The sequence below is a fragment of the Notamacropus eugenii genome, chromosome 1, assembly GCF_028372415.1.
Source record: "Notamacropus eugenii isolate mMacEug1 chromosome 1, mMacEug1.pri_v2, whole genome shotgun sequence".
NCBI classification, from domain to species: Eukaryota; Metazoa; Chordata; class Mammalia; order Diprotodontia; family Macropodidae; genus Notamacropus; species Notamacropus eugenii.
Window position 1 is genome coordinate 546,231,524 of NC_092872.1, and position 288,358 is coordinate 546,519,881.

Genomic DNA, 288,358 nt, shown 5'->3' on the forward strand with positions numbered 1-288,358 from the left:
ATATAGTCCAGGGCTTTGTTTTGACAGGTAAATTCCCAAATATTTTATAGTGTCTACAGTAACTTTAAATGGGATTTCTCTTTCTATCTCTTGCTGATGGGCTTTTTTAGTAATATATAGAAATGCAGATGTTTTATGTGGGTTTATTTTGTAACCTGCCACTTTGCCAAAGTTATTTATTGTTTCAAGCACTTTTTTACTGAATTCTCTTGGATTCTCTAAGTATGTCATGATATTGTCTGAAAAAAATGATATTTTAGTTTCTTCTTTGCCTATTCTAGTTCCTTCAATTTCTTTTTCTTTTCTTATTACTAATGCTAATATTTCTAGAACTATGTTGAAATAACAGTGGTGATCATGGACATTCTTGTTTCACTCCCAAACTTCTTGCAAATGCATTTATATTGTCTCCATTACATATAATTCTTGCTTATGGTTTTAGGTAGATATCACTTAATATTTTAAGGAAGGCTACAATTATTTCTGTGCTCTGAAATGGTTTCAATAGGAATGAGTATTATATTTTGTCAAATCCTTTTTCTGAATCTATTAAAATAATCATATTACTTCTTTTAGTTGTTTGTTGATATGATCAATAATGCTGATAGTTTTTCTAATACTGAACCAGCCCTGAATTCTTGATAGAAATCCTACATGATCATAACATATTATTCTAGTGATAATTTGCTGTAAGCTTTTTGCTAATATCTTACTAAAAATTTTTGCATTTATATTCCTTAGGGAAATTGTTCTATAATTTTCTATCTCTGTTTTGACTCTTCCCAGGTTAGGTGTCAGAACCATATTTGTATCATAAAGAGAATTTGATAGAACTCGTTCACCAGTTTTCCCAAATAGTCTATATAGTACTGGAATTAACTGTTCTTTAAATGTTTGATAGAATTCACTTGTAAATCCATCTGGCCCTGGAGATTTTTACCTTGGGAGTTCATTGATGGCTTGTTCAATATCTTTTTTTCTGAGATTTGACTATTTGAGTACTTTACTTCCTCTTCTGTTAATCTGGATAATTAATATTTTTTAAAAAATATTCATCTATTTCACTTAGATTACCAAATTTATGGGCATGCAATTGGACAAAATAATTTCTAATTATGTTTTCAATTTTCTCCTCATTGAAGGTGAGTTTACCTTTTTTCATTTATGATACTGGTAATTTGGTTTTCTTCTTTCTTTTTTTGAAATCAAATTGACCAAAAGTTTATCAGTTACATTGGTTTTTTTCATAAAACCAAATCTTAGTTTTATTAGTTCACTAATTTTCTTAATTTCAATTTTATTAATCTCTCCTTTGGTTTTCAATATTTCTAATTTGGTGTTTACTTGGGGATTTTCAAATTTTTTTTCCTAGATTTTTTCAGGTAAGTGATCAATTCAATGATTTCTTCTTTCTTTACGTTTTTCATGTAAGCATTCAGTGATATAAAACTTTCCTTAAGAACTGCTTTCACAGCATAGCATACTTTTTGGTAGGTTGTCTCATTATCGTCATTCTCTTGAATGAAGTTGTTGATTATTTCTATGATTTGTTGTTTAACCTACTCATTCTTCAGGATTAGATTATTTCATTTCCAATTAATTTTGGTCTATCCTCCTATGACACTGTATTACATATATTTTGTTTTACTGCATCATGATCTGAAAAGAATGCATTGACTATCTCTGTCTTTGTATTATGAGGTTTTTATGCCCTAGTATGTGGTCAGTTTTTGTGTATGTGCCATGTACCACTGAGAAAAATGTATATTCCTTTCTTTGTCCATTCAGTTTTCTCCAGAGGTCTATAATATCCACTTTATCTGGAATTCTATTTACTTGTTAACTTCTTTCTTGTTTATTTGAGGTCAGATTTATCAAGTTCAGGGAAGAGAAGGTAGAGGTACTCCTCCCATATAATTTTGCTATGTATTTCTTCTTGTAACTTCCTTAATTTCTCCTCTAAGATTATGGATTGCTATACCACTTTGTGCATATATGTTAAGCAATAACATTACTTCATTATCTGTGGTGCCTTTTATCAGGATATAGTTTTCTTTGCTTTGTTTGAGATTAGGATCACTACCCCTGCTTTTTTAACATCACCTAAAGCATTATGTATTCTGCTCCAACCTTTTACCTTTACCCTGTGTGCATCCCCCTGTTTCAAATGTGTTACTTTGTAAACAACATATTGTATGATTATGGTTTTTAATTCATTCTGCTATGCACCTCTGTTTTATGAGAGAGTTAATCCCATTCACATTCACAGTTATTTTTACAATCTGTGTCTTTCTCTCTATCCCATTCCTCCCATTTATGCTTTCATTTCTCCCTTGTCCCTTCTCCTCCTGGAATTTTACTTTTGACAACAGCTTCCCTCAATATTCCCTCCCTTCTATCAATACCACCCACCTTTTATTTCTCTTTTACCTTACTATTTCTTCCCTCTCTTGTAGCCTCACTTCCTTTTTTGTTTCTCCTTTCCTGTCCTACTACCTGTAGAGAAAATTAGATGTCTGTACTTAAGTAAGCATGTTGTTGCCTCTTTGAATCAAATCAGAGGAGAGTGAAAGTCAAACAACACTCACCCCCCCGTCTATTCCTCTACTATAAAATGGTTTTGTGCCTCTTCCTGTGATGTAATTTACTTTTTCTGCCTCCTTTTCTCTTCTCCTGTTATAATCCATTTGACCTTTTTTCTTTTTTTATCATGAAATCAATTAATTTATACCCATACCCTCTCTCTGCGTATATCCCTTTCAAATATAATAATAAACCAACAATTCTCAAGATTAACAAGTATCATCCTCCCATAAAGGAATGTAATCAGTTTGCCCAAATGGAATAACAAATTTTTTTCTCACCCTGTTTATCTTTTTATGCCTCTTTTCAGCCTTGTATTTGAAGATCAAATTTTCTATTGAGCTCTGGCCTTTTCATCAGGAAGGTCTGAAAATTCCTTGTATCATTGAATATCCATCTCCTTTCCTGAAATATTATGGTCAGTTTTGCTGGGTAATTGATCCTTGGTTGTAGTCTAAGCTCTTTTGCCTTACAGAATATCACACTCCAATCCCTCAGATCCTTTAATGTAGAAGTTGTAAGGTCCTGTGTGATACTGACTGTATTTCCTAGATATTTGAATTGTTTCTTTGTGGCTGTTTGAAATATTATCTCCTTAAACTGATAGTTCTGGAATTTGGCAATAGTATTCCCTATCGTTTTCAATTTGGGATCTCTTTCAGGAGGTGATTGGTGGATTCTTTTGATTATTATTCTGCCCTCTGGGTGTAGGACCTCAGGGCAGTTTTCCTTGATAATTTCTTGGAAGATATAGTTCAGGCTTATTCTTTCATCATGACTTTCCATTAGACTGATAATTCTCAGATTTTTGTCTCCTGGGTCTATTTTCCAGGTGAATTGTTTTTCAAATGAGGTATTTTACATTTTCTTCTATTTTTTCATTATTTAGATTTTGTATGACTGATTCTTAAGGTCTCATAGAGCCATTAACTTCCACTTCTCCAATTCTAATACATTGTTTTCTTCAGTTAACTTTTGTACCTCCTTTTCCATTTTTCCAGTTTTTATTCTTTTAAGGAGTTATTTTCTCCAGTTAGGTTTTGTACCTTCTTATCCATTTGGCCAATTTTACTTTTTAAGGAGCTGTTCTTTTCAGTGAATACTTTTTTTTTTTTTGTCAACTGTATTTTTGAAATTCTTGGCTAATTTTTCTTCTTCCTTTCTAATTTGACTTTTAAAAGCCTTCTAGAGATCTTCCAAAGTGCTTTTTGGGCTTGAGACCAGTTCATATTCCCTTTTGAGGTTTTCAAAAGTGGGTATATTGTCAATGCTGTCCTCTTCTGTATTTGTATTTTGGTCTTTTCTGTCCCCATAGTAAGAATCTATGGTCTTTGCTTTTCTGACTTGCTTTCTGCTCACAGTGATTGCCTTGTTCTTGGCATTCAAAGTGGATCTCTGCTTCTGGAGCATAGGGGGATCTGTCCCACTTTTCTTGTTTTGAGGGCTGGAGACTTTGTGTGTTGTGGCCTCTGGTTCTTTCAACTAGAATATAGAATGCTGCAGCTTACCTGGTGCTAAGATGGCTGGTGTGTGCCAAGATTGAGGATAAGTAAAATTTTTCTGAGTTTCCTTCCAATTGAACTGAAACTCACAGTGTGAGGTGTGGGGGAGGTATGGTCTGATTTTGGAGTTCTCCTCCTCCCCTGAACTAGAGCACAGACAGGCACAGTGGCTGGTGAACCCTGACTGTACTGGTGTCTGCCCAATTTCCCTGACTGTGCTAAAGCATACCTAGGGCACTGGGGTTGACACTTACAGGCTCCACTCAACTGGGGTTCAGGATCTCCTCCTGGTTAGCTCATGTGGGGATGTCTGGGACACTACCAATAATGCACTGTTCTCCTTCAGGCACAGCAAGAGGTACTCTTATTGTCAATCTCCCTAACCCCTGGAGCTGAGAGACTACTGTGCCCCTTCTGTGGATCCCACTATTCCAGGATTTTCTAGGGAAAATATTCTCAGGTCAACAAGGGGAGGGTGAAAGCACTTACATCTTGGCTCCATCTTGATTCCTGGATATTCCAAGAGGTGACTTTTAAACATTTAATCTGTGGACTGACTCGGGAGTAGCTGCTGCTGGTACCTGGGGTCCTGTGTTTTTCTCTCATTCAGTTCTGCTGGATTCCCATACTGTGCTGCTTTGTTTGAGAATCCACACTGCTACTTCTGCATCATTCTGCCCTGGCAGTTCCTGCTGCACTCTGCCATGACAGAGTCTGCACAGATGCAGCCTGTGCACTCTGTGCTCTCCCAGCTACATATAACAGACTCCATAATAATAGAGAGCATAGACCATCAAATTTTATTGTTAATCATCAAGAATGACAATCATCAATTAGTGCTATCCTTCATTGTTGGTACGAGCAATTTCTTCTTAACACAGATTTAAGAATTTAAATTTTTATATTTCCATTATATTCCAGAAACTCTTAATTCTGGTTATGCAAGCTATTTTCTAGAACTTTTCTTTGCTCTGTGTTCCTATCTTGACTCCCTCAAAGAGGATATGTCACCCTGTAGAACATATTTTGTCTACTAAGTAAGTTCTTAGAAACTTGAATGATGTTTAGAACCAAATAAATGTTTATCTAACTTCACCACACCTTTTTAAAAATTAGATACATTGACAAATTCCAGACACTTAATATGTTCCACTTCCATGTCCATCCTTCAGTACCCATTAGAATGAATTTAATGGAAAAATGTCTTTATATGGATTTGAATCGAAATATATGACATTGCATTCAAATGTCATAGAGTACTATTTTGCAACTGTTTCTTTGGTTTTACAGTTGAAGTAACAAAAGGGTAGATATTCTGTAATCTTAGGTGAGTATTGCTTAAAATATTCAGGTCTAATATCAAAGTTTATATATTCCCCTTATGCTGTTCGACCTCTTTTCTTGATTTCTCCTTTAACATTCTGTTCATCCTCACTAATACTTCAGTATAACTGGTTTTTCAGCTGGGCTAGGTGAGCTGTGCTCCATTGGTAGTAACTCCCAGTCTTTAACATTATCACAGAATCCTATGCTGATATGACATTCTTTGTTTTTATATGGCTTTTTTATCCTTTATTTATGCATTTTATTTTGCTTTTGGGATATCTGCCTTGTTGGGATATATCAACTCTCTGACATGTCTAAGAAACCCAGAAAACAGAGAAGCAAAAAATGTCTGCATTTGAAACTCTGGTAAAACAAGCATTTATGATCTTTTAATATCTTTGAATCATTTGAAGTTGCTCTATTTCAACTTTTAATCTTTCTTTGGGGGACCCTCTCATTAATAAACTTTTTCGGGACCAAGATGATTTTAGATCATTTTGAAGCTGATATCATATGCAAAATAGGACATAATATTCTAGACATGGTTTAACTGGGACAGAATACAGTGATCTCATCACCTCTCAAGGCCAGCACAGTATGACTTTCTTAATATAGCCTAAGACCAGATAGAAAAAAATATCTAAAACAAAACTAATTCTTGAGAATAATTTGTGACTGCTCCCATTTTCTTCTTTAATTCATCTTATTGAGGGGGCAGAGCCAAGACCATGGAGTAGAAGGATGGACCTGCTGTAGTTCTCCCTCAAAAGTCCATAAAATACTTCTAAAAATGATTCTAAACAAATTCTAGAGCAGCAGAAGCCACAAAAAGACAGAGTGAAGGAGATGTACAGACCAAGGCTGCCTGGAAGGCCAACAGGAAAGGTCTATCACACCAGCCTCAGAGCAGAGCACAGCCCAGCCTTGGCCACACAGCAAGGCACACACAGGACCAGAACAGGCTTCAGGCACAGAACCCTGTGTAGCAGCTGCAATTCCTAGATTCCTCAACGCACAAACACCAGAGACAGCTTTAAAACTCAGTGAGAATGCTCTTTCAACTGGGTGAGAAGGGGGCAGGGTCCTGCCTTAGCAGTGACCCCAGAGAGCTGCAGCATCCATTTTTGGAGCCTGAAGTCTAATGACCCTGGTGTAATTAAGCATCTGATCTGAATCTCAGGCCTGAGTGGCAGCCCTGGGGTGAGGAGGAGCACTGGCGTGGTGGAGCTAGAAGCAGTTGTGGAGAGGGAACCCTACTCACAGATCCTGGGCAGAAAAGCTTGTGGTTGCTCCCAGACCAGAGCACAGGCCAGAGAGGAATAACTCCTCTCCTTTGATTGTGCCACCTTGAAGGTGGTGAGAACTTACAGGTCCCTAGAGTATATACTCCACTTGACAAAGGACTCAAGAGTCAAGTAACTGACTGGGAAAATGTCCCCAAAAGGGAATAAAAATAAGGCTATAGAAGGTTACTTTCTTGGTAAACAAGTATTTTCCTCCATCCTTTCAGATGAGGAAGAGCATAGCATACCATTAGAAGAAGATATCAAAGTCAAGGCTCCTTGATCCAAAACATCCAAAATAAATTTGCAATGTTCTCAGGCCATGGAAGAGCTCAAAAGAGATTTTGAAAATCAACTAAGACAGGTGGAGAAAAAATTGAGAAGAGAAATGAGAGTGATGCAAGAAAATGATGAAAAGTGAGTCAACAGCTTGCCAAAGGAGACCCAAATAAATGCTGAAGAAAATGAGATCTGTAAAAATACACTAACCCAAATGGCCAAAGAGGTCCAAAAAAGATAATGAAGAGACAAATGCTTTAAAAAGCAGAATTAGCCAAATGGAAAAGGAGGTTCAAAAGCTCACTTAAGAAAACAGTGCTTTAAAAATTGGAATGTAGCAGATGGAAGCTTATGACTTTATGAAAAATGAAGAAATTACAAAAGAAAAACAAAAGAATGAAAAAAATAGAAGACAATGTGAAACATCTCATTGAAAAAAAAACTGACCTGGAAAATAGATCCAGGAGAGAAAATTTAAAAATTATGGTGCAACTTGAAAGCCATAATCCAAAAAAAAAAAAAAAGAGCCTAGACATCAGCTTTCATGAAATTATCAAGGAGAACTGCCCTGATATTCTAGAACTAGAGTGTAAAATAAATGCTGAAAGAATCCACAGATCACCTGCTAAAAGAGATCCAAAAAAAAACCCCAAACTCCTAGGAATATTTTAGCCAGATTCAAGAGTTTCCAGGTCAAGGAGAAAATATTGCAAGCAGTCAAAAAGAAACAATTCCAGTACTGTGGAAATACAACCAGGATAACACAAGATCTTGCAGCTTTTACATTAAGGGATCTAAGGGCTTGGAATATGATATTCCAGAAGTCAAAGGAACTAGGATTAAAAGCAAAAATCACCTACTCAGCAAAACTGGGTATAATACCTGAGGGGAAAAAATGGTCATTCAACGAAATAGGGGACTTTCAAGCATTCCTGATGAAAAGAACAAATAGAAAATTTGACTTTCAAATAAAAGAAACAAGAGAAGCATGAAATGGTAAACCGGAATAAGAAATCATAAGAAACTTATTGAAGTTGAACTGTTTACATTCCTACATGGAAAGATATTTGTAACTCTTGAAACTTTTCTCAGTATTTGAGTAGTTGGAGGGATTATATACATACAGACAGAGAGATCAAGGTGAGTTGAATAGGAAGGGATGATATCTAAAAAAATAAAATTAAGGGATGAGAGAGGAACATATTGGGAGGAGAGAGGGAGAAATGGAAAGGGGAAAATTATCTCTCATAAAAGAGGTAAGAAAAAGTTTTTTCAATAGAAGGCAAAAGGGAGGAGGTGAGAGGGAAAAAGTGACACTCTCATCACATTTGGCTTAAGGAGGGAATAATATGCACACTTGATTTGGCATGAAAATCTATCTTACTCTATAGGAAGCTAGGGGAGAAGAGGATAAGTGGGTTGTGGGGGGAAATGATAGAAGGGAGGGCAAATGGAAGGAGGGAGTAATTAGAAGTAAACACTTCTGGGGAGGGATGAGGACAAGAGAGAATAGAATAAATGGGAGACAGGATAGGATGGAGGGAAATATAGTTAGTCTTTCACAAGATGAGTATTATAGAAGTATTTCACATATCTACACATGTATAGCCTATATTGAATTTCTTGCATTCACAGGGGGCATACGTGTGGAGGGAGGAAGGGAGAGAAATTGGAATTCAAAGATTTAGGAAGGAAAATTGAGAATTGTTTTTGTATGCAACTGGAAAATAAGAAATACAGATAATGGGGATATAGAAATCTCTCTTGCCCTACAAAAAAAAAGAGAGAAGACGAGAATAAGGGAAGAGAGGGGTGTGGTAGAAGAGAGAACAGATTATGGGAAGGGGTAATCAGAATGTACGATTTTTTGGTGTGGGGGAGGAGAGAGATAGAGAGAAAATTTGGAACTCTAAATCTTGTGGAAATGTGAAAACTAAAAATAAACAAATTAATTTAAAAAATTTTTCTTATTGCATTTTTCTATCATTACATAATAATCTTCCCTGAGGTGGTAAATTCACTTCATTCAATTCAATATTTATTTAATCCTCCTATGTGCAAAGTACCATGACAGTTCTTGTCTTCAGGAAGCTTACAGTCTAATACACTGGGATAAGACTCATACAAAGAGATAGGACATAAGTCAAAATCTAATAGGCACAAAGAAGATTAGACAATGTGATGTAAAAATTATGTGAAAAACAAAATTAGTTTCAGCTGCAAATGGATGAGAGACTATGGCAGGTTCTGTGGAACAAAGAAGCTCAGACTCAAGGGAAAAGTCAACCAGCTAGTCATCTAGTGTTTACTAAATTTCTACTATGTGCCAGACTCTGTGTAATGCTCTAGGAATACAAGATAAGATTAAAGAAAAGGACTGCCTGTTTCAATAAGGTCACAGTCTAATGGGAAAGACAACATGGAAACAGATATAATAAATAACATGTATACCAGATAACCTGGAAGTAATCATCAGAGAGAAAGTAGTAAGCTAAGATGAAGTATTTGACCTGAAAGATATATGGAGATGGTATATTCTAACAATTGTACGTCATGGATATGGAAGACACCAGGGTGACATTAGTTTGACCCAGATTAGAAGCTCGATTTTCCTAGGGTCTTTAGGTCGAGGGCTCCAAAAGTGGAACCTGCTGCCACAATGGCTCCCCTCTCACCCAGGCAAAAAAGCTTTTTTTACTGACTTTTGAAGCTGTCTTTGTCACTTGTGGGTTTAGAAATCTGGGAACTGCAGAAACTGCCCATGATTCCAAGCCCTGAAATCTGCTCCAGTCCTTTCAGTGCTACGCGGCCCAAAGAGGGCCACATGCAGTAGGCGTTTCTTATCAGCCTTCCAGGCTATTTTGGGCTGGAAATCTGTTTCATTGTCATTTTGTGGCTTCTGTTGCTCTAGAACTTGTTTAGAGTCATGTTTTACAAGTATTTTATAGGCTATACATGGAGAGCTAGAGCAGGTCCATCCACCTGAATTCCTCCATCTTGATTTTACCCTTATTTAGGCATTTACATTTTTAATTAATTCAACCAATTTCATTTAATTCTCATTTTTCCAGCCTGCTCTAATTTATAAACATAAGTATTCTGTCCAATAGTGTAGACAATATACTACACGTGTTTGATTATAATGTAGGAATATTGACCATTTCTTTCTACAGAATTACCACAGGAAGAGAGAGACTACTCAACAAGCTGTTTTGTTATTTTTTCTTGATGTCATATAGATATGAAGGAAGTATAAAGGCCTCAATCTTGCCATGTGACCCATATATTTTCTTTTTCATTCAGAACCTTGATTGATGACACCCTTGATTCTAATTCTCCTTCAAAATTACCTAATTGTTAGGTATTGTAATCTACTCATTGCCATTGCATACCATTATATTATCATAGGGACAATTTCCAATAATTTGAAAACTGTAATATTGTCTATATTTTAACCAATGTAATAATATGGATTGACTATAAATGTGAAATGATAGGTCTTTTAATTGGATGGAGTGATCTCTGATAATTTTATTTACTTCTCTACTATACATTCAGCATGTTCATTTTTATGTTGTGAATTTGATTTTCCTCTATTTTTGTTGAATTTGTTAGCATTTTATCAATTCTGTAAATCTTTGCACAAAGTATTTCAGTTCTTTCTTATACATAAAATATTTTTCTTTTTCAAATTTTATTTTGGTTTAGGCTGTCTAAATTACTTTTTTTGCTTGTTTGGATTCATACTTTGTGGATTTTCTAATAATTTAAACCTATGTGCAAAAGTTAATAGTATTTTATTTTTTCTTTCTATGTTGTTAGTTATAGAAATACTTTAGCTGTAGTTAAAAATATTGGTGTTCTATTTCACTGCTATTACTCTCATAATGACTTTAATATTTATAACATAGTCATTAGTTCTCTGAGTCTGAAATTGTTTATAATATCATTACCTAGTTTACATTTTTATATGTATCTGTATGATCAAAAAATCATCATGTTAATTATTATGGTGTGAACAAATATTATGCATTAGAATATAGTCACAAATATTCAAACAGATCAATTAATGAAAAAGAATCCATAGAACCTGCACTCAATCTACAGTGATGAGTTTCTCTTTGCCCTTGACCTATCTAAGAGTCAGCAAACCAAAGCTTGAGGCCAAATCTGGCCCTTCAGTGATCTAAGAATTTTTTTTTTCCTGTTTAAATGCAATAATATTATTTTAAAATCCCAAACTATTTTTAGCTTGATTGAACAAAAGCAATCCTTTCGTCTTGATTTGGTATACAACATATACATGAATAATCTCATCCACAATGCAAATACATGCAAAATTAATTCAAGATAGTTTGAGGAGAGAGAAAATTATCAGCTGTGAAGATCAGAAAAGGTTTCCCATAGAAAACAGTATTTGAACACAAACAAATAAATAAATGATTGTTTGAAAAGGAGTGTTTGTAGCAATCTGAGTTACAAAGGAAGAGCTGAGGAGGCAATCCAGGGAAGGGAGATGATCAGTGGAAAGAAAAAGAGACAGGAAAAAAGAGAATTCTGTTTAAGTAACTGTGAAGTTAGTATCCCTTGACCACACAATCTATGAAGAAGAGTACTGTGCTAAAAAAAATGACTGGAAAAATAGGAAGGGGTTCAGTTGAAAAGGATGCCATAGTCAAATTCAGAGTGACTGGAGATTACTCTAATGGGGAAGTGCTATGACATAATGAAATGTGTATGTGTTTATTGAGTGGAGGATGAACTAAAATGAGTGGGGTACTTTAAGGAAGGAGGACATATATATGGTAGTATAATAGTTCATGATAAGTGATAAGGTCTTGAAATTGGGGGGTGGTTATATGAGGAGAGATATTAAGGGAATAACAAAATTTGTCAGCTAATTGTATAGGTGGCATAAATGAGAGGGAGGAACAAAACATTACAAACCTTGGTTTCCAGAAACATTATGAAGCTGTAGATAATAACATATGTTATCAATCCATTCCACAACTCTTATCCAATATTCTTTGAGCTACTTTAATTGATACAATTTGTTTTATGCCAGGCAGATATCTCTGAAGAAAATAATAATAACAATACTAACACCAAATATAATAATGTTATTATTGTCAAAGCGGGCATTTATTTAGTGCTTTCAGGTTTTCAAAGTGATTTAAATATATTATTTAGCCCTCACAATAACCCAAAAATGTAAATGCTTTTGTTATTGCCCTTTTACAAGTAAGGAAAAAGTTAAGTAATTTTCCCAAGCTCAAACAATTATTATGTGTCTGAGGTTGGATTTTAACTCAGATCTTGCCTCCAGATCTGGTGGTTTCTCCTACTGTCCCTGAAGGACATGTTACTGGCCTTAGAAGGAGAGTGAAAATGCAATAGGTTTGACCTAGCAAGGAAACTTGCTCTGGTCTCTCCATTATAGTGGTGTTTCAAAGTCAAAAATAATAAATGAAACTTAGATTCTTTAAAACAACTTTATAGACTCACGTAGTTCCAGTTAGCATCTATGTGAGGTACTTTTACAATGTTTTGCAGAGCTAAATACCAATTTCTCTAAGGAATTCAGGAGTTTATATTTACTGAATATGAATAGTACCTCCCTCTGATCCCTATAATGATCCTATGCATCTAACTTTGCCTCCTAACCCCCACTCCTGAATGTTACTCAATTATCTAGTCCAAGCTCTATTTTTATACTTTGACAGATCTATATTCTTATTGATTAACCCATTTTGCCTACCCATCTTGCAGAATTCATTTTATACCCTTTTGTAAATCTTGGACAGGAGGTTTGCCTGTTTGTTCAAATTTCTTGGCATTGAATAGATGTCAGTGTAGCAATGTTTATAGATTACTACTTTATTTCACGATGTCACTGATCATAATTTTTTCTAGTCATGTGTTCATACTTATAACACTTTTTGCATTGTGTCTTTTGAATAGTTCTCCATTGCTAGAACATTTATGCCCAATACACTACTCTCTGTTGCTCAGTGGTGTTACTTCTTAACTTTATTTGATAAAAGTAAAAACTCAGTATAGTAGGCCAAAAGTGAATTTTCCCTGGAAATAGTGGATTTACCATAATTTGACATCTTCAAGCAAAGGCTGAATGGACTTGTGGGAAAATAATTATATAGAGGATGCAATACACATAGATGATTGATGAGCTGCTACTTGTGGCCTTGGAAAATCATGGAGATTGAAAGAAGTATCACAAGATCAAAGAGGGACAAATTCTATGTTAGTTTTCAAAATTAGGAAACCGTATTCTTCAAGCTATAGGGTGACAATTTTGACTACAATTCCTTAAAAAACATTCAAGAATGCATTAGGAAACGTGAGTTTTGTTACATGGGCACAATTACTTCATTAAGTGAGAGAAGTCAAATATTTTGTACTTCTATAAAATTTCCCTTATGTTGCCCCTTCTGTAAATGCCTTTCACATCCTGAATGACCTCATGTACAGAATGCAGTAATGTTGAAGAATAAAAGGGGAAATTCGATTATGGTGCCTCATGAGATCTTCCAGATAGGTGGAAACAAGCCTAGAGAGAATTTGATAGCTAGTGGCTCTCAGCTGATAGGTCAAGCAAAAGTCTGCCTAGGGTTCTATCATTTTGGTGCTGAGGTGCCTTTCCCTAGCAACTTCTTCAGGGCTCCCAGTACATCTTTGTTCCTTAGGCTATAGATCAAGGGGTTCAGGGTTGGAGTAATAATGATATAGAACATAGAGAGGATATTATCCTGCTGTGGACTGTGGTAAGCACTGGGCAAGATGTACATGAACCCAGCAGCTCCATAGTAGAGTCCAACCACTGTCAGATGAGATGAGCAGGTAAAGAGAGCTTTCTGTCTCCCCTGTTTTGAGGGCATGTTAAACACAGCAGTCAAGACTAGTGTATAGGAGACAAGGATAGCAGAGAGAGGGATGAGGAGGAATGCCATACCCATTAAGTATACCATGAACTGGTACTTTGTGGTGTCACCACATGCCAGTTTCAGCAAAGGAGGGATCTCACAGAGAAGGTGGCTTATCTCCCGGCTTCTACAGAAAGGCAAGTGCATAGTGTATGTGGTATATACAAGGGCACTTGAGAATGCCAAGAGCCAAGATGTGGCCACCATAGACCAGCAAACTTTTGGTCTCATGAAGACCATATACTGCAGGGGATGTCGAATGGCTACATAGCGATCATATGACATGAAAGCCAACAGGGTATCTTCAGCACCTCCAATTATTAGTATCGGAAATATCTGAAATCCACAGCCTGAGAAAGAGATCGTGCTCTGTCCACACAAGTAATCCACAAATGTTTTGGGAGAAACGGTAGTTGTATAGAGCAAATCCATAAGTGAGAGCTGACTGAGTAAGAAGTACATAGGCACATGGAGCCTCTTGTCCATAGCAATCAACAGGAACAGGAGGCCATTGCTAATCACTGCTAACAGGTAAAGAAATGTGATTGTGGCACAAACCAGTCCGGGGTACTTACTGTCCTGAAGAATTCCAATGAGGATGAAACTGTTATCCATGGTGGTATTCCAAAATTTCATTGCACAGGCTCTTTTTTTTTTCCTGGATCAAAACAGAGAGGTAAGCACATAGGCCCAACAAATTTAGGAATACTATCAACAGACCAATGTTACTTACAGGCCACTAAAAGTCAGTAAGTGATAAGTCAATAAAGTGAGACCCTTCTCATTTCTCAATTGAATTTATGACAATAATTATTGAGTTTACTTTCAGATAAAAGTATTTCTTCTCTAATACTTGTCAAGGATGACCACCAAATTGAGCCAAGGAAAGGGTGATGAATTATTTTAAAATAGGTACATAAATACAAAACTGCTGAACAGAAGTTCAAGTTGGGGTATAAACAGATATAGAGTGTAAACAAAAATTTAGGGTATAAATCCTCGTGAAATCTATTAAACTACTGGCAATAATGTGGAGGGACTATTCTTTTATATTTTCCTTATAATTTTTTTCTTGGATTCTTTAATCTTCCTTGCATTTGTGAGTTTCATTGTTTTCTGCTTAATGATAATTGATTTATAAAGATTGTATAGATTTATACAATGAATAATATATTTGTAATTGTGAACATCAAGTTGGTAGGAATATTAGGATGAATTTTTAAGTGGTGTAGTAAGGTGAAGAAAACTGAAAAGACACAATTAGTGTTCTACTTGTTTCTGTCCTATGATGTTATGAATTAATATTTTGTGTTGTATAACTTTTATTCTGCTTTCCCCCCCTAAAATTCAGATGGCTGGAATTTGTCTGAGGATGGAACAGGAAGAATGACAGTTGTGAGAGAAAGAAGCATGGAACTTAAGGGTCAGAGAGAAAAGGCTTCTAGCATCAGTGATGGCAGCATCCTTTTTGTGGGTGCTTTCTGACAAGTCTACTCATCCTATTTCATGGTGGATTATCTGTAGCTTGAAAAACTTATATATTCCTGATAATGGCAAGACAGTCAGGACTGAGTTCTATGTCCTGTGTATGATCTGGGAATCCAATTTCACCTGGAGTATAAATCTATAAACTCCACTTTTCCACCGCTTCTTATAGTATTTCATAGTATGCTAACATCTTGGGTATTTGTGGCAATTATCTAAGAGGGTCACACTAAAAATTCTTTAAAGGCTCTTTTAGCAGATAATAATTGGCCAATTTTGTTGCAAATATATTTTTTCTCCTGTGACAGCAAGTATTTTTATATTTAAAATATGTATAGGTTTATTTCTTCAGTAATTCAAAATTATTATTATTGTGCTTGTAGTAATTTTGGTTTTTTTTGTGCAACTGTTAACCCAAATTTGATCCCTTCTGACTAAATGCAACATTTGTCCCCATTTCACAACCTGTCATCAAATGGTTTCCAAACCACCACAAAGGTTAAACTTTCAAGTCATTACTTATTTAACTAAGGATATTATTTGTATCAAATAAAATTTAATATCAAATGAATTTAATATGAAGTTTTGCAGATAATATTATGAATATGAAGTCTTCCTAGATTACTTTTAATTGTTACAAAAATATATCATATAATCTATTTGCAATTATTTTATGAACATAATTTTATGTTTAAAATTTTCAAATTATATGTAGAACAAAATTGTATACTTTATGAATATAATTATATAGTCAAAATTTTAACTTGTAGTTTTAGAGAAAAGTTACTGTAGTTATTGTGAGCATTTAATAAATGTTTTGAAAAGTAGCATATTAAATTACCCCAGTGACTCACAATGCATTTTGTTGTGGTTGTTATTGTTTTAAGGGTTTGCAGAACAAAATACCTAGGGAAATACTATTATAGAGCATTCAATACTGAGTGAACATTATTTTCCTCCCTAAAAGGATGATGAAACAAATTTACATTATACATGTTTGGGAACTCCTTTGTCCAGGTTGTTCCTACGTCTCGGGGTTCTAGGGCTCAGGAGAGAGCGCAGCAGTCTTACAATTGTACAGTAAACTAAAACATTTTGATTATATACTGCAATATTATTAAACACTGCTTCTTTGAATACATATGTATGCATACAAACAAACATGCACACAGGCACATACTGTAAATCAAATTTTAACGATGGTGATGATGATTTCAAGGACTATTGCCTTTAGTGAGATGGTAACATCATCAAGGTCAAATAGATGATAATCTTCTCTGCATGGCTAAACTGGGGTGGAGAGGTGCATTGTGTGAAACATCCTCATGTTGTGGAATAAAGAGGTGACAGTGTTTGAGAGAGTATAAATATACATGTTGACATTGCCTAGTAAGAGAGAAAGACTAAAATATAGGGGCTGAACTCATTCTAGAAGGAAGGGAAGTGCTTTGGAGATCATTTGCCTATGGTTGTCAGAACTGTGATTTGGTTGCAAATATGGTTTGAGTGAACTTCAGAGGAGGAGAGATTAAGTGAGGTGAGGTAATAAAAGAAAATATAGGTGATGTTGGAAAGGGAAGCCAGGGATTGTGTATTATTAGAAAGAAGATGGGTCTCGTTGAGAGCTGGAAGATGGAGAGAATGGGAAAGGAAAATATTACAGATAAAAGTTAGATTATTACCTATGAAGTACTGTTCCAGAGGACACAGTAGAAGGGATGGGTAACTTCAGAGTGGAAAATTAGGAAGACTGGGTTGAGATGAGTGGGAATAAATGATTAGATTATGGAGTGGCAAGAGAGGGATTTAAATGATAATGGGGGGTATTTCAAAATGGGATGGGGAACTCATTAATCATCAGGAAATGAGTGTAGGTAGGTTGTCAATGTCCACAGGCATTTCACTTAGGTTGGAATCCTCTCAGGGCATTAGGAAGTTCAGGTGGGCACAATTGCTGGGAGATGAAGGAATGTTGTTATTCCTCTTTCCTTCAAATCCAGAGACTAGCCTGTTGAAATGATGAATAGTTTTTCTTTTCTTCTCAGAAACATGGAGACTAGTATACAATGGCATTATGAAATGATGATAAAAATGATAGTAAAGGATTTGGTTTCACATATGTATGAACAAAATGTGGGGACTGAAATTGAGAAAAGGGAAAATTTGTGTGAAATGAGGGAATGAAAGAAAATGAAGTGGAGCTCATTCTATCTACATGTGGTTTAGTAGGTGGTATAGTGGATATAGCTGGGAACATGAAGAAAGAAAGACCTGAATCTAGATTCTGCCTCAAAGACTTATTAGTTTATATGTAGCCTTGGGCAAGTCATTTAACCTCTCTCTACCTCAGTTTCCTCAACTGTTTTTGTTCAGCCATTTTGAGTCATCTCCAATCCTTTGTGACCCTTTTTGGGTTTTCTTCGCAGAGAAGGTGGAATGGTTTGTCATTTCTTTCTCCAATTCAGTTTATAGATGAGGAAACTGAGACAGACAGGGTTTCAGTGAATTCCCAGGGTCACACAGATATTAATATGTCTGAGGCCAGACATGAACTCAGGTCTTCCTGACTCCAGGCCTGGCAATCTATCCATTGTACCATCTAGTTGCTTCTTTATATGCAGAATGCACTACATAACTCACAAAGTGATTGTGAGGATAAAATGAATTAAAATATGTAAGGTGCTTTGAAAGCATTTTAAAGGTCATATAAATAATAGCTGTTGTTTGTCCAGTTAATCTCTATGTTTGTTCTATTGTTAATCATTTACTTACTACTTTGACTTTACCCTCATGTTACAGTACTATTGTCATATAAAATTTCTAATCTATTACTTTCCTGCCAATTGTATTGATATTACCCTAATTTCAGTACCCAATAGCTAGTAAGTAACATGGGAAGAGTGAACCCTACTTACTACCTGTATGACCTTGAGCAAGTTGTTTAAATTCTGTGGTCCTAAGTTTCCTCATCTTTAAAATGAGGGTTTTTGATTAGTTGAACTCTAAATACATGATCCTACTGATTAAGGAGTAGATTTATTCTGAGATACCTCATATACCTATACAAACCTAATTTCAAAATATATTCAGTTCTGGGGGAAAAGAAATTTATGCATGAAAATCACATTAATACTTTTTGGCTTCTCGTGCCCCTCTACACCCTACAATAGGAAGGAAAGTAGGAGGAAACAGGAAAAAAATGAGATATTTCTGGAAGTAGAAATGGCCTAGAACTTATTTCTGAACCCCTCTTTGGAGAGGGAGAGTTCTGGTAGTTGGGAGCAGGGGGAGATTGAGAAAATGGCTTTTCAGAGATTGGAGTATATTAAGTGGGAGTATAGCATTATAGGTAGCACACTAGAGTATGTGCCAGAGGCCATCTGAGGGACTTCAGAAGTCATCAGAAACTTGTATTTAGACTCTGTCCAAGAGAGAAAAACACTAATATCAATACTGGGTTTATAGTGACTTCACATAATTGGGGAAAACAAAAGCAAAGTCTTAGAGCAAGTGACAGAAGCACATCCAAGTAGAAGCTAAAGACATACTCCCGAGGCATTTTTGGCTGTTATTCAGTTTTTGGTAACATTTAGGAGAATGTCTGATAAAATTAAGATTAAAAAATTCTCTAACTTCTTTTCCCTTCTTTTTTTGTCAATGCATATTTTACTTTTGGTAAGTTTACTGGGCAAAATTGGACTTACCTATTGCACAAAGATAGTAGGGTCCTCTTAGAAGAAATGACATCCACATGATCTTAAATATCTAATATAAATTTTGATGTGTAAGAAGACAATATCTCTGAGATTTTTTTGACCAATAGTTAACTCCAGAATCTATCTTGGAGGCTAACAGAGACTTGAATATTTCTACGGACATAGGGTTCTGTTTGGGTACTGATTTGGAAAAGTTGTTTTCCAAAATTAAAAATTATTAAATATTCTAGTTTGGCTATCTGGGGCAGATGTGGTTTGAGTGCTTCTGGTGGATTAGGGTGAAGTACAGTTCAAGGGCTTGATTATGGAAGGAAAATGATTGAAGAAGTCACAACTAAGGCACTCTGAAGAGATATGAGTTCCAGCATCAGAACTGAATGTAACTCTCTGAGTGACTCAACCAATTCATGTCCCTCACTTGTCCTTACATTTCCTCTCATCCATGGGGCTATGACTCATTGGGAAAATTTGTGGGTAAAGGAGAAAAGATATGTTCACAGGTGTTAGTCAGGGGCTTTTTCATTATGAAGACCCTATGCTATCATTCTTTCCTTAATTTGGAACAGAGAATTATAGATCCTATTTTCTTTCTACCCCGTCCCACTACACTTCCTCTCCCTAAGCCAAATACAGATTCAGATTCTGTGTGACTCTCTGAGGCAGAACACACAGTTCCTCACTTACCTCTCATGGAGCAAGTGGGTCAGTCCTCAACTCCACTGGCTCATCTATGGTTAGCTGAAAGTCTGAAATGATCAATTGGAGAAAAAATTTATTTTTTCTGCCAGTGATGAATGTGGGATGGGATTACTGTGATGAGATGGGTAGAAGTTCATTCATTTTGTTAAGGTTTGACTTCCCTGATGATTTAATTAAGCAGGTATGGTCATAACTCAGGAACAATGAGAAGATAGCAGGGAATCACTGTCTTTCTCTTTCTCCCATGTGTGAGAAAAGGGAAGAGGCTGCTTATCAAGAAGTTGCTTATCTTACCTTATTCTTCCTGAACCAGCCCCTCCTGGCCAGAAGCAAAGAGGAGTCTGTAGCTTGAAGAGCTGAGAATTTGCCAAGGTTTGAGAGAAAAATGACAGAGTTGAGAGAGCAGTAGGAAAAATGGAAAAAAAGATTAAAGAAGAATTTTTCCATTTTCAGGTTTTATTGTCTTCTGGGAAGAATGAAAAAAATTAAAGCCATACTCCTGAGGGAGTAGCTCCGCTGTCCCATCAGATGCCATCTCTTCAGATTTGATCTGTGCTTCAGCTCACTTCAGATGGCAGTCTTTGATTACCTGAGATGACATCATTATGGACCAAGGTTAGGGCCTTTAATGAGACCCAGAGGGGATATTTCTTGACCTGATTCTTCTGACTCCCTTGCCTACTAAGAAAGGGAGAAACTCTAGTGTTTTTAAGGGTCTTCTTAAACATTGTTTTCTGGGTTCTTATGGGTCATGGAATTGAGTGGAATTTATTAAAAAATATTATTTTTACTTTCTTACTCTTAAACTTGCACTCTTTTGGCTGCTTAACAGACTGATCATTAATTTCTGCCATGCCTTCTCTCTCCTTTCACTTCTCTCTTTACATATGGATTTGTTCTCATCTCAATATATGAAACATTAATAGGAGCATAATCCTGGAACAGTTGGTACTGTCCTGTTTTTGGAGTTGGAAAAACCTTGGTTCTGAACACTTCCTAACACATATTGACTGAGTGACCCTAAGCAAGCCATGTAATTTCTTAGTGTCCCTGAGAACATTTACATTACATTTCTTCATTTTTATTCTATTCTGTACATGTTCTCTGACCTATAATGTTAGTGTTTAGGTTTTTGGAGAGTGGAGGGAGAAGTTGAAGCCTTGCATAAGCCTGAAAAGGAAATTATGTTAATAAGAATGAAGTTAACTTGAGCCAAAAAAATTTATAGTTTTTCCATTTTTGACCCTAGATTAATGAAATGGCATAGACACTGAGCTAGCTTCTAAGACCCAACAAAAAGGCTAGGTCACTGCATTTATAAAGTTCTTATAGGCACTTTTGCAAATGAAGAAAGGAGAAACTTTTTGAGATGAGAATGCCACCTGGTATTTTGTATACAGATAGTCCTCTGAATTACTATCCCAGTCCCACTCTTGGAAATATATATGTATGGTTTTTCCATTTTTTATCTGCTTCTTGCTTCCTAGAGCTTCTTTAAGTTAAATGCTGCTGTAGAAATGAGAATGTATATACCTAACAGATATATCTATGTATACTTCCATGTGTGTTTTTGTATATCCATGATGGATTCAGTTAGTTCTTTGAGTGATTAGAATCTTATACTACAGGTAAAAAAGAAAAAGATTGGATCCACTGATTAGGTAATGTATATCTATCAGTTCTATTGCCACAGAGGAAGGCAATGAGATATAGCAGAAAAAGCCCTGGATTTTGTAGTAAGAAGACACCAACTCTTGCTTTGTGCATTGTTATGGAAGAGGACCAATAACATCATGGGAGAATGTCTGGACAGTTGCACAGTCATCAGTCTCACTCTCTCTTCCAGTCATCAAACCCCAATTGCAAGAGAAAAACCAGGATGAATGGTGATGGCCTGGGATGTAGTGGTTGACTGGAGTTTTTGATGTCAGACAATGCACTAAACATTCTACACGCCTGCTTTAGCTACCTTTTCAGATGTAACAAATCGACCTATTTCAAGGGAGGAAATCTTCATATGCTTAGGAGAGACACCCCCAACTCTGCAATATGTTTGAGAGTCAACAGTTACCCTTCACCTAGTTTAACGTGTCTGCTGAGATACTTTACCAGGTGGTTGCTACTCATGTTATAGCTTCATGGGAATCCAGGTGAGAATTGAGTCCCAGGTAGACAACAAAGGTAGATAAGCAGTACTGAAAACTCTCAAACTAGAGATGCTCATCTACACTTGTATGACATTCAACAAACCTCTTAATCTTTCTGGACCTCATTTTCATTATCTGCAAAATGAGAGATACCAGAAGACTTCTATCTTACTTTTCAACTCTAAATCTGTGATCCTTTGAGGTTTAATATTCAGCTTTTGTTTTGGAGGCAGGACATGGCCTGATATGCAGGTATATTAGAAATAGTACCTGAATTGCCCTGAAAAGACCTGAATTCCAAGTTCTAATGTTCGCTGATTTTGTGACCTTAGTCAATTCATTCACCTTTCTTTTTTTTAGTTTTTATTTATTTTATTTTTTTTGTCATTTATGGGATAAAACAAATATTTCCATAACATAATAAAATAATAATAAATTGCATATGGAATGTCAAATCTGTACAAGTTGCTATCCCACTTAAGTGTATATTTAAATATATAAATATTACATATTATACATATATTATTATACATAATATATTAATAATATATAATATTAATATAATATAATGTAATATAATACATAATACATGTTATATATATTATACATATATTTTATATTATATTTTCTATATAAAATATATAATATATAATGTAGTATTAATAATTAATACAAGATATTGATAATGTATTATATACTAATATATCATACGATATACATTAAATATTATATATTATATTTATGTATATAATAAAATTTAAATTTCTTTTTTTCCTTTCCTTGCTCCCTCCATAGAGAGGGCTACCGTTAGACAGAAATATGTACATATAGGTAAAAAGTAATGTATACATATTTCTCTTTATCTGTTCTTTCCCTGAATGCAGATAGTGTCTTCCTTCATATGTCCTTTGTAGTTTACTGGGAATTTATAATAGTCAAAACGATTTATTTGCTCAGTTATTCTTAAAACACTGTTGCTCTTATTGTATAAAGTCTTCTCTGTGTTATGCTTCTTTTTCATTTCAGTATTTCATGTAATTGCTTACATGTTTTTCTAATATCCTTGGGCTCATCATTTCTTATAGCACTGTAGTATGCCACCTTTCTTAGACTCAGGTTTCTCATCTGTGAAATCAGGATGATATTATTTCTGTTACATACTTTAGTTCTTTTAGAATCTGTAATATTACTGCTGTTTCATTACTGTATTCCTTCCAGTATAGAAATTTAAACCTATCTATAACTTAAAAAATCTTTTATAGTTACTATAGTTGAAAAATTCACTGTCTTGTAACCAACCTTATGTCAATATTCTCTTAATTTACCTTGGTGCTTAGATGACAAGCATGAAGTAAAACACAAAGACCTTATTCAGAGCTTTTATAGTTTAAAACAACCTGGCATAAAATGGGCCTTGCTATGGTAGTCAGGATCACTTTCAGGTAACAATAAGCCATTGAAAGATATTAAACTTTAATCATTATTATGCATTCAGTCCTTAGATTGGTGTTTATATGTGCTCAAATTTTCTTTCTGAATTTCATTTCCCTTTTGTAGACGTGTAAAACAATATTTACTTAATGTGGCAAAGGAGGAAACATAGCAGGAAAGTACTTAGCACTCATGTTCTAAACCATCCAACCTCTACATAAGTTTTGTGAAAAATCACTGAATATAATACAGCATTGTTTTGGACTACTGCTATTAATCCAAGGTCCAAAAGTAGGAGAGTTAGAAAAAAATAGCTTAATTACCATATCCTCAGATGACCCCCAAAATTCTGTATCTGTACTAATGTTTCTCACCATGAGCACGAGTTAATGTTCAGCCTGCCTGCATAGCATGTGGATAAAAAGCTCATATCTATGAGCTGGCAGGGCTTGATTACATCAGGTTGTAGTTGGATTTACCTATCTAGAGAAAAATTTGTGGTAGAAGGGGATTCCAAAAAGGAAAAAAAAAAACAAAACATGCTCACCCCCTCCTCTGGTTCCCACCTTGGGAAAGTATTTATACTTGGGCATGTCCAGTCATACCTATTTTCCTCTAATAAAATAATTCCTACTCTCTAGTCACTGTCCTAAACCACACCCTTGTAGAGATATTCTTCCACTTCTATGTAATGGGCATGTGGAAGGGACAAATAAAGTAACTTGTTCCAACTAAACAGCTTTATCACAGAAAGAAAAATGGAACTCTCACTTCTTTTTTAAGCCTGCAGTAAAGGGAAGGAATAAACTTTAAGAGTAGCTTTTGTTCTACTTTGGCAGAGAGTAGGGGGAAATGAAAGAATCTCATGCTAATTTTCCAAAACTTAAAATTAGCAACCAATTCTATTTGTTAAAAGTGGCAACAACTGCAATGTTCAGCATTCTGATCTACTTGCTGCTGTATCTGAAGCCCACAGGGACTTTGTGTAGTACCAATACATGTTGTTTCTCAGAAGCTGACAAATGTCTCAACACTCAACACCACAGTCTCCAGTTTTTTGTTTCAGTATCCATTCCATTTCCTTACTTACTCAAAATGCACACCATATCATTGCTTTTACCTCAACCAACCACTCCTGATGTTTTTCCTAAATCCACTCAGTTCAAAAAGTCCTGGTGCACCTCACTCCTGGCTCCCCCACTTTTACTCCTAACTCAGAGCTTGCAGGGTAGTGTTAGTCCCTCCTAAGGAGCAAAATGAAAACTGCTGTCTGTCCACAACTCTATCTTTCAGACATGCATACAGCCAGACTCTGAATGTTTATTCTAGACCATAGAGTTCCAGCACACAATCCACTCATGAAGTTTGAAGTCTATCACTACTTGGCAGGAGTAATAAAAATAATGCCCTGCCTTGGCTCAGTAAAATTTTTTTTTTTATTTTTTTAATTAATTTATTTAACTTTTAACATTCATTTTCACAAAATTTTGGGTTTCAAATTTTCTCCCCATTTCTCCCCTCCACCCACCCCAAAATGCCGAGCACTCTAATTGCCCCTATCACCAATCTGACCTCTCTTCTAACATCCCTCCCTTCCTTTGTCCCCATCTTCTCTTTTGTCCTGTAGGGCCAGATAACTTTCTATACCCCATGACCTGCATTTCTTATTTCCTAGTAGTAAGAACAATACTCGATTGTTGTTCCTAAAACTTTGACTTCCAACTTCTCTTCATGCCTCCTTCCTGATCTGTTACCTTTGGGAAGGTAAGCAATTCAATATAGGCCATATCTGTGTAGTTTTGCAAATGACTTCCATAATAGTCGTGTTGTGTAAGACTAACTATATTTCCCTCTATCCTATCCTGCCCCCCCATTGCTACTGTTCTCTCTTTGGATCCTCTCCCTCTCCAAGAGTGTTGACTTCAAATTGCTCCCTCCTCCCACTGCCCTCCCTTCCATCATCCGCCACCCTGCTTATCCCCTTCTCCACTACTTTCCTGTATTGTAAGATAGGTTTTCATACCAAAATGAGTGTGCATTTTATTCCTTCCTTTAGTCGAATGTGATGAGAGTAAGCTTCATGTTTTTCTCTCCCCTCCCCTCTTTTTCCCTCCACCAAAATGTCTTTTGCTTGCCTCTTTTATGAGAGATAATTTGCCCCACTCCATTTCTCCCTTTCTCCTCCCACTATATTTCTCTCTCACCACTCACTGCTTAATTTCATTTTTTAAAGGTATGATCCCATCCTATTCAATTCACTCTGTGCTCCCTCTCTCTCTCTCTCTCTTTCTCTCTCTCTCTCTCTCTCTCTCTCTCTGTGTGTGTGTGTGTGTGTGTGTGTGTGTGCATGTAATCCCACCAACTACCCAGATACTGAAAAGCTTCAAGAGTTACAAATATTGTCTTTCCATGTAGGAATGTACACAGTTCAACTTTAGTAAGTCCCTTATGACTTCTCTTTGCTGTTCACCTTTTCATGCTTCTCTTCATTCTTGTGTTTGAAAGTCAAATTTTCTTTTTAGCTTTGGTCTTTTCATCAAGAATGCTTGAAAGTCCTCTATTTCATTGAAAGACCATTTTTCCCCCTGAAGTATTATACTCAGTTTTGCTGGGTAGGTGATTCTTGGTTTTAGTCTTAGCTCCTTTGACTTCTGGAATATCCTATTCCATGCCCTTCGATCCCTTAATGTAGAAGCTGCTAGATCTTGTGTTATCCTGATTGTATTTCCACAATACTTGAATTGTTTCTTTCTAGCTGCTTGCAATATTTTCTCCTTGACCTGGGAACTCTGGAATTTGGCCACAATGATCCTAGGAGTTTCTCTTTTTGGATCTCTTTCAGGCAGTGTTCTGTGGATTCCTTGAATATTTATTTTGCCCTCTGGTTCTAGAATCTCAGGGCAGTTTTCCTTGATAATTTCATGAAAGATGATGTCTAGGCTCCTTTTTTGATCGTGGCTTTCAGGTAGTCCCATAATTTTTAAATTGTCTCTCCTGGATCTATTTTCCAGGTCAGTTGTTTTTCCAATGAGATATTTCACATTATCTTCCATTTTTTTCATTCTTTTGGTTTTGTTTTGTGATTTCTTGGTTTCTCATAAAGTCATTAGCCTCCATCTGTTCCATTCTAATTTTGAAAGAACTATTTTCTTCAGTGAGCTTTTGAATCTCCTTTTCCATTTGGCTAATTCTGCTTTTGAAAGCATTCTTCTCCTCATTGACTTTTTGAACCTCTTTTGCCAATTGAGTTAGCCTATTTTTCAAGGTGTTATTTTCTTCAGCATTTTTTTGGGTCTCCTTTAGCAGGGTGCTGACCTGCTGTTCATGCTTTGACTTCATGTCTCTCATTTCTCTTCCCAGCTTTTCCTCCACCTCTCCAACTTGATTTTCAAAATTCTTTTTGAGCTCTTCCATGGCCTGAGCCCATTGAGTGGGCTGGGACACAGAAGCCTTGACTTCTGTGTCTTTGCCTGATGGTAAGCATTGCTCTTCCTCATCAGAAAGGAAGGGAGGAAATGCCTATTCACTAAGAAAGTAACCTTCTATAGTCTTATTTCTTTTACCTTTTCTGGGCATTTTCCCAGTCAGTGACTTGACCTCTGAATATTCTCCTCACATCCACCTCGCCTCCTGATCTTCCCAGCCAGCTCTTGGGGTCTGAGATTCAAATGCTGCTTCCCAGTCTCAGGGCTTTGGGAGGGGGCAGGGCTGCTATTCAGTGTGAGATTATGTTCAGGTGCTCAGGTGGAGGCAGGGCCACCTCACGAGCTCAGTTCCTTCAGGGGGTTTATGCAGAGACCTTCAACAATGGATCCAGGCTCCTGCCTGCTTGGGGAGCCCTGGTCTGCTCCCGCCTCTGCTGTTGCCTCCTGAGGGGGCCTGAGTTATGGGGGCACCCCACTCACCTCTCGACCCGCCAAAGAGACCCTCTCACTGACCCTTGTCACCTGTGGGTGGAGGGACCCATGCGGCTGCTGGAGATTCTGTCCCTGAAGCCTGCTCGGATCGGCTCCTCTCGGTGCTGCGGCCAATGCAGGGCTGTGCTTGGCTCCCCATCCGCAGCATGATGGACCTTTTGCGAGAGGTTTGCAGGGCTCTCTGGAACAGAAATCTCCTCCCCTCCACTGTTCGGTGGCCTCTGCTGCTCCAGAATTCGCAGGGGGTTCTTTTTTACAGATGTTCTATGGGCTGTGGGTTCAGAGCTATGTATATGTGCGTCTTTCTACTCCGCCATCTTGGCTCTGCCCCTAAATGCTGCCTTCTTAGAGATGGATGAACTATCCTACTGGCAAATCCTGTGGAGTTCTCATTTTTCATTTAGCAGTTTCTGGATTTCCCCATCATTTTAATCAAACCAGTTTTGTGAGCGTTCTGACCCAGATGAGGAAATGAAGTCCTGTACACCAAATCTCTGAAAGCTGCCCAGTCCTTTTCTGCTCTAATGTTGCCAACTGTGTGTTGGTTCAACTTTCCCTCCAAGTTAGCAACAAACTGTTCCCCCTCAGAGAAGGGCTCTAATTTGTTGACATTAATTCTTCTGGTAGTCACTTTGCCTTGAGGGCAGCACTTTGGATGAATGAGAATATTTACTTTGGAAAGGATAAGTCTATGATCAATCCAGCACTCTGCACCATACATTGCCTTTGTCACTCTCACATCTTGGCTGTCTCTTCTCCTTAAAATCACATAGTCTACTAGATGCCAATGTTTGCTGTGAGGGTGAATCCATGAAGGTTTATTACATTTACATAAAGGGAAAATAATGGTGGTGATGAGGTCATGCAATGTACAAGTTACCAGCAGTAAATGACCATTACTGTTGCTATTTCCAAATCCATTCCTCCCTAGGACTCCCTACCAAGTCTGGTAGTCTGAGCTTACTCTAGCAGTAAAGTCACCCAGAATGATAAGCTTGTCTTCTTTTGGCACATTCATGACAAGGGTCTCTGTGTCTTCACAAAATTTTTCTTTGACCTCATCAGGGTTCATCATGGTGGGAGCATAGGCACTGATGATAATGGCATAGCAGTTTCCTGCAAGTAACAATCACATGGTCATGAACCTGTCATTCACTCCTCTTGGCAGGCATATCAGCTTGCTTACTATATTAGTTTTGATTGGAAAACTTGTGCCAGCTTCATGGCATTCCCTTTCACTGCAGCCATCCAGAAAAATGTGCATCCAGCTCCAACTTCAGTAAGCTGACATTCATTTGCCAGCCTTGTTTCACTCAGGACTGCTATTTAGATGTGAAACCTGTTGAGTTCTCTTTCAAAAAGAGCAGTTAGTCTTTCAAGTCTACTGGATTTTTTTGTTGTATGTAAGTATGTGCATGTTCCATGTGCCAATGGTGAGTAGAATAATCTTTGTAGATGTTTTTGTACATTTTGTATATTTTTTTGTTTCAACTGAAGAGTGGGATTCCCCACCTGCTGCAATAATCAGACCATGGTTGGGTAAGCAGACAGTTTTTAGGGTAACTGTTCTACCCCCTTTCTCACACCAAGAGGTGAGCAGTGAGATCCTTAAAAGGCTCCTCAGATACCCAGGGCCTGCCAAGTCCTACTGCTATTTCCAGTGAGAAAGGACCCTACACCAATGGAGTAGGCCTCCTGTGTACAGGGTTGCCATTATAGCTCCCAGTGTGTCTGTACCTGCTGTTTCATCACTTGCCTGCCCCACAAGAAAACTACTCAGTGCTGATGGAGCCACATTGATTAGTGATAAGGACATGATCCTAGAAAGTTGGGCTGAACACTTCCATAATGTTCTCAACAGACAACCATCAATCAACTCTGAGGCCATTGACCATTTACCACAAGTTGAAGTCAGTTTCTCCTTAGCTAAACTTCCAACTGAAGAAGAGGTTTTGAATATCACTATGCTCCTTTCATGTGGCAAAGTATCTGGTGCTGATTCTATTCCAGCTGAGATTTTCAAGGTAGGGGGACCATTGCTCATACAAAGCTAACTGAAATTTTCTATTGCAAGAGGAGCTTATCCCCCAGGAGCTCAAGAATGCCTCCATTGTCCATCACTATAAAGGTAAAGGGAATAGATTGTCCTGCAACAATCAAAAGGGGGTCTCTCTCTTAGTCATTGTGGCAAGATCCTTGCTAGAGTCCTCTTTAATAGGCTGATCCTTCATGTGGAAGATGGTCAGCTACCAGAGAGCCAGTATGGTTTCAGAAAGGCCTGACAAACAGTCCATATGGTGTTTACTGCCTGACAACTCCAGGAGAAATGCCAGGAGCAGAACAGAGGTCTGTACACAACATTTATAGATCTGACCAAAGCATTTGACACTGTTAGTCATGAGGGCTTATGGAAAATTATGTCAAAATTTGGTTGCCCAGAGAAGTCCATCAACATTGTACGTCAATTTCATGATGACATGTTTGCCTGGGTTCTAGATAGTGGGCAATGCTTTCCTGCCTTCCCAGTCACCAATGAAGTGAAACAGGGCTGTGTGCTTGCTCCCATGCTTTTTAGCATGATGTTTCCAGCCATATTGTTAAATATTTTCAATGAGGATGAACACAGCATCAAGGTCAACTGCAGTACTGATGCTAAGTTCTTTCATTTGAAAAGACTACAAGCCAAAACCAAAGTAGAGGAAATGTTGCTGCATGATTTTCTGTTTGCAGATGATTGTGCACTCAATGCATCCTCTGAAGCTGAGATGCAACAAAGTATGGATCAGTTCTCTGCTGCCTGTGCTAATTTTGGCCTGATAATTAGCACCAAGAAAACACAGGTACTCCGTCAGTCACAACCACATAATCCATATGTGAAACCATTGGTTACAATAAATGGAGAAGTTTTGAATGCCATGAATAAGTTCACTTACCTTGATAGTGTACTTTCCAGGGATGTGCACATTGACAAGGAGGTTGATGCATGTATTGCCAGAGCTAGCTCAGTGTTTAGGAGGCTCCAAAGAAAAGTTTGGCAGAGAAGAGGTATTAGACTAACTACCAAACTGAAGGTCTACAGAGCTGTTGTGCTGACTTCATTGCTGTATGCCTGCGAAACAGGGACAGTCTACCAGTGCCATGCTAGGAAACGGAATCACTTCATATGAACTGTTCTATGAAAATTTTGAAGATCACCTGGCAGGATAATATATTAGACATTGAGGTCCTTGCTTAAACTAAACTGCCAAGCATTCAAACTATGCTTCGGAGGGCACAACTCTGATGGGCTGGCCACATTGCTCAAATGCAAAATGTATGCTTGCCAAAAAGATTATTTGATGGAAAAGACAGATGGGGCAGGAGATCACATGATGGTCACAAGAAGCCATACATGGACACTCTCAAGGTCTCTCTCAAGAACTTTGAATTTGATTGTGCAATATGAGAGACACTGGCACAGGACCACTCAGCATGGTGTGCTCCCATCAGAAAAGGTGCTGTGCTCAATGAGCAAAGCAGAATTGAAACAGCACAAAGGAAACAAAGTAATTGCCCGAAATGTTCGCATGGAGTATCTGTCCCCAATCTGTAATAGAGCAATATGAGCTCATATTGGTCTGATCAGCCATAGTCAGTCATTGAAACTTCACTTAATCATGCTGATATCATTTTGGTCCTCTTCAAGAATGAAGGACAACAATCATATACATATATATACATACGTATAGATAGATAGATAGATAGATAGATAGATAGATAGATAGATAGATAGAGATAGAGATATAGAGATAGATATAGATATATATAGATATAGAGATAGAGATAGATATAGATATCAAATAATTATTTTCCAATACATGTCTTTATGATGTATTATCAGGAAATGTTTGATTTGATGTGTATACCTATGTTATATGCCTATATACAAGGGGTCACATAATAATTTCTTAGGCCAAGAGAGATAGCAAGTGGAGAAAGTTTAAGAAGCCCTGATCTACAGAGGCCATTGACCCAATTCACTGATCACTGGTAGCCCAGCTAATAAATTAATTGTACATAGAATTCTGCACCTTGGTTTATCTTAATTCCTACTATAACGGGCAAATAACCTATGGGAAAGCATAGGGTTAGGAGATGGAATGACATGTATTAGGAACAGCAAATAGACCAGTGTAGGTGGATCATCTACTTGAAAAGTAGGGAAGGGCCACACAATGAAATTCCAAAAAGAAAGGGTATATTTTGTTCTGGCAGTAATATGGAGTTAGAGGAGCTGATGTGTGAAATTAGAACCACAAATTAGCAGAATTATTTTGGTAGCAAAGTAGAGAATTATTTGGAATGGGGAGATGTTTGAGGCAAGAAGACTAATTGAAAAAGGCTTTTGCTATAATCCAGGTGAGAGGTAATGAAGGCCTATATCTAGTTTTACTGTGCTTTGCTTTAATGCATTTTACAGATACTGTGTTTTCTACAAAATGAAGATTAGTGGCAACCCAGAACTGAACAATTCTATGACAGCATTTTTCTAATAGCACGTACTCACATCATGTCTCTGTGTCACATTTTGGTAATTTTCACAATATTTCAAACTTTCTCATTATCATTATCTGATGTGAAGGACTGTGTTATTATTGAAATTGTTCTGGGGTACCAGGAACCACAACTATAGAGACCGATGCATTATTGATGGAGTTGTGAACTGATCCAACTATTCTGGAGAGCAGTTTGGAACTCTGTCCAAAGGGCATTCAAAATGTGTATATCTTTTGATCTAGCAGTACCATTACTGGGTCTATATCCCAAAGGGATCATTAAAAAGGGGAAAAACCTACATTTTAAAAATATATATTTGTAGCAGCTCTTTTCATGGTACCAAAGAGGTAGAAACTGAGAGCACACCCAGCGACTGGGGAATGTCTAAACAAGTTGTGATATATGAATGTAATGTAATGGCATTATGATATAAGAAATAATGTGCAGACAGATTTCAGGAAAACCTGAAAAAGCTTACATGAATTATGCCTAGTGAAGAGACTTAGCTCTTCTCAGCAATACAATATTCCAAGACAATTCTAAAAGACTTATGATAGCATATGCTATCTATATCTAGAGAAAGAACTGATGGATAATGAAAGCAGATCAAAGCATACTATTTTCACTTTATTTTTTTGTGGTTTTAATTTTTTTGCAAAATGTAATTTTTTTTTGCAAATTTTCTTCTTTCACAATATGACTAATATGAAAATGTTTTATATGATTGAACTTAAAATGTAAATCAAATTTCTTACTGTCTTAACAAGGGGGGAGGGAAGACAGAGAGAAAATTTGAAACTCAAAATTTTATAAGTGAGTGTTAAAAATTATCTTTACATGTAAATGGAAAAAATAAATTGCTACTTTTTTTAAAACACCAAATTCATATAAGATACAACACTCAGTGTTGTGTGTGTTCTGACTACTCCACTGACCTCTCATTTCCCCTCTCTCTCCCCTTTCTTGCCCTCCCTATCCTGAGATACAAAAATACACAAATTAAGCCAATTAATAACCTACAATGTGTTCAAGTGAAATGAAAAGTCAACCAATACAGTGAAATTCATTGCTGTCTTATTTTAAGAAATTGCCACAGCTACGCCAGCCTTCAGCAACCACCACCCCGATACGTCAGCAGCCATCAGAATTGAGGCAAGATCTCTCTCTCTCTCTCTCTCTCTCTCTCTCTCTCTCTCTCTCTCTCTCTCTCTCTCTCTCTCTCTCACACACACACACACACACACACACACACACACACACCAGCAAAAGATTATGACTCATTGAAGGCTTAGACAATGGTTAACATTTTCAAAAATTAAGTAGTTTTTTTAACTTAATTTTCAGACACAATACTATTGAACGTTTAATAGACTACAGTATATAATGTAAACATAGGTTTTATACGTATTGGGAAACAAAAAAAATTCATGACTCTCTGTATTGAGATATTTGCTTTATTGTGGTGGTCTAGAACTGAACCTGCAATATCTCTGAAGCATATTTCTATATAGTGGTGTTAATGGCATGGGGGATAATAAGGGAACCTACATAGGAGATGTGAAAGTTAAAAAGCACAAGCTTAGATAAAAGATTGGTGTATATGATGTGTAGAATGACACTGAGGTTAAGAACTTGGGTGAGAGGGAGGATGATGGTTCCCTCAGCAGATGGAAAGAAAGAAAGGGTGGTGTGATTTCTTTGGAAATGATGAATTCTGTTTTGGACATTTTAATTTTAAGAAGACTCTGGGGCATCTAATTTGTGCTGTGTAAAAGCAGATGGTAAAAGGAGACTGAAACTTAGGAACGAGGTTAGGAATAAATACCTAGACCTGGGAATCATCTTCACAGAAACTATTTTAAACCCAGGTGACCTGATGAGGCCAAAACATGAGTTATATAAAGAAAATACTACCCATGGCAGGATTTGGAGGGAATCTTCATTGCAGTAATGTAAATTTCTTCCAAAGATGAGAAAAAAACTATATATGTAAGGAATTCAGGGTATTTCCTCCCAACACCCAAGGTGAAATTGTTGGGGGACTCAATCTCTGATCTTCAACTTATTAGGGAAAATGCAGAGCTTTAAAAGAATGAATGAAGGAAATATTTAAAAAGTAAAACAAAGATGAAAGAGATGACGATGAGATGCTGAGATGTTCTTGAATTAAAGCTAGTGGTACAAGTTTGTTAGTTTTAGAAGATACTTTATATTATGAATCTCTTCAAAAGCTCTTATTCAATCTTCTTTGATCTGCTTTAATCAACTCATTACCAGGTAATCTGCTTTATACTAGGCAGATGAAGCATGGGTCTTTGAAGAAGACAATAATAACGATAATAACAAATATAATAATTTTGTTTTTATCATAGCTGGCATTTATATAGTGCTTTCAGGTTTACAAAGTGATTAGACAGATAGATAGATAGATATAGATATAGATGTATAAATATAGATATAATTTAGTCCTCTCAATAACTCAAGACACTTTTGTCATCCCAGTTTTACAGATAAGGAAAAAATTAAGTGACTTTCCCATGGTCAAACAATTAGCGTGTACCTGAGGCTGAATTTTAGCTCAGATCTTCTTGACTTCAGATCTGATGGTCCTTCTACTGTCCTTGAAGGACATTTTACTGACCTTGGAAGAAGAGAGGAAATGCAACAGATTTGACCTAACAGGGGATCTTGCTCCAGGCTCTCCATTAGAGTAGTATTCCAAAGTCAGAAATAATAAAAAAAGAGACTTTACATGAACTGATGCTCAGCGAAGTGAGCAGAACCATGAGAATATTGAACATAGCAATAGCAACATTGTGCGATGATCAACTTTGATAGCAATGCCCTGGTCTAAAACAATTCCAAAAGACTATAGATGGAAAATGCTATCCACACCCAGAAAAAGAACTCTGGAGCCTGAATGAAGATTAAAGCATACTATTGTCTCTTTTTTTGTTGCTTTTCTGTTGTTGCTGTAGTTTTTCCCCTTTGGTTCTGATTGTCTTTTCCAACAACATAAAGAAACATGTTTAATATGATTATACATGTATAACCTATATCAGATTACATGTTATCTTATGGAGGGGTGGGGAGGAGAGGAAGAGTTAGAACTCAAAATCTAGTAAAAGTGAATGTTGAAAAGTGAAAAATGAATAGAAAAAAAGAAAATCCTGAAGATTGAGAGAAGTGTCAAAACATCAGAGAGGGACAAAATTTATGTTAGTTTTCACAATTGGGAAAGGGTATTCTTCATACTATAGGCTGCTAATCTTGACTACAACTCCTTAAAAAAACAACAATGCATTATGGAGTGTTATTTTTGAATTTTAGTATTTTAACATGGGCACAATTATTACCAGTAATTATGAACTCAAATATATTGTATCTCTCTAGAATTTCCCTTATGTTGCCTCTTGTGTAAAAAGTTCTCACATCTTGAATGACCTCATGAATAGAATGAAATTGTGTTGAAGTAAAAATGAAATGGAAATTTTGATTATGACACCATATACAATGTTCCAGACAAATAAAAACAAACCTAGAGAGAATTTGCTAACAACTAGCTCTCAGCTGGAAAATCAAAGCAAAGACATGTCTAGGGTTCTACAGTTTTGGTGCTGAGGGGCCTTTCCCTAGCAGCTTCTTCAGAGCTCCCAGTACATCCTTGTTCCTCAGGCTATAGATCAGGGGATTCATGGTTGGAGTAATAATGGTATAAAACATAGAGAGAATATTATCCTGATGAGGATTGTGGTAAGCACTGGGCAGGAGATAGGTGACCAGAACAGCTCCATAGTAGAGTCCAACTACTGTCAGATGGGATGAGCAGGTAAGGAGAGCTTTCTGTCTCCCTTGTCTTGAGGGCATTTGGAACACAGCATTCAAGACCAGTGTATAGGAGGCAAGGATAGCAGAGAGGGGGATAAGGAGGAATGCCACACTCATTGTATAAACCAAGAACTGGTACTTTGTGGTGTCAGCACATGCCAGCTTCAGCAAAGGAGGGATCTCACAGAGCAAGTGGCTTATCTCCCTGCCTCTACAGAAAGGGAAGTGCATAGTGTATATGGTGTGTACAAGGGAGTTCAGGGAAGCAAAGAGCCAGTATGTGGCCACAACAGACCAGCAAACTTTTGGTCTCATAATTACCATATAGTTCAAAGGGTGTCAAATGGCTACGTAGCGGTCATATGCCATGAAGGCCAACAGGATATCTTCAGCACCTCCAATGGTCAGTAATAGGAACATCTGAAATCCACAGCCTGAAAATGAGATGGTGCTCTGCCCACACAAGTAATCCACAAGTATTTTGGGGGAAATGACAGTTGTGAGGAGCAGATCCATAAGTGAAAGTTGGCTGAGCAAGAAGTACATAGGCAAATGGAACTTCTTGTCCAAAGCAATCAACAGGAGCAGGAGGCCATTGCAGATCGCAGCCACCAGGTAGAGGAATGTGATTGTGGCACAAACCAGTCCAGGGTATTTACTGTCCTGGAGAATTCCAATGAGGAAGAAACTGTTCTCCAAGGTCATGTTCCAGAGTTCCATTGCACAGGCTCTTTTTTTCTGTATGAAAACAGAGGTGAGTACATTGGCCCAATAAATCCAGGAATAGTGTAAATACATGATTTTAGAGGCCACTAAAACTTAATAGGTGTTGAGTCACTGGTGCTGAGAGTCTTTACATCGGCCAATTGGGCTCATGCCAACAATTATTGAGCTTACTTTTGATAAAAATATTTCCCTTCTAACAACTGACATAAAAATCCATCAAAAAGGCACAATTCAGAATGATGAATTACTGTAAAATATGTACATAAGTATAATCCTCTAAATGGAACTATTTCAGAGTAAAAACCCATATAAAAACTATGCTATTTTTTGATGTACTGTGATGAGATTATGCTTTTATATTTTCTTCATGATTTCAATTTTTCTTGAATTTTTAAACTGTTGTTTGTATTGGTAAGTTGTTTTCTCGTTCTAATGATAATTGATTCATATAAATTACATAGATTTATATAGCTTTATTACATATATGTAATTGAGAAATATAAGTAGACAGGGATATTAGGATGAATTTGAAGACGGGATAAGGAGAAGAAAACTGAATAAATGTAAGTATGAGCAGGTACCACAAGTTCACCTAAAGTATGTATCTATAAACTCCATATTTCCACTTTTTCTAGAGCAGTTGTTTCCATTTAATGGTTTGCTTATATCTTGGGTATTTGTGGCAATGGTTCAACGAGTTCTCTAAATTCTCTAAAGGCTAAGCAGATAATAATTGGCCAACTTTATTGTAGATATATTTTTCTTCCCTGACAATAAGCATGTGTATGTTTGAAACTGTATATGCTTGTTTCTGCAGTGATTCAAAATTGTTTATCATTATGTTTGCAACAATTTTTTTTGTGCAGCAATTACCTCAGAACTGGCCCCATAAATGCAACGTCTTCCCATTTCACAACCTGATATCAAATTTTCCTGAACCACCACAAGAGTTAAGCTTTCAAGACATTATGTATTTAGCTAGAGATATTATTTGTATTAAATAAAACTTATGAAATAAATTTAACATGAAGTTTTGCAGATAAAAGCATGAATATGAGGTCTTGCTAGATTGCTTTTAATTTTCACAGAATATTTCATATAATTTATATAAATTTGTTTTATAAATAAAATTTTATATTTAAAGTTCTCAATTCAAGTTAATTTTTATAATTAACAGCATATTAAATTCACAGTAGTGTGAATTTAAATTTGTTGTTTGGGGGCAAAAGTTATCATACTTATTGTAAGCACCTAAGGAATATTTTGAGTAGTGTATTAAATTACTCCAGTGATTCAGAACATATTTTGCTGTTGCTGTATTTGTTGTTAAAAGATTTGCAGAACAAAATACCTTGGGAACTACTGTTCTAGAGCATTGGGTGCTAAGTGAGCATCATTTTCCTCCCTAAATGGAGGGATAAACAAATCCAAACTATAAATGTTCTAGAACTCCTTTGTCAAAATTGATCCTATATCTCGGGGTTTGTGGGGACTTCTAGGGCTTGAGAAAGAGCACAGCAGTTTTACTGTTGCTCAACAAATTAAAACATTTTAATTATACATTGCAATATTTTTAAACACTGTTTCTTTGACTATTGATGGTGTGTGTGTGTGTGTGTGTGTGTGTGTGTGTGTGTTTCTGTGGAGAATCAAACCCATTGTGCAAAATTTCCTCGATTAACGTTAAAAAAAATAGCTAGACCAAATAAAGGAAACAGAATTTCAGGGATGAGGTAGGAAAGTCCATTAATTTTAGAAATATAGGGCCATAGATCCACACACTTCTTGACCACAAGTTAGTTAGCTGCCTTATGGACAGAAGCAATGTTGAAAGAAAAAAGCCTTCTTACTCTCTGTAAACCAAAGAAACCATTGGACTTCCTTAAATCTTCTGCCTGCAAATCATGTACTAACTTCAAGACTGAGTCCCTAAGTGCATCTGCTTCTGTGTGCAGAATTAAGGTATAGAACTATTATGAGAAATTCAAGGAAATATTTGTTATCTATTTAAACAATTTGCTTTCTGGTTATGGATCAACTTCTTTTTGATTCTGTTTGTATAAAATCCAGGAAGAAATACTTTAACTGTAAATGAAAGGTAGTCAAGCAGATGGCATCATTCAATTGACGGAAAAATTGAAAGGTTCATCTTAATAAATCAAGTATTGATCAGGAGGCCACCCCTTCCCCAATAATTCCTCAGATTGGTATATATGTATGATAAACAGATAGTTTTCCAAATTTAGCCATAAGACTTGTTCAAGAAACTTAGTTCCCCAAGGTTAAAGGACTGGGATAGTCTAATTTTGCTATGACTTTCTGAGATTATGGTATACTTGTGCTCCTACCAGTACCTAACAGCAGCTATGTGTGCACAATTTATAGGTTGGACTCCATTATGAAAGGGAAGGCGAAAATGCTATGGGAATGCATCTCTACTTTTAATTTTTAATGATAACAAAGTGTTCTGTGAAAGAATAGCAGTGAATTTATGATTCAGAAAGTTGTGAATCATATCTTATGCTTTTCACCATGGATGTGCTGAACTATAGGTATATAATGAAGTATGTATTTGGAGACAAAAGTAATGTTTTTTATTTCTTTTTGATGACCTATTTGTTACCAAGGTAATTCTACCTGGGGCAGGGAGAGACATTGAGAAGTGATAGTAAGATAAAGGAAGGAATGATAAACTATAATCTGTACTAGAAGATCTGAGATTGGAACAACATTGAAAAGAGCAGAAGAATCATTTAATATTTAGAGACAAGTATTGGGCTTTAAACTGAATAGAGAGGAACAAGAGGAAAGTATTTGCAGAGATCTACTAATCTGATTGCCATGCGATAATACTAAGTTCAATATAGCAATACGAATAGAAGAAAAGATTAATTCTCAGGAGAAAATAATAAAATAAGGAATCCAGTCATAAAATAAAGGGCTTTATACACTAAGTACAAAGAGTGGAAAATAAGCATGACAAAATAGATCTCAATTCACAAAGAAAGTTTGACCTTGTCAGTTCAATTGAGATTAGGTATTTATGATGAGAGTGTCCTGGAAATCTACACCATATTCACAATAAATAGGAGAGTTAAAAGAGGAAGGGGAAAGGCACTGACTACTTAGAAGATACATTCATATGAAGATAAGTAATTTCCTGGGAGCTTGGAGGAGGGAATATGATATAGAACACTTGGATGAGGATCATTAGAAGGAGAATAAGAGCTGACAGTTTTGTGGGAATATAATTCAAATAAACTAGAGAGAAGGAATAATTTAGACAAAAAGTTTGGGAAGTGGGTCACAAATATGGTATGATGGTATGATATTAGAGTGATAGGGATCTTACAATACCTGGATATTGGATGGGGATATCTGCCAAAACTGAGCAGTTGAAGAATGTATGATTTGATTAAATGAAAGTTTTTATTCTTTAAACGGAAGAGGAATCAGCCAGGAACTGACAATTGATTAGCTTTTCTGGGCCTGACTTTGACAAATGATAAGGAAGTGAGAAATGATGGGAATTTTACAGATGAATGACTACTCTATCATGAAGTTTGTGATGGAGAAATAAATTCCATGAATACTGTAATTCGTACCTCATAGTTTAGGAGAGAAGAAAGGATAGATAAGATTTAATGGCTCAATATATTAGTAGTAAACAGGTATTTGGTGCAGATTAGTAGAATTGTTGCCTCGAAGATCTGAGTTCAAATCTTGCAACAGACATTTACAGTTTTGGAGCCCCGAATAAGTCATTTTATTCTCTTAGCATCAGTTTCCTCATCTTAAACACTGCAATAATGACAGGACCTACCTCACAGGTTGATGAGAGGATCAAAAGAAATAATATGTGCATCTATATCTACAGATATAGATACACACACAAATATATATAACACTTTGTAAATTTTAAAGCATTATGCTGATGTTAACTCTTGTCATGATGATGATGATTATTTCAAAGACTATTGTCTTTAGTTGGATGGTAACATTGCCAAGATCAAGTACATGGTCATTTTTTGTGAGGCTAAAGTGAGGTGGGGAAGTATATCATATGAAATTAGAATGTTAATGAACAGGGAGATTAGGGTGGTTGAGAAAGTATGAATATGCATGTTGACATCCCTCAGTAAGTAAGACTAAAAATTAGGAACTGAATTCATTCTGGGAAGAAAGGACGTGTTGTGGAGATCATTTACTGATGGTTACTAGAATTATGATTGCATGGTAGCTATGGTTTGAGTGAACCTCAGAGGAGGAAAGATTACTGAGTCAGGGAAGTAGAGGAAGTGCCTTGAAGTGGTAATAAGGGGCAAGGAGTACTAATTCACCTGGATCAGTGAGGTGAGGGAATGAATGAAAATAGAGCTGGTGTTGGAAAGGGAGGCCAGGGATTCTGTGTTATTAGGAAGGAGATGGGTTTCATTGACAGCTGGAACAAGGAAAGAAATGGAAAGGAAAATCTTAAAGATAAAAGTTAGTTTGTTACCTATGAAGTAGTATTCCAGTAGACACAGTAGAAGGCATGGGTAACTTCAGAGTGGAAAATTGGGAAGCTTGGGCTGGAGTGAGTGAGAAGAAGTGAACAGTGGTTGTTATTCAGAATGGGATGGGGAATGGATTAATTATCAAGGAATGAGTGCACATAGGTTGTCAATGTCCAAAGGCATTTAGCCTTAGGGTGGAATTCTCTCAAGGTCTTAGGCAGTCCAGGTGGGGAGAAGAGGCTGGGAGGTAAAGGAATGGTGTTATTTCTCTATCCCCCCAAGTCCAGAGACCAAGTGGGAGAAATGATGAAATGTCCTTTTATTCTTATCAGAAAGGTGGAGAATGGTATAAAATGGATTATGAAATGATGATAAAGATGATAAAGACTGATTTGGTTTAACATATGAAAGAACAAGTTATAGGGATGGAAATCTAGAATAAAGAAAATTACTGCGAAATAAGGGAATGAAGGAGAGTAAAGTGCAGTTCATTCTATCTACATGTGGCATAAGTGGATATGGCCCTCAACTTGGAGGAAGGAAGATTTGAATCTGAATTCTTCCTCACAGACTTATTAATTTCTGTGTAGCCTTGGGCAAGTCATTTAACCTCTCTCTGCTTCAGTTTCCATATCTTTTCTTGTTCAGCCATTTTCAGTCATATCCAACTCTTTGTGATCCCTTTTGGGGTTTTCTTGGCAGAGATAGTGCAATGGTTTGCCATGTCCTTCTCCAATTCATTTCATGGATTAGGAAACTGAGACAAACACATTTGAGTAACCTCCCAGGTAGTAAGAATACACACAGTTAACTGTCTGAGGCCACATTTCAATTCAGGTCTTCCTGACTCCAGGCCTGGCACTTTATCCACTGTGCCATCTAGCTGCTTCCTCACCTGTAAAGTTAGAATAATAATAGCACATACCTTACAAGGTGGTTGTGAGAACAAAATCAGCTAAAATATGTAAAGTGCTTTGAAAGCACCGAAAAAAAACATAAACAGTAGCTATTGTTCATCCAGTTAATATCTGTGTTTGTTGTATTGCTATTCAGTTAGTTACTATTTTCCTTTCACCCTCATGTTACAGTACTATTGTTATATGTGGTATCTAATCAATTACTTTGCTATCAGTTGCATTGATATTGTCTTAATCTGAATACCCAAGAGCTAGTAAGTTACATGGGAATGGGAAACCCTACTGACTACCAGTGTGACCTAGAGCATGTTGTTTAACTTCTATGGTACTGAGTTCCTTCATTAAAATGAGGGAGTTTTGTTTAAACTCTAAATCTATGATGCTAATGATTAAGGAGTGGAGCTATTCTGAGGGACCTCACATACCTATACAAATCTCATTTAAGAATATATTCAGTAATAAAGGGAGAAGGAAATTATATATGAAAACCACTTTTATATTTTTGCCTTCTCCTGTCTCTCCCCATCCTAACATGGGAAGGGTAATATGAGGAGATGGGGGAAAAGGAGATATTTCTGAAAACAGAAATGTCCTAGAACTTTTCTCTGATCTCTTCTTTATAGTGGGAGAGTGATGGTGGTTTGGAAATGCAGGGGACTGGGGAAATGGCTTTTCAGAGACTGGAGAATATTTAATGGGAGTATGGTATTATAAATAGTGCATTAGAGTGTATGCTGAAGGCTATCTAGGGGACTTCAGAAGTCAACAGAGACTCTTGTATTTAGGCTCTGTCCAATGGATTATGAGATTTTTAGGCTGTAGAACATTGGGTAAAACACACAAATCCTTGGAGAAAGTGACAACCAAGTAAAAGCTAAAGAGAGAATCCTGAGGACTCCTGGGGTATGATTCAGTTTGCAGTATCATTTGGCAGAAGGTTTTAGAAAATTAAGATTAAAAAAAAAAAAAACCTTCTTTTAACTTGCTTTTCTATCTTTTGTCTGTATATATTTTACCATTGATCACTTTACTGGACAAAATTGGACTTTCCAATTGTGCAAAAACAACAGGCTTTTCTTAGGATAAATTATATCTATAGGGTCTTAAATATCTAATATAAATTATGAGATACAAGAAAACAATGTCTTGGAGATGTTTTTGACCATTAGTTAACAACAGAAGCTGTCTTGGGGGCTAGAAGAGACTAGAGTATTTTATGGACACAGGTCTCTGTGTTGGTAGTGAGGAAAAAACTCTTTTTCAAAAATAAAAATTATTAAATATTCTAGTTTGGCGGTGTGGGGAAGATGTGGTAAGAGTGGTTTTGGTGGACTATAGTAAAGTATAGTCCAAGGGGTTGTTTATAGCTGGAAACACTGTTGTAGAAGTCAGAAACTAAGACATTCTAAAGAGATATGAGCTCCAGCATCAGATTTGAATGTAACTCCCTGAGTGATGCTGGGCCAATTCATGCCCCTCACTGGTCATCACTTTTCTTCTCATCAACAGGGCTTTGACTGATTGGGAAAATTTGTAGGTAAAGGGAAAAGATATGTACGCATGTGTCAGTCAAGGGCTTCTTCATTATGAGGACCCTGTGCTATCATTCTTTCCTTAATTTGGAACAGAGAATATTAGATACTATTTTCTTTCTAACACCTCCACTTTCTCTCCCTACAGCAAATGCAGGTTCAGATTCTGTGTGCCTCTCTGAGGCAGAACACAGTTCCTCACTTACCTCTCATGGAGAAAGTCCTCAACTCTCCTGGATCTTCTATGGTCAGCTGAAAATCTGAAATGATCAAATGGAAACTTGTGGGGGAAATTTTATATTTCCTACAGGTGATGACTATGGTTTGAGATTTCTGTGATGAGATAGTTAGGTGTAGATCCCTTTTTTGATGATGTTTGGCTTCCCTGATTATTTAATTGGGCAGGTATGGTCATAACACATAAACAATATTAAGATAACATGCACCCACAGCCTTTCTCTTTCTCCCAAGGAAAGTGAAGAAGATGCTTATTAAGAAGTTGCCTATCTTACATATTCTCTCCGAACTAGCCGCTCCTGCTCAGCAGTTGGAAGTAAACAGAAGTCTATAGCTTGAGGACCTCAGAATTTCCCAAGGATTGAGAGAAAAAATGACAGAGTTGGAAGACCAGTAGGAAAAATGAAAAAAGAATATTACCAAAGGATCTTTCCATATACAGGTTTTATTGTCTTCTAGGAAGAATGAAAACACTAAGTGCTGTATTCTTGAGGGAGTAGCTTTGCTGTCCCATCAGATGCCAGCTCTTCAGATTGCATCTGTGCCTCAGCTCAGTTGAGATGGCATTCTTTGATTACCTGAGATGACAACATCATGGGCCTAATGTTCCAGGGTCAGGGCCTTTAATCAGTTCCAGAGGGGACATTTCTTGACCTGATTCCCATGACTCCCTTACCTGATTACAACCAAGGAAGCAACTCTGGTGTCCTGAGGGCTCTTCTCAAAAATTATATACTGGGCTCTTCTCCAACTCTGAGTCTTTAAATTGAATGGTATTTACATAAAAATAAATTTTCATTTTCTTCATCTTAAATTTGCAAACTTCTCTTTACAGATTGATCACAAATCTCTGCCTTGCCTTCTGTCTCCATTCTTCTCTCTTTGCATGTGGATTTGGTTTTGTTTATCTCTTAATACACAAAAATTTAATAGGAGAATAAGACTGGATCAGTTGTCAGACTGGTGACTTTGAAGTCATAAAAACCTTGGTTCTAAACCTTTCCTAACACATATTGACTGAATAACCCTAAGCAAGGCATGTAATTTCCTAGGCTCTCCAGTTCCTCTCCAACACTAGAAATTGTGGAATAGATGCTGATCTGCCTTGGTAGATTAGCTTTTTTATGATTATACTTCAAAGTCTCATTCATTCTCCCCTCACAAAAAAATACCCTCTATAAAACATATAATGTGATAAATGTCCTTATTTTTTTGTTATTTTTAATGATGTCTCTGATGTACATATGCATACATACTTGCATTCAGATGATGTTCAAGTATAACTTGTGTAATTTTGAAGGGACTGCAAAATTTCCATCAAGAAACAAAATGTTTATTCAAATATTATATTTTAAGCACCTTATATTTTTTTTTCTGGACATTCATCCTTCCCCTTTCCCTTCTCTTGTTTTATTACTGTCCTGGAAGTGGAAAAGAAATGGGAATTGTGGAGCTTTTATAGTCTAAGGAGATTAATGTAAATGGAGTCACTAGAAAGTAATTTGAAGTTCAAAGATTTTGCCTGGCTATTGGCCAGGAAGTGAATGCTATTCATAGAGGAGTCAGGGTAAGTATCACCACCTTCTACATGGTAAGAATGTTTCCTTTTGTCCTTATGATCTTGATACTGAAGGAATACTTGATACCTTTACTCTGAAAATGACCAAAAGTTTGTAAAGAGCTGATTCATAAAAGAGTAATTTTAGCTATCTGGAAGTTGATATTTCAAACTGCTTTAGAAGAGTTTAGGGAATATCCCCTGGGAATTTTAAATTTATATCCCTTTATTTTATTCTATTCTGTAGATGTGCTCTGACCTCTGTCTGTGTTCCTCCTTCATTGTTGAAGACCATGACATTAGAGAAATGATGACATTACTTGCACTTGATTTTGTTTTGAATGAGTGAGGGCTGTGCAAGGTCATCAGCCTCACTTCCCCTCCTGGGCCATCTAGATCCAGTGACCAGATATTCATCAGGATGACTGGAGAAGGCCCAGGACGTACTGGGAGACCTTTACCTACTCAGATACTCAGAGTGAGGAAATGAGTATTCAGTGAATAGACCTCTTTAAGAAGTAAGCAGGGAATGGTCCCTTTAATGAGCAAAAGAAAGAAAAACGAAGTAAATCCAGCTGGGAAGAAGAAAGCAACATTTATTACTGATAATCATTCTGAAGCCAAGAAAAGAGCCCTCAAGAGGAGTTTGGAGAGTGAGCTGTTGTTGTGCAATGCGTAGGCTTGGGTTTAACATTTTGGCAAAGACAAGGAAGGAAGGAAGGAAGGAAACCTGTAAACTACAAGTTAACTGGGTAACCCCTGGCCATCTAAATTTACTGTCCTTTGGTTCCTTTAGAGAGGGGGAGGGGAACAGAGGGGAGAAAATGAGCTGAAGTACCCAGCAGGGCAGTTCAGTCTACTCACAGGTTTGTGTTCATCCTTCACTTTCGAAAAAGACCATGAGGGGGGCGGAGCCAAGATGGCGAAGTAGAAAGACGCACATACACATAGCTCCGAACACACAAACCACAGAACGGCTAGAGGTGACCAAGCCAGGGCGAATTCTGCACCCAGAGACCATGGAGTATTGGAGCAAGGGAGATTTCTGCTCCGGAGAGACCTGTGGACCTCTCGCGGGGGGTCCTTCACGCCTCGGACTGGGCGCCGGGACGGGGAGCGGAGTGCGGCCCTGCCGCGGCCGCGACACTGAGGGGAGGAGATCCGAGAGGGCTATGGGGATGGGATCTCCAGTCGCCACGCGGGTCCCCCCACCCACAGAGGGACCTGCAAACCTCTCGCAAAAGGTCCGTCGTGCTGCAGAAGCGGAGCCCAGCCCGGACCTGCGGCAGCAGCGGCGGCGGCCACGGCTCCGAGAGGCACAGATCTGAGAGGGCTCCGGAGGCGGGATCTTCAGTGGCGGCACGGGCCCCCCCACCAACAGGTGACTGACGGGGGTGGGTGAGAGAGTCTCTTTGGCGGGTTGAGAGGGGAGTGGGGTGCCCCCATGGCTCGGGCCCCCCCCCCCAGGAGATAGAAGCTGAGAGGCGGCTGCAGACAGGGGCTCCCCAAGCAGGCGGGAGCCTGGATCCATTGTGGAAGGTCTGTGCATAAACCCCCTGAGGGAACTGAGCCTGAAAGGCGGCCCTGCCCCACCTGACCACCTGAACTTAATTCTCACACTGAATAGCAGCCCTGCCCCCACCAAAAATCCTAAGGCAGGAAGCAGCATTTGAATCTCAGTCCCCAAATGCTGGCTGGGAGGACCAGGAGGCGAGGTGGGTGTGAGGAGAACATTCAGAGGTCAGGCCACTGGTTGGAGAAAATGCCAAGAAAAGGGAAAAGAAATAAAACTATTGAAGGGTACTTTATCGGAGAAAAGACACTTCCTCCCTTCCTTTCTGATGGGGAGGAACAATGCTTGCCATCAGGCAAAGACACAGAAATCGAGGATTCTGTGTCCCAGCCCACCCAATGGGCTCGGGCCATGGAAGAGCTCAAGAGGAATTTTGAAAATCAAGTTAGAGAGGTGGAGGAAAGACTGGGAAGGGAAATGAGAGGGATGAGGGAGAAGCATGAAAAGCAGATCAGCTCCCTGCTAAAGGAGAACCAAAAAAATGTTGAAGAAATTGGCACCTTGAGAACTAGCCTAACTCAGCTGGCAAGGGAGGTGCAAGGGGCCAATGAGGAGAAGAATGCTTTCAAAAGCAGAATTAACCAAATGGAAAAGGAGATTCAAAAGCTCACTGAAGAAAATAGATCTTTCAAAACTGGAATGGTACGGATGGACGCTAAGGACTTTTCGAGAAAGACAGATATCTCAGAACATACCGCGCAGATTCGAAAAATGGAAGATAATGTGAAATATCTCATTGGAAAAACAACTGACCTGGAAAATAGAATCAGGAGAGACAATGTAAAAATTCTGGGACTACCTGAAAACCATGATCAAAAGAAGAGCCTAGACATCATCTTCCATGAAATTATCAAGGAAAACTGCCCTGAGATTCTAGAACCAGAAGGCAAAATAAATATTCAAGGAATCCGCAGAACACCGCATGAAAGAGATCCAAAAAGAGAAACTCCTAGGAGCATTGTGGCCAAACTCCAGAATTCCCAGGTGAAAGAGAAAATATTGCAAGCAGCTAGAAAGAAACAATTCAAGTATTGTGGAAATACAATCAGGATAGCACAAGATCTGGCACCCTCTACATTGAGGGATAGAAGGGAATGGAATAGGATATTCCAGAAGTCAAAGGAACTAGGACTGAAGCCAAGAATCACCTACCCAGCAAAACTGAGTATAATACTTCAGGAGAAAAAATGGTCTTTCAATGAAATAGAAGACTTTCAAATTTTCCTGATGAAAAGACCAGAGCTGGAAAGAAAATTTGACTTTCTAACACAAGAATGAAGAGAACCATGAAAAGGTGAACAGCAAAGAGAAATCATAAGGGACTTACTAAAGTTGAACTGTTTACATTCCTACATGGAAAGACAATATTTATAACTCTTGAAACATTTCAGTATCTGGGCACTGGGTGGGAGTACACACACACACACATGCACACACGCACACATACATAGAGACAGAGTGCACAGAGTGAATTGAAGAGGATGGAATCATATATTAAAAAAAAGTGAAATCAAGCAGTGAGAGAGAAATATTGGGAGGAGAAAGGGAGAAGTTATATGGGGCAAATTATCTCTCATAAAAGAGGCAAGCAAAAGACTTATTAGTGGTGGGATAAAGAGGGGAGGCAAGAGAAAAACATGAGGTCTACTCTCATTACATTCCACTAAAGGAAAGAATATAATGCACACTCATTTTGATAGGAAAACCTATCTCATAATACAGGAGAGTGGGGGACAGGGGCACAAGCAGGGTGGGGGGGAGGATGGAGGGGAGGGCATGGGGAGGAGAATGCAATCCCAGGTCGACACTCATGGGGAGGGAAAGGACCATAAGAAAATAGAAGTAAAGGGGGACAGGATAGGATGGAGGGAAATATAGTTAGTCCTATACAACACAACTAGTATGGAAATCATTTGCAAAACTAAACAGATATGGCCTATATTGAATTGCCTGTCTTTCAAGGGGAAGGGGTGGAGAGGGAGGGAGCTAAGGAGGTTGGAACTCAAAGTGTTAGGACCAAATGTAATGTTCTTACCACTGGGTAACAAGAAATACAGGTTAAAGGGTCAAGAAAGCTATCTGGTCCTACAGGACAAAAGAGAAGACGGAGACAAGAGCAGGGAGGGAGGATAGAGGAGAGAGCAGATAGGTCACAGGGGCAATTAGAAAGCTCGGGTTTGGGGGGGTGGAGGGGATAAAAGGGGAGAAAATTTGTAACCCAAAATTGTGTGAAAATAAATGTTAAAAATTAATTAAAAAAAAAAGAAAATACAAAAAAAAAACAAAAACAAAAAAACAAAAAACAAAAAAAAAAAAGAAAAAGACCATGACATCAGAGAAGTGATGACATTATTTGCACTTGACTTTGTTTTGAGTGAGGGAGTACTGTGCAAGGTCATCAGACTCACCATCTGCATCCAGTGATCAGCAGTTCATCAGGATGACTGGAGAAGGCCCAAGATATGCTGAGAGACCTTGGCCTATTCAGGTACTCAGAGTGAGGTAATGCTTATTCAGTAAATAGGCCTCTTTAAGAAGTAAACAGGGAATGTCCCCTTTAATGAGCATAATAAAGAAAAAAAATAAATAAATGACCTATAATGTAAGTGAATAGCTCTTTTTTGGGGGGGAGGGAGAAGTTAGGGGCTTGCTTAAACCTGAAAAGAAAATTATCTTAATGAGAAAGAAGTTAACTTGAGCCAAATAAATTACAGTCTTTATATTTTTGACCATAGATTATTGAAATGGCATAGCTACTGAGCTAACTTCTAAGCCCCCACAAAGAGGCTAAATTGCCACTTTAGTAAAGTTCCTATAGGCACCTTTGCAAAGGAAGAAAGTAGGAACTGTTTGAGGTGAGAATGCCACCTGGTGGTTTGCATAGAGATAGTCCTCTAATAGCTATCTCAGTCCCACTCTTGAAAATACATGTCTGTATTCTTTTATCTGCTTCTTGCTCTCTAGAACTTATTTAAGTTAAATTCTGTTGTAGGAAAGAGTACATAGGTACCTAACACAGACATCTATGGATACTTGCATGTGTGTTTGGATGTGTTCCTAATGGCTGTAGTTAGATCTTTGAATGATTAGAATCTAGTAAGTATCTAGAGGAAAAAATAATCTAGAGGTAAAAAAAAAAAAAAAAACAAAGAATGGATCTATTGATTAGGTAATTTATATCTATGACTTCTACTGTCACAGATGGAGACAATGAGATATAGTAGAAAAATGGGTTTTGAAGAAAGACATTGATCAAAAACTAGCTCCACTAACTATTGCTTTGTCCATTATTTTGGAAGAGGACCAATGATACCATTCGATAATATCTGGATTTGCCCATGAATTGGATTTAAGTGAGGCAGAATTGCAGAGTCATCAGTCTCATTCTCTTTTGCAGAGTCATCAAACTCCAGTTGCAAGACAGAAATCAGGATGACTGGTGATGGCCGGGATGCAGTGGATGACTTTGGAGATTTTGATGTCTGACAAAGCTCTAAGCATTCTACAGCAACTGCTTTAACTGCCTTTGTGCCTGTTTTAACAAATATTCCTCATCCACCCATTCTGATGGTAGAAGTCTTCATATGCTTTGGATAGACACTTCCCTAACTTAGCATTGGGTTTGAAAGCCATTGGTTACCATTAACCTGCTATAATTTGTCTGCTGAGATGCTTTACCAGGCTGTGGTTTTGTATCAATAATGCATTTTTACTTATTGTTAATATAATTTTGCTTTTTAATGGGAAGATCTTTCCCATTCATTAAGAGGCCAATGTGACCCACTTAAATCACCTGGATTTGAGATCAAAAAGTACAGTTCCTCTATTTGTTCCAGGATCCATGGCCATTGAGATTGTAAGGCCAAGGGTCATGGAAGGGTGGAGTGCAATGGCAAGCAAAGTAGGATCTTTTGCTGTTTTTGTCTTAGTATAATCAAGAGTCTTTAACTAGAAAGAGTATATGTATTTTTATTGTTAATTATTTTAATGTAATTAAAGAACATCTTCCCCACCCATTAATGGGCCTGCCCATTGAGGAGAGTTTGATTAAGGAAGATTTGTAGGAAGGCCCACACTTTTTGTTAATGAGGCAGTAGTTCTCAAGGGTTGTGATATCCTCTGGCTCTGAAAAATATATTCTGAGGTGAGGTTTCACTTTGGGCTTAGTCATTGGAAGTGGCTGACCAGACAAGATTGTGGGAAACTGCTAAGGGGCCCCCTGGCTTCAAAACCCAGATGTTGGTGCTTCTCTCTCTGGTAACTGTGTATGTAATGGTCAGACAGTTGGATCTGTCTATTGATCTATGATGCATGTATTGTTTATGTCAGGCAGCTCAAAGCACTGTCTATTGATCTTAATTTCTATATATTTTCTCTTTAGTTCAGGGTGCTGACTTTTCCCCTGAACTAAGTAAATGATATATGTGCTTGATTAAAGTAATTGTCAACCACTCGAAAGTTGCCTTTCCTTTTAGAAAAGCAGATTGAAGAACCTGTGATAGAAGGCCCTCCTAGATGTTTCAGGGTGCTTGCTTTCATAGGTTACTACTTGTGTTATAGCTTTTTGGAGCTACAGGTAAGGGTTGGGTGCCAGGTAGACAAAAAAGGTACATTATCAGTCCTGAAAAGTGCCTAGCAAGCCCTCCCACTGGAATTATCCATCCACATTTCTACTATGACTTATATAACATTCATCAAGTCTCCTAAACTTTCTGTACCTTAGTTTCCTCAAATGTAAAATGAGAGATAACAACAACAACAATAATAATAATATCAAGAAATGCTTATATAGTGCCTACCATATGACAGTCACTGTGCTAAATGTTTTACAATTACTTAGTTCTGACTTTAAGGAAGCTTATTGAAACTCTAATAAATAAAAATCATAGAATTTACTTTTGCCATTTGATTCAGCTCCCAGCCAGGATTAATTCCAATACTTTTGAGCCAGGGCTCAAACTCTAATACTTTCTGTGTCCCTGCACCATAGTTTGCCCTGATATCCCAATATCTAAGCATTAATCCTCTCTATTCTCTGTTGGTTCACAAATAATGTGATATACAGATCAAAGGCATTGGATTTATCTTGCAAACAAAAATTCAAATTATTTAAGCAAAACTTAGAAAAGTAGAAGACTTACACAACAGACTAAGCTTTAGAAATAGCTTATGTCAGTCCCTTGGGGTGGAACCAAGATAGTCAAGTAACAGCACACACTTTCTAGAGCACTGCCCCCAAGTCCAGCCAAATACCTGCAAAAAATGACTCTAAATAAATTCTGGAGCTGCAGAGCCCACAGAATAAAGCAAATCTCCAGTACAAGATAGCCTGGAAGGTCACTGGGAAGTGTCTATCCCATCACACAGGAGGCAGAACGCAGTCCAGTATGGACCATGCCAGAACAGAAAGGACTTGAGCAGGCCTTGGAGAGACTGACTCTCTTGCACCTGTAGCAGTTTCCAGACTTCAGGATCCCAAAAACCAAGGACAATTTGGAAGGTAAGTGGAAAAGGCCTGTGGAACCAATGTGGGAGAGTGAAGTGTTCTGGCCTCAGCCCCAGGGCAGCAGAGGGGGAAAGGGGTAGAGGGACCTGCAGTGGCCACAGTAGCAGCAGGGGCAGAGACAGCAACTGTTTCTGGAATTCTAGGCCCACAGATTATGGGAGAATCCAGCAGCTGACAGGACACCCCCACCCCTACTGGAAGCAAAGATCTACCTTGACAAAGAGATCAAAAGTCAAATAAATGGCTAGGGAAATTAGTACAAACTGAAAAAAGAATCAGACTACTGAATCTTACTTCAGTGACAAGGAAGACCAAAATATGCAAACAAAAGACTAAAAAGTCAAAGCTCCTCAATCCAAAGCCTCCAAGAAAAAGAGGAATGGATCTCAGGCCATGGAAGAGCTCACAAAAGGATTTTGAAAATCAAGTAAGAGAAATAGAGCAAAAATTGGGAAGAGAAATGAGAATGATGCAAGAAAAGTAGGAAAATTAGTTAACTGCTTGCTAAAGTAGATGCAAAAAATGCTGAATAAAATAACACAGTAAAAAATAGACTAACTCAATTGACAAAAGAGATCCAAAAAGTCAATGAAGAGAAGAATGCCCTAAAAAGTAGAGTTGGCCAGATGGAAAAAGAGGTTGAAAAGCTCACTGAAGAAAATAATTCTAAATCTAAAAAGATTAGAATGGAGCAGATGGAGCTAATGACTTTATGAAAAAACTCAAGAAATTATAAAACAAAACCAAAGGAATGAAAAAGTAGCAGACCATGTGAAATATCTCATTGTAAAAACAACTGACCTGCAAAATAGATCCAGCAGAGACAATTTAGAAATTATGGGACTACCAGAAATGCATGACCAAAAAAGAGCCTACATATCATCTTTCAAGAAATTATCAAGGAAAACTACCCAGACATTCTAGAACCAGAGGGTAAAATAAATATTGAAAGAATTCACCAAACACCTCCTAAAAGAGATCTCAAAATGAAAACTCCTAGGAATATTGTAGCTGAATTCCAGGGCTCCCATGTCAAGTAGATAATACTGCAAGGATCCAGAAAGAAACAATTCCAGTATTGTGGAAATATAATCAGGATAACACAAGATCTAGCACCTTCTACTTTAAGGGATCGAAGAGCATGTAATATGATATTCCAGAAGTCAAAGGAACTAGGATTAAAACCAAGAATCACCTACCCAGAAAAACTGAATATAATACTTCAGGGGGAAAATGGTCATTCAATGAACTAGAGGATTTTCTTTTTATTATTATTATTTTATTTGTTTTCCATTTTCTACAATCACTTCTGCATATCTTAGATTTGTCCCCTCCTTACACCTCCTTCCCTGCTCCCTCCCCAAGATTGTATGCAAGCTTATAGAGTTTCAAAGCATACCTTGCTATTAAATAGAATTTCACCTTAGTCATGTTGCTTAGAAGAATTAAAATGAACAGGAAAAAGCATAAAACAAAACAAAATATCACACAAGAGAAAATTGTCACTTCATTCTGTAATCCAATTCCATAGTTCTTTCTCTGAATGTGGAAGGCATTTTGCCTCGACAGTCCTTTGGAAATTTTTTAGATCCTTGAATTGCTGTGAAGAAGTAAGCCTACCAGAAAAATTCCTTGCACACTGTGGTTGTTGCTGTGCACAAAGTTTTCCTGGTTCTGCTCCTTTCACTCAGCATCAGTTCATATAAGTCCTTCCAGGCCTCTCTGAAGTCTTCCTGTTCATCATTTCTTATACCACAATAGTATACCATTATATTCATATACTACAACTTGTTCAGCCACTCCCCAGCTGATGGGCAACCCCTCAATTTCCAGTTCTTGGTCATCACAAAGAGAGCTGCAATAAACATTCATCATATGCCTCACTTCTTAATATTCTATTACATTCATGTACCACAGTTTGTTTAGCAGTTCCTCAATTAATGGGCATCTACTTTGTTTCCAAATCCAGGCTGTCATAAAAAGTGCTGCTATAAATATTTCTGCATATATTGGTATTTTCTTCTTATCAATAAACTAGTTGTGATATAAGCCCCAAAATGGAATCTTGGGATCAAAGGGTATAGATACTTTAGTCACTTTATTTCCATATCACTTATTTACTTTGCAAAACATTTGTTAAGATTCAGAGATCAATGAAATATGCATCATTGTCCTATTTTCCCACAACCTCTCCAGTATTGGTTATTGCCATTTTTTGTCATCTTTGCCAGTTTTTAGGGTGTGAGGTTAAACTTTTTAGTTGTTTTGATTTTACTTTCTCTTATTATTAGTGATTTGAAAGCATTCTTTCCTTTGGTGGCTGATAGTCTGTTATTCTTTTGAGACCTTTTTGTTCATATCCTTTGACTAATTTCTCTCTTGGAGAATGGCTTTTGAAGAATAGCAAATAATTTTGTAGACACTCCTTTTTATTTTCTGTAGGTCTCTGTCTTTAAATGTGCTTCTTTTAATCAAAAGATTTCATTTTTTGTTTTCTTTTTCAGCTTCTCACTCTTCCATTTTATTGGATTGCTTAATATATTTAATATATTAATACATGATGGTTTTGAGAGTTTTTCCCTATTTGTCTCTAATATTTTTTCCCTGGCAAATTAGGATTTCTTCCCTCTTTCCTCAGTAAACATAGTACTATGTCTTTTGATATGCTTTTAGCTTAATCTATTAAAAGGCATAGGGCAGCCAGATGGTATAGTGGGGAAAGTACTGGACCTCTTTGTGAGTTCAAATCTTGCCTCTGACACTTACTAGTTGTGTGACCCTGGGTAAGTCACCTAACCTCAGCTGACTCTGTATCTCCTCTGTAAAATTAACTGAAGAAGAAAATGGCAAACCATGCCAGTATCTTCGCCAAGAAAACTCCTCTTTAGCCAATGGGTAATGAGCATAGTGATGCAGGCCCTCAGCTGACAGGGACACAACCCAACACTGGGTCTTTCAATCTTGGTAACATATTCCAGGTTTTTCAATCTTTGTAGCATCAGCCAGAGAGTCTAGTCCTTTGACTAAAAAGCTCAGGAACCACTCTATTGAAAAAGTTATTTGTAGGTCTTTTCTCACTCTACAGAGTGTTGCTTAGCTCTTCCCAATGCCTAGGAGCAGTAGTCTACTAAATACTTGGCAGACCAAGAATTTACACCTTAGGTCTATTTTATTATGATTACTGGGAAAGGGGCTAATAAAATGAGTTTCAGCTGAACAGTATTTTCTTTGTTCTAGATCAGGTGTGGGGAACCTGCTGCACATCAAGTTCACATGTGGCCCTCTAAGATCTCAAGTGCAGTCATTTGACTCAATGCAAACTTCACAGGACAAATTCCCTTAATGAAAGGATTTATTTAGTAAAACTTGGACTCAGTCAAAATGCCACACCTAAGGATCTAGAAGACCACATGTGCCCTTAAGGACACAGGTTCCTCAGCCCTGTTCTAGGTTTATTCTCAAATTTCGAGTAGAGATTTTCTATGCAAGTCTTCCATAGATGGTGAATTTTAGCTTAGATGTGACTCTGGATGCCTTACATGTGGTTTTAGTCAAGGTCTCTGAATGAGAACAACTGCTGTTTTGCAAGACATAAGTTTTTAGTTTTTTTTTTTAAAGATTTGCATTAATCAGTCAAAACTACCCAGGTACCTAGCACATCAATGTCCTAATTAATCCAGGGATGTCTCAAAGTTCCCCAAGTCTACTAATCAACTTGATGAGCCTGTGGCCAGAAGCATCCTGGTGGACATCCTGTCAATGTTTCCCTTTTATTTAAAAAATTCCACCTTAAAAAAATACTTGCCAGAGTTGTAATGCAATGCAACCTCAAGGGGATAGTATACAAAGGATACTGGAAGGATTTTTTGTTCTTTTGTACTTCTGTGATCCCTGTCTCCCACAGTCCATCAAAACATAGATAAATACTAAATATACTACCACTGTCTTAAAATGTACATATGTAATTTGCCTAGCAACCTAAGGAAAAAAAAATTTCTATCTCAGGTGAATAGTCTTATTCTTTTGGAGAAGTGAGAAGGAAATCTGTCTTCTAAACAATCTGGCAAAGAAGAAGGAAAGAAGAAGGGGAAAGTTGCATACCTTCAAAAAATGATTCACCACAAAAACATAGTGGCATCACAATGTCAAAAACAAAATGCCAAAATCATACTAAAAACTACAACCTGTCATTTACAAGCAACTACACAGCAACTACATGCTAACACTTTTATGTGAAACATAAATACCAAAACACACCAACATGCTCATAGTTTTATTTGAAAACCACATTGTAATTATACACCAACTACATGCCACCCATATGCTAACAATTTTATTCCAAAACTACAATAGGAAAATTACACTCCAACAATGTGCCGACAAGAAAATCACAACATGCCAATAACATCCCTACTTGGATATGATTGAAAATGCCTGAATAAGACATGTTCCAGACATAGTAGAAAGGATATAAATACCAGCCAAAAGATAGTTTGTCAAGGAGCTTATCTTATAATGGGGGGAAGACAGAATATAAAAGGAAGCTAAAAAATAGATTTGGAGGGCCAATATTGCTGACATTGGGGCATGGTGGCAGAGTCTAGAGAGAATGAAGGATGGTTACTATTGACCATTCTGCAAAATGCAGCCTTTGTGAGCAACTCAGCAATAGGAGTAGGGATGTGAAGGGCAAAGGTAAAAGGTAGCTGAACCATTTCCACCTGAATATCCAGCCACTGATTGTGTCTTCAAGAAAAAAAAACAAAACATTCAATGTGTGTTTTCCTCATAACAACTCTGTTATACAAATTGGAGTGGATCATGTCTCCCATTTTATATGAGGCCTAGAGAAGTGAAATGGATTGTACAGTGTCATACAGCTATTAAAAAGCAAGGCCAAGAATCCATACCAGAAAGGTAGATTCTGGAATTTCTGGTTCTGGGAGCCAAGATAGTGGAGAGATTGGTAATTGTTATCTCCCTTCCTTTGTTGATCTTGATGAGTCAAGATAACATCTCCCCAGGAAAAACCCTGGAACAGTGGAAGCAGCAGAAGGGGTAAATAGACTCTTAGCCCATGAGGCTATAAAGATTGCTAAGGAGGGTTCCTCTTACTGTCTCTGAATGGTGCCAGTGTAGGATCAGAATTGTCTCAGACAGCCCCACCTCAACAAACCTGAGCCCCAGAGGTTGAAGTCAGCAATTGCCACACCAGGACCCCAGGCATGCTTCCTTATGCTAGGGGAATTGGGAAGACACTAGCACAGACATGATCAACAACCACTGAGTTGCTCAGCAGAGAAGACCTCCTGTGTCCAGACAACTCCTGTTCCACACTTAACAAGCTAGCTCCTGGGTAACTGTGGGAAAACCCAAAAAGACCTCTGCTTCCAACACCAGTCAGCTCAACATCAAGTAAGCTGCAGCATTTTAACTTCGAGCTGAAAGAACCAGAGGTCACAACACATGTAGCCTCAAGTTTTAGACTCAAGAACTGTGGGATAAAGTCCCTGTGCCACAGACACAGAGATCTACATTTTTTTTTAATGTTTTAATTTTTTTTTGAGGAAGTTGAGTCTGAATTTATTTGCCATAGACACCCCATCCCCATGCTATCCCACAGCAAGAAGTATGAGCCAGGCCAAGGGGTGTGAGGAAGAAACAACAGAGACACAAACTAATCCTGTGGGGAGGAAGAGGATGCAGGGGCAGAAGATAGTAAGGCAGCCCCTGCAATGGAGCCAGCCTCTCTCATTCTCTGCAATGATCCTGAGAAGCACTGGAATTCTCTATGAGGCCAAACAGAAAACCTCACTGAAGAAGCCTCGGCCAAGGAAAGGTGGATGACTGGTGTGTGCACAGGATAAGGAGAAGTTTCTTCATTACCACCTAGCTCAGGGCCTTGGGCAGCTGCAGGAGCTTTAGTTCCTGCAACTCTGTTCTGGAGAGTGACCCTTTTGAGCTACCATCCTCCTTTGTCTACACCACTGAAGTGCTATGGTAGCTGAGATAGCAGCCATAGCCCAAAATAGAAATAGAACTTTCATCCTAGTCCTCTTGGCCCCCCCAAAAAGTGGAGGAGTGAGTAGTTCCTCTGTCCTCTGGTTGGCTTCCTGAATCCAGGGTCCTCACCTTTTGGTAAGGTACAAGGAGTGTGAGATAGCAAGAACTGTCAAGTGAAGGAGAAAATGCTGCAGGCAGCCAAAAAGAAACAATTCAACTCTTCAGGAGCTACAGGCAGGATCAGACAGGACCCTTCAGCTTCTACATTAAAAGAGTGGAGGAATTGGAATATGATATTCTGTAAGACAAAGGAACTGGGACTACAACCAAGAATTAATTACCTAGCAAAGTTGAGCAGCATACTTCAGGCAAGGAGATGGACATTGAATGAAATAAGGGATTTTCAGACCTTCCAGATGAAAAGACCAGAACTCAAGAGAAAATTTGATCTTCAAGCACAGTTCTCAAGAGAGGCATAAAAAGGTAAACAGGGGAAAAAAAGAAACTTGTTGTACAATATGGTTAAACTGTTTATATCTTTATAAGGGAGGATGACTCGTTAATCTTGAGAATTGCATATTTATTATGAAATATAAAAGAGATATACATAGATAGAGGGAGTGGGTATAAATTAAATGATGTGATGACAGCAAATGTGATTTAAGGGTGCAAAGGAATTGTAATGGGAGATGTGAAAAAGAGGAGGCAGAAAAAAATAAATTCCATCACAGGAAGAGGCACAAAATAATATTACAGTAGAGGGAAAGAGGGGAGCGAGATGAGCATTGTTTGAGAGGTACTCTCATCTGATTGGATTTAAGGAGGGTACAAAAAGCTCAGTTAAGTACAGAAATACAATTAGTTCTATAGCCATTAGGAAGGGAAGGGGGAAAAAAAAGGGAGGGGAAGCTAAAAGGGAGGGAAGAAGTAATAAGGGAAAAGGGGACACACAGGGATGGGGTTGAAAGAAGGGAGAGAAGACTGAGGAAGGCAGTAGTCAAAATTAAAATTGTATTATTGAGGGGAAGGGAGAAGGGAGACCTAAAAGAATAAACAAGGGGAAAGAATATGGAGGGAAAGACACGGACAGATTCATAACTGTGAATGTGAATGGGAAGAACTCTCCCATAACACAGAGACAGATAGCAGAATGGATTAAAAATCGTAATCCAACAATATGTTGCTTACAAGAAACACCTTTGAAAGGTAGATATGATAGATCTCTGGAGAAAACTGAATGAAAATGGAAAGGAATATACCTTTTTCTCAGTGGTACATGGCACACATACAAAAACTGACCATGTACAGGGCTATAAAAATCTCACAATCCAGTGCAAAAAGTCAGAGATAGTCAATTCATCCTTCTCTGATCACAATGCAATAAAACTTATATGTAATCAAAGGCCATGGAAATATAAATTAAAAACTAATTGGAAACTAAATCTAATCCTAAAACATCAGTGGGTTAAACAAGTTATAGAAACAATCAACAACTTCTTTCAAGAGAATGACAGAATGGTAGATTCCGAATCCAGGGCTTCCCTTACTACACTGTACATTTTTTCCATAGATATTAAAGTATGATTGATGGAAAGAGATTATTAAAATTGATAGAGGTTGGCGAGTTTGTGAATAATGGCTTATGTAGACTCAGTATTCAACTTTGTCAAGATTAATGGAAAGAAAAGAATCATAGACCAATTACTAGAGGCAATCTCAAGATATTTCCTATTAAGAAGATTGTCTTCATTTTTCCTTCTACTTTTGTGGAACTCGGGTGTGGTAGTTTTAAAATCTAAAACAATATACTACATTAATAATAAATAATGATAATTAACAGCAATGGTATCTAGTACATTACTTGCTATGTGCCAAGTGCATTACAAATATTATCTCATTTGATTTTCACCACAGCCCTAGAAGTTAAGTACTATTATTATCCCCATTTTATAATTGAGGATACTGAGGCAAATAGAGGCTACATGACTTGCCTAAAGTCACCTGGCTATTAAGTGTCTGAGAAAGAGTTTGAACTCATCTTTCTGACTCCAGGTCTGAAATTCCTGAATTCACACATTGTTCAGTATACTTTAGCCTCAGAGTTCATTTTAGAACAAAATTTGAAGAAGCTATGATTCCCTGCAAAATGTAACCAGCCTCAGCAGTGCTAAATTGATTTGAGCTGGTCCAAACTGGTTTTGAACATTTTGAACTGATTTAAACTGGTTTCGCATGGTTTTTACTTGTTGGAATCTAATTTTTGGCTGCTTGAACTAATTCTGGCTGGTATGAACTGGTTTTGATCATTTTAAACCAGTTTGAGCTGGCCTAAACTGACTTTCACTAATTTGAACCAGTTTAAACTACATAGAACTGATTTGGGCTGATTTGAACTGTTTTGACTCATATAAACTGACCTAAAAGTTTTTCCTAGTTTGGAATGCTTTTAACCTGGATTGAATCAATTTTGACCAGTTTAACCTGATTTTCACCATTTTTTATTGAATTTAAGAAACCTTGATGAATGCAGTTTTTAAAGTTTTAAACAGATTGCTCTTTTTGAGATGGGGAGCAGAACACCATAATAGAACAAGGAATTCAAAATGTGAGTAAGAGATAGGGCTAAGAATGGAAGGAGGAAGAAAATAGCCACTATTTCTTGCTTCTCTGAATTACAAAAAAATTCATTTTCACACCCAACCTTCAGTTAGTCAGTCAGTGATGTTGAATTTCTACTGGATAGGTAATCAATAGAATAAACAATTTCTAGTGTTGGAGAGGAACCAGAGAAAATAAGAAATTACATGCCTTGGTGAGGGTCCCTCAGTCAATATCTGTTAGGATGGATTCAGAACTCAGGTTTTTCTGACTCCAAAACCAGCACGCTTACCAGTTCTAGACTTATTCTCCTATTAACTTTTTTTATATATTAAGAGATAAACAAAAACAAAGCATTATAGAAAGGAAGAAGTGAAAGGAGATAGAAGGCAAGGCAGATTAGTGATCAATATGTAAAGCAGAAAAAGAGTGCAAGTTTAAGATGAAGAAAGTGAAAATATATTTTAAAACAAACACCATTCAATTCCATGATCCATATCTGGAGAAGAGACTAGAATACAATGTTTAGGAAGAGCCCTCAAGACACCAGAGTAGCTCCCTGCTTCATAGTTAAGGGAGTCAAGGGAATCACATCAACCAATGTGCCCTCTGGAACTCATTAAAATCCCTGACCCTGGAACAGCAGGTCCAGGATGCTGTAATCTCAAGTAATCAAAGAATGCCATCTGAACTGAGCTGAGGCACAGATCCAATCTGAAGAGGAGGCATCTGATGGGACAGCAGAGCTGACTCTCTCAGGAATATGACTGTTACTATTTTCATTCTAACTAGAAGACAATAAAACCTGAATATGGAAAGATCCTTCTTTTGCATTCTTTTTTATATTTCTCCTAGTGCTCTTCCTGCACTATGTCGATTGTTTCTATGATTTCTTCTTTAACCCAATCCTTCTTTAGAATTAGATTATTTAGTTTCCCATTGATTTTTGGTTTCTCTTTCCATGGCCTTTTATTACATGTAATTTTTAATGCATTATGATCTGAAAAGGATGCATTGATTATCTCTACCTTTCTGCACTGGATTGTGAGAACTTCCTGCACTATGTCACTTTTCTCTCAAGAGTCAGCAAATTCTGAGCTCCTCAAACTACAGACTTCTGTTTGCTTCCCATTGCTGGCCAGGAAGGGCTGGTTCAGGAAGAATTAGGTAAGTGAAGCAACCTCTTATAAACATATTGTTCCTTTTCCTCACACATGGGAGAAATGGAAAGCAGTGATCCCATGGCACTATGATTATTGTTCTTGAGCTGTGACCATATCTGCCCAATTAAATCACCAGAGAAGCCAAACACTACCAAAAACTGATGCACTCTTAACAGTCTCTTCACAGGAATCCCATCACATGTTTATCATTGAAAAAAAATGTAAGTTTTCCCACACAAATTTCCACTTGATCATTTCAGACTTTCAGCTGACCATGGATGAGCCAGTGAATTTGAGGACTGACCCACTTTCTCCATGAGAGGTAAGTGAGGAGTTGTGTGTTCTGCCCCAGATAGTCACACTGAATCTGAATCTGCATTTGCTCTATGGAGAGTAAGTGGAAGGGAGCAGAGGAGAAAGAAAATAGAATCTAAAGTTTTCTATTCCAATTTAAGGAAATAATGATAGCATAGGGTCCTCATAATAAAGAATTCCCTGCCTGAAACTCATATACATATCTTTTTGACTTTAGCCACAAATTTTCCCCATAACACAATCTTATTGATGAGAAGAAAAGTGAGAACCAGTGTGGGGCATGAATTGGTTCAGGGTCACCCAGAGAGTTATGCAAATCTGATGCTACAACATATATTCCTTTAGAGTACATTGGTATCTCCCTTCTACAACAGTGTTTCCTGCTGTAACCAACTCCTTGGACTGTACTTCACCAGAGTCTAACAAAAGTACTCATACACATCCTCCCCGAATAGCCAAACTGGAATATTTAATATTTTTTTTTTTTGTGAAGTAGTTTCTACAACTCAGTACTCACACAGAGACCTTTGTCCATAGGAATATTCTTCCCTGTATTAACTCCCAAGACTACTTCTGATATTAATTACCTAATGGTCAAAAGAATCTCCAAGGGTTGTCTTCTTATATTTAACAATTTATATTAAAAATTTAAGACACTGTAATTATAATTTCTCCTAAGAGAAGTGAGTTGTCTTTGTGCATTACAAAAGTCAAATTCTGAACATTAAACTGACCAAAAGCAAAATATGTACTGTAGCAAAAAGATGGGAAAAAGAGTAAAAGGTTGGGGGTTTTATCCTAATTTTTTCAAATCCTGCTAAATATTACCACAGTCTCAGTGATATCTCAGGAGATCTCAGTATTCTTTCTTTAGAATAGTGGTTTTCTATCTCAGGCAGAGTATAAATGAAAGAGTCTCTGAAGGCTTTGGAACTCCCTTAAATGGTCTCTGGCATATGCTCTAATACTAGATCTGTAAATTTTACTCCAATTAAATATGCTCCAGTAACAAAATTCTGGTAACTATTGGCCAATACTTTTCAAAATGTTTCCCTTCTTTCCAGAATGAATTCAGCATCTGATTTTTAGTATTTCTCTCATAGTAAGAGACATTGATATACATTTTTTAAAATAAATTTATTTGTTTTCAGTTTTCAAAACTCACTTCCATACGTCTTAATTTTTTTCCTTCTCCTTTACGACTCCTTTGCCAAGATGTCATGCAATCTTATATGGGTTATAACCATACATTCTTATTAAACACGTTTTCACATTAGTCATTTTGCAAAGAAGAATGAAAATGAGTGATAGAAACCATAAGAAAAAACAAAACAAAACATAACACAGGAGAATATAGTCTACTTCATTCTGCATTCTGATTCCATCATTATTTCTCTGGATGTGGATGGCATTTTGCCTAAAGAGTTCTTTTGGAATGTTTTAGGTCCTTGCATTGCTATGTAGGAATAAGTCTATCAGTAATAGCCCTTGCATACTGTGGTTGTTGTTAGCAATATCAAAAATCAAAAGGGTAAACTCCCCTCCAACAAGAAGGAAATTAAAACAATAATCAGAAATTACTTTTCTCAACTGTATGCCCATAAATTTGACAAGGTAAGTGAAATGAAAGAATATTTAAAAAATATAATTACCCAGATTAAAAGAAGAGAAAGTTAAATACTTAAATAACCCCACCTCAGAAAAAGAAATTGATCAAGCCATGAATGAACTCTCTAGGAAAAAATCCCCAGGGTCAGATGGATTTACAAGTGAATTCCATCAAACATTTAAAGAATAGTTAATTGCAATACTACATAGAGTATTTGAGAAAATTGGTGAAAGAGTACTACTAAAAAAATTTTTATGACACAAATATGGTTCTGATATCTAAACCAGGAAGAGTAAAAACAGAAATAGAATTATAGACCAATTTCTCTAACAAATGTAGATGCAAAAATTTTAAATAAAATATTAGCAAAAAATGATACAGCAGTTTATGATGAGAATAACATATTATGATCAAGTAGGATTTATACCAGGAATGCAGGACTGGTTCAATATTAGGAAAATTATCAGCATTATTTATCAGGTCAACAACAAAACTAACAGAAACCACATGATTATCTCAATACATGCAGAAAATGCTTTTTCCAAAAAAACAACACCTTCCTACTGAAAACACTGGAAAGCATAGGAGTAAATGGAACCTTCCTCAAAATAATAAGCAGCATCTCCATAAAACCTTCAGCAAGTATTATATGCAATAGGGATAAGTTGTATACATATCCAATAAGATCATGGATGAATCAGGGATGTCCATTATCCCCACTATAATTCAATATGGTACTACAAATGTCAGCTTTAGGAATAAGAGAACAAAATGAAATTGAAGGAATTAGAATAGGCAAAGAAGAAATTAAGTTATCACCCCTTGCAGACTATATGATGATATATTAGAGAATCCTAGAGAATCAAGTGAAAAATTACTTGAAATAAAAAAACAGCTTTGGCACAGTTGCAGGTTACAAAATAAACCCACATAAAACATCTGCATTTCCATATATTACTAACAAATTCCAACAGCAAGAGATAGAAATAGAAATCGTATTTAAATCTACTGAACATGCTATAAAATATCTAGGAATCTACCTACCAAAACAAATCCAAGGACTATATGAATAAAATAGCAAAACAAGTTTTGCACAAATAAATCAGATTTAAATACTTGCAAAAATACCAGCTGCTCATGGGTAGGTTGAGCTAATAAAATAAAAATGACAATCCTACCCAAATAAATTTACTTATTCAATACCATACCAATCAAACTACCAGAATGATTTTCTAGAGCTAGAAAAAATAATATTGAAATTCATCTAGAAGAAAAAAAGTCCATAATATCAAGGGAATTAATGAAAAGAAATGCTAAGGAAGGTTGCCTAGCCCTATCAGATATCAACATATTTTTGATATTCTCAACCACCCATATCTCCCTGTTTCTCAACATATTCATTTCATATGATGTGTTTCTCCTCCCCATTTTAGCCACATAAAATAGATGATAATGTACTTAATCTTGGCAATGTTACCATCACACTAAAGCCAATAGTTCTTGATATAATAATCATTCTAATAGTGAGTTAACATTTGTAACACCTGAAGATTCACAAAATCGCATATGTACATACACACACATACATATATACATATTATATATATGTATTTATGGATTATGGATATAGATACATGAATATTATCTCATGGGATCCTCTTGTCAACCCTTTGAGGTATATGCTGTTATTATTTCCATGTTATAGATGAAGAAACTGAGGTTAAGAGAGTTAAGTGACTTATCTGGGGTTCCAAAGTGGTAAATATCTGCTGCAAGATTTGAACTCAAATCTTCCACACCACAAGTCTATCCATTGCACCAACTATCAGCTTAATATTAATATATTAAGGCATTGAATCTTACTCTCCTTTTTTCTCTCCTAAAAGGTATGGTGCAAATCACAGTATTCATGGCATTTCTTTTCTCCTCCATCACACATTTCATGATAGAGTAGTCATGAGAGAGTGAACTCATTGCCAAAATTGCCATCATTCTACTTGAGTAATCACTGCCTTATTATCAGTCAAAATCAGGACCAGTAAAGTCAATCAATGGTCAGTTCCTTGTCAACTTCTCTTCCATTTAAAGAATAAAAATTTTCTTTTATTCAAAGCATAACTTTCTCAACTTTTCTCTTCCACTTAAAGAATAAAAATTTTCATTTATTCAAAGCATAACTTTCTCAGCTTTTCCATTTTGGCAGACTTTCCCCTCCAATATCCAGGTATTGTAAGTTCCCTGTCACTCTAATATCACATAACCATGCCAGGTTTGTGAACTGATTCCAAATTTGCTATCTAAATAATTCCTTCTGTCTAGTATTTTTGAATTATATTCCCATAAAAATATAGCTCTGATTCTCCTCCAATAATTCTCACCTACGTCTTCTATAACATTTTCCCTCCCAAAATTCCCAAGATATTACATATCTGCATGTATATATATCTTCTTACTATGCAATGCCTTTTCCCTGTCTCTTTTTTTTACTCTTCTGTACATTGTGAAAATGGTGACCACTTCCAGAATTATACTCTTATCATACATTCTTAATCTCCACTCATCTCAATTTAACCAATTGGCATTTACATTTACTGCATTTACAATACTCCTGGATTTGTTGGGACTATGTAGCTGCCTCTCCGTTTTGATCCAGGAAAACAAGAGCTTACGCAATGGAACTCTGGAATACCTCCTTGGAAAACAGTTTCATTCTCATTGGAATTCTCCAGGACAGGAAGTACCCTGGACTGGTTTGTGCCACAATCACATTCCTCTACCTCGTGGCTGTGATCAGCAATGGCCTCCTGCTCCTGTTAATTGCTATGGACAAGAGGCTCCATGTGCCTATGTACCTCTTGCTCAGCCAGCTCTCACTTATGGATCTGCTCTTTACAAGTCTTGTTTCTCCCAAAACATTTGTGGATTACATTCGTGGACAGAGCACCATCACTTTTTCTGGCTGTGGAGTTCAGATGTTTCTGATAATGACAATTGGAGGTGGTGAAGATATCCTGTTGACCTTCATGTCATATGACCGCTATGTAGCCATTCGACATCCCCTGAACTATATGGTAATTATGAGACCAAAAGTTTGCTGGTCCATGGTGGCCACAACCTGGCTCTTGGCATCCTTGAACTCCCTTGTGCACACCATATATACAATGCATTTCCCTTTCTGTAGAAGCAGAGTGATAACCCACATGGTCTGTGAGATCCCCCCTTTGTTGAAGCTGGCATGTGCTGATATCACAGAGTACCAGTTCATGGTATACACAATGGGTGTAGCATTCCTCCTAATCCCCCTGTCTGGTATCCTTACTTCCTATATACTAGTTTTAACTTCTGTGTTCCACATGCCCTCAACCCAGGGGAGACAGAAAGCTCTCCTTACATGCTCATCCCATCTCACAGTGGTTGGCCTCTACTATGGAGCTGCTGTTTTCATGTATGTCCTGCCCAGTTCTTACCACAGCCTTCTGCAGGACAATATCTTCTCTGTGTTCTATACCATTATTACTCCAACCCTGAACCCCCTGATCTATAGCCTGAGGAACAAAGACGTACTGGGAGCCCTGAAGAAATTGCTAGGGAAAGTTCCCTCAGCACCAAAATTGTAGAATTCTAGACAAGCCTCTGCTTGTTCTTCCAGCTGAGAGCCAGTACCTAGCAAATTCTCTGTAGGCTGATTTCTACCTGTCTACAATATCTCATGGTGCACCATCATCATATTTTTTGCCTTTCGTTCTTCAACAATACTGCATTCTATACATGAGGTCATTTAGGATATGAGAGGCATTTACAGAAGGGGAAACATAAAGAAAATTCCAGAGAGGTACAAAATAAATGACTTCTCTAATTGCTGGAAATAATTGTGCCCAGGTGACAAAACTTACACTTCACAATGCATTCTACATTTTTTAAAGGAGTTTTAGTCAAAATAATCAACTTACAGCTTGAAGAATACTTTCCTAATTTTGAAAACTAAGATAAAATTTTTCCCTTTCCAGTCTTGTGACACTACTCTCAATCTTCATGATGTTCAAAGACCACAAATACCAGCTCATTAATCATCTACGTGAACAGCATTGCCTGTATAATAATGTCTCCCCAAAGTCCATTCAGCTTCTACTTGAAGATGTCAAGGAAGGGTAAATCCATTATTTCCAGAGGAAATTCACTTTTGGTCAGCTTTATTAATAAGGTTTTATTTTTACCAAATGAATTTGAGAGTCACCCACTGAGCAATAGAGAGCAGTGTATTTGGGCATAAGCAGGAGGATGCATGCTAGAAATGGAAAAATATTCAGAAGATATAGTGTGAAAGTTGTTATAAGGAGGTATGCATGACTAGAAAAAAATATATGGACAGTCACATAGTAAGAGAAAAAAATAACCTATAGACATTGCAGCTTTGATGTCTATGTAATGGCAAGAAATTAGAAAAAAACCAGGTAAACCTCCAGTTCAAGATTTTCAGAAAGGTATAAAATGAATTCTAGAAGATAGGCAGGTATGCATGGGTTAATCAATGAGAATATAGGTCTCTCAAAATATAAAATTAGATGTTGGCCTAGATATTTGTTTGGGTGACATTTAGGAGTTGGGGTTAGGAATTAAAGTTAGCTGCCAAAGATCATTATGGGGATTAGAAGCAGGTACTATTCATATTCAGCAAATAAAAAGTCCTGTATTTCTTGGAGAAGGTGGGATTTAGCTGTGCTATACACTGTAAAAGTACTTCCCATGGTTGTTAATTGGAGCTATGTTGGTCCATAAAGTATCTCCTTAAGATAACAAACCTTTACCACTAGCTTTCATTCAAGAACTTCTCAGTGCTCTTCTTTTTCATCTTTGTTTTTCTTTCCTTTTTAGGATTTCCTTCATTCTTTCTTTCATAACTTTCCATTTTCCCTAACAAATTGAAGATCAGAGAGGCAGGCCTTGAACCCTTTCACTTTAGGGGTTGGGCGGATATACCCAGCATTGTTGATATAGGTGTTGTGTTTTTTTTTTTTTCCCAACTTGGAAGAAAGGTAAATTAATGCAATGAAGATCCCCCCAAGTACTGTCCTGGATAGTACTTTTTGCCCTTTATACTATATTATTTTGGGGCCACATCAGGTCACCTGAGTTCAAAATGTCTGTGTGCAGATAATTCCCAGATCTAGGTATCTATCCCTAACCTCTTTCCTAAGTTCTAAGATAACTCTAATTCAAGTTGTCTTGCATCATTATATTGCTGAAAAGAGCTAAGACAATCACAGTTGATCACCACACAGTGTTACTATTACTGTGTACAATGTTCTTCTGGTTCTGTTCATTTCTCTCAGCATCAGTTCATTTAAGCCTCCCCAGGTTTTTCTGAAACCTGCCTGCTCATCATTTCTTATAGCACAATAGTAATCCATTACATTCATATATCACAACTTGTTCAGTCATTCACCACTAGCTGTATATATTCTCAATTTCTGATTCTTTGCCACCACAAAAAAGTGGCTACAAATATTTTTTAAAAGGAGGTCTTTTCCCCTTTTTTATAATCTCCTTGAGATACTGACCCAGTAATGGTATTGCAGGATCAAAGGGTACACATATTTTGATTGTCCTTTGGACATAGTTTGGAATTACTCTCCAGAATAACTGTATTAGTTCTTAACTCCTCCAACAATGCATTAGTGTCTATAGGTGTAATTCTTGGCACCTCAAAACAATTGCAATAGTAACATTAAAAATCACTAATCAGAGATCACCATAACAGATAATGAGAATGAGAAAGTTTGAAATAGTGTGAGAATTTTCAGAATACGACACCGACACATGATGTGAGCATAAGGTATTGGAAAAATCATGTCATACAATTGCTCAATACAGGGTTGCCACAAACCTTCATTTTGTAGAAAACACAGCATCTGCAAAATGCAATAAAGCAAAGCACAATACAACTACATATGCTGATACAGGCCTTCATTACCTCTCACCTGGACTATTGCAGTATCTTCTAATTAATCTCCTTGCCTCAAACATCTCCCCATTCCAACTCATCCTCTACTTTGCTACCAAAATGATTCTCTTAATTTGCAATTATAATGTCACACAACTATCTCACTATCCCACCCTCAACTCCAGTGTCTCCATATTATCTTCAGAATAAAATATAATACTTCTCTTTGATATTTCAAGTCCTTCGCTATCAGACTCCTCCTTCCCTTTCAAGTAGATGATCCACCTACACTGCCTTATTTCCTGTTCCTAATATATGATATTCCATCTCTCAACTCTATTCCTTACAGGTTATTTGCCCTGTTATGGTAGAAATTAAGGCAAATTAAGGCACAAAATTTTATGTACAATTTGTTAGTTGGGCTAACTGTAATCAAATAATTGGGTCGATGGCCTCTCTAGATAACCAAATCCCTTGGGCGTGGGCTCACAAAGTCTTTTATTATAAGTAGCTATATGACCAAGTAAAACTCTAAGAACTTTTTTGTGATGGCAGGGAACTGGAAATTGACAGGTTGCCCATCATTTGGAGGAATGGCATGTTGTATGGCAAGAACAAGTTTTGGTATATGATTTTGATGAAATATTGTAGTGCTATGACAAATGATGAATAGGCAGATTCCAGAAAAACCTGAAAAGCATTACCTGAACTGATTCATTTTGAAGTGAGGAGAACCAGGAGAATTCTGTACACAGTAATAGCAATATTGTACAATGATCAACTGTGAATGACTTAGCTACTCTCAGGAATACAGTAATCCAATATTGAGATTTAGGGATCCTCAGAACCCCAAAATACTGACACACAAGGTCCTGCCCAAAATGAGTTTGACTCAAACTTTCTTTCACCCAAAGACAAAAAACATTTATTTAAGATTCACCTTATTGGCAGACTCAAGGAATCTGAGAATTTGTGGGTCTTGTAGTATAAGCAGACCAGATAAAATCTGAGCTAGATTGAATATGAGCACCTTCAAGGAAAATGGATGGGTTTTATATACAGAAAGGCTGTGGGAGGGATCTAGGGTTGACCAAGAAATCTGGGGTTACTAGAGGAGGGGCTTAGGGAGGGTCTTGTTGGGAATAGACAAGGGAGGGCTAGATGACTTGAAGGGTAATAGATTTTGGCATAGATATTTTGATAGGATCACCCAAGGGTAAGTGGTCAAAGGGATAATGAAAGGCTTATTTCCTCAGGCAAATGCCAGATAAAGTGGAAGATTCAAGAAAAGTTCAAGGGGATTTCCAAAGCCTGTATTCTATCACTAAGACAATTCCAAAAGTCTCATAATTAAAAATGTTATCCATTGGATTCTGAATGTAGATTGAAGCATAGTATCTTGCATTTTATTTAATTCATGTTTTTCCTTGTGTTATGGTTCTTTCTTCACATTTTGACGAATATGGAAACGTTTAACATGTTATAACCTATTACATGTAACACACCACATGTATAAACTAAACTTGTATATAACACATATGTTACATGTATCTAACCTATAACATGTACTTATACATAAATTATATCAAATTGTTTATTTAGTGAGGGAGGAAATGAGAAAAGAAGAAAAATTGCAACTCATTTTTATAATTGAATGTTGAAAGTTGTCTTCATGTGTAATAGGAGGAATACACTATTAAAAAATCTGAGCAATGTACTTGTGCCTTTTGATGACTTACTGATGATATGGTCAGGATCAAGGCTACATCCTTGGAAAATCTCCTTAACTACAACTAAGAAGTGATTTTTATCTCAAGACTAAGACTCTATGGTGATGGGATTAGTGTGCAGGTAATGGGATCTGCTACAATAATTTAAATGATAGGATTTGACCTTTTAGGCTAATCAAATTTCTCTTGAACGTGGATTATGCTTGGGATTACAAAAGCAGAAATACTTACAAGATGAAAGCTTGACTTTTTCTCGAAGGTGGGTGGTGGGTGAAATATACAAGATGTGGGAACCTAGAAAGAGAATATTAATTCTAGCTTGGATAAGTCTTAGCAAAAGAGAATTAAAATCAACTTTAAATTTTATAGATCATAACTAGAACTCTCTCCCTCTTCACCTACAACCTCTGGTTTTCATGCCATCCTTCAAGACTCATTTCAACTCTTACCTTCCATGGGTACTGGCTTCAATCTCTTCCCTCTGAGATTCACTACCACTCATATTGTATGCTTGTCGTATGTTCATTATTGTTTGCATGTCTTCTCTCTCCTAGAATGTTAGCTCTTTGAGAGCAAGTACCATATTTTTTTTAAAATTCCTTCCTATGTACAATATTTAGCATAATTGCAATTTAGCAAGTATTTAACAGATGTTACACTCTCTGAACACCAAACTCTGAAAACTCTGAACACTGAAATATCAATGAGATGTCCCTTGGGATGAGATTTTTTAAAATAGTTTTTCCTTTTATATTTTAACCTTATCTAGTGATACTTGGTGGTATTCATTGTGATGAATGAATACCTGAAGAGATAGAGTTTCTAGGTAATTAGTAATCAATTTACTAATTAGGCTAGCTATTGATCAATACATTGATGGTTAGTGATTTCGCACAGTAACCAAAAACAAAATCATGGAGATACTTAATGCTTTAAATACCTTCAGAAAAGGTGTTACCCCTTACAAGTGAAAATCAATTAATCAGACAACTAATAAAAAAAGTGGACTCTAAGTCTTCAGCTCCTCTTGTTGAGAATATGACTTGATTATGAGACTCAGCTGCCTCCAGAAATCTGGACAGAGGAATCTACATCCATCTGTACCATTGTAGTTGGTTTGATCCTCCATAGTATGGGATAGCTGAAACTCAAGTATAGGCATGCAGAAGCATAGGCTCTTTGTCTGGGGGCAGGAATTCACCTAGATTAGATTCTGTTTACACTCTAAACATAAATAAGGTCTCCTAGTTGGGTGGGACCCTGCCCAAGATCAAGGAACCTGTTGCTCAAGGATTATGGCCATTTCTTCTAACAGCCATGCCCTTCAGATATTGACTGACTAGGGAATGGGCCCTAAATGAGGAAATAAATAGTCTGGATCTAATTAATATTGGGTTATTAATATAATGGTAAAATGACTTCCATCATTTCCCCTTTTTATTCTTTTGAGAGGCACAATCTCCTCAATGAATCACTAACTGATATGGCAAATGTTTCATCAAGGATTTTAACTGTGAAGTTTATGATAGGAAACAAAGTGAAGGGAAAATGGAGAAAGGTTGAACAACATTGACAGGAACCATTGGGTAAAGTCCACTTTGGTAAGTAGACCTTACAGAATAGATGCACATAGGGAAGAAGCAGATTTTAAAAATAGTAATCCACTCCCATTGTCCATTTCATCAGTCCATTATATCTTGGAGCTTGAACATCTCATAAAGTTGTCTGGTTTCTGAGAACATCCCGTATCCTGGTCCTTTGCAAGTTTCTCTTCCTAGGGATTGTGGAATAGGTGAGGTTTCAAGCTTCTAGTATAATTGCTTCTCTAATTCAGGTCACTTAGAAAGATCCCCATTTCTGATATCTCTTATAAAGTAGATCTTAATATAATTTTAAGTTTACTTTACCAATAGCCAGATCAGGTAGTAAGAGCTAGGTGATGCCTTATGAGTAGTAAGAACATCAAACTGGGAACGTGTTCACCAAGAAAATTTACATTTTCAGGATAACAAATTGGCATGTTGATGTATTTAAGAAATTCAAATAACTACTGAAAAATCAGAAACTAATTTTTATATTTGCCTTACAAAATAAATTAATCTCAATATTATTATGATGATGTTATTTACTCTAGTTATTTTCTTTTAGCCACTCATTCCTCCTTTAGGAGGATGAAATTCTACTAAGGAACTAATAATAGAACACTTTTATAAGAGGATGACCTCTAAGCATAAGAATAAATTCTCTGAAAGTTATCATGTTATCTTTAATTGTAGCAAAAAGTTCTGAGATTGTATATGTAAACGCATTAAGTAATAATTCCAAACAAGATATATTAAAAGATTTGTTCATAAGAAAGCATTTTCAGTGTAACCATGTTCAAATGAATGGCCCTGAGTAAAAATGAATATCTCTTTAAGAAAACACCAAATAGACAAAAAGTCATTCTTCTTTTAATATGATTAATGTTACTGAAATTCTTTTCATTTAACAGAAGTGAAAATAATCATGATATTAGCTTCACTAAATAATAGAATTATATGCTGGTTTCACAAATCTTTACATCATTGCCTAATTATTGTCATACCATTTTTGTGAGACATGAAAGGACCTAAAGTTACATAGAAATATATGACTAGTAACAGGAAGATGAAAAGGCCAAATATCCATTTGCTTGGTTGTTCATGTTATACAAAAGACGAAAATTCTAAACCAAATAGCTCAATACATGCATCTTATTATAGGAGCTCAGATGTGGTCCAGTATTAGCTTATGAGATAAAAATCTAATATTGAGTTCTTACTGATCACCAGAGACAAATGAAAAATAGAAACATAGCTATACTATTAGAGCTACATATCTTTCATGATAAAGAAGAACTATTATAATGAGAAATCACATCAGGGTAATCCTACCTCAGTCCATGCCAACAGTCATTCTCCCAGCCTTTCCCATGAGAACTCCACCTGCAATACATGTGTATCAATCCTATAGGATTACTGACTATCATATGAAGTCTATATTATGAATAAAGTTGTGGAGCCATGATGTCTCCATTGTCTCCTACTTGGTATTGGATCATTTCAGTTGTGTCCAGCTCTTTCTGACCCCATTTGTGTTTTTCTTGTCAAAGATGCTAAAATCGTTTGTCATTTCCTTCTCTAGTTCATTTTACAGATGAGAAACTGAAGAAAACAGGATTGTGTCTTACCCAGGGTCACATAGCTAGTGTCTTCCTCTGGGTTTGAACTCATGAAGATGAGTCTTCTTGATTCCAAGTCCATTGCCATATCCACTGAGCCACTCAACTTCATAGTCTCCTAGTACTCAGCTCCAAATAAAGTAAATATGTTTGGTTTGGTGTTTATGGCATTTTTAGAATAATTGATAGGAGTTTTTCCTTACCTGAATAAGCATAGACTACTTACAGTAAATAGTTAATGATACATACTTCTACCCCTCCAAGTAGAGAGGAGTGGGGGACACTGCAAATGGAAAATATTGCATGTAATAACAGCTATAGTTGTTTTGATTGGCTGCTTTTGTTGTTGTTACAAGAGTGAATTCAATGAACTTAATCATATGATCCCATTGAGAAATAACTACAACAAATTTAAAAAATCAATAAAAATTAAAAATTATTTTTGTCACTAGACATTTTGTAGCCTTCTGTATACATGACAAAGGGATTTTCAGAAAGATTTTCCCCAATGAGTGGGGTAAACACCGAGAAGGTACAGATCCTGAAATTTGTAGTCAACATAAGTACTTCAAATAGTCTAGGGAAGATAATCCAAGGGCAAAGATTAGTTTCTTTCTTGTTCTCCATAGTACTCTTACTTATCTCCACATATTTGCTTCTTCATCTCCACCTTACCAAATTCTATCATTCTTTAAGGACTACTGTATTGATAATGTGTTTTTGCTTATTGTTAATGTAATTTTGCTTCTTAATGGGAAGATCGTTCCCACTCATTAATAGGCCCATGTGACCTGCTTGGGTCTTACAGAAGTCTGAGTCACATTGAGCGTGTAAGTGGAAGGAGTTTGTTGAATGGGTAGAATGGGAAGAGGCTGAGCCAGGGTAGAGTCAAGAGGAAATTAGTGAGAGAGCTGTCAGAACTGAAGGATACAGGCAAGCCCACAGCTGGCTATGCAAGTGAGAAGGGCGTTTTGTTTAAGGGAAGCCTGCTTGTAATCTGTTTAATGGAGCCGATTTTTGGAGAAGCTAAGCATGGAGTAGGCTAGGGGGTGGTGTTCTCTGCATTCTTATTGTGTATTGATTTTTGTTGTTATGATGGATTTTGCTTTCTGGTGTCTGAATAAATGTTTTGATTCTGTCTTCCATGTGGAGAATTTGTTGTACTTCACAATTAAGAATTGAGCCGCAATATTCACGGCTGTACTGGTTACTGGGAATATCACACTGGCATTACATCTACCTGAAATGAGTCTTTTCTCCATAGTACATCTAGTACAGATTGAGCTCCCTTCTTCCTGACACAGCTCTTAACTCATTTTCTATAGTTTGTCGCAGAAGGAAAAGAGAGCTCAATCAAAAATTAGCCAGAATGAGAACCATGGGCTTTAAAGATAAAAGGGAACCTTGTGCTCTAAATCATTCAGTTTTCTGCATTCACTTTAGGGATGAGAAAATTGAGGTGAAGGTAAAGAAGAGTGATTTTACACAAAGTTGTTTAGGCACAACTCTTGAGCGCCACCTAAAGCAGATCAAAGTATAATTGGGAAATTTTTAATAAAATAAATATATAATATGTTAAAATAATATTTCATTTTAAAATTAAACAAACATGAAGCCCTCAGGGATCCTTATATATTGTTTAGTGGTTCCTATTTCTATTTGAGTTTAACAGTACTGCTTTATGGAAGCTTCCTCCTCCAATTCCTCTGAACCCTCTACACATGGTTTGAGATCATGTGCTATAACAGAGTAGATTTAACTTACAGGGAATGTAAAAAGAAAAAAAAAATTTACTGGAACACACACTCTCACTGTGTTTTATCTCACTCTGCCCAAGTCAGAAAGTAAGGCCCCACATTGGGCACCAAATTGTTAAAAAGATGCTTGACACAGAAAAACATATAAAGGAAATTTATTAAAATATAGTTCAGAGGAAATGAACACCTTGGCCAGGTGAACTCCATCCTTATTTAGAGAGTGAGGGAGGGAGGAGAAGAGGGAGGAGGAGAGGGAGAGGGAGAGGGAGGGAGAGGGAGGAGAGAGAGAGAGAGAGAGAGAGAGAGAGAGAGAGAGAGAGAGAGAGAGAGTTCTTGCAGGACAGATCCTCCCATCAGAGAATGGAGGATTGGTTGGTTCTTTTTCTGGTCACAATCTTTTGACACACCCATCATACATTATTAATAAGTGCAGCTGGATTTTGAGTTGGCTTCCTATAATGACTTCATGTTGTCCTTTTTGATAGGCTTTCCCAACAGTTCTTCAAGCCTGCATGGAGTTTCTGACCTTCTTCATCTGACTCCGCTAGGTCACAGTTCTGACTAACTTTCCCCACTGAAACTTTTGACCTTGTAGAAATGAAACTTTTTCATTCATTTCCCACAACATGAAAACAAACAAACAAACATCATTTCTATCACAGCAACCATTTCTCCACATTGTTGAGAATCAGTTGGAGAACTGAATCCCCATTTGGATGTCTTCACCTCTTAATAATGAAGTTTTCATAAAAGCAGATCATTAAATGATTGGTTGTTCTATTTTTCACCAAGAGAGTGCTCCAGGAATTACTTAAAAAATTTAAAGAAATTTAAATATCCCAGAACTACTGATGTATGTCATGCTTCTCTGCTAAGCTTCTGGTATGTTTTCTAAACTCAAATCTATTGACTTTTTGTATCTTTGTTATAATAATAATAGCCAACATTTATATAGTGATTACTATATAACACTTAGCACAGTGCCAAGCACTTTAATATTATCTCATTTGATCCTCACTACAATCCTGGAAGTTAGGTACTATCATGCTCCTCATTTTACAAATAAGGAATGTGAGGTCAACAGTGGTGAAGTGACTTACCTGAAGTCACATGACTTGTAAAGATCTGAGGTTGGAATTGAACTCAGGTCTTCCTGACTCCAGGCTTAGCACTCTATCCATTACATGACCTACCTGTCTCCATAGCTGCCTGGGTAGTCTGAAGTATATTTTGATAACAGTGTTTCTTCTATTTCTGAGTTCATTGATTTTTACCTGAACTCTCTATCTATCCTCCCTCAGACTGCTGGATTTCCATATCATCTCAATATATAATTCCACTATACACATTCCTACTCCCTGTAGCTATTTCATCTCTTTCGAAAAAGGCATACAATGCCAGGGCCATATTCTAGTCCCCATTCTCTTCCAGCTAAGGCACAGCCATACCTAGAAAGTCAAATTTGCCTGTTTGCTTTATGATGTCTAGTTCACTTTGCTTATTACCCACATTGGTGGCATTTGTAAAATCATTTCTAAAAGTGAGGATGAAGTTCCTCTGAACCATCCTGATTCTCTTGTGAATAATAAAAAAAATGATAGTTTATATTACATTTTAAGAATTTTAGACACTCCTTTCATTTATTGAGAGCAAAGATAAATGTGAATATCATGAAATTATATATATATATATATATATATATATATATATATATATATATATATGTGAAGGTTGGAAGTTCAATTCCGTGTGGACGGTCTCGGGCGGGTAAAGGTGGGAGCTTCTAAATCTTAGAGTTCTTACGAGGCCCCCCCAGGAAAACAGCAGGGAATCGAGAAGGTCAGACCGAGCTAGCTCGGCTAGCTCGGGTATTTCCGCCTCTTCCCGGGAGATACGTGATGGGTGGAGCCTCCCTGCTCTTGAGGCTGTCCCAGATTGGACACACCTGTTGTCTCCTAACAGGCTCGATATTGATATGTAAACTACGTGACAGAGGGCTTAAGTAGGTCCAGGAAAGCCCGATAAAGCCTCTTGGGCGGAGGGCCATGTGTGAGCTTACTAGGCTCCCCATTTTCCTCTTTCTTCTCTCCCCTCCCCCTCTCTCCTCACTTATACTTCTACTTCCAATCTCTTATTGTAAGATCTTTGCCTCCTTGGGAGATCCTTCTCTCTCTCCCTCCTAAGGAAGAATCCTCTGCACTTGTAACCCAGACCCTGAAATAAAGCTCAACCCTTGTTCGACTCTGGAACATCCTTTCTCTCATATGCGCACCTGGCGTGGCCAGCCGAAGACCTCGGGTGGTGAGGTAAGAAAGACTCGGGTAGCCCACAGGCCTCTAGGTCTGGCATATATATATATATATATATATATATATATATATATATATATATATATATATATCTATCTGTCTATCTATATATATATATATATATAGATAGATATATATAGATATATATATATGTATATATATATATATATATATGTATATATATATATATGTATATATATGTGTATATATATATATATATGTATATATATGTATATATATGACAATAAGGGAATAAAGCCTTGTAGCACTTTTTACCATTTCATCATGTTTTTTTCCTATGATGTATCTTCATAATCAGTGTGTAGGGGTATTGAGGAGGACTAGTACCTCTGATGTGAGCCCTTTTCAGGGATGGTCATTTACCTTTGGTGTCCACCTGATTTACTCAGTTCTCACCTGTGGGCTCCAAACACCCTAGTACGCTCAGCTGTCACATCAATAAACCATCTTGGCAGAAAGGCTAAACCAGGTTGAAGGCAATCAACAGGCCTCAAACCCAACAGGGAGTGAGAAAAATATCTACTCCAAGCATGTGAGGACTTTCCCAGTGTGATGGGCTGATGAGAACAATTTGTTCCAATGGCCATAAAGGTGCCTGAAGCAGATGCCATGGAACACTTAGATCTTGGTCAGGCATGAAAAATGCCAAAGTCATACATTCTATTGCAAGCCACTTTCAGTCCTCTTGACTTCTGTCCTGCCACTGGATGTTGGTAAATCAGAAAGAAAGAGTAAGGCTGATAACTGTGTGCAATTCTGCTTCACTGGAATCCAGTTCACAAGCAAATCAAGACATCACTGGATGCCATTGGTCCTCCTCAAAAATGAAGGGCAAACATTAGCAGTCCTCATAATAACAATCCTTAAAATAGTTCAAGGGTGTGCTGCAGCTAGCTCAAATTGATTCATATGACTCATTATTCAGTTTTCAAAGTGAACACTTATACCTGGGACTTTTTAAATTAGGGTATTGTTTTGGTGATTGCTTTGATTTCAGAAAGTAATAGAGAAAAATATTATTAATGTAGATTAAACTTAATATGTATCAGGAAAACTTTTTTTTCCTCAGGGACCCAGTTGTTTAACATTTACTGTCATGCTCTTATTTGTATTCTATCACTTGTCTCCTCACAATTTCATATCTTTCTGTGCTGCCATTTAGTTAAAAAAAAATGTACGAAAATATTTTTCTGAGACTAAAAATGAATATGAAGCTTTGACTCAATATTTGAATTTCATTATATTAGAAAAATTTCCCTTTTCACACCACTTCTCTTGTTGAATGTCTACCTAAAATACACACACACACAAATATATGTGTGTGTGTGTTCGTCCTGTAGAGGTACCACAGAACCCTGGGCTTCTGAAAAATATGCAGTAAACAGAATTTTTCTTTTGAACTCTAAGCTCTATTCCGACCAGGAATATAGTTAAGTGATATGATATGACATGACATGATATGGTATAACATAACATGATATATAGCATAATAAATAACATAGCTATAATGTGATATAATGATATGATAATAAATAATGAATATATGAAATTCTTTAGCAGACTAGGAAAAATCTATTTCTTTCTTAATAATGGTACTTTATTTATGTTGCTAATCAAAAAAAGATTTTGGAGAGGGGGCAGTCTTGTTTTGATTGCCTTAGTTGCTTTATTATTGTCATTTTATAAATGAGAAAACTGTTACTCAGAGATGTCAATTGTCTTATCCAAGGTATCAAGGTTAGTAAGCACCGTAATATTGACTCACACTGAAGTCCTTTCATTCCAATTCTAATGTTCTTTCAATATATCCTGAGACTTCTTAAAGCTTTAAATGGCATGGGGACCAGGGAGTCCATGGAAGAGACAAATGTTAGCTTGTCATGAATAGATACTATATGTATCACTGGAATCACTACCACAGGGCTCTAACCGTTATGTGTACCATCCAATTTTTTTTTAAAGAAGTGCAATGAAGATTAGCAGCCTATAGCTTGAAGAATACAGTTTCCTAATTTTGAAAACTAACAAAATTTGTCCCTCTTTGGTCGTGTAATACTTCTCTCAATCTCCATAATTTTAAAAGTCCACAAATCAAAGTTGAGCACTCACTTATGTGAATTATCACCCTATGTGATAATTTCTCCCTCAAGTTCATTTATTCTCTACCTGAAGATGTAAAGGAAGGGTAAATCCATTATTTCCATGGGAAATTCATATTTGTTCAACTATGTTAGTTTTTACTTTTGTCAAATAAAGTGGAGGGTCACTTGCTGAGAAATAGAGAACAGTGTATTGGATACGAACAGGAAGCCACATGCTAGAAATGGTGAACTATTCAGAGGACCTAGTGTAAAAGGTGCTATAAAGAGCATGCATGATTAGAAAAAACTTCATGCAATCAATATTATAGTTGCTTTCTGTTCCAAGTTAATGAGAAGAATTTCAGTATATTTAGTTGTATTAAAAGATGAATTACTTATGGCCTATCTTGTGTTTTCTTCAGGGGATATCTTATTTTACTCAGAGTCATTCATTTGTACATGATCACTAGCTAAAAATGTTTTGTTATAAATAACTTACTTAATATGCATTATATGGAATTATCACTCAATGTATTTATACATCTCGTTTTACTACAAGTGACAGCAAATAGAACAACTTTTAGAGAATCTATTCTTGTAATTATAGATCATCCTCTTATTCTGTTTTTGGTTCCTTAGTAGAATCTCATCCTCTTGAATGGGGAATGAGCAACTGACAGAAAATAACTGGAGTAAATAACTTCATGATATTGATTAGATAATTGTCTATAACAAATAAAAATTAGGTTATAATTTTCTAATTTTTCACTTATTTAAATTTCTTAAATATATCAACATGATCATTTTCCATCCTCAAAATGTAAATTCTCTGTTCTAAATGGTTCTCAATTTGATATTCTCATTAGTAGAGTCATAAGGTTTGAGATAACTCTTAGTACCTGACCTGTTTATTGGCCAAGTGAACTTAAATTAGGATTAAGATCTATTTTGTAAAAGACTTTAATAGAAAAGGGGATCTTTGAAAATGAATTAAACTGGAGAAGCTAGAAACTCCACCCATTTCAGAATGCCTAAGAGAAGAGATTTCCAGAGGACTGGAAGATTGTGTTAGGAGGTGTTCTCAGAAATCAAACAATTTTATAAGTTGTTCAAGCCCTAAGATGGACTGAAGAAATAGACAATAAGAGTGGAGTCACTTTTTAAAATTTACTTCTTCCCTATATGTCTTTATTCTGTAAGGTCTACTTGCAAAAAGGGACTTCCCCCAATGACTCATGTCCATGTTGGTTGATCTCTCTCCTTTTTGCCCTGATGTATCCTGTCCTAAATCTCATAGCTAAAAATGCTTGAAGAAACATTTGTCATATCAGTTAGAGATTACCTCAGGGAATTGTGTCTCTCAAAAGAATCAAAGGGAGGTATGAGGGAAGTTATTTTGCAATTATATTAATAACAGGGATACAGATCATTTATTTCCTCATTTGGGGTATAGGTCAGCCAATCTCTGAACAGCATGGCTGATAGAAGAAATTGCCCTAATCCTCAGGCAACTTGTTCTTTGATCTTTGGCTGGACCAAACTAGGAGACCTAACTTATGTTTAGAATGTAAATAGAATTTAATCTATGTGATTTTCTGTCCCAAAACAATGCACACCCCTCCCCTGGAGTTTAGTATGACTCAGCACATGAAGGAGAAAACCAACCAGACTCATTTAGATGGAGATGGATTCCTCTGTCCAAATTACTGGAGGCAACTGAGTCTCACGATGAAGCCATATTCTCAGCAGGAGGAGGTGAAGACTTTTAGCGACTTTCAAACTAATTGTGCAATTATTTGATTTTCACCTGTCAAGGGTATGCCCTTTTATACAGATATTTAAAGCATTCAGTATCTCCATAGCTTTGTTTTTGGTTACAGACATAAATCACTGACTGCCAATTTATTGATTAATAGTGAATCAAGTAAATAAATGGATTATTAATTACCCAGAAACCCTGCCTCTTAGGTTTTTCATTCATCACAGTAAATAGCACCAAATAACCTTAAACAAGGCTGAAAAAACAAAGAAAACCTAACTATTAAAAAACAGCCTTATCCCCATGGACATAATCCATTATGGATCAACATGATATAGAAAATATTCAAAAGAGTAATCAACAAAAGTAAGATTACAAAATTTCAGTATCAGAAAGCATAGTGAGTAAGTATAGCATCTCATTGAAATTCAGAAATTGCACTATTTATTAAACACTTGCTGAATTACAATCACGCTATTTAAAAAAAAAATAAATGATCCCTGCTCTCTAGAAGCTTACATTCCAGTTTTGGAGATGACATGCAAACGATCATGAACGTACAAGAAGCATATAGTATAAATTTCTCATATACATATCATACAGTGTAATTACCCACAAAAGGAAGGGACTGAAGCTGGTACCCATAGAGGGTAAGGCTTAAGCTGAATCTTGAAGGAAGACATGGAACATAGAAGTTGTAGATGAAGAGAGAGACAATTCTAGGCATGAAAGTTGATTTTAATTGAAATTGAAACTTGAAATTCAAATTTAAACTTGATCTTAATTTTCTTTTGCTTTGACCCAAACAAATTACACCTAATATTCCCTTTCAAGGTTCCTTCACCTTGTAAACTTCACCCTCACCACATTCCAGAAAGACTTGCTTAAATGTCAAACTTTGATCTTGCAGTTATTTCTACTTTGGTAACCTTATGTGTAATCCACTTTCAAGAAAAATTTGATTAACCTAAAAGATCAAGTCTCATCAATTTAAACTATTGTAGCAGGTTCCATCATCTGCACATTAATTCTGTCACCTGAGAACCTTTGTCCTGTGATTAAAAGATGATTCCCAAAGGGGAGGTCCAAATGATATATTCTTGATTCTTACTATGTTATCAATATATATGTACTACATATATATATATATATATATATATATATATATATATATATATATTTAATATACATTCAATCTTTTGTCTAAGCTTGTGCTTTTTTACTTTCACAATATTGCCCTGATGATCATGGACTGGATTCCTTTGGAAGATTTCACACATAAGGACAAAGTTGGGAAAGAAGAGAAAGCTATCTCCACTAACTCCCAGTGTAATCTTATGAGGATCACTTATTTTCTTTGGCTCTCAGTTTCCTAGTGTAGGAAGCAAACAAATTATGTTGAATTGTTCACTTATGAAATTTTATGATTCTCTAAATCAGCTAGTTGCTCATACAAAGATAAGGATACACACGTACTGGACTTAACTTTGCCCTCATTAGTGCAATTCCCAAGTACATGTTTAGTACAATATGCCCAAACATGCAGCAGAGGGTAGTGAATAGAGAACTAATCTTAAAGTCAGGAAGACCTGGGTTCAAGGCTCATCTCTGACACATAATATATGTATAACTTTTTGAAAGTCACTTAATTTATCAATACCACAGGTAACTTGTTAAGAATATAAGTTGAAAAATAATTACTGATCTGCATCTGGAGACGAAGTTTTCTCACTAATAATAAGACCAAAGGAACGACAGGTTGAAGGAGAGAAAAAAGCAAAATGTAAATGAATGAATGAATAAAAAAAAAAATCAAACACCTACCAAGTGTAAAGAACTGTGCTTGGTGCTGGGTATACAAATGCACACTATCTTTCCATGCAATCTGTTTAGTCATTCATTTATAAAATTATTACTATGGAAAAACCTACCTCTATAACTAAATTTCATCCAGTGTCAAATTTTCAGCTCACTAATGAGTGATGCTTCTTGGTGCATAATAGTATATGGTAAGCACTGGTTAAAAAATAGTTTCCTGTCACAAAGGACTTGTAACTTTCACTTCACCTCTTTCTGTCTCATTCTCCAGATACATTAACTAAAATTCTTGGATTAAATGATCTGTAAGGATCCCTCCTAGTTTTAAAATTTTATGAACTTATTATTTAAATTTCAAAGTGTTTTTTTTACTTATACCAGGGCTTTTTTTTTTCAAAATCTTTTGAATCTTGATTTTGCCATTAGATATACATCCCATTAGATATTCCTTTCCATTTTTATTCAAAACAGGTAAGTATGACTTTTATATCATTGAAAATAATGTTGACCAGAATAACATCATGACCCTATGATATACATTTAAGCAGTTCCTTAGAAGCTGACACATAAGCACTAAACAGTTAAATTCAACAAACATAACTCAAATGCCTAATTGTGTCACATATTGTGAAAGGCACTAGGAGTGCATAAATTTTGGATAAAACATATCTTATTCAAATTAAATCTAGTTGGGAAATATGACACTTAGATGACTACAATACAGAATCATAGATGATAGATATGTAGTACATAAAATAAAAATACTATCTGAGGTTCTAGGGGTGAAATGAAGGCTTCCTAGAGTGCACAACATTTGAATTAGAAAGTCATCCTTAGTAGAATAACTGAGTGAGCAAAATGTGGAACTACGTCTATAGATCATTTTCTTAAAATATTTATAAAAAGAATAAAGTAGAAATAAGGCCTGTTAATTATGTCTACTTAACTGCTTTGAGGGGAATTATCAGTAATGACTGTGACTTTTGGAATCATACCTTCTGAAAAATCTTCAAAATTTATCCTTATAAATCAGAGTAAAGCTATAGTGCTCCCAATCATGTAATACCATGACTTCAGAAGAATTATAATTGTGAGTGGTCTAAAGGACTATAGAAATACAAATAGTATAAGAAAATAGCAGCATGGAATTGACAATGACATGTACAAGAAGAGATATAATCAAAGAATGGAAATGGGAATGGTAAAAGTAGCAGAGAAAAGTGTTTTCAGAATAAAAGATGAATGTACTGAGTTGCCCCCTCCCTCCCAGAGACAGTATGCAATCTTATATAAGTTCTACATATATATTCTTTTAAATGCATTTTCACATCAGTCAAGTTGCATAGAAGAATTAAAATGAATGGGAGAAACCATGAGAACAAACAAAACATACCATAACACAAGAGAAAATAGTCTGCTTCACTCTGTATTCAGACTCTATATTCTTTCTTTGGATATGGATGGCATTTTTCATCATAAGTCCTTTGAAATTGTTTTAGGTCCTTTCATTGCTGAGAAGGGCTAAGTCTACTAAAATCATTCATTGCACACTGTGGCTGTTACTGTTTACAGTGTTCTCCTAATTCTGCTAACTTCACTCAGCATCAATTTCTATAAGTCTTTCCATGTTTTTCTGAAGTCTGTCTGCTCATCATTTCTAGGAAACTGCTGAATTCTAGGAAGTATTAAAAACTATTGAAGAAGGCACTAAAAGAGTTATGGTAAGACATGAAAGAAAACAATTCGGAAGAGAAAAAATATATAAATGGGTTTCAGACTACACGGGGAAGGATATACTCATAAAACTGAGACCACAGAACCATTGGAATATTATAATGTCACTTACGAGTCTTCTCTCCTGTAGACAAAATATTCCCTTCTCCTTCAAGCTATCAGTATGATATTTTCAAGTTCCCATTCACATCTTCTGGATATGTTCTAATTTGCCAATTTTGGTGAAAATTTGGCATCAGGACCTGAGCATAGTAATCTAGGTTTGATATGACCAGTTCAGTGTATGGAGAGATGATCACCTTCTTTTTCTAGAAAGTATTTTTCTAACAACATAGACTAAGGTAAAATTAACTGCAAATATACCAGGCTTCATAGAATCAAAATGGTTGGGAATCAAAGCCTTTCATAACCTACTCTCCTCCTCTTTTTCCCAATCTTCCTAGACCTTTCACCCCAACATATAATCTTTGATCTTGTTGAAACTGTCCTCTTGATTGTCTTTGCTTTGGACATTTTGTCTGGCTATCCCCCATGCCACCTCCACATGCTGTCTCTGACTTCCTTTAAGTCCCAACCAAAATCCTGTCTTTTACAAGAAACCTTTCTCAACTCCTCTTAATAGGAGTGCATTCTTTCTGTTAATTTTTTCCACTTCATTTTGTATATAGTATGCTTTGTACATATTTGTTTGTATGTTGTCTCCCCTATTAGACAATAAGCTCTGAGCAGCTTGAGTCTTAGAAGTGATATTGCTGGGTCAAAAGGTATGCACATTTTTACACACTTTGAGCATAGTTCTAAATTGCTCTCCAGAATTGTTTAATCAGCTCACAGTTCCACCAATAATGTAGTGTTACAACTCTTCCACATCTTCTCCAGCATTTATGATCTGCAGTTTGAGTCCTAGAAACAATATTGCACGGTGAAAGGGTATGCACATTTTTAGGCACTTTGGGCACAGTTCTAAATTGCTCTCCAGAATTGTTGGATTAGCTTACAGTTCCATCAATAATGTAATGTTCCAACTCTTCCACATCTTCTCCAACATTTATCATCTTTCTGATTTGTCATGTTAGCAAATCTAATAGGTGTGATGTAGTAAATCACAGTTGTTTGGATTTGCATCTCTAATCAATAGTGATTTAGAGCATTTTTTCATATGACTAGAGATAGCTTTAATTTCTTGCTCTGAAAACTACCTGTTCATATCACTTGACCATTTATCAACTGGGGAACAACTTGTATTCTGGTAAATTTAACTCAGTTCTCTGTATATTTTAGAAATGAGGTCTTTATCACAGATACTAGTTGCAAAAATTATTTATCAGTTTTCTGCTTCCCTCCTAATCTTGCTTGCATTGAGTTTCTTTGTGCAAAACCTTTTCAATTTAATGTAATGAAAATTATCCATTTTGCATTTTACAATGATGTCTATCTCTTTTTTGGTCACAAATGTCTCCATTCTCCATAAATCTGACAAATAAACTATCCATTACTAATTTCTTAATAGTATCTGCCTTTATACCTAGTTTGTGCACTCATTTCGATTTTAATCTAGTGTATGGTGTCAGGCATTGTTCTATGCCCAATTTGCACCATTCTATTTTCCAGTTTTCCCAGCAATTTTTGTGAAACAGTGAGTTCTTATCCCAGAAGTTGGGGTCCTTGGGTTTATCAAACAATAGACTGTTACAATCATTGACTACTGTGTCTTGTGTACCCAATCTATTACACTGATCTATCCATCTACTTCTTAGCCAGTAGCAAGTGGTTTTGATGACTGATGCTTTATAATACCACTTGTATGGGTATAGGTATGGGTAGGTCATCTTCCTGAGCATTTCTTTTCTTTAATTCCCTTAATATTCTGGACTTTTTGTTCTTCCAGATGAACTTTGATATTATTTTTCTAGCTCTAGAACATAATTTTCTGGTAATGTGATTGGTATGGCACTGAATAAGTAAATTAATTTTACGAGAATTGTCATTTTTTTATATTAGCTCAGCCTACACATGAGCAACTGATGTTTTCCCAGTTGTTTAAATCTGACTTTACCTGTGCAAAAAGTGTTTTGTAACTGTATTCATATAGTCCAGGACTTTGTTTTGGCAGGTAGATTCCCAAATATTATATGGTGTCTACAGTAACATTAAATAGGATTTCCTTTTCTGTCTCTTGCTGATGGGCTTTGTTAGTAATATATAGAAATGCAGATGATTTATGTGGGTTTATTTTGTAACCTGCAACTTTGCCAAGGCTGTTTATTATTTCAAGCAGTTTTTACTGAATTCTCTTGGATTCTCTAAGTGTATCATCATATTGTCTGAAAACAATGACAGTTTAGTTTCTTCTTTGCCTATTCCAGTTCCTTCAATTTCTTTTTCTTCTTTTATTACTAATGCTAATATTTCTAGTACCATATTGAAAAAACAATGGTGATCATGGACATCTGTATTTCACCCCCAATCTTATTAGAAATGCATCTATATTGCCTCCGTAACATATAATGCTTACTTATGGCTTTAGGTAGATATCACTTATTATTTTAAGGAAGGCTACAATTACTTCTGTGCTCTGAAATTGTTTCAAGAAGAATGGGTACTGTATTTTGTCAAACCCTTTTTCTGCATCTATTAAAATAATCATATGGTTCGTGTTAGTTTTTTTGTTGATATAATCAATATTTCTGATAGCTTTTCTAATATTGAACCAGCCCTGAATTCTTTTTTTTTTTATTTTTTTTGTTTTTAACTCAGTTTATAACAGATAAAGCAATTCAAACTTTTGGTCAGGTCATACATCTTTTTAAAGCATTTACAATATGGACCACAAAAGAATTTTTTTTAAAACATAACCAACTGAGACACAGATAATATTTGTGTTGCTAACTTCACAAGCTCTTGACCTAATTGTCTCCACAGTATTATTAAGCTTTAAAGGACCCTAACTTAAAGTTGTTGGTCTAAAGTCCTATGCCTAATAGCTTTTAGACAACCTTGGATGTTCCCCTCTCCATAATCTATAATTGAATAGATCTGGTATTAAGCTTACAAACCTTTTGACTATAGGAAATTGCCACCAATAGTAAGGACATTGCAGGGATACACTATCTCTCCAACTTCATGTCAGCCCCAGGCAGGATCAGATTATCCAGTTGCTTTCAGTCAGGCTTAAAGTCTGCCAGGTGTCAGTGGGGAAATTGAATCAGGAGAATCCCACCTCAGCCCATGTTGAACAGCTTCTCTCCCACCCTTCCCTTGAGATCACCTATGCAGTTCATACCAGCATCTCCTCAGCTTACTGGCATCATGTATTGGAGTCTCAGATCACCTTTCTTGCTTCCCATATCTGGAGTGAAACTCAGAAGAACAGTCACTTAATAGTCCCATAGCATCTAAAAATGGCAAGCTCCAATAACCAGGTTTCAAATATGATTAGTTTCACTTTGGCTAAGGAATATCTTTTGAGGCAAGTCTTAAGTGGCTTACATGTCTTTCTATACATGTTCTAGTTCCTGATTAAATAGCAATCATAAAATCAAATTCACCATTAAAACCTTGAGTTTTCCATCAATGCCAAATTTTACCCAAGGTTACCTTCCTCTAGGAAATTTAGACTGAAATTCTTTTCTCCAAACTAAAGATGTCATTGATTTATTCTCAGTAATTAATTCAGTCTATTGTTTTAATACTAATTTCTTTTACCTCACTTTGTAAGATGTCCAATTTTTCTCCCTATCGCTCCCCTCCCCCCACTTCCTAACACCTTGCATTCTGATTACTCCTTCCCTCAATGTACCTTCCCTTCCATCACACCCCAACCCTCTCCTATCCCCATCTTCTCTCTTTTCTTGCAGGGCAAGACAAATTTCCATAGCCCTATCCCTGCAGTTCTTATTTCCCGATTATATGCAATAAAATTCTCAACATTCTTTTCTAATACTTTGAATTCCAACTTTTCTCCCAGCCCCCTCCCTCCCCAGCCCTACTGAGAAGGCAAGCAATTCAATAGAGATTTAATATATGTTGTTTTGCAAAAAAATTCCATAGCAATCATGTTATGTAATACTAATTATATTGCCCTCTGACTTACCGTATCCCCCCTTCTTATTCCCCCCTATAATTGACCTTGTCCCTTCTTGAAAGTGTTTATTTCTAGTGACTCCCTTCTCCCATTTGCCCTCCCTTCTAACATTCCCCTCACTCCACTTGTTGCCTCCTCTCCAACTTTCCTCTGGTGTATATAAATTTTCATAAGAAATTTAGTGAGCATGTTATTCTCTCCTTCAGCCACACTTGGGAAGAGTGGCTTTAATTCCCCCCCCCTCTCCCCTTCTCCCTTATCTCCTCCATTGAATAAGACTTTTCTTATCTCTTTTTTGAGTTATAGCCTGCCCCATTCCATTACTCCTTTTCTCTTCCCGGAATTTTCCTCCTTCACCCCTTAATTTTTATTTTATTTTATTTTTTGCATGTGTGGATATTACCTCTTCTGATATAACACACCCTGTACTCTCTATCTATCTATGTGTATGTGTGTGTGTGTGTGTATGTACATTTTCTCCAAATGCCCAAATACTGAGAAAAAATTCAGGAGTTCATATTTTCTTTCCATGTAGTAATGTAAACAGTTCAGCTTTAGAGAGTCTTTTATGATTTTTCTTTTCTGTTTACCTTTCCATGTTTCTCTTGATTCTTGTCTTGGGAAGTCAAATTTTTAAATATTGATCTGGTCTTTTCCTCAACATGAAGTCTTGAAAGTCATCTATATCACTGAATGACCATTTTTTCCTTTGAAGTATTATATTCAGATTTGCTGGGTAGGTGATTCTTGGTTTCAATCCCAGTTCCTTTAACTTCTGAAATATCCCACTCCAAGCCCTTCGATCCCTCAACGTTGAAGCTGCCAGATCCTGTGTTATTCTAATTGTATTTCCACAGTACTCAAATTGTTTCTTTCTAGCTGCTTGTAGTATTTTCTCCTTGATCTGGGAACTCTGGAATTTGGCCACAATATTCCCAGGAGTTTCTCTATTCAGGTTTTGTTCAGGAGGTGAATGATGAATTCTTTCAATATCCATTTTGCCTCTGATTCTATAACATCAGGGCAGTTTTCCTTGATAATTTCATGGAAGATAATGTCTAGGCTCTTTTTTTGATTATGGCTTTCAGGTAGTCCACTACTCTTTAAATTATTTCTCCTGGATCTATTTTCCAGGTCAGTTGTTTTTCCAATGAGTTGCTGCACCTTACTTTCTATTTTTTCACATTTTTGGTTTTGTTTACTAACTTCTTGGTTTAACTCATAGTCATTTGTTTCCCTGAACTCAATTCTCTCTTTGAAGGAATTATTCTGTTCAGTGAGCTTTTGAACCTTCTCCTCCATTTGGCTAATTCTGCTTTTTAAAACCTTCTTCTCCTTGTTGGCTTTTTGGACATCTTTTTCCAGTTGAGTTAGCCTGTTTTTAAAGCTGCTATTTTCCTCAGTGGTTTTTTTGTTTGTTTGTTTGTTTCTCCTTTAGTAAGCTGCTAACTTGTTTTTTAAGGTCTTCTATTGCCTGAGCCCATTTGAAGTTACCTTTGAGGGCAGATGCCTTGACTTCCTCTGACAGTATGCCTTGTTTTTCTTTATCTGAAAGGATGGGGGGAGACAACTCTTCCCCAAAAAAGTAACCTTCTATGGTCTTATTTTTTTCCCTTTTTCTAGACATTTTCCCAGCCAGTTACTTAACTTCTGAGTTACTTCTCCACAACCACCTCACCTCCAGTTCTGCCCAGCCAGCACTTGGGGGCTCAGATTCAAATGCTGCTTCTAAGCTTCTGGGGCTTTCAGACTGCTATTCAGTGTGAGATTAAGTTCAGCTGCTCAGGTGGGGGCAGGGCAACCACACTGGGTTTAGTTCCCTCAGGGGGTTTACTTGGAGACCTTCAATAATGGATGGGGACCACTGCCTGCTTTGGGAGTCCCTGCCTGCTGCTGCCTCCGCTACTGCTTCCCAAGGGGGCCTGAGGTATGGGGACACCCTGCTCCCCTCTCAGCCAGCCAAAAAAAACCTCTCACTGACCTTTGGAGCCTGCCAGTTGAGGGATCTGCGTTGTTGCTGGAGACTCTGTCCCTGAAGCCTGCCTGGATCTGCTGCTCTTGGTGCCATGTGGTCAAGGCAGGGATGGGCTCTGCTCTGAATCTGGTGCATGACAGACCTTTCTCATTGGTTTTTTAGGTCTCTCTGGAACAGAAATCTCCTCCACTCCATTGTTCTGTGTCTTCTGCTGCTCTATAATTTGTTGACAGTTCTTCTTTACAGGTGTTTTATGGGCTGTGGGGTAAGAGCTAAGCATCTGTGTATCTTTCTACTCCACCATCTTGGCTCCTTGCCCCTGAATTCTTGATATAAATCCTACCTGATCATAATGTATTTATTCTCGTGATAATTTGCTGTAAGCTTTTTGCTAATATCTTACTTAAATTTTTTGCATTTATATTCCTTGGGGAAATTGTTCTACAATTTTCTTTCTCTGTTTTGGCTCTTCCCAGGGTAGGTATCAGAACCCTATTTTTATTAAAAAAAGAATTTGATAGAACTCATTCACCAGTTTTCCCAAATAGTCTGTATAGTATTGGAATTAACTGTTCTTTTAAATGTTTGATAGAATTCACTTGTTGATACATCTGGCCCTGGAGATTTTTTCCTAGGGAGTTCATTGATGGCTTGTTCGATATCTTTTTTTGGGATGTGGCTATTTGACTATTTTACTTCCTCTTCTGTTAATCTGGGAAATTTACATTTTTTAAAAAAAATATTCATTTGTTTCACTTAGATCACCAAATTTATGGGCATACAATTGGACAAAATAATTTCTAATTATGTTCTTAATTTCCTCTTCATTGAAGGGGAGTTCACATTTTTCATTTTTGATACTGGTAATTTGATTTCCTTCTTTCTTTTTTTTAAATCAAATTGACCAAAGGTTTATCAATTTTATTAGTTTTTTCATAAAATCAACTCTTATTCTTATTTATTAGTTCACTAGTTTTCTTAATTTCAATTTTATTAATCTCTCCTTTTACTATTCTCAATTTCTAATTTGGTGTTTACTTGGGGATTTTCAATTTGTTTTTATCCTAGTTTTTTCAGGTAAATGACCAATTCAATATCTCTTCTTCCTTAGTTTTTTTTCATGTAAGCATTCAATGATATAAAACTTCCCATAAGAACTACTTTCACAACATAACATAAGTTTTGGTAGGTTGTATCATTATTGTCATTTTCTTGAATGAAGTTGTTGATCATTTCTTTGATTTATTGTTTAACCCATTTATTCTTTAGGATTTGATTATTTCATTTCCAATTAATTTTTGGTCTATCTTCCTATGGCCCTTATTACTTATATTTTGTTTTACTGCATCATGATCTGAAAAGGATGCATTGACTATCTCTGTCTTTGTATTGTGAGGTTTTTATGCCCTAGTATGTGGTCAGTTTTTGTGTATGTGCCATGTATCACTGAAAAAAATCTATATTGCTTTCTTTGTCCATTCAGTTTTCTCCAGAGGTCTATAATATCTATTTTATCTGGAATTCTATTTACCCCTTTAACTTCTTTCTTGTTTATTTGAGGTTAGATTTATCAAGTTCAGAGAGGGGAAGGTAGAGGTCCTCTACCCATATAGTTTTGCTATATATCTCTTTCTGTAATTTCCTTAACTTCTCCTCTAAGATTATGGATTGCTATACTACTTTGTGCACATATGTTAAGTAATAACATTACTTCATTATCTGTGGTGCCTTTTATCAAGATATAGTTTTCTTTGCTTTGTTTGAGATTAGAATCACTACCCCTGCTTTTTTTACATCAACTGAAGCATAATATATTCTGCTCCAACCTTTTACCTTTACCCTGTGTGTATCCCCCTGTTTCAAATGTGTTACTTTGTAAACAACATATTGTGTGATTATGGTTTTTAATTCATTCTGCTATGCACCTCCGTTTCATGAGAGAGTTAATCCCATTCACATTCACAGTTATGATTAGTATCTGTGTCTTTCTCTCTATCCCATTCCTCCCATTTATGCTTTTATTTCTCCCTTGTCCCTTCTCCTCCTGGAATTTTACTTTTGACAACAGCTTCCCTCAATATTCCCTCCTTTCTATCAACACCCCCCCCTTTCATTTCTGTTTTCCCTTACTACTTCTTCCCTCCCTTTTAGCCTCACCTCCTTTTTGTTTTGTTTTTGTTTCTCCTTTCCTCTCCTACTATCTGTAGAGCAAATTAAATGTCTGTACTTAAGTGAGCATGTTGTTCACTCCTTGAATCAAATCAGAGGAGAGTGAAAGTCAAACAACACTCACCCCCCTCCCGTCTATTCCTCTCCTATAAAACGGTTTTGTGCCTCTTCCTGTGATGTAATTTACCTTATCTGCCCTTTTCTCTTCTCCTGTTATGATCCCTTCTACCTTTTTTCTTTTTCTATCATGAAATCAATTAATTTATACCCACACCCTCCATCTGTGTATGTGCCTTTCAAATGTAATAATAAACCAACAATTCTCAAGATTAACAAGTATCATCCTGCCATAAAGGAATGTAATCAGTTTGCCCAAATGGAATAACAAGTTTTTTTTCTCACCCTGTTTATCTTTTTATGCCTCTTTTCAGCCTTGTATTTGAAGATCAAATTTTCTATTGAGCTCTGGCCTTTTCATCAAGAAGGTCTGAAAATCCCTTATATCACTGAATGTCCGTCTCCTTGCCTGAAATATTGTGGTCAGTTTTGCTGGGTAATTGATCCTTGGTTGTAGTCCAAGCTCCGTTTCCTTACAGAATATCATACTTCAATCCCTGAGATCCTTTAATGTAGAAGTTGTAAAGTCCTGTGTGATACTGACTATTTCCTAGATATTTGAATTGTTTTTTTGTGGCTGTTTGAAATATTTTCTCATTAAATTGATAGTTCTGGAATTTGGCAATAATATTCCTTATTGTTTTCAATTTGGGATCTCTTTCAGGAGGTGATTGGTGGATTCTTTTGATTATTATTCTGCCCTCTGGGTGTAGGACCTCAGAGCAGTTTTCCTTGATAATTTCTTGGAAGATACAATTCAGGCTTATTTTTCATCATGACTTTCCAGTAGACTAATAGTTCTTAGATTTTTGTCTCCAGGATCTATTTTCCAGGTAGGTTGTTTTTCCAATGAAATGTTTTACATTTTCTTCTAGTTTTTCAGTCTTTAGATTTTGTGTGATTTATTCTTGATGTCTCATAGAGCCATTAGCTTCCACTTGTCCAATTCTAATTTTTAATACATTGTTTTCTTCAGTTATCTTTTGTACCTCCTTTTCCAATTTTCCAGTTATTTTTCCTTTTAAGGAGTTATTTTCTCTGGTTAGATTTTGTACCTTCTTATCCATTTGACTAATTTTACTTTTTAAGGAGCTGTTCTTTTCAGTGAATTATTTATTTATTTTTTTTGTCAACTGTATTTTTGAAATCCTTGACTAATTTTTCTTCTACCTTTCTAATTTGGCTTTTAAACGCCTTCTAGAGATCTTTCAAGAATGCTTTTTGGGCTTGAGACCAGTTCATACTCCTTTTTGAAGTTTCAGAAGTGGGTATATTGTCAATGCTGTCCTCTTTTGTATTTGTATTTTGGTCTTTTCTGTCCCCATGGTAAGGTTTTATGGTCTTTGTTTTTTTCTGATTTGCTTCCTGTTCACAGTGATTGCCTTTTTTCCTGGAATTTAAAGTGGATCTCTGCTTCTGGAGCATAGGGGGCTCTATCCCACGTTTCTTGTTTTGAGGCCTGGAGACTTTGTGTGTTGTGGCCTCTGGTTCTTGCAACTAGAATATAGAATGCTGCAGCTTACCTGGTGCTGAGGGCTGGTGTGTGCTAAGACTGAGGACAGGTAAAATCTTTCTGAGTTTCTCTTCAATTAAACTGAAACTCACAATGTGAGATGTGGGGGAGGTATAGTCTGATTTTGGAGTTCTCCTCCTCTGAACTAGAGCACAGACAGGCACAGTGGCTGGTGAACCCTGACTGTGCTGGTGTCTGTCTAATTCCCTTGGCTCTGCTAAGGCTTACCTAGGGCTCTGGTGTTGGCACTTATAGGCTCCACCCAAGTGGAACTCAGGATCTCCTCTTGGTGAGCTGATGTAGGGATGTCTGGGACACCACCAGTAATGCACTGTTCCCCTTCTGGCACAGCAAGAGGTACTCTTATTTTCAATCTCCCTAACCTCTAGAGCTGAGAGACTGATGTGCCTCTTCTGTGGATCCCACTATTCTAGTATTTTCTAGGGAAAATATTCTCTCAGTTTTTTAAGGTCAACAAGCACTTACAGTTTACTGCACCATCTTGGCTCCTGGATATTCCAGTGGGTGACTTTTAAATATTTAATCTGGAGACTGACTCAGGAATAGCTGCTGCTATTACCAGGGGCCCTGCATTTCTCTTTCATTCAGTTCTGCTGGATTCTCATCCTATGCCACTTTGTTTGAGAATTCTCACTGCTACTTCTGCATTAGTCTGCCCTGACAGTTCCTGTTACACTCTGCTATGACAGAGTCTGCACAGGTGCAGCCTGTGCACTCTGTGCTCCCCCAGCTCCATGTAACAGACTCCATAATAATAAAGAGCATGAACCATCAAAATTTATTGTAAATCATCAAGGATGACAATCATCAACTGGTGCTGTCTTCAACTGTTGGTACCATCAATTTCTCCTTACCATGGATTTAAGAATTTAAATTTTTTACTTCCATTATATTCTAGTTACTCTTAATTCTGGTTATATGAGTCATTTTCTAGAATTTTTCTTTGCCCCATGTTTCTATCTTGGCTTGCTCAAAAAGGGCTCATCACCCTGTGGAACATATTCTATCTACTAAATGAGTTCTTAGAAACTGGAATGATGTTTAGAACCCAATAAATGTTTACTTAACTTCACTATATATTTTTTTAAAATTAGATACATTCCTACATTGACAAATTCCAGACCCTTAATTTGTTCCACTTCCATGTCCATCCTTCAGTACCTATTAGCATGAATTTAAGTGAAAAATGTCTTTATATGGAATTGGATCGAAATATATGACATTTCATTCAAATGTCATAGAGTGTTGTTTTGCAACTATTTCTTTAGTTTTACAGTCGAAGTAACAGAAGGATAGATATTCTGTAATCTTCGTTAAGTATTACTTAAAATATTCAGGTCTCCTATCAAAGTTTATATATTCCCTTTATGCTGTTCAACCTCTTTTCTTGATTTCTCCTTCAATATTCTGTTCATCCTCACTAATAGTTCAGTATAACTGGTTATTCAACTGGCCTAATGGTGACCTGTGCCCAAATGGTAGTACTTTCCAGTCTTTAACATTATCACAGAATCCTATGCTGATATGACATCCTTTGTTTTTATATGGCTTTTTCATCCTTTATTTATGCATTTTATTTTGCTTTTGGGATATCTGCCTTGTTGGGATATATGAACTCTCTGACATGTCTAAGAAACCCAGAAAACAGAGAAGCAGAAAATGTCTGCATTTGAAACTCTGGTAATACAAGCATTTACATATAGACATTTAATATCTTCTAATCATTTGAAGTTGCTCTATTTTAGCTTTTAATATTTCTATAGAAGGTTACTTTATTGGTGAACAGGTATTTTCAGCCATCCTTTCAGATGAGGAAGTACGTAGCATACCATTAGAGGAAGACATCAAAGTCAAGGTTCCTTGATCCAAAATCTCTAAAATAAATTTGCAATGATCTCAGGCCATGGAAGAGCTCAAGAGATTTTGAAAGTCAACTAAGAGAGGTGGAGAAAAATTTGGGAAGAGAAATGAGAGTTATGTAAGAAAATCATGAAAACTGAGTCAACAGCTTGCTAAAGGAGATCCAAATAAATGCTGAAGAAAAGAAGACCTATAAAAGTACACTAACTCAAATGGGAAAAGAGGTCCAAAAAAGCTAATGAAGAAAAAAATGCTTTTAAAAGCAGAATTAGTGAAATGGAAAAGGACATTCAAAAGCTCACTTAAGAAAACAGTTCTTTAAAAATTTGAATGCAGCAGATGGAAGCTAATGACTTTATGAGAAACCAAAAAATTATAAAATAAAACCAAAGGAATGAAAAAATAGAAGACAATGTGAAACATCTCTTTTGGAAAAAAAGAAAAACTGGCCTGGAAAATAGATCCAGGAGAGAAAATTAAAAATTATTGTGCTACTTGAAAGCCATGATCAAAAAAAGAGCCTAAACATCAACTTTCATGAAATTATCAAGGAGAACTGCCCTGATATTCTAGAACTAGGGTATAAAATAAATACTGAAAGAATCCACCAATCATCTCCTGAAAGAAATCCAACAAGAAAATCTCCTAGGAATATTTTGGCCAGATTCAAGAGTTCCCAAGTCAAGGAGAAAATATTGCAAGTAGTCAAAAAGAAACAGTTCAAGTATTGTGGAAATACAATCAGGATAACACAACATCTTACAGCTTTTACATTAAGAGATCTAAGGACTTGGAATATGATATTCCAGAAGTCAAAGGAACTAGGATTAAAAGAAAGAATTACCTACTGAGCAAAACTGGGTATAACACCTCAGGGGAAAAAATGGTCATTCAGTGAAATAGAGGAATTTCAAGCATTCTTCATGAAAAGACCAAATAGAAAATTTGACTTTCAAACAAAAGAATCAAGAGAAGCATCAAATGGTAAACAAGAACAAGAAATCATAAGAAACTTACTGAAGTTGAACTGTTTACATTCCTACATGGAAATATATTTGTAACTCTTGAGGCTTTTCTCAGGATTTGGGTAGTTGGAGGGATTGTATACATATAGACAGAGGGCACAAGGTGAGTTGAATAGGAAAGGATGACATCTAAAACTAAATTTAAAGGGTGAGAGAGAAATACACTGGGAGGAGAAAGAGATAAATGGAATGGGGCAAATTAGTTCTCATAAAAGAGGCAAGAAAAAGTTTTTTTCAATAGAAGGGAAAAAGGGGGAGGTGAGAGTGAAAAAGTGATGCTTACTCTCATCACATTTGGCTTAAGGAAGGAATAACATGCACACTTGATTTGGTATGAAAATCTATCTTACTCTATAGGAAAGTAGGGGAGAAGGGGATAAATGGGCTGTGGGGGGGAATGATAGAAGGAAGGGCAAATGGGAGGACGGAGTAATTAGAAGTAAACACTTTGGGGAGGGACAAGGACAAAAGAGAGAATAGAATAAATGGGGGACAGGATAGGATGAAGGGAAATATAGTTAGTTTTTCACAAGACGAATATTAAGGAAGTATTTTTCATAACTGCACATGTATAGCCTATATTGAATTTCTTGTCTTCACAGTGGGGATGTGTGTGGAGGGAGGAAAGGAGAGTAATTGGAACTCAAAGATTTAGGAATGAAAATTGAGAATTGTTTTTGTATGCAAATTGGTAAATAAGAAATACAGATAATGGGGGTATATAAATCTCTCTTGCCCTACAAAAAAAAAAAAGAGAGAGAAGATGGGAATAAGAGAAGGGAGGGGTGTGATAGAAGAGAGAGCAGATTATGGGAAGGGGTAATAAGAAAGCACGTTTTTGGGGGGGTGAGGGAGGGGAGAGATAGGAAGAAAATTTGGAACTCAGAATCTTGTGGAAATGAATGGTGAAAACTAAAATAAACAAATTAATTTTAAAAAAATCATCTTATTGCATTTTTCTATAAGTACATAATAATCTTCCCTGTGGTGGTAAATTCACTTCATCCAATTAAATATTTATTTAATCCTACTATGTGCAAGGTAGTATGAGAGTTCTTGTCTTCAGGAAGCTTATAGTCTAATACACTAGGATAAGAATCTGATAGGTGCAAAGAAAAGTAGACAATGTGATGTAAAAAATATATGAAAGCCAAAATTACTTTCAGCTGCAAATGGATGAGAGATTATGGAAGGTTCTGTGGAACAAAGAAGTTCAATCTCAAGGGAAAAGTCAACTAGCTAATCAGCTAGTGTTTACTAACTTCCTACTATGTGCCAGGCTCTGTGTAATGCTCTAGGAATACAAGAAAAGATTAAAGAAAAGGACTGCCTGTTCTCAGTAAGGTCACAGTGTAATGGGAAAGACAGCATGGAAATAGATATAATAAATAACATATATACCAGATAACCTGGAAGTAATCATCAGAGGGAAGGTATTAAGCTAAGATAAAGTATTTGACCTGAAAGAGATATGGAGATGGTATATTCTAACAATTGTATATCATGGATATCGAAGACACCAGGGTGACATTAGTTTGACTCAGATCAGTTGCTCAATTTTCCCAGGGTCTTTAGGTCGAGGGCTCCTAAAGTGGAAACTGCTGCCACAGTGGCTCCCCTCTCACCCAGGCAAAAGAGCTTTCTTACTGACTTTTGAAGCTGTCTTTGACACTTGTGGGTTTAGAAATCTGGGAACCACAGAAACTGCCCGTGATTCTAAGCCCTGAAACCTGCTCCAGTCCTGTCAGTGCTGTGAGGTCCACAGTGGGCTGTGCTCCACTTCAAGCCAGGTGTGATAGGTCTTCCCTATCAGCCTTCCAGGCTATTTTGGTCTGGAAATCTGTTTCACTGCCATTTTGTTGCTTCTGTTGCTCTAGAATTTGTTTAGTCATTCATTTTTTACAGGTATTTTATAGGCTATATGTGGAGAGCTAGAGCAGGTCCATCCACCTGAACTCCTCCATCTTGGCTTCACCCTTATTTAGGCATTTACATTTTTAATTAATTCAACCAATTTCATTTAATTCTCATTTTTGCAGCATGCTCTAAGAATTTATAAACGTAAGTATTCTGTCAATAGTGTAGACAATAAACTATACATGTTTCATTATAATGTAGGAATATTGACCATTTCCTTCTACAGAATTACCACAGGAAGAGAGAGACTACTCAATATGCTATATTTTTCTTGATATCATATAGATATGAAGGAAGTATAAAGGCCTCAATCTTGCCATGTGACCAATATATCTTCTTTTTCATTCAGAACCTTGACTGATGACACCTTTGAGTTTAATTCTCCTTCAAAATTACCTGTTTGTTAGGTATTATAATCTACACATACCCACTGCATGCCATTCTATTATCATAGGGACAATTTCCAATAATTTGAAAATTATAATATTGTCTGTATTTAAACCATGCAATAATATGGATTGACTATAAATGTAAAATGATAGGTCTTTTAATTGAATGTAGTGATCTCTGGTAATTTTATTTACTTCTCTCGGGTACATTCAGCATGTTCATTTTTATGTTGTAAATTTGGTTTTCCTTTATTTTTGTTGAATCTGTTAGCATCTTATTAATTTTTTTAAATCTTTGCACAGTGTATTTCATAAAATATTTTTCTGTTTCAAATTTTATTTTGGCTTAGGTCGTCTAAATTAATTTTTTTTCTTCTTTGGATTGATACTTGGTGGATTTTCTAATTATTTAAATCTATGTGCACAAGTTAATAGTATTTTATTTTTTCTTTCTATGTTGTTAGTTATAGAAACACTTTAGCTCTAGTTAAAAATATTGGTGTTCTACTTCACTGCTATTACTCTCATAATGACTTTTTAATATTTATAATGTAATTAGTCACTAGTTCTTTGAGTTTGACATTGTTTATAGTATCATAACCTAGTTTACATTTTTATGTGTATCTATATAATCAAAAAATCATTATGTTAATTATTACAGTGTGAACAAATATTTTGCATTAGAATATAGCCACAAATATGCAAACAAACCAATTCATGAAAGAGAATCCATAGAACCTGCACTCAATCTACAGTGATTAGTTTCCCTTTGCCCTTGATCTATCTGAGAGTCAGCAAACCAAAGTTTGAGGCCAAATCTGGCCCTTCAGTGATCTGAGAATTTTTTTTCATGTTAAAATTAAATAATATCATTTTAAAATCCAAAACCATTTTTAGCTTGACTGAACATAAACAGGCCTGTGGTCCTGATTTGGTATATAACATACACAGGAATAATCACATCCACAATGCAAATGCATGCAAAATTAATTCAAGATAGTTTGAGGAGAGAGAAAATTATCAGCTGTGAAGATCAGAAATGGTTTCACATAGAAAACAGTATCTGAACACAAACAAACAAATAAATGATTGTTTGAAAAGGAGTGTTTGTAGCAATCTGAGTCATAAAAGGAAGAGGTGAAGAGGCATTCCAGGGAAGGGAGATGGTCAGTGGAAAGAAAGAGTGAAAGAGAATTCTATTTAAGTAACTATGAAGCTAATAGTATCCCTTGACCACACAATCTATGAAGAAGAGTACTGTGCTAAAAAAAAAAAAAATGACTGGAAAAATAGGAAGGGGTTCAGTTGAAAAGGATGCCATAGTAAAATTCAGAGTGACTGGAGATTACTCCAAAGTGCCATGGCCTAATGAAATGTGTATGTGTTTACTGAGTGGAGGATGAACTAAAATGGGTGGGGTACTTTAAGTAAGGAGGACATATATAAGGTAGTATAATAGTTCATGCATGATATGTGATAAGGTCTTGAAATCGGGTGGTGGTTATATTAGGAGAAACATTATGATATTATTACTATTTGATATTATGAGAGATATCACAAAATTTATCAACTACTTGTACATGTGGCATAAATGAGAACGAGGAGCAAAACATCACAAACCTTGATTTCTAGAGGGATTATGAAGCTGTAGTTAATAACATATGTTATCAATCCCTTCCCCAACTCTTATCCAATATTCTTTGAGCTACCTTAATTGATTCAATTTGTTTTATACTGAGCAGATATCTCTGAAAAAAATAATAATAACAATAGTAACACCAAATATAATAATGTTGTTATTGTCATAGCTGGCATTTACTTAGTGCTTTCAGGTTTTCAAAGTGCTTTAAATATATTATTTAGCCCTCACAATAACCCAGGAATGTAAATGCTTTTGTTATTCCCATTTTACAAGTAAGGAAAAAGTTAAGTAATTTTCCCAAGGTCAAACAAGTATTATGTGTCTGAGGTTGGATTTTAACTCAGATCTTGCCTCCAGATCTGGTGGTTTCTCCTACTGTCCCTCAAGGACATTTTTCTGACCTTGGAAGGAGAGTGAAAATGCAATAGGTTTGACCTAGTAGGGACACTTGCTCTGGTCTCTCCATTATAGTGATATTTCAAAGTCAGAAATAATAAATGAAACTTAGATTCTCTAAAACAACTTTATGGACTCACATAGCTCCAGTTAGAATCTATGTGAGGTACTTTTACAGTGTTTTGCAGAGCTAAATACCAACTTCTCTAAGGAATTCAGGAGTGTATATTTACTGAATATGAATAGCACCTCCCTCTGATCCCTATAATGATCCTATGCATCTAACTTTGCCTCCTAACCCCCACTCCTGAATGTTACTCAAACAATTATCTAGTCCAAGCTCTATTTTTCTTCTTTGACAGATCTATATTCTTATTGATTAACTCATCTGTGCCTACCCATCTTGCAGAATTCATTTTATACCCTTCTGTAAATCTTGCCTGTTTGTTTAAATTTCTTGACATTGCATATATGTCAGTGTAGCAATGTCTATAGGTTACTACTTGCTGTCACGATGTCACTGGCCCATAATTTTTTATAGTCATGCATTCTTACTTATAACACTTTTTGCATTGTGTCTTTTGAATAGTTCTCCATTGCTAGCACATTTATGCCTGATATACTACTCTCTGTTGCTCAGTGGTGTGACTTCTTAACTTTATTTGATAAAAGTAAAAACTCAGTATAGTAGGCCAAAAGTGAATTTCCCCTGGAAATAGTGGATTTACCATAATTTGACATCTTCAAACAAAGGCTGAATGGACTTATTGGAAAATAATTACATAGGGGATGCTGTACACATAGACTATTGATGAACTGTTACTTATGGTCTTTGAAAATCATGGAGACTGAGAGAATTATCACAAGATCAAAGAGGGGCAAATTCTATTAGTTTTCAAAATTAGGAAACAATATTCTTCAAGCTATAGGGTGGTGATTTTGACTACAATTCCTTAAAAAACATTCAAGAATGCATTAGGAAGTATGAGTTTTGTTACATGGGCACAATTATTTCAAGAAGTGAGAGAAGTCAAATATTTTGTACTTCTATAAAATTTGCCTTGTGTTTCCCCTTGTGTAAATGCCTTTCACATCCTGAATGACCTCATGTATGGAATGCAGTAATGTTGAAGAATAAAAGGGGAAATTCGATTATGGTGCCTCATGAGATCTTCCAGATAGGTGGAAACAAGCCTAGAGAGAATTTGATGGGTAGTGGCTCTCAGCTGATAGATCAAGCAAAAATCTGCCTAAAGTTCTACAATTTTGGTGCTGAGGTGAATTTCTCTAGCACCTTCTTCAAAGCTCCCAGTACATCTTTATTCCTTAGGCTATAGATCAAGGGGTTCAGGGCTGGAGTAATAATGATATAGAACATAGAAAGGATATTATCCTGCTGTGGACTGTGGTAAGCACTGGGCAAGACATACATGAACACAGCAGGTCCATAGTAGAGTCCGACCACTGTCAGATGAGATGAACAGGTAAGGAGAGCTTTCTGTCTCCCCTGTTTTGAGGGCATGTTAAACACAGCAGTCAAGACTAGTGTATAGGAGGCAAGGATAGCAGAGAGAGGGATGAGGAGGAATGCCACACCCATTAAGTATAACATGAACTGATACTTTGTGGTGTCAGCACATGCCAGTTTCAGCAAAGCAGGGATCTCACAGAGAAGGTGGCTTATCTCCCGGCTTCTACAGAAAGGCAAGTGCATAGTGTATGTGGTATGTACAAGGGCATTCATGAATGCCACCAGCCAGGATGTGGCCACCATAGACCAACAAACTTTTGGTCTCATAAAGACCATATACTGCAGGGGATGTCGAATGGCTACATAGCGATCATATGACATGAAAGCCAACAGGGTATCTTCAGCACCTCCAATTGTCAGTATCAGAAATATCTGAAAACCACAGCCAGAGAAGGAGATGGTGCTCTGTCCACGCAAGTAATCCACAAATGTTTTGGGAGAAATGATAGTTGTATAGAGCAAATCCATAAGTGACAGCTGGCTGAGTAAGAAGTACATAGGCACATGGAGCCTCTTGTCCATAGCAATCAACAGGAGCAGGAGGCCATTGCTGATCACTGCTAGCAGGTAGAGAAATGTGATTGTGGCACAAACCAGTCCAGGGTGCTTACTGTCCTGAAGAATTCCAATGAGGATGAAACTGTTCTCCATCGTGGTATTCCAAAGTTCCATTGCACTAGCTCTTTGTCCCTGGCTCAAAACAGAGAGGTAAGCATATAGGCCCAACAAATCTAGGAATACTATCAACATAAATGTTACTTACAAGTCAGTAAAAGTCAGTAAGTGATGTCAAGAAGATGAGACCCTTCCCATTTGTCAATTGAATTCGTGGCAACAATTATTAAGTTTACTTTCTGATAAAACTATTTCTTCTCTAATACTCAACAAAGATAACCACCAAATTGAACCAAGGAAAGGGTGATGAATTATTTTAAAATATGTACATAAATACAAAACTGCTGAACAGAAGTTCAAGTTGGGGTATAAACAGATATAGAGTGTAAACAAAAATTTAGGGTATAAATCCTCATGAAATCTATTGAACTACTGGCAATAATGTGAAGGGACTATTCTTTTAGATTTTCCTAATAATTTTTTTCTTGAATTCTTTAATCTTCCTTGCATTTGTAAGTTTTATTGTTTTCTACCTAAATATAATAGATTTATAAAGGTTGTATAGATTTATAGAATTAATTACATAATTGTACTTATGAAAGTCAAGTTTGCAGAAATATTAGGATGAATTTTTAAGTGGAGTAGTAAGGTGAAGAAAACTGAAAAGACATAATTAGTATTCTACTTGTTTCTGTCCTATGATGTCATGAATTTATATTTTGTGTTGCACAACTTTTATTTTGATTTTTCCTCCCTAAAACTCAAATGGTAGGAATTTGTCTGAGGATGGAACAGGAAGAATGACAGTTGTGAGAGAAAGAAGCATGGAACTTAAAGGTCAGAGAGAAAAGGCTTCTAGCATCAGTGATGGCAGTATCCTTTTTGTGGGTGCTTTCTGACAACTCTTCTCATCCTGTTTTGTGATGGATTACCTTAAAAAACGTATATATTCCTGATAATGCCAAGACAGTGAGGACTGATTTCTATGTCCTGTGTATGAGCTGGGAACTCACCTTCACCTGGAGTATAAATTGATGAACTCCACTTTTCCACCTCTTCTTATAGAATAATTATTTCCAATTCATAGTTTGCTGACATCTTGAGTATTTGTGGCCATTACCCAAGAGGGTCACACTAAAAATTCTTTAAAGGCTCTTTAAGCTGACAATAATTGGCCAATTTTGTTGCTAATATAGTTTTTTCTCCTGTGACAGCAAGTATTTTTACATTGAAATGTTTATAGGTTTATTTCTTCAGTAATTCAAAACTGTTATTATTGTGCTTGCAGTAATTTTGGTTTTCTGTGAAACTGCTAACCCAAATTCGATCCATTCTGACTAAATGCAACATTTGTCCCCATTTCACAACCTGTCATCAAATGGTTTCCAAACCACCACAAAGGTTAAACTTTCAAGTCATTATTTACTTAACTGAGGATGTTATGTGTATCAAATAAATTTATAAAATCAATTTAATATGAAGTTTTGCAGATAATATTATGAATATGAAGTATTCCTAGATTACTTTTAGTTGTTACAAAAATGTCATATAATATATTTGTAATTATTTTATAAACATAATTTTATGTTTAAAACTTTCAAATTTTATGTAGAATAAAATTGTATACTTTATGAATGTAATTATATAGTCAAAATTTTAATTTGTGCTTTTAGAGAAAAGTTATTGTAATAATTGTGAGCATTTAATGAACATTTTGAAAAGAAGCATGTTAAATTACCCTAGTGACTCACAACATATTTTGTTGTTGTTCTTATTGTTTTAAGTGTTTGCAGAATAAATCACCTTGGGAAATACTGTTCTAGAGCACTGAGTGCTGAGTGAACATTATTTTCCTCCCTAAAAGAGTGATTAAACAAATTCAAATTATATATGTTTGAGAACTCCTTTGTGCAGGTTGATCCTACATCTGGGGGTTTCTGAGGGGGCATGTAGGGCTCAGGAGAGAGGGCAACAGTCTTACAGTTGCACAGCAAACTAAAACATTTTAATTATGCATTGCCATATCATTAAACACTGCCTCTTTGAATATATATGTATGCATACAAATAAACATACACACATGCACACAGGCATATATTGTAAATCAAATTTTAATGATGGTGATGGTGATATGAAGGACTATTGCCTTTAGTGAGATGGTAACATTATCAAGATCAAAGAGATGATCTTCTTCTTTGCATGGCTAAACTGGAGTGGAGAAGTACATCATGGGAAACATCCTCATGTTGAGGAACAGGGAGGTTAGAGTGGTTGAGAGAGTAAAAATATACATGTTGACATCGCCTAGTAAGAGAAAAAGACTAAAATATAGGGGCTGAAGTCAATCTAGAAAGAAGGGAAGTGTTTTGGAAATCATTTGCCAATGGTTATCAGAATTGTGATACGGTGGTAGATATGGTTTGAGTGAAACTCAGAGGAGGAGAGATTAAGTGAGGGGAGGTAATAAAAGAAAATATAGGTGATATTGGAAAGGGAAGCCAGGGATTGTGTGTTATTAGAAAGAAGATGCGTTTCATTGTGAGCTGGAAGATGGAGAGAATGGGAAAGGAAAATATTATAGATAAAAGCTAGATTATTACTTATGAAGTACTGTTCCAGAGGACATAGTAGAAGGGATGGGTAACTTCAGAGTGGAAAATTAGGAAGACTGGGTTGAGATGAGTGGGAATAAGTGATTGGATTATGGAGTGGCAAGAGAGCGGTTTAAATGATAATGGGGATATCAGAATGGGATGAGGAATGTATTAATCATCAGGGAATGAGTGTAGGTAGGTTGTCAATGTCACAGGCATTCCTCTCAACTCATTAGGAAGTTCAGGTAGGGACAAGTGCTGGGAGATGAAGGAATGATATTATTCCTCTTTCTTCCAAATCCAGAGACTAGGCTGTTGAAGTTATGAAATATTTTTTATTTTCTTCTCAAAAACATGAAGACTAGTAAACAATGGCACTATGAAATGATGATAAAAATAGTAGTGAAGGATTTGGTTTCGCATATATATGAATAAAATGTGGAGATTGAAATCTAGAATAGGGAAAATTTGTGTGAAATGAGGGAATGAAAGAGGATGAAGCTCATTCTATCTACATGTAGTTTAGTAGATGGTATAGTGGATATAGCCCTGGACTTGAAGGAAGAAAGACCTGAATCTAGATTCTGACTCAAAGATTTATTAGTTTATATGTAGCCTTGGGCAAGTCATTTAACCTCTCTCTACCTCAGTTTCCTCAACTGTTTTGGTCAGGCATTTTGAGTCATTTCCAACTCTTTGTGAACCCTTTTGGGTTTTCTTGGCAGAGAAAGTGGAGTAGTTCATCATTTCCTTCTCCAATTTATTTTACAGATAAGGAAACTGAGACAGACAGGGGTTCAGTGAACCCCCAGGGTCACACAGGTATTAAATGTCTGAGGCCAGACGTGAACTCAGGCTTTCCTGACTCCAGGCCTGGCAGTCTATCCATTGTACCATCTAGTTGCTCCTTTATATGCAGAATGGGGATAATAAGAGTACATAACTCACAAAGTGGTTGTGAGGATAAAATGAATTAAAATATGTAAAGTGCTTTGAAAGCATTTAAAAGGTCATATAAATAATAGCTGTTGTTTGTCCAGTTAATCTCTGTGTTTGTTCTATTGTTAATCATTTACTTACTACTTTGACTTTACCCTCATGTTACAGTACTATTGTCATATAAGATTTCTAATCTATTACTTTCCTGTCAATTGTATTGATATTACCCTAATTTCAATACCCAACAGCTAATAAGTAACATGGGAAGAGTGAACCCTACTTACTACCTGTATGACCTAGAGCAAGTTGTTTAATTTCTATGTTCCCAAGTTTCCTCATATTTAAAATTAAGGTTTTTGATTATTTGAACTCTAAATACATGATCCTACTGATTAAGGAGTAGATTTATTCTGAGATACGTCATATACCTATACAAACCTAATTTCAAAATATATTCAGTTCTGGGGGAAAAGAAATTTACACGTGAAAATCACATTTATTCTTTTTCCCTTCTCCTGCTCCTCTACACCCGACCACAGAAACAAAAGTAGTAGGGGACAGGCAAAAAAGGAGATATTTCTGGAAGTAGAAATGTCCTAGAACTTATTTCTGATCCCCTCTTTGGAGTGGGACAGTGATGGTCGGTGGAAGCAGGGGGAGATTGAGAAAATGGCTTTTCAGAGATTGGAGTATATTGAATGGGCGTATATCATTACAGATAGCACACTAGAGTATGTGCCAGAGGCCATCTAGGGGACTTCAGTAGTCATCAGAGACTCTTATATTTGGGCTCTGTCTGAGATAGAAAAACACTAATATCAATACTGGGTTTATTGTGACTTCTTCACGTAACGGGGAAAAACAAAAGCAAAGTCTTGTACAAAGTGATAGGAGCACGTCCAAGTAGAAGCTAAAGACACACTCCCGAGGATTCTTGGGGTATCATCCAGTTTTTGGTAACATTTAGGAGAATGTTTGATAAAATTAAGATTAAAAAATCCTCTAACTTCTTTCCCCTTCTTTTTTTTCAGTGCATATTTTACTTTTGGTAACTTTACTAGGCAAATTTGGACTTACCTATTGCACAAAGATAATAGGCTCCTCTTAGGAGAAATGATATCGACATGATCTTAAATACTTAATATAAATTTTGTTATGTAAGAAGACAATATCTCTGAGATTTTTTGACCATATTAACCCTAGAACCTGTCTTGGGTGCTAGCAGAGACTTCAATATTTCTGTGGACATAGGGCTCTGTTCGGGTACCGATTTGGAAAAGTTGTTTTCCAAAAATGAAAAATTATTAAATATTCTAGTTTGAATATCTGAGGAGGATGCGGTTTGAGTACTTCTGATGGACTAGGGTGAAGTACAGTTCAATGGCTTGATTATAGAAGGAAACATTTTTGAAGAAGTCACAAACTAAGGCACTCTAAAGAGATATGAGTTCCAATATCAGATCAGAATGTCACTCTCTGAGTGACTCTGAACCAGTTCATGCCCCTCACTTGTCCTCACTTTCCTTCTCATCAATGGGGCCATTCCTCATTGGGAAAATTTAAGGGTAAAGGAAAAAAGATGTGTACACAGGTGTTAGTCAGGAGCTTTTTCATTATGAAGACCCTATGCTATCATTCTTTCCTTTATTTGGAACAGAGAATTTTAGTTCCTATTTTCTTTCTACCCCGTCCCACTACACTTCCTCTCCCTAAACCAAATACAGATTCAGATTTTATGTGACTCTCTAAGTCAGAACACACAGTTTCTCTCTTACCTCTCATGGAGAAAGTGGGTCAGTCCTCAACTCCTCTGGTTCTTCTATGGTTAGCTGAAATGATCTGAAAAAAAATGATCTGAAATGATCAATTGGAGAAAAAAGTTTATATTTTCTACCAGTGATAAATGTGGAATGGGATTCCTGTAATAAGATGGGTTTAAGGCTAAGGTTAAGGGTAAGGTTAAGGTTTGACTTCCCTGATAATTTAATTGAGTAGGTATGGTCACAACTCAGGAACAATGCTAAGCTAGTATGGGCCCACTGCCTTTCTCTTTCTCCCATGTGTGAGGAAAGGGAAGAAGCTGCTTACCAAGAAGTTGCTTATCTTACCTTATTCTTCCTGAACCAACCCCTTCTGGCCAGCAATGGGAAGCAAAGAGGAGTCTATAGCTTGAAGAGGTGAGAATTTCCCAAGGTTTGAGAGAAAAATAACAAGAGTTGAGGGAGCAGTAGGAAAAGTGGAAAAGAAGAATATTAAAGAAGAATCTTTCCATATTCAGGTTTTATTGTCTTCTGGGAAGAATGAAAACCATTAAAGCCACACTCCTCAGAGAGTAGCTCTGCTGTCCCATCAGATGCCACCTCTTCAGTTTGGATCTGTGCTTCAGCTCACTTCAGATGGCAGTCTTTGATTACCTGAGATGACATCATTATGGACCAAGGTTAGGGCCTTTAATGAGACCCAGAGGGGATATTTCTTGACCTGATTCTTCTGACTCCCTTGTCTACCAAGAAAGGGAGAAACTCTGGTGTTTTGAGGAGTCTTCTTAAACATTGTCTTCTGGGCTCTTCTCCAAATATGGGTCATGGAATTGAGTGGAATTTATTTAAAAATATTATTTTTACTTTCTTACTCTTAAACTTACACTCTTTGGCTGCTTAACAGATTGATCATTGATTTCTGCCTTGCCTTCTCTCTCCTTTCACTTCTCTCTTTACATATGGATTTGTTCTCATCTCAATATATGAAACATTAATAGGAGCATAAGCCTGGAACATTTGGTACTGTGCTGTTTTTAGAGTCGGAAAAACCTTGGTTCTGAACACTTCCAAACACATATTGATTGAGTGACCCTAAGCAAACCATGTAATTTCTTAGTGTCCCTGAGAACTTTAACATTGTGTCTCTTCATTTTTATTCTATTCTGTACACATTCTCTAACCTATGATGTTAGTGTTTAGCTTTTTTGGAGGGAGGAGGGAGAAGTTGAGGTCTTGCATAAACCTGAAAAGGAAATTATCTTATCAACAATGAAGTTAACTTGAGCCAAAAAAAAAATTACAGTCTTTCTATTTTTGACTCTAGATTAATGAAATGGCATAGACACTGAACTAACTTCTAAGACCCACCAAAAAGGCTAGGTCACTGCATTTGTAAAGTTCTTATAGGCATCTTTGCAAAGGAGGAAAGGAGGAACTTTTTGAGGTGAAAATGCTTCCTGGATTTTGTATACAAACAGTCCTCTGAATTGATATCCCAGATCCACTCTTGGAAATAAATATGTATGGTTTGTTCATTTTTTATCTGCTTCTTGCTCCCTAGAGCTTCTTTAAGTTAAATACTCCTGTAGAAATGAGAACATATGTATCAAACAGATACATCTATGTATATTTCCATGTGTGTTTTTGTATATCCATGATGGATGCAGTTAGTTCTTTGAGTGATTAGAATCTTATACTACAGGTAAAAAAGATAAAGATTGGATCTACTGATTCGGTAATGTATATCTATCAGTTCTATTGCCACAGAGGAAGGCAATGAGATATAGCAGAAAAAGCCCTGGATTTTGTAGTAAGAAGACATTATAGTAAGAGGACTCCAACTCTTGCTTTGTACCTTGTTATGGAAGAGGACCAATGACATCATGGGATCATGTCTGGATTTGCATATGAATTGTATTTAACTGAGGCAAGTTGCTCAGTCCTTAGTCTCACTCTCTCTTCCAGAGTCATCAAACTCCAATTGCAAGAGAAAGGTCGGTGATGGCCTGGGATGCAGTGGTTGACTGGAGTTTTTGATGTCTGACAGTGCACTAAGCATTCTACACACCTACTTTAGCTACCTTTATAGAGGTTATAACAAATCTACCTATTTCAAGGGGGGCAAATCTTCACATGCTTATGATAGACACCCCCAACTCAACAATGGGTTAGAGAGTCAACAGTTACCCTTCACCTGGTTTAATCTGTCTGCTGAGATGCTTTACCAGGTGGTTGCTGCTTATGTTATAGCTTCATGGGGATCCAGATGAGATTTGAGTGCCAGGTAGACAACAAAGGTAGATAACCAGCCCTGAAAAGTGCCTGGCAAACCCTCAGACTAGAGATGCTCATCTAGACCTGTATGACATTCAACAAACCTCTTAATCTTTCTGGACCTCAATTTCATTATCTGTAAAATGAGAGATACCAGAAGACTTCTATCTCACTTTTCAATTCTAAATCTATGATCCTTTGAGGTTTAGTATTCAGCTTTTGTTTGGAGGCAGGACATGGCCTAATGTATAGGTATATTTGGGAAAGGGACTAATAAAATGAGTTTCAGCTGAACAGTATTATCTTTGTTTTAGATCAGGTGTGGGGAACCTGCTGCACATCAAGGTCACATTTGGCCCTCTAGGACCTCAAGTGCAGTCATTTGACTCAATGTAAACTTCACAGAACAAATTCCCCTAATGAAAGGATTTGTTTAGTAAAACTTGGACTCAGTCAAAATGCCACACCTAAGGATCTAGAAGACCACATGTGGCCTTAAGGACACAGGTTCCCCAACCCTGTTCTAGGTTTATTCTCAAATTTCAAGTAGAGATTTTCCATGCAAGTCTTCCATAGATGGTGAATTTTAGCTTAGATGTGACTCTGGATGCCTTACGGGTGGTTTTAGTCAAGGTCTCTGAATGAGAGTAACTGCTGTTTTGCAAGACATAAGTTTTTTATTTTTTTTTTAAAGATTTGCATTAATCAGTCAAAACTACCCAGGTACCTAGCACATCAATGTCCTAATTAATCCAGACATGTGTCAATCTTCCCCAAGTCTACTAATCAACTTGATGATCCTCTGGCCAGAAGCATGCTGGTAGATATCCTGTCAATGTTTCCCTTTTATTTAAAAAATTCCACCTTAAAAAAAATACTTGCCATTGTTGTAATGCACTGCTACCTCAAGGGGCTAGTAAACAAAGGACACTGGAAGGATTTTTTGTACTTTTGCACTTCTGTGATCCCCATCTCCCCACTGTCCATCAAAATACAGATAAATACTAAGTATACTACCACTGTCTTAAAATGTGCATATGTAATTTGCCTTAGCAAACAAAGGAAAAAATTTTTCTATCTCAAGTGAATAGTCATGTTCTATTGGAGAAGTGAGAACAAAATCTGTCTTCTAAACAATCTGGCAAAGAAGAAGGAAAGAAGAAGGGGAAAGGTGCATGCATTCAAAAATGATTCACCACAAAAACATAGTGGCATCACAATGTCAAAGACAAAATGCCAAAATCATACTAAAAACCACAACCTGCCATTTACAAGCAACCACAGAGCAAGTACATGCTAACATTTTTATGTGAAAGCCAAAATGCACCAACATGCTCATAGTTTTATTTGAAAACCACATTCTAATTACACACCAACTACATGCCACCCATGTGCTAATAATTTTATTCCAAAACTACAACAGGAAAATTACACCCTTACAATGTGCTGACATGAAAATCACAACATGTCAATAACATCCCTAGTTGGATATGACTGAAAATGACTGAACAACAAATGTTTCAAACATAGTACAAAGAATACAAATATCTGCCATAAGACAGTTTGTCAAGGAGCTTATCTTATCATGAGGGGAAGACAGCATATAAAAGGAAGCTAAAAAATAGATTTGGAGGGCCAAGATTGCTGACATTGTGGCATGGTGGCAGAGTCTAGAGAGAATGAAGGATGGTTACTATTGACCATTCTGCAAAATGAAAATTCTGGGAGCAACTCAGCAATAAGAGTAGGGATGTGAAGGGCAAAGGTAAAAGGTAGCTGAACCATTTCCAGCTGAATATCCAGCCACTGATTGTGTCTCCAAGAAAAAAAAATACATTCAGTGTGTGCTTTCCTCATAACAAATCTGTTATGCAAATTGGAGTGGGTCATGTCTCCCATTTTCTATGAGGCATAGAGAAGTGAAATGGATTGTACAGTGTCACACAACTGTTAAAAAGCAAGGCCAAGTATTAATACCAGAAAGGTAGATTATGGAATTTCCAGTTCTGGGAGCCAAGATAGTGGAGAGATTGGTAATTGCTATCTCCTTTCCTTTGTTGACCTTGATGAGTCAAGAGAATATCTCTCCAGGAAAAACCCTGGAATAGTGGAAGCAGCAGAAGGAGTAAAGAGACTCTTAGCCCATGAGGCTACAAAGATTGCTAAGGAGGGTTCCTCTTGCTGTCACTGAATGGGGCCAGTGCAGAATTGTCTCAGACAGCCCCACCTCAACAAACCTAGAGAAGATCCTGAGCCCCAGGGGTTGAAGTCAGCAGTTGCCAACACCAGACCCCAGGTATGCTTCTGCATGCTAGGGGAATTTGGAAGACACTAGTGCAGACATGATCAGCAACTACTGAGTTGCTCAGCAGAGAAGACCTCCTGTGTCCAGACTGCCCCTCCCCAACATTAATGAGCTAGCTCCTGGGTAACTGTGGGAAAACCCGAAAAGACCTCACCTGGCCTCTGATTTCAATACCAGTCAGCTCAACATCAAGTAAGCTGCAGCATTTTAGCTTCTAGCTGAAAGAACCAGAGGTCACAACACATGTAGCCTCAAGTTTTAGGCTCAAGAATTATGGGATAGAGTCCCTGTGCCACAGACACAGAGATCTACATTTTTTTAATGTTTTAATTTTTTTTTTTTTGAGGAAGTCAAGTCTGAATTTATTTGCCATAGACACCCCATCCCCATGTTGTCCCACAGCAAGAAGTATGAGCCAGGCCAAGGGGTGTGAGAAAGAAACAAGACAGAGACACAAACTAATCCTGAGGGGAGGGAGAGGCTGCAGGGGCAGAAGATAGTAAGATGGCCCCTGCAATGGGGCCAGACTCTCTCACTCTCTGCAGGGATCCTGAGAAGCACTGGAATTCCCTATGAGGCCAAACAGAAAACCTCACTGAAGAAGCCTCGGCCAAGGAAAGGTGGATAACTGGTGTGTGCATAGGGTAAGGAGATGCTTCTTCGTTGCCACCTAGCTCAGACCGTTGGGCAGCTGCAGGGACTTTGGTTCCTGCAACTCTATTCTGGAAAGTGACCCTTTTGAGCTACCACCCTCCTTTGTCTACACCACTGAAGTCCTATGGTAGCTGAGATAGCAGCCGTAGCCCAAAATAGAAATAGAACTTTCATCCTAGTCCTCTTGGTCCCCACAAAAAGGGAGGAGTGAGTAGTTCTCCTGTCCTCTGGTTGGCTGCCTGAATCGAGGGTTCTCACCTTTTGGTAAGGTACAGGGAGTGTGAGACAACAAGAATCCTAATTAGTGCACTCCACTTTCAACCTTCTCCTCCTCTGCTTGTCCTGTCTCCTCCCAACCACCCCCCATCTCCCAAAATATCACCATGAGTACTATCAGTCAGTCTCTGATCTCTGGGGTATGGAGAAAAAATGAAGGATTGAACTTATCCTACCCTAAGCATTCCAGCTCCCCAGACACAAGGATTTCATAGGAAACCTCTAATGTGGGGGTAGAGGAAGATGGCAGTAAAGTCACTTGGCAATTTCAGAGCAGAGATGTCCACTGCCTTCCCTCCCTCCTTAGAGACCTACTTTAAAGGTCAGGATAAGGGTTATTATCATGACTAAGAAGCAAAGCAAGAAAGAAAAAAACACAGAATCATTCTATGGGGACAAGAGCTAAAATACAAATACCAAAGTAGTCAGCATTGAGACTGTACTCCCATCTGAAACCACAGGAGATATGAACTGTACTGAAGCATGAAGAGCCTTCTAGGAAGAGCTCAGGAAGGATTTTAAAAGCCAAATTAGAGAAATAGAAGAAAAAGTGACCGATGACTTAAAAAATATTTAAAAAGATATAACAAGAATTTAAAAGGACAATTGGTCAAATTGAAAAGGAAGCACATAACCTAAGTGGGAAAACTGGACAAATGAAAAAGGAAGTACAAAAACTAACTGGAGAAAGTAACTCCTTTTTAAGGAACAATTAGACAAATGGAAAAGGAGATATAAATGTTAACTGAAGAAAACAATTTGATAAAAAATAGAATTAGACAAGTAGAAGTTAATGAATCTATGAGACATCAAGAATAGCTCAAACAGAATCTAAAGAATGAAAAGATAGAAGAAAATGTAAAATATCTAATTTGAAAACCACCTGACTTGAAAATAGTTCCAGGAGAGAATATCTAGAGATTATTGATCTTCCAGAAAGCCATAATGGAAAAAAAAGAGCCTGGGCAATAACATCCAAGAAATCATCAAGGAAAATTGCCCAGAAGTCCTAGACCCAGAGCAAAAAATAGTCATCAAAAAAATCCACCATTCATCTTTGAAAAGGGACTCCAAACTAAAAAGACCAAGGAATATTGTTGCCAATTTCCAGAACCATCAAGTGAAGGAGAAAATGATGCAGGCAGCCAGAAAGAAACAATTCAAATACTGAGGAGTTACAGGCAGGATCAGACAGGATCCTTCTGCTTCTTCATTAAAAGAGTGGAGGAATTGGAATATGATATTCTGTAAGACAAAGGAACTGGGACTACAACCAAGAATTAATTACCCAACAAAGTTGAACAGAATATTTCAGGCAAGAAGATGGACATTCAATGAAATAAGGGATTTTCAGACCTTCCAAATGAAAAGACCAGAAGTCAAGAGAAAATTTGATCTTCAAGAACAGATCTCAAGAGATGCATGAAAAGGTAAACAGGGGGAAAAACTTGTTGCACAATATGAGTAAACTGTTTACATCCTGATAAGGGAAGATGACTCTTGTTAATCTTGAGAACTGCATATTTATTATGAAATATAAAAGGGATATATATAGATAGAGGGAGTGGGTATAAATTAAATGATGTGACAATAGCAAATGTAATTTAAGGGTGGAAAGGAATTGTAATGGGAGATGTGAAAAAGAGGAGGCAGAAAAAAACAAATTCCATCACAGGAAGAGGCACAAAATCATATTACAGTAGAGGGAAAGAGGGGAGGGAGATGAGCATTGTTTGAGAGGTATTCTCATCTGATTGGATTTAAAGAGGATATAAAAAGCTCAGTTAAGTATAGAAATACAATTACTTCTATAGGCATTAACAGGGGAAGGGGGAAATAAAAAGGGAGGGGAGGCTAAAAGGGAGGGAAGAAGTAATAAGGGAAAAGGGGACACACAGGCATGGGGTTGAAAGAAGGGAGAGAAGACTGAGGAAGGCAGTGGTCAATATTAAAATTGTATTAGGGAGGGGAAGGGAGAAGGGAGAGCTAAAAGCATAAACAAGGGGAAAGAGTATGGAGGGAAAGACACAAACAGATTCACAACTGTGAATGTGAATGGGAAGAACTTCCCTGTAAAAGAGACAGATAGCAGAATGGATTAAAAACCGTTTAAAGTTTTAAATCCATTGCTCTTTTTGAGATGGGGAGCAGAACTCCATAATAGAGCAAGGAATTCAAAATGTGAGTAGGAGATAAGGCTAAGAATGGAAGGAGGAAGAAAATAGCCACTATTTCTTGCTTCTCTGAAATACAAAAAAATTCATTTTCACACCCAACTTTCAGTTAGTCGGTGGTGTTGAATTTCTACTGGATACGTAATCAATAGAATAAGCAGTTTCTAGTGCTGGAGAGGAACCAGAGAAAATAAGAAATTACATGCCTTGCTGAGGGTCACTCAGCCAATATCTGTTAGGATGGGTTCAGAACTCAGGTTTTTCTGACTCCAAAACCAGCACGCTTACCAGTTCTAGGCTTGTTCTCCTATTAGCTTTTTTATATATTAAGAGATAAACAAAAACAAAGCATTATAGAAAGAAAGAAGTGAAAGGAGATAGAAGGCAAGGCAGATTAGTGATCAATACGTAAAGCAGAAAAAGAGTGCAAGTTTAAGATGAAGAAAGTGAAAACATATTTTAAAACAAACACCATTCAATTCCATGATCCATATCTGGAGAAGAGACTAGAATACAATGTTTAGGAAGAGCCCTCAAGACACCAGAGTAGCTCCCTGCTTCATAGGTAAGGGAGTCAAGGGAATCACATCAACCAATGTGCCCTCTGGAGCTCATTAAAATCCCTGACCCTGGAACAGCAGGTCCAGAATGTTGTAATCTCAAGTAATCAAAGAATGCCATCTGAACTGAGCTGAGGCACAGATCCAATCTAAAGAGGAGGCATCTGATGGGACAGCAAAGCTGACTCTCTCAGGAATATGACTGTTACTATTTTCATTCTAATTAGAAGACAATAAAACCTGAATATGGAAAGATCCTTCTTTTGCATTCTTTTTTATATTTCTCCTAGTGCTCTTCCTGCACTATGTCACTTTTCTCTCAAGAGTCAGCAAATTCTGAGCTCCTCAAACCACAGATTTCTGTTCGCTTCCCATTGCTGGCCAGGAAGGGCTGGTTCAGGAAGATTTAGGTAAGTGAAGCAACCTCTTATAAACATATTGTTCCTTTTCCTCATACATGGGAGAAACGGAAAGCAGTGGTCCCATGCCACTTTTATTATTGTTCTTGAGCTGTGACCATATCTGCCCAATTAAATCACCAGAGAAGCCAAACACTACCAAAAACTGATGCACTCTTAACAGTCTCTGCACAGGAATCCCATCACATGTTTATCATTGAAAAAAAATGTAAGTTTTCCCACACAAATTTCCACTTGATCATTTCAGACTTTCAGCTGACCATGGATGAGCCAGTGAATTTGAGGAATGGCCCAATTTCTCCATGAGAGGTAAGTGAGGAGTTGTGTGTTCTGCCCCAGATAGTCACACTGAATCTGAATCTGAATTTGCTCTATAGTGAGTAAGTGGAAGGGAGCAGGGGAGAAAGAAAATAGGATCTAAAATTTTCTATTCCAAATTAAGGAAATAATGATAGCATACGGTCCTCATAATAAAGAATTCCTTGACTGACACTCATATACATATCTTTTCAACTTTAGCCACAAATTTTCCCCATGACACAATCCTATTAATGAGAAGAAAAGTGAGAACCGGTGTGGGGCATGAATTGGTTCAGGGTCACCCAGAGAGTTATGTAAATCTGATGCTACAACATATATTCCTTTAGAGTACCTTGGTATCTCCCTTCTACAATAGTGTTTCCTGCTATAACCAACTCCTTGGACTGTACTTCACCAGAGTCTAACAAAAGTACTCATACCACATCCTCCCTGAATAGTCAAACTGGAATATTTAATATTTTTTGTTTTTGGAAAGCAGTTTCTCCAGCTCAGTACCCTCACAGAGACCTTTGTCCATAGGAAGATTCTTCCCTGTATTAACTCCCAAGACCACTTCTGGTATTAATTACCTAATGGTCAAAAGAATCTCCAAGGGATTGTCTTCTTATATCTAACAATTTATGTTAAATATTTAAGACCTTGTAGTTATAACTTCTCCTAAGTGAAGTCAGTTGTCTTTGTGCAATATGAAAGTCAAATTCTGACCATTAAACTGACCAAAAGCAAAATATGTACTGTAGAAAAAAGATGGGCAAAAGAGTTAAAGGTAGGAAATTTTATCTTTATTTTATCAAATCCTGCTAAATATTACCACAATCTCAATGATATCCCAAGGGATCTCAGTATTCTTTCTTTAGAATAGTGGTTTTCTATCTCAGGCAGAGTATAAATAAAAGAGTCTCTGAAGACTTCTGAAATCCCCTAAATGGTCTTTGGCATATGCTCTAATACTAGATCTATAAATTATACTCCAATTAAATATGCTCCAGTATCAAAATTCTGGTAACTACTGGAAAATGTTTTTCAAAATGTTTCCCTTCTTTCTAGAAAGAATTTAGAGCCTGATTTTTAGTATTTCTCTCATAGTAAGGGACTTTGATATACATTTTTAAAAATAAATTTATTTGTTTTCAGTTCTCAAACTCACTTCCATACATCTTAATTTTTTTCCTTCTCCTTTACCACTCCTTTGCCAACATGGTATGCAATCTTGTATGGGTTATACACATACATTCTTAGTAAACATGTTTTCACATTAGTCATGTTGCAAAGAAGAATGAAAATGAATGAGAGAAACCATAAGAAAAAAACAAAACAAAACATAACACAGGAGAATATAGTCTACTTCATTCTGCATTCTGATTCCATCATTCTTTCTCTGGATGTGGATGGCATTTTGCCTAAAGAGTCCTTTTGGAATGTTTTACGTCCTTGCATTGCTGTATAGGAATAAGTCTATCATTAATAGCCCTTGCATACTGTGGTTGTGGCTAGCAATATCAAAAATGAAAAGGGTGAACTCCCCTCAAACAAGAAGGAAATTAAAACAATAATTAGAAATTACTTTCCTCAACTGTATGCCCATAAATTTGACAAGCTAAGTGAAATGGATGAATATTTAAAAAAATATAAATTGCCCAGATTAAAAGAAGGGAAAGTTAAATACTTAAATAACCCCACCTCAGAAAAAGAAATTGATCAATGAACTCCCTAGGAAAAAATCCCCAGGGTCAGATGGATTTACAAGTGAATTCCATCAAACATTTAAAGAACAGTTAATTGCAATACTACATAGAGTATTTGGGAAAATTGGCGGAGTACTACCAAAACATTTTTTTATAACACAAATATGATTCTGATATCTAAACCAGGAAGAGTAAAAAGAGAGTAAGAAAATTATAGACCAATTTCTCTAACGAATATAGATGCAAAAATTTTCAATAAAATATTAGCAAAAGAGAATACAGTAGTTTACTATGAGAATAATATATTATGATCAGGTAGGATTTATACCAGGAATGCAGGGCTGGTTCAATATTAGGAAAAATATCAGCATTATTCATCAGGTCAACAACAAAACTAACAGAAACAACATGATTATCTCAATAGATGCAGAAAAAGCTTTTGACAAAAAAACAACACTCATTCCCATTGAAAACACTGGACAGCATAGGAGTAAATGGAACCTTCCACAAAATAATAAGCAGCATCTCCATAAAATCATCTGCAAGTATTATATGCAATGGGGATAAGCTATATACATATCCAATAAGATCATGGATAAATCAGGGATGTCCATTATCCCCACTATTATTCAATATCGTACTAGAAATGTTAGCTTTAGGAATAAGAGAAGGAAATGAAATTGAAGGAATTAGAATAGGCAAAGAAGAAACAAAGTTATCATCCTTTGCAGACAATATGATGATATATTAGAGAATCCTAGAGAATCAAGTAAAAAATTACTTGAAATAAAAAACAACTTTGGCAAAGTTGCAGGTTGCAAAATAAACCCACATAAGTCATCTGTGTTTCTATATATTACTAACAAAGCCCAACAGCAAGGGATAGAAATAGAAATACTATTTAAATCTACTGTAGACACTATAAAATATCTAGAAATTTCCTGCCAAAACAAATTCAAAGACTATATGAACAAAATAGTAAAACAAGTTTTGCACAAATAAATAAGATTTAAATGCTTGGAAAAATATCAGCTGCTCATGGATAGGTTGAGCTAATATAATAAAAATGACAGTCCTTCCCAAATTAATTTACTTATTCAATGCCATACCAATCAAACTACCATAATTATTTCCTAGATCTAGAAAAAATAATATCAAAATTCATCTAGAAGAAAAAAAAGTCCATAATATCAAGGGAATTAATGAAAAGAAATGCTATGGAAAGTCACCCAGCCCTATCAGAAATCAACATATTTTTGATACTCTCAACCATCCATATCTCCCTGTTTCTCAGCATATTCATTTCATATGACGTATTTCTCCTCCTCATTTTAGCCACACAAAGTAGATGATAATGTACTTAATCTTCGCAATGTTACCATAATATTAAAGCCAATAGTTCTTGATATAATAATCATCATAATAATAAGTTAACATTTGTAACACCTTCAGATTCACAAAATGTCATGTGTACATACACACACACATAGGTAGATAGATAGATAGATAGATAGATAGATAGATAGATAGATAGATAGATATGTATGTATGTATTTATGGATATAGGTACATGAATATTATCTCATTGGATACTTTTGTCAACCCTCTGAGGTATGTGCTATTATTATCATGTTACTGAGGTGAAGAGAGTTGTGACTTATCTGAGGCTCCAAAGCTGTAAATATCTGTTTCGAGATTTGACCTCAAATCTTCCACACCCCAAGTCTACCCACTGCACCAAGTATCAGCTTAATATTAATATATTAAGGCATTGAATTTTACTATCCTTTTTTCTCTCCTAAAACATGTGCTGCAAATCACAGTATTCATGGCATTTCTTATCTTCTCCATCACACATTTCATGATAGAGTAGTCATGAGAGAGTGAACTCATTGCCAAAACTGCCATCATTCTGCTTGAGTAATCACTGCCTTATTATCAGTCAAAATCAGGACCAGCAAAATCATTCAATTAGCAGTTCCTTGTCAACTTCTCTTCCACTTAAAGAATAAAAATTTTCATTTATTCAAAGCATAACTTTCTCACCTTTTCCATTTTGGCAGATTTCCCATTCAATATCCAGGTATTGTAAGCTCCCTATCACTCTAATATCACATACCATGCCATGTTCATGAACTGATTCCCAGATTTGTTATCTAAATAATTCCTTCTCTCTAGTATTTTTCAATTATATTCCCACAATGATATAGCTCTGATTCTCCTCCAATAATTCTCACCTACGTCTTCTATAACATTTTCCCTCCCAAAATTCCCAAGATATTACATATCTGCATGTATATATATCTTCTTACTACGCAATGCCTTTTCCCTGTCTCTTTTTTTTACTCTTCTGTACATTGTGAAAATGGTGAACACTTCCAGAATTATACTCTCATCATACATTCTTAATCTCCACTCATCCCAATTGAACCAATTGACATTTACATTTACTGCATTTACAGTACTCCTGTATTTGTTGGGACTATGTAGCTGCCTCTCCGTTCTGATCCAGGGAAACAAGAGCTTACGCAATGGAATTCTGGAATACCTCCTTGGAAAACAGTTTCATTCTCATTGGAATTCTCCAGGACAGGAAGTACCCTGGACTGGTTTGTGCCACAATCACATTCCTCTACCTCGTGGCTGTGATCAGCAATGGCCTCCTGCTCCTGTTAATTGCTATGGACAAGAGGCTCCATGTGCCTATGTACCTCTTGCTCAGCCAGCTCTCACTTATGGATCTGCTCTTTACAACTCTTGTTTCTCCCAAAACATTTGTGGATTACATTCGTGGACAGAGCACCATCACTTTTTCTGGCTGTGGAGTTCAGATGTTTCTGATAATGACAATTGGAGGTGGTGAAGATATCCTGTTGGCCTTCATGTCATATGACCACTATGTAGCCATTCCACATCCCCTGAACTATATGGTAATTATGAGACCAAAAGTTTGCTGGTCCATGGTGGCCACAACTTGGCTCTTGGCATCCTTGAACTCCCTTGTGCACACCATATATACAATGCATTTCCCTTTCTGTAGAAGCAGAGTGATAACCCACATGGTTTGTGAGATTCCCCCTTTGTTGAAGCTGGCATGTGCTGACATCACAAAGTACCAGTTTATGGTATACACAATGGATGTGGCATTCCTCCTCATCCCCCTCTCTGGTATCCTTACTTCCTATATGCTAGTTTTAACTTCTGTGTTCCACATGCCCTCAACACAGGGGAGACAGAAAGCTCTCCTTACTTGCTCATCCCATCTCACAGTGGTTAGCCTCTACTATGGAGCTGCTGTTTTCATGTATGTCCTGTCCAGTTCTTACCACAGCCTTCTGCAGGACAATATCTTCTCTGTGTTCTATACCATTATTACTCCAACTCTGAACCCCCTGATTGAGGAACAAAGATGTACTGGGGGCCCTGAAGAAATTGCTAGGAAAAGTTCCCTCAGCATCAAAATTGTAGAACCCTTGACAGGCCTTTCCTTAATCTTCCAGCTGAGAGCTAGTAGGTAACAAATTCTCTCTAGTCTCATATCCATCTGTGTGGACCATCTCATGGGGAACCATAATCAAATTTTTCCCTTTCATTTTTCAGCATTATTGCATTTTATACATGAGGTCATTCAGGATGTGAGAGGCATTTACAGAAGAGGCAATATGAGGGAAATTCTAGAGACTACAAAATATTTGGCTTCTCTAATTCATAGAAAAAATTGTGCCCAGGTAACATAATGCATCCTAGAATTTTTTTTTTATTGAATTGAGGTCAAAATCAGTGACTTATAGCTTGAAGGACACACTTTCCAATTCTGAAAACATAAAATTTGTACCTTTCCAGTCTTGTGACACTTCTCTCAAAATTCATGATTTTCAAATAGCAACTCAGCAATCATCTGTATAGTAAATTGTCCCAAAATCCATTCAGTTTCTAATCGCACATGTCAAGGAAAGTTAAATACACTATTTTCAGGTGAATTCACTTTTGGTCAACTACATTAATAAGTTTTTACTTGTATCAAATAACTTTGAGTGTCATCCACTTAGCAATAGAGAACAGTGTATTTGGGCATAAGCAAGAAGGTTCATGCTAGAAATGGAAAACTATTGGAAGATATAGTGTGAAAGGTGTTATAAGGAGGTATGCATGACTAGAAAAAAATATATGGACAGTCACATAGTTGAGAGGAAGAAATAACCTATAGTCATTGCTGCTTTGATGTCTATGTAATGTCAAGGAATTAAAAAAAAAAAAACCAGATAAATCTCCTGATCAATATTTTGAGAAGACATAAAATGAAATCTGCAACATGGGTCAGCACGGATAGGTTAATTAATGAGAATACAGATCTGTCAAAATATGAAAAATAAAGCTTGGCCTAGATAATTTTTTCAATTCAGGAATTGGAGTTAGGAGTTAAAATTAGCTGCCAGATATCATTATGGTGATTAGAGGGAGGAACTATTCATATTCAGTAAATAAAAAGTCATGCATTTCTTGGAGTAGGTGGTATTTAGCTGTGCTAAACATTGTAAAGGCATTTCCCATACCTGTTAATTGGAACTATGTGGGTCCATAAAATAATTTTAAAAAATTCAAGTCTCTGTTTTGTTATTCTTGACTTTGGAATACTACTCTAATGGAGAGCCTGGAGCTCTCCCCTGTTCCCCTGTTAGGTCAAATCTGTAGCATTTCCCTACTCCTTCCAAGGTCAGTACATAGTCTTTCAAGGAGAGTAGAAGGATCATCAGATCTGAAGTCAAGAAGATCTGAGTTAAAATTCAGCCTAAGACACATACTACTCGTTTGACCATGGGAAAATCACTTAACTTTTTCCCTATGTGTAAAACTGGGAATGCAAAAGTATTTATATTCTTGGGTTATTGTGAGGATTAAATAATACATGTAAAGCTTTCTGCAAACTGGAAAGCGCTATGTAAGTGTCAGCTATTATCATAATAACAAAACTATTATATTTGGTATTATTCTTATACTCTTCAAAGAAACAAGCTTCATTCACCTACCATAAAACAGATTATCTGTTAATGAATTGATTAACATAGATCAAAGGAAATTGGATAACAACTTGGGAAAGGATTCATAACATAAATATCTACTTAACATAACAAATCTATATCACTTGCTTTCATTAAAGAACTTCTCAGTGCTCTTCTTTTTCTTCTTCTTTTTTTCTTTTATTTGTTTTCAGTGTTCTACAATCACTTCCATATATCTTAGATTTTTCCTCCACCTTCCCCCTCCTTTCTTCCTACCTGCCTACTCCCTTCCTGAGACAGCACACAATTTTTATAGGTTCTACACATACATTCCTGTTAAATACATTTTCACCTTCGTCATGTTGCATAGAAAAATTAAAATCAATGGGAGAAATCATAAAACAAACTAAAGCATAATACAAAAGAAAATGATCTGCTACATTCTGTTATCTAATTCCATAGTTATTTCTCTGGATATGGAAAGCATTTTGCCTTAAGATACCACTGGGAATTTTTTAAGTCCTTGCATTGCAATGAAGTTCTAAGTGTACCAGAAAAAATCCTTGCACACTGTGGTTGTTTCTGTATATTAAGTTCTCCTGGTTCTGCTCCTTTCAGTCAACATCAGTTCATACAAGTCTTTCCAGACCTTGATGTTGACAAGCAGTCCAGATAGAATTTGAGCTAGATTGAATCTGAGCACCTTCATGGAAATGGAATGGGTCTTATATACAGAAAGGGAGGGATCTAGGTTGGCCAAATAGTCTGGGTAATTAGAGGAAAGGTTTAGTGAGGGTCTTGATGGGAAAAGACAATGGAGGGCTAGGCTAGTTTAAAGGCAGCAGATTTGGGCATAGATGTTTTGATAGGATCTCCCAGGAGCAACTTGACAAAATGATAATGAAAGCTTATGGCCTCAGGCAAATGCCAGATAAAGTGGAAGATTCAAGGAGATTTCAAGGAGGTTCCCAGAGCATGTGCTCTATCACCAAGATAATTCCAAAGGACCCTTGCCACATGCCAAAAAGAGAACTGATGGAGTCTAAATGTAGATTGAAGCACACTATCTTTCACTTTATTTTATTCATGCTTTTCCTCCTGTTGTTATGTTTCTTTTTCCACAGCATGACCAATATAGAAACATTTTTAGCATGTTATAACCTATATCACACATAACATAACATATATGTATAGATAGATATATAAAACCTGTATATTACATGTATATAACCTATGTGTTTCCATGGAAGAAACAAATGTTAGCTTGCCAAAAGAGATGCTGTACTTACCATCAAATACATGTACATATCTGCATTTATATACAAATGCACATTCATAAATACATATGCTTCTGAGAGACAGACAGTGATTAAATCAGAGAAAATAGAAGGAAAAAGAAAAAGAAGGAAGGACAAAAGTGAGGTTCTTTCATTGAAGCAGAAGCATAATGCTAGTTCAAACTGAGCAAAAGGACTCTCTGTGGACTGTGAATAAAACATATTTCAGTGATCCATAGTTATAGGAAAACCTAGAATTAAAGGCTTAAAAAGAATGCTTAAAAACTTCTGGGAACCAAGGTAGTGGAATAGCAGCAAATCACCATAATTCTTCCATATTCACCTCCAAAAACCTGTAAAACAGTGCCCCCCAAAAGTCCTGGAACAATAGAACCAGAAAAAAACAGAGGTGAAGCAAACATTTAGTCCAAAAAACTTGGAAGGTTGGCAAGAATGGTCTTTCTCATTCTGGTGAAAGACGAAATCAGTCCAGGACAGGAAGCATCCCAGCATGCTAGCAGCAAGCCACCTCTCAGTAAACAAGGGAGAGATCCTAAGCCTGAGTACAGTGGAATGGTCAAACACCAAAACCAAGACCTTCTGCATGCCTCAGCCAGGTCAATTGGTAGACTCCAGGTCCAAGAAATTTTAGGCTTGTATTCCCCAGCAAACATGCAACCTCCAGAAGCCAAAACACTAGATGTTTCAGTGTAGCCCTGGGGAGATGCAGAAACTCCCTACTAGCCTTAGCATACACCAAACACAAGTCCTAATATCCCAGCTCGGGACCAGGTAAACTGCCAAAACCCTACTACCTCCAGCAGTGCCATCCACACACATCCCCACCCCACCAGATATGAGGGTCCCTCATGAGCTCCAGGGAAATATCTGTATATCACTAAGAAAGTAACTAGGGCCTGTACACCTTGGCACAAGAAGCCTGAGACAGTACCCTTCCACCACAGAAGAAGAGCTCAAATTTAAAAAAAAGAAGAAAGGTCAAGAAAATGCCAAAAAAAAAAAAACAGTAACAAAAAAGAATCTGACTACGTAAAGTTATCATGGTGACAGGGAATATCAAGACACAAACTGAGAAAAAGACAACAATGTCAAAAGACCCAAGGGAATAAACTGAAAGATAAAAATGGGAAGCGGTCTCAAATCTAGAAAAACTCAAGTTAAGAGTTCAAAAATGAGCTTAAAAATCATATGAGAGAGGTACAAGAAAAATTAGGAAAAGAAATGAGAATGATGCAAGAGAATTACTTTAAAAAGGGATCAGCAACTAGAAAAAAAAGAAAACAACTGCTTAAAAAGCAGAATTGGCCAAATGGAAAAGGATATACAAAAATACACTGAAGGGGGTGGAGCCAAGATGGCAGAGTAGAAAGACACACATACACTAGCTCGGAACCCACAGCCCATAAAATATCTGTAAAAAAGAACTCCCAACAAATTCTGGAGCAGCAGAAGCCACAAAACAACAGAGCAGATGAGATTTCTTTTCCAGAGAGCCTTGAAAACAGACACCAAAGGTCCGTAATGCTGCGGACCCAGAGCCGAGCCCAGCCCTGCCTTGGCCATGCAGCACTGAGAGGAGCAGATCCGAGCAGGCTTCTGGGACAGAATCTACAGCGGCCACGCGGGTCCCTCCACCCACAGGCCCCAAAGGTTGGTGAGAGGGTCTTCTTGGCTTGCCAAGAGGGGAGCAGGGTGCCCCCATAACTCAGGCCCCCTCGGGAGGCAGCAGCAGAGGGGGCTTCGGACAAGGGCTCCGCAAGCAGGCAGGAGCCCGGATCCATTGTTGAAGGTCTCCACATAAACTCCCTGAGGGAACTGAGCCCCGTGAGGCAGCCCTGCCCCCACCTGAGCACCTGAACTTAATCTCACACTGAATAGCAGCCTGCCCCCGCCCAAAGCCCTGAGGCTGGGAAGCAGCATTTGAATCTCAGACCCCAAGAGCTGGCTGGGAAGATCTGGAGGCATGGTGGGGGTAGAAAGAAAACTGAGAAGGCAAGTCATTGGCTGGGAAAATGCCTAGAAAAGGGAAAAAAAATAAGACTGTAGAAGGTTACTTTCTTGGTGAACAGACATCTCCTCCCTTCCTTTCTGATGAGGAAGAACAATGCTTGCCATCAGGCAAGGACACAGAAGTCAAGGCTTCTGTATCCTAGACCACCCAATGGGTTCAGGCCATAGAAGAGCTCAAAAAGGATTTTGAAAATCAAGTTAAAGAGGTGGAGGAAAAACTGGGAAGACAAATGAGAGACATGCAGGTAAAGCATGAAAAGCAGGTAAACACCCTGCTAAAGGAGACCCCAAAAAATGCTGAGGAAAATAACACCTTGAAAAATAGGCTAACTCAATTGGCAAAAGAGGTTCAAAAAGACAATGAGGAGAAGAATGCTTTCAAAAGCAGAATTAGCCAAATGGAAAAGGATCTTCAAAAGCTCACTGAAGAAAATAGTTCTTTCAAAATTAGAATGGAACAGATGGAGGCTAATGACTTTATGAGAAACCAAGAAATCACAAAACAAAACCAAAAGAATGAAAAAAATGGAAGATAATGTGAAATATCTCATTGGAAAAAAACTGACCTGGAAAATAGATCCAGGAGAGATAATTTAAAAATTATGGGACTACCTGAAAGCCATGACCAAAAAAAAAGAGCCTAGACATCATCTTTCATGAAATTATCAAGGAAAACTGCCCTGAGATTCTAGAACCAGAAGGCAAAAATAGATATTCAGGGAATCCACAGATCACTGCCTGAATGAGATCCAAAAATAGAAACTCTTAGGAACATTGTGGCCAAATTCCAGAGTTCCCTGGTCAAGGAGAAAATATTGCAAGCAGCTAGAAAGAAACAATTCAAGTGTTGTGGAAATACAATCAGGATAACACAAGACCTAGCAGCTTCTACATTAAGGGATCGAAGGGCGTGGAATAGGATATTCCAGAAGTCAAAGGAACTAGGACTAAAACCAAGAATCACCTACCCAGCAAAACTGAGTATAATACTTCAGGGGAAAAATTGGTCTTTCAATGAAATAGAGGACTTTCAAGCATTCTTGATGAAAGACCAGAGCTGAAAAGAAAATTTGACCTTCAAACACAAGAATGAAGAGAAGCATGAAAAGGTAAACAGCAAAAAGAAGTCAAAAGGGACTTACTCAAGTTGAACTGTTTACATTCCTACATGGAAAGACAATATTTGTAACTCTTGAAACTTTTCAGGGTGGGATTACATACACACACATGCACACGCATACACACACACACATAGAGACAGAGTGCACAGAGTGAATTGAAGAGGATGGGACCATATCTTAAAAAAATGAAATTAAGCAGTGAGAGAGAAATATATTGGGAGGAGAAAGGGAGAAATGGAATGGGGCAAATTATCTCTCATAAAAGAGGGAAGAAAAAAATTATTAGTAGAGGGAAAAAGAGGGGAGGTGAGAGAAAAATATGAAGTTTACTCTTACCACATTCCACTAAAGGAAGGAATAAAATGCACACTCATTTTGGTATGAAAACCTATCTCACAATACAGGAAAGTGAGGGATAAGGGGATAAACAGGGTGGGGGGGATGATGGAAGGGAGGGCATGGGGAGGAGGGAGCAATTTGAGGTTGACACTCATGGGGAGGGACAGGATCAAAAGAGAGAATAGAAGTATTGGGGGACAGGATAGGATGGAGGGAAATATAGTTAGTCTTATACAACATGACTATTATGGAAGTCATTTGCAAAACTACACAGATTTGGCCTATATTGAATTGCTTGCCTTCCAAAGCGAATGGGTGGGGAGGGAGGGATGAAGAGAAGTTGGAACTCAAAGTTTTAGGAACAACTGTCGAGTACTGTTCTTGCTACTAGGAAATAAGAAATACAGGTAAAGGGGTATAGAAAGTTATTTGGCTCTACAGGACAAAAGAGAAGATGGAGACAAGGGCAGAGAGGGATGATAGAAGAGAGAGCAGATTGGTGATAGGGGCAATTAGAACGATCGGTGTTTTGGGGTGAGGGGAGGGGACAAAAGGGTAGAAAATTTGGAACCCAAAATTTTGTGAAAATGAATGTTAAAAGTTAAATAAACAAACAAATAAATAAATAAATCAATGAATGAATAATTCAAACAGAAATAAAGAAACAAAAAAGGGACAGCTAAATGGTGCAGTGGATGGAAAATTGGCCCTGGAGCCAGGAGGACCTGAGTTCAAATCTGGTCCTATTAGTTGAGTGACAATGGGCAAGTCACTTAACCCTGATTGCCTCCAAAATTACGATGATGGTGATGCAAAAATATAATACAAAATGCATACAACAGGGAAGGGAAGAAGAAAATAAGAATTTGTATATCACCTAATACATGCCAGCCATTGTGCTAAGAATTTCGCAAATTTTATCTCATTTAAGCCTCACAACAGCCCTGGGATATAGCTGCTATTATTATACTGATTTTACATTTTTGAAAACTGAGTCAGAGAAATGCCTTGTCCAGAGCCACACAGAAAACTGTAAAACTTTATTAAAACTCAGATTGACCTGACTCTAGGGCTCCTGCTCTAGCCAGTGTGCCATCTAGCTTCCATAACAGCTGTATATACGATATCAGACAATTGACCTGCCACTGACACATTTAGGACTTATGTAAATACATGTAATATGTAAAAACAATTACATTATGATATGCTAAAAAAAAAACCTGTGTCATAAAAATAAATCTCTCTAAAACCAAAAAGAAGTGTCATATGCAGAGATAATACACTTGAAGCTTTCATAATAAATACAGGAGTAAGGCAAGGATGTGGACTCACTTTAGTATTATTTAATATTGTTCTGAAAATAATAGAATCAACAACAAATCCAGAGAAAGAAATTAAAGAAATAAGCAGAGGTAAAGGGGAGGTAAAACTATCCCCATTTTCTGAAGATATGGTAGATTTTATCATCGTATAAAATAAGAAATGAATATGTGCAGCATAGAACAGTAGTCAGTTCAGTGAAGCAGAGAGTGCTAGGTTGTGGTGAATGAAGTGATCATCTATTAGTTCTGTGAAACTTTTTGTTTAGTGGTACATATTTAGAGAAGGTTCCAGGCTTAAGCTCCAAGAAGAATGCTCAGAGATTCTCTATCAGTTAGCAAGTAAAGAAGTGGTGGCACCTGGACAAAACAGCAACTTATGCTCCTGGGGATGCATTGAAGTCCTAGAGGATGGACAAGTCAATTCATAGTGATGATAACTCAGCTGAGGAAATATTTTCCCCTGAGCCAAGCTGAGCCAGAAATTCAGGCTAGATAGGAGACATGTGAAGGAAAAGTGGAGATAATTCCCCGGGTGCAAGGCACTGATTGACTCCTTCCCAGAGGACCATGAGATTGGGTATTGAAAGCTCCCCATTAGGCACCTCTGTCAGTTCAACTGTTCCTCTCTCCACTGTCTTTCTCCCAGCCTTTCCCATTTTCTCACCTTTTTAGACTCATGAATATAAGTTTTATTCTCATTGTCTAGCTAGAAAAACTGGTTGAGAGGGAGTAAAACTAGAGAAACTAATTCAGTTCCCTACTGATAGACAGGGAATAAGGCAAAAAGGGATAGGAGGTACACCACTGCTATCGAGGATCATTCCTGGAGGTAAGAAGGGGCTCAGATTCTCCAGCTTCCTATACATGTCTACTGCAGTCATCAGAAAAATTACACCTGAATCATGAATGTATCCCTGATTGTGAGATCCTCAAAATCCTATCTTCCACTCATCATTGCTGGAAAATAAGTTGTCTTCCTCTCAGGTTTCAGGTTTCTGTTTGATGTCCTTAGACTTCCAACTAACCACAAACCAGTTTGTATGGCTGGGGATTGACACCGTTTTTCCTTCAGAGGTAAGTGAAGGACACCATGTTAGGCTTAAAGGAGCTGTGGGGAAATTTAATCTCTCTATGTTTATGTGTGTGTGTGTGTGCATGTGGGCATATATGCATACATGTGCATGTTGTGGTAAGAAAATGAGAGGGTAGGATAAAGAGAGAAGGGAGAGATAAGAACCTAAAATCTAGTATTTGTCTTAAATTAAGGAAAGATTTTTTTTAAAGCAACTCATAAGTAGTCAGTTACACAGCGTGCCTGCAAGTTTCTTGAGCGCAGGAGGGATTTTATTCTGTCTGTTTTCCAATTCTTAACACAAATTCTGGAATGTAGTAAGCATTTAATAAATGTTTATTGATTGATTTGTTCCTGTGAAATTCTTCAGTGTAATTCACATCTCTGTTAATGAGGTGATAACTGAGAGAAAGGAAAAGACAAAAATTGTTCATTGGTCAAACTGGTAGGAGCTAAGAACAGAAGCAAGTCCTCCTACCACTGCCATAAATTCTTCTTAGATTCTTCCTTTTTGTTGTTTTAATGAGCCATATGCCGTTATGTCTCACACTAATTTAGCTCACATTTCAAAACACCTAGGCGGCTTAGCATGATAAATGAAAATAAATTATGGCTTGCTGTCAGTGACTTGGTATGAGTGCATGGTCTTTGTAGAAGTCTAAAAATCTGCTTTGAAAAGGTATTGCCTTTTCAGTATCTGCTGATCTCCTACTAGACTTTAGGTTTTCTCTAATGACCAAAAATAGTTTCAAAAAAGAGCCTTCTGAAATCTTCTAGTATCCCAGCCATACTATAAACTCCTTAACCATTAAATCATTGTGGACAATTTTTGCCTTGAGTAGAACCTGGTATTCACATGCGTTACTTAAATCTGGTATACAGTACAGAACTGGTCAAATGTGCAACAAAAAGATGGGGTTATATAAAGGCCTTTTGTTTTTTCTTTCTAAATCAGTTTTTGCTACTGTGTGGTGTGTCAAGAACATATACCTTTCTATCTTTCACTTCTACCTGTACTGGAAGTGTTAAGATCCCTGTCTTTTTTTCTGATTACAATAAGGAAAACTTAATGGTGGTTCCCCATTGAGGTCAGACATAGAAAGTGAGTGTCAGAGAAATGCTTCTCTAATTAGTAAAAGATACCTCCTTCATCTCCCTGGCTTCTGTATATTTCTTGCTAGATGGCTGGGGTTAGGAAAAGAGAAATATAGCTGGAAGTAACCTTTCTTATTCTTCTTCAGTAGTGTCTGACTCCTTGTGACCCCCCCATGGGATTTTCTTGGCAAGATAGCGGAGTGGTTTGTCCTTTCCTTTTCCAACGGATTAAAGCAAACAGAGGTTAAGGGACTTGCCCGGGGTCACACAGCTAGGAAGGGTCTGAGACTAGATTTGAACACTTCCTAATTTCAGGCCCAGTGCTCTATTATTGAACCACTTAGAAATCATCTAGTTAAACTCTCTCATTTTTCAGATGAAAAAACTGAGATCCAGGGAATTTAAGTGACATTTCCAAGGTCACACAGATAGTAAGTGTCAGATATGGAATTTGATCTGAAATCCTTTTATTCCAGAGACAATGGTCTTTCTACTGTATCATGCTGACTATATAATGTCTTGAGGCAAGTTTCAGAACAGTCATATATAGAGGGTACACTAATCAATTACTTTACTGATCTTATATTATATCTGCTGTGGTTGGGATGATGTCCTTTCTTCCAGAAATGATAGTTCTGATACTTCATGCTCTTCTTTTCTTTTTAAAACATTGAGGCTCCTATTTGAAGGAGATGACTTATAAAATGCCATTTTCCAGTATCTACCTTTACCCTAAAATCTAGTGTATTACTTGTTGAGAATTTATGCTGTGTTTGATCTTGAAAACTAATTTCATTCGCAAAGACTTGAAAAATAATTTTATTTGCAAAGGTTTCATCCCATGATGGGATTCCTTATTCTTGTTACCTAATTACTTGTGGATCACTTAAACAAGACTCCAAACTTCAGTAATGCTCATCCATTTAGTAACAGAATAAGTCAATAATCTATACACACCAAATGATACAGTGAAGATAAGCATTAGATTTGGAGCCCAAGGACTTGCTTTTGAATGCTTGTTCTCCCATTCAAAAGCAGAGATTTAGAGATGTAACAGACCTTAGAGATCATTTCATTAAGCATCCTCATTTTAAAGAAGAGAAAATGAGGTACAAAGGAATTTAGGTTACACATGTAGCAAGTGTCAGAGCTGTGACTTGGACTGGGGGCCTCTGTTCCCTCTGATTCCAAATTCATTTCCATTTTGACTGCACCAAGATGCCTTTTCACCTCCTTGTGACCTTGAGTTAATTGTTTAACTTTTCTGGGACCTTGCTTTCTCATCTGTAATATGAGTGCATTGGGCTAGATAACTAGGATTTAGCCTCTATAAATCTATAATCATAATAACAGGATAAGGGAACAGTTTAAAATGAAATAGCAATAATACAGAATATAGCAATGAAATCCAAGCACTTATACCCTTTACATCCCTTCATTTCACTCTTACTTTCCGCTTTCCAGGTTTTCACTCTTCATATTAATTTAAATGCATAGCACCAATTTTTCACCTTCAACATCATCACTACCATTATCACCACTATCAGTGTAGAATCCAAAGCACCAGGGAAAATTACTATTAACTTTAATGAATACTACAAGAAACAAAGGTAACTCTTTTCTGACCTTCACAGAAGATATGTAGAATAGTGCATTTCTCAGGGAACTATTTTTAGGGGTAATAGGACAGTGACTAACTCAAACATATGCACAGTAGAGGATTCAGGACAGTGAGTGGAGTAGAGACCATGCTCTGTGAGGATCAGATGAAGCAACTGGAAATGTTGAGCTTGGAGAAAACGCTTGAAGGAATATGAGAGTAATTGTCAGGTCTCTGAAGGGTTGTCAGAACAAAGAAGGGTTAACTTTGTCCTTTTTTGCTGGGCATAATGAGAGTCATTGCTGGGAGGCAAATCTAGGGAAATTTGTATTCAAAAGAAATGAAAATAACTTAGTAATTGGAGCTATACAAAAGGGAAATAGAATGTTTCAGAAGACAGTAAATCCCTTATCTCTGTAAGTCTTCAAATTTCAGATGAACAAATGTCAGGTAATATGTGGAAGAGATTTTTGAGCAATTATGTATTGGATTAAATGACATTCAAGATTCCTTAAAATTCTGAGATTTTTCTAAAGATATACCCACTCTGTCTTTTGGAGTCTTTCACAGTCTCCATAATAATAGTGAGCATGGACCATAAACCTTTATTCCTAATCATCAAGGATGACAATCATCAACTAGTGTTATACCAGGAACTTCTTCCTAACACTGATATAAAAACTTAAGTTTTTATGTTTCCATTATATTCTAGATACTCTAGTTGTGGTTATATGGGTCATTTTCTAGAATTGTTCTGCCCTCCGTGTTCCTAACTTGGTTCTCTTAACAAGGGTTCATCACCTTGTGGAACACATATCTCTCTACTAAAAAAGTTCTTAGAAACTTGAATGATGTTTAGAACCAGATAAATGTTTACCTAACTTTACTATATTTTTTTAATTAGACACATTCCTACACTGACAAATTCCAGACAATTAATTTGTTCCACGTCCATACCCATCCTTCAGTACCTATTAGCATGAATTTAAGGGAAAAATGTCTTTACACTGATTTGAATCTAAATATGTGACATCCCACTCAAATATCATAGGGTATTGTTTTGCAACTATTAGCAATTTCTTCAGTTTTAAAATTGAGGTAACAGAAGGATAGATATTCTGTGAACTTAAATGAGTAGCAGTTAAAATATTCAGGTCTGCTATCAAAGTTTATACATTCCCCATATGCTTGTTGGCTTCTTTTCTTGATTTCTTCTTCAGTGTGTTCTAAATGATGTTCACCCTCACTATTGTTTCAGTATAACTGATTTTTCAGCTGATCTAATGATGAGCTGTTCCCCAATGGTAGTACTTACCAGTCTTTAACATTATGATATATCCCACATAGATATGACTGCCCTTATTTTTCTATGACTCTTTCTTTCTTTGTGGATTTTTATTTTGCTTGTGGAATGCCTGCTTTGATGTTGGAATGTATCAACTCTCTGACCTCACTAAGACAGGCAGACAAAAAAGAAGTAAAAAGTGTCTGCATGTGAAACTCAGGTAACACAAACATTTATGGTCTTTTCTTAACTTTCATTCATCTGAAATTATTCTGTTTCAGCTTTTAATCTTTCTTTGGGGCACCTTCTCATCTATTAACTTGTTTTGTGACCAAGATGACTTTAGATCACTTAGAAGCTGATATCATATCCAAAACTGGACATAATTCTCTAAATATGGTTAAAGTGTGATAGAATACAGTGATTTCATCACCTCTATAGGCCAGAACACTATGGCTTTCTTAATATAGCCTGGGCCCAAATAGAAAAATATCTAAATCAAAATTAATTCTTGAGAATAGCTTGTAACTGCTCTCATTGTTTTTCTTTGGATCATTTTATTGCATTTTCCTTTAATAACATAATAATCTTCCCTGAGGTGCTAAATTCACTTTATCTAATTCAATATTTATTTGCTCCTACTATGTGCAAGGTACCATGGCAATTCTTGTCCTCAAGAAACTTATAGTCAAATAGATTAGGATAAGACACACACAAATAATTAGGACATAAATAAAAATGTAATAAGCACAAAGGAAATTAGACAACATGATGTAAAAAAACACATGGAAGGGAAAATAACTTTCAGCTACAAATGGGTGGGAGATCATGGAAGGTTCTATGAAACATTGGAAATCTAAGCTGAATCTGAAGGGAAAAGTCAACCAGCTAGTCAACTAGTATTTTCTAACTTCCTACCATATGCCAGGCATTATGTAAAACTCCGGGGATACAAGAAAAGGAGTGCCTATTCTCAAGAAGGCCAGAGTCTAATGGGAAAGACAACATCAAAATAGATACATACAAATAACATATATACCAGATAAACTGGAAGTAATCATCAGAGGGAAGGCACTAAGCTTAGATAAAGTATTTGAACTGAAAGAGACAAGGAGACTGTATGTGCTAGCAATTGGGAGTAATATATTTAAATTCGTGGATATGGAAGACAACAGGATGACATTAGTTTGTCTGGACTAGAGTGCAGTTTGGCTATAAAGGATAGAATATGAACAGGTATTACAAAGGGAAGTAGAAGTCAAATTGCAGATGGAATTCACAAAATGATTAGGAGTTCATATTTTTTTCTATAGGCAGCAGAGAACCACCAACATTTTTTAATTAGGGGACTAATATATTTCTCACTGTATATTGGAGAGATTGCTTTGGCAGGAATAGGAATGATAGATCAGAAGGGGAGAGAGTGAGGCAGGAGACCAGCAAGGAGATTGGTATTATAGTTTGGGCAAGAGGTGATTAAGGTCAGAAGCTGGATGGTGACTTCTTCACCTTCTTGCATCATTCCCGGAGACTCTCAAACTGTACAACTCTCCTATTAGCTTTACTAACTCTCCACAAATTTTCTTATTTCCAGGAAAGGAGGGTATCAATTGCCCCCTCTGCCTGAATTTCCCATCCTCTGGACTACATTGATCTAGTAACATTCTTTCACTAGCACCAGAAACAAAGGTCCTTCAGATACTATACTATTCCCTAGATGTGGGAACGCAATGGTGCTAATTTTCCTCCTGGTATCCCACCCCATCTGCCAACCTCCAAGATGCTAAAGGCTGAGGAGCTATGCAAAGAAACACATCAGAGTTCCAGGGATTGAGGGAATCAACTAACCTTCACTTGCTGAATTATACTGAGCAAGGCGTTTCATATCTCGGGGCTTCAATTCTCTCCTTTGTAAAATAAGAGGTTGATTATAGTCTATCCAAGGCAGAATTCAGTGGTTTCATTACTTCTTAGTGCAGGATATTATGCATCTCTAAAGAGAGTTGAAAAATGTACTAGCCAAGTCCACAATCAATTTTTATTATAAAATAAAATAATAATTGTTACATATTTAGCACAGCACTTGGCCCGTGGAAGTATAATATAAGCGTTAGCTATTATTACTCTTATTATTAAATATAAGCTTTTGTTTGCTATTTTATTATCATTATTTTGTTCATTTCTCATTTTTCCTGTAGCTCATCTTCATATTTCATTATTCTAAAATCTCTTCTGGGGATAATATTCAGTAACTTTTATTCTCTCCTCCTAGACCTACTATCTGAGTCATATCCTTTCATTTTTAAGAGCCTTGCATCCTACAATACTTGGACAAGAGTTATATGATTAATCTACCAACTCCTCCTTGATCTTCTTTTATTCCCTAAGAGTCTCTATTTAATACTTTGAACTATCAAAATTAAGCAAAAGAAAAGAAAAACTCTTCCTCCTCTATTCTATCCCAGCCCTTATCTAACAGAGAGGACAATGTAAGATTATAGAGCATTACCAGAAGACACCTATAGAACTTACATTTTAAAAGGTATGCATTCAAATGGGAATTTTCAAACCTGTCACTATTCTCTCTCCTCAGATAATAATTACCTTCCTCATTCTGGGTGGGAGTGGGGTCTCAGATTGGGCTAATTTATTTTTATTTATACATTTAATTTGGACACATCAATTATTCTCCAAATCACTCACATACAAATACACACACACACACACACACACACACACACATACACACACACACAATAGGATGGTGAGAGCACCATCCTATTAAAAAAAAAAAGTTAAAGCCAACCCAAAGCAGTGATAATGCATATAACTATTATTTTTATAGTTCACTATTCCTTAACAAAAAAGAAAAGAAATATGTTTTAACCCTAGTCTTTTGAAACCAATATTCATCCTTATATTTTACCTGAAATCTGTTACTTTTTGGTATATCTTCATTTACTTTATTTTAGACAATGTATACTGTTCTCTCTGGTTTTGCTTTCATTGTTCAGCACTGATTCCTTTAAGTGTTTCTCTGTCTCTTTGAATCTTTCATGTTCATTTTTATGATATAACAAAATTCAGGTATATCAATATAACGCAGTTTGTTTAGCCATTATTCATTCATTGAGCATATACATTGTCTCCAGACTTTTCTCTCTTCAAATAGGGTTTCTATTAATATTTTGGGGACATAACACACTTCTGACATTTATAAGATGTGAAATATCAATTTGATATTTCTTCTTTGAGGTAAAAACTCACTAATGATGTCATCATATCAAATATAAGAGCACCTTAGTAATTTTTTCCCATAATTTCAAAATGTTTTTCTGAAGACTGAGAACAACTCAAAACTCTACCAGCAGTTAAGAAGTGGCAACATATTTCTACTTCTCTTTTAATATTGACTTTTTCTGTCCTTTACTATCTTTGCTGATTCGTTATATAAGGGATGAAACCTATTTTATAAACTTTCCTTCATTGTTACTGTTTTGATAGGATCATCACATGGTTGTTGATAATTTTCATGCCTTCTTTTGAAAATTATTTGTTCATGTCTTTTGACAACTATACTATTGAGGTAACTTCCTTTGTCTTATAGATTTGTGTTAATTATGCATCTACTTTGAACTTTTGTGAGAGATGTTAGAAATATTTTTATCCCCAAATCCATAATTTCTCTTCTTATTCTAGCTATAGTGAGTCTGTTGGTATTAACACTATAATTTTCATGATTCAAGTGGTTTATTTTAAATTTTGTCTTCTCCTTTATCCCTCATCTGGTTATGAATTTCTCCCCTATCAAAATTGTAATTTGGATATTAAGAGTCACTTAAAAGGGGCTTTACAAAGTTCCTTCTCTATTTCCATTCTTTTCTCATTTTTAACAACATGAAATAGATCATTTATCTATTTAGAATGTACTGCAGTATTCAGCGCATGGTATTAAGCAAACCCTATTTTTCTGTCACAGAGCTTTCAGTTTTTCCAACAGGTCTTATCAACTAAAGGGGATCCCATCCTGCAGTTTGTGTTTTAAGACTTAACACGGAGCCACTCTGTTAATTTATGTATAGGCCTTAATTTTCCTAGTCTATTCATCTTTTTTTTTTATATTTGAAGCAGTTCTAATTAAGCATTTGACTATCACTAATTCTTTACTAATAATCCTTTAGAATCTGAAATCTGAGATATTCCTTTTTTTCTGTATTTTCACCACTACTCTTGAAATGTTTAATCTTTTATTATAATGCATGCACAATATTGATATAAATTATCATTATCTTAATGAGCACTATAAAATATCTCCTTGGTAAGTTTACTACTACTGCTATTAAATCTGTAAAAGAAGTAGTATCAGAGTTTTAACTATATTGGTATGAGACAGCCACAAACATTAATTGTGACTCCAGATATTTAGGCTTTCATTTGTTTTAATAAATAATGATTGTAATGTAGTTACATAATTCATAACTACATGTTAGTTGCTTAACTCCAAGACTGATGAATTTTACCTTATTTTAATGGAAATTTCTTCATATTTTTCTTCTTGTTTTACTAATACTAAAAAATTCTAGTAATTTTGTGAAAGTACATTAAAATATATTGTGCTGAAGCTATTAATTATCTTAATGATTTTTAGCTTAAACACACTTTTCTTGCAATTTATTGTCTCTAAAATAATTACAAAGTTCTGCCTGATGGGATTAATTGTGCTAATTACTTTATTAGGTATAAGATAGAGATTGGCTCCAGGATTGTAATTTCACCTGTATAAGGAACTCCCTGCTGAGGAAATCCCTTCTACCAAATCAGGTTAGCACCTTCTCTGTTATTATTCTGCTCTACTTCTGCAACTGTCTCTCAGAAATTACCTTGAATGTACCCTTTATACATATTTATTTGCTTGTTTTCACTCTCATTACAATGTAATTTCCTTGATAGTGGGGACTGTTTTTAACTTCCTTTGAATTTTTTCCATTTATAAAAATGCTTTTCACATCTTAGTTAGCTGCTTCGAGTACTGAGACAGTCTTGTGCCAAGAGTCATATAGTCAATGTGTGTCAAAAAAAATAAATCCCAGTCTTCCTGGATCCAAGGTGGCCCTATTATCCACTATGCAATACTGTTTCCCATATGGCTTTACTAATGTTGAACAAATCCTTTGTTATGATACAAATCTGAAATGATCATAATAAACATTTTGGATATTTTGCTTTATTTTCTTTGCACCAATATTTATTAATTAAATCCAGTTACAGTAGCTAGAGTGCTTAGTCTGGCATCAGGAAGACCTAAATTCGAATCTGTCCTCACTAGTAGTATCACCCTAGGCAATTCCTATTACACGACATGAGTTTTCTCATCTTTGTAAAATGAGCTGGAGAAGGAAATGCAAACTAATCCAGTATCCTTGTCAAGAAAACCCTGAAAGGAGTCATAAAGAGTTGGATATAAACAACAACAACGTTCTCTTTATTTGAATTGTTGTTTACTGGTTTGGATGTCAGAGCTATTTTTACTTCATAAACACAGCTTGGTAAAGTGCCTTCTCTATATGTTTTCAAGAACCACTTATAAACAGTAGGGCTAAGGTATCTTCTAAATATTTGATGAGATTATAAATCCATTTGGTCCAGGGATGTTCATTCGTTGTCAGCTAAATTATTATTTTCTTTATTTCTTTTGATGATGAAGATTACTAAGGATCTCTTTTTTCCATTTTTGGATAATTTGGGATTTAACATTTTACATTAATTCATCCATTTTCTTTTGAATTCTCATTTTCCAGCATATTCTGAGAATTTATCAACATAAGTATTCTATCTAATAATGTAGACAATAAACTATCCATGTTTGGCTATAATGTAGGAATACTGACCATTTCTTCTATAGAATTACCACAGGCAGAGGGAGATTGCTCAACAAGTTGGAATTTTGCTTGACACCATATGGATGCAAAGGAAGAATAAAGACGTCAATCTTACCATGTGACTAATTTATCTTCTTTGTCGTTCAGGAGTTTGATTGATGACACTTTTTATTCTAATTCTCCTTTGAAATTCCATAATAGCTAGGTATTATGTTCTACCCATATGCATTTCATGCCATTCCATTATCATATGGAAAATTTACAATAATTTGTAAAGTATAATTTTTTCAGTATTTTACCCATACAACAGCATGGAGGGAATATAAATATTAAAATGATAGGTCTTTTAATTGGGTGTGGTGCTCTCTTATAAATTTCTTTACTTCTCTATTTGTTACAAGTTCAGCATGTTCATTTTTATGTTATCAATTTGATTTTCCTCTATTTTTGCTAAATTTGCTTACATTTTATCAGTTTTGTAAATCATTACACAAAATATTTCAATCATTCTTATCTGTATAATATTCGTATGTTCTAAGTTTTATTTATTTTGACTTTTGCTTTCTAAATTATTTTTTTTCTTGTTTGGATTAATACTTCATGGATTTTCTAGTTATTTAAACATATGTGCACAAGTTAATAGTCTTTTATTTTTTTCTTGCTATACTGTTAACTATAGAAATGCTTTAGCTCTAGTTCAAAAATATTGGTGTTCTGTTTTATTTCTATTAGTCTCATAATGACTTTTTTAATATTTATAACATAATTAGTGGTTAGTTTTTTGAGCAATTTATTGTTTAAAGTGTCATTACCTATTTCACATTTTTAAATGTATCTATACAACCAAAAATCTACATGCCAATTATTAGAGTGCGAACAACTATTATGTGTTAGATTCAGTAACAAATATGCAAACCAGCCATTAGATGAAAACAGGCTGCATAGAGCCTGCACTCAGATTACAGTGATTACTTCCCTTTAGCCCTTGATCTATCCAAAAGTCAGCAAATCAAAGCTTGAGGCCAAATCTGGTTCTTCAGTGAGCTAAGATATTTTTCGTGGTTAAATGCAAAAAAACCCCATTTGTATTATAATCCAGAAACAATTCTTAGCTTGACTGAACAAAAATAGGCTTGTGGTAGAGATTTGGCAGATAACATGTATATACATTATCATATCAGAATATATGTAAAATTAATTCAAGGTAATTTGAAGACAGAAAATTATCGGCTGGGAGGATCAGAAAAGATTTTACTAGAAAACAAATTGCAACACAAACAAACAAATAAATTATTGCTTGAAAAGGAGTGTTTGTTGCAATCTGAGTTGCAGAAGGAAGATGTTAGGAGGCATTCCAGGGAAGGGAGACAGTCAGTGGAAGGAAAGAGCGACAGGCAAAAGAGAATACTGCTTAAGTAACTGAGGCTAGTATCCCTTGACCACACAATCTATGAAGAAGAGTACCGTGTCAAAAAAAAAAAAATTACTGGAAAAATAGGAAGAGGTCCAACTCTAAAGGATGCCATTATTCACTAGTGAGCCACTGGAGCTTACTCAGATGGAGAAGGAATGTGACATAATCAAAGCTGTATTTGTTGACTGAGCACAGGATGGACTAAAATTGCAGGGGTGGGTACTTTAGGGAGGGAGACCATATAGAAAGCTAGTATAATAGTCCACTGATATGTGATAAGGTCCTGAAATTGGGTGGTGGCTATATGACTAGAGATGATACAGATATGAGAGAAAATATGGAAATAACAAAATTTGTCAACTCTTGTATATATGGGATGAGTGAGAGTGAGGAGCAAAGCATCACAAACCTGGGTTTCCAGGAGAATGATGAAGCTCTAGACAATAGCAGGAAGTTCCCAAGAGGTAGGGGAAGGCCTGGAGAAACCAATAAAAGATTTGTATTGGAAATATTGACTTTGAGACATCTATGCCATATTAAATTTGAAATTGTCAGTAGGAAAGTCTTGATCTGGAACTGGAGCATGAGGGACACTAAGACTTGATCTAGAAGCATCTGAAATAGATTAGAAGACAATCTTTGAAAAGAGAAAAAGTCCAGGGAAGAATCTTAATCACACTCACAATTAGGGGTGTGAAATGGCTGATGATTCAGCATAGAAGATTAAAAAGATCTTGTAACTCTAGCATTAGTCGGAGAACCAAAAGAAAGCAATGTCATAAAAATCACAGGAGGAGAAAGCATCTGGGAGGAGAGTGTGGTCAACAGTGTAAGATAGTAAAAAAAAAAAAAAGGTTAAAGAAGATGACTGAGAAAGAGGCCACCAGATTTTGATAATTTTGGAGCTATTTCAATTGAGTGACAAGGCCAGAAATCATATTGCAGAGAGTTTAGAAAGAATGAGAAGAGGAGGTTGAATGTAGATAAATTATTCAATAATTTGGGCTAAGAAATAGAGGAGAGCTATAGATCTATTGCTTGAAAAGATACTAGAATTTAGTTGGGTTTTTGTTTTTAAGAATGAGAAAATGAGGTCATGCATTCTTAAATGAGAAAGAAATGTAATGAACACAGAAAATTTAAAAAAAAAAAGATAGACCTGTACTTTCTTGTCTTCTTGAAGTCAGGGTTCTGGAAATTATATCAAAAACTTTTAATGGAGCTATACTCAGGAAACCTTCCATTTTTATACTCCACATCTGTCCAACTCTCTTAAAGCTGTCCATTATTAGCAGATCAGCATGTGTTTAAGTGCATCAGTTCCATTATCTGAGTGGAAAGAGAATAAGAAGAAGGTTACCTCAGAGTTATCTCTGAGATAGGAGTCTGGGTACAATAGGGAACCTGACAACTCAGTGACTAAAAAACTTTCAATATATTCTAGCATCACAGATTTAGAACATTCCTGAATCATTTGGGATACACTTTCACTGAGCCTCTGGTTATATGAAATTGGGCAATCTGTGGAATGGAAGTCTGGAACAAGACTTTGATAGACAGTTTCTTCCTCGTTGGAATTCTCCAGGATAGTAGGTTCCCTGAACTCGTCTGTCTCATAATCATATTTCTCTATCTCGTGGCATTAGCCAGTAATGGTCTCCTCCTGTTGTTGATTGCTATGGACAACCAGCTCCATGTGCCCATGTACTTTATGCTCAGCCAGCTCTCACTTATGGACCTGTTATTCACATCAGTTGTTGCCCCAAAAACATTGGTAGATTATCTGTGTGGACAAAATACCATCTCCTTTATGGGCTGTGGGATTCAGATGTTTTTGGCACTGACAATTGGGAGTGCAGAAGATATTCTGTTGGCTTTCATGGCATATGATCGCTATGTGGCCATTCGACACCCTTTGAACTATATGGTAATTATGAGACCAAAGGTTTGCTGGTCCATGGTGGCTACAACCTGGTTTTTGGCATCTCTGTGTGCCCTGGCACACACCATCTACACCATGAACTTCCCTTTCTGTAGGGGCCAAGATATTCACCACCTTCTCTGTGAGATCCCTCCACTGTTGAAGCTAGCATGTGCTGACACTTCACAATACAAGTTGATCCTGTACACAACTGGTGTAACCTTCCTCCTGATACCCCTCTCTGCCATCTTTGCTTCCTATACCTTAGTCTTGACTGCTGTGTTCCACATGCCTTCAACACAGGGGAGACAGAAAGCTCTCCTTACCTGCTCCTCCCACCTGACAGTGGTTGGGCTGTACTACGGAGCTGCTATGTTCATGTATGTCCTGCCCAGTGCCTACCACAGCCCTCAGCAAGACAATATCCTCTCTGTGTTCTACACCATTGTCACTCCAGCCCTGAACCCTTTGATCTACAGCCTGAGGAACAAAGATGTACTGGGGGCCCTGAAGAAGGTTATATGGAAAGGCCCCGCAGTACAGAGATTTTAGCATCTGAGAAAAACAAAGAAGATTTTTTTCTAACATAGAATTTTGTAATTATTATTTTTAATTCAATAGTGTATGTTCTTGACACTTTTCCATAGCATTAAATTTGTATATTAGTTTAGATGCTACTTTCATTCATTTCTGGTGCTTGGTAAGTCAATTCTCAGTCTATTAACTTGTCATCAAGACCATGGAGCTCTGTACCCAGTTGATTTTCAGCTCCTGGACATATGCGTTCTCTATTGCTGTAATCAAGTTCTATTATATCTTACTTGTCACTTCTGTCTTAAACCACATTTTCTGTGCTGTTTCTTCCATCTTCAAACAGACCTGAAAGATCTTTCTCATGGATTCATGGAAGACTTCACACTAGGTATTATCTATCCTCCTTCTGAGCTACTACTCTTTTCTATTGCTTCTTTATTGCTACTATCTCACAGAAGATGAACATTACACTCTCTTTTCCACTGATGTCTCCCACTTTACTTTGTCAGTCATCTACTATAAGACTATGATCTCCATATATGTCCAGTCTCTTGGGGTTTCCTCATTCAACTCCAACACATTTATCTCAGCCATACAGAGTCACCAGCAGCAAATTTATAAATTACCAAGTGAGTGTCAGTTAAGTTTTAAAATATAAATTAATGTATCTACTTCAAAAAATATTTTCATTAATTGAGAAAGTACTTTACTAAATTCATTTTAAGGAATCAAAAATCACTTCCACACAACTTTAAGTAACCACTTTGCTTTTTTTCAGTCTTTCATTTTCAAAGAACACTAATGACATCATGGGGTGATGTTCTGACCTGCTTGTGAATAGGATTTAAGTGAGGGAGAATTACACAATGTCCTCAGCCTCACTCTCTCTTCCAGTGGCAAGACAAAAGTCAGGATCACTAGTGACGGTCTGGGATGCAGAGGATGTCCTCGGTGTTTTCAATGTGTGACCAAAATTAACACCCCACAGCACCAGCTTCATCATGGCTGTTGGAACAAACTATCCTCATCCACCCATTCCACTGGGAAAAATTTTCATGTTTAGGGACAGACAACCCCCCAACTTACTGATGGGTTTGGGGCCTATTGGTTACCCTCAACCTGGCTTAGCCTGTATGTTCAGATGGTTTACAAGAGTGTGAATGCTGCCTATTTTACAGCTTCTTGGAGCAATAGGTGAGAGTTGAGTACTATGTAGACACCAAAGGTAGATGAGCAGCCCTCAAGAGGCTTGGCTAGCCCTTACACCAAAATTCACCCCTCTACTACTACCTTTTGACCTTCCACAGGCCACTTAAACTTTCTGGGCCACAGTTTTGTCACCTATTAAGTGGGGTACATTGGAAGTCTACTATCACCCTTTTCAATTCTAAATCCATGATCCTTTGAAGTTCAGTGTCCAAGTTATTTTGGAGGAGTGGTGGTATGTGCATAGCATATAAGAAATAACATCAGAGTTATATTAAAAAGATCTGAATTTCAAGATCTGAAATTTGCTACTTCTGTGAAATTGACTAAGTCACTTCACTTTTATTTTATTTTATTTTATTTTTAATTTATGGTATGTAATAAACATTTCCATAACATAGTATAATAAAATATTATTGCACATCAAACTGAAAATCTACTATGTACAAGTTGCCATTCCATTTAAATATATGCTAAAATTATCATGTAAATTTCTTATTTTCTTCCCTCTATCCCACCATAGAGATAGCTATCATTATACATACACACAGACACACACACACATCTGTAAAATCATTCTACATATACTTTTATTTATCGGTTCTTTCTCTGAGTGCAGATACCTTCTTTATTCACATGTTCCTTGCAGATAATTAGGGTATTCATAATAATCAAGATGACTTAGTCAATCAAAATTGTTCTTAAAATGATTGTGCTGTTACTATACACAGTGTTCTCTTTTTTCTGCTTATTTCACTTTTCATCATTTTATGCAAATATTTTCATGCATTTCTAAGATTCTTGAGCTCACCATTTCTTACAGCACTGTAGTATTCCACCATTCTTAGCACTGTGTTCCTCACCTTTGAATTAAGGATGATAATACTTCTGTTATATGCTTTATTCCTTTTAAAATATGTAATTCCTTTGTGGTTTCATTGCTGTATAGTTCCCTCAACTATATAAATTTAAACTCATCTATAACTAAATAAAAGATCTTTCAGATTTTCTATGATTGAAAAATCCATTCCCTTGCTACCCACTTGATGTTAAGGTTTTCTTAAATGTACTGGGAAACCAAAAAATTTATGTGATTCTCTTTATTAATATATTTGCTTTATTGAGATGGTCTGGAACTGAAACTGCAATATCTCCGAAGTATGCCTGTACATAATGGTGCTAGTTGTGTGAACAGTAATAAGAGAACATATATGAGGGATGATAAAGTAAAAAACACCAGCTTAGATAATGGACTGTATTTGCATATACATACAATATCTAGAATGACCTGAGGTTTGGCATGTGGGTGAGAGGGAGGATAATGGTTCCTTCAGCAGTTATAAAGAAAGGAAGATTTATTTTGGGAAAGATAATGAATTATCTTTTGGACATACTGATTTTAAGGAGACTACGGGATATCCAATTTGAGCTATTCAAAAGCAGCTGGCAAAGGGAGATTGAAACTTAAGAAAGAGGTAACAGATGGATACAAAGATTTGGGAATAATCTACATAGAGACGTTAGTTTCAACCCATGTGACCTGATGAGGCCCCAAAATGAGGCACTATAAAAGAAAAAAAGTACTACCCAGGATAGAACTTGAGGGGATGCTCATTGCATTAATTTGCGTTTCTTGCAAAGTTGAGAAAAACTACACACATAAAGAATGCAGTGTATTTTTCCTCAACCCCAAAATGAAAGGATTGAAGGACAACCTCTTCAATCTTTACCTTATTAAGTAAAATCTAGAGCTTTCCAAAAATGAATGAAGGAAATATTTAAAAAGAAAAGCAGAGAAAAAAGAAAACTGAAAAGAGTTTGAATAAAAGCTAGTGGAAAGGTTTGTTGTTTTAAGGAGATACTTTATATTATCAATCCCTTCCCCAACTTTTATCCAGTCTTCTTTGAGCTGCTTTAATGGATTCAATTAGTTTTATTCCAGACAGATGTCTCTGAAGGCAATAACGATTACAACACTAACACCAAATATAATAATCTTGTGATTATCATAATTGACATTTATATAGTGTTTTCAGCTTTGCAGAGTGTTAAGAATACATTATTTCCTCCTCACAACAATCCAGAAATGTAAATACTTCTGTTATTCCCATTTTTCAGAGAAGAAGAGTTAAGTGACCTTCCCAAGGTCAAACATCTAGTATGTGTCTGAGACTGGATTTTAACTCAAATCTTGACTCTAGATCTGGTGGTCCTTAAACTGTTCTTGAAGGACATTTTACTACCCTTGGAAGGAGAGGGAAAATAGAACAGGTTTGACCTAGCAGGGAATCTTGCTCTAGGCTCTCCATTAGAGTGGTATTACAAAGTCAGGAATAATAAAAAAGAGACTTGGATTCTTTAAAACTGCTTAATGGATTCACATAGCCACAATTAGTAGCTATGTTAAGTACTTTTACAGTGTGTAGTAAAACTAAATATCAACTTCTGTAAGAAATTCGAAACTTTATATCTACTGAAAATGAACAATATTTCCCACCAATCCTTGTGATGGTCCCAGGCAACTAACTTTCTCTCCTAACCCCAAATACTGAATGTCACTCAAAACAAAGATCTAGGCTATCTATTGATAGATCTGTATTCTCATTGATTAACCTATCCATGCCTATCCATCTTGTAGAATTGATTTTATTTCCTCCTGTAAATCTTAGACAGGGGTTTTATCTGTTTGCTTTAAATTTCTTTTCATTGCATAGATATAAATCTAGCAATGTCTATAGGTTATTCCTTGCTGTCAGAATGTAAAAACTCATATTTATTTCTAGTCAAACATTCCTCCTTATAGCACTTTTTATACTGGGTCTTGGAATAGTTCTCTATTTCTAGCTTGTTTAGGCCCAATACACTACTCTAAACTGCTCATTGGGGTGACCCTTAACTTTATTTGATAAAAGTAAAAACTCATTAACCTAATTGGCCAAAAGTGAACTTCCCCTGGAAATAACGGATTTTCCCTGTCTTGACATGTTCAAGAAAAGGCTGAATGAATATGTGGGAAAATAATTATACAGTGGATGCTGTTTACGTTGGTGATGGCTGAGTTTTTATGTGTAGTCTTTGAAAATCATAGAGATTGAGAGAAATATCACATGAAAAAAGAGGGACAAATATTATATTAGTTTTCAAAATTAAGAAACTATTTTTGCAGCTAAAGGCTGCCAATTTTGACTACAATTCCTTAAAAAAAAATTCAAGAATGTACTATGAAGTATGTGTTTTGTTACCTGGACACAATTATTTCCAGGAATTAGAGAAATCAAATATTTTATACCTTTACAAAATTTCCCTTACACTGTCCCTTCTGTAAATGCCTTTCTCATCCTGAATGGTGTCTTGCATAGAATGCAGCAGTGTTCAATAATAAAAGGGGAAACTTGGTTGTGGTTCTCTATGAAATGTTCCAGACAAGTAGAAACAAGCCTAGGGAGAATTTGGTAGCTACTAGCTCCTAGCTGGAAGACCGAGCAAAGGCTAGTCTAGAGTTCTACAATTTTGGTGCTAAGGTGACTTTCCCTACCAACTTCTTCAGGGCTCCCAGTACATCCTTGTTCCTCAGGCTGTAGATCAGGGGGTTCAGTGATGGAGTAATAATGGTATAGAACATGGACAGGATATTATCCTGCTGACTGCTGTGGTAAGCACTGGGCAGGACATACATGAACACAGCAGGTCCATAGAAGAGCCCAACCACTGTCAGATGGGATGAGCAGGTAAGGAGAGCTTTCTCTCTCCCCTGGTTTGAAGGCATATTGAACACAGTAGTCAAAACTAGCATATAGGAGGCAAGTATAACAGAAAGGGGGATAAGGAGAAATGTCACACCCATTATGTATACCATGAACTGGTACTTTGTGGTGTCAGTACATGCCAGCTTCAACAAAGAAGGGATCTCACACATGAGGTGGTTTATCTCTCGGTTTCTACAAAAAGGAAGGTGCATAGTGTATATGGTGTGCACAAGCGCATTCACAAATGTCAAGAACCAACATGTGGTCACCATGGACCAGCAAACTTTTGGTCTCATGAAGACTATATACTGCAGGGGATGTCGAATGGCTACATAGCGATCATATGACATGAAGGCCAACAAGGTATCTTCAGCACCTCCAATCAGTATCAGAAACATCTGAACTCCACAGCCTGAAAAGGAGATGGTGCTCCATCCATGCAAGTAATCCACAAGTATTTTGGGGGAAATTGCAGTTGTAAGGAGAAGATCTGAAAGTGAGAGCTGGCTGAGCAAGAGATACATAGGTACATGGAGCCTCTTGTCTGTAGCAATCAATAGAAGCAGGAGGCCATTGCTAATCACTGCTACCAGGTAGAAGAATGTGACTGTGGCACAAACCAGTCCAGGATACTTACTGTCCTGGAGAATTCCAATGAGGATGAAATCATTCTCCAAAGTGGTATTCCAGAGTTCCATGGTGATGGATTTTTTTTCTTGGATTAAAACAAAGAGGTAAGTACACAGACCCAACAAATCCAGAAATACTATAAATGTATGATGTTACAGGCTACTGAAACCAGTGGGTGGTAAATCAAAAAGGTAGTGGTATTCCCGTTAACTGACTAGTCTCATGTCAACAATTATGAGCTTACTTTCTGAAAAAAGTATTTCTTCTCTAACAATTGACAAAAATGACCACCAAACTGGGCCAGGTAAAGGATGGTGAATTACTTTAAAATATTTACATAAGTATAAAGCACTAAATGGAACTATTATAAACCCATGTGAAATTTATTATCCTATTTGGAGTACTGTGATGAGATTATTCTTTTATATTTTCTTCATAATATTACTTTTTTTAGGACTTTTAAATTATTGCTTGAAGTTGTAACTTTTGTTGTTTTCTGTCTAAAGATAATTGATTTATATAGATTGCATTTATTTATAGAATTTGTAATACATTTGTAATTATGAAGATCAAATTGGCAGAAATATTAGAATGAATTTTCAAGCTAAGTGGTAAGGAGAAGAAAAATTGGATACAATTGGGATTCTATTTGTATCTGTCCTAATTTGTTATGAATTTATGTTTCTGTGTTGCATCTATTTTATTTTGTTTTTCTTTTCCCCTAAATCTTAAAGGGTAGGAATTTGCCTGAGCATGGCAGAAAAACAGAGACAGTTGTGAGAGAAAGAGGCATTGAAGTTAAGGGTCAGAAAGAAACAGTTTCCAGTATTAGTGATGGCACCATCCTTTTTCTGGTGTTTTCTGACAAGTCTACTCATCCAACTTCATAATGGATTACTTGTAGTTTGAGAATGTTGAAGGTCCATAGAAATGGCAAGATAGCCAGGACTGAGTTCCATTCTGAGTTTGAGCAGGGACCTCAAGTTCACCTAAAGTATAAATCTATAAAGTTCACTTTTCCTTCTCTTCTTGTAGAGCACTTCTTTCCACTTAATGATTTACTAACATGTTGGTTATTTTTGCCAATTGTTCAAGGGTTTCGCACTAAAAATTTTCCAAATGCTCTTTAAAGCAGAAAATACTTGGTCAGGTTTATTGCAAATTTTTCTCCTATGACAACAACCATGTGTGTGTTTGAATCTTTATAGATTTATTTCTGCAGTGATCCAAATCTCTTATTATTATGTTCATAATAATTTTTGGATTTTGTATGACAGTTGCCTCAAATTCTATCCCTTCTGACTAAATGCAGTGTTTCTCTCCATTACACAACCTGTCATCAAATTGTTTCCCAATTACCACAAGGTTGAAACAACTTTCAAACAATTATTTATTTACCTAAAGATATTGTTTCTACTAAATAAAATTTATAAAATAAATTTAACATGGAGTTTTGCAGATAATAGTATGAATATGAGGTCTTATTTTACTGCTTTTAATTTTCATGGAATGTTTCATGTAATCTATTTCTAATTATTTTATAAATATAATTTTATATTTAAAGTTTTCAAATTACAGGTGGAGTTTACTGATGAATATAATTATATATAATGTAAATTTTAATTTGCAGTTTTGAGGGAAAAGTTATTATTCCTATTGTAAGAAGTTAATGAATATTTTTAGTAGCATATTATATTACCCCAGTCATTTGAAAGACATTCTGTTATTGTTGCTTTTATCGTGGAAAGGCATTGCAGAACAAAATACCTTGGGAACTACTGTTCTGGAGCATTGAGCACTGAGCGGACATTATTTTCCGAACTAAAAGGGATGTTAAACAGATTCAAACTACATATGCTCTAGAACACCATTGTTCAGATTGATCCTACACCTTGGGGTTTCTGGGGAGACTTCTAGGGCTCAGAAGGGAAAGTAGTAGTTTTACAGTTGTTCTGTAAATGAAAACATTTTATCTATGCATTGCAATATTTTTAAATACTGTATTTTTTAATATATATGTGTGCATACACACACATATGCATTTGTGTGTGCATGTGTGTGTGTGTTTCTATAGAGAGGGAACTCCATATTACAGTTTCCTGGTCCAATGTTCAATAAAACACAGCTAGATCAAGTGAAGAAGGCAGGATTCCAAGGGTGAAGTAGAAAAGTCCGCTAATTTTAATTGGACATGTTCACTGATCCCATATTACTTGACAATGACTTGGTCAGCTGTCCTTTGGACAGACCAGTGTTGAAAGAGAAAAAAGGCTTTTGACATTTTGCAAAGCAAAGAATACAATGAACTTACTAAAATCTCCCCAGAGGTAATGTAGAAACTTAAAGACTGAGTGGCTCTCAATGACGCCTGTGGCTAAGTGAGTCTGACTCTGTGTGCAAAATTAAGATATAAAACTGGTAAAAACAAATGCAAGGAAATATCTGTCTGTTATGAAACAATTTTCTTTCTTCTTATGGGTAAGCTTCTCTTCGATTCTGTTTCTATAAAATCCAGGAAAGAATATATTAATTGCAAATGAAAGGTATTTGAGAAGACTGCAACATTCTATTGACAGAAATATTGGGAGGCTCATCTCTATAGATAAGTATTACTCAGGAGGCCACTCCTTCCTCAATAAACCCTCCCTTCACTCTGTGTGTGTGTGTGTGTGTGTGTGTGTGTGTGTGTGTATACACATATACATATACTGTGTGTCTGTATGTGTGTAAGTATATATATATGTATATATATTAAACAAGTTTTTATATATATATAAAACAAAAGTTGTCCACAATATTTCGACTCAAGATTTATCTAAGAAACTTCACCCCCAAAGTTAAAGGGATTGATTTAGCTGGAGTTTGCAGTGACTATATGGGAATATGACGTTTTTGTGTTACTACCAGTAAAAAATAGGAGCTATGTACATACATTTTATAGTTGTACTCTATTCTGAAAGAGAAGGTGAAAATGGCAGGGAAGTATATCTCTACTTTCAAATTTTAATGACAATAAAGTGTTCTTTGAAAGAGTAGTGGTGAATTTATGATTCAGAAGACTATGAATCATACCTTATGCTTTTCAGCATAGATGTGGTGAACTATAGGATGTAATGAAGAATGTATTTAGAGATAAAAGTAATCTTTTTATTTCTTAGAATAGAGCATTACTTCAAGGACAGAAATAAAACATCCAAGGAAAGAAAGATAAGTTCTAATTACTATTAGAATATTTGGGAATAGAATTACATTATAAAGAGAAGAATCAGTTAACATTTAGATCTAAATAATAGACTCTAAATTGAAAAAGATGGGAGAAGGAGGAAAGTGTTTGTATAGATCTACTAATCTGGTTGCTAAGTCCAATTTAGTAGTAAGATTACAAGAAAAAGGTAATTCTCAGGGGAAAAATAAGCAAATAAGGAATCCAGCAATAGAAAAGGACCCAAAATATCAAAATAGAGCCTAACACATGAAGAAAATTTGACCTTATTGGTTCAATTGAAATTAGTTGAGCTTAAGTATATATGATAAGAGTATACTTCTGGAAGTATACACTGTATTCATAATGAACAGAAGATTAAGAAGAATCAGGGAAAACACATTGCATATTAAGAAGATATAGCCACTTGAAAATATGTAATATCCTGGGAGCTTGGGGGAGGGAATAAGGCATAGGACACCTGGGTGAGGATCATTGGAAGGAGAATCAGAGCTGACACTGTTGTGGGAATATATTTCAACTAAATTAGAAGGAATGATTTAGAGTAAAAGCTTGGGAATCAGGTCATAAACATAGCATAGCAGCATGATGTTAGAGTGATAAGCAATTTACAATATCTGGATATTGGATGGGGATATCTGCTAAAATGGAGTAGTTGAGAAATTTATGCTTTGATTAAATGAAAATTTTTATTCTATAAATGGAAGAGGTATTGACAAGTACCTGACAATTGACTTACTTTGCTGGGCGTGATTTTGACTAATGATGAGGAAGTAGTTGCTCAAGTAGAAAAGATGGGAATTCAGGGAAAGAGTGACTACTCTATTGTGAAATTTGTGATGGAGAAGAAAAGAAATACCATGAATATTGTGATTTGTTCTACATGTTTTAGGAGAGAAGAAAAGATAGGTAAGATTTAACGGCTTAATATATTAATATTAAATGGTTAGTTGGTGCAGTTGATTGACTTGTTGTCTGGAAGATCTGAGTTCAAAACTTGCAATGCACTTGGACAGTTTTGGAGCCCCAGATAAATCACTTAACTCTCTTACCCTCAGTTTTTTCATCTTAACATGATAAAAATAATAGCTACTACCTCATAGACTTGTCAAGAGGATCAAATGAGATAATATGTGTGTACTTATATCCATAAACACACACACACATACACACACACACACACACACACACACACACACATATATATATATATATATATATATATATATATATATACACACACACATATGGCACTTCGTGAATCTTAAAGTGGTACATAAATGTTAACTCATTATCATCATCATCATTATCATTATTATATCAAGGACTATTGGCTTTAGTGGGATAGAAACATTACCAAGATCATGTACATGATCTGTGTGTGTGTGTGTGTGTGTGTGTGTGTGTATGTGTAACTAAAGTGAAGTACATTATGTGAAATGAGTGTGTTCAGGAACAAGGAAACTAGGGTGATTGAGAGAGTATCAAAATGTATGTTGCTATTCCTGAGTATGAGAAAAAGACTAAAAATCAGGCACTGAACTCATTGTGGAAAGAAGGGATATGTTTTGAAAACTGCTTGCCAATGGTTACCAGAATTTTGACAGGGTGGTAGATAAGGTTTGATTGAACCTCCGAGGATGAAATATTAACTTATGGAAGTAGAGGAATTGTTTCAAAGTGGTAACAAGGATCAAGGAATACTACCCAACTTAAATCAGTGAACTGAGGGAATGAAAAAAATAAAACTGGTGTTGGAAAGGGAGATCAGGGATTGTGCATAATTAAGAAGGAGATGGGTGTCATTGAGAATCAGAAGGTGGAGAGAATGGGAAAGGAAAAATCTGAAAGATAAAAGCTAGATTATTACCTATTCCAGAGGACACAGGGTAGAGATGGGTTGCTTCAGAGTGAAAAATTAGGAAGATTTGGTTGGAGTTAGTGGGAATAAGTCATTGGACAATGGAGTGGGAAGAACAGGGTTTGAATGATAACAGGGGTGATTGTGGTTCAGAATGGATAGGAAACGTGTTAATCATCAAGGAATATGTAGGTAGGTTGTCAATGTCCGTAGATATTTAGCTTTAGGGTGCAGTCCTCTCAAGGCATTAGGAAGTTCAGGTGGGGACAAGTGCTGGGAGGTGAAGGAATGGTGTTATTCTTCTTTCTCCAAGTCCAAAGACCAGGCTGAGAAATGAGAAAATGTTATTTCTTTCGTTCTCAGAAAGGTGGAAAATGAGATACAATGGAATTACGAAATGATGATTTAGATGATAACGAATGATTTATTTGAATGTACTTATGAATAAGATGTGTGGATGGAAATCTAGAATAAGGAAAATTCGTGTGAAATAATGGAATGAAAGAGGGACAGGGAGTTCATTTTATCTACATGTGGTTCAGAAGGTGGCAAAGTGAACATAGCCCTGGACTTGGAAGAAGTAAGACCTGAATCTGGCTTGTGCCTCACAGACTTACTAGTTTATATGTAGGCTTGGGCAAGTCATTTAACCTCTCTACTTCAGTTTTCTCAATTGTTGTTGTTCAACCATTTTGAGTCATTTCCAACATTTTTCATCCCATTTGGGGTTTTCTTGGCAGGGATAGTGGAGTGCTTTGCCATTTCCTTCTCCAATTCATTTTACAGATGAGAAAACTGAGACAAACAGGGGTTGAGTGGCTTTCTACGGTCACACAGGTATTAAGTTTCTGAGGCCAGACTCTAACCCAGACCTTCCTGACTCCAGCCTTGGCAGTCTATCCACTGTGCCACCTAGCTTCTTCCTCATTCTGAGAATGGGAGTAATCAGAGTTTATTCCTCACCAGGTAGTTGTGAGAATAAAATGAGTTAAAATGTTTATAAAGTGCTTTGAAAGTATTAAAAAGCCATATAAATAGTTACTGTTGTTAGTCCAGTTAATATCTATGTCTGTTCTATTGTTATTCAGTTACTTACTACTTTCACTTTACCCTCATGTTATAATACTATTGTTATACATGGTTAGTAACCTATTACTTTGCTGACAATTGGATTGCTATTGCCCTAATTTGAATACCCAAGAGCTAGTAAGTAACATAGGAAAAGGTAATCCAATTTACTACCTGTGTAACCTGGAGCAAGTTGTTTAAATTCTATGGTACTGAGTTTCTTCATTAAAATGAAAGGTTTTAATTAGTTGAACTCTAAATCTATGATCCTTTTGATTAAAGAGTGGATTTATTCTGAGATACCTCATATACCTATACAAACGTTATTTGAAAATATATACAGTCCTGGGGAGAAAGGGATTTGTACATGAAAATCACATTCATATTTTTTGCCTTCTCCTTCCCCTCCACACTATACAATGGGAATGATAATAAGAGGACACAGAAACAAAAAAGATATGTTTTGGGAAGTAGAAACATCCTGCAACTTATTTCTGATCTCCTCTTTGAAGTGGGAGAATGATGGTAGTTTGGCGCAGGGGGAAATTGAGAAAATAGCTTCTCAGAGACTGGAGTACATTTAATGGGAGTATAGTATTATAGATAGCAAACTAGGGTATGTGCCAAAGGCCATCTGGGGGACTGCAAAAGTCATCAGAGACTTTTGTATTTAGTCTCTGCCTGAGACAGAAAAATATTTATATCAATTGTGGGCCAGTTGTGACTTCTACCCTTAATTAGGCAAAACAAAAGCAAAGTCTCAGAGCAAGTGATAACCTCAAGTCAAAGTAGAAGCTAAAGACAGAATCTTGAGGTGTCCTGGAGTATCATCCAAGTTGTGTTAACATCTATGAGAAGGTTTGAGAATATTAAGATTAAAAAAAGCAATTGTTTCTTTAACTTCTTTCTCCATCATTTTCTTTTCTGTGCATATTTTGCTTTTGGTCTGTTACTGGACAAAATTGGACGTGCCTACTGCATGAAGAAAACAAGCTTCACATTCAGAGAAATGATCTCTACATGTTCTTAAATATCTAATGTAAATTTCAAGATATAAGAAGGCAGATTCTTTTGTCCATTAGTTAACACCATAAGCTGTCATTGCTGCCAGTAGATACTACAGTTTTTCTATGGAAACAGAACTTTTATGGGTGCTGAGTTGGAGAAAGTGTTTTCCAGAAATAAAATTATTCAATATTCAAGTATGGATGTTTGGGAAAGATGTGATGTGAATCATTTTGTTGGAGTACGGGAAAGTGTAGTCCAAGAGGTTGGTTATAGCAAGAAATACTGTTGCTGACTTCAGAAACTAAGGTACTCTAAAGAGACATGAGTTCTATGATCAGGTTAGAATAGAACTGCATGTGTGACCCTGAATCGATTCATGTCCCTCACTTGTCCTCACTTTTCTTCTCATCAATGAGGCTATGGCTAATTGGGAGAATCCATAGGTAAAGGACAAAATTATGTATACAGATGTCAGAGTTTTCTTCATTATGAGGACCCTGTGCTCTTATTCTTTCCTTAATTTGGAATAGAGAATTTTAGATCCTATTTTCTTGTTATCCTGCACCCTTCCACTTATTCTCCTGAAAGCAAATGTAGATTCAGATTCTGTGTGAGTCTTCGAGGCAGAGCACCTAGTTCCCCATTTACCTTTCACGAAGAAAGTGGGTCAGTCCTCAAGTCTGCTGGCTCTTCTATGGTCAGCTGAAAGTCTGAAATGATCAAGTGGAGAAAAATTTATATTTTCTACCAGTGATGAATGTGGAATGGGATGTTTATGATGACATGGTTAGGAATACATTCACTTTTAGTAGTGTTTAGCTTCTCTGATGATTTATTTCAGCAGGTAGGGTCACAGAACTGGAACAATATTAAGAGAATATATACCCACTACCTTTCTTTTCCCCTATGTATGAGGAAAGGAAGAAGATAATTATCAAATTGTTTATCTTACCTAATTCTCCCTGAACCAGGCCCTCCTGGCCAACAATGGGAAGCAAACAGAAGTCTATAAGTGGATATCCTCAGACTTTGCCAAAGTTTGTGAGGAAAATGACCTAGAGTTGGAAGAGCAGTAGCAAAAGAGAAAAAATAATATTGAATAGGATCTTTTCATATTCAGGTTTTATTTTTTTGTAGGAAGAATAAAAACCATAAGAGCTGTATTTCTGAGGGAGTAGCTCTGTTGTCCCATCAGATGCCTCCTCTTCAGATTGTATCTGTGCCTCAGCTCAGTTCAGATGACATGTTTTGATTACCTCACATGACATCATTATGGACCAGGGTCAGATCCTTTAATGAATCCAGAGGGGGCATTTCTTGACTTGATTCCCCTGACTCCCTTACCTACTAAGCAAGGGAGCAACATTGGTGTCCTGAAAGCTCTTCTTAAAGATTGTGCTCTGGGCTCTTTTCCAAATATAGATCATATAATTGGGTGGTATTTGTTTAAAAATATTATTCTTACTTTCTTATTCTTAAACTTGCATTCTTTGTCTGCTTTGCAGATTGGTCACTAATCTCTGCCTTTCCTTCTCTCTCCTTTTACTTCTCTCTGTGCATATAGATTTATTGTCATCTCAATATATGAAACCTTAATAGGTGATTAAGCCTGAAACAATTGGTACAGTGCTGGTTTTGGAGTCAGAAAAACCTTGGTTGTGAACCTTTCCTAACACAAATTGACTGAGTGACCCTTAGCAAGGCATAGAATTTCTCAGTGTCTCTGCTCGTTCTCCAACACTAGAAATTATGGAACAGGTGCTGATCTTCACTCATAGATTAGGGTTTTTCGTTGTCCGAATGAAAAGTTTCATTCATTCTCTCCTCACAAAAAAAAAAAAAAAAGCCTTTCTTAAAACACACAATGCTGTGATAAGTATCCTACTTTTATTGGGGTTTTGAATATTGTTTGTGGTGTGAATGTTCATGCATACTTGCATTCTGATTATGTTTAAGTATAACTTGTGCAGTTTTCAAGTGCTCACAAAATCTATCATCAAGAAATAAAATATATATTATGTTTGGAAGAACTTATTTTTTTTCTGGACATTACTCCCTGTTTTACCTTCTTTTTCTTTATTCCCTTCTTGGAGGAAGAAAAGAAATGGAAAGTATAGAACTTCCATAACCTCAGGAGATTAACGTAAATGGAGTTATAGTAAAGTAATTTGAAGTTCCAAGATTTTGCCTGACTACTGGTCAGAAAGTGAGTACTATTCAGAGAGGAGTCAGGATAAGAATCATCACCTTCTACAGGGGAAGACTGTTCCCTTTTCTACTTATTACCTTGATGTTGAGGGAATACTTGATAGTCTTCCTCTGAAAATGGCCAAAATGACGTAGAGAGCAGATTTTTAAGAGTGATTGTACCTACCTGGAAGCTGATATTTCAGACTTTCCTAAGAGAGTATAGGGAATAGCCCCTGGGAATTTTAATATTAAATCTCTGTATTTTTATTCTATTCTGTAAATGTGCTCTAACCTATAATGTTAGTGAAGAGCTCTTTTTTTCAGGGGGAGGGAGAAGTTGGGGGCTTGCCCAAACCTGGAACGGAAATTATCTTAATGAGAATGAAGATAACTTGGCCAAATAAATTATAGTCTTTATATTTTTGACCTTAGATTAGTGAAATGGAATAGATACTGAGCTAACTTCTAAGGCCCCACAAAAATGCTAGGTTGCTGCTTTTGTAAAGTTCCTACAGGCACTACAAATGAAGTCACATGATCTAATTAAGCAGCTTTATCATAGAAAGCAAATTGGAACTCTTGTTTGTTTTTTAAGCTTTTAGTACAGAGAAGGAATAAACATCTTTTGTCCTACTTCAGAAGAAGGAAGGGAAGAAAGAAAAATCTCAAGTCTATTTTCCAAAACTGAAAATTAGCAACCACTAGTTGGTACAATTCTACATGTTGAAAATGGCAACCCCAGCAATGTTCATCATTTTGACCTGCATACTGTTATATCTGGAGCCCACAGGTACCTTATGTAGTAGACATACATATTGTATCTCAGAAGATGGTGGGTGCCTCAACACTTAACTCTCCAGTCTCTACTTCCCTGTTTTATTGTCCATTCCATTTCCTTGCTTCCTCAAAATGCACACCATACGCACTGCTTTTACCCCAACCAACCATTCCTAATGCTTTTCCTGCATCTACTACTTCATGTTTTACCTGCTCTGTTCAGAAAGTCCTTGTGCTGAGGAAATACATTGCACTGGTGGTTCTCCCACTCTTACTCCTGGCTCAGAGCTTGAAGAGTAGTGTCAGTCCCATATTTTTTTTCAGTCCTTCTAAAGAGTAAAATGAAAACTGCTGTCTGTTCACAACTCTGTCTTTCAGACATCCATACAACCAAGCTCTGAATATTTCTCCCAGACAACAGGATTCTATCACAAAACCAGATATGAGGTCTTAAGTCTAGCATTGGCATGAATGATAAAAATAATGCCCTGCTTTGACACATTTCTATTTCTTCTTTTAAAATAAGTTTTTAGTGATGTCATATATTTTAGATCACCATAATTTGCCACAATATTCCTTTCCCCATCTGGAGAGCCATCTTATACTACTAATGGCAATTTTAAAGACAAAATCTGAAAAAGAAGAGAAAAAAATCCAAAGAACTGATCAGTACATTGAAAAAGTCTGACTAAAGGTGCAATACGTAAAACTTGTGGATCTTTATCCTTCCTAAAAGAGTGTATTCTTAATGTCTTCTCTTAGCTCTTCTTTTGATCCATGCTTGATCATTAAAATTTTACAATATTCACTTTTGATTGTGTATGTGGTTATTCTTAATTGTTACTTTGTTGTAGTCATTGTGTTCAAGTTTTCTTGCTTCTGCTTACTTCATTCTGTATCAGTTCACATGGATCTTCCCATGCTTCTCTGTATTCATCAATTTTCACACTTCTTACGGTACAGTAATATTCCTTTACTTTCATGTACTATGGTTTGTTTAGCAGTTCTATAATTGATGGGCATCTGCTTTGTTTCCAAATCTTTGCTGTCATAAAAAAAAAAAAGTCCTACTACAAATATTTTTGCATGTATTGGCACTTTCTTCTTATCAATAACACAGTTGTAGTATAAGACCAGTAATGGAGTCTCTGTATCAAAGGGTGGAGATATTTTCGTCGCTTTATTTGCATAACACTTATTTGACTTCCAAAACATTTTTGAAGATTCAGAGATCCATGAAGGATGCACTGGTGTCCTATCTTCCCAGAAACTCTCCAGTATTGATTATTGCCATCTTCAGTCATCTTTGCTAATTTTTTAGGTATGAGATTAGACTTTTTGGTTGTTTTTACTTTAATTTCTTTTATTAGTGATTTGGATCAGTCTTTCCTTTGGTTGCTAATAGTTTACTATTCTTCTTTTGAGAACTTTTTGTTCCTTTGACTACTTTTCTATTACAGAATGACTTTTGAAGCATAGCAAATATTTTTGTAGCTCTTCATTTTTATTCTTTGAATGTCTTTGTTTTAAATTCTGTTTCTAATAATCAAAAGATTGGATAACTTTGTTTTCTTATCCAACCTCTCACTCTTGTTTACTACATTAACATTTATGGTTTTGAGAGTTAAATTGATATTTTTCCATACTTGTCTCTAATATTTTTTCCCTTGCAAATTAGGATTTCTTCCCCCTTTCCTCTGTAAACATAGCACTATGTCTTTTGAGATACTTTTAGCTTAATCTATTTTAAGGCATAGGGCAGCTAGATAGTACAGTGGGGAAATACTGGGCCTCTTTGTAAGTTCAAATCATGGCTTAGACACTTACTAGCTGTGCAGTCCTGGCAAGTCACCTAACCCATTTGTCTCAAGGTCTGAGACAAATATAAGAAAGAAGGAAATGGCAAACCATTCCAGTGTCCGCTAAGAAAACTTCAATGGGATCATGAAGAGTCAAACACAACTGTAAAAAGACTCAGTAAATACAATTTTAAGGCAACCCTATTACCACTGAATCTCTTTACCCTCAACTTTTTCCCATGTTACTTCCTCCCCTGGCTTAGAGGTTTTGCAGATTAGTTTTTGTTTCTTGCTTACTTCTATCTAATTCTTTCTTTCTTCCTCTGTAGTTTTCCCATATCTGTTAAGTAGTCAAGTAGATTCTCCTTTCCTATTCTTTTAAAGTTTTTGTTAGTTTTTTTTTTACTTTTGCTCTGCTATTTTCTACAGAAAATCTCTCTCCCTTTCTTTTTTCATTATATTCTCTTTCTGTACACTCTACATTTTCATTCTTTATTTCAAACCCCTTATAGTTATTTAGTTTTTATTCTCTATTGTTGGGATTGGAAGTTCAAATCCGTGTGGACGGTCTCGGGCGGGTAAAAGTGGGATTTCTAAATCTTAGAGTCTTACGAGGCCCTCCATGAATAGCAGGGATTCGAGAAGGTCAGACTGAGCTAGCTCGACTAGCTCAGGTATTTCCGCCTCTCCCCGGGAGATACGTGATGGGTGGAGTCTCCCTGCCCTCGAGGTTGTCCCGGATCTGGGCACACTATTGTTATCTAACAGCACGGTATTGAGATGCAAACTGTGTGGCTGAAGGTTAAGTAGGATTGAGGAAGCCTGAAAGCTCTCTTAGCACATAAGGAGCCAAGAGGACAGTAGGCTCCGTTCTCTTCTTTCCTCTCTCCCCTCCCCCTCTCTCCCCGCTTGTACTTCTACTTCCAATCCCTTAAGATCTTAGCCTCCTTAGGAAATCTCCCCCTCTTCCTCCTAAGGAAGACCCCCCTGCACTTGTAACTAGACCCTGAAATAAAGCTCAACCCTTGTTCGACTCTGGAATGTCTTTTCTCTCATATGAGCATCCGGTTTTGGCCAACCAAAGACCTCGGAGGTGAGGTAAGAAGACTCGGGTAGCCCACACAGGCCTCTAGGCCTGGCACTCTATATTCCTCATGGAATTAAATTTTTCAGGCCCCTATCTTAAGTTCCTTCTTCTAAATAGCTTTTTCTTATTTTGTATAATTGATCCTTCCCTCCAATTATTTTTTCATCTCACTATTAGAAATTCCCAATCACTTGTGAGTGAGAGGATATTTTGCGCCACGGTAAGGATTTTCTTATGTTCATAATTTTGTAGTTCATTTGCCCTTCCCTTGGTCATCACTTTGTTTGTTTGTTCCAATAATGTACATCCTGCCAGCAAATCCACTTTATTGATCACTCAAGAGTACTCTGTTTTCAAATTTTCTTGCCTCCTTACTTTCTAAGTCATCAATTTTTCTAGGGATTTTTGGTTACATACTCAACATATTAGTCATTATTTTGGGGGGAAGGGTGTGAAATCTTGCTCGAGTCAGAGAACCTCTCATCAAATTTTGCCTCCCTTGTTGCCACAAAACCAAACCAAACCAGTCTTTATTATATTTGATGCCTTACAATGTGTGTGAAAGTTGGAGCCAACCTTAGGCCTACTAGGCTTTCCTTCCTAGGTCACAGGGTATCTTCTCTGTGCAAAGGATCTATGCTCCTATCTCTTCTGTCCCATTGCTCTTTCAAGGTCAAACTCCATTACAGGAGACCATAGATATACTCTCCCCAGAGCAGCTGTTATCTCAGTCATTGGAGAAAACGCCCCCAACAGAAGCAGGGGCCATGTCTATCTCAATGATTCCAGGTATTTTGGAGATCTGAGGCCTTTCCCAGCTGACTATGAAATGCCTTGGACCTGGCTGCAGGGGGACGAATATTTGACACAGTGTCACTCCTTTTAAGGTTTACAAAGTATATTTCTCACAACATCCTTAAAATATTGAATATTGAAATATTGAAATATGTTTATCACTATTTTACAATCACTATTTTACAAGTGAAGAAGCAGAAACTCATTGATGCTAAATGATTTATTCAAGGACAAACAGCTATTAAGTGTTAGAAACTGCACTCACAGTTTTTTTTTCCTCTCTCCAATTTTAGCTGTCTGTCTACTTTGTCAGAGACTCTTAGCCTTTTCATGTGTCATATTGGGAGTCTCCCCTTTGGAAGTCTACTAAAACTTATGCATCCCTTCTCAGAATAATGTATTAAAATGCATGACATAAAAAACATAAGAGTTCTGAAACCCCAGGGTTCATGGACTCCAGGCTAAAAACCTATGCACAACATCATGATGCCTCACAATAACATAAAATGGTAGAGTAGTATCTCTTTGACTATGAATAAGAGACAAATTAACTGGCCAATAAATTATTCCAACTTGCATCTCTAGAACAAAGAGTTCTAAGATTTAATCATTAAACTAGCACAAAACTGCTAATGTGAACTCACATACACACACTCACAGTGATACACAAATGTAAATGCTCACATATACATCTGAGAGATAAACAGTAATAAAAAGAGAGATAGGGAGAGAAAAGTCAAGTCCTAAACTAGTGGTCAGTTCTGAGAAACAGATAATAGTTTAAGATAAATAAAGTCAAATCTTAGTATTATATAAAAAACACTCAGTTCAATAATACATAAGCAAAGAAGGGTTGAGTCAAGAAGATCCAAAAGGAATGCGTAAGACCTTTTGAGATTCTCTATCATTTAGCAAATGACGTAGCCAGGAAACATGCCTTCTGGGACCCATCAAAGTTATGGACCTTAATGGACACACCAATGAATAACAATGTCATCCCAAATAAGGTGATATTTCTTTCTCAGCTGAGGTGAACACAATTTTGGGAGCGGTGGGGGTAAGGATTTCTGAAGGAGCAGTGGAAACCATTCTCCCAGGAACAGGTTCCTGTTCCTGACTCACCTTCCCAGATCACAATAAAGTATTGAAGGCTGTTTATTGGATCTGTGATCCCTTCACCTACTCTGCTTCCCACTCTGACTTTCTCTCACATCTTGGCATGTTCCAAGCTCCTATATTTAAAAATCTCTGAGTACTACCTGACTAAGGGGTCTGGGATAGAGGGAGTAGAACCAGGAAAGTAGGTTAAATCTTTATTTAGAGATATGAGTAAATCAGGAAGGGGGAGGGGGGACCAGTGATCCCTAGGACTATTCCTGGAGATCAAAATGTATGTAGAGTATAGAGTTTCCTGCACATGTCCACAGTAGTTATTAGAGCAATGAACAACCCCTAAACAAAGAAAGGGTCCCTGACTATCAGATCCTGAAAATCCTATAATTGATATCCTACTCATAATTGATAGAAAAATACAGTTTTCTTCCAAGGTCACAGTTAGGTGTTCTCAGGTTTTCAACTAACCCTGAAGCTATTTCTGTGATTGGGGAAAGACTTCCTTTCCCTATCAGAAGTAAGTGAAAAGCTTTGCGATAGATTTCAAGGACCTTTGCAATATGCTATTCTGTGTATGTTCTGTGATGAGTTAATGAGAGGTTTGATAGAAAAGAGATTGGTAACTGAAATCTATTATTTGTCCCAAATTCAGGAAAGAACTGCTAAAAAAATGGGGGCAATCAGGGGGTGAGAGAAACCTGAGAATAAATGACTTAGTTGCACAGGGTTCCTGTATTCCCTCTTTCATACCCAATTAGAATTAAGTTCCTTAAATGCAAGAGTTGATTGACTCTTCTCTTGATATCCTCAATAATTAGCACAAAGTTTGACACATGGTATGCACTTAATAAATGCTTGCTGATTCATTTAATGGGTTCTAAACATTTACTGTAAGTCAAGTCCTGTCAATGAAGAGAAAACTGAAGTCTAGAAGTGGGTGCAACTTAGTCTTGGGTCACCCTGGTCAGAGTTGGGAGCACAGTCCAGCTCTTCTAGTATTATCATGATTCCTGTATTCTCCAATGCATCCCTTTTGTTATTCTAATCGGTTCTGCTAGACTATATACCTGACCATACATGACTCAAGCCTAGCTCACCATACTCACCCAACTGATCTATCTTGTTAGATGAAAAAATCATTTATAAGTCATTGCTCTGAATGAGTCTAAACTCCATGATCAGACAACTTGTTCTTAATAACTGAAGTATCCTGAATGTTTGCTGCTTTCCTCCTAGACAGCTTCTGGTTTCCTCTAATGACAAAAAGAGCCTACTAAGATTCAATAGCATACCCTGACTACCCTCTAAACTAGTTAGCTATTTAAATCATTGTGGACAGAATTCCTCTTGAGTAGAGACTGGTGCCTACATTGCTTTAAAAAGCCTAGAGTACACCATATAATTACTTAAGTATATGCTAAGAGATGTGATTATGGTGCCAAACAACCTCCTACCTTTTCTTTTCTACAACCAGTGTTTTCTTAGTATTGCTACTATTTTCATGGTGTGCCAAGAGCATACATATTAGTATCACCTTTTCCCATGGACTTGAGGTACTATGTCCCTTCACTGTGTGTCTTATTTCTGATTGCATGAAGAAGTGTGTTGCTATTGCTTCCCTACTCAGTACACTTATAGAAAGTGAATGTGAAAGAAAGTGCAAGACTATTTCTTTAATCTCTCTGGCCTCCAAATACCCATTTCTGGACTCCTGAGAGTGGAAACAAAGAAGGATAGATGTAGAACAGGAAGGAACCTTAAAGATGATCTAGACCATCTTAAGAGGAAAAAACCAAGAATCAAGGAAGTTGTGACTTGAGCAAGTATCAGAAAAGGGTTTTTAATCCACATTCCCTGATTCCAGAGATAGTTCTCTTTCTATTGTATGATACTGATGTTGTATCATAACCTGAGGCAGATTTCAGAATAGTCACAGATGTAATGTGTATGAAGGAATGACTTTCAGAATCTTATCAAATATAGCCTTTACTTGAGTTGTTCCCTCTCCCAGAAATGGTTGCTCTGACCTTCTTTCCTCTTTAAAATATTTATTCTTACATTTGAAAGGCATGAAATATAAACAATTTGGTATGTTCCCTGGTAAGAATGTTTACATATGGATCTTATATATGGCCTTGAGAAAATAATTTTGTTCCTACAGATTATTTTAAGATTTTGTCCTATAATAGTATTTCCTATTCCTCATATTTAATAACTTATGGATCCCTTCAATAAGACTTCAAGCTAATATAGTGTTAACCCATTTAGTAATATAATGACAAGTTAGTAATAATATATACCAAGTGGGAGAATAAGGGAATGCGTTGGATTTGGAGTTTGAAACCTGGTTCTTTTGGAACATAGATTTTAGGATAGAACAGACTGGGGGCAGAGCCAAGATGGCAGAATAAGAGCAAATACTCACCTAAGCTATTTAACTAATAAATAAAACTCGTAGTTGCTTTTATGAAAAAACTAATTAAATTGATAAACATTTGGTCAATTTGATTAAAAAAAGAAAGAAGACAATCAAATTACCAGTATCAAAAATGGAAGGAGTGAACTTGCCTCTAATGAGAAGGAAATTAAAACAATAATTAGGAATTACCTTGCCCAAATTATGCCCATAAATTACACAATCTAAATGAGATGTATGAGTATTTTAAAAATATAAATTGCCCCTATTAACAGCAGAGGAAATTGAGTACTTAAACAACCCTATCTCAGAAAAAGAAATTGAACAAGAAATTGAACTCCCTGGGAAAAAGCCTCTAGGGCCAGATGGATTTTCAAGTAAATTGTATCAAACATTTAAAGAATAGTTAATTCCAATGCTATACAGACTATTTGGGAAAATTGGAGAAGAAGGAGTCCTTCCAAATTCTTTTTATGATATAAATATGGTTCCAATACCTAAGCCAGGAAGAGCCAAAACAGAGAAAGAAAATTGTAGATCAATTTCTCTAAAGAATATAGATGCAAAAATTCTAAATAAGATTTTAGCAAAAAATGTACCGCAAATTATCATGAGAATAATACATTTTGATAAGGTAGGATTCATACCAGGAATGCAGGGCTGATTCAATATTAGGAAAATTATTAACAGTATTTATTATATCAGCAACAAAACTAACAGAAACCACATAATTATCTCAATAGATGCAGAAAAAGCATTTGACAAAATACAACACCCATTCCTATTAAAACCACTAGAGAGCATAGGAATAAAGGGAACTTTCCATAAAATAATAAGCAGTATCTACCTAAAACCTTCAGCAAGTATTATATGCAATGGAGATAAGCTGGATGGATTTCCAATAAGATCAGGGGTGAAACAAGTATGTTCATTGTCACCACTACTATTCAATTTGGTACTAGAAATATTAGCTGTAGCAATTAGAGGAGATAAAGAAATTGAAGGAATTAGAAAAGGCAAAGAAGAAACTAAGTTATGACTCTTTACAGATAATATGATGATATACTTAGAGAATGCCAGAGATTCAAGTGAAAAACTACTTGAAATAATAAACAACATTGGCAAAGTTGTAGGTTACAAAATAAACCTGTACAAAACTTCTGCATTTCTATATATTAGTAACAAAGCCCAACAGCAAGAGATAGAAAGAGAAATACCATTTACAGCTAGGGTAGACACTATAAAATATTTGGGAGTTTACCTGACAAAACAAACTCAGGGACCATATGAACAAAATAACAAGGCACTTTTTGCACAAATAAAGTCAAATCTAAGTAAGTGGAAAAACATCAGTCGCTCATGGGTGAGTTGAGCCAATATAAGAAAAATGACAATTCTATCTAAATTAATTTACTTATTTAGTACCATACAAATCAAACTATCTGATACGTATTTTCTAGAGCTGGAAAAAATCATATCAAAATTCATCTGGAAGAATAAAAGGTCCAGAATAGCAAGGAAAGTAATGAAAAAAAAATGCTAGGGAAGGTGGCCTAGCTCTACCAGATCTCAGATTATATTGAAATAAGAAATTATCAAAACCACTTGGTACTGGCTAAGAAACAGAAGTGTTGACCATTAGAATATGCTAGGTACTCAAGACACAGCAGGCAATGAATATAACAACCTACTGTTTAATAAATCCAGGGACCCCATCCTCTGGGATTAGAGCTCGCTGCTGGACAAAAGGTGCTTGGAAAACTAGATAAAATTGTGGTGGAGCCTAGGCATAGACCAATGCCTGACACCATTCACAAGAATAAAATCCAAATGGATACATGATCTAGGTATAAAGACTGATACTATAGTGGAGCAAGGAATAGTGTATTTATCAGATTTATGGAGAAGGAAAGAATTTTTGAATAAAGAAGAGATAGAAAGCATTATGGAGGGCGAAATGGATAATTTTCATTACTTCAAACTGAAAAGTTTTTGTACAACCAAATCTAATGCAACCAACATTAGGAGGGAAGCAGAGAACTAGGAAAGAATTTTTGTGACTAATGTCTGTGATAAAGGCCTCATTTCTAAAACATATAGAGAACTGAGTCAAATGTACAAAAATACAAATCATTCCCCAATTGATAAATGGCCAAAGGATATGAACAGGCAGTTTTCAGAGGAAGAAATTAAAGATATCTATAGTCACATGAAAAAATGCTCTAAATCACTATTGATTGTAAAGGTGCAAATCAAAACAACTCTGAGGTACCGCATCACATAAATCAGATTGGCAAACAGGACAGAACAGGAAGATGTTAAATGTTGGAGAGAATGTGGGAGAGTTGGAACACTAATTCATTGTTGGTGGAGCTGTGAGCTGATCCAACCATTCTGGAGAACAATTTGGAACTATGGCCAAAGGGCTACAAAAATGTGCATACCCTTTGACCCAGAAATGTTGCTTGTAGGGCTGTATCCCCAAGTGATCATAAAAATGAGATAGGGTCCTACATGTACAAAAATATGTCTAGCAGCACTCTTTGTGGTGGCCAAAAACTGGAAATCAAGGGGATGCCCATCAATTGGGGAAGGGCTAAATACATTATGGTATATTAACGTAATGGAATACTGTTGTGCTATAAGAAATGATGAACAGGAAGGCTTCAGAGAGGCCTATGATCTGACGCTGAGGTAAAGGAGCAGAACCTGTAGAACTTTGTACACAGCAACAACCACAGTGTGCAAGGACTTTTTTCTGGTAGGACTTTTTCTTAGAACTTCCTTGCAATGGAAGAATTTAAAATATTCCCAATGGTCTTCTAAGGCAAAATGCCTTCCACATCCAGAGAAAGAACTATGGAATTTAATTGCAAAATGTAGCAGATCATTTTCTTCTGTATTACATTATGGTTTGTTACATGATTTCTCCCATTCATTTTAATTTTTTATACAACATGACTATTGTGAAAATGTATTTAATAAGAATGTATGTGCAGGATCTATATAAAACTTCATGCCATCTTGGGGTGAGAGGGTGGAGGTTGAGGGGAGGGAGAGAAAAAAACATCTAGGATGCATGGTAGCGATCGTGGAATACTGAAAATAAATAAAGAAAAAAAAAGATAGAACAGACCTTAGAGGACATTCAGTCAAATGCCTTCATTTTACAGATATAAAAATGAGATCCAAAGAAATTTGGGTAACTTTCCCATGGTCACAGATAGAGAGCAAATAAGAGGGCTAGGATTTGAACTGAGGGTTTCTCTCTCCTTTGATTCTAAATTCACTTCCATTTCTACTTAACCAAGATGCCTCTTTTTCTGCATGGCATTGAACAAGTAATTTAATCTGATTAGCACCCAACAGCCTCATCCAAAAGAGTAGCAAGGTGAAATAATGGATAGAACACTAGACTTAGAATCAGGAACTCATCTTCCTGAGTTCAAATCCATCCTCAGACACTTATTAGTTGTGTGACCCTGGGCAAGTCACTTAACCTTGCTTACCTCTGTAACTCATCTTATGAGCTGGAGAAGGAAATGGCATATATCCCACTAACTTTTTCTAGACTGGGTAGGAGTTTCCTCACCTGAGAATTCCCTTTACCAATGAAGCCACAAGCCCATTCTGGATTCCAGTCAAAAATGCCATACATATATCTACTCACTGAGATAATTTGTAGGGAATAAACTAGCTTGCAAAAATTTTTCCACAGCTGAGACTCTGGACGTTAGCTTAGCTATTGTGATCCTTATATTGCCTTTCTCAGCTATGGTACTTTCCTGTGACTTCATTATCTCCACTGTCCTCTGCATTCCCTCAGCTGCTGGACAGACAAAGGCCTACTTCATCTATGTCTTGTACCTCACTGTGGTAGTCATCAATTACATAGCAGTAATAATCATGTATGTTCGTCCTCGAGTCGCTGCTTCTTTCCAGTTCCAATAAATTTATCTTAGCCATATATGCAGTGCTGACTCCTATGTTAAACCCCATCATCTACTGTCTGAGGAACCAAGAGGTCAAGGATGCTATCAGAAAGACCATGGCCAATGGCTGTGGCTTATTCTTGAGAGATACCTCATTCTGAAGATATCTATTCATTTCTTGACACAACTGCTAGGCAGAAACTCAAGATGATATACAGAAAAGAGAAGGATTTTTTGGTACCTATACAGTACTGGGAAAAAAGATATCAGTTGAAAAATTATAAACTATCAAGTGAGTCATATTAAACATTAAACATAATATTCAACATATCTCTTTCAAAAATGATTTTCAATAAATGAAAAATAAAGTACTCTATTAAATGGCTTTATTAAGGTCAGATCTAATTAAATCAATGAATCATCTCATTTCCCTTAATCAGGTGAAAACACCTTTCTATTTAATGATGATTAAAGACATTGTACTAATTATGAAAAGTGCTTGATTTGGAATGTGTGGAAGTCATTGAATGACATGACTAAACAAGAAATGTTTTTGGATTTGTTGAAGAGAATCTTCCAGGGGAGGCGGGTATATACAAAATAAATAGCTAATTCAGAATGTAGGCACTGGCTAGGTTGGCCAGAAAAGAGGTGTAAGTATTTCTATCCAATCTTTGAGAAAGAATTCTGTGAGGAGTAGCACATGAGTTTCTCTCTACTACATCTCCTCCTTTCTTAGTTTGACCAGATGAGGGACTTGTGAATATTTAAACAAAAAATTAAGCAAAATCTTATCAAGAAGACTCCTGAAATATAAAGAAAAATTTAGTATAACCATCTTGATTTTATACAAGAGGTACAAGGAAATAGGGGATGGTTGTGACATTTTACATGAACAATTTGAGGTGAGTTGTTGTGGTTCAAGCTTGAAGCATGATCTTAAAGCTTGGAAAGATATTCTACTTCAAGACATACTCTCGTCTTGGTAAAATATTATCTCCATGTTCCAAAATCATTTTTCTATCTATAGGTAGCTAATGATATTGCCTAATATCTATATAGTGTTTACCATGTGCAAGGTTTTTTTATAACAACATTTTTGTGATATTTCTGTATGATTATGAATTACAAAGTAACATAATTCCAGAAAAATCATAAGTGAAGGTGATTCAAAGGGCAATGGAAAGAAATTTGGTGGATATAATTACAAACAATGACACGATCTGAATCCTGTATAAAGTTTCTCTTTTCTCTTTTCAATCTTATGTTCCTTTGCTCCTCTTCATGATCTGTTTCATTCTAACTGAACTACTAGATTTCTCTGAAGTTATACCACTCCTTCCCCCATTCACTTGTGCAATCTGCAATACATCATTTTATCATCTGCACCTCTTAAAATCTTTATGTTCTTTCAATGCTGAGGTCAGGTATCAACTTTTCAACAAATCCTGTATGCTCTCTGTTGCTGTATTCTCTCTCCTTCTATCTTTATTTAATATTAATCTGTGGACATTCTATCTTTCCCCAGTAGAATATAAACTCTTTGAGGACAGAAATTTATTCCTTTGTGTCTTTGTAATCATGGTGACTAGCACAGTGCCTAGCACATAGTAGGGACTTTGTACCTTGTTGAATAAAAATGGCTTGAGATGAACTGCACATATAAAAGATGTTGTCATAGGATATTTAACACTGTAAAAGATCTGGGCAGGTCACATATAAAAATCCTGCATTCTTAAATATTAAGGTCCTAAGAAAGATTCCAAAACACTAGGTAGATTGACTAATGAAAATTTATAAGCAGTTATCAATTAAAATCATCACTATCATCATCATTACCATCATCATCATCAAAATCAACATCATGATCATCATGATCATGATCACGATCATCATCAGAGTAGGTGATATTTACACAGTACACTACAATTTGTAAAATATTTTCCATATGTTAACTCAATTGATCCTAAAACAACCTGGAGAGTTAGATGTCAATATTATCACTGTTTGCTGACAAGCAAACTGACACACAGAAGGGTTGAATGACACAGTCACACAGCTAGTCTGTATTTATGGCAGGATTCAAACTGAGATATTTGTCACTTTAAGTTGGATGTTCTATCTACTGTTCCACAATTTGTCTATTATACAAGATTAAAAGATTAAATGAGTCAATCAGCAAAACGAATGGCCAAATCAAGGATATAATGAATCTATGAAAGAATGATTATGGAAATTAAATGCAATTATTTTATATTTTGTGTATTATGTACCACCATATATTTATTATTTATCCATTTATATTTTCTTACGTTATTTTTATTCAATTCAGTCATCATTTATTAAACATCTGTGGTGTGCCAGGCAGCAAAGATACAATGGCAAGACTAAAATAATACCTGCCTTAGGCAGTTGACATTGATTAATGGGAAATTCTGAGTATATGGACATGTACATATATATTTACATATATACATATATGTATATATATATTATGTGTGTGTGTTTATAATATCGTCTTAAAAATCCAATTTAGGTGGGACAGGGTACAAAAACTTGAGACAGATGAAATTTTTCCTTATTTTTAAAATCATGGTGCCTTATGATCAAGCAGTTTATGGGAATTGATTGACCTAGCTAAAGTCCACACTTTTAGAGTTCACACAAATATATCTGGATGGCTACAAAATATATGACTTCTAAGTTGTTCCTTAAGTTGTTAGGTATAAATCCATTCCCTTGAGAAGAAAGCAAGTCATCTTTTTTTCTTTTTTTCCAAAACTCAATTACATGTAAAAAACCTATGTTACAGGAAAATGATTACATTATATTTATCACAATCCTCAGCAGCACAATATCTTCTCTGTGTTCTATACCATTGTCACTCCAGCCCTGAACTCTCTGATGTATAGTCTGATGAACAAAGATGTACTGGAGGTCCTGAAGAAGGTTACAAGGAAAAAGCCTTCAGTACAGAAATTTTAGCACCTGAGAAACACAAAGAAGACTTTTTTCTAGCGTGGAATTTTGTAATTATTGTGTCTAATTGAATAGTATATATTATTGACAGTTTGCCATAGCATAAAATGTGTATACTAATTTAGATGTTACTTTCATTCATTTTTGGTGCTTGGTAAGTAAATTCCCAGTCTGTCATCAAGACCATGGAGCTCTGTATCCAGCTGATTGACAGCTCTTGGACATATGGTTTCTCTATTGCTATAATCAAGGTCTATTACATCTTCCTTGTCACTTTCTGTCATAGCAATGTCTTAAACCACGTTTTCAATGCTATTTCTTCCATCTTCATTCTGGCCTGAAAGATCTTTATCATGGATTTACAGAAGGCTTCACATTACCTGTTAACTATTTGTCCTCCTTCTGAACTACTACACTTTTCTATGGTATCTTTATTGCTACTATTAAGGCTGAATAATGCATTGTCTTCTCCATAGATGTCTCTCGCTTCATTTTGTCCATCATTTCCTATAACACTATGATCGTCATATATATTCAGTCTCTTGTCATTTCCTCATTCAAATCCAACACATTTATCTCAGCCATATACAACCTCCAGCAGAGGCCACAATTTTGTCACCTATAAAGTGGGGGATACCAGAAGAATTCTATCATCTTTTTCAATTCTAAATCTACAGTCCATTGAAATTTAGTGTCCAACTACTTTTGGAGGGGTGAGGAAGCTATTGATATATACATAGCGTATAAGAAATAACATATAAGTTGCATAAAAAAGACCTGAATTCAAAGAGCTGAAGTTTGCTACTTCTGTGAAGTTTGGTAAGTCACTCCATATTTATTTCATTTTTTATCTGTAATTTATGGCATGAAATAAGCATTTCCATAATATAGCATAATTGATAATATTATTGCACATGAAACTAAAAATCTATTATGTAAAAGTAGCTATTCCATTTAAATAAATTCTAAAATTATCATGTAAATTTCTTATTTTCTACCCCCCCACCCCCACCACAGAGATGGCTACCATTACACACACACACACATATCTGTAAAATCATTCTATACATACTTGTATTTATCAGTTCCTTCACTGGGTGCAGATAGCTTCCTTATTCATATGTTCTTTGTAGTTAATTAGGGCATTTGTAATGGTCAAAATGACTTAGTCACTCAAAATTGTTCTTAAAATGATAATGTTGTTATTATGCACAGTCTGCTTTTTTTTGCCTATTTCCCTCTTCATCATTTTATGCAAATATTTCCTTCTATTTCTAAGATTCTTGAGTTCACCATTTCTTATAGGACTGTGCTGATAGAACCACATTGATTAGTGATAAGGACATGATCTTAGATGAACTGAACACTTCCATAGTGTTCTCAACAGACCATCATCAATCAACATTAGTGCCATTGACCATCTACCTCAGGTTGAAGTCAGTCCCTCCTTAGCTGAACTTCCAACTGAAGAAAAGGTTTTGATGGCCAGTAGGCTCCTTTCATGTGGCAAAGCACCTGGTGCTGATTCTATTCCAGTTGAGATTTACAAGGTAGGAGGACCATTACTCATACAAAAGCTGACTGAAATTTTCCAGGTTATATGGCAAGAGGAGGTTATCCCCCAGGAGTTGAAGGATGCCTCCATTGTCCATCTCTATAAAGGTAAAGGGAATAGATTGTCCTGTGACAATCACAGGGGCAATCTCTGTCTTAGTCATTGCTGGCAAAATTTTTGCTAGAGTCCTCCTTAATAGGCTGATCCTTCACCTGGAAGATGGGTATATAACTGAGAGCCAGTGTGGCTTCAGAAAGGGTCAAGGAACAGTCGATATGGTGTTTGCTGCCCAACAACTCCAGAAGAAAAGCCAGGAGCAGAACAGAGGTCTGTACACAACGTTTGTAGATCTGACCAAGGCCTTTGACACTGTTAGTTGTGAGGGCTTATGGAAAATTATGTCAAAATTTGGTTGCCTGGAGAAGTTTTCCAATATTGTACGTTAATTTCATGATGGCACATTTGCCCAGGTTCTGGATAATGGTCCAAGCTCTTGTACCTTCCCAGTCACCAATGGAGTGAAACAGGGCTATGTGCTTGCTCCCATGCTTTTAGCATGATGTTTTCAGCTTTGTTGACAAATACTTTCAATAAGGATGAACACGGCATCAAGGCCAACTACAGTATTGATGATAAGTTCTTCAATTTGAAAAGGTTACAAGCCAAGATCAAAATAGAGGGAGTGTTAGTGCACGATTTTCTGTTTGCAGATGATTGTGCACTCAATGCAGCCTCTCAAGCTAAGATGTAACAAAGAATGGATCAATTCTCTGCTACCCGTGCTAATTTTGGACTAATAATTAACACCAAAAAAACCACAGGTGCTCCATCACCCACCACCACACCATCCATATATGGAACCATTGGTTACAACAAATGGAGAAGTTTTGAATGCTGTGGATAAGTTCACTTACCTTGGTAGCGTACTTTCCAAGGATGTACACATTGACAATGAGGTTGATGCATGCATTGCCAGTGCTAGCTCAGTATTTGGAGGTCTCCAAAGAAAGGTTTGGGAGAGAAGAGGTATTAGATTGACTACCACATTGAAGGTCTAAAGAGCCATTGTTCTGACCTCATTGTTATATGCTTGTGAAACATGGACAGTCTACCAGCGCCATACCAGGAAACTGAATCACTTCCATTTGAACTCTTAGGAAGATTTTGAGGATCACCTGGCAGTATAAGGTAGCAGACACTGAAGTCCTTACTTGAGGTGAACTGCCAAGTATTCAAACTATGCTTCAGAGAGCACTGTTCTGATGAGCTGGCCACGTTGTTAGAATGCAAAATATGTGCTTGCCAAAAAGACTATTTTATGGAGAACTCGCATGGGACAGGTGATCACATGGTGGCCAGAAGAAATGATACAAGGACATTCTGAAGGTCTCTCTCAAGAACTTTGGGTTTGACTGTGCAACGTGGGGGTCACTGGCACAGGACCGCTCAGCATGGCATGCCCACATAAGAAAAGGTATCATGCTCTTTGAGCAAAGCAGAATTGAGATAGCACAAAATAAATGCAGTAAGAGCAAATTTGGGATATCCATGTCAAATATTCATAAGGACTATCTGTGCCCTACCTCTGCAAGAGCATTCAAAGCTCATATTGGTCTGATTAGCCACAGGCATACACACTGAAATTTCACTTTGCAATGGTGATGTCATTTTGGTCCTCTTTGAAGACAAAGGACAACAACCAACCAACCAACCATAGTATTCCACCACTCTAAGCCTTGCGTTCCTCATCTTTGAATCAGGGATGATAACACTTCTGTTAAATACTTAAGTCCTTTTAGAATATGTAATTCAATTGCAGTTTCATTGCTGCATAATTCCCTCAACTACAGAAATATAATCTATCTATAACTTAATAAAAGATCTTTTAGAATTTCTATGATTGAAAAATCTGTTACCTTGTTACTAATCTGGTGTTAAGGTTTCCTTAAATGCATTGGGAAATGCAAAACTTTATGTAGTTCTCTTTATTAATACATTTGTTTTATTGTGGTGCTCTGGAACTCAGCCTGCAATACCTCTGAGGTAGGACTGAATATAATGGTGTTAGTTACGTGAGTGGTAATAAGAGAACATATATCAGGGATGACAAAGTAAAAAACACAAGCTTAAATAAAAGATTGTATATGTATATACATACAATATTTAGAATGAACTGAGGTTGGGAATGTGGGTGAGAGGGAGGTCATGGTTCCTTCAACAGTTGGAAAGAAAGGAAGGTTTTTTGGGAAAGATAATGAATTCTGTTTTGGACACTTTGATTTTCAGAAGACTGTGGGACTCCAATTTGAGCTGTTCAAAAACAAGTGATAAAGGGAGATTGAAACTTAGGAATGAGGTTACAGATGGATATAAAGAACTGGGAATAATCTGCACAGAGATGCTATTGTCAACTCATGAGATCTGATGAGGCCCCAAAATGAGACAGGAAATAAAAGAAAAAAGTACGACCCAGGATGGAACTTGGGGTCATGCTCATTGCACTAATTTGTATTTCTTCCAAAGTTGAGAAAAAACTACATATATAAAGAAATGTAGGATATTTCTCCCCAATGCCAAAGTGAAAGGATTGAAGTACTGCCACTCTGACCTTCACCTAATTAGGGAAAATGTAGAGTTTTCTAAGAATGAATGAAGGAAATATTTGAAAAGAAAAACAGAGGAAAAAGATCCCTGAAAATCATGTGAATGAAAGCTAGTGGAAGGTTTGTTTTTTTAAGGAGATGCTTTATGTTATCAATCCCTTCCCCAATTTTTATCCAATCTTCTTTGAACTCCTTGAATTCATTCAATTTGTTTTGTGCCAGGCAGATGTCTCAGAAGAAAATAAAGGTAACAATATAATTAGAAAATAATAATCTTGTTATTATCATAGCTGGCATTTATATGGTGATTTCAGTTTTGCCAAGTGGTTCCTCATACATTATTTAGTCCTCACAGTAACCTAGGAATATAAATACTTTTGTCATTCCCATTTTAAAGGTAAGGAAAGTGTTAAGTGACTTTCCCAAGGTCAAACATCTAGTTTGTGTCTGAGGCTGAATTTTAGCTCAAGTCTTGACTCCAGTGATCTTGAAGGGCACTTTACAGTTTTGATCTAGGTTTGACCTAGGATCTCCATTAGAGTGGTATTCCAAAATCAGGAATAATAAAAAAAAAAGAGACTTGAAATCTTTAAAATTGTTTAATGGACTCACATAGCCCCAAAGAGCAGCTATGCTAACTACTTTCACAGTGTATAGCAAAGTGTATTCCAGCTTATCTAAGAAATTCAGGACTTTATATTCACTGAATATGAACATTACCTCCCTCCAATCCCCATAATGGTCCAAGGCAACTAACTTTCCTAACTCCAAATCCTGAATATCACTCCAACAATTATCTAGGCTATTTTTAGTCTTTGATAGATCTGTATTCTCATTGGTTAACCTATTTATGCCTACCCATCTTGTAAAATCCATTCTATTTCCTTCTGTAAATCTTGGACAGGGGGTTTATCTGTTAGTTTGTTTCAAATTTCTTTACATTGCATATATATCAATGTTGCAATATCTATAGGTTATTCCTTGCTATCAGGATGTAACTACCCATATTTTTTCTAGTCAAGCATTCCTCCATATAGCACTTTTTACTCTGTATCTTCTGAATAGTTCTCCGTTTCTAGCATGGTTATGCCCAGTACGCTATTCTATATTATTCAATGGGGTGACTGTTAACTTTATTTGAGAAAAGTAGGAATTCTTTAATCTAGTTGGCCAAAAGTGAATTTCCCCTGGAAATAATGGATTTACTCTTTCGAGACATGCTAAAGGAAAGGCTGAATGGACATGTGGGAAAATAATTACGCAGAGGATGCTTTTACAGAGGTGATAGCTGAGATTATATTTGCGGTCTTTGAAAATCATGGAGATTGAGAGAAGTATCACAAGATGAAAGAGGGACAAATTTTATTTTAGTTTTCAAAATTAGAAAACTCTATTTTTGAAGCTGTAGGCTGCTGATTTTGACTACAATTCCTTAAAAAAAATTCAAGAATGCATTATGAAGTGTGAGTTTTGTTACCTGGACACAATTATTTCCAGGAATTAGAGAAGTCAAATATTTTGTACTTCTATAAAATTTCCTTTAATTTGCCACTTATGTAAATATCTTTCATATCCTGAATGACCTCATGGATAGAATTCAGTAGTGTTGAAGAATGAAAGGTGAAATTTGGTTATGGGGCCCCATGAGCTCTTCCAGATAGTTGGAAACAAGCCTAGAGAGAATTTTCTAGAGAGAATTTGAAACTAGTTCTTAGTTGGTAGATCAAGCAAAGGTCTTCCTAGGGTTCTACAATTTTGGTGCTAAGGTGACTTTCCCTACCAACTTCTTCAGGGCTCCCAGTACATCCTTGTTCCTCAGGCTGTAGATCAGAGGGTTCAGTGATGGAGTAATAATGGTATAGAACATGGACAGGATATTATCCTGCTGACTGCTGTGGTAAGCACTGGGCAGGACATACATGAACACAGCAGGTCCATAGAAGAGTCCGACTACAGTCAGATGGGATGAGCACGTAAAGAGAGCTTTCTCTCTCCCTTGTTTTGAAGGCATATGGAACACAGCAGTCAAAACAAGAGTATAGGAGGCAAGGATAACAGAAAGAGGGAAAAGGAGCAATGTCACCCCCATTGTGTATACCATGAACTGGTACTTTGAGGTATCAGTACATGCCAGCTTCAACAAAGCAGGGATCTCACACATTAGGTGAGTTATCTCCCGAGTTCTACAAAAAGGGAGGTGCATAGTGTATATGGTGTGCACAAGGCCATTCATGAATGACAAGAGCCAGCATGTGGCCACCATGGACCAGCAAACTTTTGGTCTCATGAAGACCATATACTGCAGGGGATGTCGAATGGCTACATAGCGATCATATGACATGAAAGCCAACAGGGTATCTTCAGCACCTCCAATTATCAGCATCAGAAACATCTGGACTGCACAGCCTGAAAAAGAGATGGTGCTCTGTCCACGCAAGTAATCCACAAGTATTTTGGGGGAAATCATAGTTGTAAGGAGCAGATCCATAAGTGAGAGCTGGCTGAGCAAGAAGTACATAGGCACATGGAACCTCTTGTCCATAGCAATCAATAGGATCAGGAGGCCATTGCTGATCACAGCCACCAGGTAGAAGAATGTGATTGTGGCACACACCATTCCAGGATACTTACTGTCCTGGAGAATTCCAACAAGGAAGAAACCATTCTCCAAGGTGGTATTCCAGAGTACCATTGCACCAGATATCTTTTATTCCTGAATCAAAACAAAGAGGTAAGTACACAGACCCAACAAATCCAGAAATACTATAAATGTATGATGCTACAGGTCACTGAAAAGCAGTAGGTGGTGAATCAAAAAGGTGAGGGTCTTCCTGTTAACTGACTGGTCTCATGAGAACAATTCTGAGCTTACTTTCTGAAAAATGTATTTCTTCTCTAACAATTCACAATGATGACTACCAAACTGAGCCAAGTAAAGGACAGTGAATTACTTTGAAATATTTACATAAATATAAAGCTCTAAGCAGAAGTACTGTAGAGTATAAACCCATGTAAAATCTATTAACCTATTTGGAGGAATGTATGGGATTATTCTTTTATATTCTCTTCGTAATATTATTTTTTGTAGGACTTTTAAATTCTTGCTTGCATTTGTAAGTTTTGTTGTTTTCTGCCTGAAGATACTTGATTTATATAAATTGTATTTATTCATAGAATATATGTTTTCTATATAGTATATAAAATATACTATATAGAATTTATAATATATTTTTTATTATGAAAGTCAAATTGGCAGAAGTATTAGGATGAATTCTGAAGTGGAAAAAGGAGAAGAAAACTGAATAGATTTAAGTAGAATTCTATTTGTTTCTGTCCTATAATGTTATAAATTTTTGTTTTTGCCTTGCATCCTTTTTATTTTGTTTTTATTTTCCTTTAAAACTCACAAGGCAAGAATTTGCCTGAGGATGGAACAAGAAGAGTGATGGTTATGAGACAAAAAGGCATTGAAGTTAAGGGTCAGAGAGAAAAGGCTTCCAGTTTCAGTGATGGTAGTATCCTTTTTTTTTTTTTTCTGGTGCTTTCTGACAAGTCTACTCATCCAACTTCATAACAAATTACCTGTAGTTTGAGAATGTTCAATATCTCTTATAATGACAAGACAGCCAGACCTGAGTTCTCTTCCAAGTTCACTTAAAGCATAAATCCGTATAATCCACTTTTCCACCTCTTCTTTTGGAGTACTTCTTTCCATGTAATGATTTGCTAACGTCTTGATTATTAGTGGCAATTGTCCAAAGGGTTCACACTAAAAATTCTCTAAAGGTTCTTTGAGCAGATAATAATTGGTCAGTTTTGTTGCAAATAAATTTTTCTCCTATGGCAACAAGCACGTATATATTGGAACATCTTTATCAGTTTATTTCTCTAATGATTGGAAACTCTTATAATTATGTTCATAATAATTTTGTTTTTCTGTGCAACAATTACCACAAATTCTATCCCTTCTGACTAAATGTAACATTTCTCTCCATTACACAACTTGTCATCAAATTGTTTCCAAACTACCTCAAGGGTGAAACAACTTTCAAATGCTTATTTATATACCTAAAGATATTTTTTTTCCTATTGAGTAAAATTTATAAAACAAATTTAGCATGAAGTTTTACTAGACATGTGAATATGATGTCTTATTAGATTGCTTTTAATTTTTATAGAATGTTTCATATAATCTCTTCCTAATTATTTTATAAATACAATTTTATATTTAAAGTTTTCAAATTATGGACAGAGTAACCTTTTTATAATTTGTGAATATAATTATATAGTGTACATTTTAATTTGCTGTTTGGGGCAAAAGTTATTATACATATTCTAAGCACTTAATGAATATTTTGAGTAGCATATTAAATTGCCCCAGTGATTCACAATACATTTTGTTGTTGAGGTTATTGTTGAAAAGGTTTGCAGAACAAAATTCCTTGGGAACTACTGTTCTAGAGCATTGAGCGCTGAGTAGGCATTATTTTCCTAACTAAAAGAAATGTTAAAAAAATTCGAACTATATGTGTTCTAGAATTCCTTTGTTCATATTGACCCTATGTCTGGGGCATTTGTGAGGAGACTTCTAGGGCTCAGGAAGAGAGAGCAGCAGTCTTATATTTGCTTCATATGTGAAAACATTTTAAGTATGCATTACAATATATTAAACACTTTTTTTTGAATATTATATATATGTGCGTTCACACGTATACACATATGCGTTTTGTGCATATGTGTGTTTCTATAGAGAGTCAACTTCATATTGCAAAGTTTCCTTTTCTAAGTTAATAAAACATGGCTAAATCAAGTGAAGAAGGCAGGACTCCAAGGGTGAGGTCAAAAAGTTCACTAATTTTTATTGGATAGGTTAACTGAGTCACATATTACTTGACAATAAGCTGTTCAGATGCCCTATGGATAGAAGCAGTGTTGAAAGTAAAAAAAAATAAATAAAAAAGGTTTCTGACTCCTTATAAACCAAAGAAACTGTTGAACTCACTAAAATCTTCTGCCTACAGGTTATAGAAAAACTTCAAAGCTCAGTGGCTATCAATGACATGTATAGCTAAGTGGGTCTGCTTTGGTGTGCAAAATTAAGACATAGAATTATTAAAAGAGTTGCAATGAAATATCTGTGTATATCGCAGAATTTTTTTTTCTTCTTGTGGGTCAGCTTCTCTTTGACTCTTTTATGCATAAAATTCAGTAAATATATTAATTACAAATGAAAGGTAGTTAGCAAGACTAGAACATACATTCTATTGATGGAAAATTGGAAGGCTCATCTTGATAGATAAGTATTACTCAGGAGGTCATCCCTCCCCCAATGTTCCCTCCCATCACTGCTGTGTGTGTGTGTGTATACATATATATGTATATGTATATATATATATATATATATATATATATTAAACAGATATATTTCCACAAAATTTAGACCCAAGATTCATCTAAGAAACTTAACCACCCAGGGTTAAAGGAACTGGTTTAGGCTAAATTTGCAGTGACTTTCTTGGAGTATGGTATCTTTGTGTTCCTACCAGTAAAAAATAGGAGCTATATTGTGCACACTTTATATGTTGTACTCTATCCTGAAAGAAAAGGTGAAAATGCTATGGGCATGTATCTTTACTTTAAAATTTCAGTGACAATAAAATGTTCTTTGAAAGAATACTGGTGAATTTATGATTCAGAATATTGTGAATCATACATTATACTTTTCAGCATAGATGTGGTGAACTATAGGTACACAATGATATATATTTAGAGATAAAGATAAACTTATTATATCTTATAAAAGAATAGTACTTCAAGGGCAGAAAGAAACATCTGAGGAAAGAAAGATAAGTTCAAATTATTATTGGATTTAAGAATAGAATAACATTATAAAGAAGAGAGGAATCACTTACCATTTAGAGCTAAATAAGACTTTAAATTGAAAAAGGTGGGAGCAAGAGGAAAGTGTTTGCATAGATCTACTAATCTGGTTGCTAAGGCCAATATAGTCATAAGCATAGAAAACAAAGTTACTCCTCAGGGGAAAATAATCAAAAAATGAATCAGCAATAATACAAAAGGGCCCGAGATGTCTGTATACACTAAGCACAAAGAATGGATAATAAAGAGGGCAAAATAGATCCCAACTCATGAAGAAAATTTGATCTTGTTGATCCAACTGAGATTCGTTGATCTTAAGTATTTATGACAATAAACAGAAGACTAAAAAGAGTCAAGGAAAATGCATTGCATATTAAGATTTATCCTTATGAAGATATGTAATATTCTGGCAGCTTGGGGGAGGGAATAAGGTATAGGACACCTCAGTGAGGATCATTGCAAGGAGAATCAGATCTGACATTTATGTGGGAATATATTTGAACTAAATTAGACAGAAGGAGTAACTTAGACAAAAAGTTTGGCAATCAGATCACAAGCATAGCATGGCAATATGATGTTAGAGTGACAAGCAACTTACAATATCTGGATAATGGATGGGGACATCTGCTAAAATGGAGCAGTTGAGAAATTTATGCTTTGCTTAAAAGAAAATTTTTATTCTTTAAACGGAAGAGGAATCGACAAGGAACTGATAGTTGTTTGACTTTGCTGGGCTGGATTTTGACTAATGATGAGGAAACACTTAAGTAGAAATGATGGGAATTTGGGGAATGAGTGACTACTGTAACATGAAATTTGTGAGGGAGAAGTAAAGAAATACCATGAATATTGTGATCTGTATCACATATTTTAGGAGAGAAAAAAGAATGGGAAGGATTCTATGGCTTAATATATTAATATTAAGCTGCTAGTTGGTGCATTTGACAGACTTGTTATCTGGAATATTGGAGTTCAAATCTTGCAATCGACATTTACAGTTTTGGAGCCCCAGATAAGTCACTTAACTCTCTTACCCTCAGTTTTGTCACCTGTAGCATGATAATAATAATAGCACCTCTCTCACAAAATTGACAAGAGGCTCAAATGAGATAGTATGTGTGTATCTATATCTATAAACATATATATATACACATATGCATGGCACTTTGTGAATTTTAAAATGTTACATAAATGTTAACTATTGTTATTATATCAAGAACTGTGGGTTTTAGTGGGATAGTAACATTGGGAAGATCAAGTATGTGATCATCTTTTTTTGTGTGTAGCTAAAGTGTGGAGAAGTACATCATGTGAAATGAGTGTGCAGGAACAGTGAGATTAGGGTGGTTGAGAGACCATCCAAATGTATGTCGACATTCCTTAGTATGAGAGAAGGGCTAAAAATCAGACACTGAACTCATTGTGGAAAGAAGGGACATATTTTGAAGATTGTTTGCCAGTTGCTACTAGAATTTTGACTGGGTGATAGATAAGGTTTGAGTGAACCTCAGAGTATGAAAGATTAATTTATGGAAGTAGAGGAATTACTTCAAAGTGGTAATAAAGATCAAGGAATACTACCTGACTTACATCAGTGAGACAAGGTAATTAGAGAAAACAAAGCTGATATTGGAAAGGGAGACCAGGGACTGTGTGTTATTAGAAAGGAGATGGGTCTCACTGGAAGCTGAAAGATGGAAAGAATGGGAAAGGAAAAATCTTAAGGACAAAAACTAGATTATTACCTATGAAGTACTATTCCAAAGGACACAGGGGTAGGGATGAGTAGCTTCAGAGTAGAAAATTAGGAAGATTGAGTTGAGGTGAGTGGGAATAAGGTATTGGGCAAGAACAGGGTTTGAATGGTAATAGGAGTGGTTGTGGTTCAGAATGGAATAGGAAATGTGTTAATTATCAAAGAATGTATAGGTAGGTTGACAACATTCACAGATATTTAGCTTTAGGGTGCAGTCCTCTCAAGACACTAGGAAGTTCAGGTGAGGAAAAGTGATAGGAGGTGAAGGAATGATATTATTCTTCTTTCCCCCAAGTCCAGAGACCAAGCTGGAGAAATGAGGAAATATCAGAAAGGTAGAAACTGGGATATAATAGAATTATGAAATAATGGTAAAGATGATAATGAATGATTTGGTTTGATGCATGTATGAATAAGATGTGTGGGTGGAAATCTAGAATAAGAAAAATTCATGTGAAATAAGGGAATGAAAGAGAGGGAAATGGAGTTCATTCTATCTACATGTGGTTTACTAAGTGTCAAAGTGGATATAGCCCTGAACTTAGAGGAAGGAAGACCTGAATCTGGCTTCTGTCTCACAGATTTATTAGTTTATATGAAGCTTCGAGCAAGTCATTTAACCTCTTTCTGTCTCAGTTTCCTCAACAGTTGTGCAATCATTTTGAGGCATGTCCAACTATTTGTCATCCCATTTGTGTTTTATTGGCAGGGATCATGAAGTGATTTGCCATTTCTTTCTCCAATTTATTTTACAGATGAGGAAATTGAGAAAAAAAGGGGTTGATTGGCCTTCCAGGGTCACACAGACAGGTATTAAGTTTTTGAGGCCACAGTTCAACTCAGATCTTCCTGATTCCACACCTGACAGTCTATCCACTGTGTCACCTAGCTACTTCGTTATCCACGGAATGAGAGGAATAAGAGTACATAACTCACCAGGTAGTTGTGAGGATAAAATGAGTTAAAATATATAAAGTGCTTTGAAAGCATTAAAAAAGGCAATATAATAGTTCCTATTGTTTGTCGAGTTAATATCTATATTTGTTCTATTCTTATTCAGTTATTACATTCCTTTTACCCTCATGTTACAGAACTATTGTTACATATGTTTTCCAACCTATTACTTTGCTGCCAATTGGATTTTGCCAGTGAATGTTGCCCTAATTTGAATACTCAAGAGTCAGCAAGTAACATAGGAAGAGGGAACCCTGCTTACAACCTGTGTGACGTAGAGCAAGTTTTTTAACTACTATGGTCCTGAATTTCTTCATTAAAATGAAGGCTTTTGATTAGTTGAAGTTTAAATCTATGATCCTATTGATTAAGGAGTGGATTATTTTGAGATACCTCATGTACCTATACAAATCTTATTTGAAAATATATTGAGTTCTAGGGGGAAAGAAATTTATACATGAAAATCACATCTATACTTTTTCCCTCCTCCTGCCCCTACACACCCTATGATAGGAAGAAAAATAGGAGGAGACAGGGAAAAAAGGAGATATTTTGGGAAGTAGAAATATCCTAGAACTTATTTCTGATCTCCTCTTTCGAGTGAGAGAGTGACAGCAGTTTCAAGGAGGGGGAGATTGGGAAAATGGCTTTTCAGAGACTGGAGTATATTTAATGGTAATATCATAGATAGCACACTAGAGCATGGGCCAAGGGCCATCTGGGGGACTGCAGAAGTCCAGAGACTCTTGTATTTAGTCTCTGCCTGAGAGAGAAAAATATTTATATAAATCGTGGGAGAATTGCTACTTCTACACATAATTAGGAAAAACAAAAGTAAACAAATTAGGAAAAACAAAAGCAAAGTCTTAGAGCAAGTGATAACCTCAAGTCCAAGCAGAAGCTAAAGACAGAATCTTGAGGTTTCATCCAATTTGGGCTAATATCTAGGAGAAGGTTTGAGAAAATTAAGATTAAAAAAAAAAAAAAAACAACTCTTCCTTTAACTTCTTTCCCCAGTGTTTTCTTTTTTGTGCATATTTTTACTTTTGGTCCCTTTACTGGCCAAAGTTGGACTTATCTATTGAATAAAGAAAACAAAATTCACACAGGAGAAATGATATCTACATGTTCTTAAATATCTGATGTAAATTTCGAGATATAAGAAGACAATATCTCAGAGATTCTTTTGTCCATTAATCAACACCATGAGCTGTCATGGGGGCTAGCAGTTACTAGAGTTTTCTATAGACACAGGGCTCTGTGTGTGTACTGAGTTGGAGAAACTGTTTTCTAAACATAAAATTATTAAATACTCCAGTTTGGGTATCTGAGGAAGGTGTGCTGTGAATGATTTTGTTGGACTATGGGAAAGTACAATCTAAGGGATTGGTTACAGCAAGAAATACTGTTGCTGCCTTCAGAAACTAAGGTACTCTAAAGAGATATGGGTTCTAGGATCAGGTTAGAATGCAATTCCATGGGTGACCCAGAACCAAATCATGCCTCTCACTGGTACTCACTTTTCTTCCCATGAATGGGGCTATGCCTCATTGGGAGAATTTGTGGGTAAAGAAGAAAAGATATGTATACAGGTATCAGAGGTTTCTTCATTATGAGGACGCTGTGCTCTTATTCTTTTCTTAATTTGGAATACAGAATTTCAGATCCTATTTTCTTGCTATCCTGCACCCCCCCACACTTCTTCTCCCTAAAGCTAATGCAGATTCAGATTTTGTGTTACTCTTTGAAGCAGAACACATATTTCCTCACTTACCTTTCATAGAGAAAGTGGGTCAGTCCTCCACTCCACTAACTCTTCTATGGTCAACTGAAAGTCTGAAATGATCAAGTGGAGAAAAATTTGTATTTTCTACCAGTAGGATGAATCTGGAATGAGATTCTTATGATGACATGGTTAGGAGTACCTCCATTTTTGTAATGTTTGGCTTCTCTCATGATTTATTTGGGCAGGTAGAGTCACAGCCCAGGAACAATATTAAGAGAGGTTATATAGACTGCCTTTGTCTTCCCTCATGTGTGAGGAAAGGGAAGAAGATACTTATCAAGAAGTTGATTATCTTACCTAACTCTCCCTGAACCAGACCCTCCTGGCCAACAATGGGAAACAAACAGAAGTATATAAATGGAGGAGCTCAGAATGTGCCCAGGTTTGAGAGAAAAATGACCTACAGTTGAAAGAGCAGTAGGAAAAAATGAAAAAATAATATTAAAGAAGGATCTTTCCATATTCAGGTTTTATTTTCTTGTAGGAAGAATGAAAACAGTAAGAGGGAGGAGCTCTGTTGTCCCATCAGATGCCTCCTCTTCAGATTGGATCTGTGTCCCAGTTCAGTTCAGATGGCATTCTTTGATTACCTCAGATGACATCATCATGGACCAGGGTCAGAGCCTTTAATGAGTCCAGAGGGGACATTTCTTCACCTGATTCCCCTGACTTCCTTAAATCAATGACTCATCCTATTTCCCTTACGCAGATGAGAACATCTTTCTATTGCATAACGGTTGAAGACACTGTACTAATTGTGAAAAATCCTTGATTTGGAATGTGTGAAAGTCATTGAATGAAATGGCTAAACAAACAATGCTTTTGGATTTGTTGAGGACCATCCTCTGGGGGAAGTGGGTATGTATGAAATAAATAGCTTGTTCAGAACATAGGCACTGGCTAGGTTGACCAGAAAAGAGGTGGTAGTATTTTTAGCCAATCTTCGAGAGAAGATTCTGTGAAGAATAGCACATGAGTTTCTCTCTATTAAATCTCTTCCTTTCCTAGCTTGACCAGAGGCAGAGTTTGTGAATATTTAAGCAAAAAATTAAGCAAAATATTACCAGAAAGACTCCTAAAATATAAAGAAAAGTTTAGTGTGACCACGTTGATTTTATTCAACAGATGCAAAGAAAATAGGGGACAGTTGTGACATTTTACATGAGCAATTTGATGTGAGTTGTTGTGATTCAAGCTTGAAGCATGATCTTAAAGCTTGGAAAGATATTCTACTTCAAGACAAACTCTTGTCATGGTAAAATATTATCTCTGTGTTCCAAAATCATTTTTCTATCTATAACTAACTAGCTAATGATATTAGCTTATATCTATATAGTGTTTACCATGTGCAAGATATCTTTATAACAACACTCTTGTAATATTTCTATATGATTGTGAATTATAAAGTGACAACATTCCAGAAGAATCAAAAGTGAAGGTGATCCAAAGAGAAATGAAAAGAAATTTGGTGGGTATAATTACAAACAATGACAGTTGATCTAAAATCCTGTGTAAAGTTTCTCTTTTCACTTTTCAATCTTATGTTCCTTTACTCCTCTTCATGATCTCAGTTTCATTCTAATTGGTCTACCAGTTTTCCTCTGAGTTTATACCACTCATTCCTCCATTCACCTGTGCAATCCACAATACATCATTTTATCGTCTGCACCTCTTAAAATCTTCATCTTCTTTCAATTTTCAGGTCAAGTGTCAACTTTTCAACAAATCCTGTATGCTCTCTGTTTCTGTGTTCTTTCCCCTCCTGTCTTTATTTTATATTAATCTGTGGACAGTCTATCTTTCCCCAATAGAATATAAACTCTTTGACGACAGGGATTTATTTCTTTTTGTCTTTGTACTCATGGTGCCTACCACAGTGCCTGGCACATAATAGGAACTTGTGCCTTGCTGAATAAAACTGACTTGAGGTAAACTACACATATAAACTATGTTGTTACAGGATATTTAACCCTATAAAAGATCTGGGTAGGACATATATAAAAATCCTGCATTCTTAAATATTAAAAGGGCCATAAGACAGACTCCAAAACACTAGGTAGATTGACTACTGAGTGTTTACAGGTAATTATCAATTAAAATCATCACTATCATCATAATTATCATCATCATCATCATCATCATCATCATCATCATCATCATCATCATCAGACTAGCTGACATTTATACAGTATGCTAAGGTTGGTAAAGTGTTTTCCAAATGTTAACTCAATTGATCCTAAAACAACCTGGGGCGTTAGATGTCAGTATTATCCCTGCTTGCGGATAAACAAACTGACTCATAGAGAGGTTGAGTGACACAGTCACACAGCTAATCAGTATCTATGACTGGATTCAAACTCAGGTATTTCTCACTCTAAGTTGTATGTTCTATCTATTGTGCCATAGTGTGTCTGTAATAAAAGATTAAAGGGTTTAAATGAGTCTATCAACAAAAGGAATGGCCAAATCAAGGATATAATGAATCTATCAAAGTATGATTATGGAAATCAAATGTAATTATTTTGTATGCTATGCCCTATCAGATATTTATTATTTATCCATGTATTTTCTTATATCTTATTTTTATTCAATTCAGTCATCTTTTATTAAATATTTGTGGTGTGCCAGGCAGACCAAAATAGTACCTGCCTTAGGCAGTTGGCATTGAATTAATCTGAAATTCTAAGTATATGGATATGTATGTATGTATGCATATATTCACATATATATGCATATATAAGTACTATATATATATATATATATATATATGCGCATAATGCGTGCAGGTGTGTGTGCATAATATCCACTTAAAAATCCATTTGGATGGGACAGGGCACTAAAAAGAGACAGAAGAAATATTTTCTTATTTTTAAAATTATTCTGCCTCATGACCAAGTAGTTTATGGGAATTGATTGGCCTAGCTAAAGTCCACACTTTTAGAGTCCACACAAATATACCTGGATGGCCACAAAGTATATGACTTCTAAGTTGTTCCTTAAGTTGTTAGATATATATCATTTCCTTGAGAAAAAAGCAAGTCATCTTTTTATTTCTTTTTCCCAAAACTCAATTACATGTAAAAGACCTATGTTATAGGAAAACGATTACATTATATTTATCACAGTCTGCAGCAGGACAATGTCCTCTCCATTGTCACTCCAGCCCTGAACCCCCTTATCTACGGCTTGAGGAACAAAGATATACTGAAGGGCCTGAAGAATGTTACAAGGAAAGAACCCTCAGTACAGAAATTTTAGCACCTGAGAAACACAAAGAAGACTTTTTTCTAGCATGGATTTTGAAATTATTGTTTCTAATTCAATAGCGTATATTCTTGACACTTTGCCATAGCATAAAATGTGTATATTAATTTACATGTTACTTTCATTCATTTTTGGTGCTTAGTAAGTCAATTCCCAGTCTACTAACTTGTCATCAAGACCATGGAGTTCTGTATCCAGCTGATTGCCAGATCTTAGACACTCAATTGCTATAATCAAGGTCTATTATATCTTATTTGTCACTTTCTGTCATAGCAGTATCTTAAACCACACTTTCTATACTGTTTCTTCTACCTTCAAACTGGCCTGAAAGATCTTTTTCATGGATTTATGGAAGACTTCACACTAGTTATTATCTATTTGTCCTCCTTCTGAGCTACTGCACTTTTCTATGGTATCTTTATTGCTACTATTCCACAGAGGCTGAATAATGCATTGTCTTCTCCATAGATGTCTCTCACTTCACTTTGTCAGTCATTTCCTATAACACCATGATCTTCATATACGTTCAGTCTCTTGTCATTTCCTCATTTGAGTACAACACATTTATCTCAGCCACAGAGCCACCAGCAGCAAATTTATAAATTACCAAATGAGTGACATTAAGCTTTTAAAATAGAAATTAATGTATCTATTTCAAAAATTATTTTCAATAATTGAGAAAGCACATTGCTAAATTTTTTTAAGCAATCAAAAATCACTTCCACCCAACTTTAAATAACCACTTTGCTTTTTTCAGTCTTTCATTTTCAAAGAACACTAATGACATCATGGAGTGATGTCCTGACTTGTTTGTGAATTAGATTTAAATGAGGGAGAATTGTACCACATCCTCACTTTGGGCCTCACTCTCTCTTCCAGAATCATGAAAGTCCAGTGACAAGACAAAAGTCAGGATGACTGGTGATGGTCTGAGATGCAGTGGATGACCTTGGTGTTTTCAATGTCTGACCAAAATTAATACCTCACAGCACCAGCTTCAGACACCTTCATGACTACTGGAACAAACTATCCTCATCCACCCACTCCAATGGGAGAAAACATCATGCTTGGTGATAGACAAACCCATACCTTACTGATGTGTTTGGGGCCTGCTGGTTACCTTCAAATTGGTTTAGCCTGTCTGCTCAGATGGTTTACCAGAATGTGGCTGCTGCTCGTGTTATAGCTTCTTGGAGCTACAGGTGAGAGTTGAGTACTATGTAGACACCAAAGGTAGATGAGTAGCCCTCAAGAGGCTTGGCTAGCCTTTACACCAAAGGTACTAGTCCACACCTCCACTCCTACCTTTTGACCTTCCACAGGCCACTTAAGCTTTCTGGGCCACAATTTTGTCACCTATAAAATGGGGGATACCAGAAGACTTCTATCATTCTTTTCAATTCTAAATCCATGATCCTTTGAAGTTTAGTGTCCAACTGATTTTGGAAGGGTGGAGGAGCTATCAATATATGCATAGTGCATAAGAAATAATATATAAGTTGCATAGAAAGGTCTGAATTCCCAGATCTGAAATTTGACACTTCTGTGAAATTGGCCATGTCACTTCATTTTATTTTATTTTTAATTTGTAGTATGAAATAAACATTTCCATAACATAGTATAATTAAAAACATTGTGCACAAAACTGAAAATCTATTAGGTACAAGTTGCTATTCCATTTCAATATATTCTAAAGTTATTGTGCAAATTTCTTATTTTCTTCCCTCCTCCCCCACCACAGAGATGGCTACTGTTATACACACATACATACACACATACACACACATATTTGTAAAATCATTCTATACATACTTGCATTTATCAGTTCTTTCTCTGGGTGCAGATAGCTTCCTTGTTCATATGTTCTTTGAAGTTAATTAGGGAATTTATAATAGTCAAAATGACTTAGTCATTCAAAGTTCTTTTTAAAATCATAATGTTGTTGTTACATACAGTGTTGTCTTGGTTTTACTTATTTCACTCCATCATTTTATTCAAATCTTCCCATGTATTTCTAAGATTCTTGAGGTCACCATTTCCCATAGCATTATAGTATTCTACCACTCAAAGCCTCCTTTTCTCCGTCTTTGAATTGAGGATGATAATACTTCTGTTAAATACTTTCATCCATTTAGAAACTGTAATTCCATTGATGTTTCATTGCTGTGTATAGTTCCTAAACTATACAAATTTAAGCCCACCTCTACCTAAATAAATATTTTTTAGAATTGCTATGGTTGAAAAATCAATTGCCTTGCTACTAATCTGATGTTAAGATTTTCTTAAATGCATTGGGAAACCAAAAAATTTATGTGATTCTCTTTATTAACATATTTGCTTTATTGTGGTGGTCTGGAACTGAGCCTGCAATATCTCTTAGGTATGCCTGTGTAAAATGTTGTTAGTTGTGCAAGTGGCAATAAGAGAACATATATGAGGGATGACAAAGTAAAAAAAAACACAAGCTTAGATAAATAACTATATATGAATATACATACAATAGCTAGAATGACCTGAGGTTGAGAATGTGGGTGAGAGGGAGGATAATGGTTCCTTCCACAGTTGGAAAGAAACGAAGATTTTTTGGGGAAAGAAAATAAATTCTGTTTTGAACATATTGATTTTAAGAAGACTGTGGAACATCCAATTTGAGCTATTCAAAAGTGCTGGTAAAGGGAAACTGGAACTTAGGAAATAGGTTACAGATGGATACAAAGATGTGATAATAATTTGCACAGAGATGTTATTTTGAACCCACGTGATCTGATGAGGTCCCAAAATGAGACAGTATAAAAAGGAAAAAGTACTACCCGGGACAGAACTTGGGGGAAACTCATTGCACTAATTTGTATTTCTTCCAAAGTTGAGAAAAAACTACACACATAGAGTGCAAGGTATTTCTCCCCAACCCGAAAATGAAAGTATTAAAGGATTGCCTTTCTGATCTTCCCCTTATTAGGGAAAATATAGAGCTTTCCAAGAATAAATGAAGGAAATATTAAAATGGAAAAACAGAGGAAAATGTAGAGCACTGAAAAGCATTTGAATGAAAGCTAGTGGAAAGATTTGTTATTTTAAGGAGGTACTTTATGTTATCAATCTCTTCCCCAACTTCTATCCAGTCTTCTTGGAGCTGCTTTAACAGATTCAATCTGTTTTGTGCTACGCAGATGTCTCTGAAGAAAATGAAGATAACAATAAGAATACCCAATATAATAGTCTTGCTATTAGCATAATTGACATTTATATAGTGTTTTCAGCTTTGCAGAGTGTTAAGAATACATTATTTCCTCCTCACAACAACCCAGGAACGTAAATGCTCTTGTTATTCCCATTTTACAGATCAGAAAAGAGTTAAGTGACCTTCCGGACGTCAAACATCTAGTATGTGTCTGAGACTGGATTTTAACTCAAATCTTGACTCCAGATCTAGTGGTCCTTAAACTGTTCTTGAAGGACATTTTACTGCCCTTGGAAGGAGAAGGAAAATAGAACAGGTTTGACCTAGCAGGGAAACTTGCTCTAGGTTCTGCTTTACAGTGATCTCACAAAATCAGGAATAATAAAAAAAGAGACTTGAATTCTTTAAAACTGCTTAACGGACAGCTGTGCTAAGTACTTTTACACTGTATAGCAAAGCTCAATACCAACTTCTCTAATAAATTCAGGACTTTATATATCCTGAAACTGAACAATACCTCCCTCCAATTCCCATAACGGTCCCAGGCAACTAACTTTCTCTCCTAACCCCAAATCCTGAATGTCACTCCACCAATTATCTAGGGTATTTTTAGACTTGATAGATCTGTATTCTCATTGATTAACCTATTCATGCCTACCTATCTTGTAGAAACCATTTTATTTCCTTCTATAAATCTTGGACAGGGATTTATCTGTTTGTTTGTTTTAAATTTCTTTACCTTGCATAGATATCAATGTAACAATGTCTATAGGATGTAACTACCCGTATGTTTTGTCTAGTCAAGCATTCCTCCTTATAACAATTTTTACACTGTGTCTTCTGAGTACTTCTCTATTTCTAGCATTTTTATTTATGTCCAATACACTACCCTCTTTTGCTCAATGGGGTGACCCTTAACTTTATTTGATAAAAGTAAAAACTCATTAACCTAGTTGGACAAAAGTGAATTTCCCCTGTATATAATGGATTTACCCTTTCTTGACACGTGCAAGCCAAGGCGCAAAGGACATATGGGAAAATAATTACACAGGTGATGCTGTTTACCTAGTTGATAGGTGACTTTTTATTTGTGGTCTTTGAAAATCATAGAGATTGAGAAAAGGTATCACAAGACAAAGAGAGGGATAAATTTCATGTTAGTTTTCAAAATTAGGAAACGCTATAGGCTGCTGATTTTGATAACAATCCCTAAAAAAAAAATTCAAGAATGCATTATGAAGTGTGAGTTTTGTAACCTGGACAAAATTATTTCCAGGTATTAGAGAAGTCAAATATTTTGTACTTCTATAAACGTTCCCTTCTGTAAGCACTTCTCTAAATGCCTTTCACATCCTGAGTGACCTCATGTATGAATGGAGTAGTGTTGAAGAATGAAAGGTGAAATTTGGTTATGGTGCCCCATGAGATGTCCCAGACAGGGGAACACAAGTCTAGAGAGAATTTGCTAGCTCTCAGCTGGTGGATCAAGCAAAGGTCTTCCTAGGGTTCTACAATTTTGGTGCTAAGGTGACTTTCCTTACCAACTTCTTCAGGGCTCCCAGTACATCCTTGTTCCTCAGGCTGTAGATCAGGGGGTTCAGTGATGGAGTAATAATGGTATAGAACATGGACAGGATATTATCCTGCTGACTGCTGTGGTAAGCACTGGGCAGGACATACATGAACACAGCAGGTCCATAGAAGAGTCCGACTACTGTCAGATGGGATGAGCACGTAAAGAGAGCTTTCTCTCTCCCTTGTTTTGAAGGCATATGGAACACAGCAGTCAAAACAAGAGTATAGGAGGCAAGGATAACAGAAAGAGGGAAAAGGAGCAATGTCACCCCCATTGTGTATACCATGAACTGGTACTTTGAAGTGTCAGTACATGCCAGCTTCAACAAAGGAGGGATCTCACACATGAGGTGGTTTATCTCCCGAGTTCTACAAAAAGGGAGGTGCATAGTGTATATGGTGTGCACAAGGCCATTCATGAATGACAAGAGCCAGCATGTGGCCACCATGGACCAGCAAACTTTTGGTCTCATGAAGACCATATACTGCAGGGGATGTCGAATGGCTACATAGCGATCATATGACATGAAAGCCAACAGGATATCTTCAGCACCTCCAATTATCAGTATCAGAAACATCTGGACTGCACAGCCTGAAAAAGAGATGGTGCTCTGTCCACGCAAGTAATCCACAAGTATTTGGGGGGAAATCACAGTTGTAAGGAGCAGATCCATAAGTGAGAGCTGGCTGAGCAAGAAGTACATAGGCACATGGAGCCTCTTGTCCATAGCAATCAACAGGAGCAGGAGGCCATTGCTGATCACAGCCACCAGGTAGAAGAATGTGATTGTGGTACACACCATTCCAGGATACTTACTGTCCTGGAGAATTCCAACGAGGAAGAAACCATTCTCCAAGGTGGTATTCCAGAGTTCCATTGTATCAGATATCTTTTTTCCTGAATCAAAACAAAGAGGTAAGCACAAATCAAGAAATAGTATAAATGTATGATGTTACAGGCCACTGAAAGCCAGTAGGTGGTAAGTCAATAAGGTGAAGGTAATCCCATTAACCAACTGGACTCATTGCAACAATTATGAGCTTACTTCCGATAAAAGTATTTCTTCCATAACAATTGACAATGATGACCATCAAACGGAGCCAAGTAAAGAATGATGAATTACTTTAAAATATTTACATAAATATAAAACTCTAAACAGAACTATTGTAGAGTATAAACCCATGTAAAATCTATTAACTTCTTTGGAGGAATGTATGGGATTATTCTTTTATATTTTCTTGATAATATTTTTTTCTAAGACTTTTAAATTCTTGCTTGTATTTGTAAATTTTGTTGTTTTCTGCCTAAAGATAATTGATATATATATATATATATATATAGTGTGTGTGTGTGCGTGTGTGTGTGTGTGTGTGTGGAGAGAGAGAGAGAGATTGAATTTATTTATAGAATTTTTAATATATTTGTAATTATGATGGTCAAGATGCCAGGGATAGTAGGAGGAATTTTGAAGAGGAGTGGTAAGGAGAAGAAAACTAAATAGATACAATTAGGATTCTATTTGTTTCTGTTCTATAGTGTTATGAATTTATGTTTTTGTGTTGCATCCCTTTTATTTTATTTTTTCTCCTAAAACTCACAGGGTAGGAATTTGCCTGAGGATGGTACAAGAAGAGTGAAAGTTATGAGAGAAAGAGGCCGATGTTAAGGTTCAGAGAGAAAAGGTTTCCAGTATCATTGATGGCAGCATCACTTTTTCTGGCGCTTTCTGACAAGTCTACCCACCCAACTTCATAATGGATTACTTGTAGGTTCAGAATGTTGAAGGTCCATGATAATGGCAAGACAGCTAGGACTGAATTAAATCCTCAGTATCAGCAGGGACCCCAAGTTCACCTAAAATATAATTTTATAAAGTCCACTTTTCCACCTCCTCTTGTAAACACTTCTTTCCATTTAAGGATTTACTAACATTTTGGTTATATATGGCAATTGTCCAAGGGGTTCACACTAAAAATTCTCTGATGACTCTTTAAGCAGATAATAATTGGCCAGTTTTGTTGCAAACACATTTTTCCCCTATGACTAGCATGTGCATGTTTGAACATTTTTATAGGTTTATTTCTGCAGTGATTCAAAACTCTTATGATTACATTAATAACAATTTTGATTTTTTGTGCAACAGTTACCTCAAATTCTATCCTTTCTGACTAAATGCAACATTTCTCTCCATTACACAGCTTGTCATCATATTGTTTTCAAATTACCACAAGGGTGAAACAAATTTCAAATGATTATTTATTTACATAAAGATATTTTTTCTATTAGTGAAATTTATAAAAATAAGCTTAACATGAAATTTTCCATATAGTAGTATGAATATGAGGTCTTATTATTTAGATTACTTTTAATTTTTATGGGATGTTCCATATAATTTAATTATTTTAAAAACATAATTATATATTTAAAGTTTTAAAATTGCAGGTGGAGTAATTTTACTTAATTTGTTAATATAATTATACGGTTTAAATTTACTTTGTAGTTTTGGAGTAAAAGTTATTATACTTGTTGTAAGCACTTAATGAATATTTTGAATAGCATATTAAATTACCCCAATGATTTACAACATATTTTTGTTGGTATTGTTGTTGTTGTTGTTGAAAGGGTATACAGAGCAAAATACCCTGGGAATTACTGTTCTAGAGCATTGAGCACTGAGTGGGCATTATTTTCTTAACTAAAAGGTATGGTAAAAATTTTGAACTATATATGTTCTAGAACTCCTTTTTTTCAGATTCCTTTGTTCAGATATGCCTGGGGGGTGGGGTTGTGGGGAGAATTCTAGGGATCAGGAGAGAGACCAGCAGTCTTACCGTTGCTCCATGAATGAAAACATTTTAACTATACATTGCAATACTTTTAAACACATTTTTAATATATATATGTGTGTGTGTGTGTGTGTGTGTGTGTGTGTGTGTGTGTGTGTGTGTGTGTGCATATGCATTTGTGTGTGTGGGTGTTTTGATGGAGAGTCAGCTCCATATTACAAAGTTCCCTTGTCTAATGTTCAATAAAACACAGCTAGATCAAGTGAAGAAGGCAGGATTCCAAGGGTGAGGTAGAAAAGTTCACTAATTTTTATTGGATAGTTTCACTGATCCACAAATTACTTGAAGATGAGTTGCTCAGCTGTCCTATGGATAGAAGCAATGTTGAAAGAAAAAATTTGGTTTCTGACTCTTTGTAAACCAAAGAAACCATTGAACTTACTAAAATCTTCTGCCCAGAGGCCATGTAAAAAATTAAAGGCTGAGTGGCAATCAATGACACCCGTGGCTAAGTCGGTCTGCTTCTGTGTGCAAAATTAAGATATAGAATTGTTAGGAGAAATGCAAGGAAATATCTCTCTGTTATTAAACAATTTACGTTCTTCTTATGGGTCAGATTCTCTTTGATTCTGTTTGCATAAAATCCAGGAAAGAATATATTAATTACAAATGAAAGGTAGTTGAGAATAGTTCATCATTCTAATGACAGAAAAATTGAAAGGCTTATCTTGATGAATTAAGTATTACTCAGGAGGCCATTCCTAACTCAATAATTCCTCACATTCCCAGATACACACACACACACACACACACACACACACACACGCACACACACACGTGTGTGTGTGTATGTAGGTATGTATGTACATATAGTAAAAAAAAATAGCTTTCCACAACATTTAGAAACAAGTTTTGTCTAAGAAACTTAACCCTCAAACTTAAAAGGACTGGTTTAGCCTAATTTAGCAGTGAATTTCTGGGAGTATGGTACGTTTGTGTTCCTACCAGTACAAAACAGGAACTATGTATGCACATTTTATAGGCGGCACTCCATTCTGAACAAGAAGGTGAAAGTGTTATGGGCATGTATCTCTACTTGAAATTTTTAGTGACAATAAAGTGTTCTTTGAAAGTGTAGCAGTGAATTTGTTATTCAGAATATTGTGAATCATACGTTATGCTTTTCACAATAGATGTGGTGAACTATGGTGCATAATGAAGTATATATTTAGAGATAAAGGTAATCATTTTATTTCTTAGAAAAGAGCATTACTTCAAGGACAGAAAGGAAATATTCAAGGAAGGAAAGATAAGTTCTAATCATTATTAGGGGATTTGGAAATAGAATAACATTATAAAGAAGAGAAGAATCACTTAGCATTTAGAGCTAAATAATGGACTTTAAATTGAAAAAGATGGGAGCAGAAGGAAAGTGTTTACATAGATCTACTAATCTGGTTGCAAAGTCCAATATAGTAATAAGAATAAAAGAAAAAGGTACTTCTCAGGAGAAAATAATCAAAAAAGGAATCCAGCAACAGAAAAGGGCCTAAGACATCTGTATATACTAAGCACAAAGAATGGACAATAAAGAGGACAAAATATTTCCCAACTTATATAAAATATTTGACCTTGTTGGTTCATTTGAGATTATTTGAGCCCAAGAATTTATGATAAAAATATCCTACTGAAAGTATACACCGTATTCCCAATGAACAGTATTCCCAATGAACAGAATAGTTGAGTCAAGGAAAAGGCTTTGCTAATTGAGAAGATATATCCATAAGAATATATGTAACATTCTGGGAGCCTCGGGAAGGGAATAAGATATAGGACACCTGGGTGAGGATAATTGGAAGGAAAAGCAGAACTGACATTGTTGTAGGAATATATTTCAGACTGAAGGAATAATTTAGACAAAGAGTTTGAGAATGAGATTACAAACATAGCATGCTGGTATGATGTTAGAGTGATAGGCTCCTTACAATATCTGGATATTGGATGGGGATATCTGCTGAAGTGAAGCAGTTAAGAAGTTTATGCTTTGATTAAATGAAAACTTTTATTCTTAAATGACAATTTTTATTCTTTAAATGGAAGAGGAGTCGACAAGGAACTGATTATTGATTGACTGCTGTTTCTGATTTTGACTAATGATGAGGAAGTGTTTCCTCCAGTAGAAATGATGGGAATTTGGGCAATGCGTGGCTATCATGAAATTTGTGATGGAAAAGAAAAGAAATACCATGAATATTGTGATTCCTTCCATTTATTTTAGGAGACAAGAAATGATAGTTAAGATTTAATGGCTTAATATATTGATATTAAGCAGCTAGTTGGTGCAGTTGTTTGACTTATCTGGAAGACTTGAGTTCAAATATTGCAATGGACATTTACAGTTTTGGAGCCCCAGATAAGTCACTTAACACTCTTACCCTCAGTTTCTTCATCTATAACATGATAGTAATAAGAGCACCTACAACTCAGGGTTGACAAGAGGATTAAATGAGATAATATGTGTGTATCTATATCTATAAATATATATATATATACACGTGCACACACACACACATATGGCACTTTGTGAATCTTAAAGTGGTACCTAAATGTTAACTCATTATTGTTATTATTATTATATCAAGGACTATTGACTTTAGTGGGATAGTAACATTACCATGATCAAGTGCGTGATCATCTTTTTTGTGTTTCTAAAGTAAGGAGAATCATATCATGTGAAATGAGTGTGTTGAGGAACAGGAAGATTAGGGTGATTGAGAGAGTATCCGAATGTATGTCAACATTCCTTAATGTGAGATAACTACTAAAAATCAGGCACTGAACACATTGTGGAAAGAAAGGACATGTTTTGAAGATTGTTTGCCAGCGATTATCAGAATTTTGACTGGGTGGTAGATAAGGTTTGATTGAACCTCAGAGGATGAGAGATTAATTTAGGGAAGTAGAGGAATTACTTCAAAGTGGTAATAAGGAGCAAAGAGTACTACCTGACTTAAATCAGTGAGGTGTGGGAATGAAAGAAAAGAAAGCTGGTGCTGGAAAGGGAGACCAGGGACTGCGTGTTATTAGGAAGGAGATGGGTCTCATTGGAAGCTGGAAGATGGAAAGAATGGGAAAGGAAAAATCTTAAGGACAAAAGCTAGGTTATTACCTACGAAGTACTATTCCAAAGGACATAAGGGAAGAGACGTGTAATTTCAGAGTGGAAAATTAGGAAGACTGGGTTTGGGTGAGTGGGAATAAGTTATTGGATAATGGAGTGGCAACAACAGGGTTTGAATGATAACAGGGATGATTCTGGTTCAGAATGGAGTAGGAAACATGTTAATCATCAAGGAATATGTAGGTACATTGTCAATGTCCACAGATATTTAGCTTTAGGTTGTAGTCCTCTCAAGGCATTAGGAAGTTCAGGTGGGGACAAGTGTTGGGAGGTAAGGGAATGGTGTTATTCTTCTTTTCCCCAAGCCCAGAGACCAGGCTGGAGAAATGAGGAAATATTATTTCCTTTCTTCTCAGAAAGGTGGAGACTGGGATACAATGGAATTATGAAATGATGGTAAAGATGATAGAATAATTGGGTTTAATATATATGTGAATTAGATGTGTGGATGGAAATGTACAATAAGGAAAATTTACCTGAAATAAGGGAATGAAAGACAGGGAAATGGAGTTCATTCTATCTACACGTGGTTTACAAGGTGGCAAAGTGGGGTCACACAAGTATTTAGTTTCTGAGACCAGACTTCAACCTAGGTCTTCCTGACTCCAGGCCTGGCAGTGTATCCACTGGGCCACCTAACTACTTCTTTATCCACAGAATGGGAGTAATAAGAGTTTATACTTCATCAGGTAGTTGTGAGGATAAAATGAGTTAAAATACATAAAGTACTTTGAAAGTATTTTAAAAAGTCATATAAACTGTTGCTGTTGTTTGTCCAGTTGATACCTATGTCTGTCCTATTGTTATTCAGCTAGTTACTACTTTCACTTTACCCTCATGTTACAATACTAGTGGTATATGTGGTATCTAACCTATTACATTGCTCCCACTTGGATTGCTATTGCCCTAATTTGAATAACTAAGAGCTAGTAAGTTACACAGAAAAAGAGAATCCTATTTACTACCTGTGTAACCTGGAAAAAATTGCTTAACTTCTATGGTACTGAGTTTCTTCATTAAAATGAAAGGTTTTGATTAGTAGAACTCTAAATCTATGATCCTGCTAATTGAGGAGTGAATTTATTCTGAGAGATTTCATATACCTATACAAACTTTATTGGAAAATATATTTAGTTCTGGGGGAAAATAAATTTATGGATGAAAATCACATTTATACTTTTTGCCTTCTCCTGCCCCACCACACCCTACGATGGGAAGAATAATAGGAGAAAGCAGAAACAAAAGGAGATATTTTGGGAAGTAGAAATATTCTAGAAAGTATTTCTGATCTCCTGTTTGGAGTGGGAGAGTAATATTAGTTTGGAGAGGGGGAAATTGGGAAAATGGCTTCTCCAAGATTGGAGTATATGTAATGGGGGAATAGAATTATACATAGCACACTAGAATATGTGCCAAAGGTCACCTGGGGGACTGCAGAAGTCATCAGAGACTTTTGTATTTAGTCTTTGCCTGAGACAGAAAAATATTTATATCAATCGTGGGTCAATTGTGACTTCTACACATAATTAGGAAAAACAAAAGCAAAGTCTTAGAGCAAGTGATAATCTCAAGTCCAAGTAGAAGGTAAAGACAGAGTCTTGAGGTGTTCTGGGGTATCATCCAGTTTGTGGTAACATCTAAGAGAAAATTAAGGTTAAAAAAAAATCTTCCTTTAACTTCTTTCCTCAACTTTTCTGTGTATATTTGGTTTTGGTCCGTTTACTGGCCAAAGTTGGACTTATCTACTGCACAAAGTCAACATGCTTAAGAAGAGAAAATGATACCTATATGGTCTTAAATATCCAATGTAAGTTTTGAAATATAAGAAGAAAATATCTCAGAGAATTTGTTGTCAATTAGCTAATGCCACAAGCTGTCATAGGGACTAGCAGATACTAGAATTTTTCCGTGGACATAGGGCTCTGTGTGGGTACTGAGTTAGAGAAACTTTTTCCAAAAATAAAAATTATTCAATATTCCAGTTTAGGCATCTGGGGAGATGTGATGTGAATGGTTCTGTTGGACTATGGGAAAATATAGTCCCAGGTGTAGGTTATAGCAAGAAATACTGTTGCTGACTTCAGAAACTAAGGTACTCTAAAGAGATGTGTGTTCTAGGATCAGATTAGAATGCAATTCCATGGGTGACCCAGGACCAAATCATGCCTCTCACCGATCCTCACTTTTTTTCCCATGAATGGGGCTATGCCTCATTGGGAGAATTTGTGGGTAAAGAAGAAAAGATATGTATACATGTGTCAGAGGTTTCTTCATTTTGAGGACCCTGTGCTCTCATTCATTCCTTAATTTGGAATAGAGAATTTTAGATCCTGTTTTCTTGCTGTCCTGCACCCTTCCACTTCCTCTCCCTAAAGCTAATGAAGATTCAGATTTTGTGTGACTCTTTGAGGCAGAACACACATTTCCTCACTTACCTTTCATGGAGAAAGTGGGTCAGTCCTCCACTCCACTGACTCTTCTATGGTCAGCTGAAAGTCTGAAAAGATCAAGTGGAGAAAAAAATTATATTTTCTACCAGTAGGATGAATGTGGAATGAGATTCTTATGATGACATGGACCTCTATTTTTGGTAATATTTGACTTCTTTCATGATTTATTTGGGCAGATAGGGTCACAGCCCAGGAAAAATAATAATAGAGTATATACACACTGCCTTTGTCTTCCCTCATGTGTGAGGAAGGGGAAGAAGATACTTATCAAGAAGTTGCTTATCTTACCTAATTCTCCCTGAACCAGCCCCTCCTGGCCAACAATGGGCAGCAAGCAGAAGTATATAAGTGGAGGAACTCAGAATGTGCCCAGGTTTGAGAGAAAAATGACCTAGGGTTAGAGGAGCTGTAGGAAAATTTAAAAAATAATATTAAATAGGATCTTTCCATATTCAGGTTTTATTTTCTTGCAGGAAGAATGAGAACAGTAAGAGCTGTATTCCTGAGGGAGTAGCTCTATTGTCCCATCAGATGCCTCCTCTTCAGATTGGATCTGTGCCTCAGCTCAGTTCAGATGGCATGTTTTGATTACCTCACATGACATCAACATGGACCAGGGTCAGGGCCTTTAATGAGTCCAGAGGGGACATTTCTTGACCTGATTCCCCTGACTCTCTTACCTACTAAGCAAGGGAGCAACACTGATGTTCTGAAGACTTTTCTTAAACATTATGTTACTGGGCTCTTCTCCAAATATGTGTCATGTGACTGAGTGCTATTTATTTTAAAACAACTTTCTCACTTATTCTCAAACTTGCACTCTTTCTCTGTTTTACAGATTGGTCACTAATCTCTGCTTTTCCTTCTCTCTCCTTCTACTTCTCTCTCTGCATATGGATTTGTTCTGATCTCAATATATGAAATCTTAATAAGGGATCAAGCCTGGAACATTTGGTACAGTGCTGGTTTTGGAGTCAGAAAAGCCTTGGTTGTGAACTCTTCCTAATACATATTGACTAATTGACCATAAGCAAGGCATGTAATTTCTTAATGTCTCTGGTTGCTCTCCAACACTAGAAATTATGGAACAGGTGTTGATCTGCATTGATAGATTGGGTTTTTTCATTGCCAGAATGAAAAGCCTCATTCACATAATGCTATGATAAATATCCTAGTTTTATTGGTGTGTTGAATATTGTCTGTAGTGTGAATGTTCATGCATACTTGCATTCTGATGATGTTCAAATATATCTTCTGTAATTTTGAAGTCCTCAGAAAATCTATCATCAAGAGATAATATATGTATATATATGTATATATATATATACATATATATACATATACATATATTATGTTTGGAACAACTTATTTTTTTTCTGGACATTATTCCTTCCTCCTTTGCCTTCTTTGATTTTATTCCCATCTTGGAGGTAGAAGAGAAAAGGGGAATGGTAGAGCTTCCACAGTGACAGGAGATTAATATAACTGGAGTTACTGGAAAGTAATTTGAAGTTTCAAGATTTCACCTGACTATAGGTCAGAAAGTGAGTACTGTTCTTAGAGGAGTCACAATAAAAATCACCACCTTTTACATGGTAAGACTGTTCCCTTTTCTATTTATCTTGATGCTGAAGGAATACTTGATGGTTTTCCTCTGAAAACGGCCAAAATGATGCAGAGAGCAGATTTTTAAGAGTGATTCTACCTACCTGGAAGCTGATATTTCAGATTTTCCTAGGAGAGTCTAGGGAATAGCCCCTAGGAATTTTAACATTACATCTCTGTATTTTTATTCAATTCTGTAAATGTGCTCTAACATACAATGTTAGTGAATAGCTCTTTTTCAAGGGAGGAAGGAGAAGTTGGGGGCTTGCCTAAACCTTCAAAGAAAGTTATCTTAATGAGAATGAACTTAACTTGAGCCAAATAAATTGTAGTCTTCACATTTTTGACCCTAGATTAATGAAATGGAATAGATACTGAGCTAACTTCTAAGGCCCCACAAAAACGTTAGGTTGCTGCTTTTGTAAAGTTCCTACAGGCACTTTTGCAAAGGGAAAAAGGAAGAACTGTTTGAGGAGAGAATGCCACCTGGTGGTTTACACAGAGATAGTCCTCTCAACAGCTATCAAAGTCCCACTCATGGAAATACGTATGTATGGTTTGGCCATTCTTTATCTGCTTCTTGCTCCCTAGGGCTTATTTAAGCTAAATACTGCTATAGAAAAAAAAGCGTGTGCATCTAACAGATACATCTATGTATACTTACATGTGTGTTTGTGGGTGCTCATAATGGCTGCAACTAGTTCTTAGAGTGATTAGAATCTAGTACTAGAAGTAAAAGAGACAAAGATTGGATCCTTTGATCAGGTAATTTATATCTATCAATTCTACTGCCACAGACGGAGGCAATGTGATAAAGCAGAAAAAGCCCTGGATAAGGTAAGGTAAGGTAAGGTAAGAAGATATTAATTAAAAACCAGCTCCTCTAACTGTTGCTTTGTCCCTTATTTGGGAAGTGGACCAATGACATCATGGGACAATGTCTGGACTTGGGCAAAAATTAGATTTAAGTGATACAGAGTTATACAGTGTCATCAGTCTCACTTTCTCTTCCAGTCATCAAACTCTAGTCACAATACAAAAGTCAGGATGATTGGTGATGGCCTGAGATGCAGTGGATGACCGTGGAGTTTTTGATGTCTGACAAAACTCCAAACATTCCACAGCACCTGCTTTAGCTGCCTTTGTGACTGTAGTAGCAAATTGTACTCACCCATCCATTCCATGGGGGGAAAGTTTTCACATGCTTGGGATAGACAACTCCCAACTCAGCAATGAATTTGAGAGCCATCAGTTACCCTCCACCTGGTTTAGCCTGTCTGCTGAGATGATTTGCCAGGGTGTGGTTGCTGCTCATGTTGCAGCTTCTTGGGGCCACAGGCAAGAGTTGAGTGCTAGGTAAACAACAAAGGTAGATGAGCAGTCATGAAAAGCTCTTGGCAAGCCCTCACACTAGAATTACTCATTCATATCTCTGCTATTACCTTATGACATTCAAAAAGCCACTTAAATTTTTGGCCTTCAATTTCCTCACCTGTAAAATGGGGGATAGCAGAAGATATCTATCACCCTTTCCAATTCTAAAACTATCACCCTTTGTGCCTTAGTATCCAACTTTTTTTTTTTTTGGAGGGATGCCATGGGTCTATGTGCAGATATATTAGCAATAGCACCTGAATTGCCCTGAAAAGACCTGAATTCCAAGTTCTGAGATTTTTTTGCTTTTAGTGACCTTGCCCAAGTCACTTCACCTTTTTTTATTAAGTTTTATTCATTTTATTTTCATTCATGTAATAAAACAAGCATTTCCATAACATAGTATGATATTAATAATAAACTTCATGTAAAACTGCAAAATTGTTGTGTGCAAGTTGCTATCCTATTTAAATGCTACATAAATATCATTATATATATATGTATAATGATATATAATGTATCATTTAAATTTCTTTTTTTCCTTTCCTTGCTCCCTCTATAGAGAGGTCTACCATTAGACAAAAATATGGTATAGGTTAAAGGAGAATTCTATATATACTTCTATTTATATGTCCTTTGTAGTTATTTTGGGTATTTATAATGGTCAGAATGAATTATTTGCTCAAAGCTATTCTTAAAATAATATTGCTATTATTGTATACAATATTCTCTTGGTTTTGTTTATTTTTCACTTCATTATTTCATTCAAGTCTTTCCATGTTTTTCTAAGATTCTGGAGCTCACCATTTCTTATAGCACTGTAGTATTCTGCCTTAGACTCAAGTTTCTTATCTCTAAAATGGGGATGATAACACTTCTGCTAAATATTTTAGTCCTTTTAGAATCTGTAAATACATTGCTGTTTCATTGCTGTGTTCCCTCTAGTTCAGAAATTTAAACCCATCTGTAATGTAATTAAAAATCTTTTAGAATTGCTATGTTGAAAAATTCATTACCTTGCAAACAGCTTGGTGTTCAGATGACAAGTATGTGGTAAAACATAAAGAATTTCCTCAAATCCTTTATATTTTAAAGTGACCTGACAGAACTTGTGCCTTTCCGTAAGAGTCAGGATCACTTGTAGGCAACAATAGATCATTGAATGGTTTTAAAGGAATAAATACAAAAATTACCAGTCATTACTATGTAATCAGTCCCTTGTATTAATTTTGGGTATTTGTCCCTGGATTTGTATTCATATTTGCTCAAATTTGCTTTCTGAATTCATTTTCCAATTTGTCGAAGTGTAAAGAAATGATTTACTTAAAGTGATAAAGCAGAAAACATAACAGGAAAGTACTCAGCATCCATTTTTCAAAGCCATTCAGAATTCTGTAAGATTTGTGAAAAATCACTGATTTTGTCTTGGATTGCTGCTCTTAATACAAGGTATAAAAGTAGAAGAACTAGGAAAAATAGTTTAATTTGATGATCCTCAGAAGGCCACAAAATTCAGTATCTATACATCTGACTCACTGAGGCTTCTCACCATAAGTAAGAGTTAATCTTCATCCTGCCTGCATTAGATCTGGGTAAAAAGAGGTATATTCTCTATGAGCTTGCAGGGCTTAACTACATCAGGTTGTACTTGGATATACCTATCTAGAGAGAAGCTTGAAGTAGAAGAGGTTACCAAAAAGGAAAATAGTGCTCACTCCCTCCTCTGGCCACTACCTTTGGAATGTATGTGTTCTGGGCAGGTCCAGTCTTACCTATTTTCCTCTAATAAAAGAATTCTTCTGTAATTCCTACTTTATTGTCCTAAACCACACCCTTGTAAAGAGATTCTTCCATTTCTATGTAATGGGTTTATGGAAGTGACAAATGAAGTCACATGTTCTAACTAACCAGCTTTATCATAGCAAATTGGAACTCTTCCATATTTTTAAGTTTTTAGTAAAGGAAAAGAACAAACTTTAGAAAAAACTTCTGTCCTACTTCAGCAAAGGGAAGGGTAGAAGGAAAGAATCTCATGCCTATTTTACAAAACTGAAAATAAGCAACCACTAGTCCAATTCTGTTTGTTGAAAGTGGCAACACTCCAGTGTTCATCATTTTGATCTACATGCTGTTGTATCTGGAGCCCACAGGTGCCTTATGTAGTAGCCATACATGTTGTATCTCAGAAGGCAGCAGCTGCGTCAGCTTTCAACTCTCTAGTCTCTTGTTTCCTGTTTTATTGTCCATTCCATTTCCTTCCTTCCTAAAATGCACACCATACCACTGCTTTTACCAACCATTTCTGATGCTTTTCTTGCATCTACTCCTTCATAGTTCACCTGTTCTGTTCAGAAAGTCCTAGTGCTGAGGAAATGCATCCCACTGGTGGCTCTCCCACTCTTACTCCTTGCTCAGAGCAGGAAGAGTAGTATCAGTCCCTTCTAAAAAGCAAAATGAAAACTGTTGTCTGTTCACAACTCTATCTTTCAGACATCCATACAACCAGGCTCTGAATATTTCTCCCAGACAGTGGGGTTCTATAACAAAACCCAGTTATGAGGTCTTAAGTCTAACATTGGCAGGAATGATAAAAATAATGCCCTGCCTTGACACAATACTATTTCTTCTTTTAAAATAAGTTTTTAATGATGTCATATTTTTAGATCACCATAATTTGCCACAATATTCCTTTCCCCATCTGGGGGCCATCTTATGCTACAAATGGAATTTTTAAAGACAAAATCTGAAAAAGAAGAGGAAAAAATATCCAAAGAACTCATCAGTATATTGAAAAAGTCTGACTAAAGGTACAATGTGTAAAACTTGTGGATCTTTATCCTTCCTAAAAGAGTGGAATGTTAACGTCTTCTCTTAGCTCTTCTTTTGATCCATGCTTGATCATTACAATTTTACAATTTTCACTTTTGATTGTGTATGGGGTTATTCTTAATTTTTACTTTGTTGTAGTCATTGTGTTCAAGTTTTCTGGCTTCTGCTTACTTCATTCTGTATCAGTTCACATGGATCTTCCCATGCTTCTCTGTATTCATCAACTTCTACACTTCTTGCACTACATTAATATTCCATTACTTTTCATGTACCACAGTTTGTTTAGCAATTCCCCAGTTGACAGGCATCTACTTTGTTTCCAAATCTTTGCTGTCATAAAAAAGTGCTACTATAAATATTTTTGCATGTATTGGTACTTTATTCTTATCAATAGCCTAGTTGTACTATAAGTCCAATAATAGAACCTCTGGATCAAAGGTTATAGATATTTTAATCACTTTATTTCATATCACTTATTTGATTTTCAAAACACTTATAAAGATTTAGAAATCCATGAAGCATGCACCAGTGCCCTATCTTTCCACATCCTCTCCAGTATTGATTATTGCCATCTTTTTTTTCATCTTTGCTAATTTTTTAGGGTATGAGGTTAGACTTTTTGGTCATTTTTATTTTAATTTCTTTAATTATTAGTGATTCAGATCAGTCTTTCCTTTGCTTGCTAATAGTTTGCTATTCTTCTTTTAAGAACTTTTTGTTCCTTTGACTACTTTTCTATTGGATAATGACTTTTGAAGCACAGGAAATATCTTTGTAGCTCTTCATTTTTATTCTTTGTATGTCTTTGTTTTTAATTCTGTTTCTTATAATCAAAAGATTGCATGATTTTGTTTCCCTATTCAACCTCTCACTCTTATTTAATACATTAACACTGATGATTTTGAGTTAGATTGATATTTTCCATTATTTGTCTCTAATACTTTTTCCCTTGCAAATTAGGATTTCTTACCCCTTTCCTCTGTCTTTTAGGATACTTCTAGTTTAATCTATTTTAAGGCATAAGGCAGCTAGATGGAACAGTAGGAAAGTACTGGGCCTCTTTGTGAGTGCCTCAGACACTTGCTAGATGTGCAACCTGCGCAAGGCACCTAACTTCATTTGTCTTAGGTTTTCATCTGTCAGGAAGAAGGAAATGGCAAACCATTCCAGTATCTTTGCCAAGAAAACTTCAATGGGATCATGAAGAGCCAAATACAACTGAAAAAAGACTCAGCAACAATGTTTTTAAGGCAACCCTATTACCACTGAATCTTTTCACCCTCAACCTCTCCCCTATTGCTTCACCCCCTAGCTTGAAGGTTTTGCTGATTAATTCTTTTTTCTTGCTTACTTCTATCTAATTGTCTATTTTGTCCTCTCTTTTTCTCATATCTGTTAAATAATCAAGTGGACTCTCCTTTCTTGTTTTTGTAAATTTTTTGTTAGTTTTTTATTTACTTTTGCTCTGTTATTTTCTACAGAAGATCTTTCTCCCTTTCTTTTTTCATTGTCTTCTCTTTCTGTATACTCTACATTTTCATTCTTTAATTCAAAGCCCTTAAGTTTATGTTTTATTCCTATATTCCTCATGGAATCAAATTTTTTCAGGCCCCTATCTTGAGTTCCCTCTTCTAAGAAGTTTTTTTTTTTTTTATGATTTTGTATAATTGATCCCTCCCCCAATTATTTTTTCATATCACTACTAGAAATTCCCAGCCACCTGTAAGTGATGAGATATTTTATGCCATGGTAAGATTTTCTGATTTTTATCTTCCATTAAACTGTTTTAATGGTCTAAAAATTCTGTGACAGATTTTTGGTCAAGTTGTTTCCATTTAAAAATGACTGATTTTGAAAACTAATAACTTAAAACTGCCACAAAACAAGTGGATCACAAAAACATTCCTTTCCTCATGAAGCTTTTACGATTCGTTGTAATCATTAATCAGTCTTTTACTGTTAAACTTAAATGGCCAATTGATACAAACAGTGCTGAGACTGTTCTTCTACCTCTGATTAAGACTGGGGTGGCAGGTGTTGTACAGAATATTTATTTAGCCTTCTGGGCAGATTGTGTGACCTTGCCAGCTCCAGCAGCCTTCTTCTCAAGTGCCTTGATGACACCAACTACAATAGTCTGTTTCCTATAATGAACAGCAAAATGACCCAGAGCAGGATAATCAGAGAAACTCTCCAAACACCTGGGCTTGCCTGGAACCATGTCAATGGTGGTGTCATCCCCAGATTTCAGGAATTTAGGGTCATCTTCCAGCTTCTTACCACAACAACAATCAATCTTCTCCTTCAGTTCAGCAAACTTGCTAGTAATGTGAGCAGTGTGACAATCCAGAACAGGTGCATAGCCAGCACTGATTTTTCCTGAATAGTTCAGGATAACCTGTGCAGTGAAACCAGCTGCTTCCATAGGTAGGTCATTCTTGCTATCACCAGCCATATTACCATGATGGACATCTTTGACAGACACGTTCTTGACAATGAAACCAATGTTATCCCCTGGCAGAGCCTCACACAAAGCTTCAAGGTGCATTTAGACAGATTTTGCTTCAGTTGTTATGTTGACTGAGGTGAAGGTGATCACCATGCATGGTTTTAGAATACCAGTTTTCTCTCAGCCAACAGGTACAGTACCAATACCACCAATCTTGTAGACATCTTAGAGGGGTAGACAAAGGGGCTTGTCAGTTGGACAAGTTCGTGGCAGAATTCAATCCAAAGTTTCAAGCAGTGTAGTTCGATTAGCATTGCCATTTTTACCAGTGATTTTCCATTCCTTTAGCTAGGGCATATCAGAGCTTGGCTCCATCATGTTGTCACAATTCCAAACTGAAATTGGCACAAAAGCTACTGTACCAGGGTTGTAATCAGTTTTCCAAATATAGGAACTGACTTTATTATTCTTCTGGGAGTAGGGGAGCTCGGTGGAATCCATTTTGTTTACACCAACAATCAATTGATCTACACCTGGTATGTAGGCCAGAAGGGCATGCTCATGGGTGTGCCCATTCTTTGAAAAACCAGCTTCAAATTCACCAAAACCAGAAGCAACAATCAGGACAACAGAGTCCTCCTGAAATGTGCATGTAATCATGTTCTTGCTGAAGCCTCTGTGTCAATAATGATCACATAGTACTTGCTGGTCTCAAATTTCCACAGGGAGATATCAAGAGTGATACTACACTTATGTTTAGCCTTCAGTTTATCCAAGACCCAGACACATTTAAAGGAGCCCTTTCCCATCTAAGCAGACTCCTTCTTGAACCTCTCAATGGTTTTCTTACCATTTCCGCCACATTTATAGATGATGTGGCACATAATGATAGACGTGCCAGAGTCTACATGTCCAATGACGATGTTAATATGAGTGTTTTCCTTGCCCATTTTTGTGGAAGTTTAGTGATGGTTTTCACAACACCTGTGTTCTGGTGGCAAACTCATTGTGAAAAAGCAGGAGTTTCTTTTTCATTATTATTAATTTATTTAACTTTTAACATTCATTTTCACAAAATTTTGGGTTCCAAATTTTCTCCCCTTTTGTCCCCCACACCCCCAAACATCGAGCATTCTAATTGCCCCTATCACCAATCTGCCCTCTCTTCTATCATCCCTCCCTTCCCTTGTCCCCATTTTCTCTTTTGTCCTGAAGGGCCAGATAACTTTCTACACCCCTTTACCTGTATTTCTTGTTTCCTAGTAGCAAGAACAATACTCGACAGTTGTTCCTAATACTTTGAGTTCCAACTTCTCTTCATCCCTCCCTCCACACCCATTCCCTTTGGGAAGGCAAGCAATTCAATATAGGCCATATCTGTGTAGTTTTGCAAATGACTTCCATGATAGTCGTGTTGTGTAAGACTAACTATATTTCCCTCCATCCTATCCTACCCCCCATTGCTTCTATTCTCTCTTTTGATCCTGTCCCTACCCAAAAGTGTTGACTTCAAATTGCTCCCTCCTCCCATTTCACTCCCTTCCATCCCCCCCTCCACCCTGCTTATCCCCTTCTCCCCCACTTTCCTGTATTGTAAGATAGGTTTTCATACCAAAATGAGTGTGCAAAATTCCTTTAGTGGAATGTGATGAGAGTAAACTTCATGTTTTTCTCTCACCTCCCCTCTTTTTCCCTCCACTAAAAAGTCTTTTGCCTGCCTCTTTTATGAGAGATAATTTGCCCCATTCCATTTCTCCCTTTCTCCTCCCAATATATTTCTCTTTCACCCCTTAATTTCATTTAAAATACGATGCCATTCTATTCCATTCACTCTGTGCTCTCTGTCTCTGTGTGTGTGCGTATGTGTGTAATCCCACCCAGTACCCAGATACTGATAAGTTTCAAGAGTTACAAATATTTTCTTTCCATGTAAGAATGTAAACAGTTCAACTTTAGTAAGTCCCTTATGACTTCTCTTTGCTGTTTACCTTTTCATGCTTCTCTTCATTCTTGTGTTTGAAAGTCAAATTTTCTTTTTAGCTCTGGTCTTTTCATCAAGAATGTTTGAAAGTCCCCAATTTCATTGAAAGACCATTTTCCCCCCAAAGTATTATAGTCAGTTTTGCTGGGTAGGTGATTCTTGGTTTTAGTCCTAGTTCCTTTGACTTCTGGAATATCCTATTCCACGCCCTTCGATCCCTTAATGTAGAAGCTGCTAGATCTTGTGCTATCCTGATTGCATTTCCACAATACTTGAATTGTTTCTTTCTAGCTGCTTGCAATATTTTCTCCTTGACCAGGGAACTCTGGAATTTGGCCACAATGTTCCTAGGAGTTTCTCTTTTTGGATCTCTTTCAGGCGGTGATCTGTGGATTCCTTGAATACTTATTTTGCCCTCTGTTTCTAGAAAGTCAGGGCAGTTTTCCTTGATAATTTCATGAAAGATGATGTCTAGGCTCTTTTTTTGATCATGGCTTTCAGGTAGTCCCATAATTTTTAAATTGTCTCTCCTGTATCTATTTTCCAGGTCAGTTGTTGTTCCAATGAGATATTTCACTTTATCTTCCATTTTTTCATTCTTTTGGTTTTGTTTTGTGATTTCTTGGTTTCTCACAAAGTCATTAGCCTCCATCTGTTCCATTCTAATTTTGAAAGAACTATTTTCTTCAGTGAGCTTTTCAGCCTCCTTTTCCATTTGGCTAGTTCTGCTTTTGAAAGCATTCTTCTCCTCATTGGCTTTTTGAACTTCTTTTGCCAATTGAGTTAGCCTATTTTTCAAGGTGTTATTTTCTTCAGCATTTTTTTGGGTCTCCTTTAGCAAGGTGTTTACCTGCTTTTCATGCTTTTCTTTCGTCTCTCTCATTTCTCTTCCCAGTTTTTCCTCCACCTCTCTAACTTGATTTTCAAAATCCTTTTTGAGCTCTTCCATGGCTTGAGCCCATTGAGTGGGCTGGGATACAGAAGCCTTGACTTCTGTGTCTTTGCCTGATGGTAAGCCTTGTTCTTCCTCATCAGAAAGGAAGGGAAGAAATACCTGTTCACCAAGAAAATAACCTTCTGTAGTCTTATTTCTTTTCCCTTTTCTGGGCATTTTCCCAGCCAGTGACTTGACTTCTGAGTTTTCTTTCCACCCCCACGTTGCCTCCAGATCTTCCCAGCCAGAGCTTGGGGTCTGAGATTCAAATGCTGCTTCCCAGCCTCAGGGCTTTGGGTGGGGGCAGGGCTGCTATTCAGTGTGAGATTAAGTTCAGGTGCTCAGGTGGGGGCAGGGCCACCACATGGGACTCAGTTCCCTCAGGGGTTTCATGCAGAGACCTTCAACAATGGATCTGAGCTCCTGCCTGCTTGGGGAGCTCCTGTCTGCTGCCACCCCCATTACTGCCCCCACTGCTGCCTCCCAAGAGGGCCTGAGCCACGGGGACACCCCACTCCCCTGTTGGCCACCCAAAAAGACTCTCTCACTGACCCTTGTCACTTGTGGGTGAAGGGACCTGCTCAACTGTGGGAGATTCTGTCCCTGAAGCCTGCTGGGAACTGCTCCTCTCGGTGCTGCTCGGCCAAGGCCGGGCTGGGCTCTGCTCTGGGTCCAGTGCATGACAGACATTTAGCAGCAGATTTTCAGGGCTCTCTGGAACAGAAATCTTGTCTACTCTGTTGTGCTGTGGCTTCTGCTGCTCCAAAATTTGTTGGGCATTCTTCTTTACAGATATTTTATGGGCTGTGGGTTTGGAGCTAGTATATGTGTGTTTCCTACTCCACCATCTTGGCTCCTCCCCCAGGATTTTCTTAAGTTCATAATTTTGTAGTTAATTTACCCTTCCCTTGGTCAGTTGGTTGTTTGTTCCAGTAAGGCATATCTTGCCAGCATGTCCACTTTATTGATCACTCAAGAGTATTTTGCTTTCAAATTTTCTTATCTCCTTTGTTTTGAAGTTACAGATTTCTATAGGGATTTTTTGTTATATACTCAATGTATTGATCATCATTTTTTGGGGGGCAGTGAAATCTTGCTCTACAGTCAGAGAACCTTCCATCAAATTTTGCCTCCTTTTTTTCCCCACAAAACCAAACCAAACCTGTCTTTGTTATCTTTGATGCCTTGCAATGTGTGTGAAAGTTGGATCCAACCCTAGGCCACCTAGGCCTTCCTTACTAAGCCACAGGGTATCTTCTCTGTGCAAAGAACTTATGCTCCTATCTCTTCTGTCCCGTTGCTATTTCAAGGTCAGACTCCATTGCAGGGGACCATAGGGACACTCTCCTCAGATCAGGTGTTAATGCAGTCATTGGAGAAAATGCCTGCAACAGTAGCAAGGGCCATGTCTGTCTCAATGAATCTTGGTATTTGGGAGATCTGAGGTCTTTCCAAGTTGGCTATGAACTGCCTTGGACCTGGTTGCAGGGTAATAAATGTCTGACACAGTGTCACTACTTTTAAAGTTTACAGAGTATATATCTCACAGCATCCTTGTAATATTAGTAATATATTTATCCCTATTTTACAGGTGAAGAAGCAGAAACTCATTGATGCTAAATGATTTGTTCAAGGTCAAACAACTATTGAGTGTTAGAAACTGCACTCAAACTCAGCTTTTTTTTCTCTCTAACTTTAGTGGTCTATCCATTTTGTCAGAGATTCTTAGCATTTTTGTGTGTCATGTTGGGAGTCTCCCCTTTGGCTGTCTACTAAAACTTATTCACCCCTTCTCAGAATAATGCATTAAAATGTGTAACATAAAAGACATAAGATTTCTGAAACCCCAGAATTCATGGACTCCAGGCTAAAAACCTATGCACAATATTATGCTGCCTCACAGTAACATGAAATTGTAGAGTAGTATCTCTTTGACTCTGAATAAGAGACAAATTAACTGGAAAACAAATTATTCCAACTTGTATCTCTGGAACAAGGAGCTCTAATATTTAGTCATTAAACTATCACAAAATTGCTAATATGAACATACAAACAAACACTCAGATACACAAATGTAAATGCTCACATATGCATCTGAGAGATAAAAAATAATGAAAAGAAACATAGGGAGAGAAAAGCCAAGTCCTACAGTGGTCAGTTCTGAGAAGCAGATAATAGTTTAAGATAAATAAAGTCAAATCTTATGATTCCATAAAAACCACTCAGCTCAGTAATACATAATTGAAGAAGGGTTGAGTCAAGAAGATGCAAAAGGAATTGTTAAGACTTTCTGAGATTCTCCATCATTTAGCAAATGAATAAGTAGTGGCATGTAGCCAGGAAACATGTCCTCTGGGATCCATTAAAGTCATGGACCCCAGTGAACAGACCAATGAATGATAATGTCATCCCAATAAGGGGATATTTCTTTCTGAGCTGAGCTTAGCGCAAATTCAGCAGTGTAACAGTTTCTGAAGGAGCAGTGGATACCATTTTCCCAGGAACATGTCACTGACAGTTCACCTTCCCAGACTGCAATAAAGTATTGAAGGCTTTTTACAGGATACTCGATCCCTTCATCTACTCTGCTTCCCACTCTGACTTTCTCCCACATCTTGGCATGTTCCAAGCTCCTATACTCAGAACTCTCTGAGTATTGCCTGACTGAGGGGTCTGGGGTAGAGGGAGTAAAACTAGGAAGTAGCTTAAATCTTTCCTTACAAATAAGAGTAAATGGGGAAGACTTGGGGAGCAGTGATCCCTAGTATCATTCCTGGAGGTCAGAATGTACCTAGAGTATACAGCTTCCTCTACATGTCCACAGTAGTTATTAGGGAGATGAACAACCCCTAAACAAAGAAAGGGTCCCTGACCATCAGAACCTAAAAATCCTGCCACTCACTCATAATTGGTAGAAAAATACAGTCTTTTTCCAAGACCACAATTAGGTGTTCTCAGGTTTTCAACTAACCACAGTTATTTGTGTGATTGGGGAAAGACCTCCTCTTTCTATCAGAAGTAAGTGAAAAGCTGTGTGGTAGGTCTCAAGCGCCTGTGCAATATCCTATTCTGGGTATGTTCTTGTGATGAATTAATGAGAGTTTTGTTAGAAAAGAGATTAGGAACTAAAATCTATTATTTGTTCCAAATTAAGGAAAGAACTGCTAAAAAATGGGGGCAAGCAGAGGGTGAGAGAAACCTGAGAATAAAGGACCTATTTGCACAGGGTTCCTGTGTTCCTTCTTTATTCCTCAATTAGAATTATGCTCCTTAAGTGCAAGGGTTGATTGATTCTTCTCTTGATATCCTCAATAATTAGCACAAAGTTTGACACATGGTATGTACTTAATAAATGCTTGTTGATTCATTTATTGGGTTCTAAACCCTAACTGTAAGTCACAGTTCTGTAAATAAAGAGAAAACTGAGACCTAGGACTGGGTGTAACTTAATCCTGAGTCACCCTGGTCAGAGTTGGGAGCACAGTCCAGCTCTTCTAGTATTTTCACGATTCCTGGATTCTCCAGTGCATCCCTTTTGTTATTCTAATCAGTTCTGCTAGATTATATATCTGACCATACATGACTCAAGTGCAACCCACCATACCACTACTCACCCAACTGATCTACCTTGTTAGATGAAAAAATCATTGTAGTTTATACGTCATTGCTCTGAAAGAGTCTAAAGTCCCTGAAATGATCAGACAATTTGTTCTTAATAACAGAAGCATGCTGAAATGGTCAGACAATCTGTTCTTAATAACTGAAGCATCTTAAATATTTGCTGCTTTCTAGACAGCTTCTAGTTTGCTCTAATGGCCAAAAAAAGCCTACTAAGATTCAATAGCATAACCTGACATTAGCCATTTAAATCGTTGTGGACACAATTCCCCCTGAGCCAAGTCTGGTGCCTGTATTGCTTTGAAAACCTATGTTACCCGGGTAATCATCTAAGTATATGCCAAGAGATGTGATTATAGTGCCAAACAACCTCTTGCCTTTTCTGCAACCCTCCACTTGACAAAGGACTCAAAAGTTAAGCAACTGGCTGGGAAATTCCCAAAAAAGGGAAACCTGACTCTTCTGGAACATAGATTTTAAGATAAAATAGATTTTAGAGGTCATTCAGTCTATTGCCTTCATTTTACAGATAAAAATGTGAGGTCCAAAGAGGTTTGGGTAACTTACTCACAGTCACAGATAAAGAACAAATAAGAGGATTAGGATTTGAACTGAGGTTGTATGTCTCCCTTGATTCCAAATTCAGTTCTATTTCTACTTTACCAACATGTTTCTTCTTCTGTATGGCATTGAATAAGTAATTTAATCTGATTAGCACCCAGCAGCCTCATCAGTAAAAATAGCAAGATGGCATAATGAATAGACTTAGAATCAGGAACTCATCTTCATGAGCTCAAATCCATCCTTAGATACTTATTAGCTGTGTGACCCTGGATAAGTCACTTAACCCTGTTTGCCTCAGTTCCTCATCTGTAAATGAGCTGGAGAAAAAAATAGCAAACCACCCCAGTAACTTTTCCAAAGGAACCCCAAATAGGGTCACAAATGTTCAGACCCAATTAAACAACAAAAAATGTTTATTTTAATGCTCCCTAAGATCACATTGACTTTTGAGGGGATGCTACATTGAAATGTTGATTCATGTTGTACCTTCAATCCACTGAAATCTTAAATCTTTTATTAAAGTAAAACCTATGTCACTCCTGCCTTGTGTTGGTGAAATTGATTTGTTGAAGTTGACTTAGATGAAAGCCTACAGATGTAGTCTATTTCCTAGATATTTGACATTATGTAGGCCTAGATCCTTGACATATTTGTCAGTTTTCATATGAATATCTTCTAAGACTGGGTACCTTTCATTCCCTACAAATTATCTCATTGAGTGGAAACATATATAGCATTTTTTATAGGGATCCACAATGGACATATGGTTCCACTAATAAAGGAAATTCTCAGGTGAGGAAACTCCTACCAATGCCAGTGGGTACTTTTTCTTCAATCTATAGTTCATCAGTTCTGTCTCTAAAGGTAGACAGAATTTTTCATCTTGAATCCTTTGATGCTTCCAACTCTGTTACACCTCTCAGATCCATCTCTTCTCTCTATTCCTCTAACTTCTATTCTGTTCAAGCTTGGTTGAGAGGTAAGCAATGGCACTCATACTACAGAGAATATGCTACTTTATCTACATTACTTGGGAGATGATCTTTAAGATTTGCTTTGACTGAAAAATCCACTCCCCCATAGCCAGTGGGTAATGAGCGTGGTGATGTAGGTCCTCAAATGACAGGTGCACAACCCATCACTGGTCCCATATTCAAGGTCTTTAACATCTGCGAGAATCTGCTCCCTTGACTCAAAAGCCCAGGATCCCCTTTACTGAAAAAGTTATTTATAACTCTTCTCTCACTCCACAGTATTTGTGTCACTTAACTCTTCCCAATACCTAGGGCCAATAGTCTGCTAAGTACCTGGCAAAGGGAGAATTTAGATCTTACATCTATTTTTTTATGATTACTGAGAAAGGGACTAAGAAAATGGGTTGTATTATCTTTGTTCTAGATTTATCCTCAGATGTCAAGTGGAGATTCTCTATGACAATGCATAGATGTTGCATTTTAGCCTGAATGTGATTGAATATCTCATGGATCATTTCAGCCAAGGTCTCTGAGTGAGAACAATTTCTGCTTTATTGAAAGATAAAGATTTTTTTTAAAAGCTTGTATTAATCAGTCATAACTATCCAGCTACTAAGTACATCAATGCCCTAATTAGCCAACTGATGTCTCAATCCTCTTGATGTCTAAATTACCCAAGTCTACCAATCACATTGAAGGGCCTCTGGCCTCTGACGTGTATCCATGGTGCCAGTGTTGCCCTCTTATATAAAAAACTCTAGCTTAAAATAAAAATGCACATAGCTTCGCTGCAATGTGTTGTGCACTGCTTCCTCAAGGGGCTAGGTTAAGGCATACGTGCTGGAGTGATTTTTTCTATTTTTGTACTTCTGTAAAACCCATCTTCCTACTACCCATCAAAGTACAAATAAATTCTAAATATACATTCAAGTATTGCCTCAGAATATATGCATGAACTTTGTCTTAACAACCTAAAGAAATAATTGTTTTGTGCCAGGTGAACAGTTATATCTATAGCTTTGTAGACATGAGAAGAAAACCTATCCTATAAGCAACCTTGAAAAGAAAAGGGAAAGGAGGGGAAAATTCCATTCACAAAAAACTTGATTCACACCTATAACATGCTGACATCATAATGTCAAAGGCAGCAACACCCCAATATCATACTGTAAAAACAACATCCTCCAACAAGCCACCATCACATCAAAGAGAACACTCCAATAACATGCCAACATCACAATGTCAAAGCTAACAAAATGCCAATTACACACCATGCCAACACTTCCCTGTCAAAATTAGCAACACACCAATTATTTCCCAACATGTCAGTTATATGCCAACATCACTACGTCAGAGCCAACAATGTGCCAATTATATTCCAACATGGTAACTTTTTACTGTGAAAACCAATCTAGTAAGAGCAACACCAGCAGCAATTACACTCTAATAACATGCTAATGCTTGACGTGAATGCCAACCAGACACCAGTTTCACTCAAACTACATGCCAAGATTTTACCTTGAAAACCAGACATAAGCCACCACCAGCAACAGCACCACCAGCACCAGCAGGAGAATCAAATCCACTCCAACAATATCATAACTCTTTACCTGAAAGCCTAGCACCAGGAGAAGTAGTAATACCAGTGCCAGAATCAGTGCCAACATGAGGAACAACAATTACTCTCCAACTACATGCTTATACTTTACCTAGAAGCCCAGAAGATACCTATTTCATGGCAATTCCATGCCAACACTTTACTATGAAAGCCAGCAATAGGAAACCAGCAGCAATAGGAGCAGGAGCAGGAGGAGCTCCAGCAGGAACAACAGGAGCAAGACAAGCACGAGCAGCAGCAGGAGAAGGAACAGCAGTGCCAACAATAGCAGCAGCAACTACATAGCAACAATATGCTGACACTTTTTACCTGAAAGACACCAAGTGCATTCAGATTACATTCCAAAGCTTCACCCTGAAATCCAGTAAAAGCAACCAGGAGCAGCAGCAGGAGTAGAAACAGGAACAAGACAAGCAACAACAGGAGAAGCAGCAGCAGCAGCAGCACCAGTAAAAGTAGCAGCAAGTACACTGCAACAGCATGCAACAACTTCACCTGAAAGCCAACAAGACAACAATTACACGTCCATCACATGCCAGCACTTTACAATGAAACCAACAAGAGGCCACCAGCAGAAGCAACAACACCATTGTTCAAAGTTCACAACATACCCACTAAATGCCATCAACATGTCAGTTATGGGCAGATATCAGTCAATCAACCACATTCTAGTTACTTGACAATTACAGACTAATAACATGCAAACACTTTAATGTGGAAGGTAGTGATAACAAACTAATTTCATGCAAAAACATACTAGTACTTTACTGTGAAAACCAGGAGCACCAGCATCACCACAAGCATTGTGTTTTAGCTTGTACTTACTTGAAATGTTTTGCTGCTATTCACATTAAAGTGTTGTGTGTAATTGGCATGTGATTAAAGTATAGTTGATTTTGACAAAATGATATGTGTGGGTAACTGGCAGCTTGTTGGCATGTAATTGATTTGTTGCTAACTTCCAAGATATTGCTGCTGCTGCTTTAGATCCTGATGATGGTGATGGTACTGGTGCTAGTGCTGGTGGTAGTGCTGTTAGATTTCACAATAGATCTTTATCTTGCCATTGGCATGTAAATAGAGTGTTGTTGGTGGCTTTCACAGCAAAGGTTAGCCTCTTGTTGTGTAACTGGCAGGCCATGATTTTAACACAGTGAAAACTGTTGGCATGTTTTTGTCATTGATCCACATGCTAGAGCTATTGGTGTCCAAACTACTGATGCTGGAGCTTCTCATAGTTGTGGTGTTCCTCGTGCTGGTGGTATGTCTGGTGGTGATATAAGTGCTGCTGCTTCTCTTCCTTCTTCTGCTGTTGCTGCTACTTTAGCTGATTCTACTCTAGCTCTTGGTGGGTTTTTATTATTTATTTATTTTTAGTTTTCAACATTCATTTCCACAAGATTTTGAGCTCCAAATTTTCTCCCCATCTCTCCCCTCCCCCCACCCCAAAACACTGTGCATTCTGATTATCCCTTCCCCCAATCTTCCCTCCCTTCTATCACACCCCTCCCTTCCCTTATCCCCTATCTTCTCTCTTTTCTTGTAGAGCAAGATAGATTTCTATACCCCGTTACCTGTATTTCTTATTTCCCAGTTGCATGTAAAAACAGTTCTCAACTTTCATTCATAAAACTTCTCTCCCTTCCTCCCTCCCCACCCATCTCCATGGAGAAGACAAGTAATTCAGTATAGGCTATATATGTGTAGTTTTACAAAAGACTTCCATAATAGTCATGTTATGAAAGACTAATGATATTTCCTTCCAGCCTATCCTACCCCCTATTTATTGTTTTCTCTTCTGACTTTGTGCCTCTCCTAAAGTGTTTACTTCTAATTACCCCCTCCTCCCATTTGCCTTCCCTTCTGTCATCCCCCCACCCCACTTAACCCCTTCTTCCCTACTTTCCTGTAGTGTAAGATAGATTTTAATACTGAGTGGGATAGACTTAGTGAAGACTCCTCAGATTGTAATTTTTCTCCCAGGGGTGAGGTAAGGCCTAAAGGCTCAAGGTTACAATATTTTTAGAATAGAATAGTTCCATATAAGGATATAAAACTGTGTAGTGTATTAGGGTCTCAATGATTGGACAAAATTGGACAAAACTTACATAATTCCTCGATGTCTTCATTTCAAAAGGGATTGGTTAGATTTCGTGTCTAGAATGTAAGACCATATTCTCAGCTAATGAGGATAATGGTCAGTGGGGGCAGGAGGGACTTGCGTTAGGGTCTATATAAATCACTGTCCTGTTCTTTGTCTTCTGCTTTCCTACTCCTACAGGTGAGCCCCGCTTCTCGAGAATCGAATAAATCACTTTTCTGTCATCACTTTGAGAGGCCTCTGAGTAATTGATTTATGTAGGGACCTGAGCCATCCCACACAATACCAAATTGAGTGTGCACATTGTTCCCTCCTTAAGCCAAATGTGATGATAGCAAGCTTCACTTTTTACCTCTCACCTCCCCCTTTTCTCCTCTATTGAAAAAACTATTTCTTGCCTCTTTTATGAGAGATAATTTGCCCCATTCCATTTACTCCTTTCTCCTCCTAATATATTCCTCTCTCATCTCTTAATTTTATTTTTTTAGATATCATCCCTTCCTATTCAACTACCCTGTGCCCTCTGTCTATGTGTGTGTGTGTGTGTGTGTGTGTGTGTGTGTGTGTGTGTGTGTATAATCCCTTCAAATACCCAAATACTGAGAAAAGTTTCAAGAGTTACAAATATTATCTTTCCATGCAGGAATGTAAACAGTTCAACTTTAGTAAGTCCTTTATGATTTATCTTTCCTATTTATGTTTTCATGCTTCTCTTGATTCTTATGTTTGAAAGTCAATTTTCCTATTCAACTCTGGTCTTTTCATCAATAATGCTTGAAAGTCCTCTATTTCATTGAATGACCATATTTCCCCTGAAGCTGTCTTTGGCATTTGTGGGGTGAGAGATCTGGGAACCACAGCTGCTACCCAGAATTCTGAGCCCTGAAGCCTGCTCCAGTCCTCTCCCTGATGCACCACGTGGCTAAGGCTGGACTGTACTCCATTCTGAGGCTAGTGTGATAGACCTTTCCAGTCAGTCTTCCAGGCTGTCTTGGGCTGGAAATCTCTTTCACTCTGTCATTTTGTGTATTCTGTGGCTCTAGAATTTGGTCAGAGTTATTTTTACAGGTATTTTATGGGCTGTGGGGGCAGAGTTTCTACTCGACCATCTTGGCTCTGCCCTGCTCTTACTATTTTTACTTCTGTTTTTGCTGGTGATGCTTTTGGTGGTGGTGTTGTGAATGGTGTTGGTGTTCCTTCTGCTGGTAGTGCTGCTGGTGGTGATCCTGAGGTGGCAGCTTTTATGGTGGTGTTGGTACTGGAGCTGCTAGTGCTGGAGTTACTACTGATTTAGTGGTATCACAGGTGCTACTGCTGGTGGTGGAGAGGCTTATGGAGTGGCACCAGAGTTGGTTCTGGTAGTGAAATTCCTGGTTGAGTTGGTACTGGTTTTGGTGCTTGTGGTGGTGCTGATGGCTTTCACAGCATATTGTTATCCTGTTGCTGGTATATCCGCAAAGGTGAGGTGACTCACTCAAGGTCACAAATTAATGGGACAGCGTGGGAAAGTATTTCTAACACTTAGAGATGTACTAGTGTGAAACCTGAGAAAGTAGTAGGTTCCCATTCTTAGAGATCGTTTAATCATACAATAGATGACCATTTATGAAGTATAAGATGTTGATGTAATTATTAATCAGTCACAGGTGGGATTAAATGGAGGTTGAGGCCATCTAACACTATGATTCTGAGATTTTGTGTTTAAAGCTTCTTGCAGAACATGAACATTTTTCTGTGATCATTGCATTACAAAAAATAGCTAAGTATTTCTCTTTCCTAGTTGGTCATTATACAACATGATTTTTATGTGTACAATGTTCTTCTGCTTCTGCACAATGGAATTTATGTCATTTCATATAAGTTTTCCCAGGTTTTTTTCTGAAACTATCCTTCTCATAATTTCTTAGATTGGAATAGTATTCCATCAAATTTATGTAGCAGTACACATGATCTCATTATGACAGCCCTGTGTGGTAGTTACTACAGGTGTTCTTATTCCCATTTTATAGTTTGAAAACTCAGGCTCAGAGTGATTAACTGGCACAATGAAGAACTAAATGCCACTAATTGAGGAAATATCAGAGACAGGATTTGAACCTAAGTTTTCCAAACTCTAGAACTACTGTGCTATCTCCTATTCTTCTATGCCTCTCCACACTACTACAGACAGTATGATGCAGTTAAAAGAGCTCTGATTTTGGAGTCTGAGGAACTTGACTTGATCCTGAGCCCCTTCCCCCATTTGCCACTTTTGTGACCATAGACAAGGAATCTAATCTCTCTGTGTTTAACACATCCTTTGAAGGTACTATCTTAATTCTTATGGTTACTGCTGAACCTGGTTCCCAGGGCTTGACTACAAGATCCTTTCAAGGCTATATGGTTGCTCTTGAGCAATTTGAAGGAAACATGTTTGGTACTATTCTTCATGTTCTAGATTTATTAATCAGTAGGATTGGTCAATACCTTTCCAGACCTACAGTAATACACTCAGGAGAGTGCTAGACACACTTTAGAAATTGGCAAACTACACTCATATTTTTTTTTAATTTGGAGAGCCAATTAAATATTTATCAGTACACATCTGATAACTTTTCCTCCTCACACAAAATGGCAGCAGACAACTGTGAAAATCTTCCATAAGACTTCTCAGTGGAAGTTCCCCAGTCCCTCTCCTCCATCAATTCACATTATCATAATTGAATTATTTAATTTACTTCTTCCTTGACCCACTGTCTAGGCAGTATTCAATTCTCTCACACTTTTTGCCCCTTCCTTCCACCCATCTGGCCACACTCCACAGTCTTTTTAAGGTTAGGGGGAAAAACACACTTGTCAGGGGCGGAACCCTGATCACCGCACCAACTTACCCTGCCCAGGGGTCTTCAGATGTCTCTGGCTCCCCCCTTGGGGATCAGGGGGAGAAATTATCAGGCAGAACTCCGGAGGTGGATAAGAGCACCTTTATTACATGATAGTCAGCCAGAGGTCCCCCGTCCCCTTCCGTGTTATGCCTTATATCCCCCAGAACTCGCCCTCCTATTCCGGGTAAGCCCCTCCCCAGTTCCTCCCTGAGGGCGGAGCCCAGCCCAGCACAGAGCCGCCCCAGTGCTGAGGTGGCGATGCCGCGTCAGCAGTGCCACCGTGGCAAAGCCACGTCAGCAGGTCCAGACCCTTGGGCGTCTCCTATCCTCTCAGGGGGGCCCAGGTCCAGAGCGCCCCTCACACACACTCATTTCAGTTTGTCTTCTCAATTCCCACCACTTCTCCATCAACTAGATGACTATTCTCAAGTCTTGCTCATTACATTAAAACTTGAAGAGATATAGAGATGTTATTAGGAATTCAGGAGGGAGAGGGGAAAAACTGGTGATACTTGCCAGCAGTCCTTCTGGCAAAGGCTGCTATATGAGTCACAATAACAAAAATAAACAAGAAAAGAAACTTCCCCTCATCCCTAATCTGCTGGAGGCACAGTGGATAGAATGCCTGGCCTGGAGTCAGGAAGACTCTTCTTCCTGAGTACCAATTGGGTCTCAAATACTTACTAGCTGTATGACCTTTGGCAAGTCACTTAATCCTGCTTGGCTTAGTTTTCTCATCGGGAAAATGAGCTGGGGAAAGAAATGGCAAATTACTCTACTATCTCTGCCAAGAAAATCCTAAATTTGATCACAAAGACTAGGATATGACTGAAAATGACTGAACAAGAAATATTCCAGATACAGTACAGAGGATCAAAATATGAGCAAAAGGACAGTCTATCAAGGACCTTATCTTATAATGGGGGAACACAACATATAAAAGAAAACTAAAAAAATAGAATTGGGAGGGGTAACATGCTAACACTGGAGCAAGGTAGCATAGTTTAGAAAGAAAGGATATTTTTTCTTGGCCGCTCTGCAAAATGGAAGTTCTGGGAGCAAATCACTCATAGGAGTAGGTACTTGAAGGCCAAAGGGAGAAGGTAGATGAACCATTTCCAGTTGAACATCCTGCCATTGATAGAGTCTCCAAGAAAAAACATAGATCTAATGTGTGCTTTCCTCATAAAAACTCTTTAACATAAATTGCAAGGTATCATGTCTCCCATTTTATATGAGTCCTACAGAAGTGAAATGGATTGCCAGCTTCACACAGCTATTAAAAATCAAGGCCAAGAAATCAAATTTGATAGATTCAAAATTCAGGACTTTCCTGACTACAGGATACTTTTTTTCTACACATATTTAAGCCTGGTTGATGGGAAAAGTTTATTCAAAATGGCAGAGGTTGGAGTACTTGTGAATAATGAGTTATGTGGAATGACTATTTAAATCTTGTCCAGATTAATGTAAAGAGGGGAAAGATACAAGGTGGCAGAGTAAAAGCAAGGAACTACTTTAGCTCTCCTCCAAACCACTCCAAAAACCTGTAAAAAGTACTCTAAATAATTCCTATAGCAGCAGAACCCACAAAAATCACAGCATAAAACAAATTTCCAGGCCAAGACAACCTAGAAAGTCCACAAGAAAGGTCTGTTGCACTGGGCTGAGAGAAGAGCACAGTCCAGCTTTGGCCATGACAGCACAGACAGGGCCTGAGCAGGACTCAGGGCCCTGAATCATTGACAACTGTAGTGTTTTCCAGACTTCTCAACGCAAAACACCAAGAACAACTTGGAATATCAGTAGGAAAAGCCTGTCAAACCTCTGTGGAAAGGAGCACAGTCTCATCTCAACCATAGGATGATGTTCATGGAAGCAGTGAAGGCTATATTGGCCATAGCAGCAGGAGGAGGAGCTATTTACAGAGCTCTCATTCCCACAGATGGTGGGGGAATCAAGCAACTGATCAGAATGTGATTGCAGGGATCTCTTTGCCAGTGCTGGAATTCTCTTGCTTTGCCCTGCTTAGATCAGGGTCTCAGTCCTGGGTGGGAGTCCTGGGGCAAGGAAGAGTACTGGTAGGGTAGAGCTTGCAGCAGTGGAGAGGGAATCCTCCTAACAATTCCAAGGCATAAAAGAGTGCCTGAGGTTACTCAAAGACCAGTGTACATATCAGGAGAGTTGCAAAAACCTCTCCTTTGATCATACAGATTTGGAAATGCTGAAAAGTCACAGGTCCCTAGGATTATCTTTGAAAACAGCTACACAAAAACCGTGAGGCTTGGGACAGTACACTACACAATTCTTCACACTGGAAACAGAAAAATACATTAACAAAGAACTAAAAAATCAAGTAATTGGTTGGGTCAATGAGCAAACAGCAAGGGGAAAAAATCAGACTATAAAATCTTATTTTCGTGTAAAGGAAGATCAACACATATAACAAGAAGAAGACAACAGAGTCAAAGCTCCTGAATATAAAGCTTACAAGCAAAATAGGAATTGATCTCAGTCCATAGAAGAGCTAAAAAGAATTCTGAAAATCAAGTACAAGAAGCAAAGGAAAAAGTGGGAAGAGAAATGAGAGTGATGTAAGAAAATCATGAAAAATGATTAAACAGCTTGTTAAAGGAGACCCCCCCAAAGTGCTGAAGAAAATAACACCTTAAAAAATAGACTAAGGGGGAAGAGCCAAGATGGCAGAGTAGAAAGACACACAGACGCTTAGCTCCTCCCCCACAGCCCATAAAATACCTGTAAAGAAGAACTCTCAACAAATTCCAGAGAATCAGAAACCACCAAACAATGGAGTGGAGGAGATTTCTGTTCCAGAGAGACCTGAAAAACTGATGGGAAAGGTCTGTTGCAAACCAGACACCAAGCAGAGCCCAGCCCTGCTTGGACCACATGGCACTGAGAGGAGCAGATCCGGGGAGGCTTCAGGGGAAGAATTTCCAGCAGCAGCCCAGGTCCCTCAACCCACAGGCACCAAAGGTCAGTGAGAGAGTCTTTTTTTGCTGGCCAACAGGGGAGCGGGGTGTGCCCATAACTCAGGCCCCCTTGGGAGGCAACAGAGGAGGCAGGAGCAGACAGGAGCTTCCAAAGAAGGCAGGAGCTCAAATCCATTGTTGAAGGTCTCCTCATAAACCCCTGAGGGAACTAAGCCCCATGTGGAGGCCCTGACCTGACCTGAGCAGTTGAACTTAATCTCACACTGAATAGCAGCCCCACCCCTGCCAAAAGTACTGGAAGTTTGGGAGCAGCTTTTGAATCTCAGCCCCAAAGTGCTGGTTAAGCAAAACTGGAGGCCAGGAGGCTGTGGAGAGGAAACTCAGAAGTCAAGTAACTGGTTGGGAAAATGCCCAGAGAAGGGGAAAAAAAATAAGACCATAGAAGATTACTTTCTTGGGAAACAGGTGTCTCCCCCCATCTTTTTGGATGAGGAAGACCAAGGTATACTGTCAGAGGAAGTCAAGGGCCCTGCCTCCAAAGGGAACTTAAACTTGTCTCATGTAATAGAAGACCTTAAAAAACAAGTCAGCAGCTTATTAAAGGACAACCAAAAAAAAATGCTGAGGAAAATAGCACCTTTAAAAAGAGGCTAACTCAATTGGAAAAAGAGGTCCAAAAAGCCAATGAGGAAAAGGAGGTTTTAAAAAGAAGAATTATCCAAATGGAGGAGAAGGTTCAAAAGCTCACTGAAAAAAATAATTGTTAAAAGAGAGAACTGAGTCCAGGGAAATGAATGAATATGAGTTAAACCAAGAAGTTAGTAAACAAAACCAAAAATTTGAAAAAAATAGAAGGTAAGGTGAAACAACTCATTGGAAAAACAACTGACCCAGAAAATACATCCAGGAGAAATAATTTAAAAATTATTGGACTACCTGAAAGTCATGATCAAAAAAAGAGCCTAGACATTATATTCCATGAAATTATCAAGGAAAACTGCCCTGATGTTATAAAATCAGAGGGCAAAATGGATATTGAAAGAATTCGTCAATCACTTCCTGAAGGAAACCTGAAGAGAGAAATTTTTAGGAATACTGTGGCCAAATTTCAGAGTTCCCAGATCAAGGAGAAAATACTGCAAACAGCTAGAAAGAAATAATTTGAGTACTGGGGAAATACAATCAGGATAACACAGGATCTGGCAGCTTCAACATTAAGTGATCGAAGGGCTTGGAGTGAGATATTTCCGAAGTCAAAGGAACTGGGATTGAAACCAAGAATCACCTACCCAGCAAATCTGAATATAATACTTTAAGGGAAAAAATGGTCATTCAGTGATACAGATGACTTTTAAGAATTCATGTTGAGGAAAAGACCAGATCTGTATTTAAAAATTTGACTTCCCAAGACAAGAATCCAGAGAAGCATGAAAAGGTAAACAGAAAAGAAAAATCTTAAAAGACTCTCTAAAGCAGAACTGTTTACATTACTACATGGAAAGAACATATTTTTAACTCTTGAATTTTTTTCTCAGTATTTGCTTAGTTGGAGAGATTGTACATACACACAAACACACACACATAGGTACATAGAGAGTACAGAGTGTGTTATATCAGAAGGGATGATATCCACACACACAAAAAAATAAAATACAAATTAAGGGGTGAAGGAGGAAAATTCTGGGAAGAGAAAGGGAGTGGTGGAATGGTGTAGGCTATAACTCATAAAAGAGATAAGAAAAATCTTATTCAATGGAGGAGATAAGGGAGAAGGGGAGAGGGGGAAAAATAAAGCTACTCTCCCCATGTGTGGCTGAAGGAGGGAATAACATGCTCACTAAATTTAATATGAAAACTCAGCATGGGCTGAGGTGGGATTCTCCTGACTCAATTTCCCCACTGACACCTGGCAGACTTTAAGCCTGACTGAATGCAACTGGATAATCTAATCCTGCCTGGAATTGACATAAAGTTGGAGAGATATTGTATCCCTGCAATATCCTTACTATTGGTGACAATTTCCTATAGTCAAAAGGTTTGTAAGCTTAATACCAGATCTAGTCAATTATAGATTATGGGTAGGGGAACATCCAAGGTTGTCAAAAATTAAGCTATTAGGCATAGGATTTTAGACCAACAATGATAAGTTAGGGTCCTTTAATTCTTAGTAATACTTAATAGTAATACTATGGAGACAATTAGGCCAAGAGCTTGTGAAGTTAGCAACATATATATTATTAATGTTTAAAAAAAAAATCTTTTGTGGTTCATATTGTAAATGTTTTAAAAAGAGGTATTACCTGACCAAAAGTTTGAATTGCTTTATCTGTTATAAACTGTGTTAAAAATGAATAATAAAAAAATAAAAATAAAATAAAAAGCAGAACTGGGCATATGGAAAAGGAGTCCAAAAATTCACTGCAGAAAATAAGTCCTTAAGTATTAGAATGGACCAGATGGAAGCTATGACTTTATGAAAAATCAAGAAATTATAAAACAAAGGCAAAAGAATGAAAAAATAGCAGGCCAAGTGAAATATCTCATTGGAAAAACAACTGACCTGGAAAATGGATCTAGGAGAAACAATTTTAATATGGGACTACCTGGAAACCATAATCAAAAAAAGAGCCTACACATCATCTTTCTAGAAATTATCAAGGAAAACTGCCCTGATGTTCTACAACCAGAGGATAAAACAGATACTGAAAGAATCCAACCATAGCATCCTGAAAGAGATAACAAAAGGAATTATCCTAGGGATATTGTAGCCAAATTCCATAGCTCCCAGGACAAGGTGAAAATATTGTAAGCAGCCAAAAAGAAACAATTCGAATTTTGTGGAAATACAGTCAGGATAACACAAGATCTAGCAGCTTCTACATTAAGAGATTACAGGGTTTGGAATATGATATTTCAGGTGTCAAAGGAGCTAGGATTAAAACCACAAATCACTTACCCAGCAAAGCTGTGTATAATACTTCAGGGGGAAAGATGATCATTCAATGAAATAGAGGAATGTCAAGCATTCTTGTTGAAATGACCAGAGCTGAATAGAAAATTTGACTTTCAAAAAGAGAATCAAGAGATGTATGAAAAGGTAAATAGGAAAGAGAAATCATAAGGGACTTACTAAAGTTGAACTGTTTACATTCCTACATGGAAAAATAATATTTGTAATTCTTGAGACTTTTGTCAACATTAGGGTAGTTGGAGGAATTATACACATATAGACAGAGCATGCAGGGTGAGTTGAATAGGTAGGGATGATATCTAAAAAAATAAAATTAAGGGGTGATAGAGGAATATATTGGGAGGAGAGAGGGAGAAATAGAATGGGGCAAATTATCTTTCATATACAAGAGGCAAGAAAAAAAGCTTTCAACGTGGGACAAGAGGTGAGAGGGAAAGAGTGAACCTTACCCTCATCACATTTGGCTTAAGGAGGGAATAATGTGCACATTCAATTTGGTATGAAGATCTGTCTTACACTAGGAAAATAGGGGGGAAGGGGATAAGAGGGTGTTGGAGGAATGATAAAAAGAAGGACAAATGGGAGGAAGGGGTAATTAGAAGTAAACAATTTTGAGGAGGGATAGGGTCAAAGAGAGTAGAATAAATGGGGGGCAGGGTAGGATGGAGTGAATATATAGTTAGTCTATTACAATATGACTGCTATGGAAGTGTTTTCCGAAACTACACAAGTATGACCTATATCAAATTTCTTGCCTTCTCAGCAAGGTTGGGTGGGAGGGAGAAAGGGAGAGTTGTTGGAACTCAAAGTTTTGAAAACAAATGTTAAAAATTGTTTTTCCATGCAACTGGGAGATAAGATATACAGGCAATGAGATATAGAAATCTATCTTGCCTTACAAGAAAATAGAGGGAATGGGGATAAGGGAAGGGAGGGGTGTGATAGAAGAAAGGGCAGATTGGGGGAAGTGGTAATCAGAATGCACACTGTGTTGGGGTGCACAGAAGGGAGGGACAGAAGGGGAGAAAATTTGGAACTCAAAATCTTTTTGAAGTGTCTGTTGAAAACTAAGTTTAAATAAATAAATTTTTGAAAGAAGAAGAAAATGATGGAGAAAATGTTAATGCAGATTCAGCTTAAAACTTTCAAGTCTGTAGTAATTATATAGTGAATGGAACAAAAAATTGTGGAAAGGTTCTTCAAGTTTTCAAAAACTATTATCTGATTCAATCAATAACTCCTTCATTTCATTAACAAATGAGTGAAGTTCCAACATACAAATTTATTGTTTCACTTTTATCTTATTTATTCATGTAAATAAAAAGTTATGAATATACACTAACCCCCACACCCCTCCAAAAAAGAGAATAGCCCTTAGGACACAAGATTGCTTGTAAGCAGGTAACAGAATCATGGAAATCAAGTCAAGAAGTGTCCTCTCTGGGACTTATTAAATGCAATGACCTTGGAATAGCAGGTCCATGAAGTTGCCTTCTCAGGTAATCAAAGAATGCCATCTGAACTGAGATGAGGCACAGATCCAATCTCAAGTGGTTGTATTTGATAGGATAGTAGAGGTACTCCCTCAGGAATATAGCTCTTAGTGTTTTCATTCTTCCTAAAAGACAATAAAACCTGAATATAGTAAGATCTTTCTTTTTCATTCTTTTATCATTTCTCCTACTGTGCTTCATACTCTATGTGACTTTTTTCTCAAAACTTGGCAAATTCTGAGCTCCTCAAGCTCTAGACTTCTGTTTGCTTCCCATTTCTGGCCAGGAGGTAAAATAAGCAACTTCTTGATTAGCAGCTTCTATTCCTTTGCTCACACATGAGAGCAAGAGATAGTCAGGGGGCCCATTGTAAATTTTTCCTGACAAGCTTCCACTTGATCATTTCAGACTTTCAGCTGACCATAGAAGACCCAGTGGAAATGAGGAATGACCTACTTTTTCCATGAGAGGTAAGTGAGGAACTGTGTGTTCTGCTTCAGAGAGTCACATAGAATTTGAATCTGCATTTGCTTCAGGGACAGGAAATAGATGGGGCTAAGGTAGAAAGAAAATAGAATCTAAAATTCTCTATTGCAAATTAATAAAAGAATGGGAGCACAGGGTCCTCATAATGAAGTCACTGACATCTGCATAAATATCTTTTCTCCTTTATCTAAAATATTCCCAATGAGGCATAGCCCTATAGATGAGAGGAAAAGTGAGGACCAGTGAGGAGCATGAATTGATCCAGGGTCATTCATGGAGTTGTATTCCAACCTGATACTACAAACCATATCTCTTTAGAGTACCTTAGTTTCTGATGTCTGCAACATGATTTCTTGCTATACCAATTCCTTGGATTGCACTTCACTATAGTTCAACAAAACCACTCATACCACATCTTCTGCAGATACTCAAACTGGAATATTTAATAATGTTTATTTTTGGAAAGCATTTTCTCCAACTCAGTACCCATACAGAATTCCTTGTCCATAGAAATACTCTTGTATCTGCCAGTCACCAAGACAGCTTCTGGTGTTAATGGTCAGAAGGATCTCCAACACATTGCCTTCTTATGTCTCACAATTTGTATTAGATACTTAAGGCTTTGAAGTTATGATTTCTCCTAAGAGAAGCCTGTTGTCTTTGTGTAATGGGGAAGTTCAATATTGTCCAGTAAATTTACCAAAATTAAAATATGCACAGTAAAAACAATATGGGGAATGAAGATAAAGGAAAGGTCTTTTTTTTCTTAATTTTCTCAAGCGTTATGATGAGTGTTACTACAAACTAGATGAAATGCCAGGAGGCCTCAGGATTCTGTTTTTAGCTTCTACTTGGACTGGAGGTTGTCACTTGCTCCAAGATTTTCCTTTTGTTTTTCCTAATTATGTGTAGAATTCACAGTTGGCCCACTGTTGATATTAATAGTTTTCTACCTCAGGAAAACTCACAATACAAGAGTCTCTGATGGCTTCTGAAGACCCCACATGTTCTTTGGGTCATACTGTAGTGCACTATCTACAATATTATATTCACACTAAATATATTACAAACTCTGAAAAGCCATTTTCCCAATCTCACCCTGCTCCCAAGCACCATCACTATCCCACTCCAAATAGGAAATCAGTGACAAGTTCTAGGATATTTCTGTTTCCAGAAATATCTCCCTTTTTTCTTTCACCTTCTCCTACTATCATTCCCATGGTAGTACATGGAAGGGCAGGAGAAGGCAAAAAGTACAAATGTCATTTTTATATATAAATTACTTTTCTCGTAAAAGTGAATATTTTCCTAAATGAGGTTTATGTAAGTATGAGAGGTGTTTCAATAAAACCACTCCTTAATCATTAGGATCATAGGTTTAGAGCTCAACTAATCAAAAACCCTCATTTTAAAGATGAAGAAACTCAGGACCATAGAAGTTAAATAATTTTCTCTAGGTCAGATTGGTAGTAAGTAGGGTTCCCTCTTCCCATGTTACTTACTAGCTCTTAGGTATTCAAATTAGAATAAGATCATCCAATTGACAGCAAAGTAATAGGTTAGAAACCATGTATAATAATAGTACTGTAATATGAGGATAAAGTGAAAGTAGCAGGTAACTGAATAACAATAAAACATACATAGATATTAACTGGAAAACAACAGCTACTATTTATACAACTTTTTTAATGCTTTCAAAGCACTTTACATATTTAACTCATCTTATCCTCAAAACCACCTTGTGACGTACATGATATTATTATGAACACCCTACAGATGAGGAAACTGCTAGGTATCACAGTGGATAAAGTATGAGGCCTAGAGTCAAGAAGACCTGAGTTCAAATCTGACTTCAGACACTTACTATCTGTGTGACCCTGGGAGGTCACTCAGTCTTTTTTTCCCTCAGTATCCTCATCTGTAAAATGCACTAGAGAAGGAAATGGCAAAGTTCTTCATGATATCTGCCAAGAAAATCCCAAAATTATCACAAAGAGTTGGACATGACTAAAAAATGGATGGACAAAAATAGATAAGGAAACTGAGGCAGAGAGATGTTAAATGACTTGTCCAAGATTACAGTAAGTCTCTGAGGCAGAATTCAGATTCAGGTCTTTCCTTCCTCCAAGCAAAGGGCTATAACCATTACACCACCTGGTAAAGCACATGTAGAAATATTGAACTCCATTTTACTCTCTTTCATAACCTTATTTCATGCTAATTTTCCTTTTACCAGATTTGCATCTCCAAATTTTGTCATACATACATAAACTTTAAATTCATTACCACCTTAACATCATTTTATTATTACATTGTATTCCAGTCTCCACACTTCTCAGAAGAAAAGTAAGAATATTTCATCATTTTCCCAGTCTTGTCTCTGGATTTGAGGGAAAGAGGAATGACACTATTCATTCACCTTCCAGTGCTGGTCCCTACATAAATTAACTAAGGTCTTGAAAGAACTCCAATATAAAGCAAAAACCTTATGGACATTGACAACCTATATGCACTCATTCCTTGATGATTAACGCATTCTCCATGACATTCTGAACCACAACCACCCCTGTTACCTTTCAAACCCTGTTCTGGACACTCCATTGTCCAATTCCTTATTCCTACTCCCCACAACCCAATTTTACCAATTCCACTTTTAAGTTACCCAACCCTTCTACTGTATCCTCTGGAATACTGCTCCATAGGTTACAAACTAGTTTTTATCTTTAAGACTTTCCTTTCCCATTCATTCCATCTTCCAGCTCTCAATGAAACCCATCTCCTTCCTAATTACGCACAATTCCTGGCCTCCCTTACCAACACCAGCTTTATTTTCATTCATTCCCTCACCTGACTGATTTAAATGGGGTAGTAGAAATTGTTTTTTATTACCATTTTAAAGCACTTCCTGTACTTCCCTGACTCAGTAATCTATCCTCCTCTAAGGTTCACTCAGATCTTATCTACCACCTAATCAAAATTCTGGTAACCAATGGCAGATGATCTTCAAAACACATTCTTTCTTTCCAGAAGGAAATACTCCTGACTTTTAGTCTTTTTCTCATAGTAAGGCATGTCTACATACATTTTGATACTCTCAACCCCCCTAATCTCCTTGTTCCTCAACATACTCAATTTCATGATGTACTTCTCCACCCCACTTTAACCATACAAACAAGATGATCACATACTTAATCTTGGCAATGTTTCCAACGAATTAAAGCCAATAGACCTTGATATAATAATAATCATAATAATAAGAGCTGACATTTATATAACATTTTTGGATTTACAGAGTACCATGTGTATGTATGTATACATATATATGTATATATGTATCCGTATTTATATTTATATAGAGAGATACATGCACATATTATCTCATTTGATGCTCTTGTCAACCCTATGAGGTAGGTGCTATTTTAGTTACCATACTGAAGATGAAGAAGCTAGGGCTACAAGAATTGAGTGACTTATCTGAACCGCCAAAACTGTAAATGTGGGTTGCAAGATTTGAACTCAGATCTTCCAGACAAGTCTATCACCTGCACCAACTATACACTTAATAATATTAAAGCATTGAATCTTGCCCATCCTTTCTTCTCTCCTTAAATATATGGCACAAATCAGAGTGTGTGTATTTTTTCTTATCTTCTATATCACAAAATTCATGATAAAATAGTTACTTATCCCTCAGAATTCCCATCCTTTCTACATGAGTAATCATTTCCTCATCAACAGTCAAAATCAGGCCCACCAAATGCAGTTAATAGTCAGTTCCTTATCATCTCCCCCTTCCATTTAAAGAAAAAAAACCTTTTCATTTCATCAAAGCACAAATTTCTCAACTGCTCGGGTTTGACAGACATCCCCATTCAATATCCAGCTATTGTGAATTCCCTATCAATCTAACATCACACCACCATGTCATGCTTGTAATCTGATGTCCAAACTTTTCGTCTAAATTATTCCTTGTGTCTACATTATTTGAATTATATTCCCGCAGCAATGTCACCTCTGATTCTCCTTCCAGTGATCTTCACTCAGGTGTCCTATACCATATTCCTTCCCACAAGATCCCAGGATATTACATATCTTCATATGGATAAATCTTCTTTAATATGCAATGTCTTTTCCCTGCCTCTGTTCATTGTGAAAATGGTGTACACTTCCAGAAGCATACCCTTGTCATAAATACTTAATCTCAACATCTCAACAGTACCACTGAGGTCAAATTTTCTTCATGAGTTGGGATCTATTTTGTCTTCTTTATTATCCGTTCTTTGTGCTTAGTGTATATAAAATTCTTAGGCCCTTTTTATTGCTGGACTGCTTATCTGATTATTTTCTCCTGAAAGTATTCTTTTCTTCTTATTCTTCATTCTCATTCTTTTCTTATTACTATAGTAATAAGAACTATGTTGGATTTAGCAATATGCTTAGTAGATCTACACAAACACTTTCCTCCTGTTCTCAACTTTTTCCATTTAAAGTCTTTTAGCTAAAAAGTGAGGTAGTTCTTCCCTTCTTTGTAATTTTTTTCTATTCCCAAATCTTCTAGTACAGATTAAAACTTACCTTTCCTTCCTCAGATATTTTTTCTTTCCTTGAAGCAATGCTTTTCTCTAAGAAATAAAAAGATCTCCATTGCCTCTGAATATATACTTCATTATGTACTCTAGCTCACCACATATATGCTGAAAAACATAAGGTATGATTTACAATCTTCTGAATCATAAATTCCTCCTCGTCTTTCAAAGAACACTTTATTATCACTAAAAAAATAGATAGAAATATATGCCCCTAGTACTTTCCCCTTCCAATTCAGTATAGAGTGCAATCTATAAAATGTACATTCATAGCTCCTATTTTATACTGGTAGGAACACAAACATGCCATATTCCCAGAAAGTCACTGCAAAATAAAACTATCCCAGTCCCTTAAACTCTGGGGGGTTAAGATTCTTGGACAGATTTTGGGAGTAAATAATCTGGAAAACTACCTGCTTACCATTAATATACAATGATGTGAGGGATTATTGGGGAAGGAACAGCCTCCTGAGTTATATTTAATTTATCAATATGAACCTTCCAATTTTTATGTGATTAGAATGATGCACTCTTCTCAACTACCTTTCCTTTTCAGTTACTATATATTCTTTCCTGGATTTTATTCAAATAGAATCTAAGAGAAGCTGATCCACAAGTAGAAAGGAAATTGATTAATAACAGACAGATACTTCCTTGCATTTTCTTTATAGCAACTCTATACCTTATTTTTGCACACCGAAGCAGACTCACTTAGCCACAGACTCATTGATAGCCACTCAGACTTGTTTCTACATGACCTCTGGGTAGAAGATTTTAGTAAGTACAATTTCTTTCTTTGTTTTACAGAGAGTAAGAACTCTTTTTTCTTTCTTTTTTTTACCTTTTTTTAATTTATTTATTTAACTTTTAACATTCATTTTCACAAAATTTTGGGTTCCAAGTTTTCTCCGCCCTTGTCCCCTCCCCCCACCCCAAAACACCGAGCATTCCAATTGCCTCCATCACCAATCTGCTCTCTCCTCTATCATCCCTCTCTGCCCTTGTCTCCATCCTCTCCTCTGTCCTGTAGGGCCAAATAACTTCCTATACCCCTTTACTTGTATTTCTTATTTCTTAGTGGTAAGAACAGTACTCAACAGTTGTCCTTAAAACTTTTGAATTCCAACTTCTTTTCCTCCCTCCCTCCCCAATCCCTCCCTTTGGAAGGCAAGCAATTAAATACAGGCCAAATCTGTGTAGTTTTGCAAATGACTTCCATAATAGTCGTGTTGTGTAAGACTAACTATATTTCCCTCCATCCTATCCTGCCCCCAATTACTTCGATTCTCTCTTTTGATCCTATTCCTCCCCATGCGTGTCGACCTCAAATTGCTCCCTCCTCCCCATGCCCTCCCTTCCATCATCCCCCCCACCCTGCTTATCCCCTTCTCCTCCACTTTCCTGTATTGTAAGATAGGTTTTCATACCAAAATGAGTGTGCATTTTATTCCTTTCTTTAGTGGAATGTGATGAGAGTAAACTTCATGTTTTTCTCTCACCTCCCCTCTTTTTCCCTCCTCTAATAAGTCTTTTGCTTGCCTCTTTTATGAGAGATAATTTGCCCCATTCCATTTCTCCCTTTCTCCTCCCATATATTTCTCTCTCACTGCTTGATTTCATTTTTTTAAGATATGATCCCATCCTCTTCAATTCACTCTGTGCACTCTGTCTCTATGTGTGTGTGCATATGCATGTGTGTGTGTGTAATCCCACCCAGTATCCAGATACTGAATAGTTTCAAGAGTTACAAATATTGTCTTTCCATGTAGGAATGTAAACAGTTCAACTTTTATAAGTCCCTTATGACTTCTCTTTGCTGTTTGCCTTTTCCTGGTTCTCTTCATTCTTGTGTTTGAAAGTCAAATTTTCTTTTCAGCTCTGGTCTTTTCCTCAAGAATGCTTGAAAGTCCCCAATTTCATTGAAAAACCAGTTTTTCCCCTGAAGTATTATACTCAGTTTTGCTGGGCAGGTGATTCTTCATTTTAGTCCTAGTTCCTTTGACTTCTGGAATATCCTGGTCCATGCCCTTCCATCCCTTAATGTAGAAGCTGCTAAGTCTTGTGTTATCCTGATTGTATTTCCACAGTACTTGAATTGTTTCTTTCTAGCTGCTTGCAATATTTTCTCCTTGACCTGGGAACTCTGGAATTTGGCCACAATGTCCCTAGGAGTTTCTCTTTTTGGATCTCTTTCAGGTGGTGATCTGTGGATTCCTTGAGTACTTATTTTGCCCTCTGGTTCTAGAATCTCAGGGCAGTTTTCCTTGATAATTTCATGAAAGATGATGTCTAGGCTCTTTTTTTGATCATGGCTTTCAGGTAGTCCCACAATTTTTAAATTGTCTCTCCTGGATCTATTTTCCAGGTCAGTTGTTTTTCCAATGAGATATTTCACATTATCTTCCATTTTTTCATTCTTTTGGTTTTGTTTTGTGATTTCTTGGTTTCTCATAAAGTCATTAGCCTCCATCTGTTCCATTCTAATTTTGAAAGAACTATTTTCTTCAGTGAGCTTTTGAACCTCCTTTTCCATTTGGCTAATTCTGCTTTTGAAAGCATTCTTCTCCTCATTGGCTTTTTGAACCTCTTTTGCCAATTGAGTTAGCCTATTTTTCAAGGTGTTATTTTCTTCAGCATTTTTTTGGATCTCCTTTAGCAGGGTGTTTATTTGTTTTTCATACTTTGTTTGCTTGTCTCTCATTTCTCTTCCCAGTTTTTCCTCCACCTCTCTAACTTGATTTTCAAAATCCTTTTTGAGCTCTTCCATGGCCTAAGCCCATTGAGTGGGCTCGGATACAGAAGCCTTGACTTCTGTGTCTTTTCCTAATGGTAAGCATTGTTCTTCCTCATCAGAAAGGAAGGAAGGGAATACCTGTTCACCAAGAAAGTAGCCTTCTATAGTCTTATTTTTTTTCCCCTTTTCTGGGCATTTTCCCAGCCAGTGACCCAACTTCTGAATATTCTCCTCACACCCACCTCACCTCCTGATTCTCACAGCCAGCACTTGGGGCCTGAGATTCAAATGCTGCTTCCCAGCCTCTGGGCTTTGGGTGGGGGTAGGGCTGCTATTCAGTGTGAGATTAAGTTCAGGTGCTCAGGTGGGGGCAGGGCCACCTCAAGGGGCTCAGTTCCCTCAGGGGGGTTATGCAGAGACCTTCAACAATGGATCCAGGCACCTGCTTGCTTGGGGAGCCCTGGTCTGCTCCCGCCTCCACTGTTGCCTCCCGAGGGGGCCTGAGTTATGGGGGTACCCCACTCCCCTCTTGAGCCTCCAAAGAGACCTTCTCACCGACCCTTGTCACCTGTGGGTGGGGGGATCCACGTGGCTGCTGGAGATTCTGTCCCTGAAGCCCGTTCGGATCTGCTCCTCTCAGTGCCGCGGCCAACGCAGGGCTGGGCTGGGCTCTGGGTCTGCAGCACGATGGACCTTTTGTGAGAGGTTTTTAGGCTCTCTGGAACAGAAATCTTGTCCACTACATTGTTCTGTGGCTTCTCCTGCTCCCGAATTTGTTCGGAGTTCTTTTTTTACAGATATTTTATGGGTTGTGGGTTTTGGAGCTAACGTATATGCGTCTTTCTACTCCGCCATCTTGGCTCTGCCTCCCTCTTTTTTCTTTCAACACTGGTTCTATCCATAGGGCAGCTGGCCAACATCTTCTCAAGAAGTATGTGAATCTGTGGACCTAACCAATAAAAATTAGTGGACTTTTTACCTCACCTTTTCAATCCTGCCTTTTTCACTTGATCTATCTATATTTTATTGCACATTAGTGAAGGGAATTTTGCACAATAGATTTGTGAAAAATATATATATACATATATGTATATATGTGTGTACATATACACAATATAGTCAAAGAAATAATGTTAATAATATTGCAAAGCATAATTAAAATGTTTTCATTTGTTAAGCAAGGGTAAGATTACTCTCTCTCCTGAGCCATAGAAGTCTCCCTACAAAATCAAAGATTTAGGATCAATCTGGAGAAAGGAGTTCTAGAAGACAGATTTTGAATTTTTTTATCCTCCCTTTAGAGAGGAAAATAATGCCCATTTTATTACTCTAGAACAGTAGTTCCCAAGGTATTTTGTTCTGCAAATCCTTTAAACAACAATAACAACAAAATATGTTGTGAATCACTGAGATACTTTAATATAGTACTCAAAATATTCATTAAGTGCTTACAACAACTTCAATAACTTCTGTCTCCAAGCTACAAATTAAAATTCAAACTATATAATTATATTCATAAATAATAAATTTTACTCCACTTGTAATTTGAAAATTTTAAATATAAAATTATAAAATTGTATTTATAAAATAATTGCAAATAGATTATATGAAACATTCTGTAAAAATGAAAGGCAATTAATCAAGACCTCATATTCACACTATTGTCTACAAAACTCTATATGAAATTTATTTTATAATTATTATTTAATACAAATAATATCGTTAAATAAATAAGGACCTAAAAGGTTTTCATGCTTGAGGGAGTTTGGAAACAATTTGTTGGCAGGTTGTGAAATGGGGAGAAATGTTGCATTTCGTCAGAAGTGGTCAAATTAGAGATCATTGCTGCATAAAACAATCAAAATTATTGGAACATAATATTGACATTTTGAATCATTGCAGAAATAAAACTACAAAGGTTGAAAAATAAACATGCTTGTTGTCACAGGAGAAAAACATATTTGCCACAAAACTGTTCAATTATTGTGTGGTTAAAGTGCCTTTAGAGAAGTTTTAGTGTGAACCCCTTGGACAATTGCCACAAATAACCGAGATGTTAGAAAATCATTAAATGGAAAGAACTGGTCTAAAGGAAGAGGTGGAAAAGTGGACTTTATGAATTTATATTTTGGGTAAATTTGGGTTCCCTGCTCAGACACCAGGCATGGAAATCAATCCTGGCTCTCTTCTCATTTATGAGGTATATTCAACCTTCTCAAACTATGGGTAATCCATCATGAAGTAGGATTAGTAGGCTCGTCAGAAAGCATTGCAAAAAGGATATTGCTGTTACTAGTCCTGGAAACCTTTTTTCTCTCATCCTTAAATTTCAATGCCTCTTCAATGCCTCACAACTGTCACTCTTCCTGTTCCATCCTCAGGCAAATTCCTATCATTCGAGCTTTGGGGGGAAAGAAAAACAAAATAAAAGGGATGCAATGCAAAAACACAAATTCATAACATTACGGGATAGAAAAAAAATAGAATCCTAACTGCACCTATTCATTTTTCATCTCCTTACCACTCTTCTTCAAAATTAATCCAAATATCTCTGCCAACTTCATCTTCATAATTACAAATATATAATCAATTTTATAAATCTCTACAATCTAAATAAATTAATTATCTTTAGGCAGAAAACAATAAACCTTGCAAATGCAAGCAAGAATTTAAAAATCTTAGAATAAGTAAAATTATGAAGAAAATCTAAAAGAATAATTCTATCACATTACTTCAAACAGTTTAATAGATGTTAAATGGGTCTATACTCTATAATAGTTCTGTTGAGAGATTTATATGCATGTACATATTTTAAAGTAATTCATCACACTATACTTGGATAATTTAGTGGTCATCTTTGTCAATCTTTAGAGAAGCAATGCAGTTGTCAGAAAGTAAGCTCAATAGTTGTTGCTATAACTGGCTAATGGGAAGACTTTCACATTAATGTTGTACCATCTACTGACTTTTAGTGGCCTGGGACATCATATATTCAGAGTATTCCTCGATTTGTTGGATCAGTGTATTTAACTCTGTTTTAATTCAGGAAAAAAAGAGCCTGTGCAAAGGAACACCTCAGAGAATGGGTTCTTCCTCATTGGAATTCTTCAGGAGAGTAAGTATCCTGGACTAATTTGTGTCACAATCACATTCCTTTACCTGGTGGCTCTGATCTGCAATAGCCTCCTGTTCCTCTTGATTGTTTTAGACTAGAGGCTTTATGTGCCTATGTACTTCTTGATCAGTCAGCTCTCACTTATGGATCTGCTCTTTACAACTGTCATTTCTCCCAAAACATTTGTGGATTACCTGCATGGACAGAGCACCATCTCTTTTTCAAGCTGTGGATTTCAGATGTTTCTGATACTGATAAATGGAGGTTCTGAAGATATCCTGTTGGCCTTCATGTCATATGATCGCTATGTAGCCATTCAACACCTATTGAAGTATATGGTCTCCATGAGACCAAAAGTTTGCTGGTTCATGGTTGGCATATGCTGGCTTGTGGCAACCATGAATGCCCTTGTACATACCATATACACTATGCACTTCCCCTTCTGTAAAAATCGGAAGATAAGACATCTGCTTTGTGAGATCCCTCTTTTGTTGAAGCTAGCATGTGCTGACACCACAAAGTACCAGTTCATGGTATATGCAACGGGTATGACATTCCTCCTCATCCCCCTTTCTTTTATCGTTGCCTCCTATACCCTAGTTTTGACTACTGTGTTCCACATGCCCTCAAAACAGGGAAGACAGAAAGCTCTCCTTACCTGCTCATCCCATCTGGCAGTGGTTGTACTCTACTTTGGAAATGTTCTCTTCATGTATGTCCTGCTCAGTGCTTACCACAGCCCTCAGCAGAACAATGTCTTCTCCGTGTTCTATACCATTATTACTCCATCCCTGAACCCCCTGATCTATAGCCTGAGGAACAAGAATGTACTGGGAGCCCTAAAACTGTTGTTAGTGAAAGGTGCCTCAGTAGCAAGAGGGTAGAATCCTAGATAGGCCCTTGCTTGATCTTCTACTGGGAGCTAGTAGTTAGTAAATTCTCTCTGGGCTTTTTCCCACCTGTCTAGAACATCTCATGGGGCACCAAAATCAATTTTTTCCTTTTCATTCTTCAACACTACTGCATTCTATACATGAGGTCATTCAGAATGTGAGAGGCATTTACAGAAGGGGCAACAAAAGGGAAATTCTAGAAGGGTACAAAATATTTGACTTCTCTAATTCATAGAAATAATTCTGCCCAGGAAACAAAACTCACACTTCTCAATACAATTTAGAACCTTCTAAGGAACTGTAGTAAAAATCAGGAACTGAGGGCTTGAAGAATATACTTTCCCAGTTTTGAAACTTAACATAAAATTTGTCCCTCTCCAGTCTTGTGACAGTTCTTTCAATCTTCATGATTTTAAAAGACCACAATAACAGCTCAACAATCACCTATGTGAATAGCATCCTCTATAGAATAATTTCTCCCAAAGTGCATTCAGACTCTACTTAAAGATGTCAACAAACGGTAAATCCACTATTTCCAGGAGAAATTCATTTCTGGTCAACTACGTTAATAAGTTTTTACTTTTCTCAAATAAAGTTGAGGGTCACTCACTAGGCAATAGAGAGTAGTGTATTGGGCATAAACAGGAAGCAATATGCTAGAAATGGAGAACTATTTAGAAGATGCAGTGTAAAAGGTGGTATAAGGAGCCATGCATGACTACAAAATAAATATGGACAGTCACATAGTAACAGCAAGGAAGAACCAGTAGACACTGTTGCATTGACATCTCTGCAATGTCAAGAAATTAAAGACAAACAGATAAATCTTCTCAGAGTTTCAGAAGTATATAAAATGAATTTTACAAGGTGGGTAGTTATGCATGGGGTAATCAATGAGAATTTAGATCTGTCAAAGTGTAAAAATAGACCTTGGCCTAAGTAATTGTTTGAGTGACATTCAGAAGTTGGGGTTAGGAAGCAAAGCTGGATTCCTGGGATCAATATGGGGATCAGAGGTAGGTATTATTCATATTCCACAAATATCAAGTCCTGTATTTCTTGGAGAAGCTGGTCTTTCCCATTGATATACACTGTAAAAGTACTTCTCATAGCTGTTAATTGGAGGCATGTGAGTCTATAAAGTATTTTAAAAGAATATAAGTCTCTTTTTTGTCATTCCTGACTTCGGAATAACATTATAATGGAGATCTAGAGCAAGTTAGGCCAAACCTGTTTCTTTTTCCCTCTGTTCCAAGGTCAGTAAAATGTCCTTCAAGTACAGTAGAAGGCCCACCAGATCTGAAATCAAGAAGATCTGAGTTAAAATCCAACCTCAGACAATATTAGCTGTTTGACCTTGCTGAAGTGACAACTTTTTTCTTATCTGTAAATTGGGAATAACAAAAACATTTACATTCCTAGGTTGTTGTGATAACTCAATAATGTATATGTAAAGCACTTTGTAAACCTGAAAGCACTGTACAAATGCCAGCTATGAAAATAAGAGGTTTATTATATTCAGTATTGTTATTATCATTATCTTCTTCAAAGACATTTGCCTGACATAAAACAAATTGAATCCACTAAAGTAGCTCAAAGTAGATTGGATAAGAGTTGGGGAAAAAATTGATTAACATAAAGCATCTCTTTAAAGTACAATCCTGTACCATTAGCTTTCATTCAAGAGCTTCTCACTTCTCTACTTTTTCCTGTTTTCTTTTTTAATGTGTCCTTCATTCCTTTGTTCAAAGCTCTACATTTTCCCTAATAAGGTTAAGATCAGAGAGGTATTCCTCCAATCCTTTCACTTGAGGGTTGTGGGGAATTACCTTTCATTCTTTAGATATATTGTTTTTTCTGAGCTTTGGAAGAAATATATTTAGTGCAATGAAGATCTTCCCAAGCACTGTCCTGAAAAGTACTTTTTTTTCTTTATGTATTATCTCATTTTGGGGCCTCAATGGGTCACATCAGTTCAAAATAACACCTCTGTGCAAATGATTCCCAGATCTATGTATCCATCCCAACCATCTTTACTAACTTTCAATCTCCCTTTACCAACTGCTCTTCAACAGCATAATTGGATGTCCCATAATCTTCTTAAAAACAACATGTCTAAAGAAGAACTCACTATCTTTCGCCAAAAACCTTCCTTTCTTTCCAGCAGCTAAGGAAACCATCATCCTCCTTCTCACCCATGTACCCAAAATCAATGTCCTTCTACACATTGTATATATCCAATCTTTTGCCTAAGCTTGTGTTTTTTACTTTGAATTCCCCCATATACATTCCCTTATTACCCTCCACATAACTAACATCATTATATACCCCAGACATATTGCCATTTCAGGGTTTGGACCACCACAATAGAGCAAATATCTCCATAGAGTCACATGATTTTTTGTTTTTAATGTATATAAAGGTTATGTTTATATTATATTGTAGTATTATTAAATGTTCAATAGTGTTGTGTCTAAAAAATATGTACACCACAATTTAAAAAATTACTTTGTGGCTAAAAAATGCTGACCATCATCTGTACCTTCAAGGACTCATAATCTTTTGCTGATGTGGTGTGATCTTCACTCAGTTTTAATGGTTACTGACTGATCAGAGTGCAGGTTGCAGAAGGTTACAAAGCTTGTGGCATTTTTAAAAAATAAGACAGCAATGAATTTTGCTGTGTTGAGTGACTCTTTCTTCTACTTGAATACTTAGAGGACATTGCTGGCTTATTAATTGGCTTAATCTCAATATTGTTGTCTCTCAGAGCATAGTGAGGTCCAAGAAGAGGGAAAGAGAAGGGAAACAGCAGGTCAGTGGAGTAGTCAGAACAGAAACAACATTTATTGATTAAATTCACCATATTATAAGGGTGTAGTTCCTTTTAAAAACTATAATAGCATTTTATTTTTTTTAATTAGATGCAAAGATAACTTTTAACATCCACTTATTATAACATTTTGAATTCTAAATATTCTATGTCCTTCCCTTTCCCTTTTCCTACCTTAAGAGATTAAGAAATTTCATATAGATTGTATATGTTCAATTATGTAAAATATATTTTGAGACTGACCATGTTATGAAGGAAGAAAAGTTACAGAAAGAAAAGAAAAACACAGAAGAGACTTTGAAAATCTTGGAGAAGATGTGGAAAAACCGGAACATTAATGCATTGCTGGTGGAATTGTGAACTGATCCAACAATTCTGGAGAGAAATTTTGAACTATGTTCAAATTGTTATAAGACATTTCATGCCCTTTCACCCAGCAATACCACTTCTAGGTCTGTAACCCCAAGAGATGATAAAAATGGGAAAAGGAACCACCTATATAAAAAATATTTTTAGCAGCTCTTTTTCTGGTAGCCAAGAATTTGAAGTTAAAGGCATATTCATTAAGTGGGGAATGGTTGAACAAATTGTGGTATATAAATGTGATGGAATACTATTGTTCCATAAGAAATGATCAAACAGATGACTTCAGCAAAACCTTGAAAGACTTACCTGAACTGGTGCTGACTGAAGTGAGCAGAACCAGGAGAACATTGTACACAATAACAGTCACATTGTGCAATGACCAACTTTGATTGACTTAGTTCTTCTCAGAAATGCAAGGATCTAAGACAATTACAAAAGACTCATGATGGGAAATATTATCCACATCCATAGAAAGAACTTCGGGCCAAGATGGTGGAGTGAGAGCAATGACTCACCTAAGCTCTTAGACAAACTCCTTCAGATACTTCTAAAAAGAGAATTTGATCAAATTTTAGAGGTGAAGAATCCAGTAGGAGACAGACTGTGGCAGATTCACAGCCTAGTACAGATTGGAAGGTCCACGGGAAGGATCTGTTCTGTGGAAGTGAGCCCACAGCACACAGCACAGCATGTCCAGTGCAGTAGCGCGGGAGGGTCCCTGGAAACCTCAGACATCAGCAGGAAGAACTGGCAGAGCTGCATCCCATGGTGAGAGACTAGCAGAGCGGAGCTAGTGACAGCTGCTGACCACCAGATATCAGCTGCAACAGATCCTGAGACTTTCAGCCTGCAGAATAAAGGCATATAAGTCACCTACTAGAACTTCCAGGAGCCAGGATGGTGGAGTGATCAGTAAATGCTCTCTCCTCCTCCTTGATGAGCTTAAAAGAACCATAAAATATTTCCCCTCAAAAATACTGGATCAGCATGAACAGCAGAGGGGACAAATAGTCTCATAACACCTGAGGCTAGGAAAATAGGTAAGGGGGATTCCTCCTACTGTGTCAGAGGCAAACCAGAAAGGAAGGGGCCCCAGGGAAGAGAAAACTCACACTAGGACCAAGGAAAGTCTCAGCACCAGGAGAGGAGCCCCAGGAGAGGTGGAAACTGGCACTAGGATCTAGGGGTGACTCAGCAGTCCAGGGGAAAAGGGAAGACAACATGGCAGCTGTGACCAACATCTCCTGAGCTTGCCTTTGTCTCATTTTAGCTGAGGAGACCTCCCATGACCAGACCACCCCTTCCCCAGACTTAACCAGATAACCCCAGGGCTGATCCAGGAAACACAAAACAAAAACATTCTCTCAGCTTTTTCACACAAGTCAGCTCAACACCAAGTTCTGTGGCTTCTACCTGAAAGAACCAGAAGCCACAACACACAATCAACATCATGAACAAGAAAAAGCAAAAGAAGGGTGAAAAAACCATAGAACCTTTCTATGGGGATAAGGACCAAAACACAAATACCAAAGAGGTCAGTAGTGAGACTGTACTTCCATCTGAAAATTCAGAAGGGAATATGAACTGCTCACATGCACAAACAGCTCTCCTGGAACAACTGAAGAAGGAAATAGAAGAAAAATTGGCCAACGATTTTAAAACTATAAAAAAAAATTCACTGATGACATCTCTTTGAAAAGGAAAATTGAACAAATGGAAAAGGAAGTACAAAAATTAACTGGAATAAATAACTCCTTAAAACAAACAATTGGACAGATGGAAAAGGAAGCACAAAGCCTAACTGGGAAAATTGGACAAATGGAAAAGGAAGTACAAAAATTAACTGGAGAAAATAACTCTTTGAAACGAAATATTGGACAGATGGAAAAGGAGATGCAAAAGTTAACTGAAGAAAACAATTTGATAAAGATTAGAATTTGGCAAGTAGACTCTGAGACAGCATAGAGTCTGTCTCAGACAGACTCATTTTTGTCTAAAGAATGAAAAGATGGAATAAAATATAAAATATCTAATTGGAAAAAAACAACTGATGTGGAAAATAGATCCAGGAGAGAAAATTTAATAATTTTTGGCCTTCCAGAAAGCCACTAAGAAAAACAGAGTCTGGACAACATCTTCCAGGAAATCATCAAGGAAAACTGCCCAGAAGTGCTAGATCTAGAGGGCAAAATAGTCATCGAAAGAATCCACCATTCCCCTCCCGAAAGGGATCCCAAACTCAAAACCCCAAGAAATATCCTTGCCAAAATCTAGAACTATCAAGTGAAAGAGAAAATACCACAGGCAGCCAGAATGAAACCATTCAAATATCGAAGAGTCAAGATCACACAGGACCATGCAGCTTCTACATTAAAATATGGAAGGAACTGGAATCCAATATTCTATAAGGCAAAGGAGTTAGGACTACAAACAAGGATCAAATACCCAGCAAAGTTCAGCATAACATTTTGGGCAAGGAGATGGTCATTCAACGAAGTAAGGGATTTCCTATAAGGGAAGATGATACTTGTTAATCCTGAGAATTGTGCATTTATCATGAAATATAAAAGGGATATATATAGAAGAAATAGGTATAAAGTAAATGATGTCATGTTAAAAATATGATTTAAGTATGTGAAGGGATTGTAACAGGAGGTGTGAAAAGGAGGAAGCAGAAAATGATAAATTACATCACAGGAAGAAGCACAAAATTATAGTAGAGGGAAAGAGGGGAGGGAGATGAGCAGTTTGAGAGGTACTCTCATCTGATTTGGTTCAAGGAGGGAATAATAAACTTAAATATATAATACTAACTAGCTCTATAGGCAGTAGGAGGGGAAGGGGGAAGAAAAGGGAGAGAAGATAAAAGGGAGGGAAGAAGCAGTAAGGGTAATGAGGAGTAAAAGGGAGTGCGGCTAAAAGAAGGAAAAGAAAGCTGCAGGAGGTGGTGGTGAAAAATAAAAACTATTGAGCAGGGGAAGAGAGATGGGAGAGTTAAAAGCACAAATGGTGGGAAAGAGCATGGAGGGAAATAAACAATTTGTAATCATAACTATGAATGTGAATGGAATGAACTCTCCTATAAAATAGAGATGGATAGTAGAATGGATTAAAAGCCATAATCCAATAATATGTTGTTTACAAGAAACACATTTGAAGTGGGGGAATACACACAGGATAAAAGTCAAAGGTTGGACCAGAATATATTGCGCTTCAGTTGATATAAGAAAAATAGGAGCAGCAATCCTAATCTCAGACAAAGCAAAAGCAGAAACAGATCTAATCAAAAGAGATAAGGATGGAAACTATATCCTGCTAAAAGGCACCACAGACAATGAAGCAATATCATTAGTAAACATGTATGCTCCAAGTGGTATAGCATCCAAATTCTTAGAGGAGAGGTTGGGGGAGTTGAAGGAAGAAATTGACAGCAAAATTATACTAGTGGGGGACCTCAACCTCCCCCTCTCTGAACTTGATAAATCTAATCTAAGAATAAACAAGAAAGAGGTTAAAGAGGTAAATAAAACTCTGAATAAGGTAGATATGATAGATCTCTGGAGAAAATTGAATGGGAATAGAAACGAATATACCTTTTTCTCAGTAATACGAGGCACATACACAAAAAATTGACCATGTTCTAGAACATAAAAACCTCACAATCCAGTGCAGAAAGGCAGAGATAATCAATGCATCCTTCTCAGATCATAATGCAATAAAAATGATATGTAATAAAAGGCCATGGAAAGATAAACCAAAAATCAATTGGAAACTAAATAATCTAATCCTAAAGAAGGAATGGGTTCAAAAAGAAATCATAGAAACAATGAACAATTTCATTCAAGAGAATGACATTAATGAGACAACCTATCAAATTGTATGGGATACCGCAAAAGCAGTTCTTAGGGGAAGTTTTATATCTTTGAATGCCTACATAAATAAAATAGAGAAAGAAGAGATCAATGACTTGGGCATGCAACTGAAAAAGCTAGAAAAAGAACAAATTGAAAATCTCCAAGTAAATACCAAATTAGAAATACTGAAAACCAAAGGAGAGATTAATAAAATTGAAGTTAAGAAAACTATGGAATTAATAAATAAAGCCAATAGTTGGTTTTATGAAAAAACTAAAAAAATTGATAAACTTTTGGTAATTTGATTTTAAAAAAGAAAGAAGAAAATCAAATTACTAATATCAAAAATGAAAGGGGTGAACTTACCTCCAATGAGGAGGAAATTAAAACAATAATTAGAAACTACTTTGCCCAACTTTATGCCCACAAATTCGATAATCTAAACTAGATGGATGAGTATTTTAAAAAATACAAATTGCCCAGATTAACAGAAGAGGAAATTGAACGCTTAAAAAATCCCATCTCAGGAAAAGACATTGAACAAGCCATCACTGAACTCCCTAGGAAAATAATCTCCAGGTCAGATGGATTTACAAGGGAGTTCTCTCAAATATTTAAAGAACAGTTAATTTAAACACTACATAGACTACTTTTGAAAATTGGGGAAGGAGTCCTCCCAAATTCGTTCTATGATGCAAATATGGTTTTGATACCTAAACCAGAAGGAGAAAAAACAGGGAAACAAAATTATAGACCAATTTCTCTAATGAATATAGATGTAAATATTTTAAATAAGATTTTAGCCAAACTCATACAGCATCTTATCACAAGAATAATACATTATGATCAGGTAGGATTCATACCAGGAATGCAGGGCTGGTTCAATATTAGGAAAACTATTAGCATTATTGATCATATCAACAACAAAACTAACAAAACCCACATGATTATCTCAATAGATGCAGAAAAAGTTTGTGACAAAATACAACAACCATTCCTATTAAAAACACTGGAGAACATAGGAATAAAGGGAACTTTCCATAAAATAATAACCAGTATCTATTTAAAACCTTCAGTAAGCATTATATGCAATGGAAATAAACTAGATACATTTCCAATAAGATCAGGGGTGAATCAAGGATGTCCATTATCACCGCTAGTATTCAATAGGATACTAGAAATGTTAGCTGTAGCAATTAGGCAACATAAAGAATTTGAAGGAATAAGAATATGCAAAGAAGAAACCAAGTTATCACCCTTTGCAGATGATATGAAGATATACTTAGAGAATCCCAGAGACTCAAGTAAAAAACTATTTGAAATAATAAACAACTGGCAAACTTGCAGGCTACAAAATAAACCCACACAAATCTTCTGCATTCCTATATGTTAGCAACAAAGTCCAACAGCAAGAGATACAAAGAGAAATCCCGTTTAAATCTAGGGTGGACAATATAAAATACTTGGGAGTTTACCTGCCAAACAAACCCAGGGACTATATGAACACAATTACAAGACACTTTTTGCACAAATAAAGTCAGATCTAAGTTAGTGGAAAAATATCAGTTGCTCATGGGTAGGTCAAGCTAATATAATAAAAATGACAATTCTACCTAAATAATTTACTTATTTAGTGCCATACCAATTAAACTGTTAGATAGTTATTTTCTAGAGCTAGATAAAACACTATCAAAATTCATCTGGAAGAACATAAGTTCCAGAATATCAAAGGGACTAATGAAAAGAAATGCTAGGGAAGGTGGCCTAGTGCTACCAGATCTCAAATTGTACTATAAAGCAGCAATTATCAAAACCACTTGGTACAGGCTAAGAAACAGAAGGGTAGACAAGTGGAATAGACTTGGCACTCAAGACACAGTAGGCAGGGAATATAGCAACCTCCTGTTTGATAAACCCAAGGACCCCAGCTTCTGGGATAAGAACTCATTGTTCAACAAAAATTGCTGGGAAAATTGGATAACAGTGTGGTGGAAACTAGGCACAGACCCATACCTGATACCATACACAAGAATAAAGTCCAAATGGGTACACGATCTAGGTATAAAGATTGATACCATGGACAAACTGGAGGAGCAAGGAATAGTGTATTTATCAGATTTATGGAGAAGAGAACAATTTTTTCCTAAAGAAGAGACAGAAAGCGTTATGAAATGCAAGATAGATAACTTTGATTACCCTAAACTGAAAAGTTTTTACACAACCAAACCCAATGCAATCAAAATTTGGAGGGATGTAGTAAAATGGGAAAAAATTTTTACAGCTAATCTCGGGGATAAATGCCTCATTTCTAGAATATATAGAGAACTGGGTTAAATGTACAACAGTACAAGTCATTCCCCAATTGATAAATGGCCAAAGGATATGAACAGGCAATTTTCAGAGGATGAAATTAAAGATATCTATAATCATATGAAAAAATGCTCTGTCACTTTTGATCAGAAAGATGCAAATCGAAATAACTCTGAGGTACCACATCACACCTATTTGATTAGAAAACATGACAGAACAGGAAAATGATAAATGGTGGAGAGGATGTGGGAGAGTTGGAATGCTAATTCATTGTTGGTGGAGTTGTGAGCTCATCCAGCCATTCTGGAGAGCAGTGTGGAACTATGCCTAAAGGGATTCAAAAATATGCATACCCTTTGACTCAGTGATATTGCTTCTATGACTGTATCCCCAAGAGATCATAAAAATGGCAAAGGGTCCCACATGCGCAAAAATATTTATAACACCACTCCTTGTAGTTGCCAAAAACTGGAAATCAAGAGGATGCCCATCAATTGGGGAATGGCTGAATAAATTATGGTATATGAATGTAATGGAGTACTATTGCATCATAAGAAATGATGAACAAAAAGACTTCAGAGAGCCCTAGAAGGACTTATATAATCTGATACTGAGGGACAGGAGCAGAACGAGGAAAACTTTGTACACAGAAAAGACCACAGTGTGCAAGAGTTTTTTTTTTTTTTCTTGTAGACTTGAAACTTCATAACAACGCAAGAACTTAAAAAAAAAATTCCCAATTTTCTTCTAAGGCAAAATGCCTTCCACACTCAAAGAAAGAACTATGGAATTCATTTGCAGAATGTAGCAGATCATTTGTGTGTGTGTGTGTGTGTGTGTGTGTGTATTATCTTTTGATTTGTTATATGATTTCTTCCATTTATTTTAGTTCATCTACACAGCATGACTATAGTAAAAATGTATTCAACAGGAAAGTATGTGTAGATCCTATATAGAATTATATTCTATCTTGGGGAGGGAGGGGGCTGGGGGGGGTAAGTAATGGGGAAAACATCTAAGTTTTATGGTAGTGATTGTAGAACATTAAAAATGAAAATAAAAATAAAGAACAAAAAGTAGAATTTTGACAATTAGATCTCCACAAATTCCCTATTCTGACACTTTACCCTCTTCTGAAATGACCCTGGACCAGGGATGTGCTAGAGCAAGATTAAACCTCCTTGTAAGGGCTGATTGTTTATTTTTTTTAACTGGAAAATTATACCACATCAACTGATAAATGATACAAAACAGAACTTCCATTGTTGTTTTGTTGATTCTTTCATCTTAAGGAAGTGATGGAGAAAATGTTAGAAATGAAGATTAAATTTTAAAGTATTTTGTGCAAAAAAAATTTGAATGAAAAATCATATCATGGGATAGAATTTTAAAATAAAAGTTTTTATCATACAAAAAAGTCTTCATTCCTCCTATTTTTTAAACTTCAGTGTTTTAATTCTAACATTTAAAATAATGTACTGGATTAATAGTAAATAATGATAATTAACAACAATAATAGGTAGTATATTGCCTGCTATGTGCCATCTGCATTACAAATATTATCTCATTTGATTCTCACAGCAGGCTTGAAAGTTAAGTTCTATTATTGTTACCATTGTACAGTTGAGGAAACAGGTAAATTGAGGTCACATGACTTGCCTAAAATGACACAGCTAGTAAGTACCTGACAGAATTTGAACTCATCTTTCTGTTGTATGTCTGAAATTCCTGAATCTTCACATAGTTCAGTATACTTTAAGCTCAGAGGTCATTTTAGAACAAAAGTTGAAGAAACTTTGATTCACTGAAAAACTGAACCATCTTCATTAGTGCTAAACTGGATTGAATCAATCTAAATAAGGTTTGGCTGGTTTTAACTGATTTGAATCTACCTTTTTTGAGTTTGAACTAGTTGTGCCTGATATGAACTGGTCTTCACTGTTTCAAACTAGTTTGAGCTGGTCTTAATTGGTTTTGACTGGTTTAAACCAATTTTAACTACATTGAACTGGTTTAGGTAGTTTGAACTAGTTTTGACAAATACTGATCTAAACCAGTTTTGACTGTTTTGGAACTCTTCAAAACTGAATTGAACTGGTTTAGGCCTGTTTTAACTGCTTATGTCTGGTTATCACTGGTTGAGACTGGTCTAACCTATTTGTACTGGTTTGAATTTGGTTTTCATCTGTTTAAATTGTTTTTCATTATTATGCATTTGAATTTAAGTTTACTATATAGGAACCTTGATAAAGGCAGTTTTTAAAGTTGTAAACACATTGCTGTCTTTGAGATGGGGAAAAGAAGACCATCAGAGAGTAAGGAATTCTAAATCTGACTAGGAGATCCAGCTAAGAATGGAAGCAGGGAGTAAACAACCAGTACTTCTTGCTTCTCTGAGTTACAATAAAATTCATTTCCATACCCCAGACCTCAAGTATTCAATAAGTATTGTTGAATATTTACTGGATAAATAATCAATAGAATTCAAAACTTCTAGTGTTGGAAAAGAACCACAGACACTTAGAAATTACAAGCCTTGCTTAGGGTCACTCAGTTAATATGTGTTAGGAAGGGTTCAGGCCTACGTTTTTCTGACTCCAAAACCAGCTCTCTACCCACTGGTCCATGCTTATTAACTTTTTGTATGTTAAGAGATAAGCAAAAGTAAATCCATATGCAGAGGGAGAAATGAAAGAAGATAGAAGGCAAAACAGAGATTAGTGATCAATCTGTAAAGCAGACAAAGAACACAAGTTTAATAAGAAGAAAGTGAAAATATATTTTAAAATAAAAACCACTCAGTGCCATGATCTATATTTCCAGAAGAGCCTAGAATGCTATTTTTTTTAAGAATAGCCCTTAGGACACCAGAGTTGTTCCCTTGCTTGTAAGCATGTAAAGGAGCCATGGGAATCAAGTCAAGAAATGTCCTCTCTGGGACTTATTAAAAGCCCTGATCCTGAAAGCAGGTCCATGATGTTGTCATCCCAGGTAATCAAACAATGCCATCTGAATTGAACTGAGATCCAATCTAAAGAGGCTACATCTGATGGGACAGCAGAGCTAGTACCTCAGGAATACAGCTCTTAGCATTTTCATTCTTCCGAGAAAACAATAAAACCAGAATATGGAAAGATCCTTCTTTTGTACTCTTTTTTCATTTCTCCTACTGCTCTTCCTGGTCTATGTGACTTTTTTTCTCAAAACATGGCAAATTCCGAGCTCCTCAAGCTATAGATTCTTTTCAGCTTCCCATTGATGGCCATGAGAAGCTGGTTCAGGGAGAATAAGGTAAGTTTAAGCAACTTCTTGATAGCAGCTTCTTCCCTTTCCTCATACATAGGACAAAGAGAAAAGAAGAGCATGTCTGTTATTGTAATATTGCTGTTGTGACCATACCTGCCCAATTAAATTATCAGGGAAGCCAAACCTAGCCAAAATTGGATGCACTGCTAACTCTCTCATAATGGAATTCCCATTCCATACTCATCACTGGTAGAAAATATAAATTTTCCCACTCAAGTTTCCATTTAATCATTTCAGACTTTCTGCTACCCATAAAAGAGCCTGTGGAATTGAGGACTGACCTACTTTCTCCATGAGAGGTTAGAGAGGATATGTATGTTCTGCCTCAGAGAGTCACACAGAATCTGAATCTGCATTTGCTTTAGGAAGAGGAAGTTGAAGTCTGGCCTTAGACTCTTACTACCTGTGTGACACTAGGAGGTCACTCAACTCTGTTTCTCTCAGTTTCCTCATCTGTAAAATGCATTGGAGAAGGAAATGGCAAAGCACTCCACTTTCTCTGCCAAGAAAACCCCAAAAGGTCTTCAATCCCCAAAAGGGATCACAAAGAGTTGGACATGATTGAAAATGGATGAACAATGAAAGATAAGGGAACTGAGGCAGAGAAATGTTAAATGACTTGTCCAAGATTACAGTAAGTCTCTGATGAAGAATTCAGATTCAGGTCTTCCTTCCTCCAAACCGAGGGCTATAGCCATTATGCAACCTAGTAAGCCACATGTAGAAACAATGACCTCCATTTTATTTTCATAACCTTATTTCACACTAATTTTCCTTATTCAAGATTTCCATCCCCATATTTTGCTATACATACATTAAAACATTAAACTCATTATCATCTTTAATCATTATTTCATAATTACATTGTATCCCAATGTTCAGTATTCTCAGAAGAAAAGAAAGGACATTGCATCTTTTTTCCAGCCTGGTCTCTGCATTTAGGGGAAAGAGGAATAACACTATTCATTCACCTTCCAGTGCTTCCCCCCACCCCTGAATTCCCAAGGCCTAAAGAGGACTCCATCAAAAACCTAAAGCCTTGTGCACATTGACAACTTATCTTCACTAATTTCTTGATGATTAAAACATTTTCCACGACATTCTGAATCAAAATCACCTGTGCTATCATTTAAATGCTGTTCTGGGAACTCTATTGTCCAATTCCTTATTCATATTGCCCAAAATCAAATTTTACCAGTTTTTCACTTAAAAGTTATCCTTCCTTTCTATTGCATCCCCTTGAATACTGCTCTATAGGTAACAAACTAACTTTTTAAAAGATTTTTTCCTTTCTCATGCTATCCATTTTCCAGCTGTCAATGAGACCCAGCTCCATCCCAATTATACAAAACTTATGGCTCCCTTTCTAACACCAGTTTTATTTTCATTCATTCCTTCACCTCGCTGATCTAAGTAGGGTAGTACTCTTTGCTCCTTATTATCATCTCTTTCAGACACTTCCTCTACTTCCCTGACCCAGTAATCTCTCCTTTTCTGAGGTTCACTCAAACTTTGTCTATCATCCAAACAAAATTCTTGTTACCTTTGGCAAATAATCTTCAAAACACACCCCTTCCTTCCAGAATGAGATCAGTGCCTGATTTTTAGATTTTTTCTCATACTAAGGGATGTTGACATACATTTTGATACTCTCTCAGCATCCCTAATCTTCTTGTTCCTCAACATACATATTTCTCATGATGTACAACTCCATCCCACTTCAGTCATAAAAACAAGATAATTATGTACTTCTTCTTGGCAATGTTTCCAATCCACTAAAGCCAATAGAACTTGATATAATAATAATCATTTTAAGAGCTAGCATTTATATAACACTTTTAGATTTACAGAGTGCCTGATATATGTATGTATCTATATTTAAAGATATAAGTACACACATATTATTTCATTTGATTTACTTGTCAACCCTATGAGGTGATAGTATTATTATTACTATGTTGAAGATGAAGAAACTGGGGAAACAAGAGTTAAGTGACTTATCTGAACCTTCAAAACCGTAAATGTCTGTGGAAAGATCTGAACTCAGATCTTCCAGACAAGTCTATCAACTGTACCAACTAGCCACTTAATATAATTAAGACACTAAATCTTACCTATCCTTTCTTCTCTTTAAATATGTGGTACAAATCACAGTATTTTAGGTATTTCTTGTCTTTTCTCTCACAAACTTCATGATAAAGTAGTCACTCTTCCCCCAAAATTCCAATCCTTTTTACCTGAGTAATCATTTCCTCATCATTAGTTAAAATCTGGCACAGCAAAGTCAATTTTCAGTTTCTTACCATCTCCTCCTCCATTTAAAGAATAAGAATTTTTATTTCATCAAAGCATAAATTTCTTGACTGCTAAGATTTGACAGAAATTCCCATCTAACATCCAAGTATTGTATGTTTCCTATCACTCTAACATTATACTTCCATGCCAGGTTTATAATCTGATTTCCAAAGTTTTTATCTAAATTATTCTTTCTGTCTAGATTATTTGAATTATATTCCTGCAACGTCAGCGCTGTTGCTCCTTTCAATGATCCTCATCCAGGTATTGTTTACCATATTCCTTCTCTCAAGATCTTAAGATATTACATATCTTCATATGGATTTATCTTCTTAAATATGCAATGTCTTTTTTCTGCCTCTTTTAGCTCTTCTGTTTAGTGTGAAAATGGTATACACTTCCAGAAGCATACTCTTGCCACAAAACCTTAATCTCAACCTCTCAATTGAACCAACAAGGTCAAATTTTCTTCACAAGTTGTGATCTGTTTTGCCCTCTTTATTATCCATTCTTTTGTGCTTAGGGTATGTAGACTTCATAGGCCCTTTTTTATTGCTGGATTCTTCATTTGATTATTTTCTCCTGAGAAGTATTCTTTTCTTGTATTCCAGTTACTGTATTGGTTTTAGCAACAAGATCAGTGGATTTACCCAAACACTTTCCTTCTGTTCCCACCTTTTTTGATTTAAAGTCATTTAGCTGCAAAAGCTAAGTTATTTGTTACTTCTTTACAATTTTATTCTATTCTCAAATCTCGTAGTACAGATCAGAACTTATCTGTTTTTCCTCAGATATTTTTTTTCTTTCTTTGAACCAATGCGCTTCTCTAAGAAATAAAAAGATTACTTTTGTCTCTGAATATACAACTCATTATGTACTCTACCTTACCACATTTATGCTGAAAATCATCTGAATCATATATTCATTGCTACTCTTTCAAAGAACACTTTATTATCACTAAAATTTGAAAGTAGTAGTACATGCCCCTAGCACTTTCACCTTCCATTTCAGAATAGAGAACAATGCATAAAATATACATATATACCTCTTGTTTAGTACTGGTAGGAACACAAACATGCCATACTCCAAAAAAGTCACTGCAAAATTAGACTATCCCAGTTCCTTAAATTTCGGGGGGTTGAGTTTCTTGGACAAGTTTTAGGAATAAGTGTTCTAGAAAATACTTATGTAAAATAAATGTACACTGATGTGAGGGATTATTGTGGGAGTAATACCTCCTGAGTAATACTTATTTTATCAAGATGAGCCTTCCAATTTTTCTGTCATTAGAATGATGCACAATTTTCAACTACCTTTCATTTGCAATTAATATATTCTTTCCTGTATTTTATGCAAACAGAATCAAAGAGAAGCTGACCCATAACCAGAAAGAAAATTGTTTACTAACAGACAGATATTTCCTTGCACTTCTCTTATACCAATTCTATACCTTAATCTTGTACACAGAAAAGCTCACCCACTTAGACACTGGTATAATTGACAGTCACTTAACCTTGAAGTTTGTCAATGACACTGGAGTAGAATATTTTGGCAAGTACAATTTTTTTCTATGGTTTATAGAAAATCAGAACCCTTTTTTCTTTAGCACTGCTTCTATCCACAGGGCAGCTCACCAACTTGTCAAGAAGTATGTGGATCTGCAGACCTATGCATCAAAAATTAGTGGACTTTTCTACCTCACCCCTGCAATCCTGCCTTTTTCACTTGAACTAGCTGCATTTTGTTGAATATTAGTTCAGGGAACTTTGGAAAATGGAGTTGACTTTTCTCAGAAAATATATGTATATGTATGTGTGTGTGTGTGTGTGTGTGTGTATATATGCACATGTAATATATTCAAAGAAATAGTGTTAATAGTGTTGCAAAGCTTATCACAGTTTTCATTTGCTAAGCAAGTGTAAGACTGCTATTCTTTCTCCTGAGCTCTAGAAATCTCCCCACAAACCCACAGACATGGGAAAAATCTGGATAAAGGAGTTCAAAAACACCTTTACTTTCTTAATGCTCTGTCTAGGGTGAGAAAGAATACCCACTCAGTGCTCAATACTCTAAAACAGTAGTTCTCAAGGTATTTTATTCTGCAACCCCTTTCAACAGTAACAACAATAAAAATGTATTGTGACTGACTGGAACACTTTAGTATAGAAATCAAAAGATTCATTACATGCTTAAATTAACTACAATAACTATTGCCTCAAGACTAAAATTAAAATTTATGCTATATAATTGTATTCATAAATGTAAAAAATTTACTTGTAATTTGAAAATTTTAAATATAAGATTATGAAACTGTTTTTATAAAATGATTACAAATAGATTATGTGAAACATTCTGCAAAAATTAAAAGCAATCTAGAAAGACATCATATTCACAATATTATCCAAAAAACTTCATATTAAATTTGTTTTATATATTTTATTTAATAAAAATAATATCCTTGGTTAAACAAATGAGGACTTGAAAGTTGTTTAACCTTTGTGTTTGTTTGGTATCAATTTGATGATGCTGTGAAATGGGGAGAAATGTTTCAATTCAACAGAAGTAGGCAAACGAGCTAATTTTTTCAGAAAAAAAATCTAAATAATTGGAAAGCCATCATAACAGTTTGAATCACTGCAGAAATAAAACTATAAAGGGTCAAAAATAAACGTGCTTGTTGTTACAAGAGTAAAATATATTTGCAGCGAAATTGGCAAATTATAATCTGCTATAAGTGGTTTTAGAGAATTTCTAGTATAACCACTTGGACAATTGCCACAAATATCAAAGACGACAGTCGGTCATGAAATGAAAACAACTGCTCTAGAAAAAGAGGCAGGAAAGTGGACTTTATAGATGTATATCCTAGGTAAATATGGGTTTCCTACTCATATACCAGGCATGGAACTCAATCTTGGCTGTCTTACCATTATCAAGGATGTTCAATCTTTTCAAACTGCAGTTATTCCATCATGAAGTAGGATGCATAGACTTGTCAAAAGCACTTGAAAAAAGGATATTTTTATCACTGGTCCTGGTAACCTTTCTTCTCACAACCTTAACTTCAATGACTCTTTCTCTCACTCCTGTCATTCTCCTTGAGGAAAAGTCCTACATTTTGGGTTTTACGAGGGAAAAAACAAAAGAAAAGGGATGCAACACAAAACATGAATTCATAAAATTATGGGATAGAAACAAATAGAATCTTAATTGTATCTATTCAGTTTCCTTCTCCTTACTGCTACTCCTCAAAATTCATCCTAATATCCCTGCAATCTTTACCTTCATAATTAAAAATTTATAATTAATTGTGTAAATCCATACAATCTAAATAAATCAATTATTTTTAGACAGAAAACAACAAAACTTACAGATGCAAACAAGAATTTAAAAATCCTAGAATAAATAATATTATGAAGGAAATCTAAAAGAATAATTGCATCATATCACTCCAAATAGTTTAATAGATTTTATATGGGTTTATATTCTATAATGGTTCTGTTGAAAGCTTTATGTGAATGTACAGATTTTAAAGTAATTCATTATTCTTTACTTGGATAATTTGTTGGTCAACTTTGTCATTTGTTAGATAAGAATTTTTTTTATCAGAAAGTAAGCCCAATAAGTATTGCCATGAAATTGGTCAACGGGAAGGCTCTCATTTTAATGACTTAAGATCGACTGACTTTTAGCCCCCTGTAACATCATACCTTTAGAGTATTCCTGAAATTGATGGGTTTATTTACTTACCTCTCTGTTTTGATCCAGGGAAAAAAAAGTGCAATGGAACTTTGGAATATCACCTTGGAGAACACTTTCTTCCTCATTGGAATTCTTCAGGACAGTAAGTATCCTGGACTGATTTGTGCCATAATCACATGTCTCTACCTGGTGGCTGTGATCTGCAATGGCCTCTTGCTTCTGTTGATTGCTATGGACAAGAGACTCCATGTGCCTATGTACTTCTTGCTCAGCCAGCTCTCACTTATGGATCTGCTCTTTACAACTGTCATTTCTCCCAAAACATTTGTGGATTACTTGAGTGGACAGAACACCATCTCTTTTTCAGGCTGTGGATTTCAGATATTTCTGGTACTGATAATTGGAGGTTCTGAAGATATCCTGTTGGCATTCATGTCATATGATCGCTATGTAGCCATTCAACATCCCCTGAATTATATGGTAATTATGAGACCAAAAGTTTGCTGGTCCATGGTGGCTACAACCTGGCTTGTGGCATCCATGAATGCCCTTGTACACACCATATACACTATGCACTACCCTTTCTGTAAAAATAGGAAGATTAGACATCTGCTCTGTGAGATCCCTCCTGTATTGAAGCTGGCATGTGCTAATACCACAAAGTATCAGTTCATGGTATACACAATGGATGTGGCATTCGTGCTGATCCCCCTCTCTGCTATCCTGGCCTCCTATGCATTAGTTTTGGCTGCTGTGTTCCATATGCCCTCAAAACAGGGGAGACAGAAAGCTCTCCTTACCTGCTCATCCCATCTGACAGTGGTTGGGCTCTACTATGGAAATGTTCTATTGATATATGTCCTACCCAGTGCTTACCATAGCCCTCAGCAGGATAATATATTTTCTGTGTTCTATACCATTATTACTCCAGCCCTGAACCCCCTGATCTATTGTCTGAGGAATAAGGATGTACTGGGAGCACTGAAGAAGTTGTTAGGGAACGGTGCCTCAGTACCAGAATTGTAGAACTCTAAATAAGCCTTTTCTTAATCTAACAGCTGAGAGACAGTAGCTAGCAAATTCTCTCTAGGCTTGGTTTCACCTGTATGGAATATCTAATGGGACACCATAATCAAATTTTTCCCTTTCCCTTTTCAACCCTACTGCAATATAACTATGAGATCATTCTGGATGTGAGATGCATTTACAGATGGGACAGCATAACAGAAATCCTAGAGAGGCACAAAATATTTGATTTTTCTAATTCGTGGAAATAGTTGTGCCCTGGTAACAAAACTCACACTTTTTAATGCATTCTAGAATTTTTCTAAGGAATTTTAGTCAATCAGTAACTTATAACTTGTAGAATATACTTTCCCAGTTTTCAAAACTAACATAAAATTTATCCCTCTTCAATCTTGTGACACTTCTCTCAGTCTTCATGATTTTCAAAGACCACAAATAGCAGCTCAGCAATCACCCATATGAACAGCATCCTTGGTAGAATATTTACAAAGAGTAAAACCTTTATTTCCAGAGGAAATTAACTTTTGGCCAACTATGCTAATGAATTTTACTTTTATCAACTAGAATTTAAGGTCACTTACTGAGTGATAGAGAGCAGTGTGTTGAGCATAAACAAGAAACTACATGCTAGCAATGGAGAACTATTCAGAAGATATAGCATAAAAGGTGTTATAAGGAGGCATGCATGACTAGAGAATAAATATGGACAATCACATAGCTGTAGAAAGGAATAATCGATGGACATTGTTGCATTGACATCTGTGCAATGTAAAATTAAAAATAAACCAACAAACAGGTAAACCTCCTGCCTAAGATTTTAAGAAAGACATAAAATGAATTCTAAATGATGTATAGGTATGCATGGATTAATCAATGAGATTATAGATCAAAATAGAAAAAAGACCTTGGCTTAGATAATTGTTTGAGTGTGATTCAGGAGTTGGAGTTAAGAGGAAAAGTTAGATTCCTGAGATCATGTTTGGAATTAGAGGGAGGTACTATTCATATTCAGCAAATATGAATTTCTGTATTTCTTCAAGAAGTTGGTCTTTAAATTTGCTATATTGTGAAAGTACTACTTCTCATAGCTGTAAATGGGAGGTATGTGGATCCATAAACTAATTTTAAAGAATCCAGGACTTTTTTTGTTACTCTTCACTTCGGAATACAACTCTAATAGAGAGCTTAGAGCATGTTTCCCTACTAGGTGAAACCTGTTGCATTTTCCTTCTGCTCCATGGTTAGCAAAATGTCCTTTAAAGACAGTAGAAAGACCACCAGATCTGAAGTCAGAAAGATCTGACTTAAAAAACAGCCTCAGGCACATACTAGTTGTTTGACCATATGAAAGTCACTTAACTCTTTACTAGTTGGCAAAATGGGAATCACAAAAACATTTGCATTCCTGGTTGTTGTGAGGACTAAATAATGAATGTAAAGCACATTGTAAACCTGAAAACACTATACAAATGCCAGGTATGATAATAACATCATTATTATAATTTGTGTTATTATTGTTATCATTATCTTCTTCAAAGAAGACTGCCTGGCATAAAACAAATTGAATACATTAAAGCAGCTCAGAGTAGATTGGATAAGAGTTGGGGAACGGATTGATAAGATAAAGTATGTCCTTAAAATAACAAATCTGGACCACTAGTTTTCATTCAAGAGCTTCTCAGTTCTCTACTTTTTCCTCTGTTTTTCTTTTTCAATATTTCCTTCAATCATTTTTTTTCCAAGCTCTACCTTTTCCCTAATGAGGTGAAGATCAGAGAGATTATCCTTCCTTTTACTTGAGGTTTTCAGGGAAAGACCCTGCCTTCTTTATATGTGTGCTTTTTCTCAACTTTAGAAAAAATATAAATTAGTACAATGAAGATACCATTAAATTCTCTCCTAGGCAATATATTTTTCCTTTTACACTATGTCGTTTTGGGACCTCAACAGTTCATATGGGTTCAAAACAATATCCCTGGGCAGATTATTCCCAGATCTATGTAGCATTCTCTACCATCTTTCCTTAGCTCCAATGTTCCTTTACGAACTGCTTTTGAAAAGTTCAAATTGGATGTCCCACAGTATTCTTAAAATCAACATGTCCGAAGAAGAACTATCTTTCCCCAAAATGATCCAATTTTTCCTACGACTAAAGGAACCAGTATCCTCCCTCTCACCAAAATTTCCCACCTCAGTGTCATTCTGCACACTGCATATGTCCAATCTTTTGTTGAAACTTAGGTTTTCTACTTTGACACATAAGGTCCTTTATTATCTTCCACATAATTAACATCATTATATAGCTCAGAGATGTTGCAAGTTCAGTTCCAGATCACCACAATAAACCAAATATTTCAATAGTCACATGAAATTTTTTGTTTCCCAATGTATATAATGGTTATCTTTACACTATATCATAGTCTTTTGAACGTTCAATAATAATGTGTCTATAAAATAAATACACCTCAGTTTTAAAAAATACTTTATGACTAAAAAATGCTAAACATCATAGACTCATAATCTTTTCCTGGTGGGTGGGGTAGTCTGGACTCAATTTTGATGGCTACTGATTGATCAGAGTGCAGGTTGCAAAAGGTTAGAGTGTCTGTGACAATTTCTCAAAATAGGACAGCAATGAATTTTGCCATGTTGATTGACTCTTTCTTTCACTTGAATAACAAGAGGGCATTGCTGGGTTATTAACTGGCATAATCTCAATATTGTTGTCTCTTAGGGCATAGGGAGGTCTGAGAAGAGGGAGAGAGAAGAGAAATGGCAGGTCAGTGGAGTACTCTGAGCACAAAGAATGTTTATCAATTAAATTCACATCTCATAAACTTTTAAATAAAACTTTTAAGTAACATTTTATTTTTTCCATTTAGATGCAACGATAATTTTTAACATTCGCTTTTTATAAAATTTTGAGCTTTAAATTTTCTCTGTCCTTCCCTTCCCTTTTCCTTCTTTAAAGAAATAAGAAATTAAGTAAGAAATTTCATGTTATGTATATTCAATTACCTAAAACATATTTCCATATTAGTCATGTAATGAAAGAAGAGAGGTTACAAAAAGAAAAGAACACAAAGAAGAGATATGGAGTACGTTGGAGAAGACTTGGAAAAATTTGAACATTAATGCATTGCTGATGAATTTGTGAACTGATTCAACAATTTTGGAGAACAATTTTGGACTATGCCCAAGGGGTTATAAAACTTTTCATAGTTTTTCACCCAGAAAACTTCTTCTACGACTGCATCCAAAAGAGATTTAAAAAATAGGAAAAGGGAAATGGAGATTTAAAAAATGGGAAAGGTACAAAAATACTTATAGCAGTTCTTTTTGTGGTGGCTAAGTATTGGAAGTTAAGGGGATACTCATTAATTGGAGAATGGCTGAACAAGTTGTGGTATATGAATGTAATAGAATACTATTGTTTCATAAGAAATCATGAAGAAGTTGACTTCAGAAAAATCTTGAAAGACTTACATGAACTGATGCTGACTGAAGTGAGCAGAACCAGGCAAACATTGTACACAATAACAATCACATTGTGCAAAGACTAACTTTGATAGACTGAGGTCTTCTCAGCAATGCAAGGATCTAAAACAATTAAAAAAGACTCATGATGGGAAATGTTATCCACATTCAGAGAAAGAACACTGGAATCTGAATGTAGGTGGAAGCATACCATTTTTGTTGTTGTTGTTCATCCTTTCTTGAGGTTTTTCCCTTCTGTTCTGATTCTTTTTCACAACATGATGAATATGGAAATATGTTTAGTATGATTGTACATGTATAACCTATATCAAAATGCATGTTTTCTTGGAGAGGGGGAAGAAAAAATGGAGGAAAATGTAGAACTCAAAATCTTACAGAAGAGGATGTTGAAAACTAGAAATAAATATATTAATTAAAATTGCGTATGTGTGTACATATATATACATATGTTCATATTTACATATATACATATAAGTACATATGCAAGCATGATATGTATTGCATTTCATCTGTAAGTAATTCTTTTTTATTCACTGAGGGTAAAACTTCTACAACAGCAACAACAAAAATTGAAATCATATGAACATCTGGAGACCGAGGTATGACATTTTTAAAAGACTATTGATCAGATAACAAAAGTTTGGACAATTGTGAATTTGTAAGTGAAATGAATCTCAGAGTCAGGAGAGTCTAATTTATTGGAGGAGGAGTAGGAAGAATTAATAGCTAGAAAAATCTGACATAGGATTTGAAGCAGGAGGATTGAAGACAGTGCCCAAGGACTTCAAAGTTGTTCAGTATCTAGAAATTAGAAGTAGACATTTCACCGTAGGCTTCACGTGAGTGATTCTTGATTCCTGGGAGGGAGAATTTGACCAAAAGCTCCAGTGACACCTCCTCATTCTAAAAATGAACAAACTGTTGTCCACAAAAGTGAGTGACTCACTTAAGGTTACACAAAGAATTAAGAGGCCAGCCTGGGAAAGTCTTTCTAATTCTTAAAGATATACTAAAGTGAAAGAAACCTGAGAAAGTAGTGGGTTCCCCCTTCCCAGAGTTCTTTTAATCACAGAAGAGATAACCATTTGTCAAGTATAAGATGTTGATGGAATTATTGATCAGTCACAGGTGGGATTAAATGGATGTTCAGGCCATCCAATACTATGATTCTGAGATTTTGTGTTCATAGCTTCTTGCAGAAGGTGAAAATTAGCTGTCAGATCATTTCATTGGCTAGAATAGCTGTCTTTCTCTATCCCTGATGATCATGGTACAGTATTGCTATTATGTCTAATGTTCTCCTGGTTCTGCACACTGGACTTCATATCAGCTCATATAAATCTTCCCATGTTTTTCTGAAACTACCTCTCTCATCAAACTTATGTAGCAATTTATGACATCCCTGTGAGGTAGTTACTACAGGGGTAATTATTCCCATTTTATACTTAGAAAACTTAGGTTCAGAGTAATTAATTGCTACATTGAAGAATTAAATGCCAGCCACTGAGGAAATATCAGAGGCAGGATTTGAACCCAAGTTTTCCTAACCCTAGAACTACTGTGCTATCTACTATTCTTATATGCCTCTATATACTACTAGAGACAGTATGATGAAATAAAAAGGGCTCTGAATTTAGAGTCTGAGGAACTTGACTTGGATCCCCAGCCCCTTTCCGTATTTCTTCCTTCAATTTACATTATGATGGCTGAATTATTTAATTTTTTTCTTCCCTGACTCACTGTCTAGGCAGTATTCTCTTCTCTCCCATGTTTCACACCTTCCTTCCACACATTTGGCCACACTCCACAGTCTTTTTAAGTTTAGGAAAAAAATACACTCATTTCGGTTTGCATTCCCAATTCCCACCAATCCTAGTTCAACTAGATAACCATTCCCAAGTCCTGCTGATTACATGGAGACTTAAAGAAACCTAGACACCTCTATTATTAGGAATTCAGGAGGGAGTGGGGGAAAACTGGTGACAGCTGCCAGCTATCCTGCTGGAAAAGGCTACAATATAAGTTGCTATAATAAAAATAAATAAAAGAAAATCTTCCCCTGATCTCTAACCTCCTAGGGGCAACATGAATAGAGTTCATGTCCTGGTGTTAAGAAGACTCCTCTTTCTGAGAGCCAGTATGACCTCAGGTACTTACAAGGTGTTTGACCCTTGACAAATTATTCAATCCTCTTTGCCTTAGTTTCCTTGTCTAGAAAACGAGCTGGCAAAAGAAACTGCAAACTACTCCACTATCTCTGCCAAGAAACCCTAAATGGGGTCACAAAGAGCAGCATATGACTGAAAATAACTGAACAACAAATGTTCTAGACATAGTAGAGAGGATATAAATAGCAGCAAGAAGACAGTCTGTCAAGGAGATTATCTTATAATGGGGGAGGACAACATAAAAAAGGAAGCTAAAAATAGAGTTGGGAGGGGCAACGTACTGACACTGGGGTATGGTGGCATGGTCTAAAGAGAATGAAGGAGAGTTAGTCATAGCCATTCTGCAAAATGGAAGTTCCAGGAATAAGTCACCCATACAAATAAGGACCTGAGGGCCAAAGGGAGAAGATAGCTGAACCATTTCCATTTGAACATCTTGCCATTGTTACAGTCTCCAAGAAAACAAAATGGATCAAATAAATGCTTTCCTCATAACAATTCTGTAACAAATTATAAGATATCATGTCTCCCTTTTGAAATGAGAGGCCAAGAGAAGTGAAATGGATTTCCCAGGGTCAAAAAGTTATTAAAATACAAGACCAAAAATCCCAACCAGGTTGATAGATTCCAAAGCCAGGGCTTCCCTGACTACGTGGTAGTGTTTTACTACAGATATTTAAACATGGGTGATGGGAAAAGATTATTAAAAATGACATGGGATGGAGAATTTGTGGATAATGAGTTATGTAGAATCAATATTCAATCTTCTCAAGATTAACGTAAAGGGGGGAAGGAACCAAGATGGCAGAGTAAAATCAGGGACTTGCTTGAGATCTCCTCCAAACCCCTCCAAATGCCTGTAAAAAGGACTCTATATAATTTCTATAGCAGCAGAACCCATCAAATGACAGAGTGAAACAGATTTCCAGCCCAAGACAACCTGGAACTTTTCCAGGAAAGGTGTGTTGCACAGGTCTGTGGGAAGAGCATATTCCAGCTTGACACATGCCAGCCCAGACAGGGCCTGAGCAGGGCCCTGAGGCACTGAGTCATAGGCAGCTGGGGTGTTTCCACACTTTTCAACCCCAGAACACCAAGAACAACTTGGACAATCAGTAGGAAAAGCATGTCAGACCTGTGTGAGAAAGGAACATAGTCTGACCCCGGACTCATGTCTAAAGCTATGGTGGTATGGAGGCTATAGTGGTGGCAGCAATAGCAGCAACAGCAGCTGTTCCCAGAGCTCTCATTCCCACAGATGGTGGGGGATAAAGCAGTTGATTAGATGGTGATTGCAGGGATCTCTTTGGTGTTGTTGAAGTGGGATTCTCTTGCTGTGCTCTGCTCGGATCTGGATCTCATGCCTGGGTGCCTGTCCTGGGGTAAAGTGGAGTCTTGGAATGGCAGAGCTAGTGGCATTATTGGAAAGGGAATCCTCCTCACAGTTCCAAGGCACACAAGACTGCATGTGGTCACTCACAGGCAAGGAAAGGAGTAAATGTGTCTCCTTTGATCATACAAACTTGGAAGACCTGAAAATTTACAGGTTCCTAGGAGTATCTCTGAAAATAGCTGCACAAAACTCCTGAAGGTTGGGACAGCACACCACACCATTCTTCACACTAGAAGCAGAAACCTACCTTAACAAAGAGCTAAAATGTCAAGTAATTGGCTGGGAAAATGAGCAAGTAGTGGGGAAAGTAATTATAGAATCTTACTTTAGTGACAAGGAAGAGCACAACATATATCCAGAAGAAGACAACAAAGTCATATCTCCTACATCCAAAGCCTTCAAGAAAAATATGAATTGCTCTCATGCCATGGAAGAACTCAAAAAGGATTCTAAAAATCAAGTAAGAGAAGTAGAAGAAAAATTGGAAAGACAAGTGAGGGGGATGCAACAAAATCATGAAAAATGATTCAACAGCTTGCTAAAGCAAACCAAAATAAATTCTGAAGAAAATAACCCCTTAAAACATAAACTAGGAGAATGCAAGAAGGAGTGGGAATGAGAGGGACAGGGTAGTACAATGGGGAAACAGCAGCAACAGCCCTGAAACACCTGCTGAGGACCCTCTGGCCAGCCAGTGGCCCACCAGACTGACTGACTGATGGACTGACTGACACCAACAGTGGCAACCCCTGCCCAACCCAAGAGAGCCCAGCTTGTCCAGCCCAGCCCTGATAGCAGCAGATGGGAAGCAGGAGGAAGTTCAGGTGCCCAGGGCCCCACAGCAGTGAACAGAGTCCCAGCACCAGGATGAGGTGCCCACCCATTCACAAACTTTTCCACCAAGATAAGTTTACAGTATTGTAGACCAGATCAGAAGCACTTCTGATTTCAGATCTGTAAGTCTTGGGGATATCCACAAAGCAAAGCTTTAAGATCAGAAAATGAGTGAGCTGACCTGTTACAGCAGGAGGCCAATCAAATGAAAAATCACATTAGAGATGTTAGAAAACCATGTGCGGATGCAATTTCGTCTCAGATCACAGCCAACATTGATCCAGTGGGTCAGATCCAAAAGCACACCAGAAGAATGCTGAGAGGACACTTGTGTAAAATTTATGCAATACATTGGGGCACTGATACCAGGTTTCTAGTTAGTGCCTCCCAAGATGGCAAACTCATCAGTTGGGATAGCTACACCACAAACAAGGTTCATGTCATTCCTCTGTTTTCATCCTGGGTGATGACCTGGCATGTGCACCTTCTGGTAACTACGTGGCCCATGGTAGGTTTGACAACATCTAACTTCAACTAAAATCTGAAAGCTCATGAGGTAAACATGCAAGTGAATTGTGAGCTGACTGGATACACAGGTTACTTGTCATGCTGCTGATTCCTGGATGAAAAGAAAATGGTGACCTGCCCTGGAGACACCAATTGTGCTTTGGGGGACATAGAAAAAGGCCAATAGACAAGCACCTTCACTGGACACACTGGGGGTGTAATGAGGCTTTCTCTTGTCCCTGATATCAGATTAGAAAACATTAGGGAATTATACCAGGATCCCGTTCTTGGAGAAGAACACAGATGTGATCCCACAGGTGATGTTATCATGGGAATACACCATCAGCTCCTGGTCAGTAAGAAAGTCAAAGAGCCTACAGGTGACATCATCTGAACCTGTGGCAAATGCATTGCCATTTGGAAAGAAATAGATGGCACTGATGTCAGATATCATGGCTGGTGAACTTTGCTGACACCTTCCTTCCTGAACGTCCCACAGTTGGACTGAAACATCACAAAATCCAGAAGAAAAGATCCTGGTATAGTTTCCTCAAGATATGGGACTAACAACTATAGATAACAGATAGACTCCACTATGACTGGAAGACCATTTCAACCCTGGAAGAGTTACCATGAGAGTTTCCAGCCCAATCCTATTAACTCAGACACCCCTACATCTCCCTCTCAGAACTTCAAAAGGGCAAGATCTTTTTCCCTTCACAAGCTGCTGAAACGAATAGTACAATTCCCTCTACAAGAAAAATTTTTTGGTTGCAAACAAAGAAATTATGCATCCCTTTGGGACCATTGTTATTGTTTTCCTTTTTTTGGTCTTGAATGAATATAAAAAGGAAATACTATAAGAAAAATGTTCACCAGAAGGTATGCCTGAGTAATTATAAAAAAAAATCAATGAATGAATGAACAAACAAATAAATGAGTGAATGAATGCATGAACAATTAATTAATTAATTAATAGATAGATAGAAAAATAAATTAGTGGACTAGCCCAAATGACAAAAGAGGGTCAAAAAGCCACTTGGGAGAGAAGAAAGCCTTAAAAAGCAGAATTAGCCAAATGGAAAAGGAGATCCAAAGCTCATGGTGAAAATAATTCTTTAAAAATTATAATGGAGCAAATGGAATCTCAATATTTTACGAGAAATTATAAAACATAATCAAAAGAATGAAAAATAGAAGACAATGTGAAATATCTCATTGGAAAAAACAACTGACCTGGAAAGTATATCCCAGAGAGATAATTTAAATATTATTGGAATTCCTGAAAGCCAAGATCAAATAAAAAGTCTAGAAATAATCTTTCCAGAAATTATGAAGGAAAACTGCCCTGACATGCTAGAACCAGAGGATAAAATAGACACTGAAAGAATCCACCAATCACCTCCTGAAAGAGATCCAAAAGGAAAACTCCTAAGAATATTTTAGCCAAATTCCAGAGTTCCCAGATCAAGGAGAAAATATGGGGTTTTTGTTTGTTTGTTTGCTTGACATTGAACTATTTTATTTGTTTTCAGTGTTTGACAATCACTTCCATATATCTTATATTTTTCCCACTTCCTCTCCCTTATTCCTCCCTCACTCCCCCTGCCCTCTCTGAGGCAGCACACAATCTTTTATAGGTTCAACAAGTACATTTCTATTAAATTCATGCTGCACAAAAAATTAAAATGAATGGGGGAAAACACAACACAATATAATTCAAAAGAAAACGGTCTGTTTCTGGCTGCAATCCAATTCCATAGGTCTTTTTCTGGATAGGGATGGTGTTTTGCCTCAAGAGACCACTGGAAATTTCTTTAAGTCCATGCATTTCAATGAAGTACTAAGTCTACCAGAAAAAATTTTCACACTCTGTGGTTGTTGCTGTGTACAAAATTCTCCTGGTTCTGCTCCTTTCACTCAGCATCAGTTCATATAAGTCATTCCAGACTTCTCTGAAGGTGTTCTGTTCATTGTTTCTCATAGCACAGTACTATTCTATTAAATTCATATATCACACGTTGCTCAGCCATTCCCCAATTGATGGGCATTCCCTTGATTTCCAGTTTTTGGCTGCCACTAAAAGAGCTGCTATAAATATTTTTGTTCATGTGGGAGCCTGTCCCATTTCTATGATCTCTTTGGGATAGAGTCCCAGGAGCGATATTGCTAGGTCGAAGGGTATGCACTTTTTTGTAGCCCTTTGGGCATAGTCCCAAATTGTTCTCCAGAATGGTTGGATAGTTCACAGCTCCACCAATACTGAATTAGTGATCCAACTCTCCCACAGCTTCTCCAACATTTATCATTTTCCTGTTTTGTCTTGTTAGCCAGTCTGATAGTGTGATGTGGTACTTCAGAGTTGTTTTAATTTGTATCTCTCTAATCAATAGTGATTTAGAGTATTTTTTCATGTGATTGCAGATAGCTATAGTTCCTTCCTCTGAAAATTCCCTGGTCATATCCTTCAACCATTTGTCAATTGGGGAATGACTTGTATTCTTGTACATTTCACTCAGTTCTCCATATATTTTAGAAATGAGGCCTGTATCACAGACACTAGTTGCAAAAATTCTTTCCCAGTTTTCTGCTTCCCTCCTAATCTTGGTTGCATTGGGTTTGTGCAAAAATATTTCAATCTAATGTAATCAAAATTATCCATTTTGTACTTCATAATGTTCTCTATCTCTTGTTGGGTCATAAATTTCAAGGAGAAAATATTGTAAGCAGCCAGAAAGGAATAATTCAAGTATTGTGGAAACACAATCAGGATAGCACAGTATATGGCACTATCTACATTAAGGGACTGAGGGGTTGGAATATGATATTCCAGAGAATAAAGTAGCAATGATTAAAACCAAGAATTACCTACCCACCAAAACTTAGTATAATCTTTCAGGGGAAAACATGGATATTCAACGAAATAGAGGACTTTCAAGTACTCTTGATGAAAAAAATCAGAGCTGAATAGAAAATTTCACTTTTAAATATAAGACTCAAGAGAAGCATAAAAAGATAATGAGAAAAGAGAAATCATAAGGAACTTACTAAAGCTGAACTGTTTACGTTCCTACATAGAAAGATAGTATTTGTAAAGTGTGAGATTTTTCTCAGTATTGGAGTAGTTGGAGAGTATATGTATACATACATATACTATATATATATATATATATATATATATATATATATATATATATATATATATATATATGTATATATGTATATATGTATATATGTATATGCATATATATATACATATATTCCCTCCAACTACTCTATCTTTCTCTCTGTCTCTGTCTCTCTGTTTCTCTTTCTGTCTCTCTTTGTCTGTCTGTCTGCATGTTTGCTTGTCTGTGTGTGTACACACACAGAGACACACAAATACACACACAGGTGTGATGGCAATCAAATTAGAATCTTTTGCTGTTTTTGTTTTACTAAAATATTTATGATTGAATAATGTGATTAAGGAAGATCTTTCCCACTCATTGATGGGTCTGCCCTTTGTGGGAACTTTGATTAGGGAAGTTGTTTTGTAGGAGAATTCCAAGTATCTTTTTTTTTTTGGTTTTGAGGCACTGGGCAAAAGGTCATGCCCTCTGACTCTAAAAATTGTATAAATACTCTGAGGGTTAGGTTTTACTTTGGGGCTTATTTTTTTTGTAAGAAGGTTTGAGTCCCAGACAAGGACTCTGGGAAATTACTTTAAGGAGCCCTTCCCACAGCTTTCAAAACCTAGATGTCAGTTCTTCCCTCTCTGGTAACTATGGTAAGACAGTTGGGGTCCAACTGTGTGTTGAATTCCGGCAGAGGAAGCCATATCAGTTGATCTTTTGCTTTATCTGTATTTTTTCTTAAGTTCAGAGTTCTGACTCCCCTGAACTAACTTAATGATATATGTACTTGGTTAAAGAAACGATACATATATTTAATTAAAGTGATTGTTTACCCCTTGAAAGTTGCTTTCCTTTTATGAATACAGATCTAAGAAACTGCCCCCCGGTGTATTTCGGGGGGCTAACTGTTACAACAGGTCACGACATATGTTGAGTGTGAAGGGATGATATCTAAAAAGTAAAATAAGTGATGGGAGAGTACTATATGGGCACAAGGAGAAAGGGAGAAATAGAAGAGGTAATTATCTCACATAAAAGAAGCAATAAAAAGTTTTTACAGTGGAGGGGAAGAGGGGGAAGGTGAGAGATAATGAGTGAACCTTACTCTCATCTGAATTGGCTTAAGAAGGGTATAACATGCCCACTCTCTTGGGTATGAAAATCTATCTTACCCTACAGGATAGTAAGGGCATGAGGATAAGTGGGGATGATAGAAGTTAGGGTAAATGGAAGAAGAGGATAATTACAAGTAAATACTTTTGAGACAGAACAAGGACAAAGGAGAGAATAGAATAAATGGAGGGTGGAAAAAGGATGGAGAGAAATATAGTCAATCTTTTACAACATGACTGTCACAAAATGGTTTTGCAAAACTGCACATGTATACACTACATCAAATTGCTTGCCTTCTCAATGGGGGTGGGTGGGGAAGTAAGAAGAGACAGAATTTAGAAGACAAAGCTTTAAAAATGAAAATTGATTTTGCATGCAACTGAGAAATAAGTCATAGAGGCAATGTGGAAATCTATCTTGCCATGGAAGAGAAAAAAGGAGAGTGGGATAAAGGAGGTACACTGATAGAAGGAAGGGTAGATTAGGTTAAGGGACAATCAGAATGCATGCTACCTTAGAGGGGTGAGGGGAGAAATGGGAAAAAGATGTGGAACTCAAAAATCTTGTGGAAATCAGTGATGAAAAATACAAACAAATTAATTACCAAAACAAAACCAGAAAAAATTAATGGAAACATAAAATCATAGATTGCACTAATAGAAGCAATCTCAAGAGATTACCTGTTGAGAACATCCTTCCTTGTATTTCTGTGGAACTTAGGTATTTTAGTTTTAACATTTAAAACAATATACTGTATTGATAGTAAATAATAATAATTAACAGCAATAATAGCTAGTATATTGCCCGCTATATGCTAACTGGATTACAAATATTACCACACTTGATTCTCACAACAGCCCTAAAAGTTAAGTGCTATTATGATCACCATTGTACAACTGAGGAAATTTAGGTAAATGGAGGTTATGTGACTTGTCTAAAATCAAACAGCTAGTAAGTGTCTGATAGAATTTCAACATGTCTTTGTGACTCCAGGTCTAAAATTCCTGAATCTTCACATAATTCAGAATACTTTAAGGTCAGAGGTCATTTTGGCAGAAAAATTGAAGAAGCTTTGATTCATGGAAAAATTGAACCAACTTCAGCAGTGCTACACTAGTTTGAGCTGGGCTGAATCAGTTTGGGCTCATTTGAATCTACTTTTTGCTAGTTTGAAGAAGTTCTGCCAAGTTTGAGCTGGCCTTAATTGCCTTTGATTGATTAGAACCAGTTGAAAGTGCATTGAACTGGTTAAGGGTGGTTTGAATCAGTTTTGAGAGTTAGAAACTGATCTGAATCAATTTTGACTGGTTTGGACTGCTTTTAAACTAGATTTCACTGGTATAGGCCTGTTTTAACTGCTCATGGCTGGTTTTCACTGGTTTAAACTTATCTTACCAGTTTGAATTGGTTTGAACTGGTTTCAACCAGTTTGAACTGGTTTTTGCCAACTTTAATTGAGTTTGTTTACTATATAGAAATCTTTATCAATGAAGCTTTTTAAGTATTAAACATTTTGTTGTCTTTGAGATGGGGAACACAAGATCATGTGAGAGCAAGAAATTTTAAATGTGACTAGAAGATCCACCCAAGAATGGAAGCAGGAAGTAAGAAGCCACTAGTTCTTGCTACTTTCAGTTACAACAAAATTCATTCCCACACCCAAACTTCAGTTACTCAGTTAATGTTGCTGAATTTTTACTGGGTAACTAATCTTTCTGATGTTGGAGAAGAAGCAGAGACAACAAAAATTACAGACCTTGCTTCGTGTCACAAAGTCAATATGTGTTAGGAATGGTTCAGAACCCAGGGTTTTCTGACTCAAAACCAGCTCTCTATAAAATGGTCCATGCTAATTAAATTTGTGTATGTTAAGAGATAAAGAGAGTTGGAGCCAAGATGGCAGAGTGAGAGCAACTACTCACCTAAGCTCTTAGACAAACTCCTTCAGATACCTCTAAAAGGAGAATTTGACTAAATTTTGGAGGTGCAGAATGCAATAGGAGACAGACTGTGGCAGATTCACAGACCAGCACAGACTAGAAGGTCAACAAGAAGGATCTGTTCCATGGGGGTGAGCCCACTGCACACAGTGCAATGCATCTAGTACAGCTGAGCAAGAAACCTGCAGGGTGGCATGAGGAAGCAGCAGCACAGCGGCATAGTGGGGTGGCAGCCCAGGGCTGGAGATCAGCAAAGTCAAGTGAGTGATACTCTCTGAGCACCAGGTATCAGCTCCAGCTGCTCTTGAAACTATCAGCCCACAGATTACTTGTGTGTAAGTGACATACTTGAACTTCTGGGAGCCAAAATGGCAGAGTGATTGGTAAATGTTCTCTCCTCCTCCCCTTTTTGATCTCCAAGGAGCCATAAAATATGTCCCCAGAAAATTCTTGGATCAGTGGGATCAGCAGAATAGGCAAACAGTCTCATAGCACCTGATGTTAGAAAAATAGCTAAGGGGGATTCTTCGTATGGTGGTTGAGGTGAACCAGAAGGAAAGGAGCCTCAGGAAGAGGGGTGGAAACCCACACTAGGACCCAGGCATGCCTCAGCACTACAGGGGAAACTGGAAGACAATAGAGCAGCTGGGATCATCAAGCACTGGGCTTGCTTTTGCTCTAGTTCAGATGAGGAGATCTCCTGTGACCAGACCACCCAGTCTGACATTTAACAAACTAGTCCCAGGGCTGATCCAGGGAAACAGAAAACAAAAAGAGAAAAAAAAAATATCACCTGTCCTTAGCTTGTTCATACCAGTCAGCTCAACACCAGGTTCACCACCTTCTAACTGAAAGAACCAGAGGCCACAACACACAAAGCCTCACCAGCATGAGCAAGAAGAAGCAAAACAAGCAGGAAAAAATCATAGAATCTTTCTATGGGGACAAGGACCAAAACACAAATACCAAAGAGGTCAGTATTGAGACTGTGTCCCCATCTGAAACTTCAGAAGGGACTATGAACTGCTCACATTCACAAATAGCGCTCCTGGAACAGCTAAAGAAGGAAATCGAAGAAAAACTGGCCAATGATTTTAAAAGTATGAAAAACGAATGCTATGAACAGAATGACTCTTTAAAAAGGAAAATTGAACAAATGGAAAAGGAAGCACAAAACCTAACTGGGAAAATTGGACAAATGGAAAATAAGTACAAAAATTAACTGGAGAAAATAATTCCTTTAAAGGAATAATTGGACAGATGGAAAAAGAGATGCAAAATTTTACTGAAGAAAACAATTTGATAAAAATTAGAACTGGGCAAGTAGAAGCTAATGACTCTTTGAGCCATCAAGAATCAGTCAAACAAAATCTAAAGAATGAAAAGTTAGAAGAAAATGTAAAATATTTAATTGGAAAAACAGCTGACCTAGAAAACAGATCCAGGAGAAAAAACTTAAGAATTATTGGCCTACCAGAAAGCCATGATGAAAAAAAGAGTCTGGACAATATCTTCCAAGAAATCATCAAGAAAAAGTGTTCAGAAGTGCTAGATCCAGAGGGTAAATCTTCTTTAAAAGAAGATTCACCTCCCAAAAGGAATTCCAAACTAAAAACACCATCGAAAGGAATATACCCTTTCCTCAGGGGTACATGGCACATTTACAAAAATTTACCATGTTCTAGAGTAGAAAAGCTTCACAATCCAATGCAGAAAGGAATAGATAGTCAATGCATCCTTCTCAGATCATAATGCAATAAAAATCATATGTGATAAAAAGCCAGGGAAAGATAAAGCAAAAATTAATTGGAAATTAAATAATCTAATCCTAAAGAAGGAGTGGGTGATACAACAAATCATAGAAACAATCAAAAACTTCACTCAAGAGAATGACAATAATGAGACAACTTACCAAATCTTATGGGATACTGCAAAAGCAGTTCTTAGGGGAAGTTTTATAATATTGAATGTCTACATGAATAAAATAGAGAAAGAGAGGATCAATGATTGGTCATGCAGCTGAAAAAGCTAGAAAAAGAACAAATTGAAAATCCCCCAAAAAATAAAAAATTAGAAATACTGAAAACCAAAGGAGAGATTAATAAAATTGAAATTAAGAAAACAATTGAATTAATAAATAAAACTAATGGTTGGTTTTATGAAAAAAAACTAAAAAATTGATAAACCTTTGGTCAATTTGATTTAAAAAAGAAAAAAGAAAATGATATTACCAATATCAAAAATGGAAGAGGTGAACTCACCCCTAATGAGGAAGAAATTAAAACAATAGTTAGAAATTACTTCACCCAACTTTATGCCCATAAATTTGACAATCTAAATGAGATAGATGAGTATGTTAAAAAATATAAATTGCCCAGATTAACAGAAGAGGAAGTTGAATACTTAACCACATCTCAGAAAAAGAAATTGAACAAGCCGTCAATGAACTCCCAAGGAAAAAATCTCCAGGGCCAGATGGATTTACAAGCAAATTGTATCAAATTTATTTAAAGAACAGTTAATTTCAATACTATATAGACTATTTGGGAAAATTGGGGGAGAAAGAGTCCTCCCAAATTCTTTTTATGATGCAAATATGGTTTTGATACCTAAACCAGGAAGAGCCAAAACAGAGGAAGAAAATTATAGACCAAATTCTTTAATGAATACAGATGCAAAAATTTCAAATAAGATTTCAACAAAAGAATACAGGAACTTCTCACAAGAATAAGATGTTATGATCAGGTAGGATTCATACCAGGAATGCAGGGCTGGATCAATATTACGAAAACTATTAGCATTATCAATCATATGAACAACAAAACTAATAGAAACCATATGACTATCTCAATAGATGCAGAAAATCTTTTGACAAAATACAACAGCCATTTCTATCAAAAACGCTGAAGAGCAGAAGAATAAAGGGAATTTCCATAAAATAATAAGCAGCATCTACCTAAAACCTTCGGCAAGTATTATATGCATTTGAAATAAGCTAGATTCATTTCCAATAAAATCAGTGGTGAAACAAGGATGTCCACTATCACCACTATTATTTAATATGGTACTAGAAATGTTAGCTGTAGCAATTAGACAAGATAAATAAATTGAAGGAATTAGAATAGGCAAAGAATAAACTGTTCTCACTCTTTGCAGATGACATGATGATATACTTAGAGAATCCCAGATATTCAAATAAAAAAGTGTTTGAAATAATAAACACCTTTGGCAAAGTTACAGATTACAAAATAAACCTGCACAAATATTCTGCATCTCTACATATTTGTAACAAAGCCCAACAGCAAGAAATAGAAAGAGAAATCTCATTTAAAGCTAGGGTAGACACTACAAAATATTTGGGAGTTTACCTGCCAAAACAAACCCAGGGACTATATGAACACAATTAGAAGATACATTTCACACAAATAAAGTCAGAGATAAGTAAGCAGAAAAACATCAGTTGCTTGTGAGTAGGCCAAGCCAATATAATAAAAATGACAATTCTACCTAAATTAATTTCCTTTCTAGTGTCATACCAATTAAACTATCAGATAATTATTTTCTCAAGCTGGAAAAAAATAATATCAAATTCATCTGGAAGTACAAAATGTCCAGAATATCAAGGGGACTAATGAAAAGAAATGCTAGATAAGGTGACCCAGCACCACCAGATCTCAAATTGTATTATGAAGCAGAAATTATCAAAACCACTTGGTACTAACTAAGAAACAGAAAGGTAGACAAGCGGAATAAGCTAAGTACTCCAGACACAGTAAGCAATGAATATAG

At 36.6% G+C, this 288,358-nt stretch overlaps 8 protein-coding genes, 2 long non-coding RNA genes and 2 pseudogenes across 10 annotated transcripts; 5 read left to right on the plus strand and 7 right to left on the minus strand.

The window, feature by feature from the left end:
- Positions 1–13,608: 13,608 nt before the first annotated feature.
- LOC140527472 (olfactory receptor 2AG1-like) lies at positions 13,609–14,590 on the minus strand. Its single transcript, XM_072644429.1, has one exon. It carries the CDS (start codon positions 14,548–14,550, stop codon positions 13,609–13,611), a length of 942 nt encoding a protein of 313 aa, XP_072500530.1. The 5' UTR covers positions 14,551–14,590.
- Positions 14,591–33,235: 18,645 nt separating this feature from the next.
- LOC140520327 (olfactory receptor 2AG1-like) lies at positions 33,236–36,406 on the minus strand (annotated as a pseudogene).
- Positions 36,407–57,329: 20,923 nt separating this feature from the next.
- LOC140520331 (uncharacterized) lies at positions 57,330–197,223 on the plus strand. Its single transcript, XR_011972459.1, has 6 exons — positions 57,330–58,704; positions 62,243–62,304; positions 119,715–119,776; positions 133,548–133,637; positions 142,353–142,436; positions 195,871–197,223. It is a non-coding gene; the product is annotated as an uncharacterized lncRNA (long non-coding RNA).
- LOC140520328 (olfactory receptor 2AG1-like) lies at positions 66,571–71,545 on the plus strand. Its single transcript, XM_072634214.1, has one exon. It carries the CDS (start codon positions 66,579–66,581, stop codon positions 67,521–67,523), a length of 945 nt encoding a protein of 314 aa, XP_072490315.1. The 5' UTR covers positions 66,571–66,578; the 3' UTR covers positions 67,524–71,545.
- Positions 104,625–105,569, minus strand: LOC140527476 (olfactory receptor 2AG1-like). Its single transcript, XM_072644444.1, has one exon. It carries the CDS (start codon positions 105,567–105,569, stop codon positions 104,625–104,627), a length of 945 nt encoding a protein of 314 aa, XP_072500545.1.
- On the plus strand, positions 123,940–126,075 carry LOC140527485 (olfactory receptor 2AG1-like; annotated as a pseudogene).
- Positions 146,437–147,381, plus strand: LOC140527494 (olfactory receptor 2AG2-like). Its single transcript, XM_072644459.1, has one exon. The coding sequence runs from the start codon at positions 146,437–146,439 to the stop codon at positions 147,379–147,381; it is 945 nt and encodes a 314-aa protein (XP_072500560.1).
- On the minus strand, positions 152,072–153,013 carry LOC140527503 (olfactory receptor 2AG1-like). Its single transcript, XM_072644469.1, has one exon. The coding sequence runs from the start codon at positions 153,011–153,013 to the stop codon at positions 152,072–152,074; it is 942 nt and encodes a 313-aa protein (XP_072500570.1).
- Positions 182,978–184,043, minus strand: LOC140527510 (olfactory receptor 2AG1-like). The gene has a single exon (XM_072644484.1). It carries the CDS (start codon positions 184,041–184,043, stop codon positions 183,099–183,101), a length of 945 nt encoding a protein of 314 aa, XP_072500585.1. The 3' UTR covers positions 182,978–183,098.
- A 1,918-nt stretch (positions 197,224–199,141) lies between the features above and the next one.
- LOC140520329 (olfactory receptor 2AG1-like) lies at positions 199,142–200,901 on the minus strand. Its single transcript, XM_072634215.1, has one exon. It carries the CDS (start codon positions 200,623–200,625, stop codon positions 199,681–199,683), a length of 945 nt encoding a protein of 314 aa, XP_072490316.1. The 5' UTR covers positions 200,626–200,901; the 3' UTR covers positions 199,142–199,680.
- A 7,084-nt stretch (positions 200,902–207,985) lies between these two features.
- LOC140527512 (uncharacterized) lies at positions 207,986–231,191 on the minus strand. The gene is made up of 3 exons (XR_011974825.1): positions 231,083–231,191; positions 210,942–211,122; positions 207,986–208,212 (listed from the first exon to the last, which is right to left on the minus strand). It is a non-coding gene; the product is annotated as an uncharacterized lncRNA (long non-coding RNA).
- Positions 231,192–269,055: 37,864 nt separating this feature from the next.
- LOC140527518 (olfactory receptor 2AG1-like) lies at positions 269,056–270,000 on the plus strand. Its single transcript, XM_072644504.1, has one exon. It carries the CDS (start codon positions 269,056–269,058, stop codon positions 269,998–270,000), a length of 945 nt encoding a protein of 314 aa, XP_072500605.1.
- Positions 270,001–288,358: the final 18,358 nt, after the last annotated feature.

Bases quoted from the DNA above. Each gene is read 5' to 3' on its own strand.
- LOC140527476 (XM_072644444.1), bottom strand. From the start codon at position 105,569: ATGGAACTTTGGAATACCACGATGGAGAACAGTTTCATCCTCATTGGA.
- LOC140520328 (XM_072634214.1), top strand. From the start codon at position 66,579: ATGGAACTCTGGAATACCTCCTTGGAAAACAGTTTCATTCTCATTGGA.
- LOC140520329 (XM_072634215.1), bottom strand. From the start codon at position 200,625: ATGGAACTCTGGAATACCACCTTGGAGAATGGTTTCTTCCTCGTTGGA.
- LOC140527518 (XM_072644504.1), top strand. From the start codon at position 269,056: ATGGAACTTTGGAATATCACCTTGGAGAACACTTTCTTCCTCATTGGA.
- LOC140527503 (XM_072644469.1), bottom strand. From the start codon at position 153,013: ATGGAACTCTGGAATACCACTTTGGAGAATGATTTCATCCTCATTGGA.
- LOC140527472 (XM_072644429.1), bottom strand. From the start codon at position 14,550: ATGAAATTTTGGAATACCACCATGGATAACAGTTTCATCCTCATTGGA.
- LOC140527494 (XM_072644459.1), top strand. From the start codon at position 146,437: ATGGAAGTCTGGAACAAGACTTTGATAGACAGTTTCTTCCTCGTTGGA.
- LOC140527510 (XM_072644484.1), bottom strand. From the start codon at position 184,043: ATGGTACTCTGGAATACCACCTTGGAGAATGGTTTCTTCCTTGTTGGA.